This window comes from Thunnus maccoyii, chromosome 5, assembly GCF_910596095.1.
Source record: "Thunnus maccoyii chromosome 5, fThuMac1.1, whole genome shotgun sequence".
Lineage (NCBI taxonomy): Eukaryota > Metazoa > Chordata > Actinopteri > Scombriformes > Scombridae > Thunnus > Thunnus maccoyii.
The window spans coordinates 13,027,667-13,254,655 of record NC_056537.1 but is presented as its reverse complement, the minus strand read 5'-3'; the positions used below and the strand labels follow the sequence as shown (position 1 = coordinate 13,254,655).

The 226,989-nt window shown below is 41.3% G+C and overlaps 13 protein-coding genes and 1 non-coding gene across 28 annotated transcripts; 4 read left to right on the top strand and 10 right to left on the bottom strand.

Annotated features, from left to right (window-relative positions):
* Positions 1 to 1,176: 1,176 nt before the first annotated feature.
* On the bottom strand, positions 1,177 to 24,428 carry LOC121896866 (filamin-C-like). Of its 2 annotated transcripts, XM_042410915.1 has the most exons (47): positions 23,459 to 24,428; positions 20,851 to 21,099; positions 19,192 to 19,289; positions 17,840 to 17,990; positions 17,448 to 17,566; positions 17,242 to 17,319; positions 16,955 to 17,117; positions 16,576 to 16,776; positions 16,295 to 16,411; positions 15,535 to 15,672; positions 15,235 to 15,361; positions 14,994 to 15,130; positions 14,701 to 14,894; positions 14,475 to 14,588; positions 14,222 to 14,365; positions 13,925 to 14,048; positions 13,465 to 13,625; positions 13,258 to 13,348; positions 12,946 to 13,115; positions 12,719 to 12,836; positions 12,312 to 12,574; positions 11,612 to 12,209; positions 11,059 to 11,232; positions 10,089 to 10,251; positions 9,681 to 10,009; positions 9,463 to 9,586; positions 9,119 to 9,275; positions 8,843 to 9,032; positions 8,701 to 8,724; positions 8,341 to 8,582; positions 8,139 to 8,238; positions 7,881 to 8,021; positions 7,533 to 7,661; positions 7,247 to 7,420; positions 6,990 to 7,154; positions 6,641 to 6,844; positions 6,391 to 6,543; positions 6,185 to 6,307; positions 5,807 to 6,055; positions 5,386 to 5,655; positions 5,128 to 5,265; positions 4,867 to 4,982; positions 3,912 to 4,044; positions 3,633 to 3,809; positions 3,292 to 3,510; positions 2,567 to 2,791; positions 1,177 to 1,901 (listed from the first exon to the last, which is right to left on the bottom strand). In XM_042410915.1, the coding sequence occupies exons 1-47, from the start codon at positions 23,832 to 23,834 to the stop codon at positions 1,714 to 1,716; spliced, it is 8,238 nt and encodes a 2,745-aa protein (XP_042266849.1). In that variant the 5' UTR covers positions 23,835 to 24,428; the 3' UTR covers positions 1,177 to 1,713. The 2 variants fall into 2 exon arrangements, with proteins under 2 accessions (XP_042266849.1, XP_042266850.1); XM_042410916.1 differs by lacking the exon at positions 16,295 to 16,411 and having other exon boundaries at positions 23,459 to 24,427.
* Positions 24,429 to 26,571: 2,143 nt separating this feature from the next.
* LOC121896867 (coiled-coil domain-containing protein 136) lies at positions 26,572 to 48,082 on the bottom strand. The gene is made up of 10 exons (XM_042410917.1): positions 47,956 to 48,082; positions 47,600 to 47,663; positions 39,974 to 40,291; positions 36,747 to 36,821; positions 35,188 to 35,490; positions 34,237 to 34,354; positions 32,754 to 33,030; positions 32,485 to 32,616; positions 30,724 to 30,836; positions 26,572 to 28,964 (listed from the first exon to the last, which is right to left on the bottom strand). The coding sequence occupies exons 2-10, from the start codon at positions 47,649 to 47,651 to the stop codon at positions 28,952 to 28,954; spliced, it is 1,401 nt and encodes a 466-aa protein (XP_042266851.1). The 5' UTR covers positions 47,652 to 47,663; positions 47,956 to 48,082; the 3' UTR covers positions 26,572 to 28,951.
* Positions 48,083 to 54,734: 6,652 nt separating this feature from the next.
* On the bottom strand, positions 54,735 to 69,033 carry LOC121898108 (transmembrane and coiled-coil domain protein 3-like). The gene is made up of 4 exons (XM_042413036.1): positions 68,575 to 69,033; positions 58,023 to 58,996; positions 57,627 to 57,762; positions 54,735 to 57,138 (listed from the first exon to the last, which is right to left on the bottom strand). The coding sequence occupies exons 1-4, from the start codon at positions 68,638 to 68,640 to the stop codon at positions 56,833 to 56,835; spliced, it is 1,482 nt and encodes a 493-aa protein (XP_042268970.1). The 5' UTR covers positions 68,641 to 69,033; the 3' UTR covers positions 54,735 to 56,832.
* Positions 69,034 to 72,967: 3,934 nt separating this feature from the next.
* On the bottom strand, positions 72,968 to 80,124 carry nr2c1 (nuclear receptor subfamily 2, group C, member 1). 2 transcript variants are annotated; one of them, XM_042412857.1, is made up of 14 exons: positions 79,558 to 80,124; positions 78,117 to 78,251; positions 77,402 to 77,635; positions 77,165 to 77,243; positions 76,887 to 77,066; positions 76,619 to 76,769; positions 76,152 to 76,248; positions 75,657 to 75,844; positions 75,140 to 75,293; positions 74,887 to 75,008; positions 74,604 to 74,746; positions 74,194 to 74,331; positions 73,939 to 74,044; positions 72,968 to 73,845 (listed from the first exon to the last, which is right to left on the bottom strand). In XM_042412857.1, the coding sequence occupies exons 2-14, from the start codon at positions 78,186 to 78,188 to the stop codon at positions 73,674 to 73,676; spliced, it is 1,836 nt and encodes a 611-aa protein (XP_042268791.1). In that variant the 5' UTR covers positions 78,189 to 78,251; positions 79,558 to 80,124; the 3' UTR covers positions 72,968 to 73,673. The 2 variants fall into 2 exon arrangements, with proteins under 2 accessions (XP_042268791.1, XP_042268792.1); XM_042412858.1 differs by having other exon boundaries at positions 79,746 to 80,124.
* Positions 80,125 to 81,625: 1,501 nt separating this feature from the next.
* On the bottom strand, positions 81,626 to 97,434 carry LOC121897406 (FYVE, RhoGEF and PH domain-containing protein 6-like). Its single transcript, XM_042411855.1, has 21 exons — positions 96,707 to 97,434; positions 93,625 to 95,656; positions 91,320 to 91,461; positions 90,952 to 91,019; positions 90,409 to 90,439; positions 87,562 to 87,713; positions 86,802 to 86,958; positions 86,572 to 86,659; positions 85,964 to 86,014; positions 85,805 to 85,863; positions 85,648 to 85,719; positions 84,794 to 84,862; positions 84,321 to 84,404; positions 84,136 to 84,215; positions 83,898 to 84,000; positions 83,623 to 83,769; positions 83,291 to 83,396; positions 83,016 to 83,110; positions 82,804 to 82,932; positions 82,573 to 82,712; positions 81,626 to 82,483 (listed from the first exon to the last, which is right to left on the bottom strand). Exons 1-21 carry the CDS (start codon positions 96,714 to 96,716, stop codon positions 82,447 to 82,449), a joined length of 3,852 nt encoding a protein of 1,283 aa, XP_042267789.1. The 5' UTR covers positions 96,717 to 97,434; the 3' UTR covers positions 81,626 to 82,446.
* A 62-nt stretch (positions 97,435 to 97,496) lies between these two features.
* LOC121897407 (uncharacterized protein C3orf20-like) lies at positions 97,497 to 106,895 on the bottom strand. The gene is made up of 18 exons (XM_042411856.1): positions 106,685 to 106,895; positions 106,511 to 106,605; positions 105,945 to 106,423; positions 104,661 to 104,717; positions 104,473 to 104,572; positions 103,385 to 103,591; positions 103,107 to 103,256; positions 102,876 to 102,996; positions 102,153 to 102,278; positions 101,955 to 102,074; positions 101,548 to 101,719; positions 101,042 to 101,261; positions 100,100 to 100,180; positions 99,625 to 99,985; positions 99,146 to 99,262; positions 98,461 to 98,603; positions 98,137 to 98,253; positions 97,497 to 97,992 (listed from the first exon to the last, which is right to left on the bottom strand). The coding sequence occupies exons 1-18, from the start codon at positions 106,742 to 106,744 to the stop codon at positions 97,887 to 97,889; spliced, it is 2,832 nt and encodes a 943-aa protein (XP_042267790.1). The 5' UTR covers positions 106,745 to 106,895; the 3' UTR covers positions 97,497 to 97,886.
* Positions 106,896 to 106,906: 11 nt separating this feature from the next.
* LOC121897408 (methionine aminopeptidase 2-like) lies at positions 106,907 to 115,254 on the top strand. Of its 2 annotated transcripts, none has more exons than XM_042411857.1 (12): positions 106,907 to 107,137; positions 107,533 to 107,686; positions 108,458 to 108,571; positions 108,765 to 108,827; positions 109,539 to 109,641; positions 109,938 to 110,099; positions 110,361 to 110,542; positions 111,015 to 111,109; positions 112,759 to 112,855; positions 112,947 to 113,050; positions 114,200 to 114,315; positions 114,526 to 115,254. In XM_042411857.1, exons 1-12 carry the CDS (start codon positions 107,084 to 107,086, stop codon positions 114,776 to 114,778), a joined length of 1,497 nt encoding a protein of 498 aa, XP_042267791.1. In that variant the 5' UTR covers positions 106,907 to 107,083; the 3' UTR covers positions 114,779 to 115,254. The 2 variants fall into 2 exon arrangements, with proteins under 2 accessions (XP_042267791.1, XP_042267792.1); XM_042411858.1 differs by having other exon boundaries at positions 106,907 to 107,151.
* Positions 115,255 to 115,495: 241 nt separating this feature from the next.
* On the bottom strand, positions 115,496 to 126,216 carry LOC121896668 (netrin-4-like). Its single transcript, XM_042410582.1, has 10 exons — positions 125,852 to 126,216; positions 125,093 to 125,652; positions 121,413 to 121,685; positions 120,445 to 120,571; positions 120,023 to 120,211; positions 118,994 to 119,201; positions 118,735 to 118,847; positions 118,533 to 118,601; positions 117,516 to 117,689; positions 115,496 to 117,086 (listed from the first exon to the last, which is right to left on the bottom strand). The coding sequence occupies exons 1-10, from the start codon at positions 125,910 to 125,912 to the stop codon at positions 116,944 to 116,946; spliced, it is 1,917 nt and encodes a 638-aa protein (XP_042266516.1). The 5' UTR covers positions 125,913 to 126,216; the 3' UTR covers positions 115,496 to 116,943.
* Positions 126,217 to 135,664: 9,448 nt separating this feature from the next.
* Positions 135,665 to 159,405, top strand: LOC121898129 (ETS domain-containing protein Elk-3-like). 12 transcript variants are annotated; one of them, XM_042413073.1, is made up of 10 exons: positions 135,665 to 135,952; positions 137,460 to 137,487; positions 137,674 to 137,905; positions 139,536 to 139,587; positions 142,614 to 142,746; positions 145,759 to 145,945; positions 154,258 to 154,466; positions 154,835 to 155,632; positions 157,561 to 157,683; positions 158,602 to 159,405. In XM_042413073.1, the coding sequence occupies exons 7-10, from the start codon at positions 154,260 to 154,262 to the stop codon at positions 158,698 to 158,700; spliced, it is 1,227 nt and encodes a 408-aa protein (XP_042269007.1). In that variant the 5' UTR covers positions 135,665 to 135,952; positions 137,460 to 137,487; positions 137,674 to 137,905; positions 139,536 to 139,587; positions 142,614 to 142,746; positions 145,759 to 145,945; positions 154,258 to 154,259; the 3' UTR covers positions 158,701 to 159,405. The 12 variants fall into 12 exon arrangements, with proteins under 12 accessions (XP_042269007.1, XP_042269012.1, XP_042269006.1 ...); XM_042413078.1 differs by having other exon boundaries at positions 137,634 to 137,905; positions 139,550 to 139,587; XM_042413072.1 differs by having other exon boundaries at positions 137,634 to 137,905.
* trnay-gua lies at positions 136,313 to 136,400 on the top strand. Its single transcript is given in 2 exon segments — positions 136,313 to 136,349; positions 136,365 to 136,400. It is a non-coding gene; the product is annotated as a tRNA-Tyr (tRNA).
* hal (histidine ammonia-lyase) lies at positions 142,614 to 150,401 on the bottom strand. The gene is made up of 20 exons (XM_042413085.1): positions 148,396 to 150,401; positions 148,127 to 148,187; positions 147,858 to 147,885; positions 147,682 to 147,756; positions 147,525 to 147,597; positions 147,322 to 147,388; positions 147,178 to 147,215; positions 146,928 to 147,053; positions 146,644 to 146,783; positions 146,408 to 146,455; positions 146,005 to 146,152; positions 145,780 to 145,875; positions 145,420 to 145,478; positions 145,115 to 145,195; positions 144,896 to 144,961; positions 144,622 to 144,787; positions 144,402 to 144,536; positions 143,096 to 143,204; positions 142,898 to 142,967; positions 142,614 to 142,765 (listed from the first exon to the last, which is right to left on the bottom strand). Exons 1-20 carry the CDS (start codon positions 148,640 to 148,642, stop codon positions 142,634 to 142,636), a joined length of 1,965 nt encoding a protein of 654 aa, XP_042269019.1. The 5' UTR covers positions 148,643 to 150,401; the 3' UTR covers positions 142,614 to 142,633.
* An 87-nt stretch (positions 159,406 to 159,492) lies between the features above and the next one.
* Positions 159,493 to 192,655, bottom strand: LOC121898128 (cyclin-dependent kinase 17-like). Its single transcript, XM_042413071.1, has 17 exons — positions 192,266 to 192,655; positions 181,012 to 181,160; positions 175,582 to 175,746; positions 174,608 to 174,741; positions 168,005 to 168,130; positions 165,563 to 165,619; positions 165,284 to 165,398; positions 164,218 to 164,312; positions 163,905 to 163,967; positions 163,311 to 163,434; positions 162,929 to 163,049; positions 162,255 to 162,352; positions 161,985 to 162,090; positions 161,494 to 161,536; positions 161,178 to 161,268; positions 160,931 to 161,008; positions 159,493 to 160,827 (listed from the first exon to the last, which is right to left on the bottom strand). The coding sequence occupies exons 2-17, from the start codon at positions 181,136 to 181,138 to the stop codon at positions 160,790 to 160,792; spliced, it is 1,581 nt and encodes a 526-aa protein (XP_042269005.1). The 5' UTR covers positions 181,139 to 181,160; positions 192,266 to 192,655; the 3' UTR covers positions 159,493 to 160,789.
* Positions 192,656 to 195,536: 2,881 nt separating this feature from the next.
* Positions 195,537 to 200,517, top strand: ucmab (upper zone of growth plate and cartilage matrix associated b). Its single transcript, XM_042412710.1, has 5 exons — positions 195,537 to 195,806; positions 195,993 to 196,055; positions 196,163 to 196,258; positions 199,846 to 199,944; positions 200,023 to 200,517. Exons 1-5 carry the CDS (start codon positions 195,749 to 195,751, stop codon positions 200,097 to 200,099), a joined length of 393 nt encoding a protein of 130 aa, XP_042268644.1. The 5' UTR covers positions 195,537 to 195,748; the 3' UTR covers positions 200,100 to 200,517.
* Positions 200,518 to 202,294: 1,777 nt separating this feature from the next.
* camk1db (calcium/calmodulin-dependent protein kinase 1Db) lies at positions 202,295 to 225,090 on the bottom strand. Its single transcript, XM_042412817.1, has 11 exons — positions 224,650 to 225,090; positions 214,218 to 214,349; positions 212,965 to 213,039; positions 210,828 to 210,966; positions 210,329 to 210,455; positions 209,982 to 210,057; positions 208,122 to 208,234; positions 205,371 to 205,449; positions 204,553 to 204,640; positions 204,248 to 204,410; positions 202,295 to 203,299 (listed from the first exon to the last, which is right to left on the bottom strand). The coding sequence occupies exons 1-11, from the start codon at positions 224,742 to 224,744 to the stop codon at positions 203,148 to 203,150; spliced, it is 1,239 nt and encodes a 412-aa protein (XP_042268751.1). The 5' UTR covers positions 224,745 to 225,090; the 3' UTR covers positions 202,295 to 203,147.
* Positions 225,091 to 226,989: the final 1,899 nt, after the last annotated feature.

Here is a 226,989-nt window from a genome sequence, read left to right as displayed (position 1 = left end):
TTCTCCTCTCTTTGCCCCCGCTCCCTTCTCTATCCTTCCTCTCTCTCTTTCTCTCTGCTTGCTTGATCGCTGCTGTCTGCACTGAGAGGAGCTGTATCCTGAACACAGTTGTGATTCACTTGGCAGCCACTCGGGATAAACATGTTGTGGTGGACAGACGCCTGGGTCCCGGTCTGGAGGAGCAGGACGGGGAGGACAGACTGACGTGGGTGGGCCTTGCCCTGGTCCCAACGTCAGCATGGGCAGCAGCGGGCAGCACCAGCCACTTGGCCAGATGGTCTGAAGTCAAGCTCTCGCCACTGTTCATCAAATGCACCCGCTCTCTCTGTCTTGCCTCGCCATGGCCCCCAGCATCGTGTCACAGTGGAACCAGAGAAAATTAGCACCTAATTATAGGCTCCTCTCTGTGAAGAATGGTATTGGTGCTGGTAGTGTGTGTCAGTGTGTGGAGGCAGGGTGGTTGACTCACTATGGGACCGTTTGTGTGTGCAGGAGAACACACACAAGCAAAAGGCCGAACATCCCCTCTTTCTGGTTGATTTGTGCCTCAGCAGGGTCTGCCCGCCCCCCCATAAGGATGCCACAACGGAAACCACTTGTGTTCCATCTATGACCCAACAGGATTAATTACACATACAATGGAAGTTGATGCCTCTGGATTCTACGCTCCACAGGCTCCCTTGTGTTGAGGATGGTGTAGTTAATCTTCACTGGGAACAATGGAGATTTTGTTCTGGTATATTTGCTTGAGACATAGATATAGAGGAGAGCTTGACTATGCTGCCATCTTGTGATTGCATCTAGACAAGTACAGGATGTAAATGAGAACACAGAGAGTATCCTAGACTATTTTATCAATGCAGTAATGTTAAATTGATGTCAAATGTAAATGTCTTATATATTTCAATAAAGGGCAATAGGAGATTCAAAATCTGAACCTTTAAACCAAACTATTGCAAGCCTTGAAATCTAACTAACTATTTGATACTGATCAGATGCTCAGCTGAGACCATCTGTGATGCTGCTCAAATGGAAGACCCAGCAGTGGTCGATAAATAGCAGCATGATGAAACTATAAAAATCTAAAAAGTAAGAAATGCCTGCTGCTGAACTAGTCACGATTCTGCCAGCACTGCGAGAAATCTATCACAGAAAAAATTCAATCACTTTCATCTGGAAAGTTAGCAATAAAATCTTTATTAGGTCTGCAAAGACTTACCAAAAATAGGTTAATATAACAAAAAAGTCAGTTTCTCATTCCATACAAAACCATGTTGTATCACACTTTAACACTGTTTAATACTGTTGATTACTCCAATGTCTAACATTCACATATTACACCGTTTGACTACTACACAACAGAGAGGAGAAGGGAAATTTTACTGAGCAAAACATTTAACCATCATCACTCAAAGACTCGTAAACCACGCTGTTGCCTTTACATCACTTTGAAAGTGAATGCATTCTTGTAAATGTCATTTCTGGAGTTAATACAAAACTTTGGCACAATACATATTCTGTCATGAAGACGTCAGTCATCAAGAAAACTGAAAGCAAATGTCTTTGCAGGTTTTAGTGCATGTTGAGTATATCCATTGAAGAGCGAAGAGCAGCGGCAAAAAGGAAGGACAGGGGAGTTTGGTTGACGCGTGAACATGATGAGAAAAAGGTGGTGGGTCAGTGGAGGAGAATGGGACAGTGGTGCAGTTTATTTTAGGGTACAACCACTTTGTAGGGGCTCCCAGGGACATTGTCATCTCCCCATTTAACAATGACAGTGTAGCTGCCCTTGTCCTTGACGGTGTAGGTGACGTTATAGAGCTTGTTACCCATATGCTTCACATACACCTCCTCGCAGGGAGTTTGTGGTCCGTGCACGCCCACCATCAGCATGTTGGTACCTGGACGAGAGCAGTGAGAGGGGGATTTGATGATTATGGTGTACAAAGGTTGTACAGGTGTGTGGCTTTGTAGGCTTAAAGCTGCACTAATCAAAATGTTCACATTGAGTTAACAAAGGATTAAAGGACTACATGTGATGTGAAAGGGGTCACTCATAGTGACAAACCCACAAAGAATTTTCACCTCTGGTTCACCTCAGCTCTGCAAAACCTTTTTGCATCTTTTAGCTCATTGTTTTGGTTATACAGGTTGCAACTTTAATGGTTACTTAATGTTTGGCATTAGTTAGTGATTAGCTGGTCAACACAGTGGAGTATTTAGCATGCAAATTGCCTGATATTTCCCTCAGTAGTTTGTGGAGTCCAAATAGAACTAAAAGGAGAATATTAGACTTACATCTGCCAGATGGCCAGAAATACCTCAAGTTAATGCTACATTTTCTCAGTGGCTGCTGGATAGCTATAATGCGAACACACTTTATAAGGTGATAATATGTCAATGTTGTATTTACAGCATGTTCCACTGCCCCCAAGCAACAAATCAAACATATCAATGTAATAGTGCTTTAACTACAGTGTCTGTGGAAACTGTGTGTGTGATTTATGCTTTTACTCGTACATGTTATATTCACCATATGAATGTAACCTGCTCCGTATGGTCTCACCTGCTTTGCCGCAGTCAACTGTAAAATTGTTTTTCTGTCCCACCAAAGCCTTGGACAGCCCCGTTCCACGACAAACCACCTTGCTGGCATCGGATGTCAGTTTGGTCGAGGTGGTGGAGGAGGAGGACGAGCTGTAGGCACCGCCCACTTTGGAGGATTTGGTAACCGTTTCAACCAAGACAGAAGATGTCTCATGGAGGCTGTGTCCCCCTGACAGCCGGGTGCCTGCAGCAGAGAGAGAGACAGGAGGAGAGGAAGGTTATCTAATGTCATCATGGCTCATTTCAGACATTACATAACACACTCAGTATTGACAAAGATATGAGAGAGGCAAAGATGCTGCTGCTTGTGGGGAGAGTTTCACTCCTCGAAAAAGTGCAAGGAGGTGGACTAGTGCCTGAGCTCAAATGCAAACATATTTCATGCTACTTTCAAATAAAGTGAACTTCCAGGACTCATGGGAGTTCTTTTCAATCTTGAAAGTATTTTTATGTTACGTTAATAAAAAAAAGGCATTTGTATGCAGCAAGTGGTGATGTGAATATATTACTGTACTGCCAGAGAAAGACAGTTTTATGTAAGATGTACACTGAGCAGCATGAGTGAGAGTGACATAACATTTTCTTGACTTCCACACTTTTTTTCTGAGGAACATTTGTTTCATAATCGAGACACTTGTGATCTAAGATACACAGATCAGATGGGAGAATGACTGTCAAGCAGACCTGTCACTTTAGCTTTGAAAGGGCTGCCCACGATGTGCTGTGGCCCGCCATATTTGATGGTGATGAGATAGTTGCCGGGTGCCATGGGTGTGTAGATGATTTTGTAGCCTTCGGGACACTCGCAGCAATCCATCTTGACCTTGGATGGCCCGTCGATGTTGACCGATAAGGTACCAGAGCCTGCGTTACAGGTGTTGACCACAAACTCTGAGGCTACACCTGAAAGAAATGCAGAAATGGATAGAGATGATGAAAGGACTCCTCATACATGTGAATATTGAATTCAAGTTAAAAAACAGAAGGAAAACAGTAATAATAATATTCAGTGGGGTGATATGTACCTGTGATTCCTCCTTGCAGTCCAGGGCCGTGTGCAGTCACCATGCCTGGGTCTCCAATCAGCCCTGGGTCTCCAACTCTCACATTAAAGGGGCTTCCAGGAATGTGGCATCCATTGAACTTGACATCTATGGAGTGAACTCCATTCTCCCGTGGAATGAAGCGAATTGCACTCTTGTCTGAAAACATACATAGATATGTTACTTTCTTTTATTATTTTCTGAATATTACTCCGTCTTCTGAACTCCACTTTGTGCTACAAAGTTGAGGTTGGTGCATACCGCTGTCCAGCTCAGTGACATAGCATTCCTCAGAAGAGCCTGCTGGAGTGTGGACTTTGGCATCTACCACACCTCGAGCCCCATTTCGCTGCACCATGAAGGAGGCTTCTTGGTTTACCTTCAAATCCTTTTCCTAAAAAAGACAGGGAAACATATGAATATGTGTGAGTACGTGCATTGTGTGTGTGTGACTGCACCTCGAGGGACACAAAGTGTGTGACTCATCATGCCTGAACGAGAATAGACTGAGCGGTTGGGTGTGAGAGGCAGAAAAGGTCAGAGTTTATAGCGAGGCGTTTAGTGTTTTTGCCCTACAGGCGGATGAGCAGTCCTACCAGACATAAGAGATAGCGTGACATTTGAAATGTTGGTCTGATATTGCACTTCACCTGGCTTCAATTGGTAGAAAAGCACCCTGAAGTGGTGTTTCATTTAACTAAAAATGCATGTTTTAAGCATTGTTGGCAGTTGTAATGGAAACTGTGAAAGCAAATAAAACAAGCATCTGTGAAGTGAGGATGCCAATATTGTGAGCTGTCAAAGGTATCTTTTAAAGTCTTTATCTTCTGCTCACTCTTTTCTCTCTTTCTTCCTCTCAGACAGAAACACAATCACATAGAGTAACTGACACAGCCCACACATAGCACAGCTTGTGTTGCCCCACATTAGCAAGGGACAGTTAATCCAGCCCTTCATCACTGGCCAGCATCACAGTATTATAGTTCTGGACACTGCTCCAACACTGGCATTCAATTACACTTCAAGGGCAAAGTGATATTAGAGAGAAATATCTACAACCACTCATACAGTATGTTACATGAAGATTATTATTTAACTCTGATACTTTGTGGCTGTGAATATGTTGTTTCTTAAGTATTTTCATAGCCCATTTTCTTAGGTGTGACAAATTTATGTGGCTTTTGTCAACTCTCTGCATGTGTGTGTCTTATCTTACCTGAAGGCTTGTGACAGTGAGCCTGCGGGCCTCGTCTGACAGTGTAGCAATCGGAACGATGAATGGGCTGTCAGGGATGTGCTCGTTGTTGAACTTGATTGACACCTCATAGTCACCTGGATAAGCAGACATGTTATTTAATTTCACCATAAAATGAACTGCAAGAAGTGTGGAAGAATCACAAAAACATTGAACAGATAAGAGACAAATAAACTGCATCGACACACTCTGCTAAAACATACAAATGAGGAAAAGTTTTACCTGGTTCTTTCACTACGTAGGAGACACCACAGGAACCATCCTTCCTGTCCTCAAAGGAGATTTCAGCCTTGCTTGGCCCCTCTACAGCAATGGACAGACCACCAGCACCTGCCTCTCTGGTCCAGATACTAAATTCAGCTAGAGAAGGTGAAACAAAGATTAGCAAGAAGGATACAGAGGGTTCATCTCAAGAATTGACATTTCATGAAACACTTTTTTAAGTATTTACATGATCATATGTCCACAGGGTGAACTTACTTGGTGCTCCAGCCACGCCTCTCTCCAGGCCAGGACCTCCTGCACGGACCTTGTGTGCTCCTCCCTCTCCCATGGGCCCCACAGTAAACTGGAAGGGACTTCCAGGTACATGTTGACCTCTGTACTTGACGTTGACAGTGTGGGGTCCAATTTCATGGGGGATGAAGCGCACACTGTAGGTGCTGCTTCCTCCATCCACTATGTCAGCATCCACAGTTTTCCCACTGGGGCTGGTCACCTGAGCTGTCATGGCCTGAGAGCCACTCTCAACTGGTGAGGCAGAGCGGCACAGCAGGTTAGATACAATTAAGACATTTTTGCAAGATACATAACAGATATTGTTGGTTAAAACAAAGAAATACTGCAATGACACTGTAAGCTTTAAATGTACAGGTTTTTACAGTTTAAAAGGGTTGTTTACCTTCAGGTCTGGCAGTGATGCCGGCGAAGTTGCTGAGGCTCTCTCTACCCAGAAAGTCTCCAAAAACGTCTCTGAAGGGGCTTCCTCCTCCGCCCACCTGGGTGCTCTCCTCCACTCGTACCTCCCTCTTTGTCTCTCCACCGCGGGTTTTGCTGATCTCTGTGCGCTCAGTGCGGGTGTAGGTGTGGCTGCTGCGGGTGAATGTCCTGGTCAGCCTCTCCTGAGCAGAAACCATCTGAAACCAGTTTCCTACAGAGAGGAAGGAAAATACAAGTGAGATTACAGGTCTGGCTGGGTCTCAATTCATTTTTTTTAACATTACAGGTAAGCAAAGATGGTTGACCATCCTGTAACTACTTCTGACTGGCTACTACTCACCTGGGATCTTAAGGTTAAGGCCACATGTGCTGCCCACTGAAGCAATTGAAGATGCCTGCCTCTTCCTGGTAATGCTCTCTTTGATCCTTCCTTCTCCGGTCACCTTCACTGTGAAAGGACTTCCTGCAGGGCACCAATGCATATACAGTAAGCATAAAGTAATTTATTTTAAGGCTTTAAACATTTTCCAAGCAAAAGATTCTAACCTGGGATGTGCTTTTCAGCAAACTTGATGTTAACAATGTAACTTCCGGGTTCTGTTGGACAGTAGGTCACTCTGCACGTCCCATCCTCCACATCTTCACAGTTGATATCCACTTTGCTCGGACCCTCAATTGACAATGCTAGACCTCCATAACCTAAAGGGAAGAGAGAAGCAGATAAAAGTTGGAAAAATATTTGTTGCTTTTTCAACTGTTCTAACCATGAATCGTGAAACATTTTTCCAAAGCTTACCTGCATTCCTTGTATCCACAAAGAATTCAGCCATTTCAAAAGTGCGTGCCTCCACCAGGCCTTTACCGAACGCCTTGACTCTGCTGGCCTCACCGATCTCTGACTGGCCAACCATTATTTTGAAAGGACTGTTTGCCACGTGCACGCCATTCTTCCTCACACTCACTTCATGCTCACCAACCTCCTTAGGGGTGAAAGAGATACCTGAGAAAAAAATAAGAGGGAAAAATACTCAAGAAAAAGAACCAAGCACAGAAAATAACATTGAAATGCATTAGATGAATCCAACAGTGTCTTCATTACTGAATTCCTGTGGGGTTTTTTCTTTTCTTGGAGAGTAAAATCTCACCAATGTGTCTGTTGGGCAGTCTCTTGAGCAGGCAGGGTTCTTCATTGCCTGATGGAGCTCTGATACTGGCAGTCAGAGAGCTCAGATCAGTCTCTGCAATCTTCAAGGACACATCGGCCGCTGTACCAACATTCAGCTGGGATGTCCTGGTTATGGCGTCATCCCCTTAACATTGAAAAAGGTGGTTTAGATGTTTGTTAACCCTTAAAACCTGATTTATGGTGTCAGTCTATGGGAGAAGTGATTGATTTCCTCACCAGTGATCTTAGCAGTAAAGGGACTGCCAGGAATGTGCTTGTTGTCAAACTTCACAATAACGTTGTAGTCTCCAGGAGCTGTGGGCAGGTAGGACACAGTGCAGGTACCATCTTTGTTGTCCTTACAGGTGATCTCTGCCTTAGATGGACCCTCCACTGCCAGTGACAGACCGCCTGAGAAGGAGAAAAAAGGCCAAGCTTCTTACTTTTCTGCTAAAGATTAACTGTATTGCAACAAATCCACTGTGCAGCTGCAAATATCCCTGAAAAATGTGAGCTATTGTACCTTCTCCTGCGTTCTTGGTGACAACAGTGAAAGTGGCAGCCTTGTTCACCATGCCGTAACTCAGACCTGGACCATAAGCAGTCACCAGTCCACTGTTCACAGCATCCACAAAGAACTGCAGTGGGCTTCCTGTAGGAGATAATCATTGGCAAACAGTAATGAGACTCAGAACTACATGTATATGTAATTTTGATTCAGTCATTTACGGTTATTTTTAAAGAATAGTGGGTAAAATTGACAGAGAATGGTAACCATTTTTCAGACCGCATCACTAACATCTAGGAATATTTCAGGTGACGACATGTTTTTCAACAATTCCCCATCCGTATAAAGTGGTGTGTTGCTGACCTGGAATGTGGTTGCCTTCATATTTGATGTCCATCTCATGCAGGCCTCTCTCCGTGGGCTGGTACTTGATTGTGATGGTGCCATCCTTGTTGTCAGTGATATGTGGGCGAGCAGTCTTGCCTGAAGGCATCCGCACCTCACCTAGAAATGACAACAGTGTGGTTAAATATAAGTGACCCAAAAAACAGGTTTTTGAGGTTTTGTTGAGAGGTGTGTGTGCCCGTGCTTTTGTTTCTGTATGAATGGTGTTTGTCACACCTGTGATTTCTCCTTGCTGTGGCATGAAGGGGACGAGGAAGTTAACAGGACGGAAGAGAGGATCCACAGTATCGGGGGAAGCAACTGGCTCATTTGTGGCCTGTCAAAGCAGAAAAATAGTTGGTTTCATGGAACTAGCTGTCACAACAAATATAACACACATAGAGGTGTGTACACCTTGATGTTATACTCATCTACTCACCATCACATGGAAGGGGCTCTTAGGGATGTTCTGCCCCCCAAATCTGATGGTAATAACATATTTCCCAGGTTCAGGGGCTGTGTAGTAGATGTCAAAGGTCCCATCATGATTCTCGACCACATCCATGTCCACCTCCATCCCCTGTGGAGTCAGCACCTTACAGGTCACCTTGCCTTTTCCAGCAGCCTTGGCATCCACAGTGATGACTGTATCCTCGGAGGTCTGCAGCTTCTGAAGGCTCGCTGTTAAGTCCAGAGGAGGAAGAAGGGCAAAGAGTAATAAGTGCTACATAAATGCAGTGATTCTTGGAAGATTTTCTAGAAATATAACAGAAATAAAAGTGAAGTCTTGGCTACTTACACACGCCATGTCCTCCAATAGACACTGGAAAGAAAAAGAGCATGATATTAATATACAGTACATATAAAAGATGATACAACTACAATCTATAACAATATTTAGATTTATTAGAACTATTTTGAGTCCACAGTGGCTTCCTTACCTGTGACTCGACATTTGCTGGCATCTCCTGTCGGCAGGGACTGGATGCGGTATGGAGAGTAAGGAATTTCATCTCCTCCATATTTAATGGTGATAGTGTAGGGGCCTGTAGAGTCAGGTACATAGGAAACAGTGTAGGTGCCGTCCCTGTTGTCTTGAATGGTTGCATTCTTTGGCTTGCCCTCTGGGTCCTGTCAGTAGAGGATATCATGTTATCTCAGATAGCGACTTATGATTGAAATGCTGGAAATCTATGAGTAACTGTAGCTTAACTGACCAGAATCTGTACAGTGAGCAGTCCCTCTCCAGCATCACGGGCATCAATGGTGAACTCAACAGGCAGGCTGGCAGACACACCTTTGGTGTCTAGACCAGGCCCACTGGCGCGTACCTTACTGGCGTCATGCCCAGGCTGAGACATTACCTTGAATGGACTGTGAATGAAGGAGAGAATATCAAGAATAATTACTAAACCCAAGCCTACAAAAGACAGGAACTGGAGAAGGAATATTGCTGATCTACACTTTCCTTTCTTACATTTAGCCAGACAGAGCAGAACTTTAATCAAGAAATATCTGCATATACTGCCATGCTTTCTGGGTTTCTATATTCATATTTTACCTGTGTGGGACTTCCTGATCTGCATATTTGACAGCTACAGTGTAAGGTCCATCCTGGGCTGGAGTGTAGTGAACTGTGTGGGTTCCATCACCATTGTTTTTAACACCAACTGGCTCCACAGTACCTGGAAATAAAACATTATGGGAATAATGACATATCAGCAACTACCTGATTGACTGTTTAGAGTTAGCTTTGTGTAGTTGTGCTTGTGTCCTTACCTGTTGGGCCATAGAGTTTGACATCCAGTGGGGCCTGTCCAGCCTTCGTACAGTCCACTGTGAAGGTTTGAGGCACATGTGCCCTCACTCCAGTGCCCAGGCCGGGACCAGAGCACTTCACCTTGCTGGGGTCCACTGGGTCCTTCACTGGCACACGGAATGGACTGCCAGGGATTGGGTGACCCCCGTAGTTAATGTTGACATCGTAGTCTCCAGGAGTGAAGGGGACATACTCCACACTGCAGCTACCATCTTTATTGTCTTTGCAGGATATTTTTGCCTCTGAGGCTCCCTCGATGGTCAGGCCAAGGCCTCCTGTGCCAGCGCCCCTGAGACACAAGACAAATTATTATATAGCTTGTCAACCTAAACGTGCACATACTGTGTAACTGTGTGATCCAACAGTACCTGGTCTCCACAGTGAAGCAGTTAGACTTGTTGGTTATTCCTCCCTCCAGACCCGGTCCATAGGCACGGACCCGGGTCGGATCACATCCCTCCACCACTGACACTCTGAAGGGGCTCTTGGGTACAGGCACGTCATCATACATCACCTCAATAAGGTGCATTCCTGCGCACAAACAGGTACATCAGTTGCCTGAGTTCTTGCAAAGCAAGCAAATATTTTCTGTCATTGCCACTTGCTTTTAATTATGGGCCAGACAAATTCCCTTTTAGGGAGATAAACATCTGTTTATTTATAAAAGACGCCATCTAGAGTGCAGACGCTCTGGTGAATGTACAAGGCATTACATCTGTTCCCTATTCATTATTCTGTTACAACATTTTTCTGACAGAGCCTTCTCAGTAGGCCTATATGCCAGATTCCCAGCCCCACTGCTATGATATTAGAGCATGTCTGGTGGTGGAGAAATGCTCTGTGATCTCTTTGCTTTGTGGTCTCTATTAATATCCTCTGTCATTCCCTCGCTGTATTGCTCTGCGCAGCCAGTCTTCAGCACACATACCTGCCTGGTTAAGAGCTTCTGTTCCAGAACACACTATTTATAAATCAGAGCCTGTCTGCCTCTCTGCTCTCTGCCCCTCACATCATTGCTCCACTGCATCATTCTGTATTTATACCTCTCTCCTTCTCTCTCTCACTCTGACTTTTCCCACTCTTCTGCTTTATTCCCAAATGGCGCCCAACACAAGCACATGTTAGTGATTTCTCCGTCTGCCTGTATGTGCTCTTTCAGACAGCCTGTCTATGTACAAAACCTCTTTTTATCTGCAGCAGGTGAGGTTTGTAAATGTTACACTATTTTGATACAGATCTCTGTTTCATCACTTAATGTCTCTCCACCCCTTGATCCTTTAAGTGCATTAATTAATAGTGTTTAATGAAATAATGTAATCCTTTTGTCTGTGCTCCTACCATCTTCGAATGCTGTGTATTCTACTCTGTAGGTGCCATCTCCCTTGTCAGTGATGAAGTTCTCCGTGTTGGTGCCGGAGGGGTTGATAATGTGAACCTTCACATGATTTCCTCCAACTTTTTTGAGGGCGCGGGCATCAACAATGAAGTGGGTTGTGACTTCTCTAAGGACCCCTGGAAACAGAAAAGGCCTCGAAATGATTTGTTGCCAAAAAGAATCACTTAAGTCTTGATATTATTAATCTGATCTATTGAGCTATTTATAAACTACTTTAAATAGTACAAAACAGTGCTTCAACTAGAAATTGAGTAATGAAAATGGTCCAAATGTCCATTATAATTTTCAAGAGCAAAAAGTGATGTCTTAAAATAGATCGATTTGTCTGAAAAATAGTTCAAAACCCATATATATTTAAATTACAATGATAAAAAACAAAAAGCACACTTCACTAACTAATCCTAGCGCTAGTGCATTCTGTAGATTCATTTAAAAAAAATAATATAATGTGCTAACTAATTTTAAGGATAGGTTATTTGTCTTGTGTTCTGTTACCTCTGGGCTCCACTCCTGGCCCATAGACGTGTACTCCACTGGTGTCCAAAGACGGATCCACCTGCAGGACCTTTGGAAACTGGGGAATCATATGGCCACCATACTTGATGGTAATGGTATGTGTGCCATGGAAAGGTGGGATGTACGTAACAGAGAAGGTTCCCTCTGCAGTTTTCTGGATGTGCACTTCAGCCTTAGCACCGGTCTCTGACACAATCTCGATGGTGAGCTCAGCATCACCTGCTTGGGTGCAGTCCACAGTGAAGGTTGCTGGTTCGCCTGCCTTGGCCTTCTCTAAACCAGGGCCGCTAGCCGTCACCTTGCTGGGGTCGAAAGCTGGGCGCACTGCAGCCTTGAAGGGAGAGCCGGGGATGTGCTTTTCTGCAAACAGGATGTTGATGGCATACTCTCCAGCCTCTGTGGGCAGGTAGGACACTGAGCATGTGCCGTCACCATTGTCCTGGCACTCAATCTTCGCCTCGCAGGGACCTTCTACAGTCAGGCCCAACCCACCTGCACCAGCTCCCTTTGTGTCAATAGTGAACGGAGCTGGTTTACCCACAATGCCTCCCTTCAGGCCTGGGCCAAAGGCTCGAACCTGTGATGCAACAGTCAGGTTAACTTAATAACTTATAACTTAATAATAACCAAACAGATATGTAGAAAATGAAGTACTACATGAAGTTTCATGAACTTTTACCTTTGAAGGATCAGCAGGCATCACTGCCTCCACCCCAAAGGGGCTTCCCATCACCGGGTTGCCATCATAGCTGACATCAACCTTGTACTGCCCCTCCTCTGGGGGAATATACTTCACACTGTGAGTGCCTTTGGCTTTGTCTGATTCCAGCTTGCATGGGATTGGTCTGCCAGAGGGTGAGGTCATTTTTACACCTACATCACCCTGCCCACCAGCGCCCTTTGTGTTAACTGTGAACTCCTGATCTTTTCCAACCTCAACTTCTGCAAGAAAAATTCACATGAAACATTTAAACTGTTGCATTTTTCAGTTTTCATTTCATGCATTAGTTATAATCATTACCACAACATTTCCCAAACAACTTTATATAATAAACGCAATAATTTAGTACAATGTTTTTAACTTACTGGTGTCTAATCCCTCCACTTTCACCTTTGCAAGATCCAGAGGTGGAGCCACTGTGATGTGGAAGGGACTCTTGGGAATGGGATCTCCACCATGAGTCACTGAAATCACCATGTTACCCTGAAAAAAAACAAGAGGAATGAATATAAATTGATTTGGGGGTGTTATTGTGAATAATTTCTGCATCCTATTCTAATGTTAATGGACTTCAAACAGAGGCCTACTGTACCTGTTGAAGAGCGGTATACTTGACAGTGTAGGAGTAATCGTGGTTATCGATGATCTCAAAGTCACGAACTGCCTCTCCCGGGCCTGATGCTGCGAAATGCACCTCAGGCTTGGCCTTGCCTGCTCCCTTTGTGTAGATGGTGAAGTGGGTTGGAGTGCCCACCTCCACTCCTGAAACACACATCTTTTGTCAGTGCTACCAATCCTAGTCAAATCATTTTTATGACATTAAGTATTGAAGTGGGTGTTTGTTACAAATACAAATATCTATAAATTTAGTGTGCAACCAATTCTGGTTCTTAAAGAATCTCACCTGTCTTGTTGAGTCCAGGGCCCTCTGCTCTCACCTTGCCAGCATCATGGGAAGGATCCACTTTGACTTTGAATGGACTGATGGGAATTTCCTGACAAAGCCAATCATAAAAAAAAATTCATTAATGATGAAAACAAAAAAAAATCATTCCAGAAGTGATGTAACATAACATATCAGTCCTTCTTGCACTGGAAACTGTATTCTTACCTGGTCAGCAAACAGCACCATGATGGTATAGCGTCCTGCACCAGGGGGAGTGTACTTGACAGTGAAGGTGTCATTGTCATTTTTGATGATGTCAAAGTCGATGTCTGCCTCAGCAGGGCCAACCACCCCTGGGGCGCACTTGATTCCAATACTGATGTCCCCTAATGGTGCATAGCAATGAGCATAGTTCACAAAGGTCATTCAAAAGTAGATGATCAGAATAAATAGAAGCACTGCCTTGAGCTCTCTTTTAAGCACATTTTATACATTTCAAATAACTTAGCTCAGCTTTGGCAGACCGACTGCATAGATTTACTTACTTTACTACTGTTCTTCTGTGCTTTATATTTTTCAACATTCACATAATATAGCATTAATTTCATTAAGCATCAACTGAACTCTCGATTGTTCAAGTGTGCTCAAGTGTAACCACCCACATCATCTCCTCATACATGCTCACCTTGGCCAGCTTCACTGCAGTCCACAGTGAAGTATGTTGGCTCGTTAGCCTTGAGCCCCGTCTTCTCCACTCCAGGCCCATAGACCTTGACTTTGTCTGGATGAGAACCCTCTCCAACCAGCACCTAATGAATTCACAATGTACTTGAGGCAGAAGCAATTTGTTCAAGTGTAACTGCTGCAGTCTTCATGCTTTGTCTATATTAGATGAAGTATCATTAGATTTAATTCTGAAAGCGACTAAATGGACATATTTTCTGTGCGTGTGTGTGTGTGTGTACATCTACATGTGTCTTACCCTAAAGGGGCTATTGGGCACGTTGACCTCACCCCAGGTGATAATGATGGTGTGTTTAATGGGCTTGACAGGAGTGTACACACACAGAAATGTGCCGTCTCCCTTGTCAGTGATCTTGATGTTGATGGTGCATCCTTCAGCGTCCTTAGTGGATACAAAAGCATGTCAGCTCTGGTCTGCACTCACATGCAATATAAATGATGTGTTCCTATGAATAAAAAATGAAGGTTTCACAAATTGGTGCTCTCCATACCTGTGCATAGATCTTGAGTTGACCATTCCCAGCCATCCGGGCATCGATGGTGAATTCAGTTGGTTTGTTCACAGTGACGCCAGTTGGCTGCAGACCTGGACCATAAGCTTTCACCTGCAACCACAAAACACATTTTAATGTATTTTGTTCAGAAAATAGTCAAAACAGAGCATCATGATGCTTTATTCTTATATATATGTGTAATTCTGTTATGGGTGGGAATTACCTTCTCAGGGAAGACGTCATTGGCTGCGGGGAGGATGTGGGCCATGAAGGGGCTGTCCTTGATGTCCTCGTCATCACAAATGACATGGACAGCGTAGTCGCCAGGCTCAGTGGGCCAATAGCGTACATCACAGGAGCCATCACCCTTATCATCACACTCAATTTTAGCCTGAGATGGGCCTTCAATTGAGAAGCCTGAGCAAAGGGGATATTGATATATTCAGATTTCAGATTTAAAGTAAAAAAGATTTCACTTTTCGTTTCCTGAGTGCACATAACTGGTCCATGACTTACCCAGAGTTCCAACGTCGGTGCCGATGGCTTCTACTACAAAGTCAGCCGATTTTCCAACCATGCCAGTCTTCAGACCAGGACCCCAGGCCCTCACCTTCTGAAAGCCTGCCTCATCACTCACCTCCACTTCAAAGGGGCTGCAGCAAACAATAATACCAAAGTACATAACACTCAATATTACCTATCGTAAAAGTGAATGTGCATTGTTAATGAATATCTGAAGGCATCAATAGGACTCTACCTGCGTGGGATGGGCTGGCCTCCCCAGGTGATGCTGACTGTGTATTTGCCAGGCTTCAGGGGGTAATATTCACATTCATACACACCATTTCCTGCATCTCGCACTTTCACTTGCTCCTCTGCTCCAGCTGAGGATTAATAAATAAATATGGATTCTTATCAAGTTGAACAGACATTTTATGCATTTTGTTTGGTGCTTTGTCATATGCCTATCTGAATGCAACTCTTCCGATCTATAATTCCAAAAATGTAAGAGGAGGAGTGAGAAGTGCTGCAGAGAAGAGAGAGCTGTCTGACTCACTTGGTCCTTTGACTGAGACGTTCAGTGCTCCGCTGCCAGCTCCCTTGGTGAAAACTTTGAAGTCTGCAACCTCCTTCACTCTCACGCCTTTAGGCTGAAGGCCTCTGCCTGTAGCTCTGCAGGCATTTGGGTTCATGGCTGAAAGGAATACCAACAAATGTGAAAGGGAGAATATTTAGCACAGCAAAAGGCAACTAAGAGAAGCCAGCAGTTGACAGCAATGTTAGTAGCAGACATTAAAACATCCAATTCAAATGGGATTCCTTAAAAGTTGACAGGCAGAACCTGTAAATGAGAGTGAAGCTATTTGCAGCACATATAACACAAAGTACAGAGTATATTGAATGGGATATTGACACATTTGAGAGCATCGAGGGAGCATCTGGCAACATTTCAGTCAGTCACTCAGAAATGTTGATTGCAGGCTTAAACTGAATGCTGGCTGATGCAAATGTAGATGCAATAAAAACAAACATGTCAACGGCACAAGCAAAGATATTTAACTGAGTTGAACAAAATAGACAGGAAATGCAAACTGGGACAGTCTGAACAACATTGCATTTCATCTCTCTCTGAAATTGAACCATCAAGCTGCAGGCCGCATGAAGATGGCACAGGCGACCAAGCATGGCATGTAGCCCGGGCACCCTAATCTTAGAAAGGAAGCACAGAAAGGCATGTACAGGGCGCAACATAGAGAGGAGTTTGGGGGCTCCGCCTGAGCAAAAGGCACCAGCTCCTCCCAGCAGACCATACTAACTTGGGCGGCCAGGTTTTGGGGGGGGAGCCCCCTTTCCACCCTTCGCTCCAGCAGGAGTGCGCACTGACTGAGGGACTATCTGCAGTGGAGCTGCCATGGGAGGAGCAACGGGTAAAGCTAGAAATGACAAATAGGAAGGGTTATGGTCTGTACTGGGTGGTTGTTCCCAGGGAAAATAAAGATGACTGTGGATTGTGATGGATAGGTCACCCTGACACTAACAGCATGCTAAGAAATCTGATTTGTCTGACAGTAATTTACAACACAGACAGATGGCTCACCCTCTGCGATGTTGACAGTGAAAGGGCTCTTGGGGATCTCCTGGCCCGCAAACAGCACATGGATGGTGTGAGGCCCCTCCAGCATGGGATGATAGGTGCAACGGAAAACACTGTCACCCTTATTCACCAGGGTGAGCTCCACTGTGTCCTTTTTGCCCTGAGGATCAACGATGATCACACTGATGTCGCCATTACCAGCACCTGAGTTTGACAGAAAAAACATAAGTTATCACAGGACAAAGTAGCCGCAGTTGTAGCTTTAGGCTCTCTGAGGAAGTGGCGGTGATTCTTTTGGATGCAAGCCTTTCATCAGATCACATTCCTGTGAGTCAAATGTCTACATGTCAGTATGTAGAGTGGTTGTATTTTCCGCTCTTACCAGCTGTGTAGATGTCAAAGTAGGTGTCTTTGTTGGCCACATTCCCTGTAGGATCCAGACCTGGTCCTCTGGCATGGACTTTGCTGGGGTCACCCATATCCTTGGCCACATTCACTGTATAGGGGCTTTTGTCAATGTCCTGACCAGCAAATAGCACTTTGACCTGTTAGTAAAGGAAAGAGACATATTTAAGACATGTTTAAATAGAGAATTTGTCCATGTTCATGTATAGACATAATGTATATCAATAAGTTAGCAATAATGCAATAAAGGCTGTTTGGGCTTACTTTGTGGACTCCTTCAACTTTAGGAACGTAGGTAACAGTGTAGGTTCTTTTTGGGTCTTTGTTGGGTTTAACTTTAGCCTGGAGAATAAGAAGGCAAAGTAAAGAGAGGGTTGGATCAAAGATAAGATGCTAAACTTAAACATTTCTACATTTAGTACTAGGATTTATCTGAGTTGGCTAGTTCTCTTGTTTCAGTTCTAACTTGCCTCCTCTTTGTGTCCCTCAGGATCCTCCACATAGACCAGGACCTCACCACTGCCGGCTTCCTGAGTATCCACAGTGAATACAGCTGGTTGCAGCACCTTATTGCCATGAGGCTCAATACCTGTAATATAAATACAGAGACATGGGTTGAGGTGTGTTTAGGGCAATGCCACATTATTAGCAACAGGCCAGAAAGTGACACACAGATTATGTATAATAAAGTTGTTTGACAGTACCAAGACATCTACAAGGCACAAAGCTCCCCATAAAGTTATGTGTGTCACTGCTTTTGCATTAAATCCCATGAGGGCGAACGATATTGATTATGCATTCATACAGTTAATAGGAACTGTTGTGAACCGTGCAGGTGCATTGACACTGTTGGGCTACCCACCAGGTCCATAGGCTTTGGCCTTGTCTGGGAAAAGCTGTTTGGGCTTGAGAGGAGCTCCAGGCTTCAGCTTTGCCTTCGGGAACTGAGACAGGTAGGTCATCACTGAGTGCTCATCCACATCTGGGTCCACAATCTCCTCAGGTGCAATCACCTAAAGTGGAGTCAGACAACCAGTATAACAAGGATTAGTCATCCAACATGGCTGAGGTTTCTGAATGAACATCTGTCTGGGTTTGAATTGAAAATATAGTAAACACAAAGATTAAAGGTTAGTTTTTGTGCAACTTTCTGCAACAATCATATTCATAAAACGCTAATGTCTAATGTCTAATTGTCAAAGTGTCATTTTTAACAGTTGTATAGTTAAGTCTTTATTCAACTTTCCCATGTTAAGCATAGTGCAATGGGATTTAACAAGGATTAAATTTATTTATTCCCTCCACCTCTGACTCCTCTCTCCTTTCCAGCACTTGTTTGCCTGTCTATCACACAGTGGCACAAAGCCATGCGCCACGCTGGTTATATTTAACCCCAGGACAGCAGGGTTAAGGATTGTTGCCCTCAATAAGCCAGCCAGGGGGGATTTATCCTGAGCCAGACCTCTCCCACATCTCCTTAACACCACCACACTGGAATCCAGCCCCCAGGTCTGCAGAGCCATGACATACACCCCCGGCTATCTCGCCAATGCTAAGCCTCATGGAGAATAGCTAGCCCTGTGTCTTAGACAAACAAGTAAACAACCTGCATAGTGCACATTACAATAAGGAGACTCTGAGTCTTACAAATGGGACTGGAAATATTGCACTCTTGCTCTGTTCACATTGTTATTCTGTTGAGCGTTGGCATATTTACACCTCTGTTTCAGTGGCGGGCTCGGAAGGTGTTAAGAAATCTCACACCTCCACAAATCCACGAATCTACCAAATAAAACTCCTACACACTCAGTTACTGAGAGCTACAATAAAGTAAATGGAAATATTAGAAGTGAGCTGGGTAATTAATATTTCATGACACCCTCCAGCATGATGTCCCTGGAAAAACACTGGGCTCCGTACACAGTCTTTCCTTTTTTTCAGTTCAGTGTTGCCTCACAGGCGTATGTGCATGTAGTAAGGCATGTTTGCATTTGAAAATGTGTCTTGGTACTTGCTTTAAACTGCTTGGAGATGATTGGTGCTTACTGAATGTCTATCCGCTGAGTATAAACTATGTTACCAATTAGAAAACACAGGAAAGACATTCCCTTTTCTTGTTGTATCATCCGAAGAGACCAGTCCCACCCACCTGTCACACAGCTTAATTAAAGCAAAAAAAGGCACTTTTTTACTGACATCTATCATGCATCTTACCTGAGGCACACCCAACCAGTCGTCAGCCTGTTGCATAGCTTCTCTGGCATTCTGCACAGGCTTGTTTGGGTCCCAGTCCGCCCAATCAGGACACAAACCTAACAGAATGCAAACAGGACGATTAGAAAATTCTACACAGACTAGCACAAGTTCAGTTACAATGTGGTTGCGATAATAAGTCCACTTGGGCTGTCACTACTATCTCTAGAACACCTCCAACTACAACATCACATGACCTTACCCACACTGCTTCGCTCCTGTGAATTCAGTATGTGTGACTATTACGGTCTCTCTTGACTGTTCAAAAGAAACAACCTCGACAGACACTCTGGCACTTTCAATGGGGCTAAAGCTAGCCTCGTCCGTGCTGCTAATGCCTAAATTGGATTAGTGCTGGCAATGGAGTGAGCCACTCACTCAAAGGCCCATACAGGCACATCACAGAATACTATTATCTAATTAATATAGACACAGGACCACAGTATTAAGAGTGTTGAGTTTACTTGCATTGGCTAGGAGGGAGTGTACAGTGACAGTATAGAAATAAAGATTTGCCTTTATAAAGCTGTCAACTGGGTGGGCCTTACAGCATGCTACTTTGGGAAATCACTGCTCTTCAAAGTGACGTCAGCTTTGGAGTAAAACCATAGCTAGTAGATGCATAGTACATACATAAATAGTTGTATAAGAACATACTGGATATTCTAACAGAGATTGTACCAGATATGTGCCTTTTATTTAGAACATTGGTTTCTTCCAAGTCTGGCCAATTTAACTTGTTTTGCATATTTGTGTCTGAATCAAAAGCAAAGCATCTGAGTTTCAGAGCAGAGCTAGTTTCATCAGTTACTCTGCTGTTTGGTACTAGCTGATGAAACAACAGAACCTTGTATGGTCAGTGCTGAAGCACAGTGTTTGAAAGATGCGTCTCCTCAGATCCATGGCTCATATAAACACAGTTAAACACGGCGTTCTAAGCTCCTCTGGCTACTCCTCCACCTTTCACTCAGCGAAGCACAGCTAAGAGAGGATTCTCTAATGTTCGGTACTGGAAGCTTAAACTGGCAGTGACTCAAATTGCGGCCTTGTAGTCCGTGGATCTGTGGCTTAGGCACCTCCCTGTGACAGATCACTCCGTATTTTGATGCATAGCCAAGCATCCCCCTTGACAGAAGAGGAGGAATGGTGCCCAAATTTGGGGGTGTTGTGTAGCTGCGAGGCTATAAACACTAAAGCCAGGCTTGGGCCTCAGGGCCCGAAACAGTGAGAATGAAAGCTTCAGTCATTGTGGGACAGCTGGCAGGGACGTCCTTTCAGCCATCCGTAGCCCCTCTACAACCCACTGACACTACCTGGTCTCCAGAGACAGATTACACTGGCTGACGTCTGAATCTGAATCTGGATGTGTGTGTGTGTGTGTGTGTGTGAATGTGTGTTTCAGTATGTGAGAGGAGATGAGGAGCAAAGGAGACAAATTCTCTTGAGAAGTTGATACTGTTTCAAATACACTGACTGACACATGCTTGACCCCTACCCCCATAGCAACCAAGGAAAACTTCCATATACAACAAGCCTCTCAACAGGCATTGCACATATTCTGACTCAGCTCTTACACTGCCCGGCCTATAGACTCAGCTGATGCCTCTACAAGCTTCTTACCTGGGGCACAGTTGTCCACCAGAGCTCCCAGGGCTTTGCCATCCCTCCAGTCCCGGTTGAAGTTGTTGATGGGCAGCTGTGGCACCTTGTTCTGTATCCAACCAAGCAGGCGCTGTTTGGGTGTCAGCTTCTTAGTCTCCTCATCATCCTCATCATCCCACATGGGCATGGAGATAGAGTAGTGGAGGATGAGAGTCCAGATAAGACCCAGAATCAGCTTTAGATTTCCATCCACAATGGCTTTGCTATCTGTAGTTGGACAGTAGAGACAACAAAGTTCATGAGGATTTACAATTTACAGAAGTTCACATAATGTCATACAGTGTTTGGAAGTATCCTGCATCTTCCAGCTGTATTTCATAGGTAATTGTTTATGGATCCTTCTGTGATTTGTGCAACCTACTAGTGAAATGGTTTAAATTATGTATATTGCTGTCCCTGATCACACTCCAAAGCTAAGAAATAAGAAATGGAGAACTAAGATTGATGCAGAAGTGTATTATATCAAAAAAGTCCTTCCTTGCTGCTCTGCAGAGTTGACCAGCCTATTCTGAGTAGAAATATAAACAATGATGATTGACTGCTGAGGAGACAGGAATCTAATGCTCCTCACTGCTTCCCCCGAGCCCCTTTCTCCTAGACAGCTGTCTGGCTGAGGACCCCTGACAATCTGTCATCCAGTCACAATGGTACTCTGAAGACAGTGACAGCTGAGGATATGTGGAAGTGGATCCCTCTCTGCATAAATATCACTTGGATTTCAATTACCTCCAAAACTTGTAGTGCCAGAATGTGATAAATCAAATAGATGGAGATTAGATTCATTGACAGCGTGCATGCATCTCATTTCCTGAAGTTCTCAGAGGAAAAGTTTTCAAATAAGCCATTTAAACCCACTCTCATTTAGAAATTCAGCCATTTAAGCCAGATAACCTCTGAGGAGTGCTAGACTTTAATGTTTCATCAGCTAATCCGGTGTGTTACATTCCAGTTAATTCAGTAAGACTTTAATAGGGGAGGAACATTGATGTCAGTTGTTTATCACAATACTATTTTATTGAGATTATTTATGTTTTCATAGATCTGTAGCCCCTATCAGAGGGTAACTTTTGACATGTCACCATTTGACTGGCACAGACAGGTGGTACAAAATGGCACAGTGTGGTTTTGATCCCACCGTGTCCAGCTTTAAAGGCAAATGTGTGGTCAAAGAAACATCCATCAGATGGTCTCCAGTTACACAGTGTGACACATGTGCAACTAAGCTTGTGGTGACTTTTTTATTATCACTGGGTCACTGTAATGAGACTGAGTCATTATCTTAAGAGGGCTGTATTCACCCACCAGAGCTGCATTGAGGGAGAAGGTGCTAGAACGTAAAATGCCAGGACTTCTGTTATCACGCCCTGTTTCTGTCAAAGCAGTCTGACCTAGAGTGTCTCCGCACGGCTGGGATAACTGTGCCAGACACACATTTACATATTAAGACACACTATCCCGAGGACACACAGTCTGCCGCCCTTGAGGTAAGATCTGTGATTGCGACCTTTGCCCTCCTGTGATCAGCAGGACTCCTGAGGATTGAGTTTGCCATTGAGAGTTTCCCTCAGTGTCATCCCACACACACACACACTCAAACAAACACACTCATGTCCACACAGATACACTATGGCCTTCACAGCCCACCGGCCAAAGCCTCAGTCATGCCGGGAATTTCACTCAAGTGTGTGGCAGGATCATTAGTCACCAAAACAGAAAAATACTCTGTCAAACATTTAATAACTATTCTCCTGTGTGAATTATGGGGTTGTCTACAGGTGTATAATTAAGCCATAATTCTTCATCTTACCACTTCTGTGCTTTTCATATTAGGGTACTAGTTTCTCCTCAGTTATTAAAAAGTTTTAAGGCACTCGGTTCACTCTGGTGGAGGGAGGGAGGGGGGGGGGGCGTTATTTAGACATGTTGACCCCTTTCTTGTGACTCTGAGCTCAGCTATTGTAGATAGACCAATCCCCAGACAGCAACTTGGCTGTCAACAAAGAGCCCCAGCAGGTCACTCTGACCCCTGACCTGACAAGAGTTTGCGCCTGCGTGTGTGTGACCCCTGTCCACATGTATAAACTGTGTCATTCTCATTAGCACAGTCCTAGTGAATTTCCAGCCCTTAGCTTAAAAAACAGTTGGAGTAAGCTATACTAAAGCACACTATAGAGACACTAGGTCTTATTGGTCCTGACACAAATTAATGACCTCAGTGGCACCTCTGCAGCAACTTTCCAATGAGCTGTTGACCCCTGGCTCAATGCAGATTCCCAGAGGCTTGTGAAAGCCATATCTCGCTGCTGGCTGTCACCTGGATTGATAACATATCAACAGGGCAGCTACAGTATGTGTATGTGTTTGTGAAGATATGACAGTCTAAAAAAACCCATAAAAGGTATGAAATGATGTTATTGTCATATCTCAAATCTTAAATATTAAAGCATGGCACCTGTTATCATTATATGTGGATCAACACACACTGTCAACTATTATGAATTAATTATCTTATTGCTTGTTTAACTTAACCATGCTTGCATCTTACAACTGAACTGTTGTGACTTACCGATTGAAACCAGCTTGATACGTTCTCTGTCCAGGAACTCTAGTGCCACAGAAACATTTTCCAGTTTCATCTGACGGAAGTTGGGTCTGGTGTGGTGCTTTCTGTACATTTTCTTCTGGCTCAAAACCTCCAGGAGTGAAATGAGCTTTAGCCCATCACTAAAATCCCTCTGCAGATCGGTGATGGTCTTGTTGACGCACTTGAGATGCTCGTTGCACCACCTGGTGAAGGTGTTCTGCTGGATCTTCTTCCATGGCGCGTCTTCGGCCAAGTCCTTTTCCGTGGCTGGCATCTCGTCGTCCTCCTCTTCCCCAAAGTCAGTGCCCTGGTAATACTGTGGAGGCAGCTGGTCCTCGCTGTAGTTATTGCTCATCATGGTGGCCTTTTCCGTGTCCACTTTTATACCTCGGTGACACTTATGTGTTGAATTGTGCGCTCGGCAGCGCTGAAAACTTTAGCAGGTCGATGGCAAGCGCGCTCTCGCGGAGGAAAGTTCAAACTTGGAGGAGTTTTAAAAGCAGCCTAGAGATTTTTCGAAAGTACTTGCGAAGAAACCACTTATGTCAGGACAGTGATGGATTAAATGATCCGATGTACAACGTGCAAGGCAGCTGATCGTCCGCTTTTTTTTAATTGGCACCCTCTTGACAAACCGTTCCTCTCTAGTATGACCCTCAGAAGGATGTCGCTGTTTGAAAGTTTGGAGTTTCGTGGCAGGTGAGCTGGAGCAGCACTGTTGAAGTTGTCTTTAAGCGTGTTTAACTTGAATGCTGAGAGCGGAAAGAGATGGGTATATAAAGGACCCGGGCCACGTCACTCAGCCTCTGTGATCATAGTCTATTTGGTGATCCATAAGGATAACAGGAGTCGGGGTCGGTTTACGGGGAGGATGGGGCAGTGATTGGTCAGACCCCAGGCAGCGCAACAGTTGCGGCATGCTCCTTATTTTTAGGCGCTCCTATTTGGGCAGCTGGGGGCTGGGACTTACCGATTGTTGTGAGTGTGTGTGTGTGTGTGTTATGCTCAGGGTCCAAATGGCTGAACAATTGAGCTAAGAAAAGAAAGTGAGGAGAGGACGGAGTTCCTCAATCTTCACCAAATTTATAATTTTACAGAGAATAATTGTCAAAAAAGTAGGACAAAATTGTCTCACTGAGGCCTTGGGAGGGAAATATTTTAAAGGATGAGGTCACACTGGTGAAGATGAAGCAACTGCATTACGTGTGTTTCACAATAATCTGCCACCCCTGGGTGAAATACATTTCCATGTAGACAAGCAAAGGTCAATACAAGCTCAAGAGGTTTTATAGATTGATGCTTGGTATTGAAGGGAGGCAGTGTGCTTAGATTTTGATGTACAGCAAGTATTCTTTTCTGAACCATCAAGTAATGACATATTAAGCATATTATAGAGAATTTCTTCAGTTAATCCATTTCAATTCCCTAAACTCAGCCTCTTTCTTTTAAATGTCTTTTCAGGCCACATAAGAGAATCTTTTTTCCCAGAAAAAAGAAAGGACAGAAATTGACTTCTTGAGTGTCATCTACAACTTTGGTAAGTGACACTTGCATTAATTGAAGATGAGTCTTTAAACCATAAAATACACTCAGCCAGTTGTCAGCACATATAAAAATCAATAATCTATATATGAAAATGAGTCAGTGACAGTGAATATTGTGTTTGTTGCAGGTTCAGGGACTGTCGTGGTGTTGTGACTCAGCAGTCAGTGACACGGCAGAGCAGCCAGCAGCATCCTCGGTGAAATAGTGAGAGGTAAGAATAACTGTGACACATGCAGAAAGCATTCTCAGGATACTCTCGGTCTGGACAGAGCCAGGGGTCACACCATGTTGATCTCACAGCATGAAATATGACACTCAAAGGACTTTGTCTGTCTGTTTTTTTAGCTATTTCCTACAGAACGATCTGGAGAGTTTGACTTTGGTATTGCAGGATATTATTCTCATATAATAATAGTCATTTAAAAAGGGAATAAAACTGTAATAATCCTCAGTCAATCAGTCAGTAGGAAGTAAGGATGGTAAGAATAGAATATTATTTTTATTGTCTCTCTCTATAAAATCATTGTATATCATCACAAAACTCATATTGATACATCATGGTTCCCTTAGGGTGCTACATAATACATGAAAGTGTATATTTTCCCCTTAATAACAGATTTTTTTAGGAGTACAAAATATTTGACAGTGAGGTTAACGAGTTCAACATTTTAATATGTGATTTTTAATACATATTTGGTATATATTATAATGTGTTATGTTCATATTACCTACCCTTGATAGGAAACATGAAGTATGTGTGAATAACTAAAGCAAAAACCAAATCATGGAACTACATCTGTTGACCTGGACATGGTTCACTCAACAATATATCCCCAGAGAACACCCTTGTCTGCTCTCACAGTCAGCTTCACACCTTTTTTAATTAGCTTTTTCCCCGTTAGCCTGTCAGTTGAATATATTAAATATTTAAGAAGGGATTTGGGGCATGGGGGGGATGGGGATTTGCTGGATAGATAGGCCCGGGGCCAAGGGCCAGTTGATTAGGTTTCACAGGTGATTTGAATCTGACATTTCTGCCATGAAGATACTTTTCATTTCTTTAGCCATAACTCTGAAATTGAATGAGACAGAAACCTGATTCAGAATCCAAAGGGAATACGTGCAGGTTCAGGAAATTAATTTAACTTCAACCCTAGATAGAGGTTTATGCTAACTATACCCCATGACAAGTTCCTCATAGAACGTCACATCAAGGCTACTTTTAGATGATTAGCTGCGCTTAAAACGTACTATCCGTGAGTCTTGGCAATGTACTAATGAGTGTATTTGAGAAGCCCTCATCTACAACGTTGACACACCAGTTCCTGCCATCTGTAAAGAGTCCGTGTCTGTGAGCTTATGTCACATCTCTGGAGTGAAGGTTATTAATACACATACAACCCTTGTAATGCGAAGCCAGCAGAGAGACAGTTCTCGCTCAGGTTGTCCACTGGTGATTTCATGAATGGGATTTTATGATACCCTAAACCCTGGGACCATGAAAGCCGGTGAGGCCAACTACCCAGAAAAGAAAGCACTCAGACATCATGTGGGGTGGGTATATTTATTTTCTCAAGTCATTTACAGTACAAAATAGACCTCCATGTAACAAAATAGCCACAACTATGCTGAAAACAACAATATCAATATGTAAAGCAGCAAGCTGAGAAACACAGTGCAATATTGAAGCTTGTGAGACTGTGGTAAAGTTACTGTTCATGAAATAAGCTCAGAAATAATGATAAATAATGTCCTGAATCAGACAACATTCATATGTGCTATTGCAGTCAATGGAAATTAAATTTGTATTGCAAACTGATCATTTTAAATAGACAGTGACAACATTTGCAGTCCAGCGGCACATTATTTCCTCACTAAAATTTTTTCATATGCAGAAATAACATTGGTCAAAAATTGCTTATCAAGGTTTGTTTAATGGCAAATGTTCAGAATCAGATTTCATTACAGTTCTGAAATTTAAGGGAATGTCAAAAGTCATATTGCTCGTTCTGGCAACTAAGGTCAAATGTAATCTAAAGGCATGCAATGACTACACAACCTTTGAACATAGAGGTACTGAAAATTATTAGCAATGCTTGCAGTTCTTCTGAATAACGTCACCATAAATAAACATTTACATATAGCATATAATCTGGCTATCAAATATACGATGCTCTTTCAAAATAGAATAAACTTTCTACAAAGCTAGTACAAATGGATTTAAGAAATATCTCTCCCATAGTACTTTATGTCACATCTATTTACATGAAATACAAAGTAACAGAATCAGTATAACGTAACATAAATTATATATTGTGCTTCTATATGTTTTCTAGCATGCTTATTCAGTTCTAAAAGATTTTCACAAAAAAAAAAACATTTCACAAATGTAAACAATAATCAGAGTCCTTCCACATATACATATCTATTTTTTGTAACTAATGCTTAGACAAAATCATTTGTGACACTGTCCTATTTACATATTTTGTAACCATATCAATGTCTAAAATGCCCTCAGCAGACGACTAACCCTGATCGTTCACTTCAGCTGCATCGATGGTTTCATTTAGGTGTTGCCGAAAGCAGCATTTGTCAAATCTTTTTACATTTAGTGTGCTGCCAGTAAACAAGTGAATGCTGACAGTCAACATTCTCACATCGTGTACCTGGAACAACCTGCAATCATCATAATTCTTAAAAAGAATACACTCTGAAAAACAAGCCGGACAGAAATATCAAGAGTCAAAAGTAAGAAAAGCTTTGATAGTCGGTGCCTCACAACAACAATGCTGGATCATCCCAGAATTTGCTCCCAAAGTTGCAGAGATATCTCTACTAGCACATTAAAAAACTACCATACTGTAAGTATAACAATGCAGCTGTGGGTGTAAGGTTTCAAAGTGAACTGAGAGCAGGCAAGATGAATCAGAAATACGGCATTGACTTTCTGGCATGTTGGTTAACTGATGATTAAAGGGGAAGGTGGGAGTTGTCTGATTTCAAAGTCAGACACAAGACAATGGCGAGAGGCAGGCGGAAGTGACAGAGCCTGGAGCAAAGCACATAACTGAAAAGACACTGTGGAAGATGTTGGGTTTAACATTATCCTTACAAACTGAGCTTGGACGGACAGATGCTTAACTAGCTAAAACCTGTGCTCCTTTTTTGAGGATATCAGGTGTTTGAAATAGAAATAACTAATATTGTACTATTGAGAAGGGCAGATTAACAGTGTTAATATTTGGGGGGAGGGGTTGAGCAACAAGTAATAGTTAACAGCTCAAGAACAAAAAATGCAAACTGCTCTTTCTGTAAGTGTTTTAAGGGCATAATTATATACATTTCAGGGATTTCAGTGCATTTAATGCAGACTCCATGTTTGTCATTATTATCAGAGACAAGTATGAACAATATTCAAACAAACAAATAAATAAATAATGGTTAAATAAATTGAAAACATTTTTGTGCACATTAACAATCAAAACCTTCATTTTATCACATTGTTAGCTAAAGGAGAGAGAAATAATATTCACAGACAGAGAAGGAATGACACAGCACTAGCATACATTTAGTGGAGTGAGATCAGTCCTCGTGTGGAGCTCTGCAGGGCAACTCATCGTCACAGCCGTCTGCAATCTCAAATGAGACTGAGCAGTCTCAGTCTGTGTGCATGTAGTACCTTCTCATGAGAGACTAATTTTTTTTTCCCATACATCATCTACTAGACAGTTGTCAGTTCAATCACATTTAGAGAATTCCAGTTCAGTCTATAGACATGGCAGGAGAGAGAACGAGGGCTGGTCTGAAGCAGACGTCTGTCCCTGTGCAGTTGTTACCCATCCAATCAGCATCGGACGAGAGCTCTCAACAAGCTAGTCATCATTAGTAGCACTGCTGTGGCTGCAGTGACAGTCAAAATGGAGTTCCAACCTATCTCACTCCCCTGAGGGAAGACAGGAAAAGAGTAGTGTTAAGTGTCAGTATCGGCTACCACTTTTCCATTAACCGATAAACCATTTTGGACCTCTAAAGGAATGTAGTTTGACATTTTAGGAAATATGTTTGTTTGCTTTCTAACAGAGAGTGACATAAGAAGATTGTTACCACCCACATATCTGTACGTAAATATGCAGTTAGCTTAGCTTAGCATAAACTGAAGCAGAGGGAAGCGGCTAGCTCACCAAGCTCACTATAATTAACACATTGTATCGTGTTTATTTATACCATTCACAAATAGAATGACAAAGCAACAATTTATTGTTTTGGGGGAGTTACAGTATGTGCTGTTTATCTGTCCGTCCAGTGTTTTGGTTCAGTGTGCCTGCTGGTTGGTTGGCATCCTCACAATGAAAACAAAAAAAAAAAGAAAAGTTACAGTGCTTGGCCAATAAATAGTGACAGCACATAACTCCCCCTAAAACCACAAATTGTTGTTTTTATATTCTAATCTGTGTATGGATTAAACAAACAACATATTAATAAGTGTGCTTCAGATGTGCTAGTAAGTGTATTTTTTAACTTGGACACTTCTGAACTTTGCTAGCTGTTTGCCCTGCAAGGCCAAGCTTAGCTAATATCTTCCTGGCTCTAGCTCCATACTTGACGCACAGATACGAGAGCGGTATCAGTCTTCTTATCATGGGTAACTATTAACAAGGAAGTGAATCAGCACATTTACCAAAATGTCCAAAAATTCCTTTAAATTATGTAATTCATTGCCATGTTCAAATTATTTTGTTATGATTTGCCAAACTGCCCACCCGTCCCATGTCCACCTACCAAAATTTCTTCATTTTAGACCCTCCCATCATAACTGCCAATCTTAATGAATCCTGAGCAACAATCTATTTTAAAGGGTCATTTCATCCAAATAACACATATTTTCTAACTTACCTCAAGTGGTTTCCAGCCATACAGATCATTTTTGTTTTATTTGCTCAGCTTTAGATAATGGAGGTGAGTGAAGTTTTGTGTTTCTGTGAAAAATAACGTGTCTCCCCAGAAACGGTGTCCCTGGATAATCCGCAGAATACACTGTCAACAGAGCACTGAAGTCGTGCTTACATTATCTGATTGTTATCAGCTGTTGCATTCATGCTTCACCATCACTGTCTCATACATCACCTGTTTGGCTACAAGCTGAATAGTAAAGCCCAATCATATTCATGCAGGTGTTCAGCAAGGCCATTACAACCTCTCACTATTGATCTATTGATTAGTTACTGCCAACGCTGTTTGCTGCTGCAGCTCCCTCTGCCTCCTCCTTTTGACACTTTTGATTTAAGAAAGATTTCCATTTATGTGTTTATTAAAAGGCGATTAGTTCTTGCAGAGGAATCATCATCGCTGCTCGGGTGCTTTTCTGCCAACTGAACTGTATCACCACTTGCTATAAATGGTCAATGTCTCTGACTGAACAACTTTTCAGTAAATAAACAGTCCCTATGAAACTGCTGACAGCATCTTAGCAGTATCTGTGGAACAAATTCCTTTTCACTTCTGTTTAGGTTCTGAGCAGAATCTCATCTTACAGACGGATATCTTCAAACTTGGGGCAAATAAAACCCCAAACTGCGTTATCTGCATGGCTTTGTACCACTAGAAGTAAGTGAAGAATATATTTTTTGTCTTTTTTGGTTGAACTAAACCCTTTCATCTTTGTGTAGAATTATGGTTCAAGTAGAGATAAGCTCCTCCCATACCTTACTCTCTGGGACGCCAGCTCCGACAACCAGCACCAGACCACAGCCACTATTACAATCATTCCTATGAAGGGGATGGAGAGAACAGGGTGCTCAGACGGATGGATGAATCTCTGAGGAGGGAATAAAAACAAACACAAGGACCATGGGGATGAAGGGAATGAATGAATGGATGGATTGATCCAAATAATAAACACACAGATAGATGTAGGTGTGACAACAACACAAATGGACCACCAACACTACATCAATAACTTAAAAGCATGACATGGTCTATGGCTGTGAGAAAAGGGGAGGGGTTGTGATGGAGTGATTTCCATTTTCTGTTCACAAAAGGCATAACTCTATGGTGACATGCACATCAACTCAATGTGAGTGTACGTGAGCAATCCTGTGTGTCGTTTACTGGCTGCGTGTGATGTTATGGTGACACAAAAAGAAAGACATACAGCATGAATGTTGTGACGAGCAGTCAGTGTTGTTTTTGTCTCTCTATCCTCGTTTTATAGATCATTTGTAATCATGTTTGCAAAATTTGTCATCATACAGGCTGAGAGGTCATGGACATTCAGAGAACAAGGACAGCATCAGAGACAGGTACGGGTAGACAGTTTGACACAACGCAGAGACATCTCATCACGGCTGTTGTAGACAAAACACGTGTGTACAACTTTGCTGCAAACCGTTTTCCAAAAGATACCACTGTCGTTTTGATGTTTGAAGGCATTTTTTCCTCCCTTACAGGCAGATATTGGTTTCCAAAATCAATTTACAGAGTTTTGATACTTACTTGAGATACTGTAGGTAATCACAATGAGCATAAGTGTCCTAATGTACTTGAATGGTGCATTCAAATGCCACACAGCAAACTTTGTTATCAGAAAGTAAAACCCTAAACGCTATAAGGAAATATAGACCTCATGAAAATGGCAGTGAATTTGAAACTTTGTGCAGTAAAACCATTGCTGTTCAATAGTCAACTCGAACTCCTTAAAAATAATTCATGCTTTCAACTTGTATTATGTAAAATTAAAAGCGAGCATGATGTTAATTGTATGAATTACTTATTTCAGACAAGTCTCACTCACTAAAATGAACAGAAACCAGCCTGAAGGGAAGAAAAAAGCTCTGATAATTCTAAAACATGATGGTACGCTGCAAATGTACTTCAATTACTTTGTTTCTATTGAACAATATGTAAAGACTACATAGACTTCAGACATTCTTTCCTTGATGCCTGAATGCCTTTTTGCAGATTGTGTGTTTTTGTCCAACAACAGTATTAAAGCATTGCTGTCACAAAGAGATTAGGACACAGACACAGTGGGGGGAGAAGTTCCCCAGCCCAAAGCACAAAATAAATACTGATATGGGCTGACAGGCCAAGTCAGTTCATATCAAAACATAATTGCTACAGTATGAGACACACAAAAAGTGGGCTCAACAGACAGAGAATACAATAGGTGTGATGCGAGGTGTTATGTGTTAGTTGACAGTGTGGGTGCAAAGAAAAAGCTTTTAATCAAGTAGAAATCAGAGCTGGAAATTCTCCAAACTATATTGAGAAAGTTCACATTAATTTAAAAATAAAGAAAAGAAATAACACAACCTTCAGCACAGATATTTTAGGAACCTCCAGTCCAGAATTTAAAGGTAACTATACAATTTAAAGGTCCAAAAGATTGTCGTAATTTATCTCTCAAAGCTATATATATATCATTAAAATTACTTCATCCTACTTCCAGGCCTCTGATCCCTCACCTGAGCCCCCCCAGACAGCTTCTCCAGCTCCGCCTTGCAGCGCTGCAGCTCCTCCTCCAGCTCTGCTCTCTCCCTCTGACTGCTGTCATACAGTACCTGCAGCTCCTGCAGCTCCATCTTCAGACCGTCACACTGGAGGACACAGAGGTCAAACACTCACTTACAGTATTTGGCTTATTGCAGTGATTGATAACAAGATTCATTGTGTTTGATGGAATTAAATGTAACCAAAACCTATACAAAAATGTTCTAATAATACAATATTTTACCTCTCTCTGGACCTGTGAGGCCTTCTCCTCCGCCTGTTTGAGCTGGTCCCTCAGGGAGAAGATCTCCCCGACGCCTCCGTTCCAGCTGGTTGGTGTCATAGGCTTCCCATCAAATGAAATATTCTTCTGTATGGAGGCATCCACCAAGCGACAGTTCTCGGACTGGGCCATGGTCATGTAGCTCTCTGTCATGACCTCATCGGGGCCGGTCTCCATGTCCTTCCCCTCTGTGCCCTCCACTACATCTTCCTCTTTCAGTGACAGGTAGACGCTGGAGCTGCGAGGTGGACGAAAGGAGTGGTGAAGAATAGAATACACTGTGGGTAGTTTCATCTGTAATGTCTGAAAGCTCAGAAATGGGCTCCAAATGTGCGGATAATTTCCATGATCAAAGGCCAGAGGGGCTTTATGAAAACTGGAATTGGTTGCCATGCCATTTTATGTGATAACCAGTGAGCTATCTAACATTATTTGCATTGTGTTGTTACATACAGTGTACACAAAGTCTGATAACTGATGGAGACGTTATTATGGCTGCAATTGAGGATTATTTTCATTTTACAAAATAGTGGAAAATGTCCATCACAATTCCCCAGAGCCCAATGTGATGGCTTGTTTTGTCCTTCCAACAATCCAAAACCCAAACATATAAAATTCAAAAATGACAGAAAAGCAGCAAATCCTCGTATTTAAAAAGCAGGATCGAGAGAATTGGCATAGTGTCTTGATAAATATATGAAAGTCAATTAATCGATGATGAAAGTTGTTGTTATTGAAACAACAATATAACCACAAGGTCCATTTAGTAGCTGTTTTGGTGATCATGCTAATGGTGGTGTTTCTCAACTCTGAAACAGCCCGCAGCGGAGTCTCAGAGAAGCCAAATCAATGCACAGTTTTTAAGAAGCATCTTAAAACCGATTTTTCTTCTTTGGCTTTTTCTTGATTTTATACCTTTTACTTTGTGAGTTATACATGTTTTATATATTGTCTTCTTTGTCTCTTCTTTCTCCCTCTATCCCCTCTCTCCTTCCTGTGAAGCACATTGTAACTTCTGTTTTGAAAAGTGCTCTATTAAAAGGAAATGTGCTTGTTTTTGAAGGTGTCACACAGTCTTCCTCAGCGGATGAAGTTTGCCCAGTTCTCCATCCTGCTGAGGAAGACTGTGTGATGTGTTAGAAAACTCCAGAACAGCTGCTAAATGGACCTTATTTTGTCAACTACTGTTTCCAAGGTCTGGAATTAACCTTCAATCCCATTTTCTGGCGATTTACTAATCAATTAATCATATAATGGTTTCAGCACTCATGTGTAATCCCTCATATGATATTACAGTTTTACTGCAGTGATTAAACAGGTGGCCAGTGTTTTCTAAATGCGACATGATGTGAATGACTGTGACGAGGGTTATTATTCCAGAGGGTATCCCCTCCAGCTGATCCAGTAAGCGCAGCTGATGAGTGAGCAGCCATTGACCTCTCACCATGTCCTCTGTCTCTGAAGCAGCTGCAGCCTCTCGGAGAGACGTCTGTTGTCCTCCTTCAGGGTCTGACACTCCTCCTTCAGCATACGGCACTCCTCCTTCAGCAGGTCGATGTCACCTGACAGAAGAAGGAAGGACAAAGATGTGATGAAGTGTAGCTCATCATCTGACTGTTTAAGGCTTCAGCACTCTAACAGCACTAATAGAGGACATTAAAATGAGTGTGAGTCAAGTTACACTTACATATAAAATACATTTTGGGTCATGAAAGTGAACAATAATGAAATATATGAAGACTCTGTGTTCTCCCCTCCCTCAGTCCCTCCCTAGACTCAGCTGCAGAGCCCAACGGTGATATCATGTCTTGGAATTGTGTGTTCCTCCTCCTCATGACTTCATGTCCCGGGTATGCTAAATACACACACATATCCACGCACACACACACACGCACACACGCACACACATACACCACTCCCCCTGTCACACTCAGGAATCTCATTTGTAATCTGTAATATTTATTAAAACCCACAAATGATTTATGTGCTTGACTTCTAGATGCTAACATGATGTGACCGTGCAGTAAGAACATCCATAACATCACGCTGCTGTGTTTTCAGCCACAAAGACTGATCGTGGGCTAATTCTGTTTGTGTGGTAAACTGCATGAACTCCATAGTACAAACTGAGACAGTATGTCTTTGTGTTCTTGCTGCGCTCTTCTCACTTATTGCTATTTACACAAGGTGTGAAGATGAAGTGTAAAACCAAGACTTATTGTGTTTTAACTTTGATGTGCTGTAAGTAAAACAAAGGAGGAGGAAGTATGTTTGCAGTTCACTGACTGATCTATTCTGTCTCTCATCCTTCGCTTTTGTTAGGTTGTTCTGTAACATCCGTCTTCATATTTTCTTTTCTATTTCTACACTGATCTCTGCCCTCCATGCCCCTCACCCTCTCTCCTCTCGGCCTCCCTGCGCTGGCTCTTCATGCTGATCTCGGCCCTCAGCGTGGTGATCTCCAGCTCGTACTCCTGGGTCTCCTCGCTGAGGCGCTGCAGCTCAGCCCGCCGGCGACACAGCTCCTCCTGAAGGGAGGCGATGTCATTCTCCCTCTCTGCCGCTGCCTCCTCCGCGGCCTGTTGGAGCAGGAGTACTTCCTCCTGAGCGGCACGCAACTCCTCCTGGGCCTCGGCCAGCTCGCTCTCCTTCTCCTCCTCCAGGCTGTCCATCTCCTCCTGCACAGAGCGCAGCTGCGCTGTGGGGAGAGGAGGAGGAGGAAGAGGAGGATGTAAGGTTTTCTTTATGTTGAATGTGTGGGTGAGGCTGCAATATATATGTGTGTGTGTGTGTGTGTGTGTGTGTGTGTGTGTGTGTGTGTGTGTGTGTGTGTGTGTATGATCTCACCTGTGGTTTTGCAACAGTGGGCCTGCATATGTTTGTGTGTGTGGGCGGTGAGTTCTTGTGTGTGCCTGTGTGTGTGTGTGTGTGTGTGTGTGTGGGTAGAGTTTGAAAGAGGAGCTGATGTAACTGATGGTAATAGACATGTTTTTTCTTCAGGGCCAGGTTCAGATTATTAGTTTAGCATTTTCAAGAAAAGAAAATCTTTTCCACTTTGAGCGATAACATCATCGATAAGAGACATGAAATAAGTTATTACTGTTTTTATTGCCATTACTTTCTATTTTAACAGTTCAGACATAATTCTTGCCTAAGTGCAGATGTCATGAAATCATTTTGGCATTCTCTGACTCTCTGACTGAAAAACATCTTGCAGCCTTAAATTACAACACCCCTACTCCTTTTTTCTTCTGTTTTCGGGAGGGGTTGGGAAGCATTACGGGTCTAAGAATTCCTGTATTTTATATAATTTTTCATGTTTGTATAAACTCCCTTTTTTCTTGTTTTCATCATTCTTAGCTCTTTTGTCTTTTTTCCCTATTATTTTTCTCCTCCCTGTGCTCAGAACCATTATCCATGTTTTGTAGAGGCTTTGTATTTGTACTGAGGTGTGTTTTCACCTCCATAAAATTGAACAAATATCTAATTTGACCTTTATTATTTCTCTATGCGTATGGTTTCCCAAATAGTTTTATATCCACCAAAATTTAATCAAAAAAATTGCTCACAAAAAAGACAATGCTGCCCAATCAATACGCTAACCGACTGCAAGTATCACATTCTAGTCAATTACATCTCAATATATGCAGCTTTTTCTCTCAGAGACTATTCAGTACAGAGCTTGTACGACAATAGAAATCCATACAGTGACATACAAGGAGGACTTGCTCATTAATGCTAATAAATTGCTCCTCACCGCAGCTCAGAGGGAAAAATCAGCAGGGACCCTATTTACTGAGAACATAAGAAAATATATCACGCAAATATGTTTGATTGATCCTGATATTTCGAGCCTCTTGCCATTGCTGTTAAACCAGATGAAATGCTAATCATCGTTGTCCAGTTTTATCAGGGAACAGAGCCTTACTGCTGACGGTTTTATTATGTTGATACCTTGTATATTCTGGATCTGGCGTGTGAAGGCTTCCGCCTGATGGGCACTGGCCAGACGCTCATCCTCCAGCAGACCTGGTGAGGAGGTGAGGAGAGGAGAGAGGAGAGAGGAGAGGTGGGGAGAGTGGGTAGAGAGATAAGAGGAAAATGTCAGTTCAGCAGGCTGATAGAAAGATGACAACTTGATAAGCTGTTCAACCTTGAAGCATGACTGAATGACACAAGCATTTTTGTGTGTCTGTCTGTGTTTGTGCGTTAAATACATTGTAAGCAAGACCTTCAGTAGTATTAGATTTATCTGTATATTTCATTACCATAATTCCTACTGTAAATTCCCATTTTAATAGACAGTCTTCTTTTTATAAATCTAAAGCACTGCAGACAATTTTGGCTACTTTTTCACAGCTTTTGACTTTCTACTTCCTTTTGGTCCCTATTGGTATGTTTTATGCAAAGTAATTTGTGTAGTATTATTTGGGCAGTTTTTCTAGCTTGGTTACAGAGGAGATCACTTGAGCCTGCACACTCAAGGATCAATTCATACAAATGAAAAAATACATATTTTCTTATTTCTTACTTCAGTGGTTTTGTTCTGATAGGTTTGGTTTTATATCCATCTCTGAAATGTCTGCCTCCAGCCCAATAAAATGGAAATGAATCCACATTTTCTTTTGGTGTTCAAAGCATAAAAAATACATTTAAAAATTCTACATCGACATCTTTAATCAGCTTTCCATAATACAAATAACACTGTCAGCAGTTTTCAGATGGACTACTTCTTCAGTGGAAAGTAGTCCAAATGAAAACTGAATTATCTAGAGTGAAAGAGACACTGACAGGCAGAAATCTCAAAGATGGATATCTCAAACCCAGATCAAACAAAACCATAATGTTTCTTCGGTTTCAGATTCTTCTTGTATGGGCCATAATGTCATTCAAACTATTTCTCATTTTCTTTCTCCAGATTTTTCTAGACTATTCTCGCTGGCTCAGACCTTACCAGCAGTATATAACTGGTGAGTGTGGCATGATTGGCAGTTTGTAATAATAATCATCTACAGCTGCCAACAGACTGAACAGCTGACTGTGTCCAGTGGGAGTGGACCAATAGTGACTTCTCGTTGTGGTCTAGGACACCCAGTCTGGAAGCTTCCCTCATGCAGTTGTCTGAGGAATGCCTCCATCGCTGCCAGACAAACAACTGAGCTCACAACGCCATGTCTTTTAGTACACACACTCATATACACACACTCATAAATGCACACACTGAGCTCACTGCAGCTCCATACCCAAGGTCTTACTCAACTGCTAGTGTCCCTGAACGCTAAGCTCATCATTTCTAAGGTATGATGTGATGCTCCATTTGGCGGCTGTGAGCAATTGATGGTGTCAGTGACCGTATATAAACATTTATACTTCTACGTGCTCAAGCGGATTGTGATAAACAGGAGACGTCTCAGAATGAAAGTTAAGCTGTACGGGTATGGTCACTTAGATGCGAGGTGGAAATGTTTATCTGACTGAACTGTTATAATAGTGGCTGATGAGTTATTAATAGCTTTCAAACAGGAGTCCGTATTCATGACATCTTACAACATAAATTAAGTGGATTCATAGAAAGAGGAGACAGCAGATTGCAGCGGGGCTGTAGATGTGTCTATCTGGGTTGTAAAGTTTTTAAAGTTTATTTTGTTTATTGATAATTAATTTGAGCTTAAAGGAAATTCCATTATTTGCCAATAAATATTATTCTCATATTTTTATACACTTTGTTTGTTAGTCTACATACTAGGGATGTGCAGAGGGCCCAGTATCTGTATTTGTATCTGTATTTGTATTTAAATAAAAGTGGAAAGGGGCTTAAAAATCCTGTTTTTGTTTTTATTACGATTTTAATTTTAGAAAATTAAAGCGTTACAATAAGTGTTCATGAATAAACTACCTTACGAAGGAGGTCCCCACACCAGGTCTAGAACTGGAGTCTCCCAGATCATAAACGGCTGCACTGACTACTGAGCTAAAGCTTTACTCATCGCCTCATCGCAGACAGACCTCTACCTATTTATACACCCATAACACAGAGACAGAACACTGTGTAACATGTAGGGAGGAACTTCAAAGGTGATTATTGCTTTGCACTTTTCATTTATTGAGTGATTTCATTCGGGAGCGATGTCCAAATTAAGAAATGTGCATCATGTAGCAGGTGGATGTGACTCCCCTAGTTGAGACCTGAAAACAAATAATTTTTAAAATATTTGTATGAAACAAATATTCGTTTAAAAAAATACTATTTGTGCTTTGCCGAATAATGTGTTTGTATTCGGGAACACCCCTACTTGATACCATTTTACTCACCTCCTCCATTTTAGAGATTTGGGAAAAGTCAAATAGTTGAGGTGAACTAGGGCCCGTTTCACAAAAGCAATTGGTGAGCAGTGCTTACACACGAATGGCTCCAGCTTTATGTTAAATAAATAAGCTCTCCTGGGTTTTTGCATGCTCACATGTGTCACAAGTATAGTGTTTGTTTTGATTAGTGAAATTATATTGGAAATTATATTGTGTTACAAATTGAAGCTTGCATGTTTGATGAAACAGGTATGGTGTATCCATTCCTTGATCAACTTGCTGCTAACTTACCTGCTGTATTAATGCACACACACACACACCAGTTTGTGGCTCACTTTCGATGATTGGTGTCTGCACACACACACAACAAGATGCTCCACACTGCACAGATTGCATTGACTTTTATTGACTGCCACAATAAAGACTCCAATTATAGCTAATTGTGCCTAAACAACTACAGGGATTTCCAGGAATCTACTTTCAGTCTCCAAATTAAGTATTGGAGATTATTTCTGTGCCATTTCCTTGCCCCGATCACTGTAGTTCTTGCCAGAATCTGTTTTACACGTATCTCTATAGTGGAGGCGGTGAGTAAAATATTATCATGACTAATAGTCTTAATGGACCAATGCCACAAAATCCATTTAGAAACCAGAAAATTTGCCCAGGGTATTTTGAGCAAGTGGTTGGATGGTGGAAGATGTTTGCTTTAGGTTGCATATGATTAGATCTTGATTTCAGGTCAGATGTCTGTAAATATTGGATAAAAGATTTGGATAAAGGAAGATAAATCATTCAAGGCATCAGAAAATAAAAGAATAGCATAAGAAAACATTCTCAGCGGTGACATTCATATCCAAGGTTGGAGGTCTCACCTTGCAGCTCGTGGAAGCTCTCCTGGTGTTTGTTGGAAGTCTCTCTGGCATCTTCCAGCTCCAGCAGCAGCTGCAGCACCTGGGCCCTCAGCTCCTCCAGCTCCTGCTCCTCTGTCAGCGGCTCCTGCTCCTTCCTCCTCTTCTCCTCCCCCTCATCGCCTTCTTCCTTCAGCTTCTCTTCCCCCTCCTCCTCCTCTTGAGCTCTCTCCTGGTCCATCTCCTCCTTCTCGTTGTTCTCTTCCAGGACGCCTCTCTCCTTCGCTGTTATCTCGTTGTCCATGGTGGGGCTGCTGTCTGTTTTCAGATCGCAAGGGTCATCTGATGGAAAGATGACAGCGAAATTAGAAAGGGATGCCCGGTTGAGAGAGAGAGAGGGAGACAGAAAGGGAGATTTACAGGTGACAAAGCCCTCTGTCATCACCTCTATTCAGTCATGATTTAAACTCGCCACAGATTGCTTTTTATTTTGAATCAACAGCACCATCTTGTGATTAAAGTGGCATTGAGTCTATTTCACACCAGCCTCTATTTCACTCATCTACCATAATTTAACACACTACTCACTTTAAACGTACAAAACAATTGACAACCTTTTGATGAGATTCTGATAGAAAAGACATACGAAAACCGTCCACTTGGGGGAAAAAATGCATCTGATTATTTGCCAAAAACATGTCAAAATGTTTAAATGCTATGTAGATGTTAAGTGAGACAGCATTAATATGTTTCACACGTTGAAGCCAACTGATGGAAAATTTGAAGACTTTGTTTAACATTCATCTCTCCGTGCTGTGGATTTGAATTTCTAACCAGTAGGTGGAGTGAGTTAGCTGACACAATGCAGAGAAAGAAGGGGGGGAAGTGGGCCTGTATGCTGAAGCAATCACTATGACTCACCACCCAGCAATGCACCTCAAAGTCCATAACAACACATGCTACCAGTCATAGTAAGAAAGATGTGACAAACATTTGTCTCCCTTGTATTACATTGTCTCACATTGTCTGCCATTTCTTTGCTTTTTATGGAGGTTTTTCTTGTCTCATTTCTTGTTTACAGACAGCTTGGGCTGGGATGAGTGTTGTTGAAAATGCAGGCCTGTAAAGCCTAATGACACACTGTATACGATTTAAGGCTATACAAATAAACTTAACTTGACATGAGCTACAGCTGTTGCCTGCTGGAACTGTGAAGACAAATGCAGGCCAAAACTAGAAGCACAACAACATGGCAGTAGATCAATTTGACTGGAGTCAGATGAGATTTGCTTTAAGGCAACAAAGACCCTAGCTAAATGGAGAAAGTGTTGGTTTGTTCTCAGGAGCAGTAAAAAAAAGGTAAAAGATCACCTCAGTTACTGTGTCATCCCGAGAAATGCTGCTTACATCACACACACTGGCCTGCTGTCACTTCACACTATTTCTCAATAACATGCCCCTCAGGGTCAAGTCCATCTCAGAAATAAATTGATATGTAGCATCAGACATTCATGTTGAAGTGGTCTCCGAGTGGCTCAAAATTGCTGTTTGTACTCAGAAAGGAGAGTGAAGATGGGTTGAGGGTAATGGTGTTTGCTGAGAGATGAGAACAGAGTGATGTGACAAGAGAAAAAAGGTGCGGCAGGGGACAGAGTAAAGCATTAACTAAAGATCTATCTAATTAAGAGTGATGCTCACCAGTGTAATCTTGTCTCTGGGGATGCTTCCATTTCTTGTGGTAATTATTTCTCTTCCTTGTTGTTCCCCCTTTGCTAGATGTAACTATTTCCATCACAGTTAAGCACACGCAACATATTTTCATGCTATCTTATGTCACATTAATTATAGCATTCTATCCCTGTTTTTCTGTTCATTTTGTCTATGTTTATGTGAAGCACTCGATGCGTGTAATTTATTTATTGTAAAGCACTTTGAGCTGCATTCTCTGCATGAAAGGTGCTATATAAATGAAGTTTATTATTATTATTATCAATGTGACAATAGCAGCAGGCTGGAGCTTTATTCCTTCCTGTCGCATAATAATGTTAATTTAAATAATGCGTCCCCTGAGAGGCGTGTGAGAGGTTTCATGAGCACTGGGCTATTTTGTCATTAAACTTTGATGCTAGAGTAATGAGTTAGTCATAAAGAAGAGAGCTGGAGCTGTGTGGCAGGGAGAGAGCCGGAGATGCTTGTATAGCCAGCGGCAGCTAAAGGCCATCAAGAGACAAAAGGCTTCCCACTGGATATCACTCTCATCCAAATCCTTCAGGATGACTAGCTCAGGGTGCAATAACTCGGAAAGCTTTGGCTGAAGTGGATTTGTGCTGCGTTTTAGTTCTTTGTTTTTGTAAATGCACAATCCGGACTGTGCCCGATGGACACAAACTACAACGGATCAGTAACAAACAGTCAGATCGCAATGAAAACACGACAAGAATTAAGTATTGTACAAAACTTTTTGCACACTTGATGTACTGCTGCGGGACATTTGCTCCATGCCAAAGAGACACTGTTTTGAAAATCCTCTAATACTGGACAGATGTAGTTTGGAAGAAAACTCTTTAACTCCCTTTGGCTGTATATCTCATCCTCACCCATGAAATATACAAACCCCCCTAACACTGCTCCAATGTTCCCTTAAGTCTCCTTTGCTTTTCCCGACAGCTTGTTAATCATTTCCCTCTTTAAAGAAGCTTTATCACCTCACCTTGTGAGTGAATGTCAAACACATTGTGCAGCAGAATCAGCTGCAGTGACACCTGCGATCACTCCACTGCATACTTGCCACAGTGCTGGTCTTTAGTCATGCCGGGATTGCATTAGACATGGTCACTGCTTGCATACAAGAGTAGGGACGGGCATCCGAGTCATCTCAGGAGCAGTGTTACAGCTCCAGGGAGAGGATGGCTTTATCTAGCCACAGCACATTCCTTCGTAATCACATTGCAGCAAAACACATTGAGTATGTCAGTGCAAACATTGTGCCACTCTAGAAAAGAGTCAACAAGCAAGCCGAGTGTTCTTTGTCAGTATCTCGGAAGAACTGTCTGAGATTAAATTTAAACATTAGTGTTGAGACACAAGCCCTTTGTTTCGCTTTCAATTTGGTTTTCATTTGGTGTTTCGATGTTTGGTGATGGAGCGAGGAGTGTAATGAAACTTGCACTTTGCAAGACTGAGGTGCAGAGTGAGGATTTTAGCAAACAGAAGTGTGCTGGGAGAGGCCTGGATGTAGGGCATAGACTTGCTTCAGCGTGGCACCACAGGGAAGTCTCTTTCTCCTTAAAACAACCAGTGTGACTCTGCGGTTAGAGTTGTAGTTCTGTATATAAAATATGCAGCAAAAACCGAAACTCAATCTCACAACGTAATACAGTAGATAGCAGTGTACTGAGCAAGACATGACTGCATAAAGAATTGTCATTTTGCTTTAAAGTCTTTCATTTCCAATTTTAGTCTACATTTTTCATATTGCTATATGATTAAAAATGTGATACAAGGCTTTCCACATGTCAACTTTTCTACTATTGTCTCCCTGTGACTGCTGTTAAAAATATCTGATTTTACTGTATTGAGAGGAACATCTGAAGTCAAATCAGCTGTGAGAGGAAATGACAGCTGACTGAAACAGGAGCTGGAGGCTGTCTACAGCTGTAGTGTGATGTATGCCTTGTGCTGAACTGTGCATGAAAACAAGATCGAGCAGACAGGTGGTGACATTGGCAGCGGTGGTGATAGTGGTTTGTGTGCAGCATGTGTTTGTCTGTCTTATGTGTATAATGTGTATCAACGTGTGCATATGGGTGTACTGTGTGTGACTACCTGTCTATGCTACTTGTACCGGTGTGTGTATATACAGTCTATATACACTATGTGGGCATGCAGGCTTGTGTATCCCTGATCCCCACTCTTAGTGAGCCTATATAAATATATATTATCACACGCGTCTGCCACGTTTAAACTGCATTTGTTCAGTGTATATATGTATGCCATGGATCTCTGCGGGTGTGTAGGAGGCCGTGCATAATGCACACCACCCCCTCCTACTCCAGCTTTGAAGCCAGCCCAGTACTGATGTTGTAGCTTTTCCCCTGCACTTGCACACTTCCTCAGCAACACATCATAAAGAGCAGGGCGGGTTGGGAGGGGGGAGTTGAAAAAAAGATGGAGAGACTGTTTGAGAGCACAAGAGGAAAGGAGGAGAAGACAATAACAAAGATGCAAGAAAGGAGAAGGAGTTATGATATAGCCAGAGGGCACTCAAGCTACTTCTGCTGCTCCCTTCCTTGTAAAAACTAAGGAGGAGTCAGATGAAGCCATAGGCTAGTTCATCTCCATGGTGACCTCTGCACACCAACAACCCAGGTGTTCACCATATGGAAAGTCACCTTGGCAGTAAGGTTTTGTTGTTGTCCACGGCTTTGCCTATCATGGAAACCTTTCTGTCTGTCATTTGCTTTTCCCCACAGAGAAACCCGAGCAATCTTATCAGATGCCCCCTCATAAAGCCCACATAATGACATCACTATCATATGAGATTTGATACCCAACAGCTTGAGATGAGCAGCGAGCTACAGGAAGGTCTCATGAGGTTATGTGAATTTATCTTCTCTCTTTGTACTTTGAGCCTGACAACTCTAGGGAGCATGAGGAACAACAGCAGCAGGAGAAGACAAGAAAAGAAACAGGAACCACAAGTACCAAAGAGTTGGACTGACTTAATGAGCCGCTCTGTTGTTTAAATGGAAAATCCATGTTTGCGCTTTCAAAGGGAAATAGGAGGAAGTGGGTCAATGAAATAGAGATGCAGATTGTGCAATAATTTGGCCTCATTAGATGATCATGCACAAAAACTGTGTCATTGGGTACATACTGTAGGTGATTGATTCAGGTAATAGGTTTTTTTATGGGAATGTGTGTGGCAGTGCAGTGTGCGTGCATGCATGTGTCTGTTGTATAGCTATTCTATTAAGGGATATGAATAGCGACAAAGAACAAAGCATAAAAACAAGTGATGCAGTAATAATCCATTTGATCACAAATCAGTGCCTCCCACCTGAAAGCAAATCTCTCCTGAAGGTTTCACATCACTTAAATCACAGAGGAAAGAGGGGATACCACAGCTAACCATGTAGCTGCCAAATCCAACAAGGATAAGGACATAGAGGGAGAGAAAGGGTGCGCTAATGATAGGTTGACAACGCTGAACAGTTCTACAAGTTAGGAAAAATCCATAGAATAAGCTGCAAGAAGACCAATGAGTTCACAAAGTTTCTCTACTCATTTTAAGTTTTAAGAATTTTTCCATTATGCAACCAAGAGGAAAAAAAACATATGGCACGCTCAATTTTGTCAGAGACCTGCAGAGTGCCTTGAAAGCCTGTTTTAAAATGAAGCACTGAAGTCCGGTGGGGCACAAATGGGGATAGAGTGGTACAGGGAAACATGTCACACTGTAGAGCTTCAGCACTGAAAGAGAAAGAGCTGAGACGCCCGAGGCTGGAAAAGCATGCAAGATTTGTTTTCATTTAGCCCCATGACTGGCCATGTTAAACACTGGTATGAGAATCTCACATTGTTGTTTTTCTCAGAGATTTCTGCAGTTCCCCAAATCTACAAAGTTTGTCTAAGGCAGCAACTTTGCTGTTTATTAGTTCCAGTGAGCTGAGAGAAATCCTGTTTGTGCACCCTCGGGGAGTATCACTGCTGATGTGAATTTCACAGTGTGAGGGCACAACACTGGAGTGGAGGGAAAGGAGGAGAGGACAGGAGAGAAAATTCTGTGTGGGCTGAGGCACTGGCAGGTGCAAAGGTTTCCTTGTCTATACATGCGCATGCACGTGTGTGTGTGTGTGTGTTGGAGTGTGTGTGGGTGCTGAAGAGAGCAGAGGATTGCGACTGGAAGAGGGGGAAGAGAAACTGAGTGGGAAAGCAGAGAGAAGCATGGAGAGAGATGGTCGACTCGTGAATGTAGGAGGAACAATATGGTGGCCGAAGGTTATAAGATCCACAGACAGCATTCAAATGTCAAATCAGCCTTCGATGGTGTTGTATTGAAAGGTGGGAAGGTGTGTTTATGTAAGTGTATCTGTATTCCCAAGTTGGTAGATGTGGCAAGTAATTTTAGTCACTGTTCTTCAAGCGTAGCATAAAATCCCCCCCGAGAAAGACTGAGAAAGTGTTGAAAATAAAAGCCTAGAAAATAACCACCATCCTGAATAAAGTCACCTTTTTCTGAGAATCAAGTTTAGCTAGAATTGACCTCAGCCAGGACAGAATAAATGCAATTTAATCCATTTAGATCCCTGAGTGTGTGCAATTTTTAAAAAACGAGAGTTAATACTAGCCGTCGCTCAATCCACTTTTGGTTTAACGCATGTCTATCCTTATTATGGTCAATCAGTCAGGATTCACGCTACATTAAGCCAGACACTTGCCATCACTAGACGCTGAATTTCCTGCTTTAAAAGCAGGGATATAAAAACAGGAATAAGCTTGTTAGGAAGGAGGCTTTTCTCCTGAGACAGCATCCATGTTATGATGGTCAGTGCTGAGGCTTTGGGGTAGTAAATGTAATAAAGGATATTAGTCACTGAACATTTAGAACAAAGTGGTTTATTAATTCTGCCGCTAACTTTGCAAAGCAAGGGGTATGTTATTGAAAGTTTAATTTTAGGACAGTACCACACAGGAAAAGGAAGTCAGATCCTGGCAATCTGGCCGCTGGTCAAAAGGCTGTTGACCTGTAGTTTTCACTGAGCCCCTCCGCACCGATAAACATCCTCCTAACAGTGTCCCAAACAGAGCTTCTCTGTCTGTACACCCATTCAAAACACACAGAAAACATACAGTTAAAGCTTCTTCCTCGTTTTGTCACACAGACACAAAATAACATTCCGCGCATTCTTGACTGAATCGTTGCACAAAGTTACACAGTACAGTGAGGGAAAAAAATTAAGATGCAAAGATGCCAAATGTCTGCAACTATCAGTGGTATGAAGTTACCAAACAAGATTAACAGCTTGTTTTGCTGCGACAGCTCAACAGTTCAACACAACCATGATATGCAAAGTGAATATTCCACAAGAATTCATTTGTGAGCTGAAAACAATCCAACCACAAAGTATAAAAATAAAAAAAAATCATAGCTGAACTAAAATAACATCCAACACTGCATGACTCCACATTGCATCAATTTTCAATCAGCCTCAGAATAACATATGCAGAACATCAGATATCTAACACAGCCTGCACTAATGAAAATATTATTTCCTGCCTCTGGCTGCCAGCCATCCATTACCTGGCAGTGTGTAGCCTCCATCAAATGTCCACAGATGCCATAGCTGACAGCAATGCCCACTCGTCAGTCTGTCTGTCAGCTATACTACAGCTCCTAATAAAGACAAGCTTCCATAATAATCTCCCCTCCTCCTACCACCTGACCACCTCTCTCCTCCTCCGCCTCCTCAGGTCACCACCCCATCCCTCACTTTGGGAGTAAACACTCGTTCTCAGCAGAGATAAACATCGACCCCTCTACCTTTTCATATCTGATCTGTAGTGTGGGCTAAAAATAGCCGCACGGCATCCGACTGCACAGAAGCAGCGTCGCAGATAAACACACACTGACAAAACAGCTGCACAGACCTGTAGAGTCCAAAGCCTCCTCGATGAGTGGAGGTAAACGCAGTCCATCCATAGCCCCCTGTAGCTGCAGCAAAGAGGGAGAGACAGAGAAAGAGAGTGGGCGAGAGAGGGTCAGAGGCTCCACACGCCCACCTCAGCTGCAGGGAGAGAGAGAGAGGGAGAGAGGGAGGGAGAGAGAGAGAGAGAGAGAGAGGGACAAACACACGGAAAGTACTGAGCACAGCGTCAAGTACTCGCACAAACACACACACACACACACACACACACACACACACACACACACACAGGCTTCAGTGCATACACACACACACACACACACACACACGCACACACACACACAGACAAACAGGCTGTACCTCGGGAGAATTTGGGAGGATCCGGGGAGCTGAAGGCTGAGCTCCGGAGCGTGGGAGAGATGCCGAGAGGGAAGAGGGGAGGAGCAGAGTGGAGGGAAAGATGCTGTTTTCCAGACGGCAAGCTCCGTCTCCCTGCACAGACCTCCTCCCTCTCTCCCTTCCTCTCTTCCTCTCTCTCACACACACACACTCTCTCTCTCTCTCCCTCCCTGCTTAGTTTACACTGTTTACTATTTTTGCACCCTTCCTTCAACTTCTTCCCTCGTTTCAGTGCATCTTCTTACTCTTTTCCTGTTTTTTCCCACTTCTTGTCATGCATACAAACAATATTATACTTAATATCTACCCATCATTAAACTTCTGAGGGAATTACATCTACAGTGAGCCGTCCAAACAAAAGCACACATAAAATGAACTGTCATGTACAGAGTGGAACTGAAAAACAACATACTACAGTATAAATATATAGATCAAAAAAGAGGAAAGAATAATCATCATCAAGTCTAAATATTAAAATTTAGATCATTTCTCCCCTTTTTTGTAGTTGTATAGTTCGATATTATAATAAGTAAGCATAATGTAAGAGCTCAATCCACCGATGTGAAGATGCTAGCAAAACAGCAGATCTCCAGTGAATGTCAGTGCATTTGTCTGCCAAAACTGCTAAATCTGTATATGTTTGTGGGGTGAATTCCAACTGTCTTGTCAAGTAGTTCCTAATTAAGAAGCCGTCTATCCTGATGGGTACAAAGGCATAAAACGTCAGATAACAGATTTCTAAAACGAGTTTAGAAGACCACATGACCAAAACATAGGCGATAAACAACATCTTTGCTTCTTGCGGTGTTCACCATTCATCTGTGCTTTCCTGAACACATGCACATGCTTCCTCACACACTTGTGAACACTGAGCCCCTAAGCTAAATGAATTTACCTATAATGAGATCCAGACAAGCTGTTGCAGTGGAGGCTGACAGCTAGCACTGCAGATTACTGATCATTTCCCCTCCATTGTTCATTTCCTCCCCTCCCCATGCTGACTCTTTCTCTCTCTGTTTACTGCTAATGAACAGTAACTCTTATGCTATGAACAGCATCTGAAACACTCCCCCACCCCCTATTTTCATAACTACTCTCTACATATACACACAAACTCTTTCTCTCTGTGTGTGTCTTTTTCTCACCTCTTTCTCTCTCTCTCTTTCTCTGTTTCCCTCCCACCATTTCAGCCGCTATCACATCTGGCCACCTCTCTGAAGCACGTAAGAAACCAGAAATGTGAGGTGTGTCGTGAAACAGTCTGAAAATATGTCAGCGTAGAGAGAGAGGAAAGGAGGGCCAGGCCTTAACCGTTCGCTGGCCCAGTAAGAGGATATTCCTATCACAGCGCTGTCAGAGAGCAGGAAATGCTTTGTAGACATACACGTACACAGACCATATAGTCACACATGTAGTAGTATGGAACCTGGCAACATCCGAAAGAGGAAATGTAAAAATAAAAAAATAAATCAAAAGCAGAAGTTTGTGTAACATAAATAGAAAGCAGAATGTGGTGTCTGAGGTTCAACGTGTGCTTGTTTGTGCCTGAGATAAAAAGCGAGTGATTTGTCAGAAACAAGCAACAAGTAACAAGGGATAAAAGGTACCAGATTGAAAAGATTGATGCCTGGTTATAAGCGTTTCCTTCACTTCCTCAGGCAGCTGTAATCCCCAGACATCGAGAGTGAGCATGGAGGCGTCTTTCAGTTTGAAGTCATCCCACAAACTCTTCACCAAACACAGTAACAGACTCACACGGAGACACACACAGAGCAGTGAGAGCTGTGGGGAGAGTTGGCTGACAAGGTGTTGATAATGAGCTGACAATGTCTGGCTTCAATCCACCCGTGTCACTCTAGTGTGGCAGGAGTCTGGTTGCAGAGCAGACTGGGCACAGAGTGAATGCAGATACCATCAAACCTTGGTCAAACACTAAAATCATTCTCAGCGCTTGTTTAAAACTGCTTGCTGAAACAGATGGGTGGGATGTAACTGTCTTGGGACATCTCACATAGACGCAGCTGTAAAGCTATTTGCCAAGATACACTGAGTTTATTGTTGAACGCTGTGCTGTTAAGAGCAACACTTTTTGACAATCATTCCATTTTTTCTCAGTGGAAAACCCCATCCGTACTGAAGTTAAGTAAAGCAATGATAAAAAAAAGGAAAATAAAACCACAAAAAAATACCTACCAGTGCCATTTGACCAAGGTCTGAGCGCCCAGCAGCAGTGTTAGAGATGAGCTGTTTGTTCTGTAACAGAGATCAGTCCCACAGAGCGTGGGGTCATACGCAGGGAATCATACTGCGGTCTTTGTTTTGTCCAGATTCAAAAAGTCATACGCATGGCGCCCACAGACACAGCATAGACCTCAGGAATGTTAGCCTGTAATTGGCATGTAACACAAACGGTCACATTCATACATAAACACACAAAGGACCAACAGTTAGTTAAAGTATTTGCAATCCGTATCCTATAGTTTAACATTCAACATCCTCCATTCATGTTATCTTGAGTGAGATGATAGTTTGAATGGCAGTGTTTAAAAATGATTTGCAGAAAAATGTGCACCATTCGTGTGATTATGGGTGGAATTCATGCAATGTCTGATTATTACACTGCTTATTTGTTTATTTAGCACACAAAGAACACATTAATTAAAGCTCCTACAACGAATATTTTTAGTGGATCAAATGACTATGTGTATGTGAAAGGGGTTATTCATAGTGACAGACCCACAGAGAATTATCACCTCACTCTGCAGTTCACCACAGCTCGAAGGAGCATTTTAGTGTCTTTCCGCTGATGGTTTTGGTTTTACGGCCTGAATTTTACTGCTTTGGTTTACTCTCACAGCTCTCATCCAGATGTAGCAAGCAGCTGTTTAAGCCAAAAAGCTCTGATAAAGCCACTGTACACTACACGCATCAAACAACAGACAGACAAAGTTAGCAACTAGCTTGTTAACATAGTCAAGTATTTAGCAGCTACAGAGCTGAATAATTTGCTCAGGAGTTGGTGGAGACCAAAATAGAGCTAAAAGCAGAGTGACATTCATCAGGTGGCCAGAAACACTTCTTCAAATGAATCTGTTGCTCTGTGTCTGCTGGATGTGTAAATATCCAACTGTTTGCTAACTCAGGTAAAGGTGACAGTATGTCAGTGTTGCATTTACAGTTTACAGCTTACAGCTGCACCCAAGTGGCCAAACAATCAGTTAATACAGGCTTACCATCATGTGACAGATTTAGCCAAAAGACAATTTTTGGCTAAAGTTCCCAGACAGGATGATGTTAAGAATTAAAACAAACAAACAAGGAAGACAAAAAGCAGGCAAACGACATCAAAGCTGACATAATGGAGGCTGGATCAAGGCTGGATTACAAACTGAACAAAGTGAAAGTGGGCAAATGCCCCTGGGCCCCAGAGGCCTGAGAGCTGTAGCCTGTCGTTCCCCGTGTGTCATTTGGTATACAGTGATTTAATTACTTAAAAGATTTATTCTCCAGATTGTGGAATATGCACCACTTAACCACAACAGGCTTAATGTCACAACAGAAAAAAGAAAAAGTACAGGTTCAAATAATATAATTAATGGTGGCTGAATTCTATAAAACTTGTTGTCCTGGTACTGTGCAGGCTGGCTCACTGGGACACTTTAATACAGAGCCATCGTTAATGTTATTACACACCGGTGTCATAATGTCTGCTGTGAAAAAGGCCCACTATACTGTATATCAATGGAAACGATAAGGGCTTCATGACAAGTCCTGTATCATGAATTCATGCTGGGACTGTCTTTAACTACTTCAATGCAGTTTTAAGAATTTTATTCATAGGTGAAAATGATGCATATTCCTAAAATAAATTGTGAGCAAACCTGTAACACTGGTTGTTGGATATGTAGGTAAGACATAATGTTTTCAAATGTTGTTTGCAGTGCTCACTAAATGGTCACTTGGAATAAACCAACCAACCAATATTACACATCACATATGGCATGTAGACTTTAAATACACCTTATAGACATTGATGGACAGAGTCAAATGAAGATGTTATTAAACATCATGTTTGTACTGTTGTTTCTCCAATAACAAAAATGTCAGCATCTTAGTAAAAGTACCAGTGGTTGTTAAATATCTTAAAAATCAGCTCCAGTGATTATATTGGTCAATTTGCACTGGTCAAATAGCACAAGCCCCACTACAGCCATTCAGTTACCATAATTTGCTTGTGGATCAACAGGCTGTATAATTACTCTCCGGTGACAGTGTATCATTGTCATTGTCAGCTGGCCATGTAATAGAACCTCAGAGCTATAAAAGATAGTGATTCACCCCACAATCCGCTTTACACCACCGAGCTGCCAGCCTTTAACTCCAACCATCTCTGTGGCGCTCTGTGGTTGCTTAGCAACTAAAGGAAATTGGAGGTGCCTTTGAATTAGGGCATTTTAAGAGGTGATTTATGTGAAGACCTTGATGATAAATGTATCCATAAATCTGAAATTTTCTGCCGGCCGTTCCTGTGTTCGTCACTGGAAGTTCTAATTCTGGTCACAGATACTGCAGCGTCACAGAGCTGCAGATCTTGTGCCTGCTGAGGTATAAGGCTATTGGCTCTCTGCTGAATGCAGAGTACATTTTTATGTTATAGTGCTAAAGCAGAGGAAGGGAACATGGCCTGTTGTTATGACATCATAAACAGGAAATGGGAAGGGCCCAGTTCTGCCAGAGGAGTCTAAATCAGTGTGGAAGTCGCCAGAGAGGTCAGAACTTTCCCATAATATAAGGTCATGAAGTCTGAATGACTGAAACACACAAACACACACACCTATATTTATAATTGTATACACATACGAAATAAGATCACAATATGTAGACCATGCAATGCTTAAAGCTAATTCTATCTACACACTTCCCACTCTCCTTTGTCTTTCTGGGAGTGAAAAAAAGTGTCCCTCTCACTCCCCCTCATCAAAAGAGAGCAGAAGTGAAGCTGCGGCGGTCCTTTTGGTGGCCTCCTCCATGCAGGTCCCATCCCCTACGGTCACCATGCCAACCTGTGTGAGGAGGAGGCTTAGCTGCAGGCCCAAAGAGACTTGATGAGGTCCTGGGATAATTAGCAGCTCATTATGGAGCCCAGTGAATAGGCCAGCGAGCTCCAGGAGCCACAAGGGAGAGCGCAATGGAAAACACAGGATCGGAGCTCACATCAAAGGGAAGCACTCACTTTTTAGATCACATAATACAGAGGAGAGAGAGATTGGGAAAGAAAATATTGCTCTCTGTTCACACCTACAAATATAGCTCATAATCCCCATTTTTAAGCCTATGTGTGTGTGTGTGTGTGTGTGGGTGGCTGTGTGTATGTGTGTGTTAGTCAGTCTCTGCCTCACACCAATCTGAGTATTTCTTTCTCCCCCAGAGGCCCTAGTTGCTCCACAAATGCATGAAACCGGGTCCTCCTACACACACATCGAAATAATGTGCGCACAACTCTTAAATTTAAGCTCACATAAAGTACAGGAACAGCGTGTGAGTGCCAGAGATCCCCAGTTAAGCTATCTGTCTATCATCCCCATCGCTGTCCCTGTATCTTACTGTGCGTTTGTGCCTCTGCTTGGCATGCAGTCAGGCACTAGTCACGCAGCCTAAACCATGCACACCGCTGTGCCAGGTGACCCATATTGCAGTGCGGCTGAGTTTAACCGTGCATGAGCTCCATTTTCTGTGTGTATATGTGTGCTCATGTGCATCCACTGCCTCCCTACAGTGACTTGCGGCAGTAATGTTGATGCCCTTGTATTGTTGACTATATGTGGCATGTTGAAGGTGACACTTCACATGTATTATAGCTACATGATGTGTCATTATTGATTACTGTGGCTGTTTGATATTGTTGAAACTGCACTGCCACATACTGTGCCGGCATGGCTGAGCAAATTTAATTGAACTGAATACATCTGGTCAGCATCCTGGGAGTCCATCTCTACCAGGATGTGAGCTGCATCACACAGTTACAGGCATAGATCAGTCTTCAGAAAACATTCATGTTTACAGTATGAAGTATATGACCCAGATTTGACGTTTTCCTGAAATGCACAGAAAAAATGCTGCAATGGGACTATGTATTCAAGTAATGTATGGAAATATAGAGAAAAGCTTAATTCCATACAACAGCAGAGGGCGCTACTCTTCCACAGTGATTCTGATTATTAATTTGCTTCTCTGTCTTTTGTCATGTAGTAGTCTTAATGTTTGAAGGAAGTGGTTGTATTGATTATGACACAGTGGGAATGAATCATTTAGATATAAAACGTACATAACATCTGGTAGATAACACAAGGATTGAGTAAGATGCTGCAGCATCCCAATATGTTTTCTTGATCTTTGTCATGGCATGAGTGCAGCACCTGCACCCCCTAGTGGTGGTGAGGGAGTGATGAGAAAAATGCTGTATTCAAGCGTGTAATTTATTAGAAGCATTATTATTATTATTATTATTATTATTATTATTGTTGTTATTGTTATCATCATCATCATTATTGTTATTATTAGGTATGTCTATGGATCTATTTATGGTGCAGAGGGCCCAAACAGAAATGGAGAGAATAATGCCTTAAAGTTTTTTTAATGAAGAGTGTGCTGGTACATCCATGAATGTAAGTAGGTTATTTTTTTTAAACAATAACCTCCCATCTACTCAATTCCCTCCAAGTCCAAGCATGAGTCACAAGTTGATTAAAAAGATTTGTTTAATTTAACAGAAATTGTCAGACAAAGGCACGTAATGCATGAAAATATAACTGATTGATCACATAGTGCATCAGAGGTGAAAAGAGAATGTAAACCAGATTTGTAGTTCTGAAGGTAAAACTTCCTCAAATATGTCAAACCAGGGACAAAAAAAATATGATAGTCAGTAGAACAACAGACAGACGACAACAAACATCAACACAGACATGTTATTATGGCAGACAAACATTAAAAGTGGTCCATATCTTCACATGATATGCTCACGGGCATTGTTCGCAAGACAAACATAAAATAACACATTAGTCAGTCCAAAAAATAGGCTCGTAGTTCATCATTTAGAGCCTGTCATGTGCTCCTGTCTTCATAGGAGTACTGAAGGCTGTTTGTTGCTTCCTAAAAATAAAAAATAAAAGGAATTGCATTTTTCCTCAGAAAAAGGCCTTGTATCACAGTATAAACCATCGCCTCTCAATCACATTATTAGTAAAACGCAAACATCAAACTGGGCAAACCCCGTAAGACATGACGAGAGCCAAGTTACTGACTCTGTTTTTGTGTTTTTTCGGCGTGTGCGCATGTGTGCCTGCTCTGGAGAGTGGCTCGTGTTGATATTACCACACTACCAGCACGGTAATGCAGTCGGATTGATTTTTGGCCCTTGAGAGAGGAGACAGCTGGTCTTATCAGAGCCCAGCAGTGGCTTCAGTGGTTATGGATCTCTCATGCCAACATTAATGACACTTCCTTACCCGCCCCCCAGCACCAACACCCTGTCACTCCTCCAAAAACACTGACACAAAACGCTCACTCCTAAAAGGATCATTTTAAAAACAGTGCTCTTAGAAATCAAATATATTGCACTTTAAACATCAGGAACAGTAAACAAAGCAACTTTAAGAGATGACTGACCACACAGGGCAGACAAGGCATAAGGAATAAAGAAACTAAACATAAAAAAACAGGATGCCTCTGTGCTCTAGTCTGTAGATTCTTCATTTAAAAAGGAAGAGTTTGGAAGAAGAGTTTTTTTTTGGAAATACACTTATTTACTTTCTTGCTGAGAATTACAGAAGATTGAGATAACTCATGTCTGTAAAGTAAAGATGAAGCTTCTGCCCGCAGCCGCTTAGCTTAGCTTAGCTTAGCATATAGAATGGGAACAGGAAGAAACAGCTAGCTTGGTTCTGTTAAAAGGTAAACAAAATTTGCCCACAAGCACCTCTAAAGCTCTAAAAAAAAAAAAAAAAAAAAAAAGACAGGTTGTGGATTTACAAGGGAGTTAATACACTTTGGTTTTTCTACAGAGTAAACAAGCAAGAAAAAACATGTTAATTAATGAACTTCAGAGGTTTGGACAGAGTCAGGCTCTTTCCAGTCTTCATGATAAGATATGCTAACTGGCTGCTGGCAGTAGGCGTCATATTTACCATAAAGACGTAAGAGCAGAATTGATATTTTCATCTAACTGTTAGCAATTAAGCAAATAGGTGTATTTCCCAAAATGTCAAACTATTCCTTAAAGGCTGACATTAGCACTTCATAGCTGTGGCCAACAAGATACCAAGTTTGAGGTTTTGTTTGCGTATGCATGCTCGCAACAGTTTGAGAGATGTTAAAGTCAGGCTGAAGCAAAATGAGGAAACGCCAAATTTTACTTCATCAACGGATTATTTTCCCGAAAGCTGTGGAAAAGGCTGAGTCCCATGTTGTCGACAGTGAAAATGCACTTCTTTTCACCCTTCCTCATTCTCGTTAAGAAGGGTACATTAACTATTCATGTCGTGTGATGATTTCATAGCAATCATTGGGGACAAAGTAACAAAAGATACTGTTATGTAAATATTATTTTTAAGGTTAAATGAAATTGTTAGCTACACACATTCAAGTTCAAGACAAGAGAAAAAAAAATCATCAAAAAATTTCATTTCAGTCTGACTCTAAAAAAAAACATTGACCTCTGTAAATGCATGGTAATCGTGTCTTCAGACGATTGTACAACCAATCCTCTGGGACAGTCCTATCCTGACAACTGCCAGCGTCCATGTTAATGTTGTTTTCAGTGTGTACTGCTCTGTACCCTCAGGCAGGCACCAGCACTCTGTCTATGGCATATTGTAAACGGTCCCAGTTCTTCCAGAATATGGTCAAAAAGCAAACTCCCAAGAAGGTAGCCACCACATGGTACCGGCTCCTCATCAGCGGAGCAGCAAACTTGGCAGCGGTAGAGACGCACACCAGGATGACGGTGATGATGGCCAACATTATGTTGATGCTCTTCCCAAGCAAGACTCGAGCGTCGTGGGTCTCGAGCTGGACCGTCTGCTGCTGCTGCTGCTGTTGGAGTTCCAGCTTGGACACTCGCGTCTGACACGACTCAAGAGCTTCCTGGAAAAGACGAGGAGAGATTTTCTGGGTCTAAATGATTCCCAAGTGCCTAAAGGTCAACTTGCTGACTTTTTAATCCTCAATTACCCACACTCGCCCGAAAGATTAATTATGTATCAGTTGAGAAATGTGAGGACAGAGAAGAATTTGTATGGTTATAAATGTCAAACGAGAACAGACTTTCATTTAGAGGCCTTTATTTCCTAGTCAGTGTGATTCTACAGGTAGATGACTAATGCGTCTGTATGTGAATGCTCTCATCAATCGGCCTTTTAAAGAAAGTCACACAAAAAGTTAGCTTCCAATAACTTAAAATGTTTTAAAATCTAAAATAATGCATTTAAATTTACTCACATCTATCTTAACCAGATGCTGTTATGCCACCATTTTTATGACCCCAACCAAATGACGCAACATGTAAACCACAAGGCCAAACCAAAGTGTACAACTCAACCCTCGCATCACTACATAATATATTCACTATATACCTGTATGTCCCTGGCCCTTTCTTGAGCCTGGTAGGCTACTCTCTCCTCGATGCTGGCCAGTTCCTGCTTCAGATTAGTCATCTCATTTTGGTGAAGCTCCGTCAGGTCGTTCAGTTGGTCCTCCAAACGTTCATACCTGGCCGGCGATGCAGAAATATTAGTTAGCCATTGTTATTTATAGGCGGATTTGAAAGTACTGTTCATGACGGAGTGCTGCGGCAGAAACTGATGTGATGAATTACATGCCATCTACCATTTTCCTCTTAATTCTCTGTAAGTAATGTGGTTGTCTTAATATTTTAGATGAATAGTAATCCATATTAATGTTAGAAATCAGTGCTTTATTGTGTGAGGACAAAGCAAAATTATGTTTTCTAAACCAGACTGTAAACAGACCTGTATCGCTCCTCCTGCAGTGATTGGCTGATGATGCCATAGTCTCTCTTGAACTGAGCCTTCATCTCCTCCATATCCTCCTCCAGCTGGCTCTGGGCATCTTTGATCTCTCTCACCTCCTCCAGGCTCAAAGCCAGTCTGCTCTGGCCGTCTCCCCCTGCCTGCTTACCTTGGCCCTGGCCCTGAGTCTGCACCTGCCCTGCTGACACTCCACCCCCCACTGGGTTCCCATTACTGTCTGCTGAAATTGAAGCACTCCCTGAGGAGCACTCATCATCACTGGGATACTTGGGTTTGCCCACCATGGAGGTACTGCTACTCAACCCCTTTCCTGCACTGTCAGTCGGCAGCGGAGAGGAAGGGTCCAGAGTGGTCTTGAGGTGGGCGATGTTGTCAGCACTGCCGAACTTGTTCCTGATGAGGTTCGCGAACTCTCGGGGCTTACTGAAGAAGAAAGGAGGGGAGAGGGAAACACCTGGTCCAATAGTCTTGATCTTGTCCATGGTTGGATGTCGGCCACTGCCTGTCATATCCCTCAGCAGCTCTCTGGGCGACTCCCTGGGTATGGTGCTGTGTTTGCTATGGGACGAGTGAGGGGATGGGCTGTGATGGATTTCACTGTCTTTCATCTTACGATGATACTGCTCCAACTTCTTCTGCATTTGGGCTATGTTTTGAGCTGACTTCTGGTTCTTCTTCTCAAACACTTGCTTGATGCGCCCCACCTGCTGCTTGTCCGCACTGTTCACCAGCTTCAGGTACTCTGCTACATTCTCGTCCCGCGCAGTTTGCTCAATCTTCAGCTGCTCTGTGACTTTCAGTATCTTCTGCTGGAGGTTGTCCAAGCAAGAACGGCTACGCTGGACCTCGAAGCCCGGAGTAGGACCAGGACCTCCATCACTCAGGTCCAGATCCAGATTGTTCTCTGAAGAACCCCGGCGCATCGACACACCAATGCCCTCGGTACTCCGGTCCTACAGGGAAGATAAACACAGATCAGATAGACCATTCAATATGGAGCTTTTGCAGGGATTATCTTTTATTTGTCTGATCAGCAGAACTGGTCATCCAGAAAAGAAAAAAAATCACCTACAATGCCAAATCCATGCATTACAAATATGAGCTTAAAAGGGAATTTTGATTCTTTTTCACACCGGGCCTAATTTTCTTGTTTTGGTTATCATTTCTCAAGGCTAATACAGTATTTTATTCACTAGTTTCTTTATAGAAAAACAGGATGGCCAATCTAAACCACTTCATTGAGGGTAAAATGAATGTGAGAACCCTTAACTCTCTATTCCAATCAACAATTGCACTGCAAAACTGCATATTTGCACAACTACAGACATTTGGGCAAAGTTGAACCAGTAAGTAACTCTGCAGTACCATGGACATTTACAACAAACAGTTTGCTTTCATTTTCAAACCATTAGTTTTGATAATTGGGTTAAAATTGAGTTTTTTTGTTTTTTTTAAACTTGATCCACTGGTGTTGTTAAGCCCCCCTTGGACTGTAGTTGTGTCTACTGGTATCAGTGCTTCCTCATGTATCTAGAAAGCAGCTGCTGGGTAAAATGTTAGGTGATGACCTAATATGCAGATTGTGAAAAAATATATATTTGCTTTCATTTTTATTTATGCCTAATTTGCTCTTCATATACTGTATCTCCTTGTAATGAGTTCCAGCCTCTGCTCTATTCTGCTTTTCTGTTATTGACACTGTGAGACCATCTGGGTGTGTGTGCAATGCTCTCATTTGGCACATCTGTTAGGTTTTATCAGCCAGAATATAATCCTGTTTATCTACAGTATAGCACACAGATGACAAAATTCAGATAACAGCTATTAATGTGTGTGAAATAAATGGAGCGTGCACATCTAATGTAGGTCAGTGATGATGTCACACAAGGCCACAAGGCTCAGGAAATCCCTTTGCCAGACACTGTCCCCTGTTTTACAGTAAATTACCATTTTCCTCATAAAAGCTCAACATTACGGTCAGTTTTTGTCTGATGTGTCAATAGCTCACTGTCGAGCACAGAACTTCTTCTCTGCTGAAGATTTGAGGAAGCGAAACTGAATATATATAATTGACTCGAAACCTGAAGAGGAAACTGAGAAAAGCACCTAAGACATGATTTAATTAATTTTCGATCAGCATTTTTAGAATCAAAGTGTCACTTCATGTGATAGGGCGCTGTATCTAACAGTGACCCAACAAGCCACGGAATCTTGCAAGTTGATCACAGCACACCCGTATAATGACAGGAGGTGTAAGCTGATAAAGCCTAATACAAAGTGTTGTACAACAAGCACTGAGGGCTGTACAAAGCTGCACTAATCCTTAACAAACGTAACACTGCTAGTTTCAAGCAAAATAAACTGATCATGACTAACTCAAGAAGACTTAAGCGCTCAGTGCTGCTTAGCATTGCCACAACACCAGAGAGTGGTTACATATTGCAAGCTAAGTACCTTTAAAACTGACTAATACATCTAGAGCTCACCACACAATGACACTCTGTGACACATGACTGTCAGGTGGAACACGAGAGAGGGTTTACCAATAGGTGATTAAATGTGGCTAGACAAAACTCACACTAAGCAACTTAGCAGATGCTCTGACTGAAACAAAAAAGGCACACATTCATCAGGAATATTGCTCTCTCAGTTCAATTGAGTTTAAGTAATCCATTACACATAAACCTTCCCATTTACTTGCTGTCAATACTATAACCTCACACTCAATCAACCAGCAAAACTTGTTTTTGAGGGTGACACGGTGAGCAAGAACTTGGCGTATAATCTCTGACATCTCCATTTACAGTGTGACTACAACCTGGTTTCACCATAATGTGCACCACAGAAACTGCTCCGTACTGTGAAGAAAAACTGTGGCGTCTAATCCCCATGTGACTATAATTATGCTTTACATACATAATATATGCTTAGTTATGTGTTGCATGTAACCAGATAACTCCACGCTTCTTTCTACAAGCATGCCTGGGGTATTTCAGCCTCTGTCCTCATCCCACTCTCTCCCCCTCTCTGGCATCTGTCCTTCTTGAACAAGGACTCTTTCTCTGCAGAGAAAAAAGCGCACTTTGTCATGTCCTACCTCTGCTCTGTCCAGGACTGCGCTCTAACGGCCAAGCTGCTGCATATGGATTCACTGGCCTGACGTATAAGCTGAGGAGCCCTGCGCCCAATCGCAACCCTGCTCCTTCCAGAGTGTCGGCAATATCTTTTGTCAAGACAATCGAGATCAGACATAAGCTGCTCCTTTGTCAAACCTGTTTGTCATACAAAAGAGACTAATATCCTCATTGTTCAAGAGGAAGCATAGGGCAGGCTGGAGTGTAGGTTGCTCATATTACTCAGTCTTTTTAGTTTTCAAACAACAAGCACAAAGAGCTGCCTGTTCAGCAAGACTGCATGCTATTTCTGAAGTACTGGAACTAAGCTAGCTCCTCAGGCACTCTCCCACCACCGGCCTCAACTTTGAAATGCTCAGTATTCTCCTCTGAAGCATTAGAGGTCAAACATGGAGCACAGTGGTGTTTAAGTTTATTGCTTCAAGGTGCTGTGATATCACAGATACAGATGAGCGTAAAATAGATCAAATACTGATTTTGCTTCTATTGATCCATCTCTGTTGAGGCCTGCAGCAAAAACAAGACCTTCACAGGAGTGGGGGATGTTTGAAAGAGTATCGATGTAACTTCCATATTCGCACTGATGCACCTGGAGTAGTAGATGTCCAGCCAAGAATTGTATTACACAGCTGGAAAAAGGCGTAAACCTCCTCGTCTGAAAACAAGACGTCTTTTGGAAGGATGGGCCCTGATTCATGAGAGCAGCTCAAATAACACTATAACACGACACAGATGTCTTACACACTCTATAGAACCCCAAAAACAAGTATGAAATCTGGCTATTCCCTGATAAGAAATTCTCAGAAAAATTGGACCATTTCAATTTTAATAAGCCTGTTTCCACCGCTGCTGCTACTCAAGATTTCTACCCACGCTGATTAACTGCTGGAACAATCTGAGGGTCTCTCTGGATGAGTGGCTCCACTAAATGAATTAGCCTCATGATGATGAAAATCTGCTAAGGAGCTGCCCTACTTTTCACTCCATTTCTCCCAAACACTTAAGTGGGCACTCTCCAGGGGTTGTTGAGGTAGGTGGGGTGAAACAGGGCAAGGATTGAAGGTCTTTGGGGATACTGGAGATGTCAGAGGGAGTGAAAATCAAGTAACTAAAAAGGCGGCTACAACACAGCAGATGGCAGCAGGAAAGTCTGACGGTTAGGTGGACTGTTTCTAACTGAAAGGCCAGACCAGGCGAGAGTTTGATGAGATGGTGTTTCCATCAACAGCCAGGTGACCTGTCTGGGTGTCCTTGAGCACTGCTAACTGTGTTCACTCGCTGTAATACTTTGGGATTTAAAAGTCGGGCTGTGTGTGGCCCATATCTTTCTAACCATAAAATAAAAATCTGGTCTATCAATGTGAGAAAACCCTCTTGAGAGTCTTCTCACATTTAACTACTCAAACTGTTATCTTTGAAATTAACAAGCCAGGATATCACGCAGTCATACGCCCACTGTTGTTTGACTCACTCATTGATGTTAGTGTGTCAGTAGAGCAGAAGAAGAGAGACAGACAGAAAGTGGGAGACAAAACTGAGCGTGCTAGAGAAACTGAAACAGATAAGAGGATAAGAAAAGAACAAAGGGAGGATGCTCCCAAACACAGTTCGGCACACATTGTCATCTCCACTGACAGGATCTACAGGACGCCTTTGTGGCCCAAGAGTGCCTCCCTCACACCTCATCGCTGTAAGAGCCCCCTGTCCCCCACGCCGCCCTACATAGCACACAGCGTCTGTCCAACACCGTGACCCATTTAATATGATCTGACCCTGCCGAGACAGCATAATATCAAGATCCAACGGCATTAGCCTCAATCTTAACCCAACAAGGGAGAGCTCTGTGTTTTTTATGTTTGAGAAATCCGTCCAAAATTGTAGCTACATTTTAGAGGCAAAGTTAGGGGAGCCGACAGAAACTGCAGATGCTGCTCATCTTGCACTGCAGTGTGCTCATTCTTGGATCAATGATCTTAGTTAGTGATTCACTTTTTCCATGCAAAAAAAGACCCTCCGCTTATATGCCCACTGCAGCACCAAAAGAAAACAGGCAAAGCAGCAATTCAGCATGAATGTCCTGAACTGGAGTGAGGTGAAAAAAAAAAACACAAATTATTTAAAATTGTGTGTGTGTGCACAGGGTGTGAACTAAATACTGAGCAGTATTAGTGGAATAAATATTGGTTCAGATTAGCAGGAAGCACAAAAACTCACTGTCCCACCCTATTAGGGGGACATTACAAAAACCAAAGACATTTACTTACGCAAACAGGAAGGCACTGTCCCCGTTGCGAGGAGGTAATGTTTGTAAGTGCACACAAATGCAGCTGTAATCTGCTGATTAACATCAGTTCATGATGTAGGGTCAGGTCGAAAACAGGGGCAGAGACATATGCAAATACAAGCACAGGTGTCTGCAGTGATCTGAAGAAATCGGATCAAAACGATGAGGCTATGTGTGTGTGTGTGTGTGTGTCTGTTGTGGGGGGTGGGGCGTGTTTTTGCCTCTGTGCACCCCCAAATAAACACACACAGGGCAACATTGCTGGCACACTCATTGAGATGGAACAAAACCGTCCCTTCAGCAGAGAACAGAACCACAGAGGGGAAGAAGCCTGCAGTGCTTATTGGTATTCCCTCCAACTGATCCTCATGGATACAGACACTCTCCCGCTCAGGGCTCACACAGGGAAACGGGAAGAAAATCAGAGAGAGAGAGAGAGAGAGAAAGAGAGAGAGCGACAGGGAGCACATCTTTGATTGTGGTCAGAAAGCTGACCCAACATCTCCTCCTCCTTTTCTCAACTGCATCCCACAGCTGGCCACAGTTTGATTGCAAAGCCTTTCTATAGAGGCCAAACAGTACAGCTCATCAGCATAAAGCAGAAAGAAAAACTAGCAAAAGAGTTTGAAGTCTTAAGTTTCCTGAATGACTAATCCCCGGGAGGTCAGTGGAATGAATTGCTTAAGACGTAATCGCTATTATCTCATAGACAAGCTGGTCCAAGACTAAATCAATAGCCCATTAACACTCCCAGCGTTTTCTTGCCCCCGTGGACTGAGAGAGTATTGAATGGGATTCAATTAAGATAAATATGCTGCTATATTCAACATACTGATTCAAAGCGAGGGAGTGAATAGAGGCGGTGATGTAGCAGGGTAGGTAAAGAGTCAAGCAGCTCATTAACCATGAAAAACATAATAGACCCCAAAAAAGAGAGAGAACGAGAAAATTGCCATTTAATGATTCATAACATAACATAATTAAAAGGCTGCTAATTATGCTGATGTGACAGCGAACATGTTTGCCTTGTTGTGTAAGGGTTCATGTAAGGACAAACACGCAGATCTCTACAGAGCCACCATCCAGTAAGGGTTGCGGAAACTAGCCACTCAAACTGAAGTGTTGCATCATCTATGGCCTCTAACCCACTACATTTGCTGCACAAGGACTTTTTGAGGAACAAAATTGGAATGCCATTTGCAGAAAACAAAAGGAGGAAATGCGTAATCGTGCCGCCCCGTGATAATAAACCAGCAAAATAGTGAGATATGTTGTTCCATTATATTACGTTGGTGGTTATACCACAACCGACTAATTGCTTACTTGAGAAGCTGCCTCAAATCAAAGCTCTGCTCTAGAGGGAAGTTTGATTGAAGTTTCATTTCATAAATTTATAAGTGTTAGTATTGTTGTTCACAGGACAGCAGTTCCCTTAAAGATGCATGACGCCATTAGTGGGTGAATATAAATGTTACAGGATAGGTTCACAATTTTTCAAATCTGTCTTAAAACAACAGTCAGATGCCCCATATGAACACTGAAAGAGGTTTTCCTCGCTGTAATCGTTTCTAAAGTTGACTGACTGGTAGGTCTGAAGACTCATAAATATACAAGAGAAACTTGCTGCTGCACGATACTCAACTGACTTTCTGGTTGCACAAGACTCACACTCGAGAGAGCGCATTCCTCTCCTCAGTGTCACTGTGTGAAAGCACCTGGCTTTAAATGCATACTCGGGCTGATCTGTCACAAACATGCGGGGATTTCTGAACATCTCATTCATTAACATTAGACAGTTGAATGGTTTTCCCCGAAATTGTTAGTACCATCTGTTCGGGCAATGACTACAACTGCGATAAGCTAAAGCTTTTTTTAGTTTTTTTGAATTGAAAGGATAAAGGGTGTTACAGCCCTTTGAGGCCAATTTGTCCTTCTGGGCTTTATGATTCGAACTGACCAACTTGACTTGACTACATAATTACTACATTTCTGTGTATGGATGTAACAGATACACAATAATTCAGGACATTTCTTTACCTGATCCTAATCCTCTCATATCGCTGTCATGTTGGAGGCAAAAAAAAAGATAACATTTCTATTATTTACACTAATTTATTTACATTTCCATTATTTATTACTCGATTGTGTGGTACATTATTCTGAAAGGGATATGTGCAATGCATTTGAATATTATGTTCAATATATTATGTAGGGCTGCAATTGCAAAGTATTATTGATTATTGTGCCAATTATATGCTTGATTGATTAGTCGCTTGGTCAATAAAATGCCCAAAATCGTTAAAAGCCCAAGGGGACATCTTCAAATGTCTTGTTTTGTCCAACAAACAGTCCAAAACCCAAAGATATTCAGTAAACTATTGTATATGACAGAAATTATAAGAAATCCTGCAAATGCCAACACTGGAAAAGCTGGTACCATAAAATGTTTTGGCTTTTTTGCCCAGAAAATAACAACAATAACAATTATTTTTTATTTATGTACAGTAAATGTAACACTGCATGCTATGATACTGTATATCCTTCTCAGTCAGTGTTTGGTTAAGTGTGTAACCTCCACTACATCTCAGATAAGGTGGAGTCAAGTAAGCGTTTAAATTTACTCTTGGAAAACTGGGTCAGGTATTGAGTCATTGAGTGACCAGAAAAACAGAAACACCTGTAAGATGGAAAGCAACACAACAGCTCTGATGTAAATAGCTTACTCAAGATTTTCAGTTTCTGTTTAGACTTTAGTTGTTTTTACATGACCTCACCTCTGTGACTCATTATCAATCTGTACTTTGTACTGTTGTTGTATTGGGCTGCACCATATTGAAAGTAAAGTGGTTGGAGGAGGAAAAATATTAGGAACACCTGCAAATCCAAAACAACACCACAACAAGCTACAGCATGAAAAACACCTTACAGTTGTACTCATCTATATCACCAGATTCAATTCAGAAGTCTTAGTATTTATTACGTGACTCTATTACAGGCTTTTTATTTGTCTTGGTCACTGGTCTATATCTGTATAACAGTGACACCAAATAAGTGTGAGTTGGCCCAACAAGAGACAAAAATGCATGCTCATCTAATTTCGATTAGAGCTGAAACAACATGAAACAACTTTTAGATAATCATGAAGATAATGGTGTGTTTCAATTTAACGCTGCACAGAAAGGCAATTGTATTGGATGAATATCATGTCATATTTCGAAACTGAAAAAAAAAAACTTTGAAAGCTTGAAATAGCTTGAAACATTTGCTCTTAACCTATTGTTTGCTCTCTGCTGAAGTGCCGTCCAATCACATGTTGTGTTTACCGGGTTAAGTGGGATTGACAGACTGCTCCGCCAATGACTGATGCGCACAGGATACATGAACAGGACTGGAGTGCAGCTCAAGCCACATATTTCTGTCCGAACCCGACCCGAACCTGACAGGCGTTCTATTATTTATGTCTGAACCCGACCCAAGCCCGACACAGTTAATTTAAACTGAAGCACTGAGTTTGTGTTACCCTGTCACGCAATTGTTGTTACCATGGTTACAGCATATGTGTTGCGTTCATGTGTTGTCACATAAATACTGTAACAAACCCCAGCACTGAACGGGAAGTAGCCCATTTTTATGCCATATTTTCACTAAAATGAATTTAGCACCGTGTCAAGTAGGCTAGCCCAACCGATGTGACCAAACCTGACCCAAACCCAAACATCATTTCCAAATTTTTGTCCAAATCTGGCCCGACCTGTCAGGACCCGTCCATAGGGCTCAGGTCAGGTATCCATCAAGCCACCAGGATGGCGCCGGGCTTTGAAGCTAATTTGACCTAGTGGCCAAACCATGTAATTACAACTTTCAGATCCATCACGGGAAGCACACTGGTCCGAAAAGCATTTTTCCCGCACATAAGCATGGGAAAAGGAGCAGCTGTAAAATGGTGGATATATTTTTTTGAGCGTTACGACCCCTGCAAAATGACTTGTTTCACTTTCAGAATTTGATCCATTCAAACCGATAACATGTGGAAAGTCTAGAAGAGCCACACAATTTACTTGTTTTATCCCCATTCAAGTTAGCTGGAGGGCTAAACTGGAAGTTAGCCAGCTCAGCCAGCGGGACTCTCTACTGAGCATGTTCTTTTAGTGCACTGGGCCCATCTAAAATACGCAGTATGCAGAAATCCGGAAAATTTCTTTACAGCGGGAAGTGGCTTTTTTTGGCTTCATGGGCTACTGAGCAACTTTCAAAGGAATGAACATAGCCCGGCCTCCAACGCTGTACCCAGTTTTCTTCATACATCAATGGTATCAAACCACTATTTCAGACCAGAGCTGCAAGACAACACTGCCAGAAATCACGTGATTCACAAGCTTGCAACTGTGCGGGCAGAACTGTGAAAAGTGGGTGTTGTAAACTCAGCTCTGAAAGAACAGTCTGCAATAAAGTTTCAAAATAAAGATTTACCCTTTTAAACCCAAGTTTCAATGTTTCAAAACTTCTTTCCCCATTATATGTGCACCAGTGCAAAAATTTTTTTTTAAAAATGCTGCATTTGTGAAGAAGGAAAACTCAGATACAAAATGATGTTCGCAGACATTTGAATTTTTTCAGCCTATCAAAACATTATCCAAGCCTTGAAAACTTAGCTTACAATCTTGCAAAACCTTTTTTATATAGATTTCAAGCTTTCAAACACTGTATTTCAACCTTCCCAAGCTTTCTTTCTGTTTCAAAATATAACATAATATTCATCCCATATATCTGTCCCGCTTGGATATCGTGAAATATGTCCCAAAAAAACTGTCCAGACTAGGATTTTGTCTGCGGCACTCAGTACAGTACTGAGTTTATAGACATACTTATAGACACCTGTGTACCAGTACTACATCTCCTTTCAGAAACGCACAGTTTCGATGTTGTTTGCCCAAATGTTTCACAGGCTTACTGAAGCTCTTTGTCAGGAGAAATATGCAGCTTTCAGGCGGCGCAGCTGCTGCTGGTTTCACATGACGTGGAGATCAACAGACAACAATGTAACGCTGGTACAGTACGGGACCTGCCGTTTTATGACACAATACCGCAAAACACACTCACATGACCCACTCACCATCCGGCTGCTGAGGTATTTCTCCACTTCAGATAAACTTCGCACGGACACGTTGGCGCTGGGCATAATAATCCCGTGTTTGTGGTCAATTTGAAGCTGCACTTCTTCAATTCAGGGGCAGTTTACAACTCAAGCCTGGTCTCGTATCCATGTCTGGCTCCCTCTCTCTCTCTCTCTCTCTCTCTGTCTCTCTCTCTTTCTCCCTGACACACACACATTATGACACACACACACTCGCTGCCCTCTTCTTACAAAAACTATGTGTGAACCCAAACTCCGCCTATTTCTCTCTGCAGGGAGGCTGAGGGAGGAGGGGTTAACTCTTTCAGCACATATGTGTCCGTCAGTGGCAGATAAAACTGCCCTATCAGCAGCTGTGCAGGTCTATGATAAAAGACAGCTACTAAAAATCATCAAAATAATCCTCTGCTCACAATGCTGTCTACCCTTTACTCAGTTTTTAGTGTCTTATATTCAAATTTAAAGGGCTTGTGTGTAAGATTTCATGGCATCTAGTGGAACTGACTTGGCAGAAATGGAATATAATATTCTTAAGTATGTTTTAATTAGCGTATAATCACCTGGAATTAAGAATTGTTGTGTTTTCGTTGCCTTAGAATGAGCCCTTTGTATCTACATAGGGAGTGGGTCCTCTTCCATGGAGGCCGACATGTTTGTACAGTAGCCCAGAACGGACAAAACAAACACTGGCTCTAAAAAGGGCCTTTTGTGTTTTTCGTGAGTTTCACAGCCACTGTAGGTTCTACATGTTGGAAGGGGAGGGGAGATATATTGAGTTGTCTGCAATCCGCAACCTCATCGCTAGATGCCACTAAATTCTGCACACTGATCCTTTAAGGAATATCTGGAGTTTTTGGGAGTGATAAGTAGATGATAAATTATTCTAGAAACCAGTCAAAGAAAAAAGGATGTCTTTAATTAGGCTTAATACACTTTATACTTACTGAAAGAGGATTAGGGCCACATGTGAAAAATGTATTTGAGTTCTGAGAATATAGTCTGAATTCTGACTTTAATCTCAGAACTCAAATACATTTTTCACATGTGGCCCTAATCATCTTCCGTAGCATATTTACTGTGCGACTGAGTGTATACATACATTTATCAGTGGTGTAACTATGCCAGGATTTTAGAAACTGATACTGTAGTCATGTAGTCATGAAGTCACCAAATTCAGCCTTTGCCACCACTGAAAATTTGACTTCCTACTTGAAGAAGCCTGTCTGATTATCAATAAATAAACAATAACGTTTTTCTCTAATTTTATTAATTGATTAATAGTTATTAATTATCTTGTTATATTTTCTGTGGTGCAGTTTCAAAGGCTTCTCCAAACTCCCAGGTTATAATTCTAATCCCTTAATTATATTTCTTTTTTTTTTTTTTTACATTTTTAACCTACAAATAGTCCAATTCAAGGATTCATGTTTTAAAAATATATAAGAAACAACCTTCATGTGTAACTGTAGAATGTAAACTCTTTCAAATTCTCACAATACTGACAACTTAACCTCAGTGACAATGATAGCTACAGCCCTCTATATAAAACAAAGACAAATCCAATTTTTATATTTTAAAAGAAAGCCAAAAGAGTTACACAGAACTACTTAACAAGAACCAACTAATCCACTGTTTATTAAAGGCTATACAAGCTCTAAAAAGAGACTGAAAACAGGTACTCAGTACATTTTAAACTATACAAATCATGAATAAAATCAGAAATAAGTAAATAAATACCTGAATGATTCAAAAGGTGTTTAAAATAAGATAAAATAAGTATGACTTGAGAGGAATTTACGTGTTTAAAAAACAAACTCATGTAAAAATCAATGTATTGCATTTATAAGGTGATGAAAATGTGTAACACAAACACAAAATATATGGAATGCCATGTTTGTTTTTCCATTGCTTAATTGTTTGTGTGATTATTTGTAGACTGAATAAATCCATTTTAATTTTAATTTCCTCACTTTATTGCTTGTTTGATAATCTTCTATAATAAGACTAATAACAAAATGGTGATGTTGTTTTTATGATATCTTCAGAATTATTAAAGCTCTTCAATGTAAGAGATTTTAGCTTTTCTCCTAAAACCAGCTCTGTCACCTTGTTTTGCAACACCTCCACCCATTCCCCTCAAGCAGTCAAACCCAAAGCCCCAAGAGGCCACGGGAACAGTCCATTCACATTCATTCAGCTTGGAATGAGCTAATCCACCCAGTCGTAAACACAAAGAGCCATGTTGCATCACAAATTGCTTAACCTTTACAGTTACAGACAGTCAGTATTTGCAATTGCAAGTTGTTTTGACGATTTCTTCACAGATATGTGATGAGAAACGCCTTTTGTTTGGACATAAGACACAGTGAATGCACTATATACTGACATGCGTTAAGCTCTTTGTTTCAAAGAGGGTGAGTCAAGTGATGCAGTGATATGATAGGGCTGTGGTGAGTCACATAAAGAAGTTACTGGACATACTGGACAATGGAAGTCTAAAAGTAGCAGCAGACAATATCGTTCATCTACTCATCAAGTTTTAATGCTCATATCAGTGCCTTTAATTAGCTGGACATTCACTGCGTAACTACAGCAAAAGAAAGCTTACAGGCACTGTCCTCTGTTCACCCATTTCTGCAGAGACCTAATGAAAAATTGATTGGCTAATAACACACACTGAAAGTCTAGTCCCTCACACAACGCCCTGCAACATCTTCCACCTTCAAGTCACTTGACACGAAACACAACAATAAGGCACTGGGTTAGGATACAGATTTTGCATTATTAATTCAACAGGAGCATGTAAACAATCTGCTGTTTATTGAAGCAGGTGCAAGTTCCAAGAAGCATGATTGATACGTTTACTTATTAAAGCTGTTCCAGGTTTTACGCTGTAAATTTATTCAGATAAATCAGTAAACCTGTCTTTTGGAGCAGGTACGAAGTGGACAAGTAAACATAATCACAGTCGAATTGTATTTGGTGAGGCAAGAAACAACATGTTGACTGACTCACTGACAAAATCAAAAGAGTATTCATGGAGTCTCTAGACTAACAAAGGTTCACTTGGTGATTCAGTTGGTGCATTTGTCAACTAAAGACTGTTCATCCTTTTTACTACTATGAATACACTATTGATGTCTCTGTCTGAATGTCTGATACTTATCACCTCACAGTTGTGTGCCTCCGCCAACCAGTCAAGTTGCAGTTTACATCCATGTCTGTCCAGAATTATATTTGTTGTGAAGACTTTGAAGGAATTCAATGAAAAGTATTTAAGTGTATTTTCCTTGTATGTATTCACATTTGTCCAATAACGCTGATTTTGATAAATCACAAACTCGTAGCCATGACAGTAGACAATGCTTCAGATATGGATGTTGCTGCAAAGACGCTACAAATTATAAAACTTGGATGCTTCACACATATCTTCAACCCGGCAGCACAGAAGATCTAAACAATCACCACAGTTTTAAGGTGGGCACCCAAGATAAGTGTCACCAATTCAGTATTTGACCAAATGTGAAATATGGTCACAATCTCCCCGTCTGTTTCTGAGTTATGGCGTTGAATAACAGCCAGAAAAGTGTTTTGCAGAACATTATGAGGTCACAATGACCTTTGAGCTTTTGGATACAAAATGTCATCATTTGATCATTTTATCCAATTAGACATTTGTGTAAAACTTTGTCATAATTGGTGTATGAATTCTTGAGTAACGGCCAAAAACATATTTTGTGAGGTCACAGTGACCTTTGACCACCAAATTCTAATCAGTTCATCCTTCAGTCCAAGTGGACGTTTATGCCAGATATAATGAAATCCCATCTAGGCATTCCTGAGATATCTTGTTCACAAGAATGGGACGGACATGAAATCACAGAGACCTTGACCTCTGACCACCAAATTCTAATCAGTTCATCCTTTGTGCCAAATTTGAAGAAATTCCCTCAAAGCATCATTAAGATATTGCATTCACACAGATGGGATGGACAAACAACCCAAAAACATAACGCCTCCAGCCATGGCTGTCGCAGGTGTGGAGGCATAAAAACTTCCATTATTTTTTGATGAAGAGTGCCTTTTAACACCTACTTCAAAAACAGCAACATAAAATACACACCCATCCCTTCATCCACACAGAAAGCCTATTACAATGTAGATTGCTGAGGTCTGACATTATATTTTAGCTTATTTTGTAGTCAACAGCTGCTGTCCACAACACTGAAACAAGAACAAAATTGTAGGACGCAGAGCGTGAAAAACTAGACTATATATTTGCATAGTGAAAAATCTGGTGAGGTGAATATTTCCAATTCTTAATGATATTGTCATTCAAAATGAAAAATCTGTAAATAATAGGGAAACATGATTGAAAGAAGTTTTTATTTTCAAATGGCTTAACCATTTTCCATTTTCCATCTTTGTCCAAAAGATGGGATCAGTTCATTACCAAGCAAGTGCTGCCCATTATAGCCTTCTTGGTGCATTCTATATACAAATCTATATACACAGTTACTTCAGACAAGTGATGCTGGCCCTATCCTTTGGATTGGCAAACAAATACAAAATAAAGGTTATAACCTTTAGCAATAACAGCATTTCACAAATCAATTCACATTATGACAAGTTTTTTTTCCTCATAATTTTTAGAAAATAAAAAAAGCATGACCATGTGTAGGAAAGCAGTGAAAAAGAAACCATCCTGATTCCTTCAAGTACAAGATCTGCAGAAAAAGGGAAAGTCTTGGAGGCGATGAAGCATAAAATACTATGTACAATAAAAAGCACAATCTACTATGCAGGTTTCAAGGGTTAATTCCTGAATGGGCAGATATTGGCAGGCTCACTTGCCACTGGAGTTGATTTTACTCGTTGTCTTTGTGAGCCACACTCTGCTGACTGGTTACTGAGGAGTCAGGAGAAGGAGCAAAGTCATAGTGAAAAGAGAATTCACATAGGATGCTGTGTCATAAATACAGTATGTTATGACACCTCAGTGACCAGTCTAAGGAGTGCTCTGATTGGCTGTTGAGTGTTCACAGTCCAATGTTTTTTATTACAAATGGCACGGTGTGTCAGACTCCAGAGACCGCCTGGCTGTTATAATCAGTCGACTCCATTTTGAGGATGTACGGTATGATGCTGTCAATCTGCACGTTGCCAATGAGCCCAGCGAAGAACAGCTCCTCAGTGACAGCTGCACTTATCAGCCTGAGGGCAGGAAGACGCAGCAACAGCTTGGATAACCTGAGAGCAATGAGAGGGAAAGGAGACATAAAATTATCATATTTATATGTCTTTATATGTATATCTTAAAATACTCTAGTAAAGCCTACTAACCGATAGGAGTCTTCTGGGTAGGTCCTAGTTACATAGTCCTGCAGCTCCATGTAAGCCTTCTCCTGGAACCGCTCTATTTGTGGGGTATTATCAATGCCGGGGTGATCTGATGCAAAAACAACATGCAAACAGACAGACATGAGTCTATACTTTTGTGCAGGATTTCAAAAACAATAAGGGTTCTGTCCTAACAAGAAGAGAAGAACTTGAAAATGTCATTTTTATTTTGTAATTCTCCAACTGTTGCTCACATACCAGGGCTAAAGAGAACGATGGCTTTGAGGAAGGCATATTCATAAGCGTCCGGGGACAGTTTGGTCATGCTGTTGCAGAACTCCTGCATCCTCCAGATGTGCTCCATTACGAGTTTTACTCGTTCTGGGGATAACTTGTCTGTAGGACACAAAAACAACAAGTTTAGAGAAGACATGGACATAAGGGGCCAGACAACAGCATAGATTTTAGAAAATTCAAGAAAAATTGTGCCACATAAATTGGCAAGACAAGTTACAAATCTTGACTTATTAGAATATACTCCAGGTCTGCATGGCTGAATTGTTTAACTGCTTAGTGGAGAAGCATGACACTGAAAAACCTTGTTTGGGCTTCACTTGTTGAATTCAAGTGTTAAACCTTGCAGGCAGCCAACAGAAGAGCCCTCCTACCTTCCTGTAAGCTGGTCTGCAGATGGTTGATAATGGCACTTAAGATGGTACCAACATTCATGACGTTGGAACACTGTGCCAGACCCAAGGCAAACAGCTCATTCCAGCAGGCTTTCATCAAGTTAATGTCATTGTCTTGACCACTGCAAAATAAAATGAAGTTAGTTTTATTTACTGCAGAGAACTGACATTTTCTAATTGACGTGTATGACACGGTCCAATGCTGCAATATGGGAAAAAGTGTATTTATGAATCAATGAAAAATCTTATCAGAAAGGCTTACCCTAAGGCTTGAAAGGCAGGTATGGAGCGTGCCCAGTGCATAGAGAGAAAAAGTAACCGGGAAGCTGACTCACAGATGTAGTTGACATTGAGGTACTCTGGCACAGGCAAAGGCATCATAAGCTGTAGGACATGGAGAAAACATGACCACAGTGTCAATTGGAAATATGTGTAATTCAGTAAAACATGAGCAGGGATTTTTGGTCTCGGTTGGATTTCATCCTGAGGGTCAAGGTCAGCAGCTGTTCATTTACCTTGAAGGGAATATGGCTGTCAGAGAGTAGAGGTCCCTCCAACTCCACCACGGGACCCGACTGGTCCCCTGACATCAGCTGCATTGTGGCCTCCAAGGACTCTCCTGCTGAGCCGTCACCAGAGTGCAGGACTTTGGCCAGAGTGTCAAACGCTCTAACAACACGCAAAATATGAACACATAATGCCCATATTAATGAATATACACATTTACATTTAATATGGTGTAGCTCACATAGAAATATAGATACAACTCAAAGCACTGCAGTGCACCCCTGACATAGTCCAAGATGGTACTTTTGATTGACCAAGGCCAATTTGATTAAGCCCCTAAGTGCATAGTCAGAAACCACATGGCCCTACAGGAAATTCTATTAAAGCTTTGTGACAAACAGGAAAAACAGCCCCTGGGTTCTTTCCTGATGCTCCTGCAGATCTCCAGTACATTTATCATCTTATTCACAAGCAGCTACTGGTCAGTTTCAAAAACTTCATGATTCCTCATGACATCTCCCTCACCGAGTGATATCACTTGGGGTTTGCTCATCTCCTTGGATGTCTGTCATCGAGCCGTCACCGTTGCTAAGCGTTTCAACTCCCATCAGATCATTGCCGCTGTCACTTGCCTCCCTGGCCTTGTTGAGGTGAGCGAGGGACGTCACTACATTTGCCAGCGTACCAAGGTCACCTTGAGATGGGTCATCCTCCTGAAAAGGGGACAATTTACTAGCATGTTTCATAAACACAATGCTTGAATTTATTTGTGCTGCCCTGACCCATTTAACAAAAATTAGTGCTTATCACTGAAAACTGGTCCACAAAACACAGATCTTAGGACACTTGCATTATTCATTAACAAGCAATTATTGCTTTGTTAATTATGAGTTATCAATCTGATGTATGATGTCTGGTGTAAATCCCAATTATCTCAGTTTCTTTTATATTTGAGGTTAGAATAACATATCAGATTTTTGTTAAATGTTCTATAATGTAACAGTCAGTAATCAGTGTTACCTTATCAGGAGATGTTGGGATCAAGATGGTGTTTTCCAACTTGGAGAAGGGTTGTTGGATGTTGAGCAACATGCTTGACTCAAGCAAACTTGTAGACCTGTAGTTAGAGATTTAACATCTCACATATCACATTGTATTATCTAATATGGAACCATACAATATGATAAAAATCACTAGATGTACAGAACAGTTGAGCATCATGTTTAATGTGAGGTAATAAAAGTCATTAGTCAGACTCTTACCAGTTAATTAGTTATAAGTGTCAAATCTAATTCAGTTCAAACCAATTCTGAAAAAAAATCCCATCTTTCTCCACCTTATACAGTAATGTTCATATGTTGACGTTGTGTCAGAGAGGTGAACAATTATTAAGTTCACACAAATAGGATCTGAATAAAGGTTGTATTAGACTGTACAGGTGTATCTATAAACTCATTATTTTATTAGGTTTTGTTCAGTGGCTGTACCTGGCAGTTTCCTTGTCAGATACAAAAGTGGGTGTAGCAGCCAGAGGGCTACACAGGTTCTTGCGGATGTAGATCTTTTCAGTGGAGGCTGCACAGTTGACAGATTTCTCTCTGGTGGTAACTTCAACAGGCTTCCTCTCACACTGCACAGCTAAAAGACAAAACAAAGTGTTCAGATCTTATCAATGCGAGTTCTAAATAGCATATTCACAACTATTTATACTGTGTATTTCAATCTTTTACAATCCTGTTTATTTCAATCTCTTACAGTCCTGTTTCATGCCGAGAGCTATGCAGCGCTGCAGTCGACAGTACTGGCAGCGGTTTCGGTGAAGCTTGTTGATGGCACACTCTCCTGAGCCCCTGCATGTGTACACCAGGTTCTTCCTAATGCTGCGTTTGAAGAAGCCCTTACAGCCCTCACAGCTGACAGCTCCGTAATGACGCCCTGAGAGAGAAATTGAAACAGGGTCATGTTGGAGAATGCTTGCTTATGCATGTCACTGAAAAATAATAAAGTTAAAGCAAATTAAACTGAATACCAACCTGAAGCCTTATCCCCACAGACAACGCAGTACTCCACAACCGGCTTGACAATAGACGGGTCTGAGCCTTCAGTTACAAACTGACAAATAACCAGAGACAATAGAACCATTCAACAGGTGGCAAACATTGGAACAAGTCAAGATTGACTAAACATGTCCATGCTTCAGTCACAAGACCTTTCAGTTACTTGTTTATCAAAACTGGCTGGAAAAAGTCATTGACATCCTCAGGCAATACCTGAATCTGCTGCCCAGCCAGTTCAGGGGAGGCAAACAACAGCTGGTTAACCCCAGAGCCGTCTGGAGTAGCGAGGATGACCTTGTTGGGTGAGACTTCTTGCTTGGCCAGAATCACCTTCCCACCAGTAGAATAGTCAGCATTTGCTAGAATAAACTGTTGCTTTCCAGGAGAAGATGGCTCAAGTGCTGTGACGATCTGGATCTTCTGGCCAGTCTGCTGATCAGTCACAATCTTTAGGAAATAAAAGATCAAAACATAAGGGAGTGCAGACTCTAAATGCAGACAGAGTAGCAGACAAATTAAGCAAATGAAATAATAACAAGGCAGAGAGTCTACTAGACATTTTACTCAAAACCATTAATATGGACCTGATGGTGTCACTGGAGAAAAAGCCAGGGAATCACCAAAGTCACCAGGATTCATTGTCTGGGCATCATGTATGTCTGCACCTCATTTCATGCCAATCTAACCAACAGTTGCAGAGATATTTCACTAGCAAACAAAAACTGCCATCGCTAGAGCCATGCCAATAGTATGGCTAAAAAAATACAAAAACGGCACGTGTCATAGAGACACTTTTCCTAACGAGATGTTGTACAAATAAGAGACAACACTGGGTTATGCTGTCAACTATTCTTTATCTTGCAACAATTATCTGCAAATTGTGCACGGGTAATTACTTATACACTAACAAATCATAAATACTGTTTACCTGGATTCTGTGTCCCAAAGCCATGTTGCTGTCTGCCGACACAAGTTGAATCCTTTGAGTCTGCCCATCCATACCGATACTGCACACATCTACTTACACTGCTTTTCACGTCAGTACCCCATGAGGCATGTACACCTGTAAAGAAAGCATGTTTTACTTTACATCGTATTAAACCACATATGGGGTCAGTCAGTGAGAACATCAAATCCAATAAAAGTCCATATCACAATACTTTTCATCCCAACGCCATAAGTTCCTAGTAAAGACATATATATCTTTAAATACACAAGTATAGTTCAATTTTTTTCATTTCCTCAACCTTTTTTCAGCTGCAGATTAAAACACATTAGTTGCACAAGTGAATATTTACAGAACCAAGGGATGTAGGATCCACTCAAATAAACTACAGTGCTCATTCCACTTGTTCCTTGTAATCAAAAGAAAGTGGCAACAGCATGTTTTTGATGGTGTCTGGACAGGAGAAACTATTAAAAGCATATGTGCAAACAGTCAATGTGTTAAGTATTTAGTTTAGATATACTAATGTGTACAAGTGTGTACAACAGTGATTATTTTCAATCAAATATACTGTACCACAACTAAGCGAATAAGACTTAAAAACACGCTACGTTACAACTCATCCTTTCTCTTTACCCTCCCTTTAGGTAGATGATAATTCCGGCGAAACCTCTACCAATGTTACTAAACAATATTAATAGCCATCTTAGTCGAAATTATCTTGATATTATCTTGTACTGAATCGCCGGGAAAATAAAGCATTTGATGTATTACATTGCGTGTCATTAACTAATGTTTGCTTGTGGCCTGAGCTAGCCGGCGCTAGCTCGAAACTGCACTATTGATGGCCTTGTTATAAAATACAGCTTTATATCACCGTAAAATGACAACAAATGAGCAGCGTGGTTACAGCTGCAACACAGACAAGCTCTTGACAGCCAGCTATTTAAAATCGATACGGAAGATAAAGGTATTTCTTTTCCTGTGGGTGAAAGGTCAACATTGAAGGGTTAAAGCATGCTATAGGGTTCAAGGCCCAATGATGCAGAAACGCGGAGTCAACGGCGGGACTTCGGTGTTTGACAGATGGGCTAAAATTGTATTTTTTCTTCAACTGGAGCTCCGATTAGATCGACAATTTAGCAAGACAGCTGATAATCTAACACTACATCATGCCACTGTTACATTCACACTTGGATCGATGTTGTAGTTTCTTATTTTATGGAGATTTATTTAGCCACCGCTAGCATAGCAGCTAACACCAGCTAACGTTATCATGGTTAGCTGGCGCGGCTAAGCTTGGTAGCTAAGTAGCATGCGGGTTAAGAATATAGCGGCGGCCGAATCCCTACTAATAACTACACGTAAGTATGTAGCTAGTAAACTACCAGTGATACTGACATCATTATATAACGTTACTTGCCAGATGTGATGTTTAAACGCTGAGCTCCGGACGACAGTGCTAACGAGCTAGGTTAGCTGTGTGCTAGCTGGTTGCTAAAGGCAGCTTCCCGGCTGTAGACTGAACACTCCCTCTCTTCCTGCCTTTACTGCTCAGTCCTCTCTCCTACACCAAGCTCCCATGCGTCCACTTCAGTAAATATGTCTTACCTGTCAAGAAGATGTTAAGTCAAGTAATGAATTGACTCCAATAAATTAATATTTTAACTGTTTGCTGCAGTTAGTAGGAGGGTCAGAGTTCGTGACCTTTTTTTTCCATCAGTAAACGACTCTTGCACATGCGCAGTAAGGAAGCCGTGGCTCAGCATCTTTGGCTTGTGTTAAGAGAAAATATCAAAAATGTCATAATGGTCTCACTTGGCTTCATTCAGATTTTTGGGACAGAACTAATGATATTTCTGTGGTAGGCACATTTAGATCACGCAGTATATAATTGTGTGTATTTTCGATTATGAGCTGAATTCACCGGCCGCTGTCACATCTAGTCCAGTTGCTGCAACGTAACCATCAGTCAAAGCAACTTTGCGGTGAAAATTTGACTTTTTGTTTTCACCAAGTATTTTACACTAAGGCAGATGCAAAAATGCAATGTGTATTCAACCCAGCTATCCGTCCTGGCAAATACTTTCAACTTTAATGCAAGTTTGAAAAGGTGAAACCCCTTCATATCCATTTTTGTAACCATAAACACCAAATATGAACTGTCAGCAATATATGTCAAGATACAACTGAGAGGTCATGAATAAAGGAATAAGAAAAAAGTACACAAAACTGTATTCTTTCTGACTTTTCTCCAATTTAATTTTTTCTTGTAAAATACTGGAAACATTTTAGGACTCTAAAATGAACTGCTCAAAACTCAAGTTCACACAAAGACATTAGTTGCCCTTTAACAAGGGGTCACACATTGCTTTTAGGGCCGCAAATAACTTATGTTCATTACCGATTAATCTGTCAATTAATTTCTCGATTAATCAATTAGTTGTTTGGTCTATAAATTGTCAGAAAATGGTGTAACATGTAGATCACGGTTTCTCAAAGCCCAATGTGACGTACTCAAATGTCTTGTGTTGTCCTGACCGACAGTCCACAACCCAAAGATACTGAGTTTACTGTCATTGAGGACAAAAGACACCAAAAAATATTCCAATTTTAGAAGCTGGAATCAGAAAATTTGGACATTATTTCTTATAAAATTCCAAACAATTAATAGATTATCAAAATAGTTGGCGATTAATTTAAGAATTGACAACTTAACAACTAATCATTGCAGCTCTAGTTGCTTTGTTCTAAAGGGGTCAAAAAAGATTGAAAACTTTTGAGATGCATTGTGCTGTTCAGAACTTGTGTTGGGCTCGATTAGAATTACTGGCAAGGCCGGATCCATGTGTACTCCGTGTCAACTGGTCTGTGGTAATTTAATAGAAAGTTTGTGAATATGCACCACTAAAGCACAATATCAACTGACATGATAAGGGACCTGATCTTGTATCAAGACCTCAATATTTCTGTTTTGGGCTGACATGATTCATAATCATACACTTATTTTTAAATCAAATTACAACACAACATACCTGAGGCCAGGTCGTATTCCAGCATAGAAAAACTACATATTGCACAGAGAGCAGGGAGGACACAGGGTTAAGAGGAGCCCAGCAGTTTGTTTTTGCTATGGGGCCCCTGAGCAGGTTAATCCAGAAATTAGTACTGGTACCACTATATTTTACAGAAGACAGATATTAATTTAAATGTATTCAGTTTAAGGTATAAAATTGGAAATAAAGGTGCAAAAAGCCAAAATCAGCTTTTGGCTCCTCGTTGACTGACAGTTGTCTAATTTCAGGACTGGCTCAATAAAAAATTACTTTAGTAAAATATGAACTACACAAAAAAGCTTTAAGTTACAGAGGCACAAACATAATTAGAAGTTATTTCCTCGTTTGGTAACTAAACTGTTGTCAAATGGTGGAACAGCAACATGCAGCCGAATTGTCTTGTTTCTATTTTGTACAGTTGATCATGACAAAAAGCAAGTTAAAACAGTCTTTATTAAAGCAACACAGAATTTAGAAAATCAGATTCATGAAAATTTGCTTTAATTACATTTAATTTACAATCATCTATATTTACAGATGTATGCACAGCTATCATCTACTCTATTTACAGACATTTGAGTGACTTAAGTGCAACACAGGTTATGGTCCAGTACAGTTATATCAGTGAATATTCCCCAGATATACCATTTAGACTCTCGGGCTATCTATGACATAAAGTTACAGAAAGTCTTAATAATGTTGAGGTGAAAGTTCATAACAGAAACATTAAAAGTGCATATTGTGTGTTTTACAGCCAACTTTACAAACCAGAACATTTGAGTGTGAAATAAAGTACTTATTCAAAAAAAAAAAAAAATAGAAACATTTAAAAATTATTTGTTTTGACTTCAAAAAAATTAGTAAAATATTTGGTAAATGTGAATCAAAGTTTTATGACAATATTCATTACCAATCTAAAGACAACAGGCTTTATCATGAAAACTGTGCTACAGAAAAACAGTTACTAAAGTTACTAAAAAAAATAAATTACAAAGTTGTGACGAAATCAAAGTGTGAAAGTCTAAAAAACCTACAGGTGATTGTGGCATAAATCCCTGTGGAAAAGATTCCCACCTCCACAGGAGTGCTCTCAAAGCACTGTAAAAGGTAACTACTAAAATAAAATATATTTCAGTTTCATTTAAATGGTGTCTCCAGACATTTTCTGCAGAATTCAGAGAGCACTGAGGTACAACATTTTCAGACAAGAACAAAAAAGTTGCATGTTGAACAACTTCACACACCATCAACAGATATTAAAGCACCGTAGATTCTTTGAATGAGTCAATCCATCTGTTAAAAAAGAAAACATTATTAATTATTTGCATTGTTACTGCTGTCACCACATGCAATAATAAGCGGCATGCCTCTTTATACTGTACCTCTGGGTGGTTTGGATGTCATCAGCTTTAAAAATGTAGTAAAGTGTGTTTTTGTGGTAAAGCTTGAACTGTAACTTCTGAGATGAATCTACTTTCAACATAAATCCTAAAAGGGGCTGGCTCTCTAAAGCTGCAACATCCTGCATGAAGACACAATAAAAGACAAATGTTAGATAAGATAAATGTCCTAATTATAATATGACACCAGGCTTATAGTGATACAGGCCTTACCTCACTTGCAGCGTAGGTATACAGGACCTTGTCTTTGATCACAAACCACAACCTCTTCCCCTGCTTCTTATTGCCCTTTGACCTCTGCAAATACCCACTCATGGAGGAGTTGTCTGTGTTTGCTGACACCTGAAGAAGCAAAACCCGTTTGATCAGATATCTAGTCATTGTCATCGACAGTGCATCCTGATCAGGACAAAAGCATCAGTCACCTCTTTGAGGGCGGCAGGTATCTTCTTATGCTTCCTGGAGAAAGCAAATGTAGCTCTGCTGCCAGGGGAAACAGCTGTTGACACGGCTTGTTCACCTGGTGAACAGAAATGTGTAACATGCAATAGTTTAATACACACAAAACTCAGATCACACAAGGCTCGTCTATGTCTAATCCACACGGATGTTCCCGCCTTAGGCGACATCAAAATGTGAGGACGAAAGTATGTTTGGATCAGACTGCACACAATGGAAGGAAGAGTTCCAGCAGACTTACTTTTCTGCTGCAGGAGAACAAGGAAACACTGGTCACACACTCGTGCCAACTGGTTCTTAAGGTATTCAAGGCAGTGTTTGTTTGAGGAACAAGACTGGCACACCACCTGGTTGGATGATAAAGCATAAAATAAATCAATTGTTTCTGTTAAATCTGCTTTGCTGTCTATAATGTTAGAGTTGGGGTTTTTTAACCTCAGCTATTCTTATAGTTTGTCTGTTTTTAATAAGCCATCTTCAATCGCAACTAATTTTTTGATGATCAATGTTTCAGAAATTATATTTGTTTTAAAAAAGGAGAGAATCAAATCTGACCACTTTTCATCACCTCACCTTTCCACATGCTCGGCAGTGGTGTCGCCTCCATGTCAGGGTGAACTCACAGGTGCAGATCATGCACATGGTGGTCCGCGGGTCAGGGATCCATATAGGGGCTTTGGATCCCAAAGGAGCACCATCACCATTTTCCCCCAGTTCTACCTGAATATAAGAAAAACACAGGTGTTGACTCTCATTGCTCACACACATACACTATAAAATAGACTTGTTTGTGTAATGCAGGAAACAGGAAACATTATGACCTGTGCTTTTTGAGGTTGCAATCTTACCTCCTCTAGACTCTTGCCAGATATGAAACTGATCTTCTTCCTGGTGTAGTCATTGATTGCTGTGGAAATGGCCTCAAGCCATTCATCTCTCTCTGTGGCCGAACTGCAGTAAGAGAAACAAAGTTTGTCTACACTCCTACACAGTATTCAAAACACAGTGAGACTATTATGAAATTAATTATGAAACAACTAATTTTTCTTAAATTACCAAGAGATATCTTTTGTCTCTGACCCTTACCTTGCAGAGAGAATGAAGGAGCGCTCCACACTCTCAATGTTCAGCTCATTCTGATAGGCCTCTTGGCTTGGTTTGCTAACCTGTAATTATTTTCATTATTAGCAGTGATGGCAGCATATATAACCCACCTTGTGATAATATGTATGTGAAATGATGGAGAAAAAAAAAAGAACACAACTTCTCACCTTCATCCCAGCCAGAGACAGCATGTTGTTCAACTTGTACTGGCCTGACTGAACAGGAGTGGTGTACAGCAACGTGTCGTTAAACTATAGGCAAAATGACAAAAATAAATACTTTTCATTCATTTTTCATAAACTCAGAGAAGAGCTCAGTGAGCGATTAAGGTAAAAAAACATACATTTTAACAATTTTTTGGTTAGATTCACCTTCATATTACTTTGATACAAGCCATCACAAAGTTTGGGTAATGTCATCAAAGGCTCAATCAATCGGAAGAAAAGAAGCCAAATTCGCCCTCACTTGGAGCCTGCATCTTATTACAGTTAAAATCCTGACAGAAGCATTTTCAACTAACTGCAGATGGGAACGTGGCTACTTTTGAGTGAAGCAGATGACACAGTATCATTACAGTATCACCATGATCATGTTATAAACGTGTGAAATAAGAGGAATAAGTGTTAACAGTGTACTGTACCAGGAAGAACATTCTGGGCTGCATAACCTTCCTGGACAGCTTCTTCAGGATGCCCTCTTTCAGGAAGATCTGGACCACAAAAATGTCACAAGAACAATTTAATCATTAATCAATCAAGTTTGTTATTTCACTTTCGCCTTTTACAATTTTTATGAGCGTGATGGCTGTTTGCTGATTGTAAAACAATAAAATGTTAAAATAAAGCATCATATAACACCTGCTAAAGGTAATAACTGTAAATAAATTACATTTTGAAAATTGCATGTTATGTAATAAAATGTAATGTAGGTACATGTTGAAGTACTTTATGTTTCAAAGTAGGGCTGCAACTAACAATGACTTTCATTATCAGTTAATCTGTTAATTATTTTCTCGATCAATTGAGTATTTGTTTGGACTATAAAATGTCAGAAAATGGTGAAAAATGTCGATCAATGTTTCCCAAAGGCCAAGATGGAACCTAAAATATCTTGTTTTGTCTACAGCCCAAAGATATTCAGTTTACTATCACAGAGGACTAAAGAAACAAGAAAATATTCACATTTAAGAAGCTGGAACCAGAAAATTTTAGCATTTTTTCTTAACAAAATGACTCAAAAAATCATTTGATTATCAAAATAGTTGTAGGTGATTAATTTTTTAGTCTATTGACTAATAGATCAATCAACTAATCATTGCAGCTCTATTTCAAAGAGCAATGCTTACTAAAATTAAGGCCATTATGTATAGAATATGAAAATGTCCTACTTTGGCACTGCCTTGTGGTAATATCCAAAAATATTTTAAAAAATCTTCACATAGTGGCTTTAATATAAAGTCAATATAATAACAAGCAACATCTAAAAAGGCCTCACCCTCCCAGGCTGGACTATCTCATGGTGGCCGTTCAGACTGCACTGCACCTGAATCAGCTTCTGGAAGTTATCCTGATAGAAAAAAGTAGACATGTATGAAGCAACATCAACATGTTAAAATAATTTGCCTGATTGTTAAATCTTAATTGGCTCTTACCCCTTGTTTCATGATGTCATTGGCATGATTGGCCACTTCTTTCACTATACCAAGAGCAGCTAAGTGGAACAACATATATAAAAGGTGTCACATACATGATACATGCGTGACATGATATTTCTATTACAGTATACAGATGTAAAATGACTCTTTGTTTACCTTGTGTGTCCTTGTAATCATCCAAGTCTTCAGACAGGTTTTTTAGATAGTCTGAAACACAATTACCGACATTTCAGAGTCAGGGTCAACAGTCCAATCAAAAAGGTGAAAACTGCTAGTACACTGTGTAACAAGTGCTCAGTGTTGGGTAGTAAATTCTTGGAATTAAAATCCAGGATAAAAGGTCTGCAGGTGCTTACATAATACAATTATACAAGAGTGACGTGAGGAACATTCTTCACATTTTGGCACTGAGCGACCGACCCTGATCCATTAGATTCATGAAACGCTAAGCTCACTCATGTTAGAGCTCATGTTATATCACCAAATCTGATTTGGGCTGCACTTCAAAAATCTTATTATATGAGGATTGAGGAGGCAAGACAGAAATTCCAATGTATTTTTGTTGTTATGGACAGCAGAGGGCAGCATGATGCCTGTAATGACACATAACAGCTTTGTCAAACTCTGTGGGTTTAGGAGACCACATCTATATTAAGAAGGTGCTTTTGGAACTAAAACTTCTTGAGTTTTTTTGTTGAATATGACGGTGATTTCCCTTAGTGACTAAATTTAATGTTGTGAATTCGACTCTTCTTCAGATGTACCTGTGAGCAGCAGCTGATACTGAGGTATCCTTTGAACAGGCTTTAGTAGGTAGTGCTTCAGAGCCAAGTTGGCGCAGCGTGGACTGGCCTAAGACAAAGAATTTACATTCACCATTTTTAGAAACAAACTTACATACACATCCTCTTCACGTGCGTAAACAATTGAATGCTCATTGACCCAAAAACACACCCCCTCAGACAGAGAAAACAGGTTGGACAAGCCTCATTACCTCAAACTCCCGTACCACTGCGCTGAATGCCGGGTTCTTCTTACTCTGCTCTTCCAGAAGAGCCACATTCTTGTCAAACTCACGGATGTATGTAGAGTACATCTTCAGATAGGGCCCTTTCTTCAGGAATATGTCTGCTAGCTGTGCATTCTCATCCCTGTCAACAAAAGAAAGTAAAATGGGATAAACTACAAACTGTGTCACCTCCTTGAGGATGTGTGCACACTACATGTAATGCCTCTGGTAAACCAGATGTTTTCAGGATTGTGGTGTCAGTATGTTAGAGGGCCAAAACTATGTAGAGAACATTACACCCATAGGTGATTCCTGAACATCTAATTTGAAAAATACAGGCATTAATATACTGTTTTAACAGTATTCTACAAGATTTTGGAAACTGGCTGCAGGAATGTGCACACATTCAGCCACAAGTGCATTAGTGATTTTTTAAGGCTGGATAGTTGGTGGCCCAGTTCATCCCAGTGGGGTTGAGGTCTCAGAAAACTCAGAAAATCATTTTATTATGGACCTCACTTTGTGCACAAGGGGGCTGGTCAGGTTAAAACTGCTGCCACACAGTTGGAGGCCCATTGTTTTCTAAAACATCATTGTCAGTAAACCATGAAAAAAAGGTCTCATACTAACAGTATACAATAGTGTGGAGACAGCTGGGTTCACATCCTTTTGTAGTGCAGCTGTATACACTGCTGTTTAAGTCAGTAACTGTAATCAATGTAAAAACACTTGGTTTTGCTGTTACCATTTGGCCACTCTGAACTGCAGCTCTCGGAGCAGGTCTTGATTGAGTTCGTAGAGCTGGGGGAGGTAGTACAGGATCTGGTTGAGCAGACGCTCCTCAATCACAGGTTTCCCACTCTGACGAGATGCTTTGGATACCGCCTCTCGGAAGTCCTGCGCACCAGATAGTCAGACAGATTGGAGAGAGATTCAAATATAGGAAGACAGCAAGTCTGACTGACAGCAAAAACCTGGCGTGTGCAGTATTTTCGGAACTGGTTTTCTTTGCATCTTGCATATTGTGTAACATGGTCCCAAAAAGCTTAAAATAACAAATTGGTTACGTCAAGAAACCAGATGTATAAAAGATAAAAAAAAGAGAAACAATGTTGTCACATGACCTACGCATAAGTCACGTGTAACCTTTGGTCATTTCCAGTAAACCATGAATCAGAGCCTGAGGGTGATGTTTCTGCTTCTTTTTCTGATGATGTGGAGCTTTTTTGGTGGTTTATGGGGGCATGAGGCAAATAAAACTGCTTACAGACTACAGTACAGAGTACCCAGTAGAGAGCTCCTGTGGTTAACATGTTTGATCTCCTCCTGCTACGACAGCTGACAGTGAGGGGGTGGGTCACAGGGAAAGGATTTGGCAGGGAATTAGAAAAAATATGGAGTTTCATGAGATGAGAAAAGGACTGATAGAATCAGCACTAAGTGAATCTTCTTTTGATGAGAATAAAGTGGACACAATTAGCCTCAGGGCTGACAAGAAGCTGTGAATCTTCAGATAGGTTGATTTTCATGTTTTGTGTATTGAAAATTTTTTTCCTCATTTCATCAAGCTAAACATCAACATTGTTATTAAACTTCTGTTTTTGACAAAAAGTTGACATTTTGGAGACAATGGGGTTTTTACCTAACAGTGACAATAGACAAAACATAACCTTTATGCTAAAAAAAAAGGGCTCAGCCACTAACTCTGATAAAAACACACAACAAAATGGCATGTTGTATTATCATTAATCAGTTTGTGGAAAGCTTGCTGAGTGCCTGGTGGAGATGGAGAATGGACAAATACCAAGTCACCTCTACATTCTTTTGAACTTAGTATGACTGTTCCTCATTACTGAACTTGATTCATCTACAGTCTACAGAGATCTGAACACTTCCTGTCTGTGCTCTGAGTCATCGCTAATGACTCAGTCCTACTATATACTAATTTTATGATCTTCGTCATAATCCTCCTGCTCATATGACTGTACTCATCTTCTTATGAAAACAGCAGTAAGAAAAAAATCAGGGGTAGAAAACAGTTCATTAAATAAGACTTAATATTTAAAGTAAAGCACTTTAACTTTGAGGTAAATTAACTGTAAACATAGGTTGCATTACAGTAAATTTTAATCTTGTATATATTTTATATGTCCAATCATCCCTGTTGGTTACTTTCAACTTGTGACCCCTGTACCTCTTTGTGCTTGTTTGTGTTTGTAGCTGTGATTACATTTTTGTCGATCTGTCCACCACTTTGATTCAGACTGAAATATCTAAACAACTATTGAATGAATTACCATGAAATTTTCAGAGTCATAGTTGATAGAGGATGAATCCTGTTGACTTTGGTCATCCTCTGACTTTTCCTCTATTGTCACCAGCAGGTCAATTTTCACTTATTCAATGAAATATCTCAACATCTACCAAATTAATTTACACAAAATTGTGATGATTCCTTAAGGATGAATCCTAATGATTTTGGGGATAACTGACTTCTCCTCTAGTGCTACCATGAGGTCGACTATTGAATGGATTGCCATGATATTTTGAACAGACATTAATTGTCCGCCCGGGGTTAATTGTAAAAACACTGGGGATCCCATGACATTTTGCGCCATCAACAGGTCAAAACTTTGTCCAATACTATATATTACTTTTGACTATGACAAAATACTTGCAAAACTACATTCCCGTCAGCCTCAACTGTACTTTGTGTTGTGCTAATTTAGCCAATGTTACTATCCTCACATGCTAAACTAAGATGGTGAACCTGATAAACATTATACCTGCTAAACATCAGCATGTTAGCATTGTCACTGTGACCATGTTAGCAAGCTAAGCTAAGCTAAGCACAGCCTCAGAAAGCTGCTAGCGTGATTGTAGACTTGTAGTCATGTTATTATTACTTAGTCATGTTTAATTGCCCTTCATGCCAATATAAACCACCACTGTGACAGTGTTTGTAGTTGAGATAAAATTACTTATAGTCCTTTTTCATAAACTGTTTTTTTTTGTTCTGAGAGAGCTAAGAAGTTAATAACTAACAGGTGGGATTGTGCTCCTTTAACTATTAATATACCTTACTTTTTATATCATAGTGACTGAAATTGACAGCAATGGTTAAAAGTTGGTTAGAACAATACTGGTCTGACAATAGATTAAAAAAAAACTGTTTTTTGATGTTGTTTACCATGTTTTGTGCAAAGTACAGAGAAACCACATTATCATTTAATTTTGATAGCTTCAATATATTGCAGATTAAACTTCTCAAAACACAACACCATCCATCCATAAACATCCAGACAAGTGTAATGTTAGATCGCTACAACTCAAAGTCTGGGGAAAACCGTGAGGAATGTAAGCCATGCGGGTGAGACTGAGAGGAGTAGGGTGTACACATAGTTTTATCCTGCATGGGGTGTGCCCCAGTGGCTAGCATAATCAAACACATATGGAGAATGTGGGCTAACACAGTAGACTAGCACTAGATAAAACATAGAGAATAACACTTGCATCTCTCAAAGCAAACATGGAGCTTGTTTTTGTGTGATCTAAATGTAGCACTAAAACGGTTATGTGTGGGGGTACTTACGACATGAAGCAACTTCAGAACATCAACAAACCTAAGAAAACAAAGAAAGGTTAAATGATGGATGAGTAAAGTAACAAAGGAAGTGAAGAGTCACTTCACCCAAAATACAAAAAAACATTTTCTCTCTACTTTAGCCATGCTGATCATTTTAACCCAAGTACAATGAGGGTAAGTGGAATTTTGTGTGCTTACAGCATTGAAAATTTCATTTAAGAAAAAAAACCCCCCAAAAAACAGCTAAATGTCTTCCCAAAAACATTGTCCTTTAGATAACGCACATACCTTGCTGTGTGTTTTCATTTCATAAAGAAACAGTCCCTATAAAACTATTATCCAGAGTAATGGGGACCCTTTCTAGAACAAGAAGCTGCTGTTGAATTTTTTTAATGTAAATTTTAAATGCTGTGAGCGCCACAAAAGAAATCCCATTCATCTCCAATGTACTGGGATGGAGGCAGAAATAAACAGACCTGCATGGATACCACTAAATGTAAGTGAGATTTCTGTGAACCTATGCTTTAAGAAAAAAACGAAGACTCTTACACACTCTCAGAGCTCATAATCTCTGTGGCGATGTGGTGTATCTTGCTCTTTTTCGGTCCACTCGGCGTCTACCGCAGGTACAAAAAACACAGAATTACAATCTTCCTAAGCAGGGCTCATGACAAAACTGCTCACAGCAGATGCATGCTGTGTATAATATAATCATGTAGAATTTCATGATTAATTTAATGATGATCAATAAAAATGAGGGAACAAAGTGTCAAAAAGAAGAAGAGAAATTGTTCCCCAATGAACCAAAACAAAACCATCAGACCTCACAAAGAACAAACCCTGTTATGTGATTCCAGGAAATGTTTCTGAACACATCGAGGGATTTAAGTAATAAATTTAACAGTGTCTCTCCTCACCGCACTCTCCTCTGGTTGCTCAGGGTCCCCTTTACTTGAGATGGAGCTGCTATCGTCCTCGTCCTCCTCATCTGAGGTATGAGCCATGACGTCATCATCCGAGTGCCCATCATCCAGGGGTGCCACCTCCTCATCCACAGAACTTTTGTTAAAAAGGGCAGGATGTTAGGATCAGACCATACAAGTATTTTGCACACACAGAAGCAGCTGACGGCATTTAATAAAAACGCTGTTCATGCAGCACATGATGACACACCTTTAAACATGCACACGGCATATGATTAGTGTAAAATGTACAAGAAAATGAGGATGTAACTTATAGAAGGGGGGGGAAAGAGATGGAGTTTGGAATAAAAACACCGGCGTCAGCATATAGTGTGAATAAGAATGTATTTTTGTCCAGCAGCCTTCTAACATTTCCTGATCTGATAAAGTGAGAGTCATGAGCAAGAACACACAGGAAAGGGGGAGCTTGACACAGCCGGAAAAAAATTTAATGATAACCATCAACACTGTCATATAACACTAGCTTTAGTCCTGCTGCCTGCTTTGGGTCATTAAATTCATCCGTGTCCAACATTAACAAACTCCAAACTACTACACAAACCATTAATCATCACACATTTTGTACATTTTACCTTGCAGCTCTAAAATTATTACTTATGAAAGACCAAATTGAAACTGCACCGAAGAGAGACTACATATCTAAAATGCCACAACTCCCTGTGGGATTACTACATGTGGAAGAACGGCACCTCCCTGAACAAAACTGCAGCAAAAGAAATAGGCCGAGGCTAAGCAACAAACCAAATGAGCCAGACTCTGTAGGTCTTACACACTGTGGCATGTTTACAGGAGCTGTTGCTATTAACTGTAACTGGTCTCTGTTTGTGAGCTGCTTAACGTGTTTTTAACATGTGACTGTTGAACAGTGTGAAATAAAGAGGACTGACACACTAAGCCGGCGAGGCAGAGTGTACAGTTACACAAACTGTAATCCTATTTTGCCCAATGCCAACTGACTTCTGCTCACTGCTCATTCATAACTTACCATATGGATTGTTTGCATAAAAGGATATTAGTCCCAAGAATATACAAACACAACTAGTTTAATTGAGTTAATTAAGCACAAACTGGGTGCCCTAGCCAAACATATAAAGAGTCTGTTCACTAAAATCAAAAAATAAAATAAAAATGTAAAAAATGTAATTCTGACTCATTACCCTTAAGGCAACTGTATTTAGTCATGCTTTTTTTCTTAGGTTTTTTGTTTCTAGGTTTTGAGCACAGAAAAATTCAACAGCAGTGTGTCAATTCAGCAACAATGAACCTGCTTAGGGTTAATTTATTATATTTATTTGTAAGGGACCGTGTACAAAGACCATTAAAGAAGAGATGTATTGTACCAGCTACTCACTAATTTCCATCTGCAGTCCCTGGGCAGGTAGACACCAGTTTTGCACCGGTTAATTAACATATCTCGTTGGTAACAGTTTTCATAACAACTAATTCTTTGATAAAAAAGTAGTTCCTATTAAAACAGTTGACAGTGAGCTTAGTGGAATATTCTGAGTAAACTGGACATTGCTTCTGAATAGACACACTGCTTCTCAAATTTAAACAAAAATCTTAATGTTTTTAGCAGCATACTGAGTAAATAAAACTACTTACTGCTAGATAGCACTAAAGGTAAGTGACAAATTATGTCTGTCTGTGATTTGGGTAAACTGACCCTTTAAAAATTTAAACACTTGCTGTTTAAGTGCCCTCTCAGCCTCAGATAAGATAAACTGCTGAGCTACGATGTCCTGGTGACACACGCCATTACACAAACACAAGGCTCCAAATTTCTTGACAAAGACATTTTTGAACTAATTACCCATACACACACTCTTGCCTTGTAGGCCAAAGGTTGTCAAGCAGAGCTGCCTCTGTTAATAAGTATAAATTATTTATTTAAAAAAAACTCATGTGCAGCCTAAATTATAAGGTCAACCCACAATCCATCAACACCTGCAAGGCTGTGAAGGCAAGCGTGCCGGCATACAAGTTGAACTCCCCTAACAGGAATCTCCAACAAAAGACATAATGTTGCATGCTTCTCCACAAACGATTCAGTCACTCTCTGTAATTAGGTAGGTACTTTACAGATTAATAGTTGTAAGAAGACTCTGGTGTTTTCCCGATCTTATTAAGGAAACAACTGCAAGCACCAACAACATATTAAAAGGTAAGATCATGATATGATGCACTGAGAGAAACAAGAGAGTCAGAGAGAGACAGTCATGAAGCCACCATAATCTACCTGTCAAAGTCTCCATGTCTTAGTTGGTGTCCAGAGTTTTTCTCCAGGGACATATATGGCTCCTGCTCCTCATAAATGCCCTCATCATTATACATTAAACTCTCCCAGGCTGATGGCTGTGGGGCCTGAGGCGATGTCACTGCCGTCCCCACATGCGCATTCACATAGTCTGGGATCTCCTCATAATGAGGGATGTTCTCATAGTCGACAGCTTGTTCGATTCCAGGGGAAAACTCGTCTCCGTCCACGTTTTGCTCTACTCCAATCAGCGGGCAGGAGAATTTACGTTCAGTCCTGAAATGCTCGAGGAAGCTCGGAGGTCTGTCTTGATCACTGTCCACACACTGCTCTGTTTCATTCGCATTTCGCTCTGATGTCTGGACTCCTTTTACTATCAGCTTGGGCAACATCTTCACCGAGAGCTTCAAGTCCAGCAGTTTCCGGAAAGAGTTCTTCTTCTGTCTTTCAGAGTGAATCAGGTCAGCACCAGAGAATGACTTGGCTCTCGGTTTGCCCAGGCTGGAACGAGAAGGTTTGCTGGTTCCAGCTTTTAAGTTTCTTGGTTTGTCATCTGGAGGCGAAGGGAGCTCCCTCCTCATCCTCTCCTTCAAAACACAATCCTGTATGGGAAGAGCCTTGCTTTTCTCATTATCTGCTAATCTCTCCTCTTCTTTCTCCTCAGAAGATTCCTTCTTCTGCAGCCGTGCCATCGGGCTGCTGTGTCTCTGAGGCTTTTTCGGAGCTACCTTGACCATCCCATCCTCTGCTGCCACAGATGGCAGTCTGATCTCTGGCTGACTGAGCGAACGGCTAGAAGGCAGACAATGTGTGAGGTCACTGTAAACTGCCTCCTGATCATCCCTTCCTTCCCTCTCCACCTCTTCATCCTCCTTGTCAACCGATATCTCCATCTCATAGATGCTGCTGTCCCAACCCAGGTCTTCTTCCTCCACATCCTTTGGCAGTGTCTGAGTAGCAGAGGTTGGCGGCCTCTCAGGTGCCGACAGATACAGCTTTTTCCTGGGCGGAGGGGCTGGTGGGGCGCAGGGTTTCCTTGCAGACAGAAACAGTGGCTGCCTGTTTTCACTAACAGGTACACTGACAGACGAGGATGAGCTGCCCTTCCCCTCTGTTGACACCTTCAACTCTTTGACATTCATTTCCCTCCCTTCCTGGCTTGAAATCTCTTCCCTCTCCTCCTCCACCTTTTCCTGACGGGTCAGCACAGCCTTCCTGGGTTTCCGTGGTATCGGGACAGGGACGGGCTTCCTAGAGGCTGCTGGGATTGGTTTGGGTTGGAGCACACGAGACTTCTGCTCTGTGCCAAGAGCATCTTCCTCTGGTCCTCGCCCAGGTGCACTCAGAGGTATTATGTTACCATTTGCCTCATCGCTCCAAGTTCGGCGAGGAAGAGACAGCCTGACAGATACCTCATGACTGGAGGTATCTATGTCTGTGTTGAGATTTTTTTCTAAAGTAAGTGTCTGTTGGAGGGGTTTATGGTTTGTGAGGTGGGTATTGGTGGAGGCAGTATTCGTCACTTGGCACTTAGCATTGTCCACCTTCTCTCCGCTGTTTTCCAGAGTACCTCGAGATGTCGGGATAGTCTTTCTGTTCTCTGCAGTTTTACCCCTTTGCAACGTTTTCAAGTCTTTCTCAGTTTTGTCTATGTGTGCTGATGTGTTCCTGATGCACAGGCAGTTCTCCTGGCTACACAGACAAATAGGAATAATATAATCCCAGTCTGGCTTTTTGTTCTCTTGCTGTATTCCATTTTGGGAGTTAAGGAGACCTATGGTCCGTGGGGTTTCTGTTACAGATGTTTGGTGCAGGCTCTTTGAAGCGAGGGATTTGGACTCCACAGCTGTAAGTTTGGAAAGGCAGGGTTTCGGAGCCAGTACTGGTTTAACCCTCCTCTGTGTGCCAGGTGATGGGTGCGAGAGGCCATCTCTTCTGGGGGTTGAGGGAGAAAGCCCTGGCCTCTGGGGATGGACTAACTTTGGTTTAGGGGCCAGTGGTGGCTTGTGCATGCCTGGGGAGAGAGAAACAAAAGACAGGCAGTAGAAGTTCAGATCAGATCTAAAAGATCTAAAAAGGCAAAAAAAAAGTCAGCTTTAAGACTAATTTGACACCATAAAAAGTATGTTCCAAATAGCCACATGACATAGTCGGTGAATTTTCAGACATATGACAGATGTTGCCTTGATGGGAGTTCACTCTTTAACTCTTTAAATCTGCTCTGCACCACTGATCCTAACCTAGTGACAGCTTAGTGTAAAACTGCCATCAAGCACTAAACCACCTCTCAGGGGGGTTCAAATATCACATGGCTTTTGTTTTCCACTCCACACAACAGCACAGTAATCCGGCTAATGGGCCGTGTCAACAGTCAGAGGAGGAGGGATGGGAAATGAAAGAGTGGGAGATAAATGGAGGAGGGGGTGCAGGGACTGGAAAAAAAGTCACGCAAACTGGTACATCTGGCTGAACTAGTGCCCTAAATTTTTCTGTGGTGCACAAAAAAGTAACTTGCTGACATGCTGATAGGAAGGACTGTTGTTGTTTTTCACTGGCAAATCTAAAACTTCCCTCTTCAGCAAGTGTGACCGCAGTTTAACAGTAAACAAATCTCCAAGACAGTTTAATAATAAACAAGTCTCCGAGACTTACCCTCAAGGACCACAGGGGTCCTTAAAGAGGCTCCAGGGGTTCCCAGCAAGAAGGGGAGTGATTTATTTTCCCTATAATTTCATCCGTGAGTAACACAATTACAGAATGTATGACCACTTCGGTCATGGGTTTCATTACGCTTTCTGTAATAACACATCTAAAAGCAATTATCTTTTCAGATGGGGGGCCATGGTATAATTTGTGTCAGTTTAGAGGTCCCTGACGTGAAAAAGTTTGAGAACCACTGCTATAAATGAATGACACAAGTTAAATGACTTAAGATTTTCTACCTGGATTCCCAAATAAGCTACTATACTGGCGCATTCATGATATTGGGTCAGTAGTGAAAACACAGTCAGCTGTGAAACCTCAACAAGAAAAATCTGCTAGTAACGAGTGTCAAGTCGCTTACCTGAGTTCATTGCTTCACTCTGTTTGGTCAACTCTTTATAAATCGGTGCAGCGGAAAAAAAACATCCTTTATGTCCAGATTCACAGCAAGCCAACGACTCAACACAAGTTATCTGTCAAAATCGACATTTTCTTCGCTTTTGTTGGAGCAAAACTTTGCGATCCTGCTGCATACAGCTCATCCTCTCTCTGAAGCCGCACTGGCTGCCTGCGATATACACCACTTAGCTTCCTTTTTTGTTTGCACAAACAATCCACTAGGGGTCCTCAAGAGCCACAAACAGGCAGAATCAAAACAAAACTTAGGTAAATGTATTTTTTAAATAAGTGCTACATTAACCAAGTTAATGTTCAAGATCCTAAATACTATGATACGATGTTAAGTTATCACTGTGTAAACTACAATCTGCGCCCAATTATCAACATTTCCAACTAACCATTAAAACTTTGTGACTGCTCATTATTTTACAGGAATTTTCCATAGTGCCACACACTATCTTTCCACATACATCATCATTTCTAATATTAACAGCTTATTACTAAGAACCAGAAACATGAGTGGGAGCCAGCTGATGTTTTGTAAGCTATATTTGAGGTATCAGTGAGGAAGTAAAACTCAAAATACATCATCTGTGGCGCTTTCATCATTCTGTAACTTTGTCACCAGGTCAGTCGTTTTTTTTGTTTTTTTTTTACAGGAAACAACCCTTGCTGACAGGAAGGAAGACAGATTAATCAGATCAACAGGCAAGGCTGTGAGTACATTACATAAAAAAGAAGACAACATATTGGATAGTTTAGTGTTTTTATTAAATCTGCTTATATTTACTGTAAAATATTGCAATTAATACAGATATTTCCCAGGGTTTCTCTTATTCATGTAAGAGTCCATTGTCCAGAGAACACCGAAACATCAGCAGTCACTGATTATCTTTGATGATGGATCTTTTGACCTGATGCCCAGAGTGCTTCCTACTGCCAGAAGTTAAAAAGCATTTTCCATCTCAGTTATTGGACTAATAACTGGTGCCAACCTGCAGCGTAAGCAAACAAGGTGTCTGCAATTTTATTGCACATTAACCTGAGTATTAACCCACATTTGATGCACTTTGGAGACTTTGGGTTTTTTTTAATGAACACAAGTGGACTGATGCAGATAAAATCCAGTCACGACAACATATTCAGTGCATGATAACAGGAACATGAGGAAATACAGGTGTCTTTTTTGGTTTGACACAAAAGTCCCTCTGTCGTTGGTGTGATAGCTCAGGCACTTGATTGTTTCTTCTGTTCATAAAAAAGACATCACACAGGTAATTCAGTCAGATATCTTAAAAACAGGAAGTCAAAGGTGTTAAAGATGGTAAAAGGTGTTTTTCACTTCCAATATTCACCCAAAGCAAAAAATTTGCAGGTATTTAATTCACCTACGTATCATTGGCCTTTTCTATTTCCACTGAAGCAGTCAATGTTGTGTCATCACCTCCGGTTAGTGTTGCATCCTGTGAGTTGTGTGAATCTGTGGCTGAAGGTTTATTCACTGTATCACTGCAAGTAAAGGACAGAAAAATATGAGTCAAAAGGTTAAACTTAATTAAATATTTTTTAGTAAAACAATTAACCTGTGCTTTATTTGTAGTTACAAGTTCCACGATGACCCTTGACAACAGTTTAAACTTTATTCTGTATCAATTCACACAATTCACGTGGTTACTATTGTAAATCAGATTCACACTGGTTATGGTGCAGTAGTACCTGAACTTGTAGTCTGAAGGGAGGCTCAGACCTAATCTGTAGTCTCCCCTGGTTCTGGAGATTTGCTTTTGAAGGTCCCTGACTGAGCAGCTCTGACTACTGAATATGTAGCCAACAAACAGCAACTTCCCTCTGATGTACATCTGTCACATTAACAAGGAGAATTTATATTATATGTGTGGAAAATTGAAGAACCACATTCACATACTGATTGATTTCATAACAGAGGAACCTACAGTATGTGTACACAGTATCCTGTCAACGGTAATGGCTGCTCTATGATCTCTGAGTAACACCTTTGGGCCTTCAAGTGCAAACACAGTTTCATGTCACTGTGATTCTAGTAATTTTAGTTTGATTTATGGACTGCAGGAGGGATTTTCATCTTACTGCAAAAATCAGTGGAGCAGCTGTCATGACTTTGGGCAGCGCTTAAAATTAAAGCTCCCTTTTGTAATTAAGAAGTGTCATCCCTCACTGCCTGTCAGCCTACAGTACCTTTATAATAAATGTCTGGGTTTCTTGGAAAGGACAGCACCTTACAATAGTCCTCCTCAGCCCATCCCCCAACTGCTATCACCTCCCGTGCTTCAGGCAAGCACTGCTGCCACCCAGTGGGATCCATGAAAACATGCAGCGGGCAGAGGATGCAGCCTTTGGCCAAAACTGCAGTGGGTTTACTGACCAGGATCATCCCAGGAGCAGCATTGTGCCGATGCTGCAGCAGGAGGTTCTCGACTCCACAGCTGCTCTTCCCTGTTGACATCTCATATCTCACCAGGCGAAATGAGTCCATCTGGCACTGGATTTGAAAAAAAAAACAGAAACCAGAAATTACCAGAAATGCAAACAATATCCTGCTGACTGTAGGGTGTCTTTCACTGGCTCTTTGTTTTGTAGCCTTTGCAAAGCTTTGTTGTCCTTGCAAAATGTGCATCAGTTTCCAGAAAATTCCTGCACATTTAGTTCACTTCATTATTAATCCGGATGTTATTTTTAACTGCATTGATACAAAGAACAAGTGATGCATACACAGACTGGGTAACCATACATATGATTACATGTGTTACAGTGTGTGAACAAAATAGCAGAAAATTTCTTCTTTTAGCATTTGTGTTTTTGTTATTTTGTCTACTATGCCTGTATGTAAGACAGCATTTACACCTGGGTGCAGGGCATGGTTCTGTGCTTGTTCCTCCTCCTGTAAAGTTGCTCCAGTGCATCTTGGTCAGGCGCTGAGTGTGTGTTGATAGGCTGGCGTGGTGGAGTCACACACACCACCAGGATCTGTTGACTGTGTGGAGGCTGGCCCATAACAAAGGCATCGTACTCCAGGTCTGTCACCACTGGCATCACTGTAGTGCTGCAGCAGCACCGCCTCCGCCCCCCCTCCCCCAGTATGGCAGCTCTCAGCAGAGGAGGGCACACTGTGAGGGGGATGGAGGGGGTGAACGACGACTGAGCTGGACAGCAGGTGACAACGGATAGTCCAGACAACTCTGGATTGTTTGGAATAATCACTGACCTGGGAGGATGAGGTGGATTATGAAGCTGTCACTGTAAATAGGGCTTTTATGAACTGCAGTAAACAACATTTGAATGAGTTATGGCGCCTCTCAGTGATACAAGTGGATCTTACTCCAGTTTGATGTTGCCATGAATTTGAAGTGGTCCAATCTGTGTGACACGGGACTCTTCCTTTGTTTGCTTTTTAGGTGTCCTGGCAACAAAAAGGTAAACAGTGAAATTACCCCTAATTAGGGTTTATACAATACAGCATACAGCTGTACAGAACTCAATAAAAAGCACAAACACATGAAACTGATCAAGAAACTGCCTGTTTTTGACAAAATCACTGGTTTCTGTTTAAGGGTAGATAAATACACAAATACACTAGATCCTACAATTCCCATAATGCCACTCTTTTGTTTTACCCTTTCTGCCTGGTAAATGCCCATGTCTTTCAAACTCCATGCCAAAAGTTTATAATACTTCTGTTACAAGTTTAAAGTCCCCGATCCCTGGCAAAGTACCACTTTAAAGGAATAGTTCAACATTTTGGGAAACGTACTTATTAGCTTTCTTGTCGAAAGTTAGAAAATTGATACCACTGTCATATCTCTCATGTCTGATAAATATGAACCTGGAGCCAGGAGACGGTTAGCAGGGGGAAACAGTTTGGCTCTATCCAAAGGTAACAAATCCAGCAGCAGGATTATGTGCTGAACTATTTCTTTCACAAAGCCCCATAAAACTTTTAGAGTTGCTGGTAGGCAGATTTTTTTAACCACTGGACAGAGCCAGGCTGGTTGTTTCCCCCCATATTTCCAGTCTTTAAGCTACACTAATCGTCTACTGGCTCCAGTTTCATATCTGACAGACAGATATGAGATACAGTATCAATTCATCTAGAGAGTCTTAGAAAGAAAGAAATCAAGCATATTTCCCAAAATGTGAAACTATTCCTCTAACAGTTAAATATTTTTGTCTTTTTAAACAGTGTTTTAACTGTAAAGGTCTCACATGATGACACTGGACTTCCCTGAAACATCCTGGTCCTACAGTATTTATCAGTGTGCACCTTGGCAGCTTGACTGAGGAGTCCAGTGGTATCTCTGCTGGTGCTGACAGGTGTCTGTGCAGCTCCTGTAACTCATTCCTGCTCTCCTCTGGCTGGACTGGCTCAGCATCTGCACGCTCAGGTGGGTTCAGAGAGGGCAGAGCAGCTGACTGTACCTCCCTCCTCAGCCTGGTCCTCAGTGGGGCATCTGGCATCCGCTTCGTGTTAGGACACTTGATACCTGAAGGAGAAAAAAAGGTCAATCAGAAATGCACACAGACACTGAGTGACACGAGTGACCGTGAACAAGATCCTGATAGAACTATTCAATAATGTTGAGTTTGCAAGATGAGGTGATACTGTAACTTTTTGCTTCATTCAACTACTTGAAACAACCTTAGCAGGTCAGATTGGCTCAGTGTTATTTTTATTTGCACTACAAATTTCATCATGAAGTATATCAGTTTGATCACATATTTCAGTAAAGCTCAAAAGGCTGCATTCACAAACTCAGAGCTGGTACGTACCAATAGCCACACGATAATAGTCCAACCAGTCATCCAGGACGTTTCTTGCCCTCTGCTGAAGTCTCTTCAGCTCCCTGCCAGCATGCCCTCCTCTTCTCCACTGTGCTGACGGCCCCTCCAGCCCCTCCAGCTCTCTGTCCATCTGGAGGACCTCCCAGGAGCACACAGACACCTGCCACACATCATTATACGCATGGTAGCTTATATGATATAGCACAGCATAAGACATTTATCAAGCTGCTCTATGAAAAGTGACTCAACGAAGGCGTCTGCAGAACTTTTAGAGGCTCCAGATGTTTTTCCTGTTTCATATCAAAACACCTGATTATCAAAAGAACTGTCTGGTGTCATTTAAGTCCTTATCTTTAATTCACTCAAACATTATATTGTCATAGAAAGTCTCTTACAGGTGTTAGTGTCAGGTTCTTCCTGCTTTCTATGACCACAACAGGGGATTTCACCTTCCTTGCCTGCAGAAGGTCTTGAGCAGTATCAGAGGTGAACCTCCCATCTGTCTGCAAACAAGTCTGCCAAAGCAGAGTAGAATTGTTTATCATAAATCTTTTAGCTTGTTTTTGTCATGTACTAGATAGTCTTATTCTCACCGTTTCCTTTGATGGATTCATGTTAGACAGAGCGGAGAGAGGGAGTTGAACACTTTCATTGTCACACCTAAAGCTGAGCATGGCAGAAGTGCCACTGAGCAACTGCACAGTGATCAGATCTGACAGCTGTAGGAGACAGAAAAACAAATTTACATGTTACTATAAAATGGCAACAATCTTGAAAAAACAGTTTTCAGTATCGTGAGCACTCATAAGCTGTGCTGAATTCATCCATGGCCATCTGATCTGCATGCAGTGAACCCACTCTAAAACAAAGCCAGCAGCCGTGATGAAAGTTGAACCTCTCAGTCCTGTCAGAGACTTTTAGTGTTCATCCATCAGAAGGTCATGCGTCATACCCAACGTCTCCTGCTTTGTTTCCTCTAAATGTGACATTTTCGATACGTACATCTTACAAACATCTCACATGACAGGTGAACCTCGGATCTTTAGTCCTACTGACTAGGCTTGTCACTGAATATCTTTCTTGTCTGGAGATTACCTCTGGCCTCTTTTCTATGCAACATGTTGCTGAGCTGATGTACAGCAGTTTAGACACTGACACACTGTCGTTGCACGAAAACAAGTGAAGAGAATTTCTTTTGTGTCTTAACTTTGACTTAATTTATTTATAACACAAAGAAAGCGGACATAATTTCCAGCTGTGTATATATTAAAAATGTAGTATTCTCGAATGTTAAAGCAGTGTGGCTGCTCTCTCACGTGTATAACAATCTTCTCTCTCAGTGCACGGTCTGCCTGCCAGCTCCACTCCTTAGTTATGCTCCCATAATGGTCACAAATGAATCCACCATCCTGGTCCCACAATGCTGTAATGGCGGAGCTGCAGGAACAGACAAGGAAGGATTATATTGTAAAGCTGTCATACATAAACGATTAGAGACAGAATGTTTAATTTATACAGAAGATCTCACATATCAGCTATGAATTCACCTCAGAGGGTGCGTTACAGCCCCGTGCCCAAACGCTGTGATAGTAGCCAGAATAACGGGACATTCACTGTCACTGAACACATTGGTGTATAAGCCTCCGCAGGGTAGACCTGAGTGGCTCTGGCACACTGCCATATAACCAGATGGGTAGCTGAGAGAGCAGGCTCAAGGGTCAAAAAGTCAGCTGGAATGACACATTTCCCATATGCCCCACACTACATTTGCTTCTTGGACAACCACAAGTAGAAGTTATGAATAAACATGATAAGAGAAGGATACTATATGAATGAAGAACCGTCATTGATTCTGTAGTGTAGTTTCTTGCATGCTGGATCCTGCTGCTTCAGCTCTGGTATCTGGGGCATCCCGTTAACTAGAGTGGCAGGTTTACTCCTCGTTCTCTTGTCCTTCAATTTTGCCTTTGCGTCACCATAGTGACGGAGTATGAGTGGTTTGTTCAGGTCCTGTTCAGCTGTTTCCAGTTTTCTGTGTGAAGATTAAGTAATTTTTTATGCTTAAATAACTGATTTCCCATGCAACTAATTAGCATCAGTTAGCATTTTTGAAAGGTTACATTGCAAAATGAGACTTGCAAATGTAAAATTCAGTAAGGATTTCTTGTGTACTGACTGAAGGCCATAACTCACCAAAACTGAGAGATAAACTTAAATTAGGCATTAAATTTAAAACAAGTTTAGTGACTGAGGCTATACTTTCAGCATGCTAACATGCATAGGATGACATTGATAACGTGCTGATGTTTAGCAGATATGATGTTTACCATGTTTATCATCTTAGTTTAGTGTGTTAGCATGATAACATTTGCCAATTAGCTAAAAACAAATTACCGTTAAGGTCGATGGGTCTTGCAGTATTTGGTATTTGGTCAGAAAGTTGATGTGATGATGAGGTTTTTTGTCCTGAGGGGGACATGAATGTCTGTACCAAATTTCAAGGCAATTCATCTGACAGTTGTTGAGACATTTAACTTAAAATCACAAACGTCAACCTCATGGTGGCGTTGGAGGATCATCAAAGTCATTAGGATTCATCATCTGGAAACATGATTACACAAATGTTGTGCCAATCCATCTAGTAAATGTAGAGATATGTCACTGGATTAGTGAAAACTTGGACATGCTGTTGAAACTAAGGAAAAGGTCAGGGCATCACCAAAGTCAGTAGGATGCTCTGGGGACCATGAATGTCTGTCCTAAATTTCATGGCAATCCATCAATTAGTTATTGAGATATTTCAATCTGGACTAAAGTTGTGGACCAACTGTCTGATTATATTAAATTTTGGAATGTAACCCCTCATTTGGCACACTGTTATAATAAATGCAGCAGCACAGGTCAACAACGTACACTGGATTTCTTGCCGCCTGCAGTCGCTCGACCACCCACTGACACAAATTCATCCTCTGAGGTGCGTCACATGAGGGCTGCTTTGGCTGAATGATCCAACCTGGACACAAATCACATTCAGTGAAAAACAGCAGAGGCACAGCAGTGAATAGCTGTCATTAACACAATGCTTTAGCTCCATGCCATACCTGGATCTTTACAGCTGCTGGATGAGATGGAGAAACTGATGGTTGTGGAAGTGTGAGCTGTTAGGAAGTGAGGAGAAATATGGAACTTTTAGTCAACATATCACTCACTACCAGTGACATCAGGGAACTTAATAATGTAACTCAATAGCTCTGTAACCGATTAACAGGCTGAGTACATCTGTGCCCATGCAGCTACCAGCTACCATTTCCTATCCCGTAAACCAATCCTCTCACTTCCACTAGCTGCTCTCAAGTTCAAGTCTTAAAAGGTCCCAAAAAATTACTTTTCATTGTCATTTTCTTCCTTTACTGAGTCATACAGAGACGCATTTTCATTTTAAATGGTGGACTGTAAAATTCAGTCATACTCACTGCTAATTTTCCACTAACTTTCCATTTGAATCCATAACACTAGCATAATGTAATAATAATAATAATGTATACTATGTATAAAATATTAAAGGCGTGTGTAATAACAATTGGCTTAATTAATTATTAGCAAATACTTTATCAATAATTTCTTGATTAGAAATAAGCAATTTATTTGTACAAACAACTTTTATGTTGCCAGGTTGTGAAAAAGCCCTTTGGTTGATGTTTATCATCTGGTGTTTCTATCTAGCCAACAGTTTATTAAAATGTACAACTTGTCTGATTATTGCAGTGGAAGAAAAACCCAGTATTGATGACTTATTAACATTCATACCATGACCTTTTATTAATGCCTTACAAATCTGCAATTATACATTCATATCATTTTCTCATCACCTTGCCTGCAGTTGTTGATAACTTTTTAACTCATTGACTTTAGTTCTGATACTCTGCAGCCCTTTTCCAGAAGATAAGCACTTAAACTGTCCTTGAGTGGGATCTTCCTGATGAATTAAAAGAGCTAGAAGACAAATTATACCAGAGGAGGACATACACCAACCAAAATCAATTTTTCACAACCTGGCGAAATTTGCCCTTATCAGTGGCTTATTTTTTATGTTTAAAGAATTAATATATTATTTATTAACCATTAATGAAACCATTGGTGGCAATTTATACACTTTATAATGTATGTATTTTGAGATGTAGGCTATGAGACCATTTTCCATAAGGAAAAAACGAAAAGAAATGATGAAGTTATGCATAATAAAAATGTAAAGAGACTAATTCTCACATTCTAGTATCTCATAAATTTGATTTACCAATGATTCATTTCTAGCATGTTTCATCTTGTTTTTTTTGTTTTCCTGGCAGAAATGGGCTTCCATACCTGTGACCCAAGGATTCATTTACCTCTATTGTAGTTTGATTTGCGCTTTTTCATGCGTGTTTTTCTCTCAGGGGGACCAACATGTCCTCCAACAAATGCGTTTCTTTCTCCAGTCTCCTTCTTGTCATTGGCGGACACCTGACGGGGAGTTTCGTCCAACTTCAGGGTTCCTTTGGACTTTCGTCGTTTGTCAGTCCTTTCCGGACTTTTCAAGTGCACCGCCCCTGCAGTCAGATCCTGCCAGGAGTAATTCAGAATATTTACAATCCCGTGTGGAAGACACTCCTCCTCGGTCCACTTATGTTGGGAAAGTATGCGAGCCAACTCATTTAATAACTGAGGGGCTGCTCGCTTGTATGCGTCCATCGGATCGTGGTCCCTCATGTTCAGTGCACCACTGACAGCAGAGGAGGTATCAGGTTTACCATCCCCACATGTTTCACCTGGAAGCCCCTGTGTGAGCTCATCACTTTTACCTTCTTTGTTGTCATTCTCTGGATTACTAAATTAGAAAAAAAAACAATAGAAAGATGAATTGACAGATGGATCAGAGACAAAAGTGTAAAAGAATGTGTTGCAGGTGAATTACCTTTGTACTGTTTGTTCCAACTGCGCTCCCTCATTTGCAACATTAAAATGCAAAATGTTGCTCCTTGTCCCTTTAATTCGGTTTCGTCTTGTTGGCTGGGGAGAGGTAAATTAAATGGTTAATGTATTGCAGGTGCTTTTAACCCACAGTCAGCAAAATGAATCATTAGCCCACCTGGTCAAAGAAATACAAAGGACCGGTGCTGCATTCTGTCGGCGCACCAAATGAAGTCATTGTTTCCCCCCCAAAAAAAATTCACAGGAATTTGTTAAAGGTTCCCCACTTTCAAAAAAAAAACACAGCAGGCTATACGTCCTTGCAGCAAAATAATAGCAACACAACCCAACTGAAGTGCCTTAAAATCATCCACCTTTCACTAGTGTAAATGTACCTCTGTCCACTCAGTGTGCTGGCTTGTTGCTTGGATACACTGTCTGTTCTACGCCCGCTCCATATACTCGCGTTACGCACCATTAATGATCGACTCCGGGCATCAAATTCAAAGCCTGTCAGTGACAATACAAACAACAAAACATCACTCACAATTACAGATAAGGTGTCTAACGTTTGCCAATGTGGACATACAGAAGTGACACTCAAGTGGCTACTGAGGAGCTGCAGTCACAGGTGCGCACAGCCAGGTAACATTTGATTCAGCGATTGAATGGTCAGAGAAAGTGATGCTTCTGGCATGCAGTGCAACATTTACTACAGTAGCAGGACACGATGGTCACATAAGCAAGCATTTAACCTCCATACAGAATACACAGGGATAGTGTTGCTGTCCTATTACAGTTTGTCCCAATGTGCAATTTCCCCACAGAAAAAAAAACGATGATAAATGAAAGTTTTTGTTTCTGCTCGGAGGCTGTGAACAGGGGAGGATCGTCTTCCTCTATTCGGGTCAAGTTGTTGCACAGAGATAGTCTAATAGCTCATTATTGGCTCAGCTGCCCCCAGCACACTTTTCTGCTTTGACCGCTGGAGGCTCCCAGCAGCTTATGCGTCACTTCATCTCTCAGTCGCTGATCATGGCGGAGCTACAGCTACAGCATGAAGTGGAGCCTCAACTTCTCAATGGGGACGACTTGAACGAGGAGAGAGAAGATGCAGACACCTCAGAATCATTAAAGAAAAGGAGAAGAAAGAAGAAGAGGAATAAGGCATCCGCACCAGGTAAGAGGCATCACTTTGCAGTTAGAAATCGTTGCGCTAAATTGTCTCTTCTAGTGCCGCTCGATATGGAGCAAGAGCATCAAATATGCGGGACAGGAGACTTGCCAACCTGTCAGAGGGTATTCCTGTCCAGCTGTCCCAACTCTGAGCGGCTCCTGCTGGAGCTGAGGGCGCTCATCTGGAAACGGGACATTCTCTGAATATCAGAATCTAACATCAAAACTGATTGAAAGCTGACATTTGAAAATATGCGTGGAATAAAATTTGATTTTACTCCAGATTAAATATGTTCTATCCTATAAATCCCTCTAAGCTGCATGAAATTATGCAATAGAAGTATCCACAGTTTTAGTGCAATAAGATGACAACCACTCTTATGCAAAAAACCCATGCTGATAATTGCAGCCTTACTGCCTCATGTTGTGAAAATATAAAATCCCAAAATGCCCCAGTTGTTGAACCTTGCCTAAGTCAAGTGGTCCACACAGCACTGTCTTTGAAGGGCTAAATGTCATAATGCTGCAAGGTACATATGCCCTTGAGGATATTGACTCCCAAGGTATAGAAAGAAATTATGCACAGTCCCTGCCAAGTTCAGAACATAGTGGATGCACTTTCTTGAAACGACTCTGAACCACAAATAATTTACTCACTCTGTGTGTGTATGTGTGTGTGTCTCTGTGTGTCCATGCATGTGCATGCACGCCACTGACTGGTGTACACGTGCGTGTTCACCTGCACATGCATGCACGAGGGTGTGTGACTTTGCAGCAGGGACAAATGAGGCTGAGGGGGATGGAGATGCCGGAGGTGTTGGTGATGTGACAAAACAGTTGGAGCAGCAAACACTGGAGGACAAGGAGAGGGAGGAGGATGGAGAAGAAGGTAACTCCTCACTACCATCATCATCATCTGCAGTGGTGATTGTGCTGAACTTTCAGTACACACAGTGAAATTCAGCTGGTCATATCTGCAATGTGATATCTGATTTTCAGTAGCACAATGGGAGTTGTGCCCAAGCCCCTGTCAATATTTCTCACTTTACAAACTGTATTGAAACTAATGATGCTTTCAACAGATGGGGAAGAGGGAGAGAACTCAGCTGGAAAGAAGAAGAAGAAGAAGAAAAAGAAGAAAGGATGTAAGCAGTTTTTCTCAGCGTAGCTTTCTACAGATGCTGTTTTGTCAAAGGCTCTTAAAATTAAATTTACATTTGGTCGATTCAGAATTTAAATTGAAACTGCAGTTCACATCACAGCGTTTCAATAACTCTGTAAGAACCTTGTTACAGCGAAATATTTTCCTTGTCTACATCCTGAATTGACTGCCCCAGAATGAGTTGAAATCATTAGATAAATACAACAAGTGCACAAAAACAATGTGACTTGGTTAATTGGTGTCAAGAGATTTACACACAGTGCAGAGCTGACACGGGAGGTGTAGGACAAAATGTGACTTTACATGTCGAGCAGACGGGACAAAATTAATGACAGCACTTTCTACATAAAGATGCTACACAAATCCAGTGAAAGCCGATTAATGTCAGTGTTACAGCAGCAGAGGTGTCATTGACCTGAAAGTAAGTGACACTAAAAAATCCTACATATATATCAATATAACCCACTATTTGATAGTGTTTTCATATTGACACAGATCTTTCTAGCAATATAATTCAACATGTTTTCTTTCACTCAAAGGTGGCTTAATTGGTCTGTAAACCAGGGACTGTATAATTATTCTATAGCTAAGATAAAGTATCAATGTCATAACATGTAGGTAAGGATAACTTGTGTTTTCTTTGCTCTCTCCTGCTGCTTTCCTCTGCTTCTCCTTCTCTCTATCTGGGCCATAGTGAAGGGACAGACTGACCCTCCCTCAGTCCCTATTTGTGAGCTGTATCCCAACGGAGACTTTCCAAAGGGAGAGGAGTGTGAATATCCCCCATCAAAAGACGGGTGTGTGACCTCCACATCGTCCCTCACACTCAGCAGTAGTCTTCCACTGTGTGACATGCCTAGTTTTTATTTAGGTCTCTCTGCTTTGTACTTATTTATATATTAATGTTTCAGGAGTAGATGGATTAATTGTGTCAGATTTCACCTCAGTTTATGTATCAACACCGCCTGCACTTGTGTAGAGTTTCTGCAAGAGCGTGGCTGGATAACATACCTTCTCTGCAAATATTTTTATAATGAAAAAATAATGAGTGCCTCCTCTCAGTGGTATGCCTACCTGGTCTACCTCCCACCAGGCGCAGCGCAGCGTGGCGGACCACCAGCGAGGAGAAGCGGGCGTTGGACATGGCCAACGAGGAGATGTGGAGCGATTTTAGGCAGGCGGCTGAGGCACACCGGCAGGTCCGCTCCTACGTCAGGAGCTGGATCAAACCAGGGATGACTATGATTGACATTTGGTGAGACATACACTGAAGGATTGTCCTTGAGCCCCTTTTTTATGGGACTTTAATCATGCCCTCTCATACTCAGTCTGGAGACTTATATTAATATGGTTTCAGCGCATCTTTGTCCTAGTCTCCAAGAAACTTTCAAAATGATCAGGGAAAGCAAGAGAATCGCTTTGGGGTTTCACCCTTTTCTGGATGCTTTGTCTGCCCTGACAACAGCCTCATTGTTCCTGTCATCCACTGTCCCTTTGTGCTTTCTGTTTCTGACAGTGAGAAGCTGGAAGACTGCTCCAGGAGGCTCATCAAAGAAAACGGGCTAAAGGCAGGCCTGGCCTTCCCCACCGGCTGCTCCATCAACCACTGTGCTGCTCACTACACCCCAAACGCAGGAGACCCCACCGTGCTGCGCTATGACGACGTCTGCAAAATTGACTTTGGAACACACATCAACGGTGAGAGCACACTAATAACTTTTTAAGTACTTTTGGAGTTGTGTTGTGCTGTTTCTCACTTGGCATTTATTATGACACAGTAAAATGATTATTAGATTATAATTCTCAATGCCTGATAAATAAACTGTTCTCATAAATTGATAAACTTCCTCTTTTTTGGAATGAATGTATTCTGAATAGGGCTGAAAAATGATCATCTAATGTGGTGGGATTTGCTGAAATTTACATGATAAAGTACCGAATCATTTGCTCTAAAACTTGAAGGAGTCTTGTAGCCTTTTTGATTGTTGTATTAATGCACAAAATTAGATGTCTCAATTCCATAAGACAAGGCATAAAGTGTCACCAATGTCTTTCTCCTTGATCAAGTAGAATAAAATACATTTTTAAGGCAATGGAGGCCGACTTTAGACAGTTTTCTTCATCACCTTGTAACACCTGTTATGAATAACTAAGATGTTTGGTCTTCCAGGTCGGATAATCGACTGTGCCTTCACCGTCACTTTCAATCCAAAGTATGACAGGCTGCTGGAGGCTGTGAGAGATGCAACTAACACTGGCATCAAGGTAACACTGCTCTTCTACCAATGTTTTGTATTTGGTAGTACTTCCCGAGTAGCTACCAAGGAACGAGAATAATCATATTCAGAGCACATTTACAATGATATTTATATTTATATCTATAACCTCTAAAATCATATTATGGTGACTAAAAAGTTTTTGAGCTCTCTCTGGCTTGTGTCATTCAATAACTAATGAAAGATTCCCAGACAAAACTTAGTATTACGTGTCACTTATGTAGGATGATATTTTTTTCTTCACTTTATGTGACATGAAAATGAAAGTAATGATAACATGATGTACGTCTTTACATGAGGAGACACACATATAGTAACTACTATTGCACATGCATCATATTGTATGTACAATATTATCAATGGGTCTGCTCCTCAATACTTGCGTTCACATATAACAATACAAACTCAGTGTAACTATAATATCAGGGCCAGTATGTGTTCATATTAAGTGCCTTGTGTAAAAAATGGAGCCAGAAACTCATTTTTTACACTGCTGCCATGTTGTGGAGCAGCCTTCCGTCACACATCCAGTTGTTAGAAAACGAAACGGGCTTATAGAAGTAAAGTTAGGACTTATTTATGAAATTTATTTATAGAATAGGGTCACAGACATGTAATGAAATTTGCAATGACATTTTTACTTCAGCCATTAAAGTTGTCCTTGTTGTACTTAGGTGTTTTGATGTACAGTACCAATCAGTTTGGACAAACTTTATCATTCTCGTTTTACTGGAACTGTATGTTTTTATTATTTTTTATTTAAATTGTAGTGATGTGTTTTTGGATTTAAATGTATTTTTTAATTTTATGTGTGATTTTTTTGTCTTATAACATCTTGGGTGTAATGTCTTAGTGTTTTAAATTGATCATGTTATCCCATGAATTTAGTTTTATGTCTGTAATCCATAAATAAATCATATCATAACAATATGTGCATAATGAGGAAGTAATGATTAAGATAAGATATACTTTACTGAAGTGTCTCATCAGTAAAAGGAAGTTCAGGGACAGATGCATAGATAGTTTATATGCTTTACATATCAGTGGATCCCCAAGTACTGATAAGGGACCTTAAAAAACTAAAATAATATACATACTAATACACATTATGAGCATCTACTGTTTACAATATGGAGCATGAAAAACAAATATAATAGTAATATAGTACCATATATAGTACAGCATATGTACATAGTAAGCATGAAGCGAAACCAATAATGACAAATATTGTGAGGAGATACAGGAAATGCAATAAATAATGAAAAAACTAAAATTGCACTTGATTATTTATTGGTTTTGTGCCTCTTAGCAGCTGATTCTGAGTTCAGGAATGATTCATTAAGGTGGTCAGTATACAGATTTACGTATAGGAACTAACCATTAAATATCTTACCTTATCAACCTGTCAAATAACCTGTCAACATCTATTATATAGGCATTGATTTATTGCTATTCAGGAACTATTTATCAGCAGTTGTCTCCTGATTTATACCTTGTTCATTCCTCGGTAACTACTCTGGAGTTTGTGCATCTTACTGTGACGTGTTTCTTCACTGCTGCACAAAAGGGGAGTGCCAAATATTTCTTACTATCCAGGATGTCTGTGTGCTAGGAATGCAAACACGTCTTCTGTCCCAGTTTGCAGGAATTGATGTGCGCCTGTGTGATGTTGGCGAGACCATTCAGGAGGTCATGGAGTCCTATGAAGTGGAGATAGATGGGAAAACATATCAAGGTAATATGAGGTAGTTTATCACCTCCTCTTCATGCGCAGGCTCTGTAATGCCTCCTTTTTATTAAAGCTCCGTGTGCTGTTCTCTTTATAGTGAAGCCAATCAGGAATCTCAATGGCCACTCTATTGGACAATACAGGATACACTCAGGAAAGACAGTTCCTATTGTAAAAGGCGGAGAGGCCACGAGGATGGAGGTTTGTACAGCAGTGTACACAGCTTACCTGATTCAAATTGTTATTTCAAATGAACCAAATATTACTAGATTCTGGAGCAGAAGACAACACTGCAGCTCTTTTTACTGGAGCGTCTGAAATAAAAACCGTTCTTAGCTGCTTGACCTTGCGTATAAATAAACCCTTTTTAATTCTTAAGTGTAATTGGAAGAACATGAGGCTGGTTAGGGTTACGACGGGGTGTGGAGAAGTGTTCCAATTCACTGCTCTAACAGCTTCTTAGTCACCCTCGTCAGCACTTTAATTACAACTTTAATGGAATTACCAGCCGCATCGAGTAGCAACACGTGTTAAAACTCCAGCCCCTCGTTTCACTGTAAGAGCAATGAATTGTGGGCATCCACAGTTCATTAACAGGCTGGTGCTTCACCAAGGAGGAACATGGTTTTGCACTATCTTCCATTTCCTGAAACCACACTGAGGTCCATGCTTGCCTCACACCCGCACAGCTGCAGTACATGACTGGATTTGGACAGAACTGAGCATTTTAATTGGCAAGTTGCTGCGTCAAGCTTTTTACCTGATGGCTTCAGATGGGGAGTGTGGAGGGGTTGGGGATCTGCTGCTGATGTGGCAGCTTTGCGTGTTGTATTTTTAGCTGAAGTGTGTTGGTGTAACAGGGCCATTACCCTCTTTGTGATCAGAGAGTGCACGGGTGGAGTGGCAGCTGGGCGTGCCACGGGGCCGCTAGCACTTTGACTGATTATCGGTGCAGTGAGAGAGGGTGTCGCAGTGTTATCAGCTAATACCACAGGGACTCCGACAACAGTCACGCACTGATAGAGACACAAAATGCCAATGAAACTCAGCCAATCAACCTGCACGAGGCACAGCTCCAGAGACGACACCACTGTCTTTAATAGACCACTTATGCATATGTCAGCCGCTGACATCTTGAGGTTTTCGTTAAATTTACTGTCTGTTTCCCTGAAGTGATTTTGTCCTTTTCCGTAACATCACACCCACTCAGCCCTTCTCACATTTCCATAAATGTGCATAGATACAGTGAGATAAATTTAGACTTTTTCTAATCTATAAAAGACTTTCAGGGTAATTTTTTCCCAGCAAACAAATAAATTGAAATCTGTCTTTTCTTCCACTGCTTCTCAGGAAGGTGAAGCTTATGCCATTGAGACATTTGGCAGCACAGGAAGAGGTGCAGTGCACGATGACATGGAGTGCTCACATTACATGAAAAACTTCAATGTTGGACACGTGCCAATAAGGTTTGCTCTTCTGTTATCATCTTATCCCAGTGTTCAAAATACAAAATACTGATTCCAAAAATCTATTTATAGGTTGTTCTGCTCCTTATTGTCTGTCTTCCAATCCGTCATCCTAACCAAAGCATCTGCATATTAGTTTACATCTATAGATTCATATTCAGTTTGTCAAATTTGTCTCACTTTTGACTGTATGTTGTTACTATGCCGCAGACTTCCAAGGGCTAAACATCTGCTCAATGTGATCAATGAAAACTTTGGCACCTTGGCATTCTGCCGCCGCTGGCTGGACCGCTTGGGTGAGAGCAAGTACCTGATGGCATTGAAGAATCTGTGTGACCTTGGCATCATGGACCCGTACCCACCTCTCTGCGACATCAAGGGCAGCTACACCGCCCAGTACGAGCACACCATCCTACTCAGGCCCACCTACAAGGAAGTAGTGAGCCGTGGAGACGACTACTAAGCATGCGTGAAAACTCAAGTCGAACCAGCAGGAGCATGACAGCTCAGAGACAACAAACCTCTTAAGACTGATAGCAATTATGCAATATTTCTCCAAACTAAATTTCCACTGCTTGAGTACCTTTAGGTAATCGTTTTAGCAAGAGCAAGAGACTTGTGTCATGGCAGTAGCTTACTAGTTATTTATTTTCCAAAGGGTCAAGCCAATAGATAAAGGGCATATCTTTAAGAAATGTAGTGTTGTCATTTTAGTTATATTTTGATGTGCTGCTTTTAGAAAATATGCAAAGGAAATATATGCAAAAGAATATGCAAAAAAGGTTTTGGCGAACACCTCGCCTAAAAATGCTATGCTTTGTTGCCTTGTTAAGACCTTGTGAGGAAAAACAACTGCTATGAAATATTTATATTTCTATATTTCTTTGCTCTATTTTGATTTTAGGCAGTTTTATAATAAATAAATTGTTATAAATCTCGCATTGATGGCTGTGTCCATATTTATACAGGTCTAACAGTTCAGCATACTCTAATCTAAAAGTGTATTTCTCTGTTTTCACCAAAGGAGGGCGACACTAAAACATGGGTCAAACATCTATCAGCCAGCTCTACTAGTGAAGACAGTGAGACAGGCTATTCATAGCCTTGTGTTTCAGCATAATGTGACCATGGAATGAAATAAGACTTTTCCCAGAAACATGAAGAATAAGCACACTGACGCGTGGTTTATACAGCTTAGATGCAAAAAAAGAAAAACATATCGTACACAGAAATAGCATTACAAATATCACATTGATGGCAGAAGTACATTAATGTACCTTAAATCACCATTTTGTCCTTCATGAGAAAAAATCCAGCCCATTTTTTCTTATTTTGGTAAAGTCTTTGTGACAAGGACATGGGCGGTGATGTCATGGCTGAGGAATGCATCATGTCTCCTCGCAGAGTTTATCCTTTTCCTTGGAGACAGCAGACCAGGCCTATTCTTAACTGGACCTGGCTCAAAAACAGCCTGTGGACTATACTGTGATGTCAATGAATACCCAGGCTTTTAATACATATTTATTTTAGGGCAGCAGGAGTCACAGGCCAAAAAGAGACATGTGTTAGGAGTGTGTGTGCTTGCTTTCTCTCACACACATACACACACACACACTGGCTCCCACAGGGTCGGAGAGGCCTTATCAAGTGCATCCTCATATGGAGCTGCAGAAGGTCTTACAGGGACAACAGAAAATCCTCACAGAATCAAGTCTGACTTAAGGAACCTGACAAAGATCCACTCATGTAACTGAACCAGCTGTAAGAACAAACTCAATCTCGACTGTTTTAGCCAGTTGCGTGTACTGCAGACCAAAGAGGGTGGAGCAGAGTGAGTTCTGCTCTTGTCAGACAGCAGGCGGGCGAGTGTGCAGGAGCAGAGCAGAGCTGTTCAGATTAAGCCGCCTCCTTTAATGTTTTTTTCATCCTCTCCCCTCATCGAGGAGTTACTTGTTCTGACCTGCACAGTCCCAGACTCCCTTGCCAAGGACATCAAGCATATGCACACACACGCACATTCAGACACATTCTGATGTTGACTCATTCATGATTTATCACCAATATCTGTGAGACAAAAAGGATGATTCGGGCTGTGTCTTTGTAAGACTTCAAAGTAAACAGCTTACAATGAAATAGATACAGTAGGACATGTCTGTGTTTTGGCTCATCAACTGACAGCAACTTTGGCCAGGGAATAAAGTATTATGGAGTATTTACCTGCATACCTTATTGTCTTATAAATAACCGGGAAAGAATTATGATGTGAGGCGTATCGTAACACAGGAATGAATCATCAACTTTGTCTTTGTCTGGATGAAAGTCTTTATGGCATGCTTTGCTCTCTTTGATCCTTAAATGACTGTAGTCTAGCAGGGTATCTGCTTACAGTATCTGCTTATTTCTACCACAAGTTAACAACAACGACAGCCTTGTAGTTTTTGGGGCCGAGGACTCCACTGTGTAAACAGAAGAAACAGTGAAATCCGTGTAGTAGGCACTGGTTTTGCATTCACTTTAGTGTCCGAGCAATCCCTAATTCAGTGTCCCCTCTGTTCATCCAACAAATCATCTGTATGTCACAGATGATCATCCATCTTTCCATCCCTCTGTCTTCTGCAGTTCGTTGCCCTACCAGTGGCCACATTCTTTCCTGAGGATGTGGAGGATTTTGCGTCCCAGGCTCGACTTCCATGGTTTAACAAGGCTTTTGGTGTTCACCATTAGTCGGCCAGTCTTCCAGTCCTCATGTCCAGCCACTATATATTCAGATCCTGGAGAGGAGAAGAAAGAGCAAAGTATAAGCTTTACTGCATTTAAACTCTACAGGGAATTTTACTAAAATGCACAGAACAGGAGAAAAATCACTGTGAGAAGCACCTTATGTAAAAAGACACTTTTATATAACTCTCTTACTGTGCTGCTATGACTGGTTTGGATGAATGTTGCCAGAAATTATTATTGTGAAATGTTAGAAGTGAAATGGTCTCATAAAAGAGCAGCGGTTATAATCTTTATACTGTAAAAGTCCAATCTAAATGAGTGATGCTAGGATGTTGGCGCCCACTCAAAACCTCCATGAGCAGCGACAAAGATCTTCTATTCAGCACAAAGCTGGCAGATTGTCCACTCAAGAGTTGACTAATTATAAGCTTCTGCATTGTGAGCAATAAAGTTTCTCATTGGAGCTGGCAGCAGCTGACCTGGGTTGAGGATGGGACAGGTACAGCCTTTGATGGTCCAGGACTCGGGGTAAAGGGTGACACTTCCTCTATGGATCTTCATCTGAGGGTTCTGGTGCAAGACCTTCTTGACCTTGACCTCCACCTCTGCATGGGAGCCTTTATCATGAGCTGACATCACCCTCACTACCAGCACTGAGAGAGCAAAACAAACAGTGATTAAACAAATCAGTTACAATTCAACTACAAAATACAGTGCTGATTTTCCACTTCTCAGACTTTTAATATTTTGCACCACAGACCCTTTTTAAACACATTTTTAAGGTTAAATGGGAACCAATTTTACAAGTTAAAATCAGTTTAATCATGAGGATGACTACCAAGCCTGTGAAACAATTTTATAATGCCTTCTGTGGTTCTGAAGGGGAGCTTTCTGAAGTTTGAGAAAATAAACCCAATGATGTCATCTGGGTTAAGGCTTGGTTATGTTTGAAATGAGCAAGTTCGTATGTTCATACCACATCTGAGGGCAAAAGTCTTTATAGCTATTACGAACAGCCACATTTGAAGGCCGAGGGAGATGCGAGATTGGAATAATGGTGTACACTTTCAGGCACTCTCTGACGGATGCAGTTGTGTGAGGAATGAAAATAGAGAGCTTGAGAAAGAAGTTTAAATCCTTCCTATATTTGTACCTCTGCACAGACGGCCAATCGCTGTGTGAAGTGGGTGTGCTAGTCGGATTGTCAGCTTTGTAAAGTTATAAAAATGTCACACACATCCTTGCAGGAAACTGTGGGAGGAGGGGGTTTCAGACACTGTTCCGTGATCTGACAAAAGCTGTGTCACATATAAACTTTCTTTCTGATTTGGCCTGAGACTTTAGATTTTTAACAGAAAGCCTGTGTAATAGACTCAGCATGTGGACTTTGAAAGACACTCTCTGCTGTATCGATGTGACCATTTTTATCTTTCTGTTTGTTCTTTTCTATTTGTCTTTTAACTGCTATTTAATTCCCTATGAGAAATAGCACTTACCATAGTCATACTCTGCAGCACAAAAGAGTTTAGGGCTGCCAAGGGTCCCTTCCACACATTCACATTTCTCTGGGAAAATAATGAGATTTATAAAAATCACACAATCATGATGTATACATTTCTGGATTAAAACAGCTACACTTTATCTATGTGGGTTGATGAATGTGCTGTGAATTAAAGTGTGATATGACTTGTGACTCACCAGAGTGGTGCAGTGCAGAGAAAAGCTCCTCTGCCCTAAAGAGTGCCGTCTCACTATTATTGCTGCTGTGTCCCATGTGGCCAGTGGCTGTATAGAAGACCTCCACATCTGAGCTGTGCCGCAGAGGTAAAAACCAGTCAGAGGCAGGGCTCCACTCAGTGTTAACAATCCAGAATGCACTCTACCTTTACACCATACATCACTGTGGTGATCACTGGTACAGTTACATATGGATATAGTAATAAATCTTGGCTCTCACCCAGAAATGCAGTCACCAGTGTAAGGGTCACAGTCCCCTGTACAGTCACATGGACGGCAGCCGTATTCACCAAGTCCCCAGTATCCCATCATGCAGCCGTCACAGCGGGGGCCTCCTACACCAGGCTTACAAGTGCACTCCCCACCGCTAGGGTTACAGAGAGAGCTACCACTTGAGAGGACGGAGCCTACAGGGTGGCAAGAACAGGCTGCGGAGGAGAGGAGTGACACAACAAGAGCGTTAACATGTCTGTAGGTCAAAAGACACGTCTTCTTTCCTGGCACAGACCTACAAGCACTCAGTATACATTATGAGCATTCATGTGCGCAAAGGACAAATACACTTGTAGAGGCACTAACAAATATATTTGGAGTGTACACAGTGAACTTCCATGGCAGCATGAAAGTTAAACAAGCCAGGAGTATGTACTCAACATGTTTTTAGCAGCTGCAGCAACAACAAACAGTAAATCACTCCCTCTCTACGCTGTCAGACTCACTGCCGGATGGTCCCTTGTGATGACAGATTGATTTTTGTTACAGATTTGTTTCATCTGTTTCCAAAAACGGCATGTTTGTTCTTAAAAATGCTGCAGTGTGCCTGGTGGGGGGAAAGGGCAAGAATGGGAAAAATGTGCTCGCATGGACCATGGGAAATTCCTCCATTGTTTGCAATTACAGTCACATTCCAACACAGTAAGGTCTTCGTCATTCCTGCTAAGGAGTCATCTAAGTATCTCATCACAGGGAGAAAAGTGACTAAGAGAGGTGCAGAGGAAATACCCTTATCAAAGAGATCAATCTGATTTACATAATAGGGAGGGTCAAAAGCAAACTAAAGTCTGCATTACTGCCCTTCAAATATCAAAGGCTGCAGCTCTTTTTTTCTCTTGTTATATGCTTGTGAATCCAAACTACAGCTTGAATTGAATTGAATTAATTGGACTTCTCAGTTGGCTCTCATCCAGACAGTGTTATGGTTTACGGTAAAAGCTACACTCTAAAGGAAATACAGTATCTAGGGCCTTACGTTTGCAGGAGTCGGGTGCAGTTTTTGGACGACTGGGATCTCTGAAGAAGCCCTTCTTACAGTTCTGGCAGTAACGACCCTCTGTGTTGTGGCGGCAGTCGTCACACACACCTCCACTCCGCCGTCCTGATGCGAGCCACAATCCACGATTGAAGTGACAGCTCTTGGCATGACCGTTACACTTGCACTCTGTTTGGACAATGTAAGAAATATTGAAATGTATTCCTCAGCTCATCTGAATATTCAAAGCACTGATGATAGCTTTTAGTAGCTGACACACACAAAAAGGAACTGCTCTGTTATTCATCACATATCAGCATCTCAAAGGTTACATGTGATTTATGACACTAAATTCATTTTAGAGAAAGGGTTACATGCTGTGTGTCCTACTCTGCATTTGACTCTCCTGCCCCATCACTCACTCTGGCACTCATGCGGTGTCCCTATGATGCCATTGGCAGCCTGCCAGGGTTGGTCGTTGTAGAGTGGTGCACAGCGCTCGCAGTGGTCACCAGCTGTGTTGTGTCTGCAAACACACTTGCCATGGACCTGCCAGGCAAATACAACAGGCAGACAAAGGGCCTTTATTTGGCATTTTATTGCATCTGTAAGCATCTTTTAATTGTTGACTGATTTTTTTCAGGAACATTGCTTAGAGAAAAGTGAGAAAGTGTTAGCGAGCACTGCAACATACTGTATATTGTATTGTGCTGTACTGTACTTGAATTGTTCTGAGATATACATCACCCTGGATGATAATAAATAATTTGTCTATTTAAATAATTTTGTGGTTTGAAGTCAGTATGCAGACGTTTTTCATCAAAGCTGATTTCCAGGAGCCTTGCACCTACTACATGTGATGTGTGTGTAACTCTGCTCCACGTATTGCAACATACTAACATCTATATGCACAATCACAGTGGTTACACACTGTGCAGCTTACAGTATAATAGCATGTGTAACACGTCTACACCACCCTGAGGCCATGTTGGAATAAAACCAGTGCTTCTATTCTCCATTTACAGTAAAGAGAATAACATGACAGAGACTATGGGTTGTTAAAGCATTAGGCTGAATACCATAATTAAGGTTTCCACATCCTTAAATCCTTGTAATGGTAGGTAAAGCTGTGGCCTAATATCCAGTCTTCACTGCAGCCCTCAGTTTCAGCAGCACATACCAGCAAACAGCTGAGTAACAAGGGAGTGGTGGGAACACAAACCCAAACCCTCTGCTCTCAATCTCAACACATGCACATGAAAAGACTGGAGACAAACAGAAGGTATTGATCTAGTGTGACAAAACAAATTTTTAGAACAGTACAAATTGTTCAAGCAGTTTTCCTTCGTGCATCTGCAAGCTGTACACTCACGAAATACAAATCACTCACCATGTTACTGGTCCTCTGCTGGCTGGGATTGTAGCCCTTGGCTGGTACACAGTGGTCAGCATGTCCATTGCAAAGACAACTGCCTTTGACAATAAAATCATAGATGGCATAATGGTCTGTGGGCAGAACATCAGCACCTGGATGTTTGGCCTGGCAGGGACACGGCTGGCGCTGCAGCAGACGGACTCTCAAGTTGGTGATCATGAGCTGGTCCTGAGCAGCCGGTCCATAGGGATCCACAGAGTGCCAGGGCGATAAGGCTCGATAGATCACCTTTAAGATTGAAGGAGAGGAAACATATAAGAAAATCTCTCAAAACCCGTGTAGTTTCACTTGAGAGTTTCTGTAATAGGTGAAAAAAAAGTGATCTTTAGAGACACTGACAGCATGACGAAAACACAAATTATGTCAGTTTCTCTTTTTTCTTGGCCTGCCAAATAAAAGACAGGCATCAATGTGTTTCGACTTTCATGCTCTTCAAATAGCTGCTATTCTGGGAAAATTAGAACCATTCCAATGTAAACGTGGACAAATGGTTCTTGCTCTCACTTTCTTCAACTGTGCAGTTTAGTTGAATGTTGATCTTTCAGATAAAATCTCACTGTCTGTCTATGAAACTGTACACAGGTGTTTAAAAAAATGCTCATTACTCTTTATCATAACATCAGAAATAAAAAGTGTTGGACACACAGTAAGCATGTGAAAGGATTTTTATAGAAATACCATTGAAAGCAGGAAGTTAATAAATTCTAGATACCAAAAAAAAGTTGACAAAACATTATTCCAAACCATTTTATCTTTATTTTCAATCAAAATCTTATAGCAGTTCTGTGTCTTACTGCTGGTAACACTTTACTTTAAGGGCCCCTATTTAGCATTTATAAGCAGTACAATAACATTTAATAAATGGTTTAAAACATTATAATGTTGCAAATTTAAGGGTAAACCTTTTCTTAAACCCTGTGCACCCAGAATCACATGGTGGATGCATAACAAGGTACTTATAGAAATTGCCAAAAGGACGGACCTGCAGAGGGTCAAAGCCATCAAACACAGTTGTCAATTTCCAAAGGGAAGGAGATAAGGCTCCTGGGGCAAGAACAACTGTCAAAAACCCGCTTTCTATTTTGCATTAGGCTTCTGACTGGGAGAAGCAAATGGACCTGAGACTTGTCTTTCAAGAAGAGATGGCAGTAACCTCACACCGACAGGCTAGCTGTCTCTCACCAACTGAAGAAAGTACGAGGATTTGATCAATGAGGCTCTTGTCAAAGGATGGTACGCAGTCTTATTCCCCGTTGAATTTGTCTACTGCAGTTTCCCAGCAACATCAGTGCGCTATTTCTTACAGAAGATCGGTTTGGAACCCAACAACTAAAGAAAGCCACTGGGGAGATAGCCAAGGCAGCTGAGACCAGCTCAAGATGGTTGTGGTTGATGACAGCTTGCAGTTGGAACCCTTCTGCAGGTGAAAGTTAATTTAGTCTTCGCTGCCCCACTCAGGCAAGGCATACAGGCTAAAGGGGGGAAACGCTTGTGACCCTGAGATTCCTGCTGAAGATGTAGAAGGGTTCCCAACAATGGGAATGTTCTGACCACCCTGCTACCAAGGAATACCATCAAGAGGAGTAACATGCATCACCACCTCAAGTAGCTCCTGCAGTTTCTGCTTGGAGCAAATTTTTGATATTTTTTACACCTATAACGTTTTAGATTACAGGCCACAACATACAGCCTAATTTTTCCCTATTTGCAGTGTAATTTTTTATGGTGTACCAGTAAAGTATGTACCGATACATACATGTAGGTACAAGGGAACAATCATATAAGTTCTCTAGAAAAGGAACCCATTATTCAAAAAATACCTACAGTATAAATTCTTTGTAAGTTCCCAGATTTTGACCCCCTTATTCCCCAACTTTAGTACGTACTGTACTGGTGCAAAAAATTACACTGCAAATTGAGAGTAATTAGGCTGTAAATTGTAGGCCGTAATCTAAAGTGTTTTATTTATGGATTTGTGAACAACTATACTGCCACATTAATCGATATTTATTTAAGAGCCAAAATAACATTTAACCTTTTGTGAAGCAAAAAAAGGTTTTTACCCTACATTTTAACTTTATGGTCTACAATCCATGCTCAGTATGTCTTACGTTGTCTGTTTTAGTCTACATAAGTGAGAATTGTTACTGTGTCATATTAATGCGTCATGTACTTTGACACCATGTGTTTAGTAAGTATCGTACAGATGTCAACAACAAGAAGATTTACTGTATAATTGACACATATAATGATTCTCTTTTACAATAAGAAAAAGTTCAGCTGTGGTGAATATATACATACTTTAGCTCATTACAGAAAGCGCAAGTTTTAAACAAGTATATAATGTCTGTAACATTATCACTGAAACCTCCTACAATTTCACACATTTAGGGGACTTCTTTGACTGTTGTGCAACAGAGACACTGATTATGAAGAGTGAGGGGCTTACACAAGAGAGCCGACACACTGAAGACACATACTTGTTGCAGATACACTGCAATTATGAGATCAGTCAAAGCCATATATTCATCCAAACATTCAACCAGAACCTCCCAATGTGTGCTGAGGCACTTTGGAGGAAAAACAAACCTTAACTGGCCAGTGAGAGTCTCTCTCTCTCTCTCTATCTCCATATGTGTGAATGAACGATCCGCTCATGAATAAACCATAGCTGATTATCAGAGGGAAAAGTGAACATTGATATTCTACCCATATGTATGTGTCAAAGCAGTTTGTGGCTTAGAAGGTTGGCCTAACAAAAAAGGTCTGCCACAGCCCATCAGAACAGATCAGTTTACAAAGCTTGGTCAACTGTTTGTTCAGTGGTTTCTGTGATATCAGCTTAGTGACAGCATACTCGTGCCAATAAATAGACAACAAGAGAGAAGCAGATGGCGTGTGTTATTGCTGTGAAGTGCTGGGGGATGTCTGGCAGGATGTTTTGATGTGGTCACTCTCAGATCTCTGAAATAAAATAACACTCCAATATTGAAAATATGCCTCTGTCCTTCAAAGCTTTCTCTTGGCTACAGCATCCTCCTCATTCCTTTTTGCTGATGCGTTTAAAGGAGTAATCCAGTGATTTTGTATTTCACTTTCATAGAGTGGCAGCACTTGTGAGAGACAAATTTTTCAAAACAAGGCTGGAAATACATGAAAATACTGTTGTCGCTTTATTTCACAGGCTGAGTATGACTGTGTGATGAGTAAACCAATTTTGATGTGTGGAAAGTGATGGAGTGCACCTTTAAAAGGTTCATATCAGGTGCAGTGTCTATAGATTTTCTGTTTGCACAACTTTTTGCAGTCAATTTTCCAATGTTAGAAGGTGTTTATTCTTTTAACAATTATTTTTAAGCTCACAAAGCTTCACATAGCTGTCAGGATTACAGAGCAAGTGGTCAAAATTGTGCTTGAAATGTTATTGGACCTTTTGTGGTATTTTGGGGGGTTGAGGGAGTTAAAATATGTAAAAAAGATAGACTTTTTTGCTGAAAATGTAGTACTGGGAATGTCAGTGGTGCACAGTATAGATAGGACAATATCCTGCAGGCTCATTAATGGTTAAATTTGCCGGAAGAGTTGTCAAGCAAACATATTTTCACACTCACAGATCTGCTGCACAAAACACTCACCTCTCCTCTTGTACAAGGAAAAGCTCCGGAATACTTAGAAGAGCAAGTTGCCCCACTCTCCCCGGCTGGTGGTGACCCCTCTGCCAGGCCAAACGCCTCCTCACAGTCCCTGGCAAAATACCTGAGGGTCTTCCATGTGTGTCCGTGGTCCTGAGAGCGCTCCAACACCATGGCAGCGGGCCGGGGGGAGCGGAACACCAGGATGAGATGGGTGAAGAGGAACTCAGATTCCAGGTCCAGCTGGAGCGTCTCCTCCTTCACCCCCTCCGCAGACTGCCACCACGTCTCGGGGTAGCGGAAAGAGGAGTCGCTCATGGCAGAGGGAGGGTGCGCCTGGCTGGGGATGGCAGCGTTGCACTTGCTGCATTTTGCTGCCGAGCAGGACTCCCTGCTGCGGGGGGCTGAAGTCTGCTTATAGGAGCAGTAGGGCTCGGAGACGTTGGAGCCGCAGACCGACTGGGTGGTGAGCACTCTGCCCTGTGCCAGGTTACCCATGCGAGGGTTGCAGGCTCGTCCGGAGCAGCGGTTATCCACAGCTGGACCTTTGGGTTTAGACGTTTCTGGTGGGAAAAGGGTGCGTTTATTATAGTATAATATGTTAAGAGGTGAGAGAAGACATACAGATGTAAAATATTTACATATAAAGGCAGGATAGATACGTGTTTCCCAATAGCTCTATATCCAGTGCAAGCTTTTAAAAAATGTATACACATCTTCAAAACGCGTGCGTAAAAGTCTCAGTCATCGTTTCAAACTCACCGGTCAAAAGAGGAGAGGATGCGCACACCGGGATAATGACAAGTAAAGTCCAGAGTCTCATCCTGAGGTTGTTACTTCAAAGTTAAGTCATCTGTCGTAAATTCTTTAAATGCAAGAACGCGCCTTCAACAGCTTGATCCAAGGATGATTGTTAATAATCCAGCGTGTCCCTTTTCCGATTAAAAATAAACTACTTTACAAACTGTTACGACGCAGAAATTAAGAAACACAACAGTATTGAATTTAAGCTGATTTCTGTCTGTCATGGTGTAGAAATGCCTCGTTGGACTTAATTTGTATAAAATGGAAGCTCTGAATGCGCTCATTATCCTCAAATTATTCCATCCCATGCACTTCAGGGTTCAACTTTGTTGTGGAGGGTTCATTGACATTTGGGAATATGAAGAGGTTAGCACCGCCCTCTTCTGGTCTTTTCCCAGACCCCTCCCACTCCAATTCCTAAAATCAGACTTTTCCAAATAAGCAATAATATCAAGACCATTTCTGGACATTTTGACATGCGTTTATGGAGGGATGTTATCAGAAAAGGATGATTAAGATGATTACAATAATGATTCCATGTTTCTCATATTTTCACATCATGAATGGAAACATAGGACCGATTTTGTTAACCAATAGATAGATATTAGACCTTGGAGCAGCTTTAACCTCTTACTCCACATTCCTAAATGAGCACAGATAATGAAAATGGCACTGTTGATGGTCTAACACAATAAATAAGACTTTTAGATCACCTCCACAAACCACCCGGACACTCAAACGCTGACCGACAAGTGTGTCATTGGGTTGCATTCCTGCCACATATCACCACTTATTTCTAACTGCCACTCATTAACCATGCTTTACCTGCCTCGTCAGACAGACAACAGCCCTGGACCTGAGGGATCGCACAACCCTTGACCCCACTAATCATCCAGTTGCATGCCCCCCCTCCTCCCCTCCCTTTACCTCAACAGTGACATCACCTCATTTAGTCAAAAGAGACATTTCAAGAAAAGAAAATGGCTATATGATACCACAGCTGTTGTGCCAGTGGCTAACAAGATTTAATGTACTCATTTGATACCGTGTAAAAGCTTTAACATGTGGACAGAGTGAGAAAATGGAGTAGAGAGCAAGAGACAGGACAGGTTGATGAGTGAAGATGAAAACTGAACCGTGTCTTTGAGAGCATACATCATACCTGTGAACACATGAGGTCAGGAGTACTCTGCGCTTATTGTGAGTATGGTCTGTCATATGAGTCATCCTCTGCTGTCATATGCGTGTGTATGTTCAAGGAGAAGACGAGTGTCATGAGAATTTTCAGTCTCTTCCCTAAGGCATCCCGGCCCTGACGGATCAGGACATTCCTGGAATACTGCGACTCTCGTCACACTGCCGGCCTCTTCTGTTTTAGAGGGGACAGGGTTCATGTCTGTGTGTTTTCAGATTTGCATGGGTTATTTCAGTTGCCTCCAGATGATCTACCAGGGCAAGGGTGATGCACCTTGAGCTGTTCTCTTTGTACATCACTTGCGTGTTTTTCGATCCTCAAATCCCAGGAGTCACCATGAAAAATGCTGCAGGAAGGATGTCTAATCTCGGCCAGTCTGTGGTGTATTCCCCTGGCAGGATGAAAGCAACGCACATTACAAACAAATTCCTTTACTCTCTTTTAACTCCAGCTGTTTGTTGTTTTTCTCTGTTACGCAACTTGAATTCTATTGAGCCATATCCTTAAAGGGTCAGGCTGACAATCTTTTTTTCAATGTCAACCATAAAAAGATGAAAGCCAACAATGAACTGATCCTACTAACACTTTCGCTTGTGTAGCCAGAGGCTGACATATCTCATTCCTTTATGCCATGGAGCTCCATTGTTGTCCAAAAACTATTAAAAACACATCAATGAGCCACATCATTGCTCTGGGTGACACATTTTTTTTGTTAACATGAACATTGGCATTGTAATTTATTTTATGTCCGTCCCTCATGCACATTCTGTTGCCGTCAATATTCACAAATGCACCAACAAATCCACTATTTTCTCCTGTTTGAGTATTGTTAAAAGACTATAGTGTCCAGCTGTTTTAAAAATTAAACTAAATGTATTATGATATATAAGAAGAAACAGATGCACTTCTCCTGCACTGAAATTCAGTTGGGTGCTCTGCCTTTTAAAAAAAAGGAGTGCCTACATTCTCCAGAACAAAGTCAGACATTTTTTGTCAGATTTGTCAGCCTATTGTTTGTGACTAAACCTACAAAACAAAACATGAGGTGATTCCTTTTGCTGTTTTTTTTTTTTTTAACTATGGAATGCAGCCTTTTTTCCTGACTTTGTTCTGGAGAGTATGTGACTCATTTTAAAGATGAAACAACCTCTTTGTTACTGCATACCACAGGCAAAGAGTCATGTATGTATGTATGTGGGAATACTGCAGAAAAATGTTATGAATGCGAGGTCAGTCGCTACAGTACAGTCAGAAGAGTTACTTAAATACTCCTCCTCATATTTAATTACCACCTTGCCTGCAATAGTCCCAGTGCTGGACCTCAGTGGTACTGCTGTGGCCTCGTCATCTAATGGCCCAATAAGATGATAGACGTGGGGCTGTTCGACCGCTGCTGGCCTGTTTTATTTCCAGACTGTAAAAGGATATGGTTCCCTCCCCCCTCATGCTGCCATGTCACCTAGTACCTTCAGCTCAGTGAACCGTCTCAACCCTTGCAAGTAATCTGTCTACTCTCCTGTAAAAGCCAGACAAAAAGCCAGACATGCTTCAGGCAAGGAGGGTAGGTGCCTTGCCCACAGGCTAGGCATTAAACGGAGTGCTCCACACACCCTCTGTCACTGATTTCACTGCTTCCATTTTTATGATGTTTATCACTGCTATCTGTCTGCTTGTTCCTAGCCATAACATTGCCCTCACCCACATTTCATCAGATGGTTTTAGTTGTAGTGACCAAAAAAACAAAAAACAAACAGGGTCTGTGTAATGTAAATATTAGTCCTAAAAGGCAACTCTTCCCTGATGTAATTCATTTGGTATTAATGCTGTTAGTTTTTAATGTTATACAATGACAGCAGTAAGACTCTTGATACTACTTCACACAGCCAAATCCTCTCCTACCCCTCCTCTCAGACATTCCCCTCACCAGCCCCCTCCATCCAGACACTTCTGGAAGTTTATACTCTATATTTTGCATCACCTTTTGACACAGTCTCTTACTGCACAGGAAGAACTCAACAGATGACTGAGCACAAGCCTTGAATTAACAGCAGGAGTGGACACAGAAACAGGGGAAATGTGGGAGTTTCACCTTCATAAAAGCCAGGCAGGCGGATGTGTGCCATTTTTATTTTTTAGTGTTATGGGAAGGGAACGGAAGGCTCACAGAGTGCCCCAGATCTAAAGTGTACCTGTGTCATGTCATCTGCCTAATGACGTAAATAAGAGCAGAAAAAAGTATAATTGTGGGTATCAAAAAAATCAACAGTGGAAAAGGAGACAAGACACTTTGTAACACTGTATAAACTGCAGGTGTGAGTTCTTCTTTTGTGTATCTGATAGGTGACAGCTGAAAAAGCAGACCAGAAGCCAAAGAGGTAAAAATGACAACTGTTACAGATCATTTTTCACTGTAGCTTGTCATGAAGAGTAGCAGGAGATGGACCCAAATGCAGGACACAGCAGCCAGAATGAACTGAAGAATGTCTCTTTAATAAAGATTCAGGCGTGCAGGCACAGAAAAACAGAACAAAACAAAACCAGACCAGACTGAGCAGAACAGAACAGTACAGAACAAAGGCGCCAAAAAGACTGAAATGAAAACCAGGACTTAAATACAAACTGAACTAATGAAACAACAAGGAACAGGTGGCAAGAAACAAGGTCAGGCTGGGAGCTTGATTGGCCAGGGAAGACACAGGGAGCAGGGCAAGGCTTAAGAGACTGATGCAGGGCAGGTGTGGAGGGAAGTGTGGAGAGAAATTATATGCAACAAGCCCATCTAAGAATATACATGGATAAGCTTAAATACACAAGTACACTATAACCTGCAAACTCTTATTTCATAATGATGCAGTTCTTCTCACATGGCACATAGAGGCTGTAATTGAATAAACACCTGTCAGTCTCTGGATAAGAACGTCTGCTAAATGCCCTAAATGTAAATACAGAAGACATGTGGAATGAACTGCCTGATGTATAAATTTTTGCATCATTGACGTCTAGCAAGGTGTGTCAACCTCCTCAGTTACATTTCACAACTACTGTGAAAGCAAACTTCAATTTCATATTCAAGGACCGACTGCCATTCAGTCCAGTTCAACAAACAGGGAAAAAGTCAGAGGGCACCTGGTGGACTGGTGGAGGGACATAGAGCCAGACTGGGAGAGAACCAGTCTGCCCCCCAGGGACGGATTCCAGACGTCCCACCAAGCCAGTCAGGAACACTGAGCAGAGTGGGTGGAGGGGGTCCAGAGGAGGGATTCAGGAGCAAGAGTCCTGGGGGCAGAACAAGGGTGGAGCATGAGACCTCAGGTGGGCGGCCTGGTGGCTGGACAGGGGCAGAGCAGAAAACCTCAGGCAGGCAGCCTGGGGACTGGACAGGGGCAGACCAGGAGACCTTAAGACCAGAAGGCAGGACAGATGGCCAATATTGCTCGGGAGGGCGACCGGAAGGCAGGACAGATGGCCGGTGTAGCTCCGGAGGGCAACCAGGAGGATGACCAGGAGGATGACCAGACATTCTGGAGGTCCACAAGGAAGGCTGGGCCATTGTGGAGGTCAGTGACGAAGTCAGAGGCCAGGAAGGGCAGCCAGCACCAGAAGATTTGGCTGCAGGTCAGGGCAGGGTGCAGGAGAGGCAGACCACTGAAGTGCAGAGCAGGATGTGGGCAGCTGGAGATCTGGCTTGGTGTCGGCGAAAATGGCTGACTGACGATCTGGGAAGTCTAGCTGTGGGTCGGCGGAGACAGCCAACTGGAAGTCTGGTTGAGCATCGGCAAAGACTGCCGACTGGAGGTCTGGCCGGGTGTTGGCAAAGATGACTGACTGATGATCTAGGAGGTCTGGATGGGTGGGTTGGCGGAGATGGCCAACTGGAGGTATAGTTGAGGGTCGGCAAATACAGCAGACTGATGGTCTGGAAGGTCTGGCTGTGGTTTGGCTGTGGGTCATCCAGAGGTCTAGCTAGGCATCAGCAGGGACTATCAACTGGAGGTCTAGTAGTATGTCGGCAGAGGCCGCAGGTGCAGGTGATGGCTAAGAGTATGGCAGGTGAGCTGGAGGAGCCAGGGAAACAGGAGGCTGCTGCAACTCAAGAATAGGAGATTGTTGCAACTCAGGAACAGGGGATTGCTGTGGCCCAGCGGGAACAGGAGATTGCTGCAGTCCAGCAGAAACAGGACATTGCTGCGGATCAGCAGGGACTAGAGACTGTTGCAGCTCTGCCGGGACAGGGGATGCAGGAAACAGGACATCAGGGAATGCTGCAGACTCTGGAGGTGGGGGCCGCAGGGTATCCAGGCAAGGGGCATGGCAGATCAGGTGCAGGACATACAGGAAGGGTAACAGCTGAAATGGGATCAGCAGCGTAGGTGTTCACAATCTCTTTCAGATTAGGCAGAAGTTCCAGCAGCCACAGCTTGGAAGAACAAGGACAGAATATCAGAGAAAAAGTTGCATTCTTCTGCCTAATGCTGGAGGTCTCGCTCAGTGGTAGGCAGAGAATTGCTCCACAGCACACAAAACGTCTTTTACCTCCTTCAGCATGTCTACTGGGTCTAGCCAGTTTGTACTATCAACAGTGTCTGTGGGGACTGGGGCTGGACTTCGAGGGGCATGATCAGGCTGGAGGCTAGCCAACTCAGGGGCAGCAGTAGACTGGGGGCTAGCAAGCCCATAGCTAGTAGATTGAGGTGTAGCCTGGGATTCACCAGTGTTCAAAAAGACCTCTACCCACCCAGGTAGCAATGTTTTTAGCCAAGGCCTTGAAGTCACTTCCTAGCATGCTGACAATAAAACTGCTTCTCTGTCCTCACTACTGGAGGTGTGCTTCCAATCATTGCGAAGGGACAAAAAATTTAAAGTCACCTCATGTAGTTCGTCTGCTGGGTCCATGAGTGGTTGGATCCTTCTGTCATGAAGAGAAGCAGGAGATGAACCCAAATGCAGGACACAGCAGCCACAATGAACTGAAGAATGTGTCTTTAATAAAGATTCAGGCGTGCAGGCACAGCAAAATGTAACAAAACAAAACCAGACTGAACAGAGCAGAGCAGAACAGTACAGAACAAAGGATCCAACAAGACTGAACTGAAAACCAGGACTTAAATACAAACAGAACTAATGAAACGACAAGGAACAGGTGGGTAAAGCCAGAAAGCCAGACTGGGACAGAACCATGACATACATATGTTCAAGTGTATATATAATGAAAATCTTAAATTTTTTTTAAGTATTGGAAAATGACCAAATACAGTGTTCCTCTTTCATTTTATCTTTAATTTCAAATGTAATGTAATTGCAATTTTAAAAATAAAATTGTAGGTTTTTGTTTCTTCTGGCTAACTAGGCTAACTTCCAATAGGGTGCCCTACAAAGATTACTACTAAGTGTATACTTCAGTATTGACGTGCAGTATGAAAATGGGACATGATGTGGTTGGCATAATGTCAGCAGGTTATGAATAAGTGTTATGAGTTGTGTGGGGCTCTATGACGATGTGACGGTCATGGCGACTTTGGCAGTTGTTAATAATGGTCATAGTGACCTTGGCAGTTGTTAATAATGAGGATGCCCTTTGGCTGTTCTAAGCAACAACTTTGCTGAAAGAAAATAGCATCATTACTTGGATAATAACTGAAACTTCTGTTCCATTACTGCTTTTAAACACACTTAAATGAAAATAGCACAAAAAGCCATAAAACACTTGGAAAGTTTGAGCTAGATTGAAGATAACTATAACATGTGTGTTGAGAAGCTGTCTATTAGAGTGTACGTGATTGATGGTAATGTGTCTTGGAGATTCAGTTTTCAAACCTTTACCCTAGGCAGGTGAGTAGGGGCAGGGGAGTAGGGGTTAAGTAGTTCCCCTTTCGATGCTCAGTTGAGGGGCAGACAGGATGATAGTCTGAGTAAAGGATGGAGAAAAGCTGGGGTTTGGAGCCTGTGTTATGAGAGGAATGTCTGCTGCCTCACCAGCGTGACCCTGCTTTAGGCTCCACTTCTGTCCCATGTTGTTGTAATATACTGTATGTAGACCCGACTACACATGTAACACATTGCTTTACTGTCTGACAGGTCAAGACAAGATGAATAAATCTTCATTCTGGGCTTGTGAAGATATACAGGGAGCTGCCTGACAGCAGCACATCCTATTTATCATTACCAGCCTTTAATAAACCTGACTGAAAGTAATTATTGTCATCACTTTGCTGTTTGACAGATTCGTTGATTTCGACATTTCAGCAACTTTGTAGTGGACTCAGATTCTTTAATTCAGTAAAAGTACCAATGCCACCATGTCAAAATACTCTGTTAGAAGTAAAAGCATTCAAAATTGTACTTAAGGAAAAGTACACTCACTCACAAGCTCATATTGCAGACTTTTTACTACTTTAGGTCAACAAAGCATAATATTGTATTTGCTGATCATATGTTTTGAATTGTAACATCTAAATCTGCAAAGTCATGAGCAGCTACAGCTCTCAAATAAATGTAGTGGGATAAAAAAAAACATCCTGAAATGTAGTGAAGTAGACGTATTAAGTAACACAAAGTAGAAATACTTTGTTCTTGAGTACAGTATTTGAGTAAAAGTACTTTCCATCAAGTCCATTGCAATTTTGTGCAGCTTGGGGCTGTGCTGTCATAAGACACTGGTATCTTTCCAGCAGAAACAGATGGAGAGGGTTTTCTTTTCTATGTCTCATTCTTCTGTTAATGATACCAACATCTTCTCAGACTGTACTTTCCCTCCCTGGTGAAAGCACAATGGGTTTAGTGAGCCTGGCTAAGGGATAATTCTGCAGATGGCATATCCTGTGATTGGTGCTGGCATGTCGCAATGTGTGTAATTGTTGTAAGTTAGGGGATTCAGAGAATCACAAGAAAACTAACACATAAATCACATTACTGGTGAGCTGATATGGCAATGTGACAAAAATGGAAGAGGAATGTGATACAACACCTGAAAAATCATCTGAATAACATCTTCTCTCTGTCACGGTCACATGTTTATGAATTGGTTTAAGCTGGTTTGAGCTGCACTTTGTTATGTGTACAAAGCAGAAAAACTACCAGACCCACGAAACTGTGAGAGCAAATGGATTTTGGATACAGAAAGAAATCTTGGCATGGATGTGTTGTCTTAAGGAGACTTTTAAAATGTCTCAAAATGAGGGAATATTGCCACCTAGTGGTCAAATGTAGATGAAGTTTGAAAGAATAGTGGGTACATTGTAAATGACTTTATTTGTTAAAAAACAATGTAGTAATTTAGTTTGTGGAAAAGGCATTACTTATGAATGAAAATGGTTGAGGTTTTATTAAAGGTGAAAATATGCAAGGATTTACCATAGACTTTGTGTTCAAACAGTATCATCTTATAGACAATCTGTAACTTACCTGTGAATTTGCAACTTTCTCTTTGGTCATGTACATCTCTGCAATAGGACATTCTCCTAGACCCACCTAGATTTGATATATTATGAATTTATTATGTAGTTATGAATAGGTGCATCAGGTCAAAAATGTAAATGCTAAATCTTACCAATCATGCTGTAAAATATTGAAGTCCTGCAGAGATCTGTCACCGCCTGCTTATTATCAGAGGAGTTTGCTATTGCTCATTGTAACTGCAGATAAAGTAATCCTGGCCGAGAGGAAATTTCACCTTTCAGTGCGATTCTTTTGATGTAAAATACCAAAGCTTGTATAAAATAAATAATTCTACAGTAAAATGCAGTTTTCTTGAATTGCAATAAATTAGACCCATGGCAGCTATCAGCAATGCAGGGACAACTACAAAGTGTTTTCAGCTCTACAGAGATAAACTCTCAGTATACATAACAACAGTACAATTTCCTGTTGTTTAGAGCACTGCAAGAGATGGCAGTGATGATAAGAGGATCTAAATTGCCCAAATGTTCAGTTGCTTAACCATTCAAAATGTGTTCAAGGTGTGAAACTGATGCCTAATGGCTCATTTGTCCTCTAGAATCAACCCCCTGTAATCGCTGCTTTTAGAGGGATCTTGGACTGATTGATTACAGTTATTTTTTTTGTTGATTACAGTTACAGTAACTCCCAAATGATGCTGTCAGGCAAAAATAGTGATGCAAACTGATAATCAGTGACACTTGAGTGACCTGGGAAGGTCTCATTCTGTATATATTACTTTGTGCTGGCCTCAGACATGGAGTTTTCACCTTCCTCTTCACTTGTGTTAGCTGGAGGAGGTCCGGCCTCTTCAGTGCAGTACATCTCAGTTCTTAACAAACACACATTACAAAAGGCATACACACAATTATAACTATACAGTCGCACATATGCACAGATATACACAGAGGAAGAAATGACCTACTGAAGAGCCAGTATTGTTTCATTGCAGTAAAAACTACCCTTTTAAATTGTGCTTAAGTAAAAACTTGGAACCATCATAACATTTATGTGATCGGAGGATTGCGGGTTCGATCCCCGGCTTGGCAACAGACTGTGGATATACTGTGATTAGCTTCCAGGTGTGAATATGGGCGTGCAATACTTGCTGACTCATGCACAGAAGATAAAAAGTTCTAATGAACAATGCCCCATGATTGTTTGCCTTCCTAACAACTTCTCAAATTACATCGGCCAGACCCTGCAGTCACTGACAATGAAATCTTTGTAGCCTGTATTGTTGCTGTTTTCTTTCATTAATTTTAGCTACAAGTAACTTCAGAGCGTGATTTTATTTATTTATTTATTACAAAAACTTTAAGAGTAGTTTATTTGGTGCAACGATTTACTGACATGGATCCTGCTCATTTTAGTCAACACGGACCTCGACATCCGTCACACACCTGTTTGTGTTTGAACAGAGGAGGGAGGTAGGTTTTATGTTGCTGATTTATTAGTTACTCTATCGTGCCATAGTTAGCTGACTATGTGCTACTCGGTGCCAATTAGCAGAATTATCAAACTTTTATTCTTATTTCTTTTAGTTTTTGAAGCAAAAGTGATGTCGCTGATTGATAACCTAGCTACTGGTAACGTCAGGCTACTAACGCTTTGCTAGGCAACTGATATTCGGTAGCACGCGGCCGCACTTTCGTCATGTAGCTGTTAGCTACATGTGCTAATGCTATCGGGGCCATATCGCTAATTATTAGACAAAAAGAAATATTAATTTTGTGACTTGTGTAGAGTTCAGCTTTGAATACAGTATTTTGAGTAAGGTGTACAGCGTCCCTTCGATAGCTCAGTTGGTAGAGCGGAGGACTGTAGAGGCAATACGCTGAAATCCTTAGGTCGCTGGTTCGAATCCGGCTCGAAGGAGACATGTTTTTTTTTCTTCCTTGTCTCAAAACACGATACAGATTTGGCAAATCACATCACGAAACCCATCGTTTGAAAACCAATCATGTAGCGTGGTCCATCTTTTACAAGCAAATCAAATGGCGAGGTTCATAATTTGACAACTAACCACGCTGCGTAGTCCATCTTTCTAAACGCCAATCAGATGGCGAGATCCAGGTTTGATGAGCCAATCAAATCACAAGTTCCATTTTGGAACGCCCAATAACGCAAAGCGTTGTAAATGTCTTCGTCCTGTTTTGGAAACGCTGCCGCCGCCATTTTTCGTTGAAATCTTTATGTTCTTTTCTGAATTGATTTGAATTTGATACTTATGAAACGGCCTGTGTTCATTTTGATCGCTCTTTTTACTAGTTTCTCCAGGTGTCCAGATCATTCTAAAAATATGTAAATATGTCCCAATTAGCTTATCTTGTTAAACTAATTACTTAAGGCCCCTTGTAGTTTTATGAATTATTGCAGAAAACATTTAACAATGCCTAAAAATAGAGAGATCCTTAAACAGCACTAACAGTTAGTTTGACTGAATAAATAAAGTCAAAATTACTTTGCAGGAAACGGTAGGGTACAGTCATCTGCACCAGTAAGACTTTAGACTTGTATCAGCTACAGAGTTTGATTATTGTGGGAGGACTGTAGTGCTTTCATCTGGTGCAGAATGCAGTGGTTTAACTCAAACCTGGATCGTTTGTGTCTATTCCTCAGCAGTAGAAATTACTTTTCGCATAAAGTAAAATTACACCAGATAATCGAAGCTTAAACTAACCAAAACACCATAACACAACATATTTATTGTTTTTAAAATATGTAGGGTATATAACAGGCACTAACTGCAAACTAACCAGGCACAGAAGGTGGTGGTAATCTATTTATAAAATCACTGGCTAAATATGCTTTACATCTGTGCAAGACAAAAGGATTGTTAAAATGTATTAATGGATTCACACTCTACACATAACTTCAGTTACATGTAAATGCACCCTGCAAATATTGATTATTGTATTTCCTGTGACTCCACAGGTTCCTCCTCCTCTTCCTGCTTGACCAGGTACTGCTGGCTAGAGCACACATTCATCCACCAGTGATGTGTTGCAATTCTTCAATTCAGTCTAAAGTCCATAATTCTATGTGTGTGTATATGTGTGTATATATGTGTGTGCTGCATTTTTCAAGTGCCCTCTGTCGCTCCGCAAGTGCCCCTTGCAGGTGACACATCACCTACTTCTGCTCCCAGTTGCTGAAGCAGATAGATGTGGAAGAGCCTATGGAGGAAGATGAGGGATTCAAGGAATATGTGGGAGGAGAAGCCACACTTGCAGATCTAGTGGTTTCTGATGACACCATAGAGGTCTTCTTCTCCCAAGACCCCAGTGCCTCCACTCCAGCCTACACCTGCAGTGCCTCCTCTCCAGACTCAACCTGCAGTGCCTCTCCAGCCTACACCAATGTGCTCTTTGCAGCAAGTCGTAAGTGATAATTCACTCATTTCTCTTTTTAGACCAGTAGATCTATGCATGAGCAGCAAACTCATAACTAAAGCCTAAGTAGACACAAGGAGACTGTGATGCTGCAGAGCTGGTCTTAAGGGTGCAGTGTGTAGAATTTAGTGGCATCTAGCGGAACAGACTCGGCAGAAATGGAATATAATATTCATAAGTATGTTTAAATTAGTGTATAATCACCAGAAAATAAGAGTGATTCTATATTTGTTACCTTAGAATGAGCCTTTTAAATCTTCATAGGGAGCGGGTCCTCTTCCACGGAGGCCGACATGTTGCACTGCGATGTTTCTACAGTAGCCCAGAACGGACAAACCAAACATCGGCTCTTGGGAGGGCCTTTTGTGTTTTGCGCAAGTTTTGTGGCCACTTTAGGTTCTCCTACACACTTGGAAGGGGAGGGTGAGGGTAGGGGTATTCAGTTTTTGCGATCTGAAACTTCACCGCTAGATGACATTAAATCCTACACACTGGTCCTTCAAACTTATGTCCATAAGCCTCAGAGCATGCTGGGAAGTGCCGCCCATCTACCCCCAACATGCTACAATATCACCGTATTTTCCTGTTTCTTTTGTTGCCACAAAAAACAGAAAAGAAGATCCCAAACACATTCACACTGTTAATTGTCTGTTTATGCACCTATTACTCCTACTTCTTGGTGCGTAGCTGTGTACTAGTGGAAGGTATCCGATCCTGCAGTTGTGTCCGTGCGTGTGTATAGCTCAGCTAGCGAGATGGTAGAGTTCACGTCGTGGAAGTATTTGCATTATTATGCAAGGAATCACAATGGAGTTTTCATTTTTGGTAACGCAAAAGTACTCTAACGAGTTACTTTTCTCAGTAGGTAACACTGTAACGTAACAAGTTACTTTTTAATGGCAGTAATGTTGTAATGTAACAAGTTACAAGTAATGTTACCCAACACTGATTATAAATAATCAAACCTTTATGAGACTCGTCATAGGCTAACTGTGTTTTAAATTGTAATGATTATAATTTGTTGCACTTATTAGCTAAAAATAAGTTTTCATCATTACAATGTTTGTGAATTCTGCCACTGAACACCTACAACCTTACATTGAAATACTGAATGGATATTAAATAATCGCAGTTATAATTAACATTTAGATCTCAAAAATGTAAAGGTTTCGTGTAACAGTACAGTATTGTAGCACTGCTGTTACCTGTAACAGATATTCCTCTCTGTTTAATCAGGCAGTAGTGAACTTTAGCCTGTTTTTGTGTGCATGTTTGTGGTCTGTATAGGAGCATACTTTTGCCTTTGATTCAATCATAAGTGTTTGTTAAGGTCACAAGATGCTGCAGAAAAATAAATTTAGCGGTTGTTAAGGAGGTTGTGTTTGGGAAAGGCCTGAAATGGCAACAACACAAACTGACCTGTTTGGTGTTCCTAACAATTTCAGTTGGGGTGAGCACAGAATGACACTATCTTTATTGTAAGGTTGAACTATTTGTGTGCACAATAGATTTCTGCCACATGTGCAACTATCTGTTATAAGTTGTTTTTGTAACCTTTGAATTTGTTGACAAAAACCTGCTTTTCCGGGTCTGTGACATACCAAATTATCTTCCTCAGCATTTTATTCACAGCACCTCAAGGTGGCAGAGTGGCTTCTCAACCTGGACAGGTAGGTGCTGTTTAACTTGAATAGGAGGTTTTTAAGAAGGTTTGACTCACACACATCTGACTATAGACTTAAAAGGACATTCCTCCCTGTTTACATCGAGTGTTATTGTATTGTAGATAATGAACTGACAAAGACAAGGAAATGGCTTTCAGACTTCAATCTCTACATCACTGAAAAGGGCACACTTCACACACAGTTCTAATGCTGAAACTTAAAACACATAATTTACAAACTAGATGGTATATTTAGACAGACATCATCAGGTGTTTCATATCAAATAAGTTGTTTGATTTCTATATTTATAGGGGGAACAAATGAAAAAGAAATTATTGACACTGTTAAAAATCTCAGGAGCAAGACGTCCACAGACCGAAATGGAATTGACATGTCCACGGTTAAAAATAATATTGAATGTATAGCAAAAACCTCTGACCCATATCTGTAACCAGTCTCTACAAACTGGTGTATTTACAAGAAAAATGAAAACAGCCAAAGTCATACCAATATATAAAGCTGGAGACAGGTATGTACTCTCAAACTACAGACCTGCTTCCTTGCTTCCACAGATCTCAAAAATACTGGAAAAATATTCTCTACAAGACTTAATGATCACAAAACATAACATACTGTAAGAACAGCAATATGGATTTAGAGCTAATAGGACAACTTCGTTTGCACTTATAGAATTTGTAGAAGAAACAACAACGGCAGTAGAAAATAAAGAGTACGCAGTAGAGGTATTTCTAGATCTCAAAAAAGCATTTGACACGGTAGACCATGACTTATTATTAAAAAAATGACAAAGATATGGTATTAGAGGGATAGTACTCTCCTGGCTAACCAGCTAGCTTCAGATAATACGTTCAGATACAAAATTTCAAATCACAATTAGTGAAGGTTACTTGTGTGGTTCCCCAGGGCTCAGTGTTGGGACCGTTGTTATTTATGTTGTTTATTTTGAACATAAATAATATATGTGAAGTGTCCAAAACACTGAAAACTATTCTATTTGCAGATGATACAAGTTTTCTATGTTATGGGGACAACTTGGAACAACATTTGGAAAAACAACAGTGGAAAAGGAATTAAAAACACTAAAGAGTTGGTTTGATGCAAGTAAACTAACACTGAATTGAAGTAAAACGAAATTTATAATTTTTGGTAAAAGAACTCAAAGAAACTCATGATATATGATGTCGAAATCGAAAGAGTGACTGAAATTAAATTTCTCAGAGTGATAATAGACAATAAATTATGCTGGAAGCCACATATAAATTATATTAATTCATTATACACCTTATACTCTTCCATTATACTCCCATATATAACTTCTTATTGTGTGGAAATATGGGGAAATACATATAAAACAAACACTAATCCAACCTTCATCCTTCAAAAAAGACCCATAAGAATCGTAAACAAAACTACTTATAGAGAACCAACAAATCCACTCTTTATTAGGCTAAAAACACTAAAATTCAAAGAACTGGTTGACCTGTAAACTGCCCAAATCATGTACAGAGAGAGTAAAAAATCAACAATTACCTAACAGTATCCAAGGGTTGTTTCAAATGAGAGAAAATAAACATGACCTGAGAGGAACTTGTATGTCCAAAAAGCATTTAGTAAGGGATATGGGATGGACTGGTGACGTTTTGTTGTTTTCAACCTGATTGATTTGTTCTTGTGCTGTTTGAGTGTTTGGTTTGTTATTAATCTGTTTTGTTCTTGTTTTGTTTGATTTTTTGTTTTTTTGTTTGTTTTGATAGAGAGGGCTATCATGGACACTGGTGGTGGATAGTTGAGTTTTCTTATTAATCATAAAAGTTTATTGTTTAAGCAAAAAAAAGAGGGTAGGACTAGATGGGTTTTGAACTTCCTCCTGCTCCTTTTTGAACATGGAGTGCCTTATTTAAATTGTCAACTGGGATTTTGATATGTTTGTTGATGATTTTGTTTGTTTGTCTTGTTTTCTTAATTATATATTTTTTTTTCTTATAACGTGCGAAATAAAAATTGAAATTGAAATAAACCTGCTGGCATGAAATAGCTCACCTACATTAGATAAAGATATATCAAATAATGTTCTGTTCCTTCACCACATATTGTTTTAATGATAACCCTTAAGAGAGAGTGGTGATTAGAGCTGCAACGATTAGTCAATTAATCAACAACTATATTGATAATCGATTAATTGTTTTGAGGCATTTTGTAAGAAAAAATGTCAAAATTCTCTGGTTGCAGCTTCTTAAATGTGATTATTTTTGTTTCCTTTATGATAGGAAACTGAATATCTTTGGGTTGTGGACTGTTGGTCGCATCTTGGGATTTGGGAAACAACAATCGGCGTTTTTCACCATTTTCTGACATGTTATAGACCAAACAACTAATCGATTAATCGAGAAAATAATAACAGATTAATTGATAATGAAAATAATTGTTAGTTGCAGCTCTAGTGGTGATTTTATGGCATATAAGTTTTAAAAGTGATACTGGAAGATCACTACTGCTACAACAACTACTGTTAATACTACACTATCAGTACCACTTCTAATACTAAAAATATATAATGATAAAGAAATTAATAAACCAGAAATAAGATAGTATCAATGTGAAGCCATATAACTGTCCTAAACAGACAGAAATAAAATCAGAAAGCCAGTGAACCAAACGCAGACTTACATCACTGTCAAAATAATCAGAGTTCAGCTTTAAATCATTTTATTGTTGTGTTGTTTAAGTTGTACAGATGACAGTCATTAAAGATTTCATAAATTACTCCAGAGAAATCTACATATAATGATAATAATGCTTGTGCTACATCATTAAAAAGATTTGATAGATAGGTTGGTACAATGGCTGAGGTAGTCATGAGGCAATAAAAACTCAATTAAGTACATTTTAAAGTGACAACAAAAGTGTCGATAAATACAACTCACACAGAGATGTGTGGTTGGTAGTCATCCAAATCTTCAAAAGTGTAAATAAATGATGGTTGGTTTGTTTGGTTTTTTTTTTCATTTTAGCTGTTGCATTTTCATTTGATTCACTCATGACGAATGCGCTTCCTCGGTGATGCTGGAGGCTCCAGAGAGAAGGCAGTAGGAGAGCCGGGACGTGACTCGGGGATGTACTCTGTCTGATACTTGTCAATATAAGGTTTGGCCACGTTCCACACCTGAAAATATACACACGTCATTCAAAAAATCACCATTTCTCTTCAGTTTGGAGCTTATATGTACATTGGACACATTTTGCAGTAAGAATTAGTAGAATTAAAATTGCTTCTTTCAGAAGAGTCGGCACTTGCCTTCTGGTCAATCAGTAGACGATGCACAGCCTCAATGTCTGGGGACATGAACCTGTCTTTAATCCACGGTCTGCAAAAGGCAGAACAGGAGAGGGAATGAGAGAGTCAGAAGTGGACCAATGGATAAATATTAACTATTCAGCACATCATTTCATTGGACTGAAAGTTGTGTAACTTGGCCACATCTGTTTGACTTACTTGACCACACTGCGCACAAGGTCATAGACCTTCTCCAGTGGAGTGGTGGTACGGAGCGGGCGGAGGAACTCAATACCCTGACAGGCTGCCAACAGCTCTATCGCCAGAACTGATCAAAGATAAATAACATCAGTTAACAAAAATGCGTAATATTGCAAACTTATGTCTCACTAATTTACAGTTTGAGTTTATTTGCAAAAAGATACTTAAAAAATCTTACTTAAGTCTCTTTTTGGTGGTAATTATTTGACCTAATTATACTGATACATAACATCTGACGTCACTACTGTTGGCATATTACATGACAATCCTGTGTTTGCAGTAAGGTCACAATACGGCAGCCAGCACTGTATATTGGACACAATAATATGGATTACACTATGTATGTAGAAAAGCTTCAACACTCTTGTTCCTCAAGGAGAAAAGCCTCCAGTACTTTGAGGAAGATGTACAGATCGTGAAGATGCTCAACCTTATCCTGGGGTTATTTAACTGCTCTTGATTTTGTTTTGCAACAGTTGTTGATGTGTTTTAATCCTTGTATATTTTTTTTAAAAAAGTCACAAATATGTTCAATAGCCACTATATGACACAGGTGGCAACTAACCCAGCATTGCACACAGTACTCTTCCAGTAACCATGTTCAACAGTCAGCAACAGACATGTTGGGGTGTTCTGCTGCTTAAACACATCTGGATGTAAAAATGTAGATAGACTTAACTAAGATTATTTCTCTTTTTATAAGTAACACTTACTTTAGTTATTATTTGACCATATTTTATATTTTCCTGTGAATATTTCCATGTAAAATCAATGCAGAGTAAATATATTTTGCCACAGAGGTGTTGTTGTAGTTTAGTAGTTAACCTCTATCTTCATGTGTCTGCCTGTTCCTCTCAGTGAGCTTTGATTTGAAGCCATGTAAATGTTTGCTGATTCAGTTTATCCATGGTTGGTTGGTGTACGCTGGCAGGGTTTTCAACACTGCTACCTTTGCACTTCGTTGCAGCAGCAGCACCAGGAACAAATTGTTCAGCTTCTTTGAACCAGGGGCAGTTGCTTCATGTTGCTTTGAAGTATATTTGAAATTCAGTGATTATCTAAACCTTTTTTTACACTGTCAGTGTAAATAAGAATTGAACTTTAGATAACTTACCTGTGTAGCAGCTTATGTTATTGTGGTTAAGTTATCACTATAAAGTTAGTTATTTACATGTGGTGATTCAGTAATTTTGTCCTTTGTCCTGTTATAGGAACTTTCATATTAATAGTAGCAGTAATCCAGTCATGGCATGTATTGCCTTACCTTGCTCCACATGTTCCACAACCCTCAGGGCCTTCCTAGCAGCCCAGCCCCCCATGGACACATGGTCCTCAGTGGCAGCACTGGTCGACAAGGAGTCCACAGAGGACGGATGGCATAAAACCTTATTCTCTGAAACTTAACACAGTAAAAAAAATCAGCATGTTTAGAAAAGCAGATGACAGAAAAATAAAGAATTAAAAAAAGAAGAATTCACACCAACCCAAGGCAGCAGCGGTACAGTGAGCAATCATGAAGCCTGAGTTGAGTCCTCCCTCATTGACGAGGAAGGCTGGCAGCTCACTTAGAGACGGGTTACACAACCGCTCGATCCTCCTCTCACTGATAGAGGCCAGCTCATGGACTGCAATGGCTAAAAAGTCCAGAGCCTATGAGAAAGAACATAATAATAAAAGAGAGGGGAACGAAATCTACTGTCTATCATCTAAAGATGTTTTATGAGTCACAAATATCTCAGACTGAAGAGTTGTACATACCTTAGCTGGGTATTCTCCATGGAAGTTCCCACCTGAAATAGTCTCACCTCTCTCCGCAAACACCATCTTTTACGGCCGTTAAGAAAAACGTTTCACTCATAGCTCCAACAAAAAACAACATACAGTTTGTGGCAGAACGTAGAACTTGTGGTTGAAAAGTGGCAGATCTAGATTTACATGACAAACTAATCCTCTAGTCTACTAGTTAGCGAAGGATACAGGGTTGTCAGTGGCACTGTTGATTTCTGTATTGATGATGCTTTGGACAAATTTTATTGTGTCATTGGTGACTCCATGAACCTACGTACAGAGAGAGAATAAAAAAGCACTCAGACACAGCTGAACAATACTTAAACATAGTCTCCAGCTCCAGCTCATATGGGATCCACACGAGAATCAACCACAGGGTTTTTCCTTTTCCAAATTGAGAGTCTGCAGTTAGAGGGTGCACAGATTGTAAAGCCTTGAGGGGCAGACTTGTGATTTTGGGATATATAAATAAACTTGGCTTCACTTGAGGTTACCTGAGGACAGCAACGCATGGTGTAGGCATCCTGGACTCTGTCACAGAAGCGGTGGCTCTCTGGAAAAACACACTATATTAGCAAAAGCTACACTTTTATTAATCCCTGCAGGGAAATACACCCTCTGCATTTGACCCATCCTAACTATTTATGAGCTGTGAAGTGCTCCAGCTATGAAGGCAGTGCCTACAAGATGGTAGAAGTATTCCTAATACATGGTTTTGCATACAAACTCCACACGGTGTGATTGGTTTGAACACAATAATGCTGAACACTAGACGTGATGTGTATAACAATTACACTATTATTATGTAATGCTCTGTAACTTTTCTGTTTCAGAATATGGGTGTACCCTCAGACCTGCAATCTCAGATGGATGGTGATCAGAGTCCAGCAGCGAGCGGAAGCGTAGGGCCACCTCTACCTGTCCCGGGTGGGCCCTCAGTGCATGAATGTCTACACAGAGGGAGACCACAAAAAGAGGAGAGATGAAACAGATAATCTTGGAGAATCTTGGGAGTTGAAGGTAAATTATCTCATCTACTTTTGGGATTTTCATTCACCACCACTGTGGCTGCTGCTCACCGCTGTCAAAAGCTTTGGTGGTTCCCTTCAGCACCTCCAGGGTGAGAGCAGCAATGATGTCAGCCTGTTGGGCGATCGACTGGGCTCGCTCCACGGCCTCCGCCCCCAAAGAAGTGATCATCTGGGTCCCATTGATCAAAGCAAGGCCCTGAGAGGGAAAAACATAGTAATTTGGCTTGTATTTCCTGGTTTCAGAAGCCACTTGGAGAATGCTGAGTGAGTTAATAAGTGCACGTAACAGCTGCAAATGTGATTAATTTGATGATTTATAGTATAAATGCTACCACTGTGCTTGTCCCGTACTTGAGAAAGATGATGCAACTTATTCCCATTTAACCCTGGGACAATTTCTCTAGTGCAAGCAAATCAAATATAAAAGAGCGTGGTGTGTTTTTAACATTACCTCTTTAGGCTTTAGTGATACTGGCTTCAGTCCATGGGCCTCCAGGACCTTGCCAGAGATGAAAGGAGAGAAAACATGTAAAAGGGCAAAGGGTCATCAAAAAGCAAACATGTTTTCCTATTGGGCCCTGCAACCTTTCACCACAAGCAAAAAACACAATTCCTGTAGCATTAAGCAAGTTGTTATTGTTGTACCACCAGGGAGAAGTTATGACAATTCTGTCTGTAAGTTCTTACATATTTGGCATCGGCCCATCCGCTCTTGGGAGACCACATTTTACCCTCTCCCATCAGCCCTAGGGCCAGGTGAGAGAGGGGTGCCAGATCCCCGCTAGCACCCACCGTTCCCTTCTCTGGGACAAAGGAGAGGCAGGAAGCTGCAGGGGCAAAGTAAATTGGAGATTAAGATTAGTCATATGATAGTTAGCTTCCCCAATACTGACCTGAAGTGAACTCAACTGAAGCTGATAGTCCAGGTCAGCCAAGGTAAAGTGAGGCTGATGGTTCCAGCCGTGGCTTACCGTTGAAGGCCTGGATCATGGAATGAAGGGTCTCCAGAGAAATCCCACTATATCCTTTGGCCAGGACATTGATCCTCAGAGCGAGCAGCATGCGGGTCCTCTCCGGGCTTAGTGGGTTTCCCACACCTGCACACCACAACGTAACATCAGTGATGCAGGCATAAACACGGAAAAACCTTAAACACCTTGTCAGTAACACCAAATGTATGTGATCCTTTAAAATCTAGACCGAAAAGGTATCTTTTATTACCTGCTGAGTGTGACCGCACCAAGTTCTCCTGCAGCTCCCTGTGGAATAAAAAGTGCCCAAAAGTGACTATCAGCACATTAAAAAGCGTTCACTCTCCAACAGGAGATCTACAGTTAACAAAGGAAATGGAAATATTGTCTTTACTTGAGTTTGCTGACAGGAATGACAGTTCGGGCAAATTTGCCAAAACCTGTTGTGATTCCATAGACAACTAGAGGAAGGAAGAGAGAAAGAAAGAGAACTGAACACACGGTACAATTAATTTTAATTTCAGAAGTACTGTAATTTCACAGTAGCTGGTTAACGATAAGATTAATCACATTCTTTATTCTTAAATGTATCTTAACCTTTGTTTTCTTTGACAATGGTGTCCAAAAGCTCTCTGGATTGCACAACTTTCCTTTCTGCTTCCGGAGTCAGCTGAAAATAATTGTAAAGGGAATGATTACGTCAAAGATTACCACAGAAGAGCCATGACAACAAATTCAGTGTGTTGATCATTACCTTTATCTTGTAGAGTCCTCTGCCTAAGTTGACCAGATCTGTCGATGTCAGGCTGTTGCCATCCAGGGCGATATACTACACAGGGAGACGCATGTTAAAAAAAAAACAGTCAATATATATGTGATATGCATGTAATCTTCAAATTTAAACAGATAATGGTTGAAATATACACTTACTTCTCCAGGTTCTCTGTATGCTGCTGTCCTATTTTACATAATTTAATTAAGGATAACATTTAGTAAAAATTCAGTGTTGCCATTTTTACTGAGATTATAAAACCCAACAATTTAACCCATTAGGTTTTTTATAAATAACACAAATTCTTATTTAACCTTTGAGAAGTCATTGTTGTGGCTTGTGGTGGTCTGAAGAAATTGAAAATCTGACTTAATTAGATCAAAAGTAGCCACTGTCTGTTTGGCACAAATAACACGTTTAAGGATACAGATGAGAAACTCCAGGCTCACACGGTATGAAGTCAGGAGACATGGTATCTCCTTCAATTGCTGTAAGTAGAAGATAACAATACACATTGAACACATTTCCTCTCATTTGTAGATAATGTAAATATATTTGATGTCTAGTGTCGTCAGAACATGACTCCCCATACAGAAATACGCACACATTACGCACAGCCAATGGTACAATATCTCCACTGTCTCCCAAATCTGATGCACAAATATATTTTATATGTTTGCATGCATACAGTCATACCAAGCTCGACAAAGTCATTATCCTCCAGTACATCATCGATGGTGTCATCCGCGTCCAGCAGACCCAAACCCTGGCACCTGCGCACAATAAAACGAGTGTCCTTCACAGCCGTGATGCCGCCGTTGTCCGGTTTGTTCTTCACGTAACGTTTGAGCGCCTCTTCTCCGAGCCACCCGATATTCCTGGTGGTATCTCGGCAGGGCACTGCCAACCACTCATCTCGGATGTGGACAGTAAAACGAGGCATTGCGCTTCAACCGGACTCTGTTGCCGCTCTGCTCTGCTGCTCTCCGCTCTCCAAGGTACCACCTTCAGCCGCCGAAAGTTCCGCCACCAATCAGGCGCAGCGCTCGGGGGCCACGCCTCACCGGTGTCACACCTTGGACCACTGACCTCCACTGGTCTGTCACACGGATGTTTGGACATAATCCAAACGTGATGAGTGAAATCTGTTTTACTCTTTGACTCGTTGACTTTTTTTTTTCACCCTTGCAGACAAGTAACCTATATTCACTGAAAGTGTAATCAAACCAATTACTGTTTTACCAACAACAGAATCAATCATTTATTTGCTTGTTACCATGGTAATGATTAATTATAGTTACAAGATAACTTAATAAAAGTTTGACCTCAATATGTTTAGTAAAGAGTGGAGAAAGAGCGTTTATCATTTAATAGTGATGCTTTCACTTGCTGTCAGACATTTCAAGTGCATATAAATAATGCAACCTAATATTAAAAAAGGGGGGTTGTTAATTCAGCAAAATGTTAGATAGTAGAGTTGCAACAATTTAATATCATGAGTCTATTTTAATCCAGTTCTTTGAGCAAAGATTAAGTGCATCATCAAAGCATCACATTCGACCCATGATTCACTGGATTTGTTTAAATCTCATTCTTCCAAAAAAGTGCTAAAATATAAAATTTAAAAAATGACTTTCTTCACTTGCTTCCACACTCAGCCAAGTGCTTTACCTACACAAGTAGACAGGTTCTAAAATACACTTTGTGGGTTTACTACATTAGATCCTCGATGTAACATTACCTCTGGCCTACTGAGAGCCCGTACTCCTATTTAACATACTGACCGACTGAGGAACAAATAAGTTCTGCAATCTAGACTGTAAATCTTTTGTTTGATGGAAAAAGCTGATATTCAGAATAAAACAGTAGACATGTCGGATGCAATGCTACCAATAGTTTGTCTAAATCTTCAAACCTAATTATAACCATCTCTTGGTGTCCCCTTTGGACAACAAGACACAGATGTCAACTAATTAATGTCATCTCTGGTGCTCTTCTACTATGTTTCCTCTGTTTCTATTGTCAATGATCAAAATAGGCAAAAATGCCGAAAAAACTTTTAAAAAATGCAACCATCTCAAAGCTACATGTTTAAGATGTTACGCCAAATTGCAATCATAGTGCTTCTGTCCTACACAGTAATAATAAATAAGCTATTAAGGAGACTTGCAACAATTTGACATAAAAGTGACGTGTTCTATCATTGTTTGATATTATGCTCAAATGGGCTAATCAGTCTTTGTTCATATTGACAAAATATTTTAAATATCATGACAAAAAAAATGTAACTCTAAATGTAATGCAGATTACATTGATCCAAGTTCCTTATCTGATCTGTTTTCATTCCTCTTAGTGTGTCACTCGTACTTCCCTCCCTCCCTACCCTCTGTGGATCAATAAAGTCTGATTACGAAAGCTGCATTTCTTTGTCAAGAAGTACAGAATTGGTTGGGTGTTTTAGTGTCAAAGTAATGCATGAAGTGTCCCGTGCCCTGATGTGCATTTAATCCACTTCACTTCACTGTAGTCACACAAAATACCCCAATTATGAAACATCCCTTCCACACATGTAATAAGACATACAAAAATACTCTGCATGGAATGTGTGTCTAATGTGTGTCTGACAAGGTTTTTCCAGAAAAAAAAAAGCATTACTGCATTAAAATCCTTAGAATGAATTATTTTTTCATTTCACAAGTTGAACTGCCGGACACAAGATGTCTCCAACTTCACTTTGAAGTCCGTTCTCAGTGTTTGTGCACTGGAGGCTTCAAGTTTCCACATCACACTTGTGTTAGTTGAATATTGGACCAGAATTGGCATCCAAACTAGTAGTGATGTCACAAATCCTGCTTGTAGGCCCCCCTCTTAAAGGACCAGTGTGTAGGGTTTAGTGGCATCTAGTGGTGAGGTTGCAGATTACAACCAACTGAATACTCCTCCCCTCACCCTCCCCTTCCAAGCGTGTAGGAGAACCAATGGTGCCCGCGAAACTTGCAAAAAACACAAAAGGCCAGTGTTTGGTTTGTCCGTTCTAGGCTACTGTAGAAACATGGCGGTGCATCATGGTGGCCATCGTAGAAGGGGACCTACTCCCTGTGTAGATATAAAGGGTTCATTGCAAGGCAACAAGAACACAACAATTCTTATTTTCATGGTATTATACACTATTTAAAACATACTTCTGCCAAATCTGTTCCACTAGATAACAATAAATTCTACACACTGCACCTTTAAAATCAGATTTTTAATGAGCACAGAGAAACTTTCCACTTTCAACAGATGGTTGTGAAAACAGCCTTCTGCACATACATCATTCTGCACAGTAAAGCTCAAACATCCAACTGTAGGAACAAGAAGAAAAAACACATTTTTGACTGTAGGGGGGCTTTAAAAATAGATGAGACCTAAAACCGCATGACGTTTTTTGGGCCCGGGAATGGAGGTGTTTGAATTAACGAGGCGTACCTGAAAGCACCACAGTGGCCTGCTGCGGACTGATGATGTCAGTTTACGGGCTGTAGGAGTTTCTGTATCAACATGTGTGCCGACTCAGAGTAGAGTAGGCCTACTGCTGGCCGTCAGCGGGCAGGCGGAGAAGAAGAGGAGGGGAGGAAAAGTGTGTTTACACAGACGGCAAACTGCCTGGGGAATCGTAGGGGAGAGGAAGTCAGCCGGCTCTGTGTCTGCCTGCTCCAACTTCCTGCTCAGAAAAAGAAAAAGCCCAGGATCCTATTTCAGTCCAGCACAACTGTGTAGACCAGAAGTAAGCATGGAAAAACAAGGAATCACACAAGCCTCAACGTAAAGTTTCGCGGAGGGAAAAAAAAGACCAAGTAAGAGATCGCAGGTAAGCTAAAAGAAACTGACATCTTTCTATGAGCTGCGCTTTGTTGGTTAATTGCTGGCTTGTAGAAAGTGAAATAGCGCACGATTAGTTGTATTAGCGGGGGCATTCACGGTTTATATGAATTGTCTTGGTTGTGAAGTTTTCTACTTGTGTAAAACTATTCGGATCGAGTGTATTTTCAAGTTTAATGCAAGAATAGTACAGATTTAGATTCGGACACCATCTTCCGGTCCGAGCAACATCTTGAAAATGAGTCAGTGGCTCAGACCTCTGTGCGTAAAAGTCGCTGCAACTTTTAACTGCGGATAAGACTGTAGCCCCCCCCCCCCTCTCTCTTTCCCTTACCCTCACCTCCCCCCAAAAAAGAGAGGCAAACAAAAGCAGAGCAATGCAAAAACAGCAACCGAGTGTAGAGATGCTTTTCCTATGGGCCCCTGTTGAATTTTCCACCGTCTGCGAACAGGAAGAGAGCAGATTTAGTCATGGCTAAGTAATGTCTGCACACACACCATCTAATCTCATTAGGAGTTTCCGTTCAGCCAACACACTGGATGGCTTTGTGCGCGCAGCGAGACATCTCAGCCCGAGCATCCGCAGCAGGGCTCCTCATCCCCCGACCCAAACCACCACAATGCTCCTGAGATATTCCTAGAAAGAGGACTGTGTGTGTGTGTGTTGTCGCCTCATTGTAGGTCTTCGGTATGGGATTTTACCTATGTGTGGTAAACCTGTCAATCCAGTACTCATATAGTGTATCATTAGTGAGGTTATTACCACTTTGTTGTACTTTGTGACATTTCAAATCCCCTGCCGATACATGCAGGAGGTGTTCCTGACATACAGATACACCGTGCTGTTTCAGCGTCTTGCAAAAGTTGAATGTTTATAAGTCTGACTGACCTAATTGTTGACCTGTCAGCTCAGGGATCATGTATTGGCAGACTTCAATATTTGCTTCAAAGTGTTTTAAAGCCGAACTGAAGTCTGAGTTGAAGGGGTGGAGCTGGGTGGTGGGGAGGGGGGGGGGGGCGACAATGATTTGATCTTTTGACCCTCTCCCTCTGGGATTTTTTTGTGGGAAGTGTGGCAGGACTGGGGAAATGCTCCCCTGCTGTGGGATCCCCTCTCCTCACCATTTGTCCTTGGAAGTAGAATAGGAGGAAGTCCTGACTTTGACAGGTTTGTAGTTTCACATGGCAGATAGAAAACTCAGGGGATAGCTTGTGTCGGAAACGAGTCCAACCCTCCCTCTCCCTCTCCCTCTCTCTCTCTGTCTCTCCTCTCTGGACAGAGGCACGGAGAGGTTGATAGGCCGCTCTGTTATCATTGTTTTTCAGCATCAGTCACCAGTTACTCCGCACATCCACAGATAAGACAGAGAAGAATACAAGATGCCAATACAGTCCAGTCTATCAGTGTTTGGACTCTGTGTTTTTCGAAAAGTTTCAATACTGGTGTCAGTAATTGAGTTTTGGCAGCGATTTCTCAAATACGTTCTTCACTAGCTTGCTTTTTGTCAAATAAATCCTTTTTTTATTTAACAAAACAACCCAAACTTTTCACACAAGCAGACAGACAAGAAATCTAAATAAAATGAAGTCCAAAATCATTTAAAACAGTAAAATAGTACCTGATGAAAGAAGAAATATACAAGAACTGTCAGTTTTGGTACATCATGCGCTGACATATTACAGTCGGTACCATTAAAATATTGAAGTACAAGCCTTATCAATATGTGTCTCACTAGTGTAGGATTGCAACTACTGATTATTTTCATCGTCATGTAAATTGTTTTTCAATTAATTGTTTAGTCTCTAACATGTCAGAAAACAGTGAAAAATGGCAATCAGAGCTCCTCAGAGCCTAAGATGACATCTTCAAATTGTCATTTTCCAATCAAAAGATGTTGAAATCACACTGATGAGAAACAGCAAATCCTCATTTCCTCGTTTCAGATGATGAAACCAGTGGGGGTTTTTTTTGCCCGCTTAATAAATGATACATCACTTATCATAGTATTTGCCATCAGGCAGTTGACTAATTTGTGGTATTGCCTAATTGTTTCAGCACTACTCTGATGTTGCTTGTCTGTGGTGACAGAAACAGTCCCCCCCCCCCTCCACCCCCCCCGTTAACGTGTGAGCTTTGAGCTGGCAGACAGGAGCTTCGAGGCTGCACATTCCTCTATTAAAGGAATAACCCACCCTGGGCCCGTCATACTTCCTGTGGAGAGAGGGCCAGGTTGAACCGCAGCATATTTCTGGCTTGAGCTGTTGTTCCTCCTTATATTTTTTTCTCTCTTCTCCTGCTGCTGCTACATTACACTACACTCTTTTAACACACACTGTTCTATTCATCACCGGTCTACTCTTCCTTACACCACATGTTACAGCTCAGACAGGCTGTTCCCTTCTCAGCCAGTAACCAAATTTAGTCTGTATGGAGTAAAAGCACACTGGCAAGACAGAAATAAGGAAGAAGGAAGGTATGTTTTATTGACTACTAGTTTACACAGGTATAAAACATAGAAAGTCACGATCACCGAAGAGAAAAAGGCCACAGGTGAAAGACCTCAGACACCATCATGAAGATTTTAAAAGATAACCAGCGAGGGCTTTGATGTTTCACGCTCCACTCCGTTAGTCAAACTGTACCGCTGGTTTCACAAAATCTCTCGCTGACCTTGTCATCTGTATGTCTCGTTCTAGGTATGGACAGCGCCATCACTCTGTGGCAGTTCCTGCTTCAGTTGCTGCTGGACCAGAGTCACAAGCACCTGATATGTTGGACGTCCACGGATGGCGAGTTCAAGCTTCTGAAGTCAGAGGAAGTAGCCAAGCTGTGGGGGCTACGCAAGAACAAGACCAACATGAACTACGACAAGCTAAGCAGAGCCCTGCGCTACTACTACGACAAGGTGAAATGAAAAGTGACTGTGGTTATATGTGCAAAGAGCTGCTTCCGTCTTAAGTAATCCTGCTAGTGCAGCTATTATAACTGATAGGACATGAAGGCATGTGAAAGTAGTCAAACGCCATAACTAAATCTTTGTTGTTCTGCTCTTTAAACCAGCAATCTCCCGTCAGAGACACTTCCACTTCCTCTTTCTCACACAGTAGAGCTGTGGCTATGATGTAGCACTCAAAGCTGTTTCAGTGTGGCAACTTGCCTCGGCTGGGCAGACTGAAATGCTGCCCAACATCTCTGTTATACTGTATGTGTTATATTTAGATTGATCAGCCTGTTGTACATAACTTAATTTACTTTGTTTTGTTTGTTTTATAGAACATCATCAAGAAGGTGATTGGCCAGAAGTTTGTCTATAAGTTTGTGTCCTTCCCTGAGATCCTGAAGATGGACCCCCAGGCGGTGGAGATGGGCCTGGCTTCTGGAAGGTTTCCCCTCCAGGAAGGAGAGGCCCCCGAGCTGGAAGTAGAGGAGGAGGAGGAAGAGGAAGGGGAGGAGGAGGCCCAGAGGAGGACCCTGGCAGCCCTGGGGGCTCAGCAGTGTCGGAACGACTACCTTCGCTCAGGTCTCTATTCCTCCTTCAGCATCAGCTCCCTTCAGAACCAGCCCGAGCTGCTCCGCGCCCTGCGGGAGCGCCAGGAGGAGCCACGCTCAGTCATCCGCTTTGGCACCAACGCCCACGAGAGGAGCTCCCCTCCATCTGTCAAACCCGAATCCTACGTCTCCCCCAGGCCATCCAAACTCCCCTCTCATTCCCACTCCCCGTCCTCCCCCCACACCCAACCTGGCCATAGCTGGAGCCCTGCAGCCAAAGAGGAGGAGGAGGACTCTGACCAGAGCGCTCAGCCCCTCAACCTCTCCTCTGGGCACAGGGAGCGAGCCCTGCAGCCTCCTGAAAAGAGGAGCAGCAGCAGCAGCAGCAGCAGCGGTAGAAGTAGCTCTACTTCTAGTAGTAGTAACCAAGGAGATGGACTCCCACCAAAAAGCAAAAAGCCCAAAGCTCTGGAGATCTCCGCCCCGTCCCTGCTACTTGCGGGGAGTGACATCGGCTCCATCGCCCTAAACAGCCCGGCACTGCCATCTGGCTCCCTCACTCCTGCCTTCTTCACTGCACAGGTTAGATGTTTTACCTGAATAATACGCAACTAGAATTCCCTCGGGACAGCACAGTGGACGCTGCACAGTCAGTTTAGTTTTGACACTTTCTGCATGAAAGGTTGAATATCCTGCTTGCTTTAGATTTGCTCCCTCTTTACAGACATGAGTCAGGCGGTTTAGAGACTCTAAATTGTGATTTTTATGAGCCTCTGGGGAGCATTTGGGGAGTGGTAATCATTCGAGGCGTTCCCACCCTTTTGCCCAATCAGCTACATCTTTTGAAAACGACAGTTAGCAATGGTAGGCCCTGCACACACCTGAGACTGCTCCAAAATCTGCTTCATCTCGATCCAGTCGAGACATGTTCACACACCCGACTGTTACCCTTTGACACATTTTTACATGTTCTCTTATTTCTGCTCTCGATAATTGAAGTAGTTGTAGAGACCGTGTCACTGTGTGCCAGACACAGCTGAAGCATATTGAGCCCGATAATAATCAATTCTCAGAGAGAGAATAAATCTGTCCCCTCCGTGCGGTGGCCTGGCTGGCCATGGGGAGATGATGGGATCTATCCAGAGTATGATGTCAGTGTCCCTGAAGCGTTCAGAGAGCAGCAAGAGACATCTGACACAGCCTGGCATGTGTTGGTGGAAAGACTACCACTATATTTATTTAAGTAGTTACTGGAGCTGAAATTCCCTCAAGAAATAGAGAGTGGAAAAGGTATGAAAAAAAGGTAAACATGTATGATTTTAGGTTAAAAATTTGCTCAGGCACTTGAAAGTCATTAAGGCATTTTAAATAGCCTAAATTTGCTTGTTTTTGAAACTAATTTAGTGAGTCATTGTCTGTGTTTGATAAACAGTTCTGCGGGTTAAAGGCAGAAATTACTCCTAGAAATGTTTATGTGCTGCAAATAACAGGCCTTGTAGAAATATGTCTATACTTAAATAAAGTCTGAGGCATAAAAGTTAAGGTGAAATGTAAATTTGGTAAACACAAGGAGTTATAATGCCTCGCTTTTTTACAACCATTTTTTGTGTAGTCTTAAATGCCCTGAATGACTCTAGCAGTATAATTTCTAGAGTACTTTCTGCCACAAATTTAGAGCCAAATCCACCCCGCTGTGACATTTTGGTTTGTTTTGATCTTTGCCATAACCCCAAAGGCTGTGCCTCAAGCCTCAGCTGGTATTTAATAATCTATTTCAGTTAATGTGTTTACACAGGAATTTTTACAAAGAGAAATTACTCTGCCACATCAGAAGTTTGTCCAACACATTGAGAAAGGCATTAATTCTGCACTCACACTGTCTGTTTATAAGGGTGCAAAAAAAAAAAAAAAGAAAAAAAAAAAAGTGAGATCAGAGGAAAACAAGAGATTAACAGAAATCTTCTGCAAGTTCAACCTATGAGAGAGGGGGAAGAGGCCCTAAGTGATGCCATATGCTCCAATAATTCCATTAATAATGGGAGCAGGGCTGGGTCCCTCCGCAACACTGGCTCACTTCTCTGAGGTGACACAGGGGAAAGTAGGGGGAGGGTGAGAGAGAAGACCAGGAGAGAGAGGGAGAAATTGATTTCATATGTTTTCTCTCGAGTTGGCGTTCCAAGTGCTTAAGGACCTTCCCCCCCCTCATCCCCCCCCCCCAATCAACAACAACCCCCACCATCCACCTCCCTCCCTCTCTCTCCTCCCCACGTCACCCCTGTATTCTCGGGGAGAAACCACAGACTTCCTTCCTGCTCCGTTCAGTTTGTTTTTCCAAACGCCAATACACGTCCATTTACCATTTCAGCATGTTTCGCATTACCGAATCCCTTACAGCAACACTCCGCAGCCAGCGGGTCTCTGCATTTCTCTTGTTGTCCTCGCTGGTTTCTCGTATTTACACAACGCCTCCTCCTTCACTCCATTTCTCTCCCCCGGTTTCCCCCTCGCAGACTCCTTCTGGTTTGCTGCTGGCTCACAGTCCGCTGTTGTCAGGCATCCACTTCTGGAGCAGCCTAAGCCCCGTCGCTCCGCTCAGCCCCGCCCGGCTGCAGGGCCACAGCTCCTTGTTCCAGGTAAGAAAACACACACACACACACGCATACACACACAGGTGTAGATGCAAAGAGGAAGAAAGAGGGATTAAAATAGCTGATGATAATAGAAGGTGTGCTCAGAGGAATACTGGTGGCGTTTGAGAGCAGAGGAGGAAGTTGTGAGGCTGTGCAGGTGAAATGAGTGCTGCTGCAAAATCGCTGCTCTACTTAACGGTTGCTAAAAAAATCAGATGAATCAACATATTTGAAGAGATTTAACAATCACAACAGCACATAAAAAGGATTGACTCCAGTTTTAATGCCTGTTATAAGTTATATTAAATATAAAAAATATGCATGTAATCTCCATTGTCCCTCTATTATGTTCTTAAAGTGTCAGAATGTATCTTTATCAACTTGATTTGTTGTTTTTCAAGCACATACTTGACAGAAATAACACATCAAACATGAAAACAATATGTTTTTGTGATTCGCAAAATAGCAGACAGCAGTGGTTGTGAAACTAGTCGAGACTTAGTAAGCAGGTCCAGCAGAGGTGTCCTGTTTCAGCGCTTGTGAGAGGGAGAGGAAATCCTGTGAATACTTCCTGTTTGAGCCCAGGGGAGCCAGTCTGAACAGGGTGGACTGGTTTGAGAGCTGCTCCTCATTTGTGAAACACACACACACACACATTTACACCACACCCCCTCCACAGGCATATACATACACACATACACACACACACAAACCATACCGGATTCTTTGTGCACAAACAGTGTTGACTTCTCCTTCTGTTGCGGAGGTACAGGGGACAGAGACGAAAAGGAAGAGGCACAATGAATAAAAAAACAGGAAACCAGAGCAGTGACAATGCTGTAGTTCCTCACCGGAAAGCAGCTTTCATAGAGCCTCCGTCCCCTCCTCGCTAACTCTCAGCCCCTTTCTCTTCCTCCACAGTTCCCCAGCCTAATCAACGGACACATGCCTGTCCCCCTGCCAAACCTGGAAGGAACACCCTCCTCCCTGCTCCTGTCCCCCACCACCCACAAATCCTGATCCAGGGTCTAGTGAAAACCCTCCCATCTTCACCCATCTCTTGTTTGAAAGTTTGTCACCGTCGTCAACATCATCAGCAGCAATCTCTCGTCCGTCTTGTCATAAAAAAAAAAAAAAATTGCTTCAGAAAAGTCCGTCGAGACAGTATGTGACCTCACTTTTTTGCACTTGAGTTGCTTCAGATTCCAGTGGTTGAAAGCACTTGGTAAAAGCCATATGCCACGATGTCTGTGAGACGTGTGGACCTTTGTGATAAAGTACAGCACATTTCCACATGACCCTGTCCACGATGGACAGTAGCGACGTGTAGCTAGCTGTTAAAGACTAGCTAGCTGCTCCTTCTGCGCAGAGCTTGGTTTTAATCTTGTAAAAAAAAAAAACAGAAAAAAAACAAACAACTTTTTTCCTCCTTAAATGATCATCACAATGTGAAGCTGGTTGTTTCACTTGTGGGGTATTGTATGTATTGTATGCACTATGCTTCTCAGATAGTACCGGCTGTGCCTTATTGTCCTATTTTTTCTTTTTTTTTCCAAATCTTTTAATGAAGACGAGATTATCAAATCAATGAAAAACCTTTGTAACACTTGTAATGTTCTTTTTTTTTATACTGGACTTGGTATACAGTATGTATTCTGTATAATTTTGTATTGTGAAGAATGTCTTGTCATTTTCAATAAACAAAGCATTGAATGCTTGAACGCAGCGCCTTCCAAGTTTTACAGGAGCTGAAATAAAATGTGAAGCATGTACATCAGGAGAAAAAAAAAAAATCAAAACCAGTTCATATAATTTCTGTTTAAACTTTAAATTTAATTTTTACTCTGGAAAAAAAAAAAAAAAAACTCATGGGAGGGCATCTGCAACGGAATCCCACACCAATAACAATTATCCACAAATAAAGTTAAAGAATATCATACAAAACATATCTTGTAACACTGTTAAATAGACTGTGACTCAGTATCGTATTCACTAGGGGCAGGACTATAGCTAGTTCTCCCTGAATTAGGAGTTCAGTGGCTGTGTGCTTCCTCATACAACAGAGCAGGCATGCAACACAATAATGGAGGCAATCCAGAAAAAAAGGATTTTTTTTTTGTTTGTTTTTTTTTTAAACAGTTGATGGAGATGGGAATGGCAGCAAGGAGAACACCAACTTCACTTTGCACCTTTTCTTTGTAACAGATCGGAGGAGACTTGAGGTGGAAAAAGAACAAGGACGAGGAGGCCGGTCACTGCAGTTAAATATTTAGGTTTTCTGAAGAATTTAGGAGGCGTAACCATCTCTATATTGCCCATGTTAATTCTACTTTGCCTTCTTTTCCCCCTGCATTTGTTCATTGGTCACAACAGAGACCACAGCATCCTGGAATGATATGCCAGCGTCTGACAAGGATGTGATCTGTTTTCACCAAGCTTGGCAGCACTGCTCTCATATTAGCCTCCACTTAGGGTAAAATTATCAGTTACATCAAAGTTGGCCTCAAAAACCTTCAGAGTTAATGGTCACAAATGATGGGTGCCTGCTGAGAAACAGCATCGTGGCAACAGAGACAGAAAATCAAAAAAAAAAAAAAAAAATCTTTTTGAGCTGCTACAGAAACATTTCTCTCTGTTTGTCTGTGCGCCTTACACACCTACACACACTGAAGAGCTTTGAGGTGGAGTTTTTATGTATGAAAATGGAAATAATGACAAAAAATAATCACTAAAAATATCACCACTTCAAAAAAAAAAAAAAAAATTTAAAAATCTATACACATTGCATGTACTCATTAAAGTGACTGAGCCAGTTAGAATTCTAGACAGTAGTTGGATTTAGCAGCAAATTCTCTTCTCAATAAATATAGATGTACAGTATATAAATGTCTCTTTTGGGCCAGGTTCAGGCTAAACCTGGGAGGGGGTTCGCACTGTGGACAAGTACCCCAAGTGGTTGGGGGAGTGGGAGTGGTGGGAGTCATGATGATGATGATGATGATGGTGCTCCACGCCAACATCCATCTCAGGTTACTGATCCATCGGCGAGACTGTACAGCTAGGAGATCCTTCCCAAATAATAATAAAAAAAAAATACAGTCCAGAGAATCTAAAACAGCATGCTTTGCCTTCTGCTCTTTCCGTTGCCTGAAGGAGGGAAAGAAGAAGAAAATGTAGACATGAAGCTGGTTGCATGAAGTTTACAGTGATAACGAGAAATGAAAGTATTGATTCCTGCGTTACTGCTCACCTGACTCGGGGTACGATGAGTTCCGGTAGCCGGGATCTCTCTGCAGCTGGACCTCCTTCAGTGTGAATATGGATATGTCTGCCAAAGACACAGAGTCAGTCAGTGCAACAGAAATCATCTTGCCAGGAGAATAGTGTCTTTGTTACGAGGCTGTAACTGATCCTCGCTGTACGCTGCAATATCCTTCAAGTTGTACCCAGCAAAGACTGCCAAGTCTGCATTACTGCGTTGCCATTTCATTACTCACTCTCTGGCAGTGTGTGCACACGTGGCCCCAGGCTCCTGAAGTACGGCTGTCTCATTGCTTCATCAGCAGAGATCCTCTTTTTTGATTCATACTGAAATTTAGGGCAGACAAAAGAAACACACACTCATTAAAGTATGACTCAAACAAAAAAAAAAAAAAAAAAAAAAAAAAATGGGGTCAGCGATGAATGATTGCATGTGAACGTGTTGGCGAGACCTGATGCAGTTCTCTCCAAAAATGCAGTCCTAACATAGCTGCAAAATGTGTCACATCGCTTTTAACATCCCGTTAATGCGTGGCAGATATATTCACTCACTTTTAGGAATGACATCAACAGGTCGATGCCATCGGTGTCCAACCTGCAGGGGGGGGGGGGGGGGGGAGAGAGAGAGAGAGAGGGAGCGGGGGAGGGGGGGGGTCAGTGGAGGTGGGGTGACTCACAGATGCTGGCGAGTGTAAGGAAGGAAACAGAGTCAACTATTCCACAGGATTTCCTTACAGGAAGTGACAAAAAGCACCCTCTCCTAACTAAACAAACCAATAACACTAATGTCTAACTCTCTATAAAAGCTACAAAGCTCTACGTAGCAGCTCTTCTCATATACCTGGGTCTGATAAGAAATATTTGCTCATTTCCATCTCCAATGATTAGAGGGCTAACAGGAGAAGTGAGGGGGACATAATAGCAATACAAATAAAAGAACATGTTAACATTTGAAAAGCTCTAACACACTATGTCTGATGTAAAAATACAATCCAAGACAGAAAGTGGTTATAAATCCAAGAGTATGAATATCTCAGCCGTACCTGGGTGCGTGATTAATGAGCGGCTGGGGCTTGTACTTGGGGAACTTGTAGGATTTGAACTCTTCGATAGAGGATATCCCAGGCCAGCTGTCTTCTGTGGGAGTGCCTGTGGAGGGACATTCAATTGACCCTGTTAGGAGTCTTGCTTTACCGCAGCAGCTGGGGAGGGTTTTTCACGCTGCCACAGGGGCTACATGCCAGGGTTAATGCGATTAAAGGCTCGTTTGAAAAAGTTTGACCACTTCCCCGTCAGCAGGGGGCAGCACTGACCTAGCAGCCTGAAGATGAGGTGCAGCTCGTCCTCCACGGTGGAGCCTGGGAACAGGGGCCTGCCAGCAGCCATCTCGTAGAATATACAGCCCACACCCCTGACAGAGAGACACAGACAGAAGGGGTTGGGTCATAAAAGACGTGTCAACAAGTTGTATCTATCTAAACTACCACTGAAAAACAGGGATAACTTTTTTTTGATCTAGCACCCTGAATTCACTGATCGGTTACAATGTGTCCCACAAATGAAACATCAAAAGGCAGAAATTAATTGAAGAAAGCAGCAGGGCACTTTGAAGTTTAAGGAAAACCATCCATAGTTGAATTCCGTAACAGCGTGGGCATGTTCATCAGCAGCAGCCACATCAAAGTCTCTCTACTGCGGATGAGGACACCTGCCTGCTCGCTTCATGTAAATTGCTCAATGTAAGAGCGTCGACTAAATTAAAGAAGCCCCGAACACATCTGTACTTACCCCTACAAGTCACCGAAGCAGTGAGAGACTTCAAACAAGAACAAGAATTAGCAATTCATGACGGGGAATTCTTTGGATTATATTCATCTCTGCGCCCTTCAGTGTGTTTAGTCATATGGACAGAAGCAGAGAGCAGCCAGGAGTCTGATTCGTGTTTTCTAACAGTTGTAATCACCCCTGTTGAGTGAGGCCCACTCACCACATGTCTATCTGCGTGGAGTACTCGGAGGAGCCCAGCAGCACGTCAGGAGGCCGATACCAAAGTGTTACCACCTCGTTAGAGTATGTTTTAGTGGGCACAGACTTGGCCCTCGCCAGGCCTGTGGAGCAGAAATATGAGAAATAAGAACAGATCCAAAGGACACATTAAGTAGAGCTCACGAATAGTTTCATATTTTAAAAAAAAGAACTGTTCAAACAATCATGCAGTGTTTGTAAAAATGTAGATGACTGCAGCTTAAAAGATTGAATTTCTAAATCCAAATGCTAGATAATTCATTTCGAGAAAGATCCCTGACATGCAAGAATCTTAACCAACGAAACTATTCATTCATGTTTTTATTTTGTAAATTTTTTTTTACCAAAGTCAGCCAGTTTGAGCTCCCCTCTGTCGTTGATGAGCAGATTCTGGGGCTTCAAGTCTCTGTGGAGAACTTTCCGTCTGTGACAGTACGCCAAGCCTCGCAGGATCTGGAATAGAAAAATCTAGAGAAAGAGATATTTTGGTGAGTAAATATAATCGCGTTGGTAAATTTACATTCAAATAGTGGTTCTGAATATAAACAATTAAACCGTTAAATTCATCAAGACCCCACCAGAAGATAGATAATTCAGGAAACTAAAATATTTAAATGAAATATATTGAAATTATAGACCGATGCTTAGATTAATATAAACATTATATACTGTATGTTTCGTCCACACAGCCGGAGTCAAATTCAAATATCCAGATTATGTTTTTTCAGGCCTGTTCAAATGGACATTAAAGCAAAATTTAAACAAAAGCGTTCAAACAAAATAGATTTTTGTGGAAAAGTAAACAGATTCTACTTTTCTCCACATTGTCCACATTCCACCACCAGGGGGCAGACTAACAGTGTTTCTTGCACCAGCAGCCACAAAGTCTTGACAGTTGATGAAGTTGGCGTGGGGACAGGCCGCCTGCGGAGGCTCACCTTGACATTCTGCATGCTCAGGATGTTCCCGCAGTCGTCCATGTACTGCTTGAGGTCTTTGTCCTAGACGAGGGAGAGAGAGCGAGAGAGAGAGAGAGAGAGAGAGAGAGAGAGGAAGGGCTTTAAGGGAAGAGGAGAAAGGCTGCAGGCACAGAAACTACAACAGTCGGACTGTGTTGTTCCTGATAAAGCGTCCTCTACTCTGCAGGTTCATGAATAATAATGATGTAAAATATATTCATTTTAGCATCTGTGCACAGAATAACATGTGAGTCATGGAGGAAGTGAGGGCAGAGGTTTTGTTTTTCCTCACCAGGTACTCAAAGACCAGTGTGAGCGACTTGTCTGTGTGGACGATGTCATGCAGCGTCACAATGTTGGCGTGTTTTAGGTCCTTCAGTAACGACACTACAGAAAGAGAAAAAGAAGACAGGTGTGATAGTGAAACAGTTTATTTTCTTTGATCTGAATTGTCGAGTTTGCTGTTAAATTTCTGACCTTGTTGTGTCTGAGCTCACACTGATCGAGCCAAGTGATGTTTATTTATGAAACCTTGCGTCATACAAAAATGTCTCAGACTTGACAAAGAAAGCCAACACAGATTTAACTAATCAAAGTCAACAAAGTCACAAAACAAAAAGATAACACATAGCGCTCACAGAAAAAACACAAGGACACAGAAGGCACAAGATTAGCATGTTGCTAACTTCACTCTGCTTATGAAGCCTTTAATCATGTTGGGGTTGTTTCCTGGAGTTTGTATGACGTTCTCACAAACTAACTACGATGCATTTCTCTTGGAGGAGGATGGAAACTGTGTCCAAAATTAACTTTTTGACTCACCTGCCAAGATGAAAAAAATCCACAGGCCAAGCATATTTTTTAATGGCCTAAATTGCCTTTTTTGTGTCCTATGTACTGCAGCAAATGACAGTTTAACAGAGAGCTGCGATGTCCAGTAGCTGATGGCCCGTAAGGTAAACAGTGCCACGATACTAGGAGTGCTCGAGACAATCTGTGGCTGGCTGAGCGCTCCTATAGTTTCGCAGCACTGTTTAGACGCGCATAAAAAACACATATATGTATGTCTGCACTGTATAGGGACAAACATGAGTATTTTCCTCTGAGCCATCATGCCAGATATCTGATTACATCACTATTTTGGTACAAACATTTATCCACCAGTGCAGCGGTTTGGCGTTTGGTGGGTGTTAATTTCAGACCCAGGATAGAAACCTGCAGTTTAAGTCATGTTTTGGTCGAAAGGTTTTATTTAATGTCCCAAACATGCCTAGTGAGTGACTGAACTAGATAGCTGCTTATTATAAAATATTATAAGTAAGTGGAGGAAGTTGTGGGAATTGTTGAACACTTCGTACCTTCTCGGATAGCCGTGCACGGTGCCCCCTCCTCATGCTCCAGCCTGATCTCTTTTAGCGCTACAAGGTTGTCTGTCAGCTTACTCCTCCCCTTGAACACTGTAGCGTACGTACCCTGGAGAACAGCAGGAGAAAGGAAAATAGCTGAAAGAGCAGCTCTGCCGGGCTGTCAGGGGTTAAAAATAAACTCTGCAACTGTGTGTGTTTTATCGCTTTCTCTGAGAACATCAGCACCTGAAAAGAAGTCAAGGTTACCGGTGAACACACACTCTTACGTACCTCCCCCAGTTTGTCCAGTTTGATATAGGTCTCCAGCTTCCCGAATCCAATTTCTGACTGGAGGAGAGAAAAGGACAAACAGTATTAATGAGGGAAGCATGTTTATTAGCACTGACAAGCTAACAGACACCGCGACAAATCCTTATGACGGCCTCGCAGCAGCAGAGGGGGGATGTAAGGAGGTCACACACCCCCAACGACCATCAGAGCTAATCTCTTGTGACAAATGACTGTTGGCTTTTGGCTTTTACAATGTGTTTGTTTATAGGCAAGGGAGGGCAAACTTTATTTATAAAGCATTTTTAATACAGAGCAGAAAATTCTATGTGCTTTAGGGCTCCAACAATTAATCGATTATCAATGAACAACAGAAAAATATTTGATATTTGTTAGTTTCAACTGCTCAAGTGTCATTATTTGATGCTTTTCTTTGTCTTGAATGACAGTAAACTGAATATCTTTGGGTTTTGAGCTCTTAGTCTGTGAGTTGAGGGAAATTATAATTAGCATTTTTCATGATTTCCTGAGTGAAAACATGCATGAAAAAAAAAAAGCATTTCGCACTTCACAACCACTCGCTTACAATAAACTCACATACAAACTATTTAATAACTAAGATGCAACACTTCTTCATGAAAGGCAACAGATGTGAGTCTGTTTTTAAGAAGAGTTACAGCCTGAGTGGATCTCGAGAGTTCAGAGAAGCTTTTCAAGCACTTTGGAGCATAAAAACTGAAGGCAGCTCCTCCAGACTTTAATATGACTCTCGGTAACAGCATGAAGACCATTGCCAGATGCCTGAGAGGTCTGGGTGACTCGTAACGTTTAAGTATGTCAAACACATATTGTGGGCTAAAGCCATATAGTGTTTTATAAACAGCTCTGCGGGGAAGCCTGTATTTAAATGCAGTGGACTGGGGTTCACACTTTTCCTGTGTTCTGCTTTGGACAGATGCATATTCAAAGTAAAACCACAAGCCAATTATTCAGGCTGCTGACAAGTGAACGCTGAGGTGCAATGTAAACACATGACAACAGGCTGAGAGGGTGAGATTAGACAGTCTGAGGACGAGGCGTGAGCTCTCACTCACTCTCTCTCACTTCTGTTTGATGCGCATATAACATAACATAACTCTCACTATCTTTATAGCCGTGCAGCCCCCTTTTCTCTCTCTTTCTCTCATTCTGCATGATTCTCAAATCACTGCTCCTCACTGTAAGACGTCAGCAGCAAGAACTGTACGTTACGGAAGTAGTTTGGAGGTATTGCCGCTTTCTTAAAGACTTTTCCTCAACTGCACTTCACAGGAAAGTATTACAACATTTACCTGACAGCTGTGGCTATTAGTTACTTTGCAGATCCAGATTGAAGCTGCAGAATGTAGATAAGATGATGTGACAAAAATGATCACAAGACAACATTTATTTATTAACGGTCACAGAGTTAAACATACTGTTTATACTGAGATAGCAATCGTGTAAATAACTTTGGGTGTGTTGGACCATGTTGGGCCGTGTTGTAAACCGATGAGCAGGACTGCTTTATGGCAGTATTGGATTATTGCATCAATGTGTTGAAGTGCCTTAAACCTGCAGGAACTTTTACATAGAAATGAACGTCCGTTACATTCAAGCTCTTGCCAAATGAGTTCACACGATGCTGATTAATCCCATCACCGCCAGATCAATCTCTCTGTATTTCACAGTATTTAGTAGTTTTTGAATCTCATGTCAGGCAGGACATTCACACTCTGGCTGTTTGAATGTGCACGCAGACTAACTTCAAGCAGGCTTTTCTAGACTTTCCAAAAAGTTATCGGACCAAAAGGATCAATTTCTGATGGTGAAATGAGTCATTTCACTGGGGTTGTGTGACAATTTATCAACCACTTTTTACTTTCCTATGACGTAAGTGCATGTCGACAGTGTTTTTGTAATGACTCACTGCAAGAAAGAGGAGACAACAGTCCTTCACTCCAGCCTTACTCTGTCAGGTATTTGTCAGACATAAACTGTTTCTCAATTTAATTTCCAGAAAACACACAACACTTAATCACACTGCATATACAGTTGGAGGATGTTAGCTTTATTGCTTGAATCTCCATATAATCTCCATATAATCAAGGCCTTGTTGGAGTTTTAACTACCCTGCAGTGTTTGAAGTATTCTGAGCTACCATCACATGGTACAATGTTAAAATACTGTTAACAGCAGCTCTCGTTTTCTGATAGTGTAAAGGATAATGACAACTGCTCAAGAGGCACTTCAGCAAGAAAACTGATTTTTCTTGCTATAGCGATTTCTCTTCATATGTATTCTTTCTCCATTTGTCTCCTTTCCAACAATTTGAAATGTTTCTTCTCTTTCCCTTTCCCAGCATCACACTCTTCTCCCGTTCCCTCCCTCACCCATCTCTCCCTCTGCACCCCCTCTCTGTCTCACCAGTGACGCTCTTCGGGAGCGTCGGCTCAGCGGCTGGTCGAAGGGCGGGCTGCTCAGCTGCAGCTTCTCCAGGTAACCGTCAGGTATCCGGATATCAGCCGGCAGGGACAGACGTTTGTTCAGGTCCTGCACATACACACAAATGGATAAAAACAACAGAGACGCGATTTAAAAACAGTGTCAACACGGTGTAAAACCCTGAAAAAACAGGAGTAAACCTTCAGCAAACAGCGAAAGCTCTGAATAAATACCAATGATTGACAACAAAATGGCAGAAATCCAGAATAAACAAGCAGAATCCGTAAGAACCAGCATTAGACGGCGTGCTTTAGAGCTCACTGGTCAACAGAGAGGGCAGTGTGTGTGTGTGTGTGTGTGTGTGTGTGTGTGTGTGTGTGTGTGTGTGTGTGTAGCAGCGTGAGTCTATACAGTTTTGTGCACATAATAAAGGCCATCTGTGAAGCCCTTTAAGAGTTCAGGGTAAAGTCTTTTCCACAGCAACAAAGTACTAAAGCATGATCCTAATGACTTGTTATATAAAATCAAAACACTCACAAAACAACGTCTGGATTCTTCCCATCATGCATTTCTTCTATTTGTTAGATTACTGTTAATCCGGCTCCTCTCTAGCTGCTTTAAATCTACTTCCACCCCCTCTGAGGTAACACTGGACACTTAGTGACACCCCACTGATCCACCCCTCCTTCCTAACAACAACAACATACAACAACATACAACAATATGCAACTTTGAACTCTCCACATTTCAACATCGAGCTCATTGATGAATCTGTAACTGAGGGCCACTGACTTCTGACCCTTCAGCCTTTTATTCAAACAGGACAGTGACTCAGCTTTTTGCCCCTGTGGCTGCCTGCAGCTGAAAAATGAGTGATGTTTTTACTACAACTTGAGAAAATAAGAAATACATATCGGTTGAAAAATGTGTTGATACATACACACAGTTTATTTATTGCTCTAACAAAAGAATTCATTACATTTGATTTTGCTGCTGTGAGGATTTTGTCTAGCGGTGACCTTTGTCACAGATCTTTGAAGACATATTCTTAATCTAGATCTCAGTGTATATTGCTGCAGACCTGAAACAATGACAACAAACAGAAAATACATCCACAACTGTTTTAATAATCAACTTGGGGAAGCAACTAACAATTATTTTCATCAATTTGTCAGCAGATTATTTTCTCGATCGCACAAACACACAAGTGGATAAAAACTAGAGACACGATTTAAAAACTGTGTAAATGTGGTGTAAAACCTTGAAAATATGGGGAATTCAATTCTCATTCATTCAGAAAATCTGTGAAAGTTTCCATCATAATTTCCCAGAATCCAACATGACATATTCAAATTATTTTGTCCGACCGACAGACAAAAAGGAAAGAACCAGAATCTTTGACATTTTCTTTTGAATAATGAAATCGATAATCTAAATAGTTGCGTGTTAATTCTCTTAGAGCTGCAACTAATGATTATTTCCATTATTGATTAATCTGCAGATTAATTTCTCAATTATCCGATTTGTCTGTAAAATGTCAGAAAATAGTCAAAGGTGACAACTTTAAATGTCTTATTTTGTCTGAACAGCAGTTCAAAACCCAAAGAGACTCAGTTTACAATCATGTATGACAGAAAAAAGCATGAAATCATGACATCTTAGAGGATAAATGCTTTTAAAAAGTGACGTAAAAGGACTAGTGTGTAGGATTTAGTGGCACTGGTGAGGTTGCAGATCACCGTCTACTTTCAAGTGTGTAGGAGAACCTACGGTGGCTGGGGAAACTTGTGAAAAAAGTGAAAAATATGAAAAACAAGAAAGGCCCTCTGGTTTGTCCATTCTGGGCTACTGTAGAAACATGGTGGTGCAACATGGCGGCCTCCGTGGAAGAGGACCGGCTCCCTCTGTAGATATAAAGGGCTCGTTTCTAAGGTAACAAAAACGTGAATATTTGCTGAATTTCTTGGATTGGTTGACACAAACCTGAATATGTTTGGGCTTTGGTGCGTTGATGGGACAAAACAAGCAATTTCAAGATGTCATTTTATGAATGAAACGATTAACTCATTAAAAAATCTCTGGCAGGTTAATATTTTGATGCTGCGTTTCTTGGTCCAACAGTATGTAGGGTGGGACTGATGTGCAAACTGAATCTATATATAAAGTCACATGAATTATAAATGTTTAGTTTGGTCACCGGCTCATGATGTGCATTTGTGTTTTTGAATGACATGATATCCACTTCTACTGGTCTGTGGTTTCTGTGTGCTGCGACAGGATTGGCTGTTTGTCCCCAGAGCATGTGATGCCATCCATCACCTGACCTTTGCACCCCCCCCCACCCCCTCCTCCAGTTGTCCAATCAACCCATCCTAATCTGTTACAACAGGGGCCCATCTGGACCGTATTACAGTAATCCCTGTGATGTAATTCCAAAACAGCGCTGCTTCTTCTCCAGTAAGAGAAGGACAATCCACTACCTGACCACAGATGGAGGGATTTCCTCACTCTTCCTCCTACTTCCTTCCTCCTCCTCCTCCCCTTCTTCTTCTTCTTCTTCTACTCTCCCTCCTCTGAGTGTGACAGCAGCACAAAGACAAAGAACGGGGCCACACAGTGATTTCACTGTTGGATCACTTCATCAACAACGAGCCTGCAGCCAATCACGCTGCTCATACCAGCACAAACAATGAACAGAGTGTTTGTCGGGCTGCAAGAATATAACCAAGTGTGTGTACGTGCGTCTGCCCAAGTAAACTCTTTCTGGTTAGTCTGCAGTGAAACACAGGAAGTGTGAGGTGTACTGCTTGCACACCCTGTCAATACACAGCGAGGGGTGATGTGTCATGTTTCTGTGCGTGGGTAGCCCCAGAGGGAGTAAGCTGCTTAACCACTCGTTAAGGTTTTTTTTTTTGGTTTTTTTTCCCGTGCAGTCTTGCATGCTTGGTTTGTCTGTGTAGCTACTGCTTTCTGCTTGTAAATCACCAGGTCCTGCAATCAAACCAACCTATAAACACTGTCAGAGGAGGGAAAAGTTTGTGTTCTTCAATCGCAAGACCTTCCCTCCCATGATCACCCAGCAGGTACTGCGCAACATGTGGTGTGCACTGGCAAGATGTCAACATCAACCGCACATTAAAAACACACATTCAGTACAATCAGGAAGTACTACTCTACTACTTTTTTTTTTTTTTTTTAAATGTGCTGATTTCTGACATTGAATTAGCTCAAATTCTTTTATCTCTGGGATCAGGCAATAATTTATTTATTCAACATTGCATTTAAATTGGTCAAGTTTTAAAGAATAATTAGTGTGTGTGTGTGTGTACATGTTTTTCTATCCTTATTGGGGCCGTTTCTGGTATAAACATTGACTTCATTGGGACCAAAGCCCAGTCCTAACGCGGAAAAACGTCACTTCTGAGGTCCTGGTTAAGGTTAGACTTAGGCTGTACAGAATGAATGGAGTCAATGTCCTAACAAGGAAAACTGTGCAAACTTCTGTGTGTGTGTGTGTATGTTTGTTTTAATACAAAGCAACAACCAGGTCTCTTCAAAGCTCCTGGTATTGCAGGATGTTCACTACAGCTCACATCACTTCACTCAAACTCAGTATTTTCAGACTTTTATCAAGAGGTTTAAGACCTTTATTTGTGAATAATAATAAGTAAAAGAATTATTATTATTATCATAGACTCAAAACAGTGATGCTGAACATGAAAAGGACAACTGAGTTTAAACAAACAAAATGATGGCTGATTGTTTTGTATGTTAGTTCTGTATGTTTGAGAATAATGAACTTAATAAAAAAAGTAAATAAAAATGCAGAAGGTGGAAAGTTGACTAACATTTTACTTTCACTATTTCACCATCACTACGAACAGTTAGCACTGACTAAGTTGTACATCCTCAAATCCCATTAGGAGCCATTAAGATGGATTGAAAGGACCAAGTCGCAGCTTTGTAGTAAAGAAAAAGTTAAACACACAGTAAGAAGATATTAAGTACAAACCAAACGTCACATCACGGATTTGTTTAGATGAGGTCTGTTTCGTTTGTTATTAAATTAAAATAAAGCACAGAGGTGAGATGCATTTCACGTATTAGGATTCAATTCTTGATTATGTTGCACATTAAACAAATTCATTATGGAAAGCATTAAACACTGATGTCATTCTGTGGAGCAGATTCACTGTATTTAAAACTGGAACAGAAGAATTTAATATAACTCAGTGTCAGAAATCAGCAACTTCTGGCTGGACCACAACAGCGGGGCCAGCCCTATAAATGCAAATGTCCGTGACTGACTGTCTGACTGACCCCGCGTCTAGACAGCAAGCGTATCAGATGCGTTTTTCACGTGCACATCACACGCAACAGATAGGCTCTCCTTGTAATCTATGCAGCTGTCTGCACCGGCTCCATGTAGGCTCGCCTCTCATGGGTGTAACCATGACCTGAAGCATTCATTTACGCTTCAAGTACGTTTTCCTCCATTTTATGCGCGTCACTACAGTCATGTGTATTGGGTGACCTACGCTTAACACTGCACCTGAACGCCTCCAATGTAGATACACAGATAGAGCACTTACTGCTGCTGCTGCTGCTCTGCTGATGTGCTGCTCACACTACGTTTGCTGTCTAGACACGCGGTGAGTGATTGAGTGATGCAGTTACACCACTGGTCAGCCGAATGCGGCTGAAGCAAAGTATCCCAGAATGCATTTTACACCAACTGGCAGTGATGGCGGAGATTAGACTGTTGTGATTTTCATTGTGGGACGGTTAATGTCACTTCCCAGTATGTTGTCAGTTTATCCAATTAACGCCTATTTGGAAATGTGCTCCAACATTTTCCGGCCGGTAATCTCAGCTGCTAACAGCCCGACTCCTGAGATGATCGGCCGGTCAACGTCCATCGTCATCTTGCGTAGAACACGATCTGATGAACATGATCTGTGCTGTTCTTTGGTGATTTACTGCTGGCTTTAATGTCTCATGTCATTTTGATATGATATAATTCTTTTTGGAGGATAAATGTTGGTCTCACAGATGAAATCTAATAATCGCAGCTGCCACATTAGTGTGTCTGAATGTAAAGTGAAGCTTCATGTTTTTACTGGGCAGAACAACAGCGCTGCCTCTGAGGCTCTATATGTACGTATGTATGATATCACCACATTTCAACAGAAATAAATGTGTTAAAACAAACAGATCGGTCTATATTAAATTTTGGTTTATTTTATTAAGCTACATAACAGTTCTGATTTTTATTATAGTTACATTAAAGACTGAATAACATAATATGCTGCATCTCTCTGTCAATGAGGTTATTTTTTTGTGAGAAAAACATGTTAGTTTTGCTTTGATCGTACTGCGTTCTCCTGTCCTCTGAGGTTTGTACTCCCACGTCAAACTTGCCAGCAAGTACAAAAATCCGAAGTCAGCGTACTTGGTATTGAGAAAGGCGCTATGTCATATTGGCTTCAGTCAAACCAGGCCACTTCCTGTATCTGTCGTTTCAATTTCAAAGCCCTTCAAAGTTTATCAGTAAGCTTAAGATACAGCCATGTTTTATTTCCTCTTGTTTCACGCTGCCTTCCATATGTCCATGTGAGCCAGCTGGATTAAAGCTTTCACTCTTGATCGGGTTCTGCATTTCTGTACACGTCTGTCTTTCCGTATGCTCCGCTGAACAGAACTCAGCGTGCTGTGGTGCAAGCCGTAACGCTTTAATCTTTACAATGGCTTGTTTTTGTTTTCAACCGTTTTCAACTTTATTTTTATAATGACATCATATTGTATTTATAAAAATCATACATCCAGGATTCAAGAGATGTTTGTGGTGACATGAAACCGGGTGTAGACAACAACAAAATAATAATAATCCCAGTGAGAAGTCTTTCCATAATGTGTTGACATTATGTAACCACCAGAGGAATGTCAAAATCTGGCTGCCCATGACCGTGTGTGTGTGTGCTCGTGTGTGTGTGTGTGTGTGTGTGTGTGTGAGAGAGAGAGTGAGAGTGAGAGTGTAAGGGGGTTAGGTGGGTGGCTGCGACTGTGAAACCTTTTTAAAAACAGATTTCAAAAAGTATGTTCAGAAGTGCAGTATGTGTGAGCATGTGTGTGTGTGTGTGTGTGTGTGTGTGTGTGTGTGTGTGTGTGTGCATGTGTGTGTGTGTCATGCTGAGATTATGTGGGCAGCTAAAGGACTTTTGCGTGTTCATAACACATTACGAGAATACGCCTACGCTGAGTTACAGTGTGGAGCTGTAATGCACACATCGTTAAATACCACTTCTTGGAGAGAAAAAAAAATATTGCATTGTGAAACGTTCAGGTTCCTTTTGCTTTACCGTGAGTTAATCAAAACACACCTTTAACAACAAAGTAGAGGCTGAACCGCTAAGCCTGGTGGGAACACAGACGGATAAACGTGTCACGATTCATGAAGGTAACGTGTTCAAACGTCAGAGCTTGTTAACAGTAGCCGATGACTCACATCCGACAACGTTTCCTCCGTTTAAAAAACAGAGAGGCAACATAAGGACAAAGAAAGTCTGGAAACGCAGGGGAGCTCACCTCCGCAGAGATGCGTCGGTTCCCTCTGTTTCTCAGACAAACACCCGTGGGCGACTGCACCTCATCAGAGGAAGTTCCTGACGCCTGGTCGCTTTCCCCGTCTGACCCCATTTTCAGGTTCTCATGGACGATATCTGGGGTGAAGAAAGAAGAGGAGGTAGAGAGAGAAAAAGGAGGATGAGGGGCTGAGTATGACGGATGGATTCAGGTCTGTGGAAACAGGGCAAGGACAGAGCAGCAGCAGCAGCAGATCGGACAGAGAAACACTCTCGGACACTTTTATGAGCCGCTCTGTTCTTATCAAGCTCCTGGATGTGTAGAGCAGAGAATATACACAAGAGGTATATTAGGTTTAATATATTTGACTGATAGATTTAATTTATTTCAATGCCAAGGGGCATTTCAAGACAAATCCATAAATCATCTTGTAATTTCCCCATGAATAAACAAACTCAAGTTTAATACATATGAAGCATGTTGCTATTTCCTCCAGGCTCTATGTTTCCTATGAGATAATATTATGAATTTAAATATTGTACCTGGGCTGCAAATCCAGGCTGCTGGTTTGCAGGAAATGACCAAAATCATTATTTTCAGTCTCATTCTGAACAAACGGCTTATTGTGTGACTGACTGTAACGCTGGAGTGACTGAGCTGATATGTAGATGTGTGTGTCTGCGCTAAGATTTGCCACTAGCGGCGGTTTGTTTTCTCACATGATGTGCAATTCAGTGTGTGTGTTTAACAGATTCAAAATGTTTTTTTTACATGTAATTTTGAGGATATTCTACACGAGGACAAAATTTTAAGCAAAAAAAAAATCTGGCATTAAAACTCGCCACTGTTTGCCACAAGATTCTAACACAAAACACATGTTCTGCACTGAACCGCTTTTCACAGCCAGAGGAAAGACAAATATCAAATGTGATGACGGCCGATGTTGCGGATGTGTGGAGAGTGTGTGCGTGTCTAACCGAGGCGACTGCCGTTGCGAGGCATGACCATGAGAGAGCCCAGGCCTCCACCGATGACGCTCTGCGGCCGTCGCAGCGGCGGCTTTTTAAAGGAGCCTGTGTACTGATGTAGGAAGGAGTGAACGCTGTGGGCTGATGGAGGACGACCATTCCTCACTATGGGCTCTGCAAGAGGAGAGACATAAACATATGAAGAAAGCAACAAGTTAACAGTATGCATTTCATTGTCCAGATATTTAAATACTTCTGACCAAAAGTCCAGAACTTTCTCTCTTTCCTTCCTCGGTCGTCATGCCTGATGAACTTGACACTCTCAGTTTATGGTGTATGAACACATACTGGAAGTCAGTTTTACCAATTCTGAGTATATCTTTGACATGTAAACCATTAAATTGTGTTTGTTTTATGAGAAACTGTACGAACAGAGAAAAATGTTTGATTAAATGATTGATTATGATGATTATGTTCTATGATTTTATTGTTTATCCACAAATTTCATGCCATGACCATAAATTTTTACCTCAGAAAATATTACAAAGCTAATTTTTCCAACAAATCAAAGTCTCATTTTGCACCTATAAAACTATTTGAAAGAAAATCGAACATTTTCATTATAATTAAAAGATAGTGAGGATATTAGGCATAATTGCTTACTAACCGACTAAAAGCTTTCTGATTCACTAGTTATAGATAAGTAGGAATCCAGACGGAACAAAATAAACGCTTGTTACATAAGAGGTTTTATCTCTTGATCTACCGAAACGTAGATTTGCATGTTATATATGTTAACTGCTGGGAATCAGGAAGATAGTCAACTGCATGCTAAGCAAAGACAACTCGAACCAAAGTGTGCTGTTTCCGTAAATGGATTTAAATAAGAATACTTCTTTATGGCAGGTTTGAAACAGAGAAACCAAAAATGTAAAACAGTGAGACTGATGAACATTAGAAAAGAGCATGACTGAAAACGACCAGAGAACGTTGAGAACATTCAGAAGCAACGAAAACGAAGAAAGAAACTGAGACAATTGACGTGAAAGACTGATGAGGAAATAAAAGGACAGTGTACAATGTTTCCATACAGGTATGCTGTAGTTCAGGGCAAGTTATCAACAGCAGTGTAACATACAGATCACTGATATGAACGTCAGTAATCAATGTTCAATATTTTACGAGTTTTTGTAGTTCTGAAATGTTTTTAAATCCACATGAAAATCTTATCATAGTTTGTCATATTGTCCTATTTTTATTATCGTTATTGTTCCAAAATGGATTCGAACTTAACAGTAACAAAGCAGCAGCAATGTGGTCAGTTGCCTCAACCAGTGTTGCACTCATGAGTAGCCAATACCAAAAGTAGAGAAGTAAGAGAGTCTCTAGTTAAGTAAACAAAATGTCTCGAAGTCTTATTCATGTAGCTTGGTCAGAGAAAATGGCATTTGTCCAAAAGTAAGAATGGAGTTGACAGAATTAAAAAGATTTATTATGCAGTAGCGCCCACTAAAAAACACCCACAGTGACAGTGTGGAGAAAAATGGAGCCACAGTGAAGTAGTTGAGCAGAGAGTCAGTGCTCGGACAGAGGGATACTGTAGGACATGTGCAACGAGGGCAGTGAGGATTAGGACGGGACGTAAGGCAACAGTTAGAGAGTAAATATTTCCATCGGAGAAAAGAAAGACATTATGGAGTACATAGTGTTAAGATTGTCTCTTTTAATGTGTGTAATGATAAAAATAATATTTGACAAAGATAGACTCTCTGTCAGAGGGTTTTACAGTCCACTCTAACTCATCTCTGTCTGGTTAGGTATGGCCATTAACATGATGAACCGTCCACACAAACATGTAAACAGAGGCGGAGTGGTTAGGTAAGTGTGTAGAGGCTGGACTAAGCACATATCATATATCAGAGGCTCAGGTGGGAAAGAGTTAGTAGTGGGCGATTATAGTTTACATCATGGTAACTATCCCTTTTAATATCTGGTTATATTCCACCATTGTAAACAACGCTGCAAATCAATGAGCATGACTGATTGATGGCAATATTGGATTTTTAAAAGGAAATTTAATTTGCTGGACATTCCTCTCTGGTTATTTCTCAACTTGATTTTCAATAAAATGTATCAATATCACAATATAAAATTACATAAACTATGATAGATGATTTTATCCTCATGGGCCTCCTCTTGAACAAGTCAGTGAATCTTGCAGGAGAGGAATCAAACAGACTGTGGACAGGTGCGTTATAAAAGGTGTCTGGGCTTAACAAAATAAAAAGATAATCATCTTTTACAGCCAGCGTATAATTGTGTTTCAGTCAGTGTAGTTTAACAAGGCCAAATAGGTATTTGTTCAGGCCTGGCGTCCTATCTGGTAGGCAGTACAATAGGTGAATGTGTTTTCCTTCAGTGAGACGTCACAACAACCCGTCCTGCACCTGATTAGACAAACGCACCCCTGAATGGGCTGTCATCAGCCATCTGTCCTGATCTTCAAACTGGAAAAACATGGCAACCGCTCTGTCAAATGTGTTGTAAACTTTCCCAGGCAGGAAATAAGCCATGTAAGTTGCAGCGTCATGCTTCATTTTATATCCACAATGCCTATAATGGATAGTTAACAAGATCCGTGAGCTTTGAGAGGCAGCAAGCCGCGTCATCATCTAAACCAACCCCCCGTAGCTCGCTCGTTTGTTTGGCCTCCGGTTTCCAGGGTCATTCAATTTCTCGGTGCATTTTTCAGACTTACATTTTATTGCTGAAATTAAGCTCACAAGGCTCAGGCTGCCTTTTCAGGATGGACTCAGAGCGCTGTGGGTGTACAGATCTTGTTTAGCTATAAAAAGAGACTTCACTACGCAAGTTCTGCCAGCAGTCAAAACTTAGGAACATTTTTATGTCCTATATATTAAAAGCTGCATCAGAACTTTGTGTTTCTTGTTGTATTTTTGCTGCACACACAAAAATTCCCTCATACGCAAATGAAGTATTTCCTAGATTTGACATGAAAATGGAAATAAACCCCCCCCTCCCCTCCTCATGTAATATCCAGGTCCTGATGCCACCTCTCCCTTATCTCTCTGCAGCTGCTGCCGCCGCTGGCCTGAGTTATGAGTGTTACATAATCAGATCAGGACCAGAATGCTTTCCCCAATCACAGAGTTCAGATCACATCTCATCTGGCTACTACATTCTGTCTCCTCTCTACTCTACTTACTGTTACACAGGCTGCTAAAATCCCCTCACGCAGGCTCGCTAACACACACACACACACACGATTCTGTGTCCCCTCTCACCAAGCACAGAACGCTCTGGCCAAACCTGGTGTTAATCACTATACAAAAAGCTCTTTACAAAGTCCAGTTAGTTCTCAGAGGGAGATTTGGGGAGGCGAGGGGGCGGGGGGGGGGCACTTGGACGATCTGATTGATGGAAGAAAGGAAAAAAAAACACCTCATTTGGACAAAAGACAAGAGAGAAAAACTGAGGAGAGGCCTGAAAGAAGTTTGGAAGGGAAAGCTCTGGGTGGGCAAAAGAGAGGAAGAAGAGCTGAAAGATGCAAAAAAAAAAAAAGGGGGGGGGGGATGCATCAAGATGCCTGGCTGGTTTCATCAAGTCATCCAAGTCGCCGTGGCAATGTCATGGAAACTCTAGAATTCTTGCAGACCCTGGGCACCATGGCAACGATGTGGTTGCATGCTCCCTCCCTCGCTCCCTGCAGATTTTGTGAATATCAGCAGAGATAAGCTGCTGTGCCACCCTGATTCTATTTTGACGCCTTGAAGGCCGCAACCTTCAGCAGGATCCATGTGAATGATGTAACCAACTGTATCTGCGCCCGTGGAACAGCGCGTTTCTACAGTAAAATAAATAGTCATGTCACACATGATGACCAAAGTCAATACAAAGTTGTGAAGTGGAAGGATCTCGGAGGGAAAAGTCTCCTTCGTTTTCTGTGTATACAATGTTAGATGACCTGAGCGGCCTGTCTGAAGGTTGACTACCATCTGAACCCCCCTCACCCCCAATACCTTTCCAACAATCAGATTAGGGGAGCTATGTATAGCCATTTCTGTAACTTTCCAACATTGAAATCCACTTCTCACCGTGATTGGCCCGCTGTGCGGAGGTGAGAAAGCAGCCAGGCCCGGGACGTTAAATTCTCTCTCTCTACCTCTCCTTTTTCATTATTTTTTCACTGAGCAACCATGTTAGAAATTATCTGGTTCTTTGATAAACATTCAAGGCTAAAAGAGGGTAAAAATGAAGGACAGAAGTCAACTACAAATCCAGATAGAAACGTTATGTTGGTGTACTGCTAATGGCGAGCTGAAGATCGCGCCTTGAAACCATATAAAACATTCAACTCTTTCACATTCTGAGTCGGTGTCAGCTAAATTGTGGATACAGATTTGAATAAAAGCACCATATAAATGCAGTACATCAAAATTCAGCTGCTAAATCCCATTTCAGACACGCACTTAATCACATAAATGTGCTGTCAATTTTACAGTCTGATGTTTCAATAAAACCCTGAGACGCTTTCCTGTAAAAGTCACATGGTAATGGTTAGCCTAAAGTGTCCCTTGTGCTCAAGATGGCCATTCATTTAGTGATGGAGATAAAAAAGTTATTCGACTGCAGCAAGTTTTAAAATACATAACTCATGCAGCCTGTCATCGTCATTATTTTCCAACTCCTCGCTGCTCTCCAGCAGTGTCACCACTACCCTCAGTGTAGCAGCTGCCAAACACTGCTTCAGCATTGCAGTTTTATCTGTATTGGTCTTGTCATGTTTGAATTAAGTCATTATAGAACATTAAAATAACAAATATCTATGAATGTAGTAGTGGGGGGTGTTTATAAAATCCTCTATACACATTTTTATATTGCAATATCTATAAATATGATATTGTACATGTTCTGGCAAATTCAACTGAGAAACTGCTTAGGGGTAAAATAGGAATGTCTGTTTTTGTCTAATCCAGACAAATAAGTTACATCATCAAATTGATGCAAAAGATCATAAAAATCCAATATTGCCATAAAGCAGTGCATGCAACATTCATGTGCAACACAATGGCCTGATACACCCAGTGTATAAATGGAAAAGATACCACTGTACTGTATATAGAGTATAGCAAAATGTCCTTTCACAGTATATATTACCATATCAGCTAACCCTATATAAAGGCTAAAAAGCCGTAGATGAAGTCAGTTACGAGGTCACTGTCATGAACTGCAACATCCCTGTTTTGCCCAAAAAAGGGAAGAAAACTGAAAAAAAAAACAGAAATAATCAAATCTGATGACCATGACATAAACTTCTACAACCGTTTATTTATCCAGGAGAAATGCTTCCTGAATGAGCGGCTCCTCCTCCAACTCTACACGCAACAACCATCACATAAAACTGCTCATAAAACTCACCGCTGTCCTTCAGGCCGTTCTCCTCGATGGTCATCTGCTCGGCCAGCTCAGACAGCGACTCGTCGATGGTGTGGCTGCCTCTTAGCGTCTGAGAGAGACGTCGCTTGAACCGCTTCATCTTCTCCATGGAGCTCTCGGGAAGGGGAGGCCTGGGGGGGGTGACAAAAATAATGCAACGTGAAGAAGAGATGCAGCTTGTTTCAGTTTTTTGTGCATAAAAACGACAGTCCCACTATCCGTAAGCTGTAGTGTTGATGAGGCCTGACAAAATCTGTTACATAAACTGCCTTTAATTCAAAAGAACACACCTCATCCGCCTGCAGCCATGTTTCACAATCCCACATCAAGAGTCAAATAGAAAACCGAAAACTTGTTAGATCACCAGGTAACTGATTAACAATGACACGGACCAATCAGCGCTCTGACGTTAATTATGACTCAGCTCATTCAGGCACATTACTTTACATTCCTCCCGCTGGGAAAACATGACAAGTCGGTGAGAGATTCTTATGGGTGAGTTTAGAGTACAGTCCCTGGCACACCGGACTGTAAAAGCAAATCCTAAACCAGGGGGATTTGCTGCTGAATGGAGCAGGACTAGCCTGGGCCACATCGAGTCCACATCACACATTCCAGCCGCATTTACTGCGTGTATGAGAGTGACTGCCTGTGAGAGCTAGAGACTGTATGAGTGTGTGTGTGTGTGTGTGTGTGTGAAAGAAAAATCACTGGGAGAAATTGTGTTACGAGCGGAAAGAGATTTGAAATCAAGACAAAAGACATTTGGAGATGTTTATTACAAGCAAGCCTCTCCCTGTGACCTCAATATAGAGATCATGACTCCACTGCTGCTGCAGATCTGGACATGTGTCTGTCTGTGATGCTGATGAGTAAAAGCCTTGACATAAAAACATGAGTATTACAGCCCTTCGGGGATCTCCGCCTGTCAGATATTCCCCACTGACAGCCTTTTGTCTTCCAAATATCACTCATAACCTGAATTCTGTTCACAGATGCAACAGCTGACTCAGAGCCAAACAGCACAAAAGTCAAGTATTTTTTGCTTTTGGAAAACATGGTAACAGAGCAGAAGAAGGCTGACAGTCAGGCTGCCCTCAAACATTCATGCTTTGAGTCATCATTCGAGGAACCTCTGATTTGAACTTAACACCAGTCTGCTTTGATTTCACTGTGTCACTGTATACAGAGCAACACAAGATAAAAGCATGGCAGGCCATAAAGTTTTAACAGTCTTGCCTGAAAAGAGGACTGGAACAAGCAAACTGAGGGCATAATAAGCCTCTATCACATGTGAATTACTGGGATAACCTTTCAGGCACTGCTAGTGATTTTCACTCTTCGCACATGCAGCTACATTCAGGAACATTTCCATCTTGTGCCTTTTCACACATGCCATGGCAATGCCAGAATAGATGGGGCAAGGGAAAGTCCAGCAGACACTTATAGATGCCAACCGCCATAAAACGCAACAGAAGAAGAGATCGAAACTCATGAAGCTCAGATCAAACTTTCAAACTCTGCAGTCCTGATTGCCTATTTCTCACCTGAAATGTTTCCAGAAATATATGTTAGTGTACTGTTTAGCTGTAATATGAGAATGTGTGTGACACGGCCACCATGTTGAAAACAGACGAGGCGAAACCAACTCGTCACCAGCACGTCAAGTCTTGTGATCGGTTCGCTTGCTTGACGTGAAAGCATCTTTCGTCAGACGGACGTAACTCTTTACGTGCTGGTCCCTGCAATGTTACTGCTTTCATTCACAACACAGCTGTACAAACACTTTCCCTGAAATGTTACTTGGTCTTGAGGTTTGGAAATTGGCGGAACAGATTTCCTTGAATGTTGATCCCTGCTCCCATTCACACATGACCCCATTCTGGAAATGTTCCTGAACATCTCAGAAATAGGCTGCATGTGTGAAAGGAGCTACTGAGGGCTCTAAAAATTGTTAACAGCATTTTTCACAATATTTCAACATTTCATAGACGAAATGATTAATTGAGGGTATAATCATATCACTATGTTTGCCTCTCTCTCTTTGTGTTGTCATACTATATAATAAAGAACATCACATTAAAAAAAAATCTTTTAAAACTGCAACAGGCAAACTCATGATTACAAACTCGTCTTGACTACTTAAAGGATGTCAGAAAGACAAGAGAAGCGCTGTTTATAATATAGGTGAGTCCTACTGTAATTTGGTTTCATGTTCTGAGGTGGCACTTCCTGTGAGAGGCGTATCTGACGAAAAGTGTGATTTCTGCAAAGGATGGGACACCTTTTTCCACTACTTCCTCCTTTTTCTGTTCAGAATTTTTACATAATAGTCATGCACAGCTTTCATCTTACATTCATACATACTTCCCTCGTGTGCTTTTTAGTTCAGCGAAAAAATCGATCTAATTATTCCAGGAACCGAGATGAGGCAGAACGTCAACTCGACTGTCACAACAGCTGCACATCAGTCAGTTCCGCCTCATGACACCCTGCAGCTCCAGCATGGGCAAGCAGTCTGTCATCTCCTGAACAGCTCACTGCGTTACAAACACTCCTGCTGCAGCCTTACACACAGCCTGCAACATGTGCACGAAACAGAGAAACTACACTCATCACTCTGATAGAAAACTATTTATTCACCACTGTTTCAAAGGGTTCCCTGAAGGAGACGACTTACCCATCAAAAACACTGGTGATTTCATTGTCTCTGCCTCAGAGCGATGACTTTGCAGCTACTGTTTGTCTGTGTGTTTTTTGGGATTTTCATGTAAATTTACATTCAAGTTAAAGCTGAAGCAATCAGACAACTAATTTATTAGATGCCCAACAAAAAAATGAATCAACAGAGGAGTCTTGTGCAAAAATTTTGGTGATAAATCAATACTTTCAGTCATCTAATAAAGCAAAAATGTGTTTTGTTGTTCCAGCTTCTTAAAAAGGTTAGGATTTGCTGCTTCTCTCTGTTTTATATGATTGTAAAATAAATATCTTTGGAACTGTTGGTCGGACATAACAAAACATTTCAAGATGTCACACTGGGCTCTAGGAAGTTTTACCATTATGACAAAACAACTGACAGATTAATTGATAACGAACACAGTGGTTGGTTGCACTAATTGACCTTAATCTGGACAACCAAAACACCAACTGTGTTTACATTAGTTGGGATGAGCGCATATCAGGATTATCTGGCACCAAATTGGGACAAACTCACAGGCCATTCACTGGTTGGTTTTTGAAGTCAACCTCTCCTCAGTTTCCATTAATATCCAGAATCCTTTTTTTAATTTATGAGCGTATATGATGAAGATATGAGGGGGTACATTAACATCTCATAAATAACTGGGATATGACTTACTATTCGGCAGACTCTGAGTACAAATCACTTTCTGAGAGCTCCATGGAAAGTTAATAGCAGCAGTAGAGAAGAGAAGAAGAAGAGGGAGGGGGGGGGGCATGTTCCTGCTCTGGGATCGAGTGTGGAACTTTGGACATGATCCCTGTTCCTAGCCTTATCCCTGCTCCCCTTGCTCCCCTAAGTAGGCCGGTCTGAAGTCTGAGCTCCAGATCCATTGGGAGGTGGTGGTGGAGGGGCAGGGAGGGAGGTGATGTGGGGTGGAGGGGTCCGAGCAGCGAACTGATTCGGGATTTGTTGCCACGGCAACCCCGCTGCTTTTTCCATGCTGGAAATGCAGAGCACGGCAGGAGACTGCATGCATGCTGATTTTCCGTCTCCCTCCATCTCACAACCTATAGCAACCCCAACCCCCCCCCACCACCTCCACTCTCACCGCTACCCCCTTGACTACGTCTGCATTTTTTATCCCCTAAACCAGCCATCAATACCCGCCATGGCTCTCACCTCGTAGACAAACTGACATTTTCAGGTGTATGCTAAATATCATTTTCCACCTCTGTTCTCCTGGCACATAGTGTGCATGAGATAGATGGGTGGATGCAGAGGAAACAGGAGAGAGGAGGGGGCTGAGGCATAATGGGTGCTGCAGCGGAGACAATAGCCATATGCTTCATATAGATTCTTGTCCTTTTCTTGCTGTAGCCGTGAGCTAACAGTGACTGCGCTGATGATGATGAACAGAGGGGCTACTGAAAGGGTAAGGCCAGCGTTCCTGCTGCGAGGAACCATCACCCCCTACGGCAGGCCTGCGATGCCAGACTAGAGCTCCGTGAGCCAACACCACTGCATATGTGCAGCATGTGCAATTGTCCCATTTGTGCTAGCCAATAACACCACAATCGCCATCGCTGCCATAAGGTTACTGCAGTCTGGGCCACCCACAGAAAGAGGAAATGCAAGGTCATAACCTTTCTGTGAACCCCACAGGGTTCAGTAAACCCCCCTAACATCCCTGCCTTTTAGAGGACATAGGTCCCAAAAAACACCTCCCTCTCCTCCCCGCCTGCCTCGCTCTCAGAAGGCAGAAAACAAGCGTGACTGTTGGCATGATTCACGGGTGAGCTCAGCCTTGCTTTTCTAAAGAGCAGCCTTTTCTCATCCTGGCCAAGACAATGAGGACATGAGTGAAGGAGCTGGCTCCATTATGGGGGCCTTACATAAAGCCTGCATTGTGCACAGTAAAAAGTAGGCTTTTTCTAGAGACGCAGGAGGTAGTGGTGTGCTGCGTGGTGCTGAGCTGAGCAGTGCTGAGCATCACAACCAGGCAGGCGTGCTTCCCCCACACTGCAGCAGGTGAGGCTTCACTTTAACACTGAGATCTGTGTGAACGTCAGAGCTGCAGGTTCATTGAGGCCAGAAACGCAAAAAAAGTTGAATCATATTTGCTTCTTTTCTTTACTCCTTTCCATCTTCACTAAGGTAAATTCTTTTCTCACTCTGCTTTCACACTTGTCACACGTGTCACCTGTGTCCGCAGGGCTGAGTGTCGCTGACAGACAGGTCAGTGCTGATGGGGGTGTGTGTATGTGTGGGAAATTCTACAAAAGCAGAAGCCTCAGTCAGAGCCTGTGGCCGAAGGAGGACAGGCCAGACCTGTGACGCACAGCCACAAATCTCAAAGGCAATAAGATTCAACACTGGCTGATTAACGCTGCTGCTATGGTTACGGCGGCTTGAGTGACAGCCCTGCTCCTCTCTAAGCTCTCGAACTGCCGGCGGTTAGATAGTGGACACCCAAGTTCAAAATTGCAAGTTAGAAGCTGCAGTTTTATAGCGTACCACGCAATAACATAGCGTTGTAGCCTCCAGGAAGAACAGATGCTACTGTCAAACAGCCTAAAGATTTATAATCTGTGTTGGGAACGCTATGTTTCAGTATTTCGGGTTGCGACTAATGACCATTTTCAATTAATCTTTTAGATAATTAGTTATCATTCAGTCAAAACAATGTCAAAAATACATAAGAATAAATCAAAAATGCCAGAACTCAAGTCACATCTTCAATCACTTGTTTTACCTGAAAACACTCTGAAGCCTTTTCCCACAGTGTTTTATTGTGGAGGCCTGAAACAAAGACCACCTAACATCAGAAAGCACAAGGGAAAAGAGCAGATTTTTCACACTGCAAATTTTTTATGAGTGTGGCTATTGTTTAGGCCCTCATCTAACAACTAAACTGATCACTAGACAAGATATGTCAGGATCTGGGTATCTTATCACCTCACATAAACAATTTTCTGGGGAAACCCTGCAGTCCAAAACCCAAAGCTATTAAATTTCCAGTGATGGGAGAAGCAGCACATCCTTGCATTTGAGACACAGGAGCCAGAGGAGGTTCTGCATTTTGGCTTAAAAAATGAAAATAAAAAGCTTATCAGCTCTCAAGATTGTTTTAAGAACTGACTAATGTTTTCACCGGTATTGGTAGTTGTTTTCTTCTTGATAATGCAGCACATTATTCTGCAACTATGACAGTATTTATCACAGAAATGCCAGTCAGTCAGACACGTCTTTGCTATTCAATATGCTATTTACATGTAGGCTCACAAACGTGCACAATGTGGGGTATGTTTGAGATTTGCCCTTAATATACAAGTATACCCAGAATTATCTTAAGAAAAAAAAGAATGAGTGAGGGAGGGACAAAGCACTGAACTTTCATTAATTTCCCTTCATAAATTTGTCATGAATAGACCAAGAATTACTAGAGCACCACTTACAATGAACATGATAACACAGTTTGTGAATGAGATGAAAGGCCTGCGTGAATTGTGACAGATAAGCGTTGTGGAACCAGCTGGGTTCAACGCAGGACGCTGATTTTATCTGGCAGGCGGCAGACTAGTGTCACTCCAAAATAATAAATAATGTTTTTATCCTCTCCAATGTTGTGTAAAACATCCAACATTTGCGGCTGTAATCCTGATGACCAAACACAACAATTTTAAAGAGTAGATCCTGGCAATTTTATTGCTATGTCCCCATAAATGAACTTTGATATTTTGATATATTTAATTCATTTATTCTAGATAAAAGGCTGCGCGCTTATCACAGACTCCTGTTTGGCTCATTATGGAGATAATTGTCCAGGCGTGGACTCATCTGATCTGAGCCCTGAGTCAAGTCACCTGGCCGTCGTTTATGAGCGTAGCATTAGCATCAGAGAGAGCAACCATTAGCCGCCCCCTCACTGCTAGTCTGCGCTCGTCCTCGCACCAGCAGTGGCCTCAGCGGGTCCTGATAGCCTTTCATGGCTGTTAGAAGGGGGAAAAAAAAGACCAGGCTGCTATCTAACTGAGGGCAGGCAGCAGGACGGGGTTATCAGAATATCAGTTTCCATATCAAACTGCAAACACAAACAGTTCTCAGTAGCCTTTGTGGTAATTGTACGCACCCTGCGGGAGGTTAAGCAAGCATCTGGTTTGTAACCAACTTTATTTTGTCTGTGTTGGGGCTGCGTTCAAGTAAAGATTATATTCCAATTTATCATTTACAGGGCTGCAACTACTGATTATTTTCATTAATTGATGTATCTGCTTAGTATTTTCTCGATTAATTGATTATCCAGTTTGAGTCCCGATGTTTTCAAACTGCTTGACTGTCAATCAACAAATTGTTTCAGCTCTGATCAGCTTTAGCTTACAAAAATGTCAGAAGATATTGAAAAATCACAAACTCAATTTCCCAGAACCTAAAGTTTTGTTTTCAAATAGTTTGTTTTGTGTGAAAAAGTCCAAAGATGTTTAATTTACACGGATGTAAAAGAGAGAAAAGCAGCAAATGTTCACATTTGAGGAACCGGAGCTAGCATATATTTGGGATTTTAAACTATAAATCAGTCATAAAAATTTTCTTTCAGCACTGGTCTGGGTTTTACTGTGTTGTGAAATCCAAGCAACACTTGTCGTATAGAGAACAAATGTCATGAGGCCGACACATTTACGCTTGTGATCTCACAATAAAGATGTTTTTAAACTTTTGACCTCTTCAGAAAAACTTGTTTCCATCTTACTCCTTGTTCTTTCCCCACTGGTGAGAGTGGTGAGAAGCTCGCAAAGCTTTAAATTAGATGGAAAATTGATCACATTATTAAGAAAGACTTTATTTTTAGCAGTTCAACAGCGGTCTACTTTCTCAATCCCTGATTAGTAAAACCTACTGAGCCGAGGTGGAGTGAGCCTGGGGGTTTCTAAATTCAGATAATTAAAAAACCAAACACACAGATTTAACACAGGTTTTTATTAAACCAGCGAGAACTTAATTATGAACACCTCAACTCAAATATGCAGAGCTATGCTGGCTGTAATAACGTTGGTGTGGATAAGGGTGTGTGTGTGTGTGTGTGTGTGTGTGTGTGTGTGTGTGTCTGTGTGTCTGCTTCCAAATAAAGATCAGACAAGTGTTCAGACAGCTTCTGCAAATCCTGCCAAGAGTGACGGGAAAAAAGGCAATATTTGTCCCTCACCTGTTTCAGACATTAATACTGCAGATGACGACCCAGATATGTGGTTTAAGTTATTACTGTATAACTCAATCAAACAGGTTCTCGGCCAGCTGACTCAGGGGTGGGAGGATGTCTTCAGTACCACCAGTCAGAGAATCAGGGAGTGGAAGCTGCCAAACTTGCAAGCGGCAGCATTTGTCTCGTGGGGCAACTGCATGTGAGAGGCCTGAGCTGCATGCCGGTGCCAGCGTTCTTGTGTTAATGCAGCAAAGAAAAGAGGAAGAGTTTGTATTCATGGCTATCTATAGACGGGAGTGGTGCCTGTGACATAGCAGCTGCTCCCCGGAGAGCAGCGACACATTAACCTTCAGCCAGCTGTCTTGGCCTGCCGTTCAAACATGAGCTCACACACTCAAAAAACACACACTTGTATGCAAAATACACGTGAAAGGAAGAGGAAGGAGTTAAAACTCGCACAAAAAGTGTATGAAGTTTGGTTTGAAATTGTTCTGTGTACAAAAGTATGTTCAAAAGTAGAGAATGAATCACTGGCAAACACACATCCATTCATGTGTTCACTTACACACACACACACACACACTGGACCATCATCTGATCTGCACGGGGGCTCGAGGGATCAGCGCCGCGTGGCTACAGCTGTTTCACAGCGGGTCAGGTTACCCTGCCACCTCCATCCCCAAGGCCTTCACCAAGGGAACAACCCCACGTCAAACCAACACATACACACAGGCATGCCGACCCCCCAACAGATCCTTGTCCTCCTGCAGGTACCAGGCTCAACAGGAGCCCAGAAACCGACACACACGTCCTGGCGCACCTGAATGATACACACATCTTACGTGTGAGATCAACAGCTTGTGGCCGTCAGACTGAAACCTGCTCACAGGAAATGAGAGAAAGTGCTACAGCAGCATTTTCATTCAGTCATCAAGAAAACAATGAAAACTCTGAGCAGTGATATGTAGGGTCGAGATTCAAAGAGTCACAAATGTTTCCGCATTGAAGACGGTCAAAAGCTGGAAGTTAATGCAGGTACAGATTTGAACTCTTCTTTACTTATATTTTTAATAACAGAGTTTCTGATTTAAAACATATTTTGGCCAATTTCAGACTGCATTTTTAAAATTTCAGATCAACAGAAAATGAATTGTTGACTATTTTGATAATCAATTCATTGTTAATCAAAAAGTGACAAAAATTTGCAGGATCGTCTGTGATAGTAAATTTATTATTTTGGACTGTTTGTCAGACAAAACAAGCTTTTTTTTTTTTAAGACGTCAACTTAAGACTTTAAGAAGCTGTGATGGGCAATTATCACTATTCTGTGACATTTTATAGTCATTAATTAGTGAAAGAAGAAAAAAACCTTATTTATTGATCATGATATTAATCATTAGATTCAAGCCTAATGTTATCGTTGTGGAATCATCTGTTGTCCAAATAGTTTTGAGTAAGCCATAATCGAAAAACGAACAAAAATTTGTAGCTCAAGTTTTTGTTTTACACATATAAAGAGATTGGTTTGATGTAATTCATTGATTTGAACATCAGTTTGATTATTGGCCAAACTGTGATCTCTGTATTGGAAAATATCCTTATAAATACTGTGAAAATGATTTAAACCATATCAGAGAGCCCTAGTTGATAGTTTTTATAGCATGCTGATCAGTAGACTTTGAATAATGCAACAAAACAACAACAATAAATGTGGCAATAAACACAGTATGTAACCACAAAATCTCCTGACTGTTTTCACACCAAAATGAACTTCCTCATCAGTTTGCCATGAGAAACCCTCCCACCAGAACAATGATGTCTTCCTTTTGGATATCCTGCTGACTTCACACTCATACCCCTCTCTCTCTCTCTCTCTCTCAAACACAGCTTAAAAGGACAGGTTCATAATTTTTCAAATCTGTCTTAAAACAACAGTCAGGTGCCCCTATGAACACTGAAACCAGTTTTCCTCACTGTAATCATTCCACATGTTCATACTGGCTATTTAAAGATCCCCTTCAAATGCACTTTCAATGTAAGTGATGGCGGCCAAAATCCACAGTGTGTCCACACAGTCATTTTGTGCAAAAATGAATTTAAAAGTTTATCTGAAGCTTATAAGAGGCTTCAGCAGTCTGAGTTAGTCATATCAAGTGGATATCTGCCACATTTACAGTCTGTTAAGCATAAAATTCCCTCTTTGTGTTTCCTCAGACAGTGTTTCCCTGTTGAGCTGCGGTGGAATACAGTAACAAAAAGAGAGACTTTGGCAGTAAAAAGACTGTAACGTTGAAAGATATCGACTTGATTTGACTCATTTGAGCAGCTGAGGCTTCACATAAGCTTCGGATAAACTTTTAAATACATTTTTGCACAGAAGGAGGCTTGTGGACTTTGGCGCCCATCACTTACATTGTAACAGCAGTATGAAGGGATCTTCTAATGGTCAGTATGAGCAGGAGGAATGATTACAGCAAGAAAAACTTACTTTATTGTTCATTTGTTTTGAAACAGACTTAAAAAACTTTTAACCCGTCCTTTAACTCCCTGTAGGAGGAAGACAGACGTACAGGAGTGTTTTGAAAAGCTTGTGTCTCGGGGTGATTCCTCGAAACTGTGCAGAAGTGTTTCCCATGCAGGCTCCTCCTGTGTTTGCTCCTGTCTTGGCCTCCCTTACAACAGCTGAAACGGCTTAAAAGCAGCTAATACTGGACTATGTGTGTGCAGTCTGCTGAGAGCCTGGTACTGTTTGCACGGTGTTTCAAGTAGTTTGTGTTTAAAAAAAAAAAAAAAAAAAAAAGTGGAACAGACAGAAAGGACCATCACTGAAATGTGGGTCAGTAAATGTTTTGGTGGCAACTATGCAAGACGATACATGCAGAGCAGCCTGCAAGCCCCAGCCTCGTACAGTTTGTGACAACCAACCAGCCCGACTGTTGTGGGGTTTATTTTTTAACTGACACAAATATGAAACTTAAAAAGAGGGCAGAAAGTATATCAACCGCTCTGAACTTACTTCAACGTTCATTTAAGCTGCCATGTAGCTAACCTCACTTGTTTGTTTTAGCTAAATGCAGCCATTCACCGGTGAATGGGAGAAACTGAACAAACGGCTGCATTCACACTGTCACAGTAAACATTGCTGCATTGTTGAGCTCGTTTTTGTGTGTGTGTGTGTGTGTGTGTGTGTGTGTGTGTGTGTGTGTGTGTGTGTGTCAAACGCAGGCTGGTGAAAATGTTTCGTGTGTCAGCGCGGCTCTAACTGACGCTTCAGCTGCTGTTTCACTATGAAACTACACCGACATTTTTTTAAGGGACTTTATATATATTTAGTTGTAACAACCGCTCTCACCAGAAACGATGAGCGTTGCTCCGACCGGAGTCCCCGACCTCGGAGCTTCTTCTCAGGCCGGATGCCGTCTTTCCCTCCGGGCGTGAAGAAGAAAAAAAGAACCCCTGCTTCTTCTTTGTGGTGTCGGTGGTGTGGTGGTGGTAGCTACTTTCTGCTCCCTCGGAGTCGTTTATATCCGCGGGGTTGTTGTAGCGTCCAGCAGCATGGCTTCTTTTTTTTTTTTTTTTTTTAAGGAGGAGGGGGGGGATAGGGGGGGGGGACTTTAAAGTTTCACTCCGGGTGGAAAATAGGAAGCGCCGTTGTTGGTTTTGCGAGCGGAGACCATGGCAGTGTGAGACCCGATGGTGATTACTGGTTGATCTGACTGTGTCCTCTCTCTCTCTCTCTTTCTCTCGCTCTCTGCCTGCCTCCACACCGCCGTGTCATCACAGTGTCCGCTGGGAAACAGCGACACCCAGCGGCCGGTTCTGGTAATGACAGACAGCCGGCCAGCGTGGCCCTACAGCGGCCCCCAATGGAGGAAATGCTGCATGCCTACCAGTGTACTTCCAAATATTTCAATAAATATTAGACACTGCTTAAGCAGTGGTGGAAGTATTCATCTCCTTTACTTAAATAAAAGCACCAATACATCAATGTGAAAATACTCCATTAAAAGTACATAAGTATTTGCAGCAAAATGTACTTAAAATATCAAAGTAAAAGTACTTTCATCCCTCTGACTGATATATTATCATATATGACATCTTTAGATTATTAATACTGGAGCATCAGTGTGTAAGCAGCATGTTGTAGCTGCTGGAGGTGGAGCTAGTTTGAACTACTTTATATACATTTAGCTAGTTTAGTTCAGTGGTTCCCAACCTAGGGGTCGGGCCCCTCCAAAGGGTCACCAGATAAATCGGAGGGGTCGTGATATGACTGTCAAGTCTGTCTTAAAACATCAGTCAGGTGCCCATATGAACACTGAAAGAGGTTTTCTTCGCCGTGATCATTCCTCTTCTTCATGCCGTGCTTTCAGTGTGAGTGATGGGGGGCAAAATCCACAGTGTGTCCACACAGTTATTTTGGGAAAAAATGTATTTAAACATTTATCTGAAGCTTATATGAGGCTTCAGCAGGCTGAGTTAGTCATATCAAGGTTACATTTACAGTCTTTTTAGCATCAAATTCCCTCTTTGTGTTTCCCTGTTGAGCTGTGGTGGAAGTATAGTAACAAAAAGAAGGACTTTGGCACTAAAGAGACTGTAACATTGAAAGATATCTACTTGATTTGACTAAATTGGGCTAAAGTACAGTGGTGGAAATTATCTGAGTAAATTTACTCTAATACTGTGAGTACAATTTTGAGGTACTTGTACTGAACTTGAGTATTTCCATTTAATGCTACTTCATACTTCCACTCCACTACATTTCAGAGGGAAATATTGTATTGATTTGTGTATCAGATGTCGGATTTGTTTTTTCTTCTTTCCTCTCCCGTTAATCATCTCAGGACCTCTCAGTCCTACACTTCTACTTCATATAGGGAAAAACTATACTTATATTTATCATTATCATTATTTTAAAGCCACAATATTCCACACACATGCATAAAATGTAAATTGCATGGCAGCTTATTCCCAAAGAGAATTTGTTTTTGGCAGGTGTTTTCTCTTCCTTCCCCTATTTTATCTCAAGGACCAAGGATTGATTTCACTGGTGCTGCACTGCAATCAATATCATTTTATTGCTGTCTGTGTGTGCCTCAATAACGCTGCTCTTTCTAATAAAAAAGAAAAAAGATAATGATAAATATATGTTTGAAAATATGATACCAATAATATAAAAACTAAAATTAGTTCCACATTGACCATCTTCAACATCAAAATGTGTTTTACATGTTAATGCATCAGTAATATAATACATAATAATATTACATGTTCAGAATCCAATCTGCTGCACAAGTAGTATTTTTACTTTTGATACTTCACATTTTATTGATAATATTACTTTTACTTAAGTAAGAATGTAGAACTTTTAGTCTAAACTTCTCAGCACTTTATACACATTACATATTTTATACACAAAAGCAATTAAAAGTACTTTGTTTTCATGCATTAAAATGTTAAATCAATAATAATAATAATAATACAGAAAAAGAAAATTGAAAGGCAATTTAAAAATAGAAACAATGAAAAAGTGAAAAAAAAGAAAATTAAATATAATACAACCACTCAGAAAGTCCATCATTAAAAAACATGAGGTGGCTGTAGCTCAGGTGTTGAAGTGAGTTAATGATCAATTGTGAGGTTTGTGGTTTGATGCTCAGCTTGTCCTCTCCGTGTGCTGAAGTGTCGTTGAGCAAAACAGTCAATCCCAAAATGTTCCCTGAATGTAGGTCACTTTGTATAAATGACTGTAACATAACATAAAGATGGGGTTCATTACAAAACAGAGAATATATCTGAAACATGACACATCTTACATGTTAAGGCTTCAGATCGAAACCAAAAGCTATTATATAAATATGCTCATTCTTTGGCCAATTGTTTCACTTTCCAATAATTTCAGTTTCAGTTAAAAACTAACAAACTCTCTTTCGAATTCATCCCTGACTTGCTTCAAGTACAATATTCAGCTGATCCGAAATAGATTTTCTTCCTCCTGTGTGCCCTCCTCACTTACCTGAACAACACATCCTCACTAACCTCACATATTCCTCAAACTCTCCCTCCAATTTCCTCTCACTTCCCTGAGCAACAATCTTTCCACCTCGGATTGCCCCACAAAACAATTTAAACATTCACTCTTTTGTGGGGCACAGCCAGAATTCAGGTGGGAAAAAAACTCAAGCAAACAGAAGGCTGCATACTTTCCAGCAGGAATTTATGCCGAGCAGAGAGAGAGAGAGAGCAGCCTTGTTGAGGGGGCCCGTTTCAGCTGCATCTGCAGAGGAGACATGTGGCTGAAAAAAAGGAAAAAAACAGAAAACCTGCTCCAGCTTCGGGGCCTCGGTTGTTTTCTATCACTTCTTTCCAGAGACGTCAGTATTTTTGTTATTTGTCATCCATCTTTTTTTCTGATACAGTAGGTGTAGTTATTAAGCAGGTCTCTGGTGTAATTTCTAGTAAGCTCTTGTATGACTAAAGAAAAAAGAAACAGGCCTCACAGGCTCATGACTTCACAAATTTGTGAATGAATTTATGGCGTATATTTCTTTAATTGTACCTGCAATGGCTGAAAATGATTGGTGCACAGAAAACAGTGAGTTTATAAAGTCATAATTAAATCCTCAGCGTCTTTGTTAATCAGCACCTTCCTGACCTCTGCTGTTTGTTGGATCCAGCCTCTTATCAGACTTGCACGGTCACTCCCTCCCTCTTCTGACAAGCAGTCAATATTCAGGCTCCCACCCCACCTCTCACATATGTCTTACTCACCTCACCCTCCTGCTCTCCCTCACTGCTCCAATCTCTCAGCAATTCAGACACAGAGCTGAAGATGTCCTGGACATACACAACCCTCCTGGCGCTCCTCACTGTGCTTCTTGCACTTTCCTGTGAGTCTGATGCAGGACAATGTGGGATTTGAGGGGTTTTTTTGCATCTCACTTGCATGTGGATTTTTATATCAGGAGTTTCTTTACAGGGTACAGAGTTGTTTTAGATGTTTGTTTTCTTTGTCTTTCATGGAGAGGTAAACATAAAAGCTAGTTTCTGTGTTCCTGTTTTGTCCTCTGACCCAGTGTCTCCAGAGGCCGACTCTGCAGCTGTATCCAGCAGCACAGGCAGCGGTAAAGATCCACAAGGTGAGGAGCCGCATCAGCTGCATCTCTTCCACTCCGCCTGCAGACAACATCCTCCTTTTATCTCTTTATGTTGTGAGCTGAACCTCCTGCTCCTGCTTGCACTGCAGGTCCACTGAAGAAGATCTTCATGAAGGAGGCCGATGCCTCAAACTTCTTCCAACAGCGCAGCAGACGGGGTGTGAAGTCTCAGGATGAGATCGATGGTGAGTTCACTCTTGGTTTGTTTTGTAGCACTAAACCTAACCCTAAACCCTGGTCAGCCGAGGTGTTTTGTGTGGTTGTGTGTTTATGGTTATGGTTGTTATCTGTGCTTCATTGTACATATAAACACTTGTTTCTTCATAACAAATGTGTCAATATGTTGCATCCAAACTGCTGATGATATTTATGATTATTCACTACAAAACCAATCATCCTAACACATCATATAGTCTCAATTCAACATTCAATGTTTATTTTTTATTCATAAAAGATCCTGTCAATCATGTGTACTCACGTTAGTACTTGTGGTTTATTATTATAATGACAGCTTGTGGGATTATTTGGTTTCCTCAGAGCTAAGAGTTGTTACAAATCAAGACCTTTGTTGTGATTGTTACGTCATAAAACAAGAAAAAAAAATTCCCAGTGAGGTCTCTCACATTTGAGAAATTTCCAAGAAAGCAGTGTAACTGTCTTGAAATGAGTCATAATAGGGCAAAGTTCTGCAGTCGATATCAACAAAATGACACTTGATTCAAGAGAAACTGATGTGAATTGAAATGAAAGAAACCTTCACAGCCCTTCAGGGAATTTGTTTTGCACAACAGGCCCTTGAGAAAGATATGCATGAACACAGACATCAGAAATCACCAGAAAATACTGATAAGACAAAGAATTGATAGTTTTTACAAGGTAAAAGGTACTGGTGCAAAGTAAGGAGTTCATTCTACTTCTTGTTCTAATCTTGGGCATAAATTGAAGTTACATTGTACTGGAAGGTAATATTATCAAATCCCGCTGACAGATTTATTTCACTTGTTGACAAAGATGGAGGGGTTTTTTGCAGACTGAATGGACGTGTGCAAACATGTTTATAGCATAGTCTGAATGTTTTTATGAGTTTGGCAGCCAGCAGCTGTTAACTGTCTTCTGGACCTGGTTTGACCAGACACCACCTCAGACCTGTTTGGTCACACAGCAGCACCAGCTCCTGCTGGAGGCTGCAGCAGGAGCCACAGGGCAGCATGGAGCTCTCTCACACACACTTCAGTGAGGAACTGTGAATATTCTTCGTACAAGTGTTGTGAAAATTCACATACTGTATGATGGTTGACATTCTCAAATGATTTATCTGCACTGTCATGTACAGTTCTGCCAACAGAAAGGTGAGAGTACACACGACAGCGAGACAGCCGTCGTGAATTGGAGTTGTGTAACAGGCTGTGGGTCTCTGAGTGTGTAACAACAAAACATTTATGCCGTTAAAGGAGGAATATAATGAACAAAAAGCAGAGCACACAGTGAAAAGACTGAGATGGACAAGTGAGTGGGAGAGAAATGAAGTGAAAAAGTGAGACATAAATTGTGCTCACTTTGAAGAGCCTCTCCTGCTGCATTATGACAGAAAAGCACAATATCTCACTTGCAGGTGGGTGAAATCTGCAGAGGAAAATATCTGAAATATGTATTAGCTGTTTCAGTAGGTGGTTGAGGTGACATACAAAGTTTTTACATCTAAGTGGAGACATCAGACTCCAAACAAACGCTGCTGTTTGACTTTGTGGGAGCTGCTGAGCCTCAAGAAGCAGCTCAGATGTGCTGTGTCAGAGAAGAAAATGATGTATGATTAAACCTGCTGTGTAGAATTTGTCAGGGATAACAAGCCAAATACAGCAGTTAGATGAACTCAAAATGCATCCTGTCAAACATGTTTGATTTGCAGTTCAGCTGTGAATCTCATAAACTTTATATTTTGTAATTTACAGCTAAGTGCCGTGAACTCCCAACATGAATTCCAGTGTAGATTTGTTCTTGCTGCATGCACAGACCCGTGCTGGGAATCCCAGTGTAGGTCAAAGGTCATGACCTGACTTTGGAAAGGTTAAACCTTGTCCAATCTCAGCTAAAGTTACTGCAGTCAGTGTATGTATGTAGTCATTCCACTCACACTAACTTTCCCACACATGTCAGACAACTACTTTAATGTGTCCTGGTCTTCTTCATATGTCCAAACCTGCAGGTCAGAGGTCACAAGCAGGTTTTCTGAAATCCTTGGCCTCACTCCTCTCTGTATTTGTATCAGTAGACTTAAAGGATAAGTTCACAATTTTTCAAGTCTGTCTTTCATACTTGGTTTACTGGAGATTAAAGCAGTAATAGCTAAATCTGTCCCTCCAAAAAAGCTGAAGTTTTTCCTTTTACAGATGACATCAAAATTTTTATATGACTCAACGACAATGTAAACACAATTCATGTAAATCCCAATAAATATCACCTCTTATAAACTTACAGGACGAATAACACAGGTTCCTAACATAATTTGGCCAGAACAGATTTGTGTCAACAGCACTTTGCTACACCCATAGATGAAGCAAGCCTCTGTTTATTGTGTGGATAAGGTATTAATTACATTTCTAGTCACGTAGTGTAACTCGGAAGAGTTTTTTTGCCGGATGAGTGTAACTCTGTTAGCCCTCACTCACTGATGAGAGTCTGCCCCATTGATTTATAAATTAATTTTATTCTTGAACGAATTAAAAGGAATAAACAAACAGAACATTTAAAAACATGAGCTGTGTTTTCACAGCATGTACGTGCATTTACAATGTCGACCCCCAATAAACAGTGCTGAAGAAAACTAGCACATAGTCAACACTAGAGGTAATTGCTGACGCCAGGCTTAAAGGATAAGTTCACATATTTTTAAGTCTGCCTTCGAACAATACTTACATGCTCATGGGTGGTTATCTGCCAGAGTTACTATATTATTTGTAAGAAATTCCCTCTTTATGTTAATATCATGGATCACAGTCTTGTGAGTTTCATATTAAAAAGAAGATACAAATCCACACCTCACCTTCTGAATGCATTTTTACACAAATGGAGGGCTGCCTCTTCACAGCCAGCATGGACAGGAGAAACAACTATAGAGACCAAAAACTGTTTAAATATAAATCTTGGCATGTGAGTACAATAATAAGATGGACTTATTTAAAAAATGTGAACCTGTTCTTTAGTTTTTCTTTCTTCACACATAAAGGTTTCTGGATCTAGTATAAAGGGTGAGACATGACTCATTAGACTTCTTTCTATCACCAGGTTTTTGTGTCTTTGTGTGTTGGTCTTGGACACAATCAGCTTTTGTGAATCACAGCTTCACCACAAATATCAGCTTCATTAAGTTCACAAAAAGCAGCTTTTGTTCTGACATGGTGATTCAGCTCTGTGGTATTTTTTCTTTTTTTTTGTCGGTTGTCGTGTGGTGATGTTTAACGGTTATTGTTTCGAGTGTGTGTGTGTCTATACTTGTCCCAAATGAGCTCTTTTAGTTACCTCATCCCTTAAAAACCCCTCAATAAAACTGATCTTAGTCAGGCCCTTTTTAAAGCTGACACGTACTAGTGATTGCACCCAATTCTGGTGTTTCTGTGCATCATAAAAGAGTTTGAAGTCAGTTAATTTGTCTAAAATGTCCTTTATATCAGATGTTTGGTCTTCAGCAAATAGTGGCCAGATCAATATGATAATTAAGTACTAAATCTAAATTGTTCATCATTTTATCAAGTCATCCTCCTTCTCTTGCTTACAGCTGAGCAGAGGCAGGTTCTGGCTGCAGACGAACGTAAGAGAGAGTTCCACGAGAAGAGGAGGAACGAGTTCGAGAACTACGCTGAAGAGGAGAATGATGGTATGTAAACTCCTCATATCTGATGTAACTGAGAAGGATGAGTTCATTCACACTTTGAGCTTTCTCATAATCTTCCAGAACAAGATGAGAGGACCAGAGAGAGCAGCGAGCAGTGGAGAGAGTTCCACTACGACGGGATGCATCCTCCACAATAATACGACCGTCACTCCATCGGAGACTGGAGGGCAGTAAGAGAGGAGAGATGGCAGGATTTTAAGGAAACATCTCTTCTTGTGCATAACGATGCTTTTCTCCACACAGCTACAGTTAAAATGTTTCAGCCATGTTTGGGCTTGTTTTAAACTCATGTTGCTGATATTGGCTTTGCTTCCTCGCTGTTTGGGGACTCACAGACCCAAATTCTTTATGTGTCAAAGTAATAATAATAATTGCAAAATATTCCAAATTTTTTCTTTCAAACTCTGACCATGTTAAATCTCACTATGTAAAAAAAAAAAAACAGAAGTAGTACCCTTCCCTTTGCCAAAAACTGGGTTTCACATTTGATGAAGTTGATAAAAAGCATTGTGATTACACTGTGATGAAATTGAATGTTTTATATATTAAATTCACTATTCATGGACATATATATATATATATATATATATATATATATATATATATATATATATATATAAATTCTGTTAGCTAAAAAGTCATTCACAGACAAAGAAATGTACATATTGACATTACTCAATGTTTGGAGTCAATTAGACCCCAGAGAGGTGTAACTCCCTGTTGGGAAGAAACTGGTATAAAACTCCAATAACAGAAATCAAAATAGATTTATTTAAGATTTGGGAGGGGGAGTGCTGCATAAAAACGTACTGTCACAGATACACAGCATAATGAATATCCATTGTATTAACCATGTTTTACAGCTGGGATCTCTGAGACCCCAGACAGAAGTAAGGTGTAATTTTCTGTGTTCAACCTCTGAAACATGTCATCAGTTTAAAATCATATTTAGATGCAATTCTCATCAGGAAAAGTCATTAAGTATCAAGCTGATACAACTATGTTTAGTATGTTTTTGGGCTGTTAAAAAGGGCCCAGGACCCCAAACAGAATATAAGGGTTAAACAGATGTGCAATGTTTTTATATAACATATTACCAGAAGCAGAATAAGTGTGAATATACTGTATTTACTCATATATACTTGCTTTATATTTACTCAAGTCTAACAAAATCATTTTAAAATCTATATTCAACTATTTTTACAATGTACAAACTCTAACTAACTTGATAATTACTTTGTGTCAAAGAGGCAACGACACATGCAGCGTCTCTTTTTTTAATACATGAATCTCTACAACTTCAAAGCACATTTCTGCAATAATATGTAATACATGCATACGGAGGGGATTTCACTGTTTCATGTTTTTGTTTTCTTTTGAAGTGTTTTTTTGGGGGATAAGGAGGAGAAAATATAGAGAAGACCAAAATAAACACTCAAGAGTCAAGCAAACTGTGTTGTTGAGATTTATATTTACAGTAAATGAAGGCTCAAAGTCCTCGTCATTATTCACCACGACACTTTTTAGATAATTCAAGATGGCAAAGCTTTTATATCGGGCATGTTCAGGTGAAGTGTTCTTTCTTTTTTCCAATCATTCATGTTGAGTGATTTAAATTAAATAGAGGTACCACAGAAAAAAAACACAAAGACAGATCCCTTCTCTGCTCTGTGTGAAAGTCTCTAGAGAGCGAGTGGGAGAGAGAGAGAGAAGGAGAAAAGGAGAAAAGAGTCTTTCTGCTAAATTCAACAGGCTGGTATGAAAGCACAGTGATTAAACACAGAGTGAATGAGCTGTTTTGAGACCAGCCACTTCATGTGCAGAAGCAGAACACGATATTTCAACTACTGAACTGTACACTACTGATTTGACGAGTCTGCAGAGGGAGTAATAGATAGCAAGATACATTTGCAGTCGTTTTCCATCTTTACTGCAGATATGAATGCACTCACATACACTTTCTTTAAATCCAAATCTATAATTCAAGGTTTTTACAAGGGAAAACAATCCATTCAGTATGTTCAGTCAGAGTTACATGATATTCATACTGTAAATAATTATGGATTTAAAGAAAGAAAACATCTGTCTAACTCTCCCAATGGCACATTGGAATAATATGCAGTATATGGAGATATTATTTTTCTACTATTTCACCATCACCATCCCCAACACCAGTGTCTGATCTGTCTGAGAGGGGGTTTGGTTAGCTTCATGTTGGAGCACATCCCTGAGAACTGGTCACAAAGCGCCAACCCATGGTTGCCCTCCTGTGGTGAAGGAGGACTTCACAGTCAAAATTAATTAATCAAATAAAACAGCGATTACAAATTAATAATTATTATATACTGTGTCTTTATCATTCAATGCAATAGCTTTTCAGTCCGATCTAATACACGTTTACACATTTTTGCAAGTGGTATTCTTACAAAAGTCATAATATATTGTAAGAAAATAAATAATCCAATACATTAGTGCAATGCACCTGCCCTCTCAGTAATCACAGCCATGACTAAAGCACATGGTCCAGCTCATATTTCAAGTCCACACACCTTAAAGCAAAGAGAAAACACATAACGGTCATACTGTTGGGATTTACGACCCTGTGAACCATTGTAGCAAATACCACAGCAAATTAACAAGAGCTGTCAAAACGACGAGAAGTTCAGAGTGCAGATGATGTCACGATTATTTTACCACAGCTTGAAGCTTATATTTCACTTGCATAACATCACTCCACTCAACAGTTCCAGGTAGGATATTTACACAAGGCATTACAGCGGAGCGTCCCATATCTCAAGACGTTCACAGTCAAAATTACAGCAGCTTCAATAAAGAGTTCCCTTTAGTGTGGCACTTCCCAGACACAGCTGCATTTGTCTGCCAGACAACCACGATCCAGGCTGAACATGGCTTCCACAATAAACATCTTCTGGTGTGGAGACACTCTGAGCCTCTCCCCCTCTGTACTGTACTTCCACGTCTGTATGACAGTGGGAAGTGCTGAGCCATGGTAAATGGAGCTGAGCTAACGCTCCTCAAATTCCTCCCGAGGTGGCAGAAACAGATGGGAGGTGGCGGGATGGGCGAACTGGGCAACGACGTTGAATCATGAGGCCTGGGATGGTTTAATCCCAAAAGTCTCAAAGCTCCGTGGTCTCCCAGCTCACCTCCCGCGGAACCTGGCGTCATTTAGTCCCCGTGTGGATGACGGTGACAGTGGAGGGTCGGGGCCGCGATGGCTCTGCAACCACCGGTGGTTCCTCCCGTACAGGAGAAGAGGCATCAGAGTCCTGATTGAACGCTTTAACAGGAGAGGGCAAAGAAGCTATTGGAGGACCTGCAGGGGGAAAAAAATTGTTTCAGCAAAGTGTTGGATGTTTTGTTTGATAAGTAGGAAAAATACAAGTTAAAGGATAAGACTGGGGATCCGATACTTGTTAGTAGGATCAATTCATTCAAAAATATAAAAACATCATCAGACTTATCATTTAAGTTGAGCTATGAAGTTCATTCTTGACCTTTGAAATAATAGAAATAGTCCTTCTTTTTTTCAACCCCTTTGTTTAAATGTTATACATCAAACATTTGCAGTGAAAAAGTGGTTGTAACTATAGAAATACCCCTGAGTAGAAACAGTAGGAATTATACTGAGCCATCTCCATGACAACTGAGCAAATCCCATCCGCTGCGGGAGACGGTGAATGTGGTCAAAAGCTCCAGAAAAATAGATACTGAGTTTTGAGGGAGATGTTGAGTCTGTGATATACTGCTGTACTAGACTATAATGAACTCGTTAAAGCAGCAACAAATAATTATCTTTTATAACAGATTCATCTTTTCTTTTAGTTAATAACATGTCAGAAAAAAAGTAAAAAGGTGCCATCACAACATCCCAGATCCCAAGGTGATGTCTTGTCATTGCTTGTTTTGTGCAACCAACAGTTCAAAATCAATATATATTCAATAAAAAAGAAAGGCAATGCAACAATTTTGCAACAATATTTGTTTAAACAAGTCTATCAATCGCCTTATCAGTTCAGCACTTGAACACATGGATAAAATAACATTAATAGAGTGTTATAACGAGCTTCATTTTTAAAGATCTTATCAAATTAAATGTCATCAAAAACGTCATGACCATATGGCTGATGAGTCAAACTAATCTGTTTAAGTAAAAATGACGCCTCAGAGCTTTTAAACAGTTGCCAATGAGCAGCAGACTGAGCGGAGCACAGAAAAGTTGGACATGTTCGGGTCTACAGAGTATATCTGAAGTGTCACTCACAGTCCTTCAGGGAGAGCGGGGCGCAGTCCACAGACTGGCTTTTGGCTGGAGTTCGGCTCTGAGGGTTGGACACGGAGTTGGAGCTGTTGATGCTGCCGCCAAAGCTGGTGCCCAGCTGCAGGCGCCGCATGTGGCGGATCACAGCGGTCGCATTAAAGGCTTGCTGTGGTTGCAGGGGAGAGAGGATGTGCAAAGACAAATGTAATACCAAAGACACAACACTGTATGATTTTACTATTCAACAAGATACATATTATGTGCTCACTACTAAAGATGTTTGATTTGAAAGATAAAGTCTTGCTCACCCTCCATTTGCTTTTGGCAAAGTTTTTCCGGATCTGCCGACTGACGGATTCATGTATGTTCTTGCAGAGAGCGGTGTCTCCAGCGATCCTGAAAATTAAAGTCAAGTCCTTTTAGATCATGTGAATAACGTCTCACACATACAAACACAGCCACACCCAACTGATTTATATTTGTATGTGTTAACACCTTGGGAATCATGCTGTTTTCCTATTTGCTCCTATCATTTATTTTCATCCTGCTAAAACACCTTTGATTGATGGGCTGAAGGTTTTGCAGGAGCTGTTTTACTTTCTGTCACATTCATCATAATATCTCTGTATGAAACCTTGTCAATGAAAGCTATTTCTCTCTGTTATGACACCTGTTACCGTTGTTACAAACCACATATTTGTATCGGAGGGACCACCTGCCCAGGACCTGAAAGGCCCATTACCGGTTAACAGACTTATTCATATTGGCCACCTCAGCCGGAGACAGCAGCCCACACCAGCTCGCTCTCACTAGCTCGGGCTCAGGCCTGGGAAGACATCCTAATTGTTCATTAAAGCTTCCACATTCTTCAAGGATCCTTCAGGACGCCAGCCACTAATTGGCAGCCATTTATTCAGCAGATTTCTCTCTGAGGGCTGTCGGTGCTGAGCAGAGGTGGGTTTGCGGCTCGGAGCCATGGTGACAGATGACAGTGGGAGGACATGCTCTCCATGACAAATGCGTAAGCCTGGCAATCTGCGTCATACTGCTGTTTAATCACATAGAGATGTGTGGTTCCCTGTGATTGTCTGGTTGGGGCGCAGTGTGGCAGCGGTTAGTTTCTCACCAGGGGTGCTCAAGAGCCTGATCACATGTGAACCTCTTCTCTGGGTCCTTCTCCATTAGGCAGCTGATGAAGTCTTTGGCTGTGGAGTGAGATGAAAAAGGTCAAGAACAAATCCAGCTGAGAACATGTTGTATAATTTGCCACAGCCAAGGACTAAGGATTTTAGGGGTCCTGCAATTTTTTGATAATTTCCTAATACAGTTTCTGGAAAGAACCTTGTAATTTGGTTCCAATTTTAGAGAAATTGGAGACGATGTTCTGTGACAGCAGTCATAGTAAATACCTGGGCTTGTATTAATTAAAGTTAGTCAAATTTTACTCCTGGACATAAAAGACCTACTGACCTTGATACTAGACCACCACATCTTTTACATGAGGTTAAGCATTTTACTTATAATGACCCTGTCTGTTGTCCTTTAGTCTATTTGTTTTGTTTTCGTCAATAAATAATAATAACAATAACAAAATAAAGTTTAAAAAAATTACTCCTACTCACAAACTTATAAATATATATGTATTTATCAAATTTCTTATTATTAAAAATGATGATCTTAAATTTATGAGCTTCAGAGGTCTCTTACGTTGGTTAAGACTAGATCCTAGATTAACACGCCATGTTCTGCAGTTATTGTGCAAAATAACCTTGGTCATGATGAATAACATTAGCTGAAACAACATGTATAATTTAGAATAAGGTGTTGTGATTGTCCCCCGGGGTCATCTGGGGTTTCGATCTGTTACTAACCTGCGTCTCTCATTGCCCTGCAGGTGGTTGACATGAGTAACCTGGAACACCTGGCCCATTTGGTTCGGTTACGTTACTTTAGTTATTCACTTTGCTTTTATGCACCTTCACATACTGATTTCCACACCCCATACTTTATATATTCAGTTAATTCTTTAATTTGGTTCAATTTTGTTTAATTTTGGTTTAATAAAATATCTTTTTGTTAAAACTTAACACTGGTGTGTCTCTCTTTTGTTGTGGCCACTTGAGCCAGGTCATAACGAACGGGGGCTCGTCCATTATGGTTACGTTGGTAAAAAGCTTGTTTTGTACCTCAGGCAGCAGTTCGGTGCATGATGAAGTGATTTAGTCCAGAAGATTTGCTGGTGAGAAAGTGTGAAGTGAGTTTTCAGGTTGCTGTGCCAAATAACTACAGTGATGTGGTGTTGCAAATGGTGCATGGTAGTCATGGGCATTTGAGAGTAAGGAAAACTTATAACCGTGTCCTGCGCTATTTCTTTTGGCCTCTGTTAAAACGTGATGTTTCCAAATGTGTCAGGATGTGCTCTACTTGCCAGCGAACTAGGAAACCAAGTCAGGTTGTCAAGCCTGCTGCTTTTTGTCCTAATCTGTGATGCAGGTGACTCTGTAGCTCAGGAAGTAAATGTTACTCCCACACTTATGATTGCTTTTGTGTTTTTGGGATCCTGCAGTTCCTGCTGTGAGGAGGGACCTTAAAGCTCCTGTTGTTCTGTCACATGTGGTGGGATAAAAAAAAACTAAGAGTCTTTGTGCAATCCGGGCAGTTTGTTGGCTGGTTCAGTGCCATGTTCAACACCTGTCCACACTCTGTTTCACTCAGCTCTGCTGGATGGGATCTGTCACCAGCTGCTAAATCCTCAGATCCTCCAGTTGCTGCTCAGCTTTGTTAATCATCCCCAGTGGGTTAATTATAGTAAGGGATTGTTTTTTTGATTGTTTTTTTTTTTGTGTTTCGTAATTTGTTTTGTTGTAGTTAGTTTGTTTTGATATGATCCCGTTGGTAACCGTCTTAAGGGGGGGGGGGGGGGGGTCATCTGGGGTTTCGATCCGTTACTAACCTATGTTTGTCCTCGCCCTGCAGGTGATTGATCGGAGATCATCACATACTACTTACTTAACTGATTTCCACACCCTATACTTTATATATTCAGTTAATTCCCTAATTTGGTTCAATTTAATTTAGCAAAATATCTTTTTGTTAAAACGTAACACTGGTGTGTCTCCCTCTTGTTGTGGTTACTTCAGGTCATAACAGTATGTTTAGATGTACCTTGATGTACTTTATCTACCAGCAGCAGAATTTCTTTCCTGCACCAGTTTAGTTTTGTGTTTGTTTCTTTTTCAGCCATTTTTTTTCTATCATATCATCCCTATTCATGCATCTATTCTATATCCATTATAAATGTGATTATTTGTTTGTATCGCTGCAGGAAAGATGGCGTTTTCTTCTGAGTTGGCTCTTTAAAGCATTTAAGTGTAATTCTTAGAAGTTTGATACAGTAAATATGAGCCCTGCTCTCTTATTTGAAATTTTCAGGAGGAACCAGGAAATGTTACAGCAGTTGTGTAGAGTTTGTAGTTAATGATTTCCAGACGAATTTAAATTAAACAAATGCTGACACTTTTATTACTAGATGGACAGAGGTCCATTTAAACCCAAGTAAGAACTAATGTATTATTGGAATCTTAATTCATATTTATTGAATTGTTTGTTAGTAACGTACAAGTACACAAAAACTAAAAACTCTTTGTCATGCAGCAATTAAATTAATTTATTTATTGAAGGTCAACCAATGGGACATTAATTAACACCAAATTACATTGTCCTTTTCAGGAACCTTCCTAAAGAATTTTTATTCTGTATCGGTTCCTTTTTAGGAAATCATTTGGAAACTATCGGACCTATAAAATACAGTTTTACCTTTTTTTTTTCAAACAGCATAATATAAGCACACACAAACATACAGCATATCATAGCTCACCGGAGTCTGATATGTCGTCCCAATACGGTGCGTCAAACTCATAGTCTGCCTTGAGAATCTGCTCAAAGAGCTTCGAGTCATTCTCGTCATAGAAAGGAGGGTAACCGCAAAGCCTGAGAAGATGGATGATTACACAACAGTCCGTGTGAGTGCCGTCATCCAGCTGATGTTAGAAACTTTAACCCAAATCTAAAAAGGATTTGCTGTGGCCTAATCTCATTCTCTGGCACTTAGATTTTTTTTCACATAGCATACAGCAGAAGGTTCAGAGGGATTATAGAGACTACGTGACTATTAAGAGGAGAAAAATATGTGATAAAACAGTTCATTTTCATATGATCTGGAAAAAAGCAAAGCGAAAATCTGTAACATAAATCCATGCTGTGTTTTTAAGTTGTGCTTTTCATCATGAAACAGTATAAATTATTCCATAACCACCACCAGGCAGAATCAGAAATTCATCACACCTAACAAACAGATAACGAGACCAGAGATTTTTTTAATGAGTTTGGCAGCTTCATGTAACACTTTCCACTGAAAGCTTTATAGGCGCTGTAGAATAAGAACAGCGGCATTATATTGTGGGAATCTCTCACACTACAATCTTAACCCTCCAATAGTGGTTCAGCATCAAATAAAGTAAATTACAATCCGAATGTGAGGGTTTAATTTAGTGCTGCAACTAACGATTATTTTCATTATCAATTGATCTGAAGATTATTTTTTCGAATAGGTGATTTGTTTCCTCTATAAAATGTCAGAAAAAAAAGTGAAAACTGCCTGTTAAAACTTCTTAAAGCCCATGATGACGACTTCAAATGCCTTGTTTTGTCTGATCGAGAGTCAAAAACCGAAAGATATTCAAGTTTACTGTCGTGTGAAACTTATGATTTTATTATCATTCACTTATGATCTAAAAAGCTTCAAATCCTCACATTTGAGAAGCTTCAACCAGCAAATATTTGACATTTTTTGCTGGAAAGCTGGCATGTTTCCATTTTTTGTTATTGTCAACGAATCCCATCCCAAAATCAAAACCAACAATGTGTTAGATCAACTCTAAATACTTTCCGACTTTCTCAGCCTGTCTGTTTTCCTTTAGCCCCAAGCCCATCAGATCCTAGTGAAGAAATAAATCTTAAAACTGGTAACAAATACATAGTTTCATTTTTAATAAAGGCTCAGTAATTTTCTTGAACAGCTGGACACTGTAGTTTTTTTACAAACATGAAAACATTAGGTGTAAATAGTTAATTTCCTAGGGACTATTTTCAGCCACGAATTAACACACATTTTCGTATTAAAGCGAGTATTTACAGAGTGGGATCAACTCAAGATAAACAACCACACCCATGTTAATCATAATGAGGAAACAAGTCACCCAAGTGCAACAGTGTGGCTCATGTGTTTTCGGTCTAAGACACAGAGGAAAAGGCTCCGTCGGGCTCTGGCTACACAGACAATACTCGTTAGTAGGATCAATTTGTCGACAATAATAAAAAATATAGAATATCACCAGCCTTTAAGGTACCAATTTAGGTTGTTTTTTATGATGTGATCATTTATCTGATTCTTATTTTACTATTTTAATTTTTCAGTTCTGCTCGTGACATATATTCTATGTTGCCTGTTTTATGTAATATGTCTGAAACTTATTATCTTAGCTGCCTTGGTCAGGACACTCTTGATTAAGAGCTTTTTAATCTCATTGAGGCTTTCCGGGTGCTTTTCAATCTGGCTGAGGCTTTCCTGTTCATATTAAGGTTCAAAAAACAACAACAACATGAAAATCAAGCAATCAAATACACAAAAACAAGCTTCAGGGAATGAATGTTTTTATGTTTAAAACGGAGTACTTACAGAATATAAGCTATGACCCCGATAGACCAGCAGTCCACAGCTTTACTGTAGGGCTTTTGAGCTAAAACCTCAGGAGCTGCAACAATGAAATCATATTAAAAAATGGTCAGAAAAAACAAATATTCATGTAATTTATTCATGTGAAACAATACAAACAGTTTTAGGCCACACAGCATGACGCAAAGGCTGGAGAAGAACGTGACTGTTTGGTGCTTTGCCTGTAGCAGATGGCTAAGATTAACCTGTGGCTACTGGCAGATTAGATTAGGTCATGTTGTTGGCCAACTAGTGCATCTAATTATCTCAGTTACTTTCCACCACAGCCGCAGCTCGGAGGGCATGCTCACCCACATATCCTGGAGTTCCACAGGCGGTGGCCATTACGTCACCTGTTCCCTCCATCTTTGACAGGCCAAAGTCACTGATCATGATCTTTGATTCATCGTGAGGACTGAAGTATAGCAGGTTCTCAGGCTGAAAAGGAAGGAAAAGAGTCACAAAGTTTGCCTGTGTTTGTCTATGTATTCATACGAGCTGTGCGGATTCAATTTTATTCATCCAGACAGTGAGATGTCAGACAAAATATTTAAAAAATTCAGGAGTTGGGGGAATTTTCCGGCTTATCTGAGAGGCTTCATCAGTTTTACTGAGAAGGAAAATCCCCGATATTTAACCTGTGTGGCTTATCCACACCAAGCGCACGACATCACTCACACAGAATCAATATCAGGGATTTTCACCTCTCAGTAAGACTCAAGAGTTCAAGTACAAAAACATTTTTAACTTTTGTGTTATAAATTTAGAGGAATTACAGTCTATATGAATGAATGATACAAGGTGTGATACCTTTAGGTCTCTGTGGACTATTCCCATGGAGTGGAGGTAGTTGACTGCATCCAAAACTTGTCGAATGAGCCGACTGGCATCCATCTCTGTGTAGAAGCCCTTCTCTACGATGCGGTCGAACAGCTCACCTCCAGACACCCTGTCAGCACACAGAGACGATAACAGAGTCTGTACGTTTACTGTGTTGTTGATTCAGTCTGTGTTGCCAACTTTTTTGACAATTTCCCAATGCAATTTTTGGAAAATTTTCTTTGTCATAATGGTTTTTGAGACTTGTCCTTTTTCCACATTGTGTAACTTTGCAGCGTATGACACTGATGCACACACAGGCAATTCTTCTCAACTACTTTAAAATCACAATTACAAAATGTCGCCACACAAGTGACTCATATTAAGTTGAACATCAATTATGAGTATATGCCTGCTTTCACGGATGGCTGGCAATCACCGTTTTGATAAGTGAGACTTCAAGGCAACATTATGCATCTTGCGGAGGTACAAAGAGGCCAGATAATCGCTGTCTAAATTGCTGGTGCATTAGTCACAAACACTGTGAAATTATGTGGCGAGGGGAAAGGTCTCAGATAAGCGTGACGACATCGTGTATGCAACACAAAAGGAAAGCGGTAATGGCAAAGAGTAACAGTTACCACATGCACACCTTCATAGACACAGACTAAAATACAATCAACAAGATATTTGCTACATAACGATAGTTTAAACTACAGCCTCAAAAGTGACCATTAAGCCAAATCAACAGCCTCAACACAAGCTGTAAGATCTTAGATTACTGGTTTGACATCTTGGGGAATACGCTTATTTGCTTTCTTGCAGAGACTTAGATGAGAAGGTTAAGACCACTTTCACATCTGTGCATTAAGTATGGAGCTGGAGCCAGCAGCCGGTTAGCTTAGCTTAGCACAAAGACTGAAAACAAGGGAAAACAGCTAACCTGGGTCTGTCTGAAGGTAAAACAAATCCACTCAACATCACCTCTGAGGCTTACATGTCATATTTGGTTTGTTTAATTTGTAAAGTAATTGAATTGTAACAATGTTAAGTGGTATTACGGGGGTTTATGTGCCAGTGCCAGTCCCCACTGGTTGCCTGGCAACCTCCAGGTGACAACAAGGTTTAAGGACTCACTGACTCACTGCATCCAGCCAAGAAATAGTCCGGCAACAGCCTCAATTTGTGCCTCTCATGTATAACTATTATATTCAAGTCATCCATTTTTCTGAAAAGTCCCATACGGTCGTTTAATCACTCATACTTCAGTTCTGGACATATTTCCAGAATCATCAGGGACTCTTCTAACAATCTGGATGTTTTTATTGTTTGCAGCACAATAAAACAGATTTTTTTTAACCCGTTTCCAAAGTTGTGACTGTGTTTCCTGATCCAAACAAAGATGGTAGCCTGAAATTACATGCTGTATGTGCTCAATTTATATGATGTTAACCAAATTTTTAAAAAATGTCATAATCAGTAATATTTATCTACTTTCTATTATTTTATATCTTAACAAAAAAAAGTGGTTATATTTTCGTTGTGTCATTTCTGGCTACCTGGATAGGATATATAAACTCAAATTGGGAAGCAGGTTAAAAAAAAAAGTTTTTCTTGGGTTTTCAAAGATTTTTTTTTTTTTTTTTAAACTGATGCCCAGCTCTGTGACTCGTAATGTTAATACATGAGAGGCACAAACTGGAGCTAGTCCAGCACATGATCCCTGCATAAAGCCAAAACTTGTTTTTACAACAGTTCACATGTTAGTAAGTGAGCTTTAAAGATGCTGGAAGGGGTTTTTCTTCTTAACTTTAGACAGAGCCAGGCTAGCTGTTTTTCCCTGTTTCCAGCCTTTATGTTAAGTTAAGCTAACAATCTCCTGGCTCATATGTTCAGTACAGATATGACTCTTCTCATCTATACATATAGTTCCATATATTTCTACTGATAGAACAAAGACTTGTACATCTTTAAAGCCTCGCTGTATTCAGTCAGATATTCAAAATGCCTCAAGGACATTACAGATGCTTATTCAAGCAAAAACACAACACATTATCAAAATGACCGACCAAATGGGCGGCAAAGAGCTGACCTAAACGCAAACAGCATGGTGGGCTGATGTACTTACAGCTGCATTATGAGGTACAGGTGGTTTGAGCTCTCGTAAATGTCCTCCAGAGCCACAATATTCTCATGCTTTATCCTGGAGAGACAGAACAGAAAATTCAGTTTGCTTGCTGTCAGCCTCTGTTCATTTCAACACAGGCCACTAATGAGGTGCAATTAGCCAGTTCTTGTTAAAATGATGCCCTGCCAACTAAAAACGAATCATGTCTTTTTTTGGTTTCTGGAAAAGCACTTTGCCTGTATTTACAATCTTTTGTGTGTTTGCGCACATGTGTATGTTGTCAAAAAATGAACCTGGCAAAGAGTGTGTTTCACACTAAGCAGACAAGCAAGGGAGAAAACCTTTTGTGCGTGAAGGAGAGCAAAAGGGGGAGGAGGCGGGGGTTCTTAGCGAATGCTAATCAATGAGTCATGAAGCGGCAACCCCCGTAAGCAGGAGTACCTAAAGAAAATAATATAGGGCGAACCAAGATGCTGGGGGTCTGTGTCCAAGCAACCAACCAGCAAGGTTTTAGTTAAAAAAAAGAAAAAAGAAAAAAAAAAGCCTCTGCAAGGAGATATGCAGATGACAACGCGTGTTCAGAGGGGCAGGTGGCTGAAAAAGAGAAGGTGGGGGTGGAAAAGGAGGAGGCGGGGAGAGTCTCAAAGGACTAAACAACCTTCACAACTTCCTCCTAGAGTCCAGAACAAAAATGAGGTTGCAGTCTAAGGTCTGTTAGATTGAAACAGAAGTAAAAAGAGCGAGCGCTCGGGAAGAGGAGAAATGGAGAGAAAAAAGAAGAAAAGCAGAAGTCAAAAGGATAGCAACTGTAACCAGGCAACTACACCCAACAACTGGTGTGCTCACTTCAGGAGTGACTGATAACTGAGCTTCTTGGGGGAATTACCCATCAGGCCCTGGAGGAGGAGTGTCACCTGGTGTCAGTGCAATCCTATCATACCCTGTGTGTGTGTGTGTGTGTGTGTGTGTGTGTGTGTGTGTGTGTGTGTGTGTGTGTAGACCAGCGAAGACCCAGAATAGTGACATAATGGATAGATAGGATTCGACAAGGAAGTCACTTAAGCCTGACAATGCCTGTTAAATAAACTGAGTGGCGCTTGCATCCTGACTATCGAGTCATTACTCAGCGGAGAGAGAAAGAGAGACACACACAAGCCTCCCACAGGATGACGCAAGGTGGTGACCCTTTTTAAAGTGACCTTCTTCTTCTTCTTCTGCAAACTCCCCCCATGGCTCGGTCATGCAATACCTACTTCCTAAGCACGGCGATTTCATTCTCGATGCTCGTCTCCTTCCCCTTCAGCGCTTTTTTCGGGATGCACTTGATTGCCACCATCTTTCCCGTAACCTTCTCCCGAGCCATCACCACCTCGGAAAACGCACCGCTGCGAGAGCAAGAGAAAGAGAGAGAAACACGTTAGATGCTTTATATGCGCTCGGGCAATATTGACACAGAAAACCTATCCTCGATGAGTAGATAGAGGGCACTCAGAGGCAGACAGGCCAGAGTACACAAACAGCATATTGTGAATATTTACTGAGAACTGGCAAAGTCCCTGACTATGGCCAACAGCCTTCTGTGTTGGCTTACGGCTGGTGCTTGTGTGCAGCCAAAAGCACAGCAAACACTTTTAAAACCTCTAAAAAACACCCATTTAGGGCAGCAGATAGCGTGTCTTCCTTGGCCATCTGTCTTCATACATGAGAGCCTTAAAAAACAAATACGGAATTAAGCGAATATTTGCTCAAGCAATCTGTATCTGTTGCTATGATACCACCTTAGTCCACCTTAATAAATCTCGCTGAGCAGGCAGCATGATTGCCCCCCCCCCCCCCCCTTCTTGTTTTCATTACACACCTTCACAGGCACCTTTTCCCTCCGTGCACCGTCAGCTGGGCTTAAAGTGAAGATCTTAAAAGGATGGATGATTTGAAACTCTGTGGGTCATGTTCGCTGGACCAGATCCACTAATGTCAAGTCAAAGACTAAACTAATCTTTAATCAACTGATGACATGACAGCTCTGATAAAGGGTTTGTTTGCCAAAATGTGTCAGCACAGAGAAAAATGGTAAGCTGAGGCCTTAGTATTGAAATTTTTCATGTTTTTGGAGAGCAACTATACTATTAGAGCTCATTAAGTCTTGATCAAATCTTCTGCTCATGTGTAGTTTTTGATGTATATTCTCCACTGCTGGTTTAAATTTTCTTTTACTTTTTCCCTATTTGTTCCTTTTCTCCAGTCCTAACCTCAAAAAACTGACTACAGCTTCTCTTTTTAATTGATATCTTCATTTTTATTAATTTTTTTCAAGCTGAGGGAGCGTGTTAACATGGGCAACATAATACTTGTACAGAAACAGGGCCCTTATAGGCCCATAAATAACGTTCATTTTCTCCAATATTTCACGTGTTCATATTGCAGTCTTAGGATAAAAAGGTACATTTCTCTGGGTTTTTTTTATTGACAATTGAACAAAATTTTATTCTACAGATCTATAATTTTACCCTGAAAAGAAGTAACTTCCAGGAGACTTTGTATAATGTAATTATAGACCTGTGATATAAAACGTCACTGACAATTTGAGTCAGTCGTCCCTTGTTGGAGGATTTGACTGTTGCTATTTCTGTGTGATGGCTTTCTTGCTCGCTGCCAAAAGTATTTTAAAGAGCTATTTAACCCGTGTCACAAGTTTAAGCAGGGATTTCGCCCAGGTATAATGTAACAGAGGAACAATCAGCTTCTAGTCCAAATATTTTCATGATCTTTTCATTAATGTCTCGCTATTATGAAAAAAAAGTAAAAGAACAAGCCCCCAAAAATATGAAAATGGCTGACACACTGCTTCCTGCATGTGCTTTGTCCCTTTCGGACATGAGGTTTAATTAAGTTATTGTTGGAAGAACGCCATCGGTCATACAAAAGTAAAACTGATGTGGAGAAACACACCTTCACCATCTTTCAAAGAGCAAAGCAGCTAGCACGAAAGGGTCCATTATGTTCTCAAAGTGTAATCAGTTCCTCCCAACAGGCTCTAAACTCAGTGCCGCTTGCTGCACTAAGTCCCACCGTGGCCATCAAATCCACGCTAATCCCTCACTCCATCAGTCCACGGGGGGGTGGAAGGGGGAGGGTCAGTCAGAACCACAGTACACAAACACAGACTGTGCACAAACACACTACATGGTCACAAAGCCAGGCCCCAGGTGTGATGAGGTGGAACACACCACGAACAAACAGAAATGAGAGAGCTCGGAGCATACGCCCTCCTGACTTTGACCTCATTCTGACACATGATGTGGGACGATATGTAAATTCAAGGGCTTGTGTAAGTGAGGGAGCTGGTTGCACTACTTCTGTGTCTCCTGTTACAACACTATCTTCCCACAGCAGCTGTTGCCGTGAGGACAATGAGCATCATTTCTATTCAGCGCATGCGACCAATTTCCACAGCTGCATGGACATTAGGAGGAGTGCAAAATTCCTCCACCAATGGCACGCCGAGCCTGTCAAGCGAAACTCTCTCTTGCAAGGTTTTTCAGAGCAAGCTTTCTGCAGAATGAGACACACGAAGATCAAAACCACAGGAACTCGCTGAGAGGGTGGTTAGGGCTTGTAGCACTGTTTCTGTACCCCCTTCTCACGAAAATGACAAGCAGCAACATCATTTCCTGTGAATGACAACATGTCAGAATCCAGCCCTGTGACTTCCCTCATAGTGTCGATGCATGAAACACAAACTGTGCTGCAGGCTCTGATAGCGTTTCATCTGTTAATTCATATTTCACAGGAAAGAAAAGGTGTGATGTCTGCTAAAGACATGCATATGGTGGTGCTACCACCTACACACCGTATTTTCACATACATATATAACACAAATATACAGTCACACATCCACCACGACAAATCACACATAACTCAACAACCTATGAGGCTACCGGCAAACCAAATTCATCCCTAGAATAATCCTAGATGGGATATGGAGCAGCATTAAGTAATGAGAGACAGCTCCATCTGAATTGGACCCTTGATTGAAGCTCATCTGAATTTATTACGCGAGATAAATATGACTGTATGGCTGCGAAATGTTCCTGACCCAGAGTCACAGACTGCACAATCAAGTCAGCACACTGACTCACTTGGCTGAATAATGATAGTTGAATTTTTAAGTTCTTCCCAGAGAAACTGAGCTCCCTCTTTGCGGTTCTTGGATGACAGTATGAGCTGTGTGTATGTGACAGTCTGTAGTCACACAACACCAGCACACTATGCACAGGATGGCCGAGCCAAAGCGGCTGAGTAATGTTAAATGTGAATGTGGGCTGCTCTCTGTGTCAAACCAGCGGCTGATGCTGCAGATGCAATAAGAGCACTGCATCCAATAATCACCCAGAAAACTTTTCCAGGCTGTGACCTCTGCCGGTCACCCTTAGCGATTACGAAAATGTTGATGGAAGAAGTTTTTTTTTTTTTTTTTAGACAGAGGGGGTGGGGGTCTCGACAACCGCGGCTGGCTTATTGACATTCACAGGCGGTGCATGTATTGTGCCGCTGAGTAATCACACTGAATCATCTTGTGTAAGATCCATTACAGCGGCCTGTTATGCAACATATGGGATGGGAAAAGTCAGAATTTAATAATCCAGGTAGAGCTACTGCCGGTATAAGCTACCGTGTTCAAAGTCACCCTTCAACTGTGGGATGACAGCTTTTATCAGAAATATGACAGCGGAGATGATCTGTGATTGTGAAGTAAAGTGGAAGTTTATATTTTGTGAAGGAGCAGTAATGGGAAAACAGATCATTTATATGTGTGTATATATACATAATTGTACACATTTTTAGTGCAGGTCCCGGGAATTTGGGTATCAAACAGTAACATTGCTCGAGGGGCATTTTACAGTCACACAAACACTTATTTTTAAAACAGACTTAACACCATCTGCTCAGCTGTGATGTGCTACTCTGTCTACAAAGAGTTTTGTTAACTAGAGTGTCAGCTGGACAAATTCAGTGAAAATGACATTGTGTCTTATCTCAGGTACTACTTCCTGATTATGCATTATCATCATTATTATCATCATCATTATCAGGGGTTTTTAAACACTAATAACTAACATGGGATGATACTACAGGCGTTTCTCTTGCAAGATAACTTTTCTTGGATTGCTCTAATGCATCTTTATAAAAAGGAAGTAGGGAAAGTTTAGATCCTTAACTTAAGTAAATGTGGTGATGCAACAATGTACAAACCCCAAATTACAAGAAAAAGTACTTCACTCAAAATGTTAAAGAAGTATCGTCCACAAAATTACAAAAACTGGAGGCAGAAAGAGCCCTGTCAGTGTTATATTATTATCGGATTATTCATGACGGTTCAATAACAATTAAACAGCATTTTGAAGATGTAGCTGGTTGAAGTCATTTCAACTACATTACATACTGGTGGGTGGTTTAATAAAAGCCGATCGCGTACGCACTTTGTAAAATCTGAATGTTTACAGTACAGAACTGAAAGTACAGACAGAGTAATATAGTGCAGCTATTTTGATAATCAAATGATCGTTTGAGGCATTTTTCAATCAAAAAAGCCAAACATTTGCTGCTTTTCTTTGTCTTATCTGAGGTTAAACTAAATATTTTTTAAGTATTGGGGTGTTGGTTGGACAAAACAATCAATTACATGATGGGCTACGGAGAGCCTGATGAGCATTTTTCACTATTTTCAATAACAATCAAGAAACATATCAGCTGATTAATCGGTAATCAAAATAATTCCTAGTTAAATATCTTGTAACTTTAACTATCAAATACATTCAGAGAGAAAAAAGTGCAATATTTGTCTTTGCCATGTAAGCAAGTCGAGGTAAAAGTAGAGTTGCAAAGGTTAATCGATTAATTGATTAGTTGATTGACAGAAAATGAATCAACTATTTTCATAATCGATTAAATGCTTTGAGTGTTTTTTTAAAAGAAAAAATACAAAAATTCTCTTGTTACAGCTTCTTAAATGTGAATATTTTCCGATTTCTTTAGTCTTCTATGAACTGAACTCTATAAACTGAATATCTTTGGGTTGTGGACTGTTGGCCAAGAGAAAATATGACATTTGAAGCTGCGCTTTGGGAAACTGTGATTTTCTTTATTTTCTGACATTTTATAGACCAAATGACTGATTGATTAATCGAGAAAATAATGAACAGAATAATTGATAATGAAAATAGCTGCTAGTTGCAGCCCTACAGTAGGTGGAAGTAGAATAAAATGGTAGTACTCAAGTTAAATGCCACAAATTGTTCTCGAGTTATTTTCCACCACTGCTTCAGGGTGAGGTCGTACGTTTAGTTTTGGTTTCTATTTCCTTGGTGCCACACAAGCCAGCATTGGTTTACTGTCCTTTCAGGTAGTAAACATCCTTGATCAGGTGCTGCATTTAAATAAACTCCAATAATATGACCTGCACGAAATCCAGCAGCTCTCACAGTCCCAACGACTGGTCCTGATGGGAACCATTACCCAACAACACACTGGACCTGAGGCTACTTTCCAGGAATGTGCACTTTGTGGTCACCGCCAGACTGTTGATTAAAGAGAGAACGATGGTCAGCTCACAGGCTGATAAACTAAAAAACAAAAATATGTGACACTCCAGGGACATGTTTGGCATGAAATCTGCCTGAGGCCACAGATCAGCCAGTCAGAGAGAAGCTGAATTATTTTAATAAGGGTGATTACTGCCTCCTGTGCACTGATACAGTCTGGTACAATTCAACCCGTTGAGTGCCCTGGATGACACACTATGGCTCTGTAGGCATTCACTGTGCTGAGAGCAATATGAATACGAATGGAAAACTCAGGAAATTACTACGCATTCAACACACTACGCATTATTTCGGTAGATTATTTGACTCTCCATTAGCAGCTGCCATGACAAAGTATTTCCTCCCACAGCGAATGTAGCTGGAGGACAGTGGTGGTGGGAAGTGGTAGGTAGCGTCTTCTTCAGAGGCAGCAACCAAGGACTTCTATCCTCCTAGTTGCCTAGCTGCCATTTTCACTGCATCCAGGCTGCTTTCAAAGATCCAACTAGTCTCTACACGAGCTGTGTTTCAGGATGTGATCAATGCACGGAGGCAACGACAGTCACTTAAATGCATCGCAGACGAGTAGAGCTTTGTCAGAGCCGGAGTCAGTTCGATATCAGTTGTAGAGGCCTGTTAATTCATTCATATCAAAGTCAGAGAAGCTCATTTTCATCTTTATAGGCAATAACGTGCAAAGATAACAACAGAGATGTGTTTCAGGGGCAACAAGTGACATGAATGAGTCAGCTCCAGCTAAGCTCTGTTTGGCCCTTCAGGGGAGGTAAACAGCGGACTTTGGTATTTCAACCTCAGAAAGTGGGATTCTGGAAAAGCGTGACAAAGCACTTGGTAGGAATTCAAGTGAAGAGCATAATTTTTCAGTTGCTTTTAAGCCACTATATCCAAATAAATATGTTGTAGAGCCTGACACATACTGACAATACTGATAGTGATATTTGAGAGTTTAAAAATCCAGTTAACGATGAATCAGACGATATTCTTTTGTCCTACATGAACACAAACATTTTGATAAGGAAAATAAAGATTATAATATGTAACTATTCCGCATTACAATGTCTAAAAATAACTAGACCTATGTTATGTATTTTGTTGAGTTTTGTACTTACATTATCCGAAATGTTTCCAATGATTTTTAAACCCAGAGAAATCAGTCATTTTAAATCAAAGTAAGGATCTGTTTCATTTGGTTGCCTGTCAACTGCGTCATACCCCCTCTACTATAGAGCGTACGTGTACAAGATAATATGTTGGTGTTGTGGTTGTCCGCCAGAAACTGTCATAAATGGACTTTTATCCCGTTTTAAGCCACATTTTTAAAATAAACAATGAAGACAACAACTCCCATGGTCCAACGCTACTTTACAACATCATCAAACTCCATCTTTGGTTATAGTTTTGATTGGCAGACCCCTAGCAGCAGAAATAACATAGTGTGTTTAATAACAATAGATTGAATGACTGTGTAAAGTGAAAGGAGTCATTTGTAGCGACAAACCCACAGGGATTTATCACCTGATCTGCAGTTCCCCTCTGCTCATCGTTTTGGTTTTCCAGCTTGCAACTTTACCGTTTTGGTTCACTCCATCTGCTCTCGCTGCGTAATTTTCAGCCACAACAGGCAGCTGTTTTCAGCAAAAAAGCTCTAGAGCTCCACTTTACACTACCTGCCCAACACCAAATGGCAGATATACACAGCAGCAATTTTTAGGGTTTAAAAATAAACTCTTCCTTTGAACAAATGATGTAACAGAGACACTGTTTCTAAATTACCTCAAACGTGCTGTATCTGTATTTCTCTGCTGCGGTTTCTTGTTAACATGTATGATGAGATAATTACAGGATATATCAGCCTGTTGTTTAGGGTTTAGTATCTCAGACAAGCATCTCAAAATCCCCACTGTGAGTGGCAAACCCACCTTATGCTAGACATTAACAACACTGGGATCTCTGAAGGTCCCAGTGGCCAGGTTACTTAATTTGCTTCCACAGAGTATCAGCAGCTTACTGGTCTGAAATTAGCCACAAGGGAAGTGGTCAGGTAGGAGGACTGGCTTTAGAAGTGAAGATCTCATTAGCAACAGCTACCGCAACAAAACACGGGCCAAGAAGTGTGGCCAGAGCATTACTGACACTGCCGCAGGCTTCCTGCTCCCGAGCTCCTATCAATATCCAGTCAGTCATAACCTTCACACACAGATCGGCCTCCAGCTGCTGCTGGAATCAAATCTTTTCTCTTTGTAGGGTGTTCATGCCAATATGCACTTCATTTTTTTAAAAATTAAACATCCTTATATTTTAGTGAGTCACAATTCACAGTCAATACAACAGTCAACAACTGTCTCTCACGATCATTTCATCTCAGAGGTGCAGCAGTAAAAATGTATTCAGATCCATTACATAAGTGAAAGTAGCAGTACAACAATACTTCATTAAAAGTAAAATTTAATAATTTTACCTAAGTAAAAGCACAGAGTTATTAACATCTGAATGTACTTAAAGAATAAAAAGTAATTATACACAGTACAGCAAACAGAACGACCCCCGACAGTGTTATATTTGATATTAATAATGTAACTGGTGGAGGTGAAGCTCATTCTAACTATTTTAGACTGCTGGATACTAGTCTAATCTATAACAATGCATCATATTTCATGAGTTCATCATAGTTTTAGTATGTGAAATCAATCTGAAAAGCATCTACTGCTGTTAGATACATTTATAGTAGAGCTGCAACTAACAATTATTTTCATTGTCAATTTATCTGTTGATTATTTTCTCAATTAATCGATTAGTTGTTCAGAAAACGGTGAAAAATGTCGATCACTGTTTCCCAAAACCCAGCGTGACGTCCTCAAATGACTAGTTTGACCACACCAGCAGTCCACAACCTAAAAATATTCAGTTTACTGCCATAGAAGACTCAAAATAACCGGAAAACATGCTTATTTGAGGAACTAGAGCCAGAGGATTTTGAGCAATAATGTTTGGCTCTGAACTGTACTGGAGTAAAAGAACAGAGTTTGGAAATACTCAAGTATAAGTACCTTAAGATTGTACTTGAGTAAATGTACTTTTGGTGTGTGGAGAGCAATAGATGAGTTTTTTTTTGGCACGAGGAAGCTGCAGAGAGATGATCCCTCTTGGACACTGATGGGGAAACCTGACAAGGAACCTACATTTGAAAGGAGGAGGAGGAGGAGGAGGAGAAGGAGGGGATAATCTATGTCTCTTCCTCTGGCCAACAATCCTTCCTCGTCCATTATTAATCCTCAGCCAAAGCTGCGGTGCCACTGGGCTGCCTTTTCTGCCCCCGGCGGCCTGTTGTGAACCCTGCTGTGCAACACTGGCTGCTCAACAAGGTACTCCCATGATTAAGACACACAGGAACTAGTAAACGGGACTTACTTAAAGTCACTCAGGTACACGTTGTACAATATGTAACATGAAGCCAAACAGTCGCAAACTGGCCCCGGAGATATGCATTGGGTTGTGGGTGAGGGATATATATGCTCCTCCAACCTGGCCATTATGTGGACAGAAAATCATGATGATTCATTGGTGTTATTCAGAGGCTCTTCACACATAAATGAAAGCCTTGGGGAAATCAGAACTGCCTCCAGGTAGGAACGTCTGACTGTTTAGTACAACAGCTGAAGTGTCGAGAGAGCTTTATGATTCATCGATCTGTAGGAGAATTTTATGATCCTACTACTCAGGAAAAACAGGTCTGCGGTCACACCGAGCAGCTTAAGAGTTTCACAAAATTAGATGATCATAACAGCCAAGATGACGCTGATTGCTCAAAGTTTACACAAGATAAGGCTGCATATCTTGCGACAGCAAACCACAATGTGTCTGTTTTATTGTTTATGAATGACTAGCTTCCCATTTAGCTACAGTCACAGTGACCAGAGGCCTTTTTTTTTTTTTTTTGTTTGTCCAGCATGACGCCAGTTTCTGAGGCCAAAATTAAAAAAACAAACATATTTCCCAGGGGGGAGACTCCTTCCTTGACATAGTGGGCCTTCCCCCCGAAGACCCAACAATATAAACATCACCACATTAAATTCCTCTCAGTCAAGAGAGGAAGGACATGACTGTGGGGGATGAAGCACGCCAGGAAAATGAGAAATATACTCTATTAAACATGTGATAGCTTTCAGTTCAGCACCTAGAAATCTATCCACAAGATTGACTGCTCAAGCCTTTTTTTTCAATTTTACTCCTTTCATATAAGCACCACCTAACCTTGACCGCTTTACTTTAGCAGTGAGGGGTCTTTTCTTTCAGGGAACACTTTTTTTTGCAGCATAACTTATTCAGAGAAGAAAAGCCATGAAGTCAAGCAGCACTAACAGCGGACCAAAATAAACTCTGGAATTTGACTGCTCTGTGGCCAAGATAATAACTCCAACTTAAGCGGCTCCTAAACTACAAGAAAAATATCAGTGACAGTGAGATGAAATCATAAACCCGCACATAATGTTTTAAAATCTGTTCCTCTTGTGTGAAGGAGGAGAGAGAAAAGATTGGAGCTCAAGAATATATAAAGTCACCACACAGATGGTCCCTTCATTTGGGATGATTTCATCATGTGTGTATGCAAATTATAAGCTCTGCTGTCTTTGTCACAGTTATGTTGCACAAAACGACCCCAAAATAAATGGCTGCCTGCACAAAACCTCATACAGTCATGTTTCATGTCTGATCTGATCTGTGGGAAGAATTTAAAAAGAAAGAGCTGCAGTAGTTTTTGAATGACATAATAAGAGAAATCCTGTATTGAGTCTCATTATTTACACTCTCTGAACAAATTAACTGAGGATGATCCTGATTGGATTTTTTTTTAGCAAATGTCTCTTTTAGCGGGCTTTAACTTCAAAAAACACAAAGGCCCTGTCTCTGTGTGTCACCGTCGAGCAATTCTCAGTTGATTCAACAAATATTCAACAGCTGTCAGTCGGCTTTTCATTTCCGTTTTAAACGACACAATGTGTGTAATTGTTGTCTGGCGCTAATTCGCAACAACTGGATACAAAGTTTCTCGTCGCCTGCACGGCTGCGTTATCTTGTTACTCACGTCCCAAGGACTTCCTTGAAGTCAAATATCTTCTTGATATCATCGACATGCTTTTTCCAAGATCCATCGCTGGACTCGCCGTTTTCTTTCGCCATTTCGCAGCGGGGTGGGGAGGGGGAGAGGAGGAGGAACAAGAGGAGAGACGCCGGAGGAGCTCACTACAGTCGTCTGCCAAATTTTTTTTTTTTTTTTTTTAAAGAGAAAAGAAAAGTAGTGCACTTCTGTTTTATCGTCAAGCCAAGCGAGGGTTTCCTGGCTATATGTCAGTGTTGCTTCCTCAGCCCATGCATGCAGGCAGGCAAGCCCAAGGAGGGGAGGTATGTCCTACCCCCCGAGAGGTTATTTGACTAATCTGTTTGACGTAGCGGATCCCGAGCCTGAGCTTCCCCACTGTTCAGTTTCTCTCTGACAGGGAAACACGTACAGGCTCTCCCCCCCTCCTATCCTCCTCCTCCTCCTTTCCTCCTCCTCCTCCTCCACTACCACTACCACCCCGGGCGGGATTCAGTCAGTGTCAAGCGGCGACGCGGTGAGGTAAGGTCGGACTACTTGCTTGCAGGAAGAGGGTGACACTTGGCAGTCGCATCCGAAGCTCTTGTGTGTGGCATCGAGTCACACAAACCGCCCTGTGGTTGTTATAGCAATGGGAGGAGTGGGAGGTTGCTGCTCCCTCCCGCCTATCTATCTGACAGCGTGCACAATGAGCGGTTTAAGTGTTCGCATTGCACCAAATCACCGGACCGGTGGAAACTCTGCCGGACTGATCAGTGTCAGGGGCTGGTGCCGCTCAAATACACTCACAAGTCTTGTTTATTTTGTCCCTGGTTGTCTCTCTAGTTGATGCCCTCATATTCAAATGTTGAAATGTGAATGACAGGTGCGTAGATATGAGCTGTGGGGCCTATGCACAGCCCCCCTTACACTTTGCCCCATCATGGTTTGTCTGTTTGCAGTTTTGTAGATGACAAAATTCTTTAAAACAAGCATTAAATTTGCAGATATACAGTACATTAGGTGTTACAATATCCCAGTTTGATAATCATACTTTAAAGGTGCAGTGTGTAGAATTTAGCGGCATCTAGCTGAACGGACTTGGCAGAAATGGAATATAACATTCTTAAATATGTTTTAATTAGTGTATAATCACCTGAAAATAAGAAATAAGAAAAAAATAAGAGTCCTTTTATATCTACATATGGAGTGGGTCCTCTTCCACGGAGCCCGCCATGTTTCTACAGTAGCCCAGAACGGACAAACCAAACACTGACTCTAGAGAGGGCCTTTCACGTTTTTCGTGAGCTTCGTGGAAGGAGAGGGTGAGGGGTATTCAGTTGGTTGCAATCTGCAACCTCATCGCTAGCATGCCACTAAATCCTCCACACTGGTCCTTTAATTGTGACGTTGATACAAGTGGTAACTACTATGACTTGAGACTAAAGCCAATGTGGAAGTACCATAAAGTGCAATGCCACCGACAGCCACTACATGCTGGCTCCAACTGAACTTAACAATTATGGTCTCAGTTGCTAGATTTGTGCCCTCTAATAAGTGTGCAGGTGGTCATTTTGGAAATTAAGATGTGAAGACTTGTAGTACTGTAGCTTTGACATCAGCTCAAGATGGCGCTGCTCTAGTGGCCACCTGTTGCAGCAGCTCCTGTTAACTTTTTTCTTTGTTTTTTGTTTTTTTTAAAGTGTTTATTTTATGGCACTTTTTAATATTTGAATTAGTTTATTTAGTTATTGTTTCGTGTTTCGTGAAAGGAAGGTCCTAGCTCCAAACGGAAAAGATGACGTCGACCATAAGCAGCAACTCTGAGCTTCAAACTGGACTCTGGCTTTCCTGTTAGCCATTTTGTGTTCTGAAATCCTTAATACAGCCAATATTAAGTTTGCCTCAAAGAGTTTCTTACAATCTGTACAGCATACCTCTACCTATACCTCCATCTTTAGACGCTTTTTTTTTTGGATGAAGAAAACCCCCAAAAAACTCTTTAACAGGAAAGAGGGAAGAAACATCTGCAGGAGCAACAGCAGAAGCATCACTCTTCAGGACGGACAGACATGAAATACATATACAAAATAGACAGAAATAACAATAGTAACAATACAATATGTATTATGTCAACATTAAGTACATTATTAAGTGCAACACGTGAGGATTATGGATCCAGGAAGAAGTTGAGCAACTTCCAGGTGCCGCCAAACGCTGTTGGGACCTGGACCAGGATCTGACCAATTCCTGTGACTGATGTATCCCATGATGCACCCGGTCGACACAGAAGATGTGTTGGCAAGGAGCAGCTACCTTGGCATTAACCAAGTTGATTGAAACAACATT

What these genes read in the sequence shown, in the direction of transcription:
- LOC121897406 (XM_042411855.1), bottom strand. An exon ending in TGTCTCTGGCTGGGATGAAG is followed by an intron (nt 84,216 to 84,320) that starts GTGAGAAGTTGT and finishes AAATAATTACAG; the next exon opens with GTTAGCAAACCAAGCCAAGA. An exon ending in TGTTCTCCTGCAGCAGAAAA is followed by an intron (nt 83,111 to 83,290) that starts GTAAGTCTGCTG and finishes TCTGTTCACCAG; the next exon opens with GTGAACAAGCCGTGTCAACA.
- hal (XM_042413085.1), bottom strand. Translation starts at nt 148,642, where the DNA reads ATGCCTCGTTTTACTGTCCACATCCGAGATGAGTGGTTGGCAGTGCCC. An exon ending in TATCACTAAAGCCTAAAGAG is followed by an intron (nt 146,153 to 146,407) that starts GTAATGTTAAAA and finishes TTTCCCTCTCAG; the next exon opens with GGCCTTGCTTTGATCAATGG. An exon ending in CTTGTGCGCAGTGTGGTCAA is followed by an intron (nt 142,968 to 143,095) that starts GTAAGTCAAACA and finishes TGCCTTTTGCAG; the next exon opens with ACCGTGGATTAAAGACAGGT.
- LOC121896668 (XM_042410582.1), bottom strand. Translation starts at nt 125,912, where the DNA reads ATGAGACTCTGGACTTTACTTGTCATTATCCCGGTGTGCGCATCCTCT. An exon ending in ATCCTCTCCTCTTTTGACCG is followed by an intron (nt 125,653 to 125,851) that starts GTGAGTTTGAAA and finishes TTTTCCCACCAG; the next exon opens with AAACGTCTAAACCCAAAGGT. An exon ending in GACACCGCATGAGTGCCAGA is followed by an intron (nt 120,212 to 120,444) that starts GTGAGTGATGGG and finishes TTGTCCAAACAG; the next exon opens with AGTGCAAGTGTAACGGTCAT.
- camk1db (XM_042412817.1), bottom strand. Translation starts at nt 224,744, where the DNA reads ATGGCGAAAGAAAACGGCGAGTCCAGCGATGGATCTTGGAAAAAGCAT. An exon ending in GGGGTCATAGCTTATATTCT is followed by an intron (nt 208,235 to 209,981) that starts GTAAGTACTCCG and finishes CCATCTTCTCAG; the next exon opens with GCTTTGCGGTTACCCTCCTT. An exon ending in CAGGCTCTTGAGCACCCCTG is followed by an intron (nt 204,641 to 205,370) that starts GTGAGAAACTAA and finishes TTTAATTTTCAG; the next exon opens with GATCGCTGGAGACACCGCTC.
- LOC121897408 (XM_042411857.1), top strand. Translation starts at nt 107,084, where the DNA reads ATGTGGACATACAGAAGTGACACTCAAGTGGCTACTGAGGAGCTGCAG. An exon ending in AGATGGGAAAACATATCAAG is followed by an intron (nt 112,856 to 112,946) that starts GTAATATGAGGT and finishes TTCTCTTTATAG; the next exon opens with TGAAGCCAATCAGGAATCTC. An exon ending in GTTGGACACGTGCCAATAAG is followed by an intron (nt 114,316 to 114,525) that starts GTTTGCTCTTCT and finishes ACTATGCCGCAG; the next exon opens with ACTTCCAAGGGCTAAACATC.
- ucmab (XM_042412710.1), top strand. Translation starts at nt 195,749, where the DNA reads ATGTCCTGGACATACACAACCCTCCTGGCGCTCCTCACTGTGCTTCTT. An exon ending in CAGCGGTAAAGATCCACAAG is followed by an intron (nt 196,056 to 196,162) that starts GTGAGGAGCCGC and finishes CTTGCACTGCAG; the next exon opens with GTCCACTGAAGAAGATCTTC. An exon ending in GTCTCAGGATGAGATCGATG is followed by an intron (nt 196,259 to 199,845) that starts GTGAGTTCACTC and finishes TCTTGCTTACAG; the next exon opens with CTGAGCAGAGGCAGGTTCTG.
- LOC121898128 (XM_042413071.1), bottom strand. Translation starts at nt 181,138, where the DNA reads ATGGAGAAGATGAAGCGGTTCAAGCGACGTCTCTCTCAGACGCTAAGA. An exon ending in GCTCCCGAAGAGCGTCACTG is followed by an intron (nt 165,620 to 168,004) that starts GTGAGACAGAGA and finishes TCTCTCCTCCAG; the next exon opens with TCAGAAATTGGATTCGGGAA. An exon ending in GCTCAAACTGGCTGACTTTG is followed by an intron (nt 163,050 to 163,310) that starts GTAAAAAAAAAT and finishes TCTGCTCCACAG; the next exon opens with GCCTGGCGAGGGCCAAGTCT.
- LOC121896867 (XM_042410917.1), bottom strand. Translation starts at nt 47,651, where the DNA reads ATGGATGGACTGCGTTTACCTCCACTCATCGAGGAGGCTTTGGACTCT. An exon ending in GAGCTTCCACGAGCTGCAAG is followed by an intron (nt 36,822 to 39,973) that starts GTGAGACCTCCA and finishes CCTCCTCACCAG; the next exon opens with GTCTGCTGGAGGATGAGCGT. An exon ending in CTTCAGAGACAGAGGACATG is followed by an intron (nt 33,031 to 34,236) that starts GTGAGAGGTCAA and finishes TCCACCTCGCAG; the next exon opens with CTCCAGCGTCTACCTGTCAC.
- LOC121898129 (XM_042413073.1), top strand. Translation starts at nt 154,260, where the DNA reads ATGGACAGCGCCATCACTCTGTGGCAGTTCCTGCTTCAGTTGCTGCTG. An exon ending in TGCGCTACTACTACGACAAG is followed by an intron (nt 154,467 to 154,834) that starts GTGAAATGAAAA and finishes TTTGTTTTATAG; the next exon opens with AACATCATCAAGAAGGTGAT. An exon ending in CTGCCTTCTTCACTGCACAG is followed by an intron (nt 155,633 to 157,560) that starts GTTAGATGTTTT and finishes TCCCCCTCGCAG; the next exon opens with ACTCCTTCTGGTTTGCTGCT.
- LOC121898108 (XM_042413036.1), bottom strand. Translation starts at nt 68,640, where the DNA reads ATGCCCAGCGCCAACGTGTCCGTGCGAAGTTTATCTGAAGTGGAGAAA. An exon ending in CTGCAGGAGGAGCGATACAG is followed by an intron (nt 57,763 to 58,022) that starts GTCTGTTTACAG and finishes ATCGCCGGCCAG; the next exon opens with GTATGAACGTTTGGAGGACC. An exon ending in AAAGGGCCAGGGACATACAG is followed by an intron (nt 57,139 to 57,626) that starts GTATATAGTGAA and finishes CGTCTTTTCCAG; the next exon opens with GAAGCTCTTGAGTCGTGTCA.
- LOC121896866 (XM_042410915.1), bottom strand. Translation starts at nt 23,834, where the DNA reads ATGATGAGCAATAACTACAGCGAGGACCAGCTGCCTCCACAGTATTAC. An exon ending in CTGAGGGACACAAAGAGGAG is followed by an intron (nt 17,320 to 17,447) that starts GCAAGTTAGAAC and finishes CTTATTCTCCAG; the next exon opens with GCTAAAGTTAAACCCAACAA. An exon ending in AAGTTGAAGGAGTCCACAAA is followed by an intron (nt 17,118 to 17,241) that starts GTAAGCCCAAAC and finishes CTTTACTAACAG; the next exon opens with GTCAAAGTGCTATTTGCTGG.
- nr2c1 (XM_042412857.1), bottom strand. Translation starts at nt 78,188, where the DNA reads ATGGATGGGCAGACTCAAAGGATTCAACTTGTGTCGGCAGACAGCAAC. An exon ending in CCTGCCTTTCAAGCCTTAGG is followed by an intron (nt 74,747 to 74,886) that starts GTAAGCCTTTCT and finishes TTTATTTTGCAG; the next exon opens with TGGTCAAGACAATGACATTA. An exon ending in TACCCAGAAGACTCCTATCG is followed by an intron (nt 73,846 to 73,938) that starts GTTAGTAGGCTT and finishes CATTGCTCTCAG; the next exon opens with GTTATCCAAGCTGTTGCTGC.
- LOC121897407 (XM_042411856.1), bottom strand. Translation starts at nt 106,744, where the DNA reads ATGACTTCATTTGGTGCGCCGACAGAATGCAGCACCGGTCCTTTGTAT. An exon ending in GAGAGAAGATTGTTATACAC is followed by an intron (nt 102,279 to 102,875) that starts GTGAGAGAGCAG and finishes TGTCTCCTACAG; the next exon opens with CTGTCAGATCTGATCACTGT. An exon ending in AGAACCTGACACTAACACCT is followed by an intron (nt 101,720 to 101,954) that starts GTAAGAGACTTT and finishes GATGTGTGGCAG; the next exon opens with GTGTCTGTGTGCTCCTGGGA.